General features: G+C 41.3%; 2 protein-coding genes and 2 long non-coding RNA genes across 12 annotated transcripts in view; 1 reads left to right on the top strand and 3 right to left on the bottom strand.

The window, feature by feature from the left end:
* LOC308474196 (uncharacterized protein) overlaps positions 1-7,616 on the bottom strand; it is a gene marked incomplete at its 3' end in the record, with an annotated part of 78,316 nt that extends 70,700 nt beyond the window's left edge. For 2 of the 9 annotated variants that reach the window (XM_081000321.1, XM_081000324.1), the window contains exon 1: positions 6,392-7,131. In XM_081000321.1, the coding sequence (XP_080856447.1) occupies positions 6,392-6,518 (127 nt within the window). In that variant the 5' untranslated portion in view covers positions 6,519-7,131. The other 7 variants (XM_081000320.1, XM_081000325.1, XM_081000319.1 and 4 more) reach the window with 7 other exon arrangements.
* A 23,080-nt stretch (positions 7,617-30,696) lies between these two features.
* Positions 30,697-162,149, bottom strand: ZFAND3 (zinc finger AN1-type containing 3). Its single transcript, XM_081000317.1, has 7 exons — positions 161,861-162,149; positions 118,837-118,877; positions 116,383-116,409; positions 76,604-76,783; positions 63,860-63,925; positions 52,483-52,653; positions 30,697-31,088 (listed from the first exon to the last, which is right to left on the bottom strand). The coding sequence occupies exons 1-7, from the start codon at positions 161,929-161,931 to the stop codon at positions 30,934-30,936; spliced, it is 711 nt and encodes a 236-aa protein (XP_080856443.1). The 5' UTR covers positions 161,932-162,149; the 3' UTR covers positions 30,697-30,933.
* On the bottom strand, positions 56,713-57,860 carry LOC308473052. Its single transcript, XR_013983878.1, has 3 exons — positions 57,547-57,860; positions 57,370-57,514; positions 56,713-57,024 (listed from the first exon to the last, which is right to left on the bottom strand). It is a non-coding gene; the product is annotated as an uncharacterized lncRNA (long non-coding RNA).
* A 200-nt stretch (positions 162,150-162,349) lies between the features above and the next one.
* Positions 162,350-163,060, top strand: LOC308474237. Its single transcript, XR_013984601.1, has 2 exons — positions 162,350-162,605; positions 162,943-163,060. It is a non-coding gene; the product is annotated as an uncharacterized lncRNA (long non-coding RNA).
* The last annotated feature ends 109,729 nt before the right edge of the window (positions 163,061-272,789 follow it).

The following is a 272,789-nucleotide window of genomic DNA, read 5'->3' as shown; positions in this document are numbered from 1 at the left end:
AATAAAACCTGTTAGGAGTAAAGAGAAACAGGTGACAAACGGCTCTTGGTAATAGGAAATCCTTACAGATGAAAAGTTGTAAGCAACAGCAGGAGGAGGAGGTAGTCGGGCTTCTTGGCTGGAATATAAGTCCTACCAAGAGAAGGAAGTGAGGATGTGCAGTCTCAATGAAACCATGATTGAGGGAGGAAAGGATAACACTTTTCAAATAAAAAGCTGTCATAATGAAGATGGAAAATGGCTGTGTGGCCGAGCAAAGAACAAGAAGGAATTGATTTAAGTTGTGGTGTGGTCAATTTAGATTAAATATTAGGGTTGAGAACAAACTTTCAAACTGCCAGAAACTGTTGAACAAGCTATCTAGGGGAGTTGCAGAAATCATCTCCTCTGAAAGTTGTAAAGGCAAAGTTCTCATCCATATCCCAAAAATGTAATCGAAGCCAGAGGGCACGAGCAGCCAGGGACCTATACTCATGAAATGAATTGGGGTGTGGGTGTCAAATTAAAGCACAACACATATAGAGCTGTAGGGGTATGATTGTAAAGATTGCTGAGATACTATAGCCCTGTGCACAGTGGAGGTTGGTCCATTGGAATGAATGGTGCCTTGCCCCAGAACGTCAGACGTTCCCACAAATATATGAGAAGAGGCCACAAACAATGGGTATTTTTAAATTCCCCATGAGGCTGCAAATAGAGACGCTGTTGACATGTAATGGGAAGCCAAACCAGGGCTTAGCTCTGTGTAATACAGTGGCAGCAGGACTGGGGAAGAAGTGGCCACAATTTCTGCTCTATGTTCATGCTAAGCAATAATTTGGTTTAGAGTTATGTGCAAAGCATCATAAACTTTATGTAGTGCCATCATGTTCTAGGAGCATCTCTCACCTTGGTGTGTGAGCTCCTGAATTCCCAGATAAACCCATAATCTGGGGGAGAAAGGAAGGCACTTTTCCTGGGAATGGTGGAGTATATACCCTGCTTGGAGAAGATAGCAAGTTCAAGTCCTGGTCTCTCTAATTAAAAATACTGTAGCAGACACAACAGGAAAGGCAAATAAATGTCCATGGAGGACCTTAAAAATAAGAGTAGAGTAGGGACAGCCTTCTTGAAGCATACACGGTAGAAGGAAGGAGCAAAGTAGAGCAGTGAATCAAAACTCACTGACCAATACAGCTGCCAAATGCATTACATCCAAGCTGAGTGAAAAAGCAAACACCTTACATATCAATTTGCATCCACATCTGTACATTTCCAGACTGTTGCTGTTTTGGGGTGGAAGTCCACCACATACAGCAAATTCAGGTTGAGAATTTATACTTGATTGTAAGGCCTTGTGCAACAAATCCAATTCCCAAAGCAGCCAGTCTCTTTGCAATAAGGAAAGTGATGGGAAACGCCCTGGAAAGTGTGGGACAACACTCACTTTGATGCAAGGTCATCTAACCTTGCTGCAAAGAAATCAGAACAAATGCTAATTAAATAGCCAACATTATCTAATCTCCCTGCAAACAAATCAGCAAAATGCTCAATAAACAGATTGGCTAGAAGCACCCTTAGTGTATCTTTAGTTTCAGGCTGACCTTTGGCCAGTTATCAGAGAAACTAAATTGTATTAAATCTAAGCACTACTGCCTCCATGATTTGAGGGATCTTGGCCATAAAAGTCACTGCCCTGGAAGGGGAATTGTTTGGCTGCTGCTTGGGCAATTTGACTGCTAGCAAGACCTCCAGAAAAGCCAGTGTTGGGGATGGTTTTTGCTGGCTGGAGGTTGATGAGGTGCCTGTCTTTGATGAGAAGGTGCTTAGTATGCTGCAAGCTCCCTCTTGGCGTTTCTCATTTCATTTTGAGTAATCAATTGGGCTGCTTCGGAGAGGCTGTTTACGACCTGTAATTTGTATAATTTGATTTGACAGTAATTCCATTGTCGTTACATTTATTTACAAGATGCGTTCTTGCCCTGTGATTTGCTCAGTTCTTATCGGTGGTTATCTTTGCTTTTCCAATCATGGTTTTTCATAACCGTTGATTACTTTTTAATTCAGAGAAACCACAATGGAAGGACACAGGTAAGGCAAGCCCTTCGTTCTTTTTTCCATTCTTTTAGGGCAGAGATTTGGATGTATGTTTGCTTGCTTTACAGTAAGGCCTGGTCAAATAGGACAGGTCATTACATAGTAAAACTCCTCCGGAGCTATACCACTCCAGAGGGCTAGCATATTTGAATGGGGTGGGGAAAACCTCTATGTAGAAAGTTAGCAAGTCTGGCAGAAGGCTAGGCAAGAACCCTCTCGCTTAACATCTAGCTTTCTATGAAAAGGGCAGCCTCCCACAAACAAATGCCCTCCAGATGTTTTAGACTCCAATGCCTATCATCCCTGACCATCGGCCATGCTGGCTCGGTCTGATGGGAGTCCAATAACATCTAGAGGCCATGAGGTTGGGGATGGGTGATACAGCAAGTAATTGTTAATTTGGAGCAACATCCAATCATGCTATCCGCCCCCCCCCCCAACTTTTAGGCTCAAACAAAACAGTCCTAGAAAAACAGTCTCCCTATGTTGTAAGTTGTTTCTGTTTAGCAAGCTTAGATCCTGAAAGAATTCGGAGGAACTAGCTAAGTAAAAGTAAACGTGGTTGAAGGCCAGACTGGATGGTATGCTAGCTCCGTATCTGTGCCCTTAAATGCAGGGTTGTTCTTTTAACAACATAAATTACCAGCATTGTGGATGTGTGTAAGTGTGCTTCAACACTTTCCCCTCCCCTTCCCATGGCACTGATTTGGGCTGGGAGCCCTGTACTGAGCATTTGCTTCGATGGAAGCTTCCTGCCCCTATGCAAATTGTCAATATTGCAGATATTAATATTGTGCAGCTTGAAGTGACTAGAGGCATAAAAACGGACTCCGTTTGGAATTAAACATGGACTAAACCCATTAGAGGGGACGCGGGTGGCGCTGTGGGTTAAACCACAGAGCCTAGGACTTGCCGATCAGAAGGTTGGCGGTTCAAATCCCCACGACAGGGTGAGCTCCCATTACTCGGTCCTTGCTCCTGCCAACCTAGCAGTTTGAAAGCACGTCAAAGTGCAAGTAGATAAATAGGTAACACTCCGGCGGGAAGGTAAACGGCGTTTCTGTGCGCTGCTCTGGTTTGCCAGAAGCAGCTTAGTCATGCTGGCCACATGACCCGGAAGCTGTCTGCCAGCTCCCTCAGCCAATAAAGCGAGATGAGCGCCGCAACCCCAGAGCTGGTCACGACTGGACCTAATGGTCAGGGGTCCCTTTACCTAAACCCATTAAGGTAAAGGTTGGCAGGAGCAGGGACCGAGCAACGGTAGCTCACCCTGTCGCAGGAATTCGAACCGCCGACCTTCTGATCGGCAAGTCCTAGGCTCTGTGGTTTAACCCACAGCGCCACCCGCGTCCCTATACCTAAACCCATTCGATTGTTCAAAACTTTACTTGCACAAGTTTCTTCAAAACAGAACAAAACCCAGTAAAGGATGCATCCAAACAATTGTACAGTATCTTGTACTTGTCAAGCATAGGCTCAGCATCTTATAAGAAAATAATTTATAGCCAGAGCTGACAAATATAGCTCTCTCACACAGGCTCCATTAGCCTGCATTCTAGCCCCAAAGGCTATGGAGCTCCAACAGAACCTGAGAACAAAGACTCAGCCACCACCCTTCCAAGATGGCAAATTTGCAATTCAACAGCCTCCCATGTGATCTAAAGTTAAACACCTCAGAGCTACCAGAGAACAATAACAACAGTTATCCATCTAGGAGCTCAGAGATCTCTTTTTGCTTTTCTTCAGCTTTCAGCAATACACATAGACATTCTCTAGGGTTGCCATATTTCAAAAAGTGAAAATCCAGACACAAAATCGGGGGGGGGGGGTGTTGAGCTCCCCTCCCAAAAAAATCACAAAAATAAAAAAGGAAGTTTTTGAGATTTTTTAAAAAATGAAATCCCCCCAAATCTACACTTCTGACATGGGTTACCATGGATTTTCCTGGACATTTCAGCAATTTCCACCCAAACACTGTTTCCAGCAGCTGAATCCTGGCTATGTCCAGGCAATTCTGGACATATGGCAACCCTACATTCTCTATTTCAGTGTCAATTAAACAATGATACTTAACAGTCGGTGTATGGGAGGAGAGCTAATTTGGATTGGGAGCATAATGGGGAGCTTAGGGTTAAATCAGGAGCCTGATCAGCCCAAGGACCACATTCTTTCATGGGTGACCTTCTGGGGGCCACATACCAACAAACATCACTTAATCCAGGCAAGCCAGAGGCATTACCACAGCTGAATGGCAGGTTCCTGTCAGATAAAATCATTAGAGGAAGATTCACAGCAGGGGCAGTGAGAGATATGGCTGGGCAAAAGCCCAAGGGTGAGATACAAGGGCCATGAAGGGTCTCATTTGCCCCCTGCCCCAGTCTGGGCTTTCCCACCTTAGGTTAAAGTCTTCTACCACCCACCGTGCGGTCAAAATCTGGATCAGGTGTTGTTGTTGTTGTTGTAGATATCAAATTTTGATGATATGCAGTGTCCAGACACTTTATATTCCAAAGAAACTTTACTTTCAAAAATATAACTTAGAAGAATATATTTACAATCTCATGCCTGGGTTTCTCCTATTAACATTTAGGGATGTCCTCTGTCTGTTTCACTTCAGACAGATCACACTAACACACATTGTCCTCAGCAGTATCTTGAGAAACCTCTCACAGCGGCATTAGCCCTCACACGCACACAGAGAGAACAGAAAGCAGTTAAAAACGACAGTTACTTTAATAACAGTCACAACAGAATAGAATGGCTCTCTCATGTGACTCACAGTCAGCCAATCACAGGAGACCTTCTATCAAAGGGGGAAAAACCATGCTAAAAATACACAGGAATTCAACATAAGCAAACATTCCTGTTTCAGAAGATCAAACCATTATCCTTAACAGGTGTCCCATATGTTAACTCTTTCTCCCGCAGTTGAGGACACAGACACAGAACTAATGTGTATGGTCTAGTTTGGTCAAAAGGAAGGAACACTCTGCCTTTTAAAGACCTGTCATATGTATAGTGCATAAGACCTGCTAGCCTATATCAGATCAAAAGTTCAGTTAGTTCAGTAGGCTGCCTATGCATGCATTGCAGGATGATGAACATCACCCTGCCCCTCAACCAACTTGCCTCTCAACGCACACAACTCCTGCAAGTTCCTAATTGTGAGATATTCCTGGCGCTCACAGAGCTAAGTATAGTGTTCCTGCCTTTTCCAATCTTTTCTCACCTTCTGAAAAACCTTGATTTGCTGTATTCACCATTTTTTAAAGGGGTCGGGGGAAGATTTCTCCCATCTGCCATCCTACTTGTGTTACTGCGTTACAACAACCAATAAAGTAGCACCTTTCTCCAATATTTTAACAAATAGAAATATTTTTGTCTTTGAGTCCAGATGCACAGATTGTTGCTTCCTGGCGATGGAACTTGCACTTTTGTTGATGTTCAGGCACACAACTTGCCGAGCACTTTAAGCATCAGAAAGACATGTACTTGAAGAATGAAAGGAGAGACCATTAACTTTCCTGGCATCAAACACAGATTTTTTTTAAAAAAGTTAAACATCTATATTTGGGTCCTAATGTATACAACACTACTACTGAAGGTATAAGCACAAAATTGTTTACATGTCACCCAGAGACATTCTCTCGTACAAAGCCTTGATGTAGCATATGAAACACACTCCAAAGTGACTCTGAAACATTAGCAGAGCCCTAAAAGCTTAAATGCTGTTCTGGAGAACCACAAATTACCCCATTCACCCCACCCCATGTTAGCCTTCAGTAACTCTCAATATGAATTCAGCTTTCCACAGAGGAGTCTCAGTCAACTCTATAACAAAACCTCCTCAAAACAACTATCTATTATCCAGTGATTGCCAACCTGGAATTCTGAGATGGTCCTAAAGGCACTAGTCAGAAAATGGCTGCTGCCATCACGAAATGGCTGCCACCACCAAAAGAGTATGTATGACAGAAAAAGGGACCAGAACATAAAATGGTTCAAATATGGAAAATAAAAAACCTATTCTGATTTTTTTAAAAAACAAAACATGTTTGAAAAACTTTCTTCTTTTCCATATACTGTTAAGTCTTGGCTGTTATGCAGTTTTTTCCGCAGTGTGTCATTTAGAGCTAGAAAATAAAAGGTATCTGAATCCAGGTACAATTTTGAATTGCTACAGCCAGCCATACGCATGCATATGATTCTATGGAATAAAAATACATATTCATGCTGGCAATATGGTTTTTTAAACTACATTTGTGGAAGAAAAAGAAGAACATAAATGCAATGAAAACACACAGAAAATACTCACTGGAGTAGTAGCTGAACAATTCTGGCCCAGAGTAGTGTGAAGTTTGAGGCTGAACGTCATCTACAAGCTTCTCAAAACTCTGTATGAGGAGGCAATAACAATACTTGTAATGTTTCTGCATTTCCATTGAGCTCTCCCCTGCCTCCAAAAGACAACCTTGGAGCAATCCCTACTGTTGGGCAAGCAGCAGAAACAAAAAAATGAAAAGAAAAATGGATGCCCTGCCCTCTCACTCACAGCCCCCCCCCCCTGTGTACAATGGAAGCCTCTCCCAAGCAGCTGCCTGCTCCATGTACCAGTAGGTAGCAAAACAAGACACAGCATGAGTGGGAAGATTCCTGCATTTGTTTCCTCACCTCAACATTTCCCAAAAGTTCCTCAAGCAGCTGTCTGCCCAGTGTTCCACATGGCCAGAAGGCAGCAAAATGAAGGTTTCCTGTGCTTCTTCCACTACCTCAACACACTTTGGTTTTTTTTAAAGGCTTGTCAAGAAGCTGACTGCCACCCTGCTCCATATCAGGGAGGAAAACAAAACAGGTGGAGCCAAGGAATAGAAAGTAAGAAAGAAGCAGGGGAAGTGCAATAAAGAGAGGAAAACAACTCTTTAGAACCCCAGGGATTCCTATCGCTGGATGTCCAAACAACTCACTTATCAATCACAGCTGTGACTTCACTCATTGGCTAAAAACACTGACAGGTGAGAGGAGCAGGGCTGCAATATTTCACAGAAATTGCTTGGAAGAGTACCTGCACATTTTGCTTCATAACCCTTTTTCTAGGAGGGCTACTTTTTAAAACAAGAAAACTCGGAGTCTGGGGCTTCTGCCTGAGGGTGCCAATGAAGGCTTCCTGGGCACCATGGCACCCAAGGGCCACTATGTTGGCAACTTCCAAATTAACCCAAATGTCCCCTTTATGGTCATATTAGCAAGGCCAGTCCAGCCATTAGATGAAGTGAGGTGGCTGTCTCAGGCAGTAGATGACAGGGGCAGGGTGTGTGGCAAAGTGCTGGAGAGCAGAGTGGGGTGTAAGCTAGCCTCTTTCTCCAGTATTGAAATAAGGTTCAACTCCCCAGCTGGTTGGTTTCTGTACAAGGAATGGGATCAGTGGCCTCAGGCCGCAAAGTGTTTTGGACCAGCCCTGCATATTAGCCATCTGACTATATTCACATCATTTGACATAAAACGATAGATTAAATGAGTGAAAGAATTCTTTTCAACAGACAAAGAGAAGACTTCAGCCTTAGAGTAGGCAATTCTGCACCCAACAAAAGGAAAGGAAGTGTCTTGCAACTACTAGGAAGACCAGAAAACTACCAGAAAACGGCACCACTTCCATCATCAGCACACAAGGAGCTAAATATGCAGTTTCTCCTAGGCATGTGGTGTGCAGTGAAGAAAAGCCTTAAGAAAGCAGCTGTCAAACAATGGTTCCCAATGATGACAGGGTGCTGAGTCTGATGGACATTGCACAACGGTTGCTGTTATTCCATATTGCTTCCTGTTTTGTGGATTAAGTGTCAAACAGGGAGCCACCTTCACCAACCGCCTATTATAATCACACCTGGCATTGTTGACCTACTTCCCTTCTTTCATGCCTTCACAGGGTCTACCTTTTCAGACATAGGAAAGAAACTCAATAAGGGCTAAACCAGACATTTTACACATCTTATTTTTTCTGTTTAAAATTATAGGTGGGTGGGCAGTGGGTCGGGGTGGGGGGAGAGGCAATTCTTGGAAGGAGGTGGTACACAGGATGAGGGAATACTTCTCTCATCATTCACCCACCATGATTAGAATGAGTTTCTCTGTCTAACATACTCTCTCTCTCTCTCTCTCTCTCTCTCACACACACACACACACACAGAGAGAGAGAGAGAGAGAGAATGGCTAAAAGGCATAGGGGAAAAGGTCTTCTTTGGTATCAACGGTGAGAAGCCAATTTGTTTTTTTTTTTTAAACAACAACACTCATTTGAGGATGGGGGCATTTTGAAGTGAGGAACATTTTGCCCTGCAGAGCACTATTAGGGGTTTATTGATTTATGGGGGCAGCTAGGGGGAAGAAGACTTCCATACCTACATTCTAGGACCACTTTGGAAAATGTCCAATACATTAAAAACATGATACAAGCCTGCTGACCACACCCAACCTCTCTCACCAGCAAGGCAATACAACAAGTGAATAGTAAGAGAATCCATACAAGTAACACTGACACAACCCCTCACACACACTTAAGTAGAATAATAGAAGCATAACCACCCGACCCCAACCCCCTTTCTTTTCTTCTTCTTCCTAATTGTTTAAACCAGTTCTTAAACCAAGGACTTATACATTGACCACTAATAATAAAACATGTTGTAGATATTTTTCCACATTTATTTTGCTATTTTTGTGATATACAAATGAGAAAACTTGGTATACTTGTTTGTATAATATTATTCTTGTTTATAAAACCCAATAAAATAATAATAATAATAATAATAATACAAGCCTGCTGGATCAAGCCAATGGCCAATCTAGTTTAGCACTCTGTTCTCACAAATACCTGTGGGAAGCCTGTAAGCTGGTCATGAGTGCAACAACCTTCTGCCCACCTGCGATTCCCTGCGACCAGTATTCGGAGGCATAACGCAGTGCTGAGCTACCACGTTACAGTCCACTACTCTCAGCAAAGGTCTACATGTACAATATGTACAGCCACTGTTGACTTCATGTGCCACCTTTTGGAGGGCATTCATTCAGTTTTCAACAAGCAATCAGCTTGTTACCCAACAAGCAACCAGCATTTTCAAAGCTGTGCCAACCATTTGTGTGTGCATTGTATCCACACAAGCTTCAGCGAGCTCTGCTCACATATTCTCAAGTGCTCACTGTGGAGTTTTCACTCCACACAGCACTTTTTGTCATACTGAAAACATTCTTCAGTGGAAGAGGGAATAGCATTTCACCAGCGGAGTGTTACAATGATTGAGTGTTGAGCATTACGTTATGATGATAACGAAACCTGCGCTAATGCTAAGGTCCTGTTAACATTTAGAAATGCAGAGAAAAATCAAAGGGCTAGTTTTAGAGTGGAAATATAAATGGCCACCTCGATGCAAAGACACACAGTGAGAGCACACACACTACTTGTCTCTGCAGTGCCTCATACGTGCTCAAAAGATGGATGGCACACACCAAAGTAACTACAAGGACAAACACAATAAGTGATGCCATAATAGCAGAGAAGCCCTTGGTGACGGAAACGTACAAGGCATTTTTATCTTTCATAATAGCGAAGCACTCACATATTAGTGATGAATACCAAAGAAATTGCTATGATAAATATACTAATACAAATGTCTCACCTGCCACTCGGGAATGGGAAAGCAGGTGGCAGGGTAGCTAAACTATCTGTAGATGGAGCAGCTGAGCCAAAATGATAAGTTTGCACATCCCACAGCCATCTCAAAGACACAGAATACTGGATTTCATTCCTTCCTAAAGGTCAGTCTCAATCAACTCACGGGGCTTTTGCACAGGAGAAGTGTGATCCAGAGTGGCGCTGGGACGCGGGTGGCGCTGTGGGTAAAACCTCAGTGCCTAGGACTTGCTGATCGTATGGTCGGCGGTTCAAATCCCCGCGGCAGGGTGAGCTCCCGTCGTTCGGTCCCAGCTCCTGCCCACCTAGCAGTTCAAAAGCACTCCTAAGTGCAAGTAGATAAATAGGTACCGCTTTATAGCAGGAAGGTAACGGCGTTTCCGTGTGCTGCGCTGGTGCTGGCTCGCCAGCTGCAGCTTCGTCACGCTGGCCACGTGACCCAGAAGTGTCTTCAGACGGCGCCGGCTCACGGCCTATAGAGCGAGATGAGCACGCAACCCTAGAGTCGGACACGACTGGCCCGTACGGGCAGGGGTACCTTTACCTTTACCTTTATTATGCTTTATGGAATGCGGGTGGCGCTGTGGGTTAAACCACAGAGCCTAGGGCTTGCCGATCAGGAGGTCAACGGTTCAAATACCCGCAACGGGGTGAGCTCCCGTTGCATGGTCCCTGCTCCTGCCAACCTAGCAGTTTGAAAGCACATCAAAAGTAAATAAATAGGCACCGCTCCAGCGGGAAGGTAAACGCCATTTCCGTGTGCTGCTCTGGTTCGCCAGAAGCGGCTTAGTCACATGGCCCGGAAGCTGTATGCCGGCTCCCTCGGCCACTAAAGCGATCTGAGCGCCGCAACCCCAGAGTCGTCCGCGACTGGACCTAATGGTCAGGGGTCCCTTTACCTTTTCTTTTATTATGCTTTATATATTCTGTGAGCTGCCCAGAGTGGCTGGAGAAACCCAGCTAAACAGGCAGAGTATAATAATAATAATAATAATTCCCTCCCACTGAAGTGAATGGGAAAACCCATGTGCATGGGAACACCATGTAGACATGAGACTAAATGCACTGCTCTGCACCATGGGGGTTACTGTGATTTTGTGGGAAATGCATTTGCCTAGCAGCAATTTCTATTTGTCCTTGGAGATTTCCATGACTCACATGGAGAAGTGGCAGGTACCTGATATCTGTCCAAAGGAAGACATGGGTCCCTCTAGCTGACATTTGTCTCTGTTATCTGAGCCTCGTGCAGTGGGTTGAACATAGAGAGTGGCCCTTATACTGAGCACTGGCTCAGCTCCCAATATCTGATCTGCTCTTGATGGCCGTGGCTCTCTGAGGCTGCAAGAGACATCTGTTACTTGAGATCCTTGTATCTGGAAATGCCTGGAATTGAACCTGGGACCTTGTGCATACCGAGTGTTTGCTCTACCTTACAGCTGTGGTGATCCAGGCATGGCCAAAAGCAGCCTAATGCGGGTAGAAGACAATGTAGGCCCAGTGGGAGGACATGTCATGTTGTAGGTGAGAATAGTCCCTGTACCAGCACTTGATGTCCCTTCTCAATTTACTTGGCCTCTTGCACAGACATTTATTTCTTCTTATTGCACCTCTGAGTCCAAGCTGGCTCCTTCAATAGGTTAAAGACACACACACACACACAAATTTAAAATGAAATAAAAACAAATTATGAGAAGCCATTTCCCTGAAGGTGATCCCACAGATGACTGGAGCAGCATCTAACCCATTGAATTAAGTAAGTAATTTCAAGACCCTTTCTCCTTTCCCTCCACCCCATCTCTCTGCGGTAAAGATCACACAGACAAACACGGCAAAGATGAAAAGAGGATATAATATGAAGTGGGGGGGGGGGGAGCAAGGACAAAGTGGTGGTGAAAAGTTCCTGCAAAGACAATCAAACCTCCTCTTTGGCACAAACAATTAAGACGTGATCTTGTAGATGTCATTTCCTTAAGAACGTTCTGATCCCTGAACTGTATATTCTCTGAATGGTATGTCAGTTATTTATTATTTATTATATTATATTTTGCTGGATAGAAAAAGCTGAAGTTCCATTAAATTAAAAATAGAACTGCAAATAGGCCTGGTTTGATCTCTGTGGCATCTATAGCAGAGTAACAAGAGTAATTCCAGCAATTAGATGTTAATTGATGTCTGAGCATATCTATTCCTAGAAACAGCAAGGCCGTGTATGGCATAACTAGCATCATTAAACAGCCTTGTCCCCCCCTCCAGGCTTAGCAGAAGCTGAGCTTGAGCGGAGGCAACTCGCCCAGAGTTGCTGCACCAAGGATGAGGCAGGCAGCAGGTGGCTGGGGAAGAAAGCTTGCAAAGAAGAGATCCCTACAATCCGCTTGGAGTCAGGCTGATCACACGCCCCCTTTAAAAATGCAGAGACTGTGTCGTTCCAAGCTCCTCTAATTATGCATCTTCTTTATTAGTTTCATGAACCTTTCGGATATGATTTATCCATTCTTGCTGCTTGCCTGCCCTGGTCCTTGTGCTCTGCATGATGAGCTGGGGGTGAGGATATACTACGGCCAGATCACGTATTTCGCTATGTTTTTCTGAAACATAACCATCCGGGAAATTAGCAGGAGAGACATCAGGAGACACTGCCCACATATTTTCAAATGTTTCTCAACATGAGGATGTCCCGGTTTGCCTGTTTTTTGTTTTTTTTTTAAAGAATTAAGCCACTACAGGGTCCGTTCCTGTCCAGTTGCTGAGATACACATTTTAGAACAAATAGGTAAGAAATAAAATGAAGTGAAGCAGCTAGATCATGGGCATTAGGGGGCAAAATGCCAAAGAAGCCTGTTCTTTATTTATTAATCCGTCTAATTAAAAAAGACAATGGCCCACGTCAACAGAAATGGGACCTTTGGACCAGTTTTAATGTCACCATAAACATGCCTTGCTGCAGCTTTATCAGACGTTACTGGGGCTTAATGGGAGCTGTAGTTGAAACATCTGGATGGCTTCAGCTTAGGAAAGGCTAGTTTACAGTGATGGTAATTAGCTGCAGTGAGCCTTAAGTTCAGAGCCTTGGCTTTACTTTCCCACTGCAACCACAAGGTGCCTAGGAGGTTCCACTCCTGTTTTTGATTAACTGCACCATGCCATTTTGTCTGAACGGATTTACGCCGTCATGCCAAGAATACTCCGTCCCTGGTCCTCACACAAGCTGTGCACAGGACTAGGGTAGCATGTAACAGTATCTAAAAGGAAGTAACAGCTGCCTGGAACCTGAATCAGGAACCTGTGAGAGAGTGAGAACATACTTAAAAATGGAAAGCGCAGGCCGGTGGTCAACAAGAGGTTTAAAGACTCTCTCAAGGCAAATCTTAAAAAATGTAGTATAAACACCGACAACTGGGAAACACTGGTCTGCGAGTGCTCCAACTGGAGAAAAGCCTTTACCAAAGGTGTCATGGACTTTGAAGATGCTCAAACTCAGGATGAAAGGGAGAAACACACTAAGAGGAAGGCATGCTTGGCAAACCCTCACCATGATCAGTTCCTGCCCGGAAACCTATGTCCCCACTGTGGAAGGACATGTGGATCCAGAATTGGCCTTCACAGTCACTTACGGACTCACTGTTAAAACTGTGTTTATGGAAGACAAACTTAATCGGCTACGAGTGATCACCAATGAAGAAGACAGGTCCCACTTGTGTACTGTATTTTTATCTCACCATTCCTCCAAGGAACTCAGGATGTTCCTGTCCTCACAACCACCTCATGAGTTAAGTTAAGCTGAGAAGGAATGCTTGACCTCAGGTCATCCAGTGAGCTTTGTGTCTGAGAGGGGGTTTACCAAGCCAGAGCCCTCTCATCATGCTGGCTGGCCATTTTCAGTAAAGCAGGGCTACCTTTGGAACTGAGCATGACCAAGACTGGAAAATATTTAGGATTTGTATTATTGTATACTCTGGTTTTTGTTAATGTGAATTATGTTAGAGCATGGTTAGGCAAGTGTGTGCTGGAGGCAAGGCAGCCTAAAACAGAAGGTTCTATGGTCTTGGGTTGGGGAATCAGTGTACAAAGAACTCCTCTTAGAACACCAATGTGACCTAAACTCTACATTGATTCTGAGTATGACTTTTTATACAGTGACGCTTGAGCTTTGGAACACCCAAAGTGAACCACTTGTCATAGTCCATATATTTAGGTTTTTAGGAAATATTGAAGGTGCCTCTCTCTTTTTAAAAATCTTTATGGATTTTATATAATTTACAACTTTAGATAATATAATATTACCATTTTTACTTGGCTTGGGTTAATTTTTATAACTTTAGTGTACATTTTACTGTATTAGTTTGTTAGTTATCCTGATGCTTTTGTGCCAGAGTGGGCAAGGCGTTTTTCAGCCGGAGGGCGCCATTGCCATTATAAGAGAACAAGGTAGGTGTTCATAGTGAGCTCTGGCACCTCTTTTTCTAGAAAAATAGAACTGGGAGTGGGGAACCTCTAGCTCTCCCAAGTATTACTGGATACAACTTCCATTATGCCTGATATCCCTGACTATTGGCCAGACAGGCTCAGGCTGTTGGCAATTGGAGTTCAACAACAGCTGTAGGGCCTCAGGTTCCCCGGGCCTACCATACTGGGTAAGGTAGGATATAAAAGCCTTTATATATATATATATATAGAGAGAGAGAGAGAGAGAGAGAGAGAGAGAGAGTAATAGTTGCATCCACTTGCATCCAGGCAGCTTTGTTTTTAACCACACAGGCCTTTCCCCTGCAATTCAGATCCCCTCTTCTTCTCAGGGCAGTCACTAATTACCGTAACTCTTAATTCTTTAAGAGGCAGAATGCCAGGACTTCTGTCTATTGAACTCACCTCAGCTCCAGTTCTTCTGATCCTCCTTTTCCACTTCTTTGTTTCTGTTTTGCAATACAACACATCTAGAAGAGAAAGTACTAACCTTGAGTTTCGAGAAGGAGCAGCAAGCAAAGTACAGTACTAAAATCCCACGTAGACCAGGAGCAGCTTTCATCAGAAGGTCTGAAAGCTCTTGATAAATATGAGTTTGCCCTCTCACAGCACCTTGGAGCTATTAGCATCCCTTTTACAAACAATCATCATTAGCTAGCAGCGGCCATGCTTCAAAACATAAGGCACACATGGAATTGTGCTTATAAGACTCCTCCTGGCAACACCTCATGAAAATTTGGCCTTGCCCAAGGCAGCTTAGTAAGACTAGTCCGGCTCATTGCATGATCGTAACAGGGGTATGAATCCACTCTGTGATTCCACCAAACAAAACATAAATGGCTTGTTCTACAAACAACCCCAAAACCTACTAATGCCATTTGGTCATGTCTATACAGAGCTTAAAATCTAAATCAAGCAATCAGCTATCAGGCCTCTAAGGGTCACCCAGGGAACTTCAAGGGCTACCCTTAAAGTTGCTGGACTCCAACTCCTATCATGCCTAACAATTGGTCTTGCTGGCTGTAGTTGATGGAAGCTGAAGTCCAGCGACATGGAGGGCTACCCCTGCACAGAATTGAAGGCGAGGAGACAGGCAGACAAAGGGACTTGGTTACAATACTGCAAAGGGTTAAGGTTCTACATCTTTCTGGCAGCTGAATGGGTGTTTGGAGTGGTGAAAAACTGGCCCCCTGGCAAAGCTGTATTAATACATTCAAACGTGCCATTAAGAAGGGGAAGAAAATAGAGTTTGATTGCAATTAACAAAAATCTATGTCATTAATTGAAAGTGCATCACTCTCACTTCTGTGTGCTAGATTCAGCACCCAAGATTGATTGGGCTGGCGCAGTTTGACTCAGTGAACAGGATATCGATCTCCATGAAAATGTATTGGTGAAGACAGAAGTGGAACCGATCGCAGGCAATGAGCTCCCACCTTCCTGTGCCTTTGAAAAAAACCAAATAAAGGCAGCTGATATAACTTCTTCTAAAGCTGTTATGAAAGCAAGCACGCTCACAGATTTCCATAGCCCACGAAGAGGAAACATCTGTTTGCAGGCAGCTGAATAACCAAAGCTTTTAACATCTCTGATCCAATGGCAGCTTCACAGAGGCTTCATCACAAGGAAAGGGAGCAAAAGGAATTATACAGACCCCAGCGCCTCCCCTTCCCTGCGCAAGTGCTCTCCATTTGCATAGTGTGGCAGGGGGCAGCCACAGAAAGCAGCAAGCTCCAAAGCACAGGTTTTAAGGCCATCTGGCAGACACTACTCAACTGTCCATCATCTGAGACCCAGACATGCCCCTGTGCTCCCAGGGACCTCCAGTTATCTCAGTTTCTTTATTACTGTCATTTGTTGACATCAAGAAAGGGAGATTATGGGAAATGCTATTTATGTACAAAGAACAAGCGGCACTTAACTAGCAACTTCCTTCTGTGTAGTTTCTTTCTGGGTGGCAAGAAGGAAAGGGAATAGTCCTTCCATTGCAGCCTCCTACCAGACTTTAAGCTTCAGCAAGTGGGTGTGGTCATGGAAAAGTAGCCTTTGGTTTGTCTAGTAGTTGACTGTCAGTCCTTGCTTGGGCCGAAGAGCTCTGAAAATACCAATCTTGACAAATGTATTACCTGATCTAGGTTTATAATGCCTTATTGTGCAGCAATGCAGTGGTAAGAAATTGCAGAGCCACCTGTAAAATGGCTGCATCCATTATCAAAGTGGTATAATCCACAAAGCCACTGATTCTGTGTGATGGCTGTTTAAGGAAACAATTCTAGATGGGGGGAAATGTCCTTTCTGATCAGTTGAGCTTCAGGGTCCAATTGTACAGGACCTTCACAGGATGAAGCAGCCAAATATGGCACCCTGCTGTCACTTCATATTGGATTGTGCCAACATGGCAGCCAATAGCCACCTCTATTGTTCCATCTGTTGAGGATGGGGGCCCATGGTCACCTGTAGATAGCCTAAAGCAGCCTTTCTCAACCTGTGGGTCCCCAGATGTTGTTGAACTACAACTCCCATCCCCCCTAGCTAGCAAGGCCAGAGCTCAGGGATGATGGGAGTTGTAGTCCAACAACATCTGGGGACCCACAGGTTAAGAAAGGCTGGAAGTGAATAGCAGGAAATTGATATAACAATCTGTTCACTGACCCCTCCATCCAATTCCACAAAGTGGTCCAGCTAGACATAATTTAGGCCATTGAGAGGGATACCTTCATATAGTTAAGAGCCAATCCCTCAATATTATCAAAGGAGTTTAGAAACCAAAGAGATGTAAAAGCAAAATCCTTGGGGTTATCTCAGTCGCTTTATGAGACTTTATTGGCCTGCCATAATTCTCCCCCTCCCTCCATTTTTATCAATGCATTCAAAGAGTTAGAATGCCTCTTTTTTAAAGGGCTGGGGAATGGGGAGGGGGAGCAGATATCTAAAATGAACAAATGTATATAGATAGCTGTACTGCATCTCTTGCTTCTGGGGATGAGGAGAAATGCAGCACTCCCTTCCACATAATGCAAGAGCACAACTCCAAATAAAAAGGCATTGAAGAGGAGGTTAATAGAAAGTAAAACAGGGCAATAGCAAGATGCAGCAGAAAGGTACAGGGATGCAATGACCTGGACATTTGCAAACACATTAAAAAGTGGTAACCTATCAAGCTGGCTTAGCAACGACTGCAGTGGTGCAAAGCAGTGTCTTGTTCTTCCATACTAACACACAGACACACTTCCTTTTAAGAGTTACAACGGGTGACAAACATCCCTTGTCCAATTCCTCTTACATAGCAACATTTCAAGAGTCATTTGATAATGGAAGTGGGAAGAATCTCATACGGACCAACTCAAGGGAACAAAATGACCTGCCTCTTTCACTAAGAATACCATTTGTTTTGGCCAGACACAAAGGATCCCCACTCTTAGATATATGTGGGTTTACTTTCCTCCAAAGCTCAGACACCACAAATACAGTAAGAGTTTTCCATTGATCGCCGGAGTAAATATAGAAGAGAAATTGAAGCCTTCCCAGGACTGTCAAGTAGGTGGAAATTTGACTCCCTTGGGTGGGCAGGCAGTAGTTATTTTGCCTTTGTTCTGAAGTTTTAAGAATCTGAAGAAGAATACCCTTTAAACTTTTATTTGGAACTGAGACACTGAACTTCCTAAGAATAGGATGTTGAGAAGATCCTATTGCAAATGGTCACACACCCCTAAAATCTGTTTTTGAGGAGAAATATTCTGGTAGGAACAGCTGTATTAAGAGCAAATGTACACATCTTTGTTAATACACAAGCCACACTGTAAGTTGAAATTTAGTTGGTTGTGAACTATATGTGTAAAGTGTAATAAGTACAAATATATTTAAAATTACCTTGTTGATAATTCTAATGCAGTACTAATTTAAAGGAATTTGCTTAAGCACACACTATCTATCTATAATAAATATAAATATAAATTTATAAATATGATTTGAGAAAGAACAAGGAGTTGTGCAGTGAACTTTTTGTACTTGGGCTACACATAATATACAACTGACCCACAGGGATAAAAACAGAATGGAGAGGCAGCAGAACCACACCCCTTCAGTTAGATCTCTTTAGAAGTGTTGCATTTATTTTGTCATTAACAATAAGTGAAATAGCAACTGTAGAATACCGTCCTGGAGGCTTGTCCGAGCCTCTTATTCTCAAGCTGCCAGGCAAATCTCCTTCTTCATTCACCCAGGCACTGGAATTTTAACCTGTGAATGTTGCTTTGACCATAACGTTTCATTGCAGTTGCATTGTTGTGCTCAGTGGCAGAACATGCCATGCCAACACTAAGGCATTGAGGCAATTCCTGCAGCACTGTGATTCAGCATGGAATGCTGCTTTTAGGCATTAGGTGCTGATGTGCCAGCATTGCATAGCTACAGGAATGCATTAGGCTAAGAAAGAAGCAAAGCATCTGGTTATTTTAGACTGCAGCAGTCTATTTTCTGTCAAGGGCTGCATTCCACTGGGATTAAGCAAGCAGGGGGCATATACCTGCGGTGAGCAGGGCCAGAAACAGTGGTGCGATGACCCCCCCTCTCCTTCCCTGGACAACAGCTGCATAGACAAGGACAGATTGCTCTTGCAGAGATATGAACTGATTGCTTGCAGTGGGCAGTCATTCCCACTTCCTCCCACCCGGCTTCCATTTCCCCCCTCCTGCCTTCCTTCTCTCCCTCCAGGTTCTTTCCTCTTGCAATAAATTTAGCCCAGGGCCACAGGTTCATGGACCTTCTTTAGATATTTCAGATATACATATTTTTTAAAAGAATTCCTACTTCAGCTTTAATTGTTTATGCTTTTGTCTCAGCACAATCCTATGTAACACAACGACAACCATCATTTTCCTTTGGTAAAGCATCTTGGTAAGAGGAGATGGAGAGTACATATACCGTAGGTTTGAGAACGAATGCAGAGTCCCTTGTTCTTTTGGGGACGGTGCTCATTCACATGAATCAGGAAGAACTTGCTCTCTAACCCCAGATCAAGGTCTGAAGGCACCTGGTGTTGCATCCTTACCAGAGCTAAGCAGATCTGGGTCTCCTCATCAGTGCCTGGGCAGGGAGAGAGAGTTAGAGAGACACTTGCTGGAAAGCTGATGGACACTGGCTTAAATTCCATCACAGAAGAAAGCTGGAATATAAATGAAATAAATTAAGTGCAACCCCTTACCTTTAAAGCTGAAGTCTTTGACTGTGGGAAAACGATTTATCAAAATACCATACTTGTATGGGATTTAGTAATTTCTCAAGTATTTACCGAATCCTATTTAAAGCCCTAGCTATCGTTGCTAGTACCTACCTACCATGGGCAAAATCAAGCCTTTGCATTTCTGGCCAATAACTTCATAATAAAGCTTTGAGTAGCTGATGGGAAGGACACCCTTTTCCCAGTGTGTAGGCTCCATTGCACCTCCTCCACCATTAACTACTCCCAGAAGCCCCTGGTAAACTCCCTTACTCCTGTTGCATTCCAGAAATATTTGTATGTGTTGTGTCTTATTCCATTAATTAAATAAAAACATTTCACACACACAAAAGAAATTCCAGAAATACTACAAGGGGTTCCAAAATACCACACCGTAATCACTTCCAATGTATACTGCACTGAAGGATACCCTGAAGAACTTTCTGAACTGAAAAAACCAAAAGATAAATATTGAAAGAAAGCCTCTTTTGCAGAGCTCTCAAGATTTTAAATTGCCTAATGAAACCTACAGGAAAAGAGTCTGTCTTCAGAGAAAACTATGCTGCTCTCTCATTGCATTTCAGGGTTACCTCCACCAGTAATCGTTCCAACACCGTGTCCCAATACATTAGTTTCACACATTTGGAAATCGAAGGGCCAAATACTAGGATTACTCTGTCCACAAATGCTGGATTACAGCTGTTTCAAATTACATTCACAGTATAAAGGCTCCATGTAATACAGGTAAGGGAGACCCACAGGCAGTGAGGGATTAGGCAGGCTCTGCTGATTTCCTGCTAGTTGTGATGCAGCGTGTGTGCCTGAACTGCTTGTACAAACAGAGGCGATGCTTTTCCTGGAAAAGGCCCTTCCTGAATTATGCATGCTGTGATGGATCCACAAGGCTAGAGATGCATGCTGCCCAGTAAACGCAGAGAGTTCAGAATCCACAAGTATTCAATAAGTGGTTTCCAATTATCCTCATTAGCTGTCCAAGGTCACCATATTTTAACTGAGTCTTTTTAAAAAAGGAATACATATAATGCATTTGATCTAACCAGAGTTGAGGTAATGATGATTTGTGTTTTAATTTCCTGCTCAAATGTCTACCTGCTTGGTTTGGATTGCACGTGTCAAATATCTTGGGCTACTATCTGTTTTCCTAGTCTAAGGATAGAAAAATTCAGTGTGACAAAGTTTTGACAAACTGCTTATAAAAAGATGTTTAGAGGCAGGATTTAATGCTTGTACCACTTACATCTCTCCCACACCCACCCTGAGGAGCAAAGTAGACAAGAGGTGTGAAAGCTGGAGTAACTGTACAATCCTAACCATGTCTACTAAGAAGAAACTCAAATTGCATTAAATAGGTCTTACTCCCAGGTAGGTGGGATCAGGATGGTAGCCTAATTATCTGAAATTGCTACAGGACAGGTTATCTTACTTGAATGACTTTTCACTTCCATGGTCCAAGAGCAGCAAAACTCCAATCTTAGCTTTTGTGGTCATTGTTGTCAGCCATGGCTACATTTCAAGATTTCCTACCTAAACTTATTATTACCTCCCTAGCATAGTCAAGTGAGCAAAAGTAGAAAAGTTGTATTTAAAATACACTTGTCCAAAATGCTGATTTCTACAAATTTCTCATCTAGATTATATTTTCACGGCTTTAGTATAATAAAAATTGATCAGTAATTTGGATTTGGGGTGGCAGAGGACGGGGTAGGGGATCGCTCTTTAAAACATGACCAGGCCTGAGCAGAGTAGACAGGGAATGACACCAGGCCAGATTCTTTTAGGCCAGAGTTTCCCAAACTTGGGTCTGCAACTGTTTTTGGACCACAATTCCCACCATCCCTGACCACTGGTCCTGCTAGCTAGGGATGATGGGAATTGTAGTCCAACAGCTGGAGACCCAAGTTTGGGAAACCCTGTTTTAGGCGATAAGAGGCCTTGGTCCCACAGAGATAGTAAGCCTCAACCATTTCAGGTGGGGAGTCTTCTGATTGAATGCTCCCTACTTATCAAACAGTAATTCCAGACAGAAAACTAGTATGTAATGAAGGATAGGTTAGATTCCCCCCCCCCCCGTCCCCAGCATCATTTTCTGTGTGCCAGAAGATACAGATAATGGGGAATTCAGTCACGTGACACCCCACCCCCCGGTCTGAAGTGGCAAAGCCCTGACACAGATTTACTGCCTCCATAAAAGCTAGCAGTCCAGGAATAGAGGAGTGTCCCTCTCACACAAGGGATGAGCCTGGACACAAACAGCAAATTACCGTATTTTTCGCTCCATAAGATGCATTTTTTCCTCCTAAAAAGGGGAAATGTCTGTGCATCTTATGAAGCGAATGCCGCGGACGAGGGGCGGACGGGAGCCATGGCTCCCTTTCCTTCCCTCCTCCGTGGCTAGCTTTAAAGCAAGCAAAGGGAGAGTCGCTTACATGCGTCTAAGCGGCGCTTGCTCTGCTTGCTTTACAGCAAGGTGGGAGGAGGGACGGACGGCAGCCCCTTCCACCCCTTGTCCCAGCTGACTGTAGAGCAAGCAGAACCGCTTACACGCCACAGGCACACACAAATGTGAGCTCTCCCTCTCTCTTCCTTCCCTTCCTCCCTCTTCCAACTTGAATAAAATATTGGGGGGGGGGCAGGTAAGCCCCACCTCTCATAATTCAGCCTTTCCCAACCTGTGGGTCCCCAGATGTTGTTGAGCTACAACTCCCATCGCCCCTATGTTTATTAAATAGTTTAGTACAACATTTGATTCAGAATATTTTTTTTCTTGTTTTCCTCCTCTAAAAACTAGGTGCATCTTATGGCTGGGTGCGTCTTATAGAGCAAAAAATATGGTAAGCAGCATGATTAGCACTTAGTTGTTCCAGACTGCCCATGACTGAACGCTCACTTTAAAAAAGCACCTTGATTTAAAAAGAAAATGAGACATCGGAGAGAAAGGTTCTAGGGTAGCTCCTCTCACTGCTGCCCATCTTCTGAAGTGATGCCGTCCAATAAGTTCAGAATCTGCTCCTTCGTGCAGACCAGGCATGGCTGAGCTACTTTCTCTTGACTGTTCGTAGTGTAGGCAGCTGAAAATGTTTCCCACTGGTAGCATCTGTCCAACTGCTGAAAGGCAGATTTTGCATTATAGGCACTAGCACAGCCCAAATATATACAAAATGGGAAGAGAAGAACCATTTTTGGGGTGAATGGCAATGAAATAACCTTCTTGCGCACAGCAGCCACTGGAGGATAGAGAAGCCATGGATAGAGAACAAGAAAGAGACAGATGGGGGCAATGTGATTCTAGGGTAGGCTGGCTTCCACTCAGACCTTCAGTGAGATGCTTCTGGGGTGATGTGTGTGCGCAAATGTGCAAACATAATGCAATTTGTGTTTGTTTTACTCCCAAACAGCATGGCAGTTCTGCTTCCCTCAGGCCTTTGATTTACAAGAAAACAAACATCTCTTTGCCTAACAAAGGCACAGGGAAAAAAATCCCCTTTGAAACAGTTTAATTTTACAGGCCCTGAAGCAATGTCAATAGAAAGCCAGGAGCAAAAAATAAAAAATATATTAAAAGGGGGGGGGGGGGAGAGAAATCCAAAGTAAAACAGAACACACAAATGAGCTTTCAGATTCGTTTGAACATGGTTACAAAGGGCAGTGTTCCAATTAACTGAAACTTACCTAATTAGTATTGCATCTAAATGTCTCCACTGTGGATTTTCTCACAACCTGCATGTTTAAAAACATAGGACAAATCCGCAGGTGTGGTATGATCACACTCCTGTTTTATAAATTATAGGCATACAGTTTCCGCATCTACCATGCTACTATGTAAAAACAGCATTGAAAATGTTTTTTTATTTACACACTTTTAAAACATTGTTTTCACATTTTGTTCAAACTGATGCACAGAGTACAGTAGATAAAACCAAGAATAGCCCCCCGCCACACACACACATTTAACAAACACAACTTCTAACAAAAACTATAAATGTTAAGACAGTGATGAAGAACTTGTGGCTATCTGTATGTCAAATATGCATCGCACACACACAATCTAGTGTCTCTGGGGTTGGTTTGCCTCTTGTTTACTTAACTGGGGGGACAACACAGAGCAGGAGAGAAAGGCAGAAAATCAGGTATGATTATTCATTTATTCCACATACTATTTAATTGTAATAAAATTTCAAAGTGGTTTACAAATATGAGAAACTTCTTGTTGTGTTCTACACAGATTAAACTGACATAATTCAGTGCAGGGCAGCAAGGATTAACAATGCAATACTGAAATGTAGTGCTTTGCCCCAGGTTAGTTCTATGTAGACCTGTTTAAAATAATGGCCATGACTAAATTCACTCCATTAATTTCAACAGGTCTACTCTGAATATAACTTAAGCACCATCTACACTACACCGTTGAAACAGTATCATACCACTTTTAACAGTCATGTCTTTCCCCAAAGAATTTTGGTCACTGTGGTTTGTTAAAAGTGCTCAGAGTTTTTAGGAGACTCCTATACCCCTCAGAGCTACAATGCCCAGAGTGGGATGAAGTCAATCCCTTTTCCCAGGAAGCTCTCGATAATAGGGGACTAGAAGTTTCCTAACAACCCTCAGCACCCTTTAATTATGATCAGGATTCTTTCAGGGAAGTCTTGGCTTTTTAAAGTGGTATGATGGTGCTTTAAATGCATAGTGCGGATAGGGCCTTAGTTGGATGCAAGCTAAAATCACTAGCAGTGGTGTAGTGGAGGGAGAAAACAGGAGAGCACAGCTCCAGGGCTTCTTGCCCCCCAGAAGGATCAATGGCATCATCAGCCAGAGAACCGGGCTAATTGAGGAGTCCTTGCTCTGGCAAGCGAATAAAGTGCTAACAAGGCTTTCAAGTTTGCTTGTGGCAGGTAATCACTGGCAGTAAACAATGAAGAAAACAATACATCGAAGACTGTTTATTTTAGGGAGTTCGTACTTCCTAACAGTTTAAACAGCAACACTTCAAGCCTTGGTTTCTAATTCAGTTAAATCACAAAGGTTGCATTTCAGCCAGCTGAAGGTCTTTTGTTCAAGATCAGTGTGTTCTACAAGTTGAATCTGTCAGAAGCAAGCACCACCCAATTCAATGGTGGAAGCTATTCATAGGGTTACAACCACACTGATCCTAATAAATTGGCTTTTATGCCATGTATGTGTGCATATACACAAACAATGTGTGTGTATATAAAGTTCACTCTCTCTCTTTAATACAAGCCATATAGATCATTGCATCTGCCTACGTTTTTGGATTCTTCTTGGGGAAAGCCATTGTAAGCTCCTGCACTTTGGAACTGACCACTACTTCGAGGTATATCCCACTGAATACAGTGAGACACTTGAATAAACATACATAGGTTCAGGCAAAGCAAAGGAGACTTGGAAATTTCACTAGTGTAGGCAGATGTGTAGAGGAAGCACATCTATTTTACAGATGCTGAAAAGACTGGACACTAAATTCTGCTGAAAGTGAGAAGAGGGTTGCTGAACTTCTAAAAACCCAAAGGATTGCAGCAGGTTGTTTGCGGCATTTGGCTTCCTCCTTCACATTATGGGGGTCCGATGTGCACACCTCCCACCACAAGTCTGCAATGTGATTTATTTTCTGCATGCGTAAAGCCCTGCTGTAAGTATGCAATCTTGATATCCAATTCAGTTTACATCAAGGAATGAGAGCTACCTTCTCAGTGCATCTGAAAAATTCTTTTGTTCTACAGAATGCATAGAGAAAACCCCCACCACAAAGCACACGACTTTTTTCAAGGATTACATTGCTTTGAATTAGGTGTATGATCTGTCAAAGTGATGCCTTCCTTGCAATATATAGCAATAACATTCTGGAGTAGGAAATAGTGGTATCAAAACTGGAAAACTATTCAGCAAAAATTAATTCCCATTCAATACAAAACACAACATCTGTTTTGGTTCAAGCATTTTGTTCTGATTTCATTTGTATTTAAATGACATTTTAGACTTAGGCAATTCCCCCCCCCCTCCAAAGTCGAACACTGAAGACTGCAGTCTCCTATTACAGTTCTTAGCTCAAGACTGTACACCATTGCTGCACTTGGTCTTGTAGATAGTCATAAAACATTGATTTTCATGATTCAGAGCAGGCTCAGTGATGTAAATTGCGCATCCACGTCTTTTGTCCTGGTTTCTTAGCGACGGATGTTATGTGTTCTATTTGGACAACAAAGTAAAGTACAGCAGTTTCACAGAGCAGGAGGTACAAGTTTAGCAACGAGAGTACTTAAGCTACAGTTCTTTCAAGATGTGGACACACAGAAGATTAAGGCCCATCTAAAGAACATAAGAAGTGTTCTGCTGGATAAGGCCAAGGCCTATCTAGTCCAGCATTCTGCTCATACAGTGACCAACCAGATGCCTATAGGGAGCCCACAAACAGGGCTTAAGGTGGAAATGAGTTGTGGGTACAGCACTTACAACATGCATCAGGCCATGCATGTAAAACAGAATGAAGAAACTGTGGGCCTTCACATGTTGCTAGACTACATCTCACATCATCCCTGACTATTGGCAACAATGGTTGGGGCAGATGGAGTCCAGCAACACCTGGAGGGTCCAGTTTCACCGCCCCTGGTGTATAATTTTAGCATGCCAGTGACACGCAACCTGGAAAGATGCCCTGTTGCCATGCTAATAATGTGCATGTGCGCTGGCACACATTGCAAATGCATTTAATGAAACAAGTGCCTTGGGAAATTATCTTATGGGCATGTGCTCTACACACCGCCCTGCATTAAGTTTACAAATCAGGCTTTGACAAGGGTAAATTGACAGTCAAGCAGGGGGTTTACATGGAAAACCCAGAAACAGAACAGCTTCCTTACTCATTATTCTCCAACAATTATAAAAATGCTCTGTCAGAATAGGTGCAACGGTCTACAAAATTCACTCTCGGAAAGAATGTGTGACTCATAAAAAGAGCTTTGAAAGCTAGCCATATTTTTATCTCTCAAAGTAGTTAACCCAGTACCGGCGAGACAAAATTAATAAATCAGAACTTCTTAGATTATATACAGTGGTACCTCGGGTTACAGATGCTTCAGGTTACAGACTCTGCCAACCCAGAAATAGTACCTGGGGTTAAGAACTTTGCTGCCGCCGCGGTGAAAGGCCCCATTATCTAAAGTGGTACCTCAGGTTAAGAACAGTTTCAGGTTAAGAACGGACCTCCAGAACAAATTAAGTTCTTAATCCGAGGTACCACCGTATATGGTAGTTAATGGTAGATCTGGACAGTTTTGCATCAAATGTGAACTAAATTTTTGCAAGCTATGGCACATTGATTTATGTATAGGGGTTCAGTCCATGAACTCTTCAGCCAATGCTTCTTGGACCAACAATGAAAACTCAAAAATTGTTAAGATTCCTGTAGCTGAATTGATATCAACTTAGGTTCAGCTTGATTGTCAATACGTGACACCTCCAAAAGTCAATGCACCCTGGGAAGTAATTTGTCCTTATCCATCCTAAATTTCAGTTGTACAGAAAGCAAAATTGTTTGCAAAATGCAACCTTCTTCAGCCATTTCAGGAGGGAGAATCCTAACTACAAAAGACAGAAATAACTCAAACATGTGCAATTGTAGTTCAATTGTATAGCTGCACAATTTTTTTTGATGAAAATATGAGCAGGGAAACCTTCATGAAGATAGGCAGACACTGGTGAGGCACTACAAAGATATATAAGGGTTTCCAAAAGGCTATGGTTACCACATAGTAGCTAACAAGCTTAACATCTTACGAAACTGAAGCTGTTTTTAAATAAATAAATGCTATATCTAGGATTAGCTCCCTTTCCACTTTGCATGACAAGTGCATACCCTGAATGTGTGTGTTTCCTGTAACAGAAGTCAGACCCATTTTTAAAAAAGGGATATTTCTTATTGAGACCAGCAAAGTCTAGAAAAGTGACTTAAAAGTATGTTGGGGGAATTTCAAATTGGTGTATTTCAGCACATGGACCAAAGGGCCCTCAAGCTGCCTAATGAACATCCATTTAAATCTGCTTTAGCGGAACACAGAACATAGGCAGAAACAGCCAAGTTTAAGTTAACTGCCTAACCTCAGAAGTTACATGTTTCGATATGTAGTACTTTGGTACACATATCAAAGCACTAAAACCAAAGTTTTCAAAACAATGAACAGATATGGAGAAGGAAAGAAAGAATGAAATTAATGGAATATGCAGGATTCTTCTGAAAATTTTGATTTCCTCTGTGGAATTCAACTAACAAATCCCTGAAAAACCTCAGACTACTGTTTCTAAATGGTAAAAGCTACAAATACACACCTCTGTGTAAGAGTAAAGATGTGTGTGCCTCCTTTTAAAGGGAACATTTCAAAATTTAAATAAGAAATCAAAGGAATTAAGCTGGGTAGTACCAGAGTCTGCACTCCTGCCCAACAAATTGTACTTTCATTCAAATAACTGCACATTTTTAGATCTCCGATAATCAAGGACTTATTTTTGTGGAAGATTGTGAAGTTCAGTCACACACTCATTTAATAACCACGAAAGCTGGATTCCGGGCATGGGCTGAAATTGCAGGTGAAGAAAGTGTTAAAATGAATAGAAGAACATCTGCTACAGAAGACCCAATGGCTTTTTATGCCAAAGAAGTGATGGCAGTGTGTAGATAACTCAGCATGTTTTTGGCTCCTGGAACTAACTAATTTTAGGAGTGCTTGGCACTCTTAAGATTACTTTTTACAGAGTGCAAAATGCCCAAGTTAAAACTGGTTACCTGCTTCAGCATCATTTATTCTAATGGGAAGAATAATATTCTTATAGAAAAGAGATAAATATCTAATTTTGTGTTCCAAGTTTGTCAATCTGAAGTGGATGCCCCAATACAGCAGATGAAAATGATTGGTCTTGAAGCGTGTGGAATAGCAATGAGACCCCTGTCACCTCTTCCCCACCTCTACACACGATGCAATCACTTTGAAAAAATTATCAAGCCATAAATGGGGATTGCACTGATAAGCAGCAATACCTATTGCAAAACTCAGAGAGGAATTCAAAGTTTAATCTGATCTGTTTAATGGTTTTGTTTCTTTTAAGCAGGAGGAAAAAGAATTACAATCCTTTTAATATTTTCACAATGTTAAACTAAAACTGAGCTCTAGGCTACATGTGTAAGTAAATCTAGAACACAAAAAAGGGTTAAATAAGATTTTCTTTAAAGATACAAGAACTGAAGCTTTCTTTACGTTTAACAAACTTCACAGAACAGATACTGCAAAGGAACAACCCCCACACTTTTTTTTTTAAAGTGAACATTGTCCATAATCCACATGAACTTTTGAGTAGTGTTTGCTCGAGAGCCACCTTGAAACCAACTGTGCACTTGTAACAGGGCTAAAGAAAGGGTTAACAAGGGAAAAATAGCATCTTCGTTATTAATCTGCAAAAGTCTTGTGTATCAATCAGAATGTCCATCAAATGCTATGCTAGGATTTTAGAAGGGAAGAAAGTGCATAGCGCGGCAGCAGCTGAAGTCCATGGTTTTTTTTTAAAACTCTTCATGGCAAATGCAAAGAAAATTGTCTCGATTTCCCCCTCACGCCGATGGAAAGGGAATACTTCCTTAGGAAACAGAGAATGCAGCTGGAAATTCCATTGCCGATTTCAAAGCCTTGAGTACAACACAGAATGGCTTCTCCATATTGAACTTTAGAATGTTGGAATATCTCAGATTTACTTCATTACAATTTGCACTGTTGCAATGCAGGCCCAGTCTCCATCACTGGCCTGAGTGGGGACCAGAGTAAATACAATTCAGCCTGTAAACCAGCAATTTACCTTCAGCACAAATGGAATAGTTGGTGCCTCATCTAAACTACTATACCCCACAAACCTTTTTTTTTAAGAGTGACATCAGGGTAATTCACTCTTTGGGTGCCTTAAATTTAACCTTTTTGTGAAAGCATAAGACAACACAACCTCCCCCTTCCTCCAGCAGCCCTCCCACCCATTCCCAACTATATACCTAATTCCAAATTGCTAGTGGAGCTTTTAAAACCGGTTTGGGGAGCAAAGACTCCACATAGGGCCACCACCATTAAATAATTCTCCTTTCTTACAGAATCTTTGCCAGTAGCTGGAGGCAAACAGACACTGCCATTTTCTCACCACTGCACGCTAAGGATGGTGCCGTTTGGCTCAATGAGATAAGACAGACCACAATACAGAACTGGAGCGTTAAAGAACAAATCTGGAGAGTCCCAATTCTAAGCAATGCATTTCATCATCATTTGCTTTGCCACAGGTGATGGGCAGAGGCCTTCACTGAGAGCTGCATAGTCACAAGGCTGGAACAGCCCGTTTGATTATCTCCTTAACACCACTGGAAGTGAGGCATACAAACTCAATTCAATACGGGGTGATTTTCCTGGTTGTTCCCCCAATATTGTTACTGAATTCTGTTTGCTACAAAATGTCCTTTACCCCCTCAGTATAAGTCTAACTACAGAAAGTCAGTCTGTAGGATCCGGCCATGGCTACTGTGCTGTGAAATTAGCCTTATTTGATCAATTAACAGATACCTGCACTTAGCAAAAGGCAAACAAGAGCCAATCGGGTTTTGGCTGATGGGAAAACAGTCACAATGGTTGGCATGTGGAATCCAAACACACTGCTTCAGAAATGTTGTTGATGCTGCGTAGAAAAATGCACACCGCTTACTGCTTGTTCCAGGAATGGAGCTAACTTTAAAGCAATATCATCACCATCCTCCACCTAAGTGAAGAAACAGTTTCCCTGTAATGTGTTTGATAAAAAAAGTTGTTGTAAGAATCTGTCCCCTTCTTTTTGACTTCCCGGAAGATGTTCCCACCCAGAGAGATTCCCTGATGCTGGTGATGCTGCCTAACCTCAGAAGACACACGTGAAGATGGAACGAGCAACCATTTAGGTCTTCTAGGTTCAGCAGCTACACTGCCAGCTCTAAGCAGAGTTTCACCCCTTCAAGGTTAGCTAGAAGTGAGGATAAGAAAACCAGGCTATTAAGGGTACGTTCTTCCAGACAGGTGTGCACATTGCAGTCTTTTACATCAGTTTCTACTCAGCTGCTGGAAGCTTACCAGCATAAGGCTTTTTTTTTCTTTTTTTAAGAGCTTGACTCCTGCAATAATAGAAGCCTTTAGAATTCTGTTAAAATCCACTAGCCATGCTCAAAAATATTTCTTCATGGTTTTTGTTTTTGTTTTTAATATGGTGGCTAGTAGGCACCTTAACAACCAGCCAGAAATCAATGTCAATCACCATTAACCCCTAAACTACAGTACCAGGATGGTTGGCTAAAGAAAGGAAATTGATTGGCTGTAGTCTGAAACTTGCCCAGTACAAGGTGTCTGGCTGACTTTGTCCTAAATAAGGCTAACATTAGTGAACTAAGAGAACGGCATTTGGTTGTAGAGAGTCTTGCAACTCAGGAGCAGCCCTCGCCAATGCGCTGGCATGACCGCCCCACTTTCCGGTCCAGTTTCACCATTTTCATAATGGCTTCTTCACGCCCACGTCCCATGTGGTCAAATGTGCAATCGTGCTGTTCAGGCAGGCGATGCAACATACAGAACACGTAACCTGCAAAGACAGAAGTGGGGGAAGGAGAAAGACGAGAACACAGCATTAAAATGCAGAATTCTATAGAGCAACAAGACCGCACCATCTAGGGTTGCGGTTCACAAACTGTATACCAGTTCAAACTTGGCTCCACACAAATAAATAAATTAATTAACAGTCAAATCCTCCTGTGAGCTCACACCTGGAGATAGCTGTCTGTGGCATCGCCACACGATTCATTGCTTTAGCTTTCCAGTCAGCTTCTCTTGAGGCTGGTCACTTTGCTGCATCAAGTGCAAAAAAATATTGCTAAGGGCTAAACTGACATGATTGCATTTGCACAATTAGCAATTTTATAAATTACAGGCATGGGGAAGGCTGATCTAGACTGGGATCCTGGCGTAGAACATAGAGAGGCTTTATCCTGCTTTGCCTAGATCAGCCTCACTGTGCCTATTATTTGTACTGGGAAAGAACCTACCTGTTTGCTCTAATGGGAACTTTGTGTCCTAAAGCAAGCAGCAGGTGTGGGATTCCTGCCCCAGATTGGGACTGCAGCATGGGGAAAGGGTTAAAGTCCCCTCCCTGTCAGGGTATCGGCCCAGATTGGGGCCTCTGCACCTTCAATTTATGTCATCCATGAAATGGCTAATGGCATCTCATCTAGTTTGGCCCTGACTCACTCCTGACAGAGAACCTCTGAAGAACAGTGATTTGTGCAGGGACAGGATGGGAAGGAATGCTATTCATACTCCAACACAGCCTGCCATTAAACCATTACAAAAAGTAAAGGGGGTCTCTGTTATTAGAAGTGAGAAACTAGGATATAAAACTGTTCATTTTTCTAATTTAGAAAATGAGCCTCAGAGAGCAGGACGTCTCTGAAGTGATATTCAAACTGCCATATATGCCTTAGAACCATCCGTAAAATTATACAACCGAAACGAGAATGAATATTGTTTACATACAACATTTTCTTGTGCCTTTTGCATTCAAGTCCATTGTTCACACACATAAATTATGACTGATCACATCATAAGGAAGCTCCATTCTGCCTTCCACGCTAGATCTAGTTTTTTATACTAAGGAGATAAATCTGTGCTTGGGCTGAACTGTACCCACTTCAGATTGCAGGTAGGTGCTCTTAAAAAGCAAAACAACACCCACATAGAAAACTAGATGATTGGACTATGTGAGATTTATGTGAGAGAACACAGTCCTTTGGGTACCAATGTAGTTGTTGGACCTCAATCAGTAACTTAGCAACTGTGTTTCTGAGAAGTCTTCAAAGGCTGTCCCACATTTAATGCATTGTTGTAGTCTTGACTTGAAGATTACTAGAGCATGGCAACCATAGCCAGGCTAGTAAACCAAGCTAGACAAAATGTGGGAGTTCATGGTCAGTTCTACTGATATCTTCTCCCTCCCCATAAAGGCAGCCATTTGGGTAAATTGTGAGATCACAGTGCGAATAGGGGAGTTTTTCCTGATCCAAATAGTGCCCCCTAGCTGCTGTTCACAAGCCTACTGGTGGCCAGTTGTCACTGTGATAATAAATTTGAATATGGGCTTCGCCATGTCAGACTGAAAGTGAGTGCCGCACATGACTGAGTGTTTCTCCATACAAAAATCTTCACATAGGAATGTTGCAGCGTGAGAATAGCAACACTGAAGGAAGGGTAAGCTGTACATCTTTAAAATAATGTAACTATCTGTAAATAGAATGAATATGATTACAATAAAACTGTTTGTGAGAAGTGCTAGAGTAATTCCTGGTTCACTGCCTAAAGTGAAACAAACCCCTCCCCAAACAAAGGCTTAGGGCAGGAATCTTTAAATTTCCAAAAATTAATACAAGGGTTTTTACTACACACACAATTGATTTGGAAGACAGACTCCCATAAGTATTCAGTGACCGCAGTGGCAACATTTAAAGGAAATATTCCTGGATTTTATGGGCTTGGGAGCAGAGCCAATAATCTCATCTAAAATCAGGACACTTGACATTTTAAATTTAGCCCTGGCTTCATGCAAACGTTGCTGGTTGTCAACTATATTTCTGAGTGAAAGGGCACAAGAGTTCAAATCACCCATAATCTGCAGCTCATGTCACGATTCAAATTTAAATAAAACATTTGTTTCTTTACAGATAACTCATTTGGAGCCACTTCAAAACTAACCTTAATAATCACACAGTTATTCCTGTACAGAATTCCACTCAAGTTCTCGTCACCTTCACCTCTCTCATGAAATTTTACACTTCCTACTGATTTGAAATTCTAATCGACGAAGGCTAATGCTTCACCTAAAAATACCTAGAAACTTTCAAAACTGAAGGAACTGCAATAGTTTTGTGCCACTGTGATGTATTGTTCAGGAATGTATGCTTCAGTGCAGCATTCTTGGAACACAGAAGTCTTTGCATACCTTCAAAATCCCAGAACAGAAGCGAAAATCCAAGAACACGGCATTCTTGGATGTGGGAGCTGCAGCAAAATGCTGCAGTGTGGAGTCTATGTTCAAGATTCCATTCCTTCTCACCCACTATTTTCCACCCCTCCACTAACAGCAGGCAGTTGGTGGCCACTGAGTACCCAGTTGACTTTGGGCTGTTTTTGCAATTCCCCCTTAGGATTCCCCTCCCCTAAAGATTTTTTCATACCTCAGTCTTTTTCTCCGTACCTCATATCACTCTCCTGTGTGAGTGGAGTTGCTTGGCTACATAAGCAATGGCACTCACAAGCCTCAACAGATGGAAACAGAGGATATATGTATTCTTTGGGTTTGCTCATTCTGGAATTCTGCTCCTTCCTATTTAAGAATGGAGGAATTTTCTGCGATCAGCAGTTTGCAGCAGTTTTTTTTCTTTCTGTTTGTTCTTCCACTTTTTCTCCCTACATAACTGATGCACACATGTGATCAGTGAACAGTACAGCATGTTTCAGACAAGCTCATCCAGAGTCCCTTTTGCACCCTGTTTTATCAACTTGTACAAGCACTTGTGAAGAAAAGGGGGAAATGTTCAGAATGAACAAAATGAAATTAAAGCTTTGGCAAGCTGCATGTGTAGTTGGTATCTACATTGTCCAGACAGGAGAAGGAAAGAATATTGGCATCCTCAGGCTTTGATCCTGCTCCACAAATAAGACTAGGCAATTTGAAGCGTCAACATCAAGATATTCAGGTGGGGAGAAATTTGTAAGCATCTGTCATTTAAACAGAGATATGCGCAAACATTAAGGCAAATGACAGCCATTCTGATTAACGACCATTCATGCAATGGTATGTCAGTGTTTCTCCGAATTTCTGATAATTTATTTTCTGGATTAGAAATGAAAGTGCACTCTCCTGCCATCATTCACAAGGTTTATGTTTAGAATAAGAATTATCTGCCTTCACAGAAACAATCCCTTGTGTTTGTGCACATGTCTCCTCTTTTGAAAAGGACCAGACAAGATTGGTAACTCATGCAGAGAGACATTGGGCAGCCACTGCTGGGGGCAAGGCATTATTAGGAGGGACTGAATAATCCAATCAGAGCCAGTGTTGAAACACTGGCCTATTGGGAAGAGACAAAAACAGTGTATAGCAGAAAATCATATGAAGAATCTCTGTGGGTAGAGTATGGATTCATAAAAGTTTTAATCCATTTATTCCTCATAGCATATTCCCATGACACATGAGGATATAGAGTTCATAGAAAGTGACTGTTTCCGGCAGTAATTTACAATCTGAGTAGAACAACTGTCCACTCCGCAGGAGAAAAATGTAACACTTTGCACCAACGACTTTTGTAGAACTGGTCATGAGTGTTTAACTGAGATATTTCTTCTTCTTTTTTAAAAAACTCCTTCCCTTCAACCCAGCTATTCAGACCTCTCCTGGCAGCCATGGAAGCTGGTTATCATAAGCACCTTCGAACAACTGACCCAGAATTTAAAAGAAGCCAATTTAAGTGCCTCCCAAATGAGGGGTTACTTTGGTATGATTAATTTTGAACCATGTAAGGAGTTGCTCACAACTGTCTTACCACTTATAATAATAATTTTATTATTTGTACCCCACCCATCTGACTGGGTTGCCCCAGCCACTCTGAGCTGCTTCCAACATATATAAAAAACATTACACATTAAAAAGCTTCCCTATACAGGCCTGCCTTCAGATGTCTTCTAAAGGTTGCACAGTGACTTATTTCCTTGACATCTGAAGGGAGGGTGTTCCACAGGGTGGGCGCCACTACTGAGAAGGCCCTCTGCCTGGTTCCCTGTAGTTTCACTTCTAGCAGTGAAGGAACCACCAGAAGGCCCTTGGTGCTGGATCTCAGTGTTTGGGCTGAACGATGGGGGTGGAGACGCTCCTTCAGGTATACTTGAGCTCTTACCACATGGTTGAATTACTAGCAGGCACAAATCTGTCTGTTTACACACATGACATTTAGAGACATGGAAAGCTGTTTGGCAAAGGCCGAAAGCTCATTTGTAAGCTCATGGCACTTGTAAAAGTTACAGACAATAGCTTTCTAGGAAGTATTAGCTGTTTATAGCTCAACAGCAAAACAAAATCCTGACTGATATTGTGTCTACTGACCCATTGCCCAAGGTGCAATTGTCACAGACACACAAATGTATTAAGGGGCTTAACCTTTTTTTCACCATGCCTGTGGCAGAGCAAAGCAACTGCAGGCGGAGAATATTTCTCATTGTTATGATTCAAGTAATTAAATCTGAGCTGGGAATGGCTGGCATGCTTTCTTTCTTCCACAGAACAGCAGTCTCATAAAGGAAGATCAAGAAGCTTGACTTTGCTTTACAAAACTGACTGAGAAAGCACCATTCATGGGATCACAGAGGAAGTCTCAGGTCAAGGGGTCTTATACAAGAGGTACTGACTTATCAGTTTCCAAGACCACATTATCTACAAAAAAAATGTGATGATTATGATGAAGTGTGGCTGTTCCAAATTCAAAGTTCTAAGCTAATTTATTTAAAAAGCATCTTAGTGTTAGAAATTGTGTGTGTCAGTTTGGTGATTCAACAGTTTGAGAATCAATGAATGCAATCATAGAATTCTAGAGTTAAGAGGGACCCACAAGGCTCATCTAGTCTAACCCCTTGCAATACAGGAATCACAGCTAAATAATCCCCGACAGATGGCCATCCAACCTCTGCTTAAAACTCCCCAGTGAAGGAGAGTGTGCCACCTTCCAAGGTGATAAGGAAGGCATTAAATGATAAGGAATTAAATGATAAGGAAGTAATTAAAAAACCCCACAGCAAACAGTATTTACACAAATCTATTCAATCAGTCTTGGAAGTTTCTTCAACAATTAACCAGTTTAAGCAACTCCACCCCCATCGTTCTACCCGGACACTGAGGTCCAGCACCGAGGGCCTTCTGGCGGTTCCCTCACTGCGAGAAGCCAAGTTACAGGGAACCAGCAGAGGGCCTTCTCGGTAATGGTGCCTACCCTGTGGAACACCCTCCCATCAGATGTCAAGGAAATAAACAACTATCTGACTTTTAGAAGACATCTGAAGGCAGTCCTCTTTAGGGAAGTTTTTAATGACTGATGTTTTAATGTATTTTTGATCTTTTGTTGGAAGCCACCCCGAGTGGCTGGGGAAACCCAGCCAGATGGGCGGGGTATAAATAATAATAATAATAATAATAATAATAATAATAATAATAGCAATAAATAATAATAATAATAATAATAACAATAATAACAACAACAACAACAACAATAATAATAATAATCACTTAACAGTAGGACCAACCAATGAATTTTCATTAGAAACAACTCTCAGCAAAGCTTCCACTGTAGATCATTGGGTTATTTGAGCACTAAACATGACAAGTGATGCCAACCCAGATCCACATACATGTTCCATGAGAAGCTATGTTACAGTCCAGTTTAACAGAGCTCTCACAACAGTTCAGAATCTAAACTTGAGATAAATTTATTTTGCTGCTTTTAGAGAGCTCCGTCCTTGCACAAACCGTAATTACTGCTTTCTTCTGTGTCCTTAGAACACTGTGTGCTCTGTCCAATTCTACCCTCACTCCAAAGCCAGCATTTCAAATCAATACTTTCAACCCACTTTTAGTAATGTAACAGACAAACCAATGCCCATCTTCCTCCTACAGCCAATAACGTAGGAGAATTGAGACAAGCCGGACGAATGACAATACAGCTTCATCTGAAATGCCTTAATTGGAACTGAGTGGGTTGGTTCTACCATCAAGCTTTCTGTTAAGAATGCCAGAATGCTCCTAAAAGAGAAATACTCTGTAGGAAATGTTACTTTGGAATTGAAGTGAAACATGAATTTTTCAAGAAGGATCTGACGATAATGATGCAAGTCTAGTTTGCATAGCTTACCCAAAATATTAATTGTAGTCTTGAAATTCAAAAGGTCATGTTTTCCAACATGTAAATCACCCATGTGTATAATTTCATATACACTTTTATTCAAATGTATTTTTTAATAAATTTCGAGGCAAATAATAAAGTATGAGATTTTGCCAACATAGTGGCATTCGCCTGTTGGAATGAAATGCCAGAGGGAAGTGTTAACTCATTAGTGCTGGAGTTATAGTTTCTCATATTAAAAACAATCTGCCTTAGATTGAATCAGCAGGTCCCAAGGCATTTCACTTCCTCCCTGTGATATTCATATAGTGTTGCTCCACGGGTTGCACAACAAGTATTCAAGTATTTTGGTGAACGTGTTTATTCCACAAGCTTTGTTTTTTGAAAAAACAAAACCCACACAAGTGTGTTCATATGTGTGTGTGTGTTAAAAAAATCAAAAACAAAAAAGCATTTTCTTTTCAACTGCATACCTGTGAGGAGCTACCAAGGAAATCATCAATGAACTGCAGGCATAACAGGAAAATTATACTGAAAGAAATGCCTGGGATATTTCCCTTGGTCTACCTGCTAATGCTTTAGATCAGCGGTCAGCACGCTTTTTCAGCAGGGGACCAGTCCACTGTCCCTCAGACCTTGGGGGGGGGTGTCGGACTATATTTTGAGGGGGTGTGGGGGGGAAATGAACGAATTCCTTTGCCCCACAAATAACCCAGAGATGCATTTTAAATAAAAGGACACATTCTTCTCATGTAAAAACACGCCGATTCCTGGACCGTCCATGGGCCAGATTTAGAAGGCGATTGGGCCGGATCCGGCCCCCGGGCCTTAGTTTGCCTACCCATGCTTTAGATCCATAGTGCTTGTATGCTGCAGACAACAGATCTCTTAATGGAGTCACCCAGCAAGCATGTGATATCTACAATGCAAAGTAGGTGCTCCTGCCTCAAAGCTCTGGAAAGCTTACCCACTGCTTACAATTCACTTCTAGATAAGAAAAAGGGCATGTGTTTCGCCCCATCCCAGATGTATGAGCAGAAGTACTGCAGGACAACAACAGTGAAGAATTTTCCGTATGACTAGCTATTTTCTTATAAAGGCAGCCATTTTGCAAAGCATCATTCTAAAAGAATAAGAGCTTTCAATGGTGCAAGGACACCATGGAAAACTGGAGGTTCCTTTCACATAAGAAGTATGTGTGTGAGAGAGAGAAATACAAAATATAAGCACAAAACTTATTGAAGCCTTTCAACATGACATGAAATGCTGACCTTTGGATCAGAATATAGAGTAGGGGCAGGTGACCTGCAGTCACCCAGATGTTACTGGAGTCCATCATCATTCCCCTTAGCTGTACCTGGTAATTCTAGGAATTGAACCTGGGATCTTTTTCCATTGCAAAGCATGTACTCCCCCATTAAGCCCTAGTTGCTAGCTTTCGCTAAGCATTTTATGATGTATGTGCTCATGTACTTTCTTCATTATGTCAAGTAGTGCAATCTACTCCTTATGTTCTTTCTCTTTATAAGAGGACTTTAATGCAGCCAGTCAAACTTCTAAGTATAAGTTCTATATCTTTTCTTTATAAACTGCCTTTAGTTTTCTCAAAGTTTATCTGTTTTCAATGCCCTCAATAAAATATGAATCAACTGTGAATAGTGTGAATGAAGAATGAATGCTTAACTTAGAAAAAAGAAATCTGCTACCAGGAATTGAACAATTAGAAATGATCACCACCAAAAGGCTTGGTATTCCAAAACAGAACTGGCCAGCAAAGCCTGAGATGCTTAATTTCATTAGAACTATGAGGCGCTACTCTAATTGTGTGACAAAACCCAGAACATCACCTCAATCTCAGTACATACTTGATAAATTCAATAAAGAAACTAATTTGCCTATGGTGCCTTTCTTACACGGTTTAATCCTTGTGGAACTGAGCCGTATTTCATTTGTCTGAAATATTTTTAGACCCTTCATCATAGAGCAATTTCTGGGTCCAATTTCTCTTGATTTTATTGTTATATTTCTTTGCAAACCACTTTGAGGTTGTTGTTTTTTACAATCAAGCGGTGTATACATTTTATGAAATAAATAAATGCAATAAAAATTGAGCAGCAATATAAAACAACATATATGAGACAGGAGGAATAAAGATATACAACTGATAACCAAAACAATGCAGTATGAACAATACCTGAACTAGGATATATCAAAGAGTTCAAATACATGCCCTCTTCTGGCTATACTAGGATATGGATGGGGGGGGGGAGTATACTGCAACTTTCCACAAAAACAACGACACCAATAATTGTGAAATGACAATCAGCCTCTACTTACAAGGCAGACCTTATAATAATAATTCTGGAAGCAGCTCAGCATACCTGTATCTCAGAGTAGATTTAGGCCTGGACTGGATGTTCCCTGCTTCTCTTTTGAGAGTTCAGAGACACCATAACCATATTTCTCTGCAGTTATTCACAGCCACTGATGCTTATTTAAGTCAACTGTGTTCTCTCTGTTATGCTTCCTCAAGTTACCCTGGCCAATCAGGGGTCACGTTCTGGATGCAATGAAATCATTGCACTACACGGTCAATCAGATTTGGCTCCATGGCAATGTCACTAAGGGCAAATGAAGCTCATTTAGAGTAAGGGAAATGTTTCCTATCCTCATCTACTTCAATCAGGGGTGACTCAAACACTTTTGCACCTCTCTCCTAGCAACCCCATCAAAATGACTGAAAATTGGTCATTCTTTTTTACAGTGACGAAAAGTTTCGTGAAAGGCCCTTGCCCCCTATCTCAATTCAAAATCGCTGTGAATTTTGTTACACAACTACACTACCAGAGCTTACCCTGAGCTACCTCACTGAGCCTCAGTTCTGGACTCATCTCTTACAATCTGTGGACATAGAACATTTTCCTGGAGTAGTATTTATACCTCTAGAAGTCTCTGCATGGAGCATTTATCTACACTAACATGCCTCCCCAACACTGAGGATTTAATTAAAAAGCCAAAGTGTATCCAAAAATTTAATTAAAACAAGTAAGCAGTACTAGGCAGCCTGATAATATATGTGTATCATCTGTTTTTTGCTTCAGCCCAATGAAAATGCAAGGCAGATAAGACATTAATAAGGAACAAGAATAAATAATGCCGAGTTTCCAGGCTGAGACACTTTGTCTATTACAGAAGCTCCAGAGGCATTTACATAGGTCCATGTATTTTAACCTCAGGAGTGGTAACAGGCTTTACAGATTCATGTTTTAAACATTTCAGTGTATTTGCAATTAAGCTTTGCTATGTTCTTGACAAAAATAGTTACCAACATCTGCTGCAATGGAAACTATTTGAGCCATCACCTGTGTCAAAGTGGCTGATACATTAGCAAGCAAATGTGCCCAATTTGTTCCTCCACCATCATCAAATCTTTTCTCGTAAAAAGAGAGCTTTGGTCTATGTGTTCCAAATTCAAACCCTTATGTTAGGATCTAATTTAATAATTTGAAGTATAGTAATCCCTCATTCACAAAGCAGAGAATATTCATGTGCCTTGGACTATATACATACACGCACATGGGTGTGGTTTGTGTGCGCGCAGATATAGTAGATACGTGCACAACAAATTTCAGATCTACAGGTCATCTAATTCAAATGAAGCTTGCCCTCCTCATTCAATCTATTGTCCAGGCCCAGCAACTGAGAGTTTGTATCTGCACATTGCTCTCTTCTAACATATGGTTAGACTAGTTCAGCTGTAAGTGCCTTCCCATGACATAAGTACTACAACGCCGACAACAGTTCACATACAACCACCACCCTCAAATCATATGAGTCTTTATATTGAAGTCTGGACAATAGTTTCAGCTCTTTTAAACAAAGAAGAATATTAATATATATAATTTCACAGAAACAGTTCTAACATGCTGGGTATATGATGCAGGTGGAGCTGTGGTCTAAACCACTGAGGCTCTTGGCCTTGCTGATCAGAAAGTCGGGGTTCGAATCCCCACAACTGAGTGAGCTCCCGTTGCTCTGTCCCAGCTCCTGCCAACCTAGCAGTTTGAAAGCATGCCAGTGAAAGTAGATAAATAGGTACCACGATGGCGGGGAGGTAAACGGCATTTCCATGCACTCTGGCACTCATCATGGTGTTCCATTGCACCAGAAGTGGTTCAGTCATGCTGGCCACATGCCCTGAAAAGATGTCTGTGGACAAACGCTGGCTCCCTTGGCCTGAAAGCAAGATGAGCGCCGCACCCCATAGTCGCCTTTGACTGGACTTAACTGTACAGGGGTCCTTTACTTTATAACACACCCACCCACACAAAGTTTTGCATGAAGTTTTCATGAATAATAAAGTATACACACACGTGTGTGTCTGTGTGTATGTGGGTATGTGTATGTGTACTTTATTATTTTTGCTCTAATCCAGGAACCATGATGGTTGAAAAAACAGAGACAAAACCTCATGCAAGTTTGCAATGTTAAAATCTTGACAGGAGGCCACAAGTGAAGCTGTGCCTCAGGCTTTGCTAGAAGTCCAATGTGGATTTTATGAGGTGTGCGCGTGCACACACACACATGCACATTTCAATCTCAAACTCTAATTACTAACTTTGAAGTCCTAAAAGACCTGCTGATTATGAAGGGGAAACCTTTCAATTCACCTAGCCATTTCCTCTTCATTATTTATTTGTTTTTTAGTAACAGCCTGCTCTAAGCACATTCTCTCCTAAAAGCATTTTCCCCATGCCAATGCAAAAATTGTCATCTGCATTCTAGGCTCTGAACGACATACTCTGGCCAAAGACAATTTACCTCAGGAATATTATGTACTAAAAGGACTTTTAATCCCCAGAAGATATTATGTACCGTATTTTCTAACCAACAAAGCTATCCCGGCTATTTAGGTTTGTATCAGCTTCCCCAACCTGGTGCCCTCCAGATGTGCTGAGCCACAATGGCTGGTGGTCAGAAGATCTGGAGGGCACCAATTTGGGGAAGGCTGGTTTATATTAAGTTGATGGCCCAGACCTGCCAGATCTCTGTCCCAAAACCATACTGTTTCTCACTGAAAATGTGCTTTTTAATAGTTCCCAACAATCATGGCTAGTAGTTCACAGTATATTACTCCAACATCTCTCAAAGTGCAAGCCAGGCTTCTCTAGAAGGCAAGGCTGAAACATGGAAAGGTACAGACTCAGGTGATTCACCACCTGTTCAGGTCAACTTTTTCTGTGCATCATGAGCTGACTAAGAAATGAATGCCACAGCAGAAGAAACTGTATGGACAGAGTTTAATCAATTTCCTGCCTGCAACCTAATATTGTTTGGGAAAGTGGTGGAGCATTTTTTAACTCTGTTGGTGTTGTGTGTTTTATTGAACTAAGCTATATCATTATGTGTAATGCCACACAACTGTTTTATTTTTATTTGTTACTTCTTAAAAATAAAATTGAAAAGGGTATTTATCTTTATTCTTCAACATAATGTCCTCTGAATAAACCCAACCAAGCTTATCTATACCATCTGGTCTCCGTCTGAATGCACATGTATCTGTTTCTAATGAGAAGGAAATCCCTATGGTTTTAAGTTGGGCAGCCTGAGTATCTTGTATCTTAAGGGTGTGCCACCTTTCCAATGAAAGTAAGCACACTTCTAAATCTGCTTAATTGAAACAGCATTCCCTTGAGCAATGACGCTTATATGGCATTCTGTAATATTATGGGAGGTTGGGGATTATATCTTTCAGGGCTATGCAGATAAAAACTAAATGATTCTTTGGATATATGCTGTGAAAGCCTTTAATGCAAAGCACAACATGTTTAAGGATTCCATACACACTTTAAACAATAGGTCATCATTAGAAATTAAAAGGTACAATTGTTGTTTCACATATTGATATTGCCAAATGTATTAACTTATCAAACTGTCATGCATTTGTTAACATCTTAATATGCTTTGCCCATTAGCAGTTACTTGAAATAGCTCAATAAAGAACATTAGGGCATTTTTACAACACATACTTAGTACCAAAAATACTTAGTTTTCATAATTTGCGTGGTTTCTGGACACTGATAGCCAATTAACTCAAGCTGGAATGTCGTTCTTCTGATATGGCCATGTATGACCACTATGAACCGGACTGAAAGCTGCATACGCTTCGTACAGGGATTGCTAAAGAGCCAGCAGATGGTGGTAATTTTCCCTGTCATTCCTGACCAGTGCTGGATTTGACATGGTGACAGAGGTGAAATGCTTCACATCCCATTACCAATCCCCTAAGCAATTCTTGTAAGCCTTGTAAAGACTTTACTACTGCAGAAAGCAGCTCAGCTTAAGAGTTTTTGGCAATTTCATGCCACTCTAGGAAGTCACTGTAAATCCAATCCTTCATAACCTTTAAAATTTTCAAATTGTGAGTTTTAGTGTCTTTAGTGTCTCTGATTTAGTAGGATTAGCTCAATGATAATCAGCTCAATGTTCACACGTCCTAAAAATCTAAGTCTAAACTAAACTAAACTAAACTAAACTAAACTAAACTAAACTGGTAAAGTTAGCTTTTCCACTAAAATCGGCTGATTAAAAAATTTCCAGTAAAATCCATAATCAGTGAATCACTTTTTGGATTCAGGAAAGAAAATGGCCTTGAATCTGTTTTAAGAGGTGAAGAGCACTTTTGCTCATGAAATTTGATTTCAAGATTGGAAATCTGTCTCAAGCCTGAAACTCAAGCAACCTAAAATCTCCCTTTCAAGCGCAACGCTATGGCAACTGCAACAGCTAATATGAACATTTATAATCTTGAATTCAAATCAGGTAGCCAACAGCTGCATTCACATATCATGCTAAAATCCTGGGTTTAATGTGACCTGCATCTCCCCTTCCTCCCACACAGTTGAGAGCAGAAGAATTTGGAAGCTTTCATTTCTGTTTTTAGTTAATCATGGTGTCTGGGTCATCCAAACCAGAAACTATGGTTAATTTCAAAAAGAAAGCATCAGAAAGCATGGTTGACTTCTTTGAAATTAACCACAGTTACAGTTACCATTAACCACAGTTTGTCATGCCAACATTACAAACTATGATTCATGGAAATAAAAAAGTTATGAACTCCTCATTCTTCTCCTCTTGCATGGCCAACAGGGGGAGAAGGGAGACAGAGGGAGCCCAAGGCTTCTTTGGCCCATATGCACATCAAGCTAAGCCATAGTTCTGTGTGACTTGTCAATGTGGCCAGCTAGAACTAATATTGTTACTTAAGAGGGTTTTTGGAGCAGCTCAGATTTAGCAGGGTTCTTTTTAAAATTGTGGAATATGTTTTTTATGTTAGTAGTTGAACTTTTGCCCACTGAAACTTGATACTAATAGTGCATTTATGAAATGAGTATCCACCGTGCGAAGCCAAGCCCCCAAACACTCCACTCAACGCTTTGAAATTATCACTATCTGAACATTTGGCTGGCGTAACTGCCATGTAGAAATGTCTTGTAGGAAAGTGGCATTGCTCCAGTATTGTTGATTTAAAGGTTAGCCAGTCAGAGAGACGCAGAATGAAAATCTGCTTTCACATTTCTGTTCCTCACCAAAGCCTGCAAAGTGCATTAGCAATTAGCAATTCCTCTCACCTCTCCCAGTTCGCTGTGTGAGAAAGCTCAGAACTCATCTTACAAATTGCTCTTTTGAAGATCAAAGAAAAGCTGAATTTGTCTATGTGTGCACTAGATGAGATTGTAATTTAATGGAATTTTCAGGGAAGGCTTGGTGGCATGTTCCTATGACAGCCCCAGGATAGAGGATTCAGGGGAGCTCTATGACTCTTCCCTTCTGAGCGCCTTCCTTGCCTTTAATTGGCACCTCATTAGAAATTAATGAAAATGACATCCTCTGTTCTTACTGCTCTAGGCACAGCACACTACAAAAAGCCCCATCACAATTCATAACACATTCAATTTATATAGCAATAGCTCTTAAGCATTATTTATGAGATGTGAATTTCTTGTCAGCAGTTAATAACCTATACAGAAAAGAAGAGAATGGGGGAAAAGAGACTGTGAGCATACACAAGAAAATATTTCAGCAGCAAAGAGATGCCTTGTTCATGTTTAAAGCACATTTGCAGTAGCTCTCATCTCCACTAAACTGTTAAGAGGTGGCTCCCCCCGGCCAGTCCTACAAGCCTCTTAAATACAACTAGTATCCTAGGATGAAATGGTAGCAATAACGCTGGTGGATCTGGAAGATATTGAAATCATAATCATGAAAGCTCTGTGGAAGGTTTGAGAATAAACAGAAGTAGCCATGCCCCACTGTTAGCACTGGTGAACAACAAAAACCCTAATCAAATCTCATCTCCCAAAGCACACAGAAGGTAAATGTCCTGTGAACACCTCTTCATGGTGAAGAAGGCCTGAGCCAAAGGAATCCAGGAAAGATGGCCTTTGACAATGTAGACTTGCATTTTTCCTACCACCCACTAAAATATTTTTTTTTGCCAGCAGAAGGTTGAGTTGTCTAATTTCTTTGTTGAAAGCATTAAGAGGGAAGGAAATTTGGCTCAAACGTAAGCGTTATCAGAGCACAACTGCTTTTCACCTGCAGGAGATCTTTTGGGTTCTCTTAAATTATTAGGATTCAGAAGCTATAAAAGCATAAGCAATACATCAAAGTAGGGTGTATGGAAAATGGCAATCTATAAATTATGCAGACCTAAGCCTTTAAAATAATTTTTAGCTCCAGGAGTTAAAGACAGCAATCTAAATGGTGTTTTAAAGGTCATGAAGAGGCCAAGGTAGATTCTAGAGTACAGTCATACCTTGGGTTACAGACGCTTCAGGTTGCTTTTTTTTGGGTTCCGGACCGCTGAAACCCGGAAGTACCAGAACGGGTTACTTCTGGGTTTCGGCGGTTGCGCATGTGCAGAAGCGCTAAATCGTGCTTTGCGCATGCCCAGAAGCGCTGAATTGCAACCCGTACGTGCGCAGACGCACCGCTGCGGGATGCAAACGTGCATCCCGCACAGATCACGTTCGCAACCCAAGCGTCCACTGTACTTACATTCTGTATTTCTGGGGACCCAAATCTATTAGGATTGTCACCATGTTGCATACCAGGAAAACATCTAAAAGCAGCACTTTTTAGAATAGATTACAAATCACAGGGACTAGCAGTTTTTGGGACATGGGTCACTAATTTAGACAACTACAAGTATAATTTAAGCAGTCACTACAGTACTCAAGCAGCAACCAGAGCCTTGGGGGCAGTTTTGCCTCTAGTCTGCTGGCATGTCAGCAAACGGGCTGGTGGTTCAGGCTTGAAGGTATCAGAGCCAAGAATCAAAGCCCTCCTGCTCCTCTCAAAGTGTGCCATAAACTCCTGTTGCCCGTGCCACCTGAGGCACTCTTGCAATCCAGGAGATGAGCAGTAAGTGAAGTGACACTTAACACTGAAGTTGGAAGCAAAAGCAAATCTTCTAACACAGAGATGCAATGCTATAAATGTAAACACTTCTTAGACACTACTTTGAGAGTTTAAAGTTCACAGCATGGCAGGAAGGATAAAGGGCAGATATCTGAGAAACCTGGGAAGGAATACAACATCGTGCTAAGGTGAACGTTCTGTCAGGGGAAGCATTTCAGTTTGCCAGAAGCAATGATCCCCTCACTCTTCCCGGCATGCATTGTTCCAGGGGTTTTCCTGAATTCCCCAAGCCAATTTCACAGGGGGCACGGGGGACTAAGGAGGGGGGGGGACCCCATTGTGCAAGTCAAGTCATTGCACAGGGCTTCCACTACTGAGAATCTCGCCCCTGCTGTTTGTGCATGCATAGCAGATAGTGGCCTTGTTCAGACAAACATAGCTTGGCTTAATAAAGAGAGTTATGAACAAGCCTTTTGCCTGTGCATGCAGCCTCTTCACCCCTTTTTCAGTGTGAGCAATCAAACCAGGAAGTCTCTAATTAACCAGAGCTTCCTGTTTACTCTGAAACAGTTAACTACGGCTACTAACTTCAAAATGAGCCACAACCTTAAACCAGATATCGGCTTTCTGCGAAGTTGTTAACAATGGTTTACATAAGAATTATTAAGCCCAGATGAGACTGTTTGAACACAGCCACTGTCATTTAGCATACTCTAGAGAGGAAGCAAGCACAATGAAGAGCCTCATGTCAAATAAAGAATAAAAGTTCATTAAGAGCTTTCATGGCTGAAGATCCTTTTTTGTCAGCTGCATGAAGAGGCTATTCTATTTTCTGGGGTGGTGGTTTGGGCTGAAAGAAGTGAGGTCAGAAGAAAACGAAATGCAACAGGTATTGGCTGTGATAATTATGTTGAAGTTGTAATGTATGGGAAATTGTTACAGTGACCATTTATTAAGCAGTGTTGATAACACAAACATGGGTAAACTTACAGAACAGATTAATCATATGTTATCAACTTTCTATAATAACTGACATTCAATAATGCCTAGAGAAGAGTTAAAAAACGAAATGGAAATAAAGGTAGAAATTCCTCCTTTCGATAGAACTAATTCTTGCCATATTTTGCTGTCGGGGAAGTATTACTCATTTTCCTTAATGAAAATTGACAATATAAAAGCTGAAATAAAAACTTAAAGGCAAAAAAAAGTACAAGTGCAAAGTTCCAGCTATCTGTTTTGCTATATGCACAGATGCAAACAAACAAAATCAGGGTATACCTTCCAAAAATAAACTTTTCAGTTTTAAAAATATTTTCAACAGTTATAGCCCCACGTTTTGGAGTGGTGGAGGGGAGCAGGTACAAAACCAAAATGTGTCCTGATAAAGTGGTGGAAATTAAGAACCCCAGAAATCAGAATTAGACAGCTGAAAAAGACAATCCTATTATTATTATTATTTGACACAGAAATCAGTAATTTAGAGTTTCAATGTTTATTACTATTTTCTGTTATTTGAATTTTAAATTCAGCTGCTATAGTTGCTCAAAGTTACAGAAATATAAAGAAATCCACAAATTCTTCATTAATGTTGGCCTAATCTGTATTGGTGTGGATAATTTCCTTTTCTTGCCTTCCAGCTATGACATATATGTAGAAAGAACTTGTACCCACAGAAGATAAATAAAATTCATTCTTCAGCAGCTGAGTAGTATTCCCAAAGAATACTATAATAATAACAATCTTTTTGGCTTGTACTAGCTTGCCAGTAGATCGGGTAAGTCACAAGTTTTATTAACCCCACACTGATGATTCCTAAATGGAATCTGTCCTTCAAACTTCTTAAGCAGCAATACACAGAGAGATATTTTGAAACACTTGTAGTAGCAAAATTAGCAATTTCTCAGCAGACCTGACATAAGGTGCCTCTACGTTGTTTTAAAAATTGAGGAGCAACAAGGTCAAGCTGACCCTTATTCTAAACAATTCCACAGTTAGCCTTTCAGGGGGTTTTTTTTACTTATAATTTTGTTCTGTATATAACTTTGCATCCTCAACTAGACAAAGCTGGAAAATATTAACAGTGAAAATATCAGATCTTTAAAATAGTCTATAAATTCTTTAATAATGTTCTCAGTAATTTGTTTAGGTATCTCCATTGTCTGGGACTTACTGCAATGGAAAAGATACCAAAGAATTTAATCAGCTAACAACAGAGGGCCAGCTCCTACGATTTGCTTTTTGCTTACATGGACTCTGCTAATATTGTTTGTATGTGCCAGAACCACCACATAAAATCTCCCCCATGGCAGCACACTGTTTATTGAATTTATAATGCACTGAACAAAGAATATAGCATTTTATTTATTTATTTATATTTAACAAAATGTATATACTGCTTGACTAATAAAACCTCAAAGTGGTTTGTAAAAAATATTAAAATTATCTATTAAAAAGCAAGTAATTAAAAGAATTTTAAAGAGAATTAAAATTAACAGTGAAAGATTAAAACAAATCAACATATATATGTCTGGAGAGGCTAGCCTAAACAAAGTTTTCATTTCCTGCTTAAAACATTTTCGTATATAGAGTTGTTGAGGGAGAAGGGACCCCAAGGGTCATCTAAGTCCAAGGTAATGTAGACTAGTGTAGCAAAGGCACCTATGTGATATCAACAGGCAGGGAGTTCCAAAGGGCAGATGCTGCTACATTGAAAGATCAACTTCTTACAACTGTGGAATGAGCATCATGTGGCATCTGCAACAGTGCCAGGTCCACAGATCTAAGTGGCTGAGTGGGCATATATGGGGTAAGGTGATCTCACAAGTAAATTGGTCCCAAGCTGTTACGGGCTTTATATCATAGCTGTCAACTTTTCCCTTTTCTTGCGAGGAATCCTATTCATATCATAGCTGTCAACTTTTCCCTTTTCTTGCGAGGAATCCTATTCGGAATAAGGGAATTTCCCTTAAAAAAAGGGAATAGTTGACAGCTATTCTTTATATACCAATAGTAACACAATGAACTTGGCCTGGTAACAAATCAGGAACCAGTGCAGACCTCTGAGCAGAAGTGCTATATGCTTAGTTTCTGGGTCAAACAGCAAGGGAAGACTCACAGAAAGAGCATTGCAGTAATCCAAACTTAAAGTCACCCATGCTTGAGCTCTCCTAGTCCTGTAATGGTCACAGCTGTTGTATCAGGTGTAGCTGGTAATAGATGCTCCTAGCCATTGAGGATACCTGGATCCAGAAGCATCCCCAGACTGCGTACCTGCTCCTTGAGGGCAGTGCAACCCTATCCGGGGCCAGCAGTTGACCCATATTTCAGACATGGGAACCATTCAACCACCGTGGCTCTGTTTTGCCAGGATTCGAGCTCAGCCTATTTAGGCACAGGAAGTGCTTTTTCTTTGGCATGGAGTTATGGACATCACACTAAACAAGAGGCTGCTTCCTGGGTGGGGTGGAGCCACTCTGTTAGCTTCCCAGCAGGCAGGGTGCTGTTGTTTACCGGGAGGGAGAGCGAGAGGGGAGAGCAGCCGGAATAATATTTGTCAGGCCATGAATGTGGTAGTATAGATTAAGCTACTACATGGCCCATCCCTGCTTGAGGAACTTGGAAATTTAATAGTTGCAAACATGTCAAGTTAGTTTCAACATAAGCACCGGCTTGGCTTATAGCAGCCCCTGACATGCCCACTTCAGATATAGCCTAATAATTATAATCTGCACTGCCCTATCCATGCTTCATGTGCCCTTCCAAAATCCATATTTATCAAGCTTTCCTGCTGTGTATTTTCTAAAGTAGATAATTTACAAAGTGTTGTGTTATTAAAATATTATGGTAGTGCAGTTAATAGGTCTGGAAATGGGTCTGCTAAGCATCCTGTGGTTAACATGCTGACTAAGCTGCAAATTAGCATCTTCTATTCTCATCTCTGAATGCATCAACAAACATTTGGGAGCTCAAAAAGGCCATCAAGGAACTCTTACTTTGGAAAAGAATGCAACTTGCACACAGAGAACAGGATGGGGGTTCTTTGGTTTGTCACTCTCTGAATTTATTTGCATGTTTTCAAGTGGACTTTTCTGCAAATGTAACTGTAATTAAGTTTATGAACTTTAAATGAAACAGGAACATATCCAGTGAGGATACTAGGTGCCTGCAAAGGAACCTCAAAGGACAACACTGCCTAGAAAAAGAAAACCATGCTGGATTGAACATATAAACCCGTAAGTATTTGGGTTTGAAGATATTACTGGAAGATCAGAAGCAGGCTGTTAAAAATAGTATCTTTAAGTCTTTATGGTGCAATTTAGTTAGCACATAATGATTCTGGTTAAAGAGAAGGAAAATGCTTTCTACTAAAGTGTGATACAAACACTCAATATCTGTAATTTCTATTTACATTTTTATATATAACACACCCACAGACCAAGCGAAGTTAAAAGGTCAGCATGTTGTTTCCAGTGTGATATGAAACAAAAAAGTTACTTCTTCAATTAAAACTTAAGAGTTTGAAGAAGAAAATAAATAGATTTTTTTTTTATCTGTGAGTATATTCTTCAGAGAGACACTAACAAGCTCCTTCATTCAAACTGTGACAGAAGCAATAATAGAATAGCAGCTAGTGCAAACATCATGCTTGGCAAACAGAATGTACAGAGACATGTTACAATGACGGCAGTTCTCATCATTTAGCTCACATTTTACTGAGAAAGCCCAAGAAAAATGTTTAAGTCACAAGCTTGTATGCACTAAATGTTCTGCAGTGATGGCCTGCTTTATTCTGTTGATTTAACTAGACATATGTAAAAACCCTTAGTTATAACTGTACAGACAGTTTGGCCATTTAATTCATACCTAATGCACATCATGAAAGAATAATATTAGGCGAACGCACAGATTACTCTGAATACACAGCAACAAATTTGGTTCCTCTAAGAGAGTATTGACATCTGGAGACAGGGTGTTCATTGCTATTGGAAAAAAAAATGGAGTATTTCTCTGTTATGTAGTTGAAGGTGCCTCATAAGCAATTACTATAATTGCTGCTATGTTGCAAATGATCCCTTGGTTTCCTGATGAATCACTGCGTTTGATCCTCCCTCCTCCAATAAAGAACTATCTGCGCATGACCCCTCAAGGTACCATGTACAGATCCCTGAATTCAAACACAGCTGTTCTTCACATTGCAGTGAGCAGAGAAACCTTTACAAGAATGGAAGCTCAAGTCTAGACACTGGGACTCTCCCATGTGTGAGGAGTCACTAGAATTGACCCATGCCTTTAATATCAGATGCATGATGCATTTGTTGGCACAAAGGCAGAAACACGGAGCTACTGCCCAGAAGGAAAATCCAACAAACTGATATATCTTTACTTGGATGTATAATTGACCTTTGTAACCTACCTCTTCACACATGGAGTACAAAGCTTTAGTATACTTGTGAAGGGATTTAAGAGTCTTGACTTTTTGTAAGGTTGCAGCCACTTCCAATACTGTACAGATTTCATTATTTTTTCTCTACACCGGTGCAAGCTGCATCACAACAACATGACCCAGATTCCCCGCCAGACATACAAGGGTGGGGTGGGGCAGTTCGTAAGAGTCCTTACCACAGCGACATGATCCCAGTTCCTGCTGTACCAGCTCCAGTTTTGTTTGGCACTGGAAACACCTGCGTCTGCTCTTCTGTTTCGAACGGCTAATTTCTTCAGGCCTGTCATGACTGTCCTCCAATAATCGTGGCCGCTTCTCAGGAGACGCCTCGTTCTCCGACTGTGAATCTGTTGTTTTATGAGAAACATTGGAGCACAGTGTTAGCTTTTCTTCCGTGAGGCCTTTACTCTAGTCACAGAATTAATGATGTGCATATAGCATCGCTTGCAAACTGTGTGTTTCTTTTTATCCCCTTGCATATATATAAACCCAATTAGTAGTCAAAACAGGCACCAGGTAAAGATGCTATTAGCTTTGTTCCCCACAAGGCCCCTTCCTGGTTTACAAAACCAAATACAAAATGAGTTGGCGTACTCTTACTCTCAATTGGTTGTGGCTCTGACTTTGTGATGACACATGGAGAGAAAACACCAGCCTAGGCAACTACAAGCCTTGCTTTTCATCTCATTTGTAGATTTTCCTATACATCTTCAGCCTCCCTACTGTCCTGACTACATACAAACCAATTCTGCTTCTGAAGAAAAAACAATTGAACGCAAATTCAGCCTATTTCCTGGCTGAGCGGGAGAGAGATTTTTAGGGCACAGTGTGCTAGCTGCAGCTCCAATAACCACGACGGCACATGAAAGCACCGTACTGTGCCTCCCTCTCTCTACAAGAACAACAATTTAAATGTAAATGATTATACACAGACAAGATAAACTAAACACAACATGTACCTACCGCTACAGATCCAAAATCCTCTGAGGATCTCTCTTTAAAGTCAGTCAAGGTACTACATATTTTAATAACCTTATTTGTAAATTTTGCTCTCCCGGAAAACGAATGTTGTTGAGAAGGAGTGGAGATAGGAAAATACATTGCTTTACAAAGCTGTAAATTGAAAGGTACTTCAGGTAAGCCACCTACAGGAAGAGGGAAGCTAACACATTTAATGCCCATAACATTCAGAATGCCACAGTGTGCAAAGAAGCATTTTCAAACCTACAATCCACTTCAAAAGATGTGTCAGTGAGGACCAAGTGCTTAGACTGCCCAGCTGGAATCTATATAATGGCCTCGTTTGCTTGTAATAGTAAGCCATAGTTAAACTATAGTTTACCAGGATCAAACACGTTGCTCACATTACGCCCGCCTGCCCCACTTTGTCATGCAGGGAGGAAAGAAATAAGAATGCTGATTTAGTATTATGTGTGACCCATGGTTTCATCATTGCTTTTTCTCATGGTGTGCTTGGAAAAGAACAAACTACGAATGCCTGTCTACATACAATGTTAAGCCAGTGCATGGGATGTTTTCTACACTTCAAGGCAAAGTGAGGAGGTTGTCATATGGTGTGATTTGCGTAGTGTGTATTAGCATTCTTCATGTGATTTATTGTATTTCTATGCTGCTTTTCATTCACATGAATCACAAAGCGGCTTACAAACAATAAATAGCAATAACAGAACATCACATCACAAATACAACATAAATCACGTAGCATAATTAACAAATCTTTAGTAAAACAATTATAAATCATCGGTAAAACAACTACAGTCTATAAAAAACTATTAACAAAACAACTAAAAAAATAGGCAACAGCACAATTACAACAAAAGTCTTATCATAGGATTCACAAAGTACTACAGAATTCATAACCCATAAAACAGTATTAACAACATTAACGAAATAGCAACCAATAAAATAAACTAAGCACTGTTTAATTCATACACATACACTCCCCACCCCCATGACTCATATTCTTCCACTCTGTTCATTCAGTTTATTAAAAGACACATGCACATAATGCATGTGGCAACAACTCTGTTCCAAAGGTTCCTCTCTTCCCTCACTGTTCTTCCTCTGAAGCTTCCCTGTGAAGGCTCCTAGGGCCAGAGGGTGGGGCAAGGCAGGTGGAAAATGCCAATGCCTGGTGGCCAACACAAAGTCTCTCTCCCCTTACCATAGTTTCATTCACTCTGGCTTATTACGTGCAAAGCAGGCCATTGTATTTAATCTCCTCTACTCTCTCTCTCTTTCTATGTGTAGTATATCACATTTTGGTTAAAATCAAGTGTACAAACTAACTGCAAGTTAAATTTCTAAATATTTCTAATAACGTAGTGCAAGTGAAAGGTTATGCATTAACTAGATAGGCCAGCACTTCCCCGTTCTGCATTTCAAACCACGAGAGGGCTAACATAAGGCTATCATCCAATAGTATTTTTAAAAGCAGAATGGCATATTCAGCCCTAGACTTCGAGATTATATGTAATATTCACAATTCAATGTGTTGCATGCCTAAAGCTCTGTGAGAATAGTTCAGTAAGATTTTAGGTCTCTGGATACACCTGATAAAGCAATTTGGTTACTACAACAAACATCTTACATAATAGGATATAGAGACAGAGTGTGTGGAGTGATGGAAAAGTTTTAAACTTGCTGCCTGAGTCACTAAGCAATTGCCCCATACAGGCTCCCTGCATCTTCTGGGTTATCACAAAGGGGAAACAGATGAAAGTGCCATACTCCCCATTCTCCTAGTGTGGAATCTTTAGTCCAGCTGCTTATGATATGATGAACAGCAATGATGCTGAAAGAAATGTTCATTTACTCTCCCATCCAGGTATCCTTAAAGAATGGGAAGTGCAGCGGGCCATCTGGAGATGGCAAAAGACTAAGAGGGAATGGGCCTACTGTCTTTCTAAGTCACAGCAGTAGAGTCTTCAGATTATGTTAGTGTGTTCATTGGAAATATTTTATAAATAGATAATAATAATAATAATAATAATAAATTTTATTTATATCCCGCCCTCCCCAGCCGAAGCCGGGCTCAGGGCGGCTAACAACAATAAAACAGTACAAAAGTACAGCATAAACAACAGTCTAAAATCATTCGTTATAAAATTAATTAATTCAAGCCACTGGCAACTATTGGGCCAGAGCTCCGCGAAGATTGCCGAGGGAGGGAGTCAGGCTGTGCCCTGGCCAAAGGCCTGGTGGAACAGCTCTGTCTTGCAGGCCCTGCGGAAAGATGTCAAGTCCCGCAGGGCCCTGGTCTCTTGTGACAGAGTGTTCCACCAGATCGGAGCCACAGCCGAAAAAGCCCTGGCTCTAGTTGAGGCCAGCCTAACTTCTCTGTGGCCTGGGACCTTCAAGATGTTTTTATTCGAAGACCGTAAGTTTCTCTGTGGGGCATACCAGGAGAGGCGGTCCCGTAGGTACGAGGGTCCTAGGCCGTATAGGGCTTTAAAGGTTAAAACCAGCACCTTAAACCTGATCCTGTACTCCACCGGGAGCCAGTGCAGCTGGTATAGCACCGGATGAATGTGGTCTCGCAGCGAAGACCCCGTAAGGAGTCTCGCTGCAGCATTCTGCACCCGCTGGAGTTTCTGGGTCAGTCTCAAGGGCAGCCCCACGTAGAGCGAGTTACAATAATCCAGTCTGGAGGTGACCGTCGCATGGATCACAGTGGCTAGGTCAGGGCGAGAGAGGTAAGGAGCCAACTGCTTAGCTTGGCGGAGATGGAAAAATCCCTCTTAGATGATGGTTAATTAAGCAGCTTAAAGCAACAGCACTCTAGTGGGTTTTTTTATTGTAAGCCAGAGTTGATTAATATTAATAGATTATATATAATAAATACACACTATCAATGTTTAATTGTTTCTATTATTATTTTTTCTATGTTTTTAATTGTTCTTATTTTTAGCTGTAAGCTGTCTTGAGTCCCTGCTAGGAAGAAAGGCAGGGTATAACAACCACCACCACCACCACCACATATAATTGGGGTATGCCTACATTTATCTCATTTATTAAATAAATTTATATTCCACTTTTCTATTTCTCAAAGAACACATAAATAATATGATTGTTTTACCAAAGAATTACTGCTAGTGTCCAATGTCTTGTGGCACCTTCATCTTGAAAGTAACACATACATAACATGTGCTCAAACACTCCTTAATTCGTGGTGAACAAACACCAACAGGTATGCCATTTGCCTCTCATCTGGCCATTGATAGTAACTGAAGTGAATTTCCAGACAAGGAGATCCCAAGATCCCACCCCCACTCTTCATGGTTAGAAAGCAAGTAATGAGGCTGGTTACAATACAGCTGGGGGGGGGGCTGTAAGCACAAGATATAGAGTTCTATGCTCATTCTCCCTATGTCAAGGAGGCTGACTTCAGTGGCCAAGACACAGAGGAAAGTTGGGGCTTGTATTGTGCTAATGAAATGGGCTCCCATGCCCAGGAAGGAACAACAACAAACAGAATAGGTAGTGGACAAACCAGTGTCCAGAGATTATGTCACACTGTGAGAATCCACCCATCTATCCATCCACCTATCCTCACTTTCCATACAAAGCAAAATACTTTTTAATCAAGACAGGGATGAACATAGAAAAGTTGAATTTCTACAAACTCTGCTTCTTTGTTATGTAGCCCCATGCCCCAAATGACATGCTTAAACTAATGTCGATTCTGGCCTGGTTCACTCATGACATTAAAAGGTAAAGGGACCCCTGACCATTAGGTCCAGTCGTGACCGACTCTGGGGTTGCGGCGCTCATCTCGCTTTATTGGCCGAGTACAGCTTCCGGGTCATGCGGCCAGCATGACTAAGCCGCTTCTAGTGAACCAGAGCAGCGCACGGAAACACTGTTTACCTTCCTGCCGGTGCAGTACCTATTTATCTACTTGCACTTTGACGTGTTTTCGAACTCTAGGTTGGCAGGAGCAGAGACCGAGCAATGGAAGCTCACCCCGTCGCGGAGAGAGTTGAAACGCCGACCTTCTGATCGGCAAGTCCTAGGCTCTGTGGTTTAACCCACAGCACCACCCGCGTCCCTTAGGCCATAGTTAAAAACAAACTATGGTTTAAATGTAAAAGCGTAGCATGTTGGTGTACATTGCTAAAAGTTCTTTCTCCATGTCTTCCTCTGCTGCCTAGATACAAGCCAGAGTCTGAGTTGTGATATCCAAACCTGAGCTGTCGGTTTGTTTTTCCCAAGTAAACCATGAGGCCAGGTTGGGGCAACACTATACTGAGGTATCTGGTGAGATATCACTGGAGAACAGGGGGTGGGAAGAGAGAAAGGAAGGGTGGTCTTTACCACAGTGTACTGCTGCCACAACACAAGTGAAAAGAAGGATTTCACTAGTGTACAGTTTCTAAGGATGCAGATTCTTCTAATTGTAGATACTCTGCAATATTGGAAAAAGGAGAAATTAAGTCACTCAGAAGATCAAAATTTCTAATGCTGTCTTGAAGCAGGGCACTTGCCTTAAAAACTGTTTTGTCTCTGGCTGCAAGTTACATTTGTTCCTTACGGTCACTGTTCATGTCTTTATTATTCAATGTTCTCGTCTCATAATTCTGAAATGAATTGTGTCAGGACTTGTCAGTGCTGAATTTCAATCTCTTAATCTCCTGACACAGTACAGTTTACAACATGCACACACATAGCTTCCCTAACAGCAATTGTGGCACTTCCCTGATGTTTCAGAGAATTGTTTCCTCAACAGAGATAAGAATGGGGAAGATGAACAAGGGAATATGTAAACAGGAAGGAAGAGAGAAAAAGATAGAAAGTATCAAGGGAGAAAAAACTCCTCAATCTCTACTTGCTTCTCAAGAAAGGACTCGTTAGATTAATCTCTGGCATGATGACAGTATTTGAGGCATGGCATTCAAGGGAGGTTTTTTTTAAAAAGACCTATCATAGCCTGAGAGATTGACATTTATGATCCCAACTACTGTGCAAACATCAGTAAGGGCAATAACTAATGAGCCTTCAAACATCACTGCCACAGTTCCTCCGACTATTTAAAAAAGGAACTTAAGCTATCAAAATGAAATCCATCAAGAATTCTGCACATTAGGCACTGGTTGTAGAGGGAAGAAGGGGTGGAAGAAGGAAAATAAAGGAAGGAAAAGACACAGGAAACCAGAAGCAAGAAGCGGCAGTAGATGTGTTGGGCATGAACAAACAATGACTTGATCAGGTGGTTTGCTGAGGAATGAGAGAAGACAAAGAACAAACAGCAGAATCTATACTTTTCCATATGAAAATGTCTGTATATAGTTCATGGTTTTAAGAAATAGGCAACAATCTTTTGGTTAGAGGAATCTGCTTGGCCCACTGAAGAAATTTATTTAGAACAAGCGCTACTTCAATTTTCATGTATACACAATTTATTACACAAACAGTATTTTGCCTTGAGTCTTAATTGCTACAAACTTGGAACTGTGGAACCAAGATCTTTGCAAGGTATGTGATGTGTATTTCAAAGGCGAAATCATAGCCTTTGAAATCTGCATTTGCTTGTAGCTGCTAGAAACTAAAAACATAAGACAACAGTTTTTAAGAAGTTATTGCTTATTTCCCAGCTATAGCTGTGTAGAAGAGATTGTACACACATTCTCTTTCTAGCTTCCATTTGTGTTTTTTAAAAAATACATTTAAAATGGCCCTTTTACAATAGGGAATTTGAAAATTGCTTTTAAAAATAAAACACTCTAAGTTATTACACTTAACCTTATTTTGAATTATTTCTGCAATGAGAAAGGCTGAAACAGAAAACTTGGTTTGCATAGAAACAGCCAATTTAGGATTTTAACCAGTCCTCAACAACAAATTATTCCGAAAAAAGTCTCTGCTGCTGACTAAGAGAAATATCTAATATTCAGCCATTGACTTAAACTACCCCACAGAAACAGCTTTATAACTGGTAAATCAATGATATACCAACCATGACATGATGATTAAAAATGAAGCATACAAAAAGTGTTGTACACAACTATTGTAGAACTGAAGAGAATACCTAATACAAAAGTACAGAGTAAAATGATTTAGAAATCATCTGCTGCAGTGCAGGAGGAAAGATAATAGGTGATCATCACCCAGGGCAGTAATAGACCTGACCAAGTCATATTCATTAATTTCAATAGGTCTAATATGAGTAAGAAGCTGAATATCACACAAAGTATTTGTAAAAGCATATTTGCTGCAATGTCATCATATGTCATTTATATATGTCAATGTTTTATATATGTAATTGTTTTACTTTTTATATATGTAATTGTTTTTTAGAGTTAAATCACTGCAAGGTGTTTTATAGGAAGTGATCCATAAATATAATGAAATACAGGGGTGGGAGCCATGCACCCCCAGAAACATGGCTGCAGTTCAATTTCATTTTCTGAGATGTTACACTAATATAGTGTGGGAATATTGGAAAGAATTCTAACCTGCCCCTTACTGAACCAGACAAGATGCAATTCCAATGTGAGTTACTGTAAGTTCTGTATGTTAAGAGATGCACATGCATGCTCACACAGCAGATGGAGTTCTACAAATAACTAATTTAAATAGTGAAACATAGTTTGGTTGGCTGTGGTTGCTTAATGGTGCAAGGAAGGCACTATGCACTTGTGTAGACACTATAATTTCCTCTAATAGTAAGCTGAACTCATGAGTGCTGATAGGATTGTACCCAAACTGGGTTCCTGAGAACCAAGGAGGTGCTATCAACAAGATTTGCAGAAGTACAAAAAAATAAAATAAAATCCTAGGGTGCAGGGGGACCCACGATAGAAACTTTGCCAATGTTAGTTATTTTTAATGTATAGTAACCATAACGATAGTAACCTCAAATCTTTTAAATGCAACCCATGGGGTGCAGTGTACTAAATGCATAGCATCCTTTCACATTTTGCCTCCCCTCCGAAAAAAAGATATGGAAATATGGAGGAGATAATACAATTGATATCAGAAATAGGCAGCAAAACGAGACAGTAAAATTCCATCAACATCCATCATGCTATTTTGGTACATTATCATCTCCCAGCCTCTATTAGCCTTTGCTGTGTCAGTGCAAGTCCTGGACACTTTATCCTGTTTATAATTGCTGATGAGCGGTAATAAGGCCTCTATGCCTCAGCTCCTGTACGTTCCACTTCAGTGCCCACCTATTAGGTGATAACTTTTATTTACAGCCTTGCTTGATGTGCTGTTCTATTAGTACAACTGAGCAGTGAGCAGGGTAAAAAAGTGTCATTAATGTGGGCTGTCACTGCCAGGACCTATGATGTAGAGTGCGCCTTTGTCGGTGTTCCATCATCACATGCCTTCCAGTGAGAAGGTCCAAAGAGAGCTGAATTTGTAGCATGGTGCCCGCCACCAGTCAAATACTAAAGAGCTCCTTAAAGAGCACCTTAAAGGTCAAATGAAACAACAAAACTCTCTCAAAGTTGTTTTTATAATAAAAGGCCTCACTAACCTTTTTTATACTGTTAGCACAGACACTTTACCACTGCAGAGCAATAGCATACCTAATTAATGGTGGAACCAGAGGGTTGTGGGGTTTTGTTTTTTTTGTCCTTGCTGCACATATTACGCATGATAAAAGAGGAAGCTAAAAAAAAATTACAGCCAAAGCCAAGAAACTAGCCGTTGGATTTCGTATATCCACTGCACTTACTTTCTAGCATTTCCAAGCAAATTGACACCTTTAAAAGCTTTAAAGGCTCAATCATAGCTGCTGCTCCCAATCTAGCAAAGCACAACCCTGTACTTAACAGATAAATATCTCTACAAACTATGGCGGAATTATGTCATGTTTGAATGGGACTACTTTTCTTGCAGGAAGAAGCTAGAAGGTATATATTATGCTTGAAGGTAGGTACAGACAAATCTGTCATTTTTTGTTTCTCTCAGTTTCTCATTTTCCCAGTTGTGAACCTTAGTTTACTCAGATTCGTAAACTGATACAGAAGTCTGCTCAAAAAAACCTATCATTTTAATTACTGTGTATTTCAATAAAGTCCTGCGGGACTTGACATCTTTCCGCAGGGCCTGCAAGACAGAGCTGTTCCACCAGGCCTTTGGCCAGGGCACAGCCTGACTCCCTCCCTCGGCAATCTTCGCGGAGCTCTGGCCCAATGGTTGCCAGTGGCTTGAATTAATTAATTTTATAATGAATGATTTTAGAATGTTGTTTATGCTGTACTTTTGTACTATTTTATTGTTGTTAGCCGCCCTGAGCCCGGCTTCGGCTGGGGAGGGCAGGATATAAATAAAATTTATTATTATTATTATTGTGAAACTGGTGTTTATATTCTCAAAACTGCTTAGAAGCCTGTTTTGGCATTAAGTGGTACATAATACATCTTGTTCTCATTTCTCACAATGTATGCATTTTTGTAAGCAATTTTGCTTAATACATATATTTATGAAATATTTTTTTTAATAAACTGTTTTTTGTACTAATACACATATTTTTCTGTAAAATTCTCTATAATAATATGCATTTTTCTGTCCATTTTTTGATTCGAAAACGGCATTACATCTTTCAGAAAAGTACAAATTTCAAAGGGTAACAGTGTTTCAGTTTCTGTATTGGTCTGGGAAGTGCAGATTAGGTAAGTTTGTATTAAAATGCAAATAATGTCGCCCGTGGCCTATTTATAAAGGGCAAACTAAATGCTATCTGCAAACATGTGAATGCAGCCAGGGCCAAGGCCAAATTTACCGCATAAGTACTTACACAGAAAAGGAATGGGGGCTCAACACTTTTCCTATTCAATATATTCAACATAAACATTTTAATAGTGTGAAAGTATTATAGACACCAAAACTACCAGAGGTGAAAATTGAAAAAAGCAGGAAATGTTGTTCCATTCCTTTGTGAATCTTATGTGGTTATTTCTTTTCAGAAAATACAAGGCCAGACTACTGGGATAGAGAAGATTGGCTTTGCAGCTATTTTAGACGCAAAATCTTTTAGCACTGAGAATGTTGGAGCTAACCACTAAGGGGCATTTTCATTTATCTCTACTTTAACATAAATGGCTTCATATGATGCTAGTGAATGTAGCAGAATCACTATTAGGTGCTGCAATTTCTGATATGGGGAAGTTTTTCTGCCTCCCCCTTTCCAAAATTATTCTGTATCTTTAGTTTAGATGCACTTCATAGGCATATCCCTGAGCTAATGACATATCAGTTTTCATGCAGCTACACTGAGTGTCAAAATCAATGCCACTGCCCTTAAGTTGACACCTATGCACACATCAAAACCTATTTACTCAAAATGGAGGTTACCATCATGTTACACATTTGCATTCTCTTGAGACACTGTGGGCAATTAAGCACGGAGGCTTCATGGCCCAACGAGACTCCAGGCTTAAGACACCAAGGGACATCTACTGCTTGCTACCATGTTTTGATGGTCAATGGGGGGGGGGGGAGAATTTGTTCAGTATCCAGCTTCTGTCCAGAGATGAAGTGGGCGCTGTGCTTGCTTCATCCAAAATCTGTTTTGCTATTATTTTTCTTACTGTCAGTAAGAATGATATCTTAGTGAACTTTATTTTTGTACAGAGCTAGTAATCTCTTCCCACCTGCAAACACTTGAAAACTAGGAATTCTGATAGAGTATAGCTAACTCAGCTGATTACCTTGCTGGGGTGGGTCTTGAATCTAGCAATGGAGATCCCAAGGTTTTTGATACCAAAGAATTTCAACATTTGTCCTGGGGATTCATTCATATACACACCACACACACACACACACACACACACACACACACGAAAAGTCACATACTGGTTTTGCAGTGGGCAGGATCCTGATATCCTGCTGATATGAAAATCTTAAGACTAGACTTGTCTTAAAGCATAGTTTAAGATGGCAAGTTAATAAAGTGGTGTACCCCAAGACACTTGAGTAGACTGTTCAATTCCAGAATGTTTCAGTGGGTGACTACTATGGCTGAGATGCCAAATAACTGACTATTATTTCAAATATTGCCATTGCAAAGGTAGAAGCCATAATTTTGCTTAATTTTGGTATCATTTGTTAGAAAGGTAGGAGGAGTGAGGACTACTTGCCCTTCAGCCTCGGATAAATTGAGAGACATGCACTGCAGCATAGCAAAGCTTTTCTACTGCCCATCTGCTACAGCTTTGCTCATTGCCAAAAAGGAACATTAGTAGTCAGCAGTGGTACCTGTCATGGCCTAGGACAGCTCAGGACTCTCTTGCTTGTTGCAGGAAGTAAGGAGTGTCCCTCCACGGTAGTATATTTTAGCGTAAATGGTAACTTTTAATTTGATTTTTTAAAGGCGTTGGGAACCCTAACAATTTCTTCAGCTGTCTTTTGAGGTTTGGTAATTCTTGATGTTTCGGTGAAGGTGTGGTTGATTGTGGTTATTTACACATGCGTGGTGAATGTGCAGCTCTTGGTTCCCAGTGTTATTTTTTAATATTCTCCTCTCCTTCAGCATACTATATAGCTTGATGTGATATTTAAAAAGAAATTAAGATTTACCTGAATCGCAGGATCTTTTGGTTGCTGTGGTTAAGGAGACATGAGCTGTATCTGTGCATGGCCCACCTGAAAACAGAGAAATAAGTCAGTTCCAGAAAATTACTTTTGCATTACTATGTTGGTCATCCAGAACAGTATAATATCCAAAGGCATATAGGTAACCAATACAAACTTGCATAGACATGCTACAAATGCTGTGGAAGAGTCACAACAATAATAATGAAGCTGGAACTCTCTGCTCCTACACCAAAAAATGGACATCGTGAAAATTCTGCAGTAGGATAATATAGAGGAGAGGTGAGATAACAGTCGTGGCCAACACTGATGAACAAGGCAACATATACTACAATAAATTCTATATAACTTTACATATATTGTTTAAAACCAATATTCAATTTAAAAAAATGACATCCTAACCATTTAGCAATTGGCTTAGTGACTGGCTTCTAAATTTCCTAGCAGACCTCAACATGTACCAGAGCAGAACTCTCCAGAGAGCTTGTTAAGCCAGCTGCCTAATAATTGTCTGATATATTGCAGTAAACACACATACCTGATCAGTTACGCTGAAATGAATTGACAGCAAATGTAACTGGCAACACTGCAGCTTTGATAACTGATTATAACCTTATAGCTTAAAATTAAGTCATTATGGTAAAAGGCGAGTCCCCAAGTACCAATAACTGAATGCAAAATAGTGTTATGGAAATACTCCTCTAGTTATGTCGATGGGCTTCTACTTGTACAATATTCAATATGCATGCACCCACAAATCAACACAGCTGGTTAAGAGTGTGACCTGTGAATCAGAAGCTGCAAGTTCAAATCTCACCTTGGCCATTAACTTGTTAGGTCACTATTTTCTTAACCCTCCATCTGCAATAAAGGGGTAAAACTGCCTCCTCTTACAGGTTTCTTAAACATCTTGAATAATCTAAATTACATGGAAATGCCTCTGTGTAAGTTGCCCTCACTGCCACTTCACACACACTATTTCCAATACAGGCAGGTCCTGCTTTATGAACGCTTGCTATGCAAAAATCCACTTATCTGAACACAAGGAACTAGTGCCCAAACCTATATGCACCACAGATTCCATGGTCAGGAACACAATGGAAATTGTCAACTTGTTATGCGAATGGAAATTGTTGACTCACTTTGCAAACACTTGCCTAACAAACTGTTTCCAGGGAACACACTTGTGTTTGTAAAATGGGACCTGCATGTATAGGTGTCTCAATATGAACAAGTCATCATGAATATTTATTCCCTGTGGAAAATGCAACATGTATTGCAACAGTTAGCGGGCACTGATGAGAGACTGGTTTTGTTGTCCTCCAAGGAATTCACCAACATTAAAAGACAATTTTTAGGGAGCTTTCCCACTGCACATTTCAAGCTGCTGCTTAAAAGGCAACCAGTGAAACAAAATGGAACCCTAGTGAGTCCTTACTGTAAGCAACATTGCAAGAGTTTACTCAGATTATAAAGCAATGAAAATGAGGTGCTTACTAGGCTAACAATACCATGTACCTTCATTTTCAGAAATCCTGCTACTTATCTTCCTGAACTGCAGTAAGGAATAATTTAACAGCCAAATATGAAATTGTTCACATAAGGTAACCATGAATACAATTTCTGTACATTTAGACCTTTATCAAAATATCAAAATATGATAAAGCCCAAGAAATATAGATGGAAATATATACCAGCAGTCTGAAAGCGGAGATGGGGCACCTTTGGCCTTCCAGATGTTGCTGAACTACAACTCCCATCAGCCCCAGCAAGCACAACCAAATATCAGGGTTTATGGGAGTTGTAGTTCAGCAACATCTAGGGGGTGGGCAAAGGTTCCCCACACCTGTCCTAAATAATGTTTGTGACCCTGAGGCATAGAAATCTCAAAACTGAATTCTTCCCACCTGTGTTAACTACTTGGTTGTGGTTACAAGGAATCTGATCTTGTGAAGAGATTCAATATATGGGGAGTTGTTGTGTTATTTATTTATGATATAAATAATAAATAAATACTTTTTTATTTATACCCCACCCTTCCCGGTTCAGAAAACCGGGCTCAGGGCGGCTAACAACAAATTTAAAACACTTAATTGATGCAACAAAGTGATAAATATCTCCTGCAAGTGCAGTTCAAATAAATTTTAGCCACCATATACTTCTGAATAGAAGAGTAAAATAATTACAATGCAGATAGGATAGCTGTGTGAAAAAGTGCTTTTACTATGAAATATCAATAGAACGTAAGAGTATAACGTATTTTGTGTTCAGATTTTATCTAAATCTGATTGTATATCCTTTTGAAGAACAGATGAACACTATTTTTCTACAATTCAGGCACCACATAGCCTGAGTTGGAATCGTGATGAAGTAGTTCTATACTTCATCAGGTTTTAGAAGTGAAATTTGATAGAACTTATTCCAGACTTCATATAATGGAAGAAGTTCATCTTATTGTGGAAAAAACAATAACCAGAAACCCACATTTATTGTAGGGTAAAACATTTAGTTGCAATCACTGTAGATTTAAACATCAAAGCATATCCAGGCCTTCATCATTATCCTCTAATGCAGAACTTCACCTATCGTTCTTTTGCACTCTTTTGCTGAGAACTGTAATAAAAAATGCTTTGTGTATTGTCCAATCATATATTTCATAAGAAACACTGACTGAAAAGCAACTAAGCAGCAGTATTTCCAGCAACTGCTCTTACCTCTAGCAACAAATCAGCAGTTTCTGTGAAATTTTTCAAAGGTAGATGAAGAATAAAACATGCTTGCTTAAGCCCCTCACTGACAGAATGAAGTTATTCTGTGATCAAGTATTCTCCTATATATGTGCCAAACCTCATGAGATGTTGAACACATAGTTTGCCACTGAGTACAAACTTTCCCCACACAAATTGCCATTGTAGGGGGATCCTTTCCTGCCTGTTGTGGCTTTGATCTGGAACAAAAATGCTCCCAGGATCCACCCACCCCAGTACACTACAGATGTGGAAACACTGATCTGTATCAGAACCACAAAGCGTTAAATCTAATCTGAGTTTGAAATAGTCCACTGCCCCAGTTTAGAATGAAGCCAATTGCTGTGTGCTAGGCACCTGCTCTTTGTCAGATCGCTACCATAGTAAGTACTACGCCAGGCATAGGCAAACTTGGCGCTCCAGATGTTTTGGGACTACAGCTCTCATGATCCCTAGCTAGCAGGACCAGTGGTCAGGGATGATGGGAATTGCAGTCCCAAAGCATCTGGAGGGCCGAGTTTGCCTATGCATGTACTACGCATTCAATTGGTACTGGATTGGTAGTTTTCAACCTTTGTATCTACTAAAGCCTCCCAATGCTAGAGAGAAAAATCTGTTCTGATATCTCACAACTGTACACAAGATGAGAAAGGCGAACTACTTAGCAATATTCATGCTTAAGTCAATCCTGGAAAAAGGCAGACAGATACTGGAAGAGAAAGGGAGCAACTGATAAAAACTGATAAGCACAGAGATACTTAAATGGCTTAACCAAACTACACAAAAAGGTTTATGGCCTGATAGTCAAGCCTCCTCTACCAATGACAGGTACCTCCAACACACTCACCTCACATTTTGAGAAGCATGGCACTAGATTCAACATGACATTAAGGTATGTTCTAACCTAAAGTGTTAGTTAGGGCTTCAACAATTACATTTGGATGTAAATACGAATGCACAATGTTAAGACCCATTTCCATATCTCTCAGTGGGTTGTGGAAACTGTTTTAGAATCAGTCTAGGTTGATTTCAAGCTGAATAAATCATATGACTGCCAACCTTTATAAGGCTCGGCACAGGCAGAATTTTTGCATATTATAATGGCAACTGTATTTTGGAATGCTTGCAATTAAAAAAAGGAAGCCCATATCAACTAAGAAATCAGGTTGCTGAACAGACATCTAAAAGTTGAGATATCTTGCTATCATTCTTTTGGAAGCCTGCATAAATATTAACTAAAATGGGTAACTTTTTAAAGATTTATTGTACTTCCAATATTCTCTCTTAATTAACATGACATTTACATAACACCACAATTAATTTTCAACTACAGGCGCTGTGGACTAATTAGAAATGCATCATCCCTTATTAAATACCTTGTCAATTTCACTCCCATCATAATCTCCTTGATGATTTTACCTTTGCAGGATTAGACATACTGTCATACCAAATCTCACATTCAGATAAAGTTTGGGTATCTAAATTAGAAGTAAAGCATATGTACACACATTAGTAAGTTTCCATAATGCCGTTTTTGCTGTAACATCCCTCGATATGCAGATGTGTGCAATACATAATTTCCCATGTCTGTAATAATACTAAAGCCACTATATGGAATGCTTCACCAGAATTCTCTCAGCAGTCTGGAAGGGACCCTAGATTAACAAATCTACTTGACTACTTCCATCAAGTTTCAATACTTTCTTGAGAATACATAATTCCTGCAATATTTGCTAAATTACTTTGCAAAAGGGAGTGTCTGACTGGGTTAAGTTTACACAGTCAGAAGGGGGAAAATAGTATATTCATATGGGTAACATCAAATGTTTGCCATACTCAAGAGTAAACCCACTGCAATCAACGGTCTTAAGCTGATTCAATGGGTCTTAGTTAGATATCACTCATGGTCTTTGACAATCGCTTTGACAATCTACTTTCTTCTGAAACATTAAGGTGGCTGAGATTAAATAACCACCAAGAAACTGCCTGTAGATACTTTTGAGGCACTAAGAAAGGATGCAGCTACTGTGATTTCCATCCTATTCATCTCCTGGTTCTTTCAACCACCCTCCTCTCTCTGTGAATTCTGGTTGTTACAGGATGCACAGTGAAGAACAATACCTATATCTTCTTATGTTCACTGAGGCCATATGAAAGAGGTTTACAAATTTGGGCTGGTCATGGTAGCATGCCAGTAACAACTGACCTTACCAATTCTGAGTCCTCTCATACATACAAAGGACTCTGGAGCTAAGAGCAGGACAGGCCAATATTGCTTTATGCTGTACTTTGGAGAAACTCTGAATTAATAAATAAAATATAAGTGCTCTAGGTGTCTCAAAACCATCAGCCAGTGAAGAAGTCAGTAAAGCAGCAATGACTACTACAGCAGCTGTTCCAAGAACATAGAAGAAACAGAAGCTCCATATAATCCTAGTCCCTACAGCTACTTAGCTCTTTGCACTGATAACAAGCAAGCAGACAATGAACAAGTGGCAGTTCTTCTGTATATTTGGGAGAGGAGAAGGAATGAAAGAAAGAGAAGGAGCAGATGATGGGAGGAAAGCTGGATAGGTGGACTGAATTTCTCCTATGGGAGATGCACTGGGGAAACCCAGCCAGATGGGCGCGGTATAAATTGTTGTTATGATGCACTGGCACCTACAGAAGGCAGAACAGGAGAGCTAGAAGACAAGGTAATTGGTGAAATTATCTGAGCCCCACATCCATTGTTGGCAGACAAAGAGCTGCCTTTCAGTTGCCCTGTGGTTGTCCTGAAGGCTTCAGCTGTGGATTACAAGTTAGTTGCTTTAAGCTCCAGTAGGTGGGATGATGACAAACTACTCCTGAATTGTTAGCTGCTCACACTGATGGTATACTGGGACCAGGGCAGGTTTTCATTTATCTTGTGCAAGTTGTATTTTGTGCAAATTGCAGCTTCTGAACTTTCTGCCAAAGTAGCCCCCCACATAAAGCACATTACAGGTATTTAACTGGGATGTTATCAGAGCACGGATTACTGTGGCAAGGCTGTCATAGTCCATGAATGGCTGTATCTGAAAATAGACACTCTATGCTACCAATATGCCACTTCAGCCTTCAGTGAGAATGCTGGATCAAGAAGTACCCCCAAGCAACAAACCTGCTCATTCAAGAGGAGTGCAACTCCATTCAGAACAGACTGTCAACCCAATTCCTGGACACGAAAACAGTCAATTCACAGCACCTCCATCTTGTTCAGCCTAACTGCCTCCAGTCATTGGTCCAGCGCCTGCACAGCCTCACTCAATTCAGATGTCAAGGAAAAAATATTTGCATGCATTGCATGTTTGTTATGACCAGTAGCATGCTTTCTTATTTTATGACATGTAGTACAAGCCAAAAGCTTTCTTTACGAACTACATAATCCTACCTCTATACATGACAATACATGTATACACACACACACACGAGACATATTATAAACAAAGACAGAACACAAAAACCGTCTACACGCCAGAGCATTTTCTTGTCCCTTGATTATGCCTCCTCTTTTCCAGATATTAGTTTCCAGTTGGAATGGAGTGATATTTGTTTCAACCTCATAGCAAGAAACTTCGCATCCTTATTATGAGAGGCAATTAGTCGAATCTTAATGATGTGAAAAGCCAGTATCCTTGGGCACTGTAGAAACTTTAGAATGATGATCTTTTAGGGGAATCTATCAACAATGAAGAACAAAAATTAAATTCAAATCAACATTAACTGCAGTGTAAAGAGCATTGCTGAATATTCCATAACTTTATAACTGCAAATGTATGTACATATGTGCCCCCTGTGCCGTGCAGTATCCTTTCCAAGCTATTCCTGGCTTTCAACTGCAAGCATAGTGCTTTGACAAGCAAATATATGCTGGAAATCTAGAAGGTAGATGTCAACTATGCCAATCCTCAAGCCAGTTATTGCTAGTTAAATGAAGTGGCAGAATAAGCAGGGCTGGGAAGACTGAGCAGCAATCATGGAAACAAGATGATAATAGTTGCCTTGTCCACAAGGACTTCCTGTTTCTAAACACCCTTAAGAGATCTTCATTCTAGGAAATGTTATGCTGGAATATCTAAAATACAATATTCTAAAAACTGCTTTCCTAACAAGCTACGAATGACTTAAATGCTTTTGGCTGGAGGCTTTAGAGACCAGGAACTCAAAAGGTTTTTCATGAACTTAAGAGTAGCCAAGCTTAAAAAGAATCCCCATTGTGAGAGTTGGCAGCAACAAATCTTATAAGAACCTCTAGAAAGTATAAGCAACAGTGGTGTTTTGGGAAGCCTGCTTAAACCTTGAATCTAGCCGTGAATGTGTGTAATTGGAATAGACATCCCTAATTTATCTACATAATCAAGTTTGAAAAGAGCCATGAATTAGAATCACAAACATATAAGAGATATAAACTAGAAGGAAGCTAAATCTTAAATGGAAGTCTTCAGAGACACATTGCTTTTCTTCTGCATGTATGGGTAACATTCTGTCACGTGCAGAAACTACTTAGCTGTCCAAGCTTCAACCACTTCTAGAGAATCAACTTGCATTGTTAAAATTAGTTAAATGGATGAAGATTTAATCATTCAGATTTTTATGTACACATTTTTATACAATCTCTCACTGCCAAACCTTACAACCTTTCGTGTATTTCCCAAATACATTTGTCTCCTGTAGGGAATACATTAAAGCAGGGTACTGAGATGAAGGTATCTGTGTCAACACAATTCGTTTTGCATTACTATTCCCATTTGTAACATAAATACAATACTCCCTACTTAAAATAGGGTCCCTGATTAAAAAATGCTCTATGGTCAATGGAATGCAAAACCAATGTCTTGTAACAAATGCAAGGCTTATATGGGCCCCGATAATCACTTCCCATTTGTTTGCAGTTATGTCAAGGCCTACAGAGAAATACCTGGAACGGCTGTCAAGGATTTCAGACTATTTGGGGTCCTTTCAGAACATCAAAAAGCAACTCAAAAAAGCTCCACTTTTCCACTCATTTCTCTGGAAGTACTATATGCTATATGACTGTGCCCCAAAGCAATCCTGATGTGCAATATCATTATTCTATATACTTTTATATTCCTTTAGGCTCCCTCTCATTTCTTTGGTTCTGATCGTGCCGAAGAAAGCCTGAGCATCAGAAAACATGTTTACAATAGCAATTTTTAAAGGGCTAAAGGGCTAATATTGTAAAGAACAATGAATATTCAATGGCTTAAAGCGAGGTATTTGACCATGTGCATTAAGACGGAAACCAAAATGATTAGGGAATACAGTTCTGCTGCCACACAAACACATGGATACATTCTGGGCAAGAGGAATATCCGTAGTTAATTCCACTTGCAGAGACGAGAATACATCTAAGCCCAACTGCACATTTCATTAACAAAGGACGTGTGAACATTTTACAGGAATATAATGTTAAGACAGTTCCTCAAAACATTCTAAATCATGCTTAAGAATAGAAATTTGGAAAGTCTTGGGAAAAGTAAAGCACAAATTAAAATGACATCATGTCCTGTGTAGTGAAGTGCTATTGAAATATCAACCTGATCTAACTGCCAAAGTCAAATTTCCCACACGGACATTTTTCATGTTATATTACAATTCAGATTTCACTTAAACCTGCACCATGTCAGCTTGAGCTGCAGCTGCACAGAGGAAAGGAAAACAATGTGACAGCCCCAGAGAAGGTGATGAAGGGCTCAAACTAAATGAAATTGTTAAAGTATATGGCATGACCTTTTAATAAAATACACACAGACTTCCCTAATAAGCGGGTTCTGGAGTGGTTAAAAGAAAAATGTGTTTTGGCTCCCTCTTTCCTATCCTCATGATCCACATTGTTAAAGAGAACCACTTACTACTATGCTCCCTTTGGGGAAGAAGGATAGGCCATTTAAAAAGAAAAATAATTTAATAAATACAAATACTAGGAGGCCCAAACTATAACCAACAGGCAATAGAGCCTAAATGTATTCTTATGCTATTGAGCTAGTCGTGCAGTGGTTTAAGTGTTGAATGAGGACCTGGGAGATCTGGGTTCAAATCCCTATTCAGCCATGAAGCTCTCTGGGTGACCTTGGGCCAGTCACTGTCTCTCAGTCTGAACTATTTCACAGGGTTGTTGTGGGGATTAAATGAGATGGGGGAGGGCCATATATGCCACAATGAGCTCATTGGAGGGATCCGGTCCTTCTTTATGGTGTGCACAGCTGAACTATGGCAATCATTCCCACAGGAAACACTGATTGCCACCAACTTGAGTGGCTTTAAAACAGGATTAGACAAAGTCGTGGAGGATAAAGCTGTCCATGGCTATCAGCCACAATATGTATCCTCTGCCTCCATGGTTGGGGGCAGTATGCTTCTGAATACCAGTTCTAGAAACCGGGGGGGCGGGGGGCGGGGGGGAGGCAAGTCCTTTTGTCCTCAGGCTAGGCCTGGCCCACCCATGAGGTGGGATGAAGAAGCCGCCTCAAGTGGCAGAAGCCCCCGAGGAGGGATGCTTGCGGTGTCCTGCTGCTCTCAGACCTTGCTGGAAATTGGTGCCAATGCCAGTACCCCTTCTCAACTGGCAGTGGGGGCAGTGAAACGGGCAGCACATCCAGTTTCATCTCAAGTGAAAAATAGGGTGCACCACCCCCTGCCTCAGGTCCTGCTTGAGGGTTTTTCATGGGGGTCTGGTTGGCCACTGTGAGACCAGGATGCAAGTTCAGTTGGGCTTTTGTCCTGATCCAGTCAGCTTTCCTTATTCTCTTAATGTTTGGGAGGGGGCAGAGGGTTAGTCAGGAATGTGTCAGAGAGGAAAGTTATATGTCAGGGTTAAATCTGGCATTTGGAAGATTCATATTTGGCCACTTCCTTCCCTGTCGGAAGCAGCATCTCCTCTGAGAAAGTATACTGTTGGCAACTGGTGCAACTCTAATTAAGAATTACTTGCACTTTTGAGGCATCTTTTCAGATACAGATTTTGTAGGAAATAAATGGGCTTGTATACAGGCAGGCCCAGGAAAAAATTTAGCTTGTAAGAAGAATGACTGGAATTACAGGAATGCATGCAATCCCATTAATATCCTGCCAGACCCAACTGCCACAAAATATAATTATAGATTTTTCCCCCTCCTAGAATATTCTGACTCTTCATAAAAATGCTTAAAATTCTTCCCATTCAGCAAGACTATTAACACGATAGATCTTTATTGCAACATGATGAATAAAATGGCTTACTACAATTATAGTGTGCTTAGCCTGTAGGGCAATTAACCACAGCTAGCACCTTGATGTCGAGCTGGTTTGGAACGGAGAAAGATCACAAAAGGCTGCCATCTGAATTGTTTTTATTAACAACACCACTTCTAAGCAGTAAGATCTATGCACAATTTGGTAAGGATTAACTCAATGATATCCCACACTGTTTTTTTGTTTACTGAAATACAAGCAAATCTATTCAGTAAAAGTATGCAGCTGTACATCATCATCTCACTGCACTGAAAAAATATCAATCATTTAAGAAACACTGCTATAATGAAAGCAGCGTATGTATTATAGAACTCCTTACAAAACAAAATAAATAATATGAAAAAGCCACCCTTAAATTAAAATCAAAAAAGACATTTAAAGTTTGGGCATTCTTCATTATGGGAAAGAACCTTCCACACTGAGACCATCATCAATCAGAAAAGCTCCATCTGCTGTATAATTAGCTCTGATAAATGACACTAATCTGAGCTACATTAGAGAACTACTGTTTGGGGGTTGTGGGGGGAAAAGAGAGATAGCTAGAACTGTAAATAAATCTAACCACTGTTTCACTTACAGCCATCCCAGCAGGAAGTCATAAAGAATTTTTTATAGGTAATATTTTCAAATGCGCTGCTGGCTGTGCTGCCTAATATCTATCATCTCGGAGCATGCATTAGTGAGTGTACAGAAGCCTAGAACAGAAGAGCATATTTTTTAAATAAGTTCTCCCTTTCGTACATCTTTACAGCCAAACTAGAAAAAAAATTGCAAAACAAATCTGGTCCAATGAAGTAGCTGCTCAGGAAGACAATGGACAATCCCAAGAGATAATGGACTGAAGCTGCTAGGCCAGTGAAGAAACAGTATTTGGGGGCATTTGCAGAGAAAAGTGCATCTAGAACTTTTTCTGTATTACCCTCCTGGTGCTTCTATGTATGAATGGATGGAATAGAGGCAACCTGTGAGATTGCGAATAAATGAGTAAGGCAGGCACACACACATACAGACAGACAGGGGAGGCAAAAATCATTAAGCAAGTAAACAGTGCAGTATGTGACAGTTTACTGGACTTTAACCAAGTAGATCTTTTGTAGTGATTGAGGCACCCTCATTGTGAGATTCTGGCATCTTTTGAAAACTTTTTTTATGCTGACAGACCGTTGTAGCTTTGTACTGTTTTAAATGATTTTTTTTTTAAAAAAATTGTTGTACACTGCCCTGATATTTTATGGTTTTGCAGTATAGAATTGCATTTATAAATAAACAAATGCAAAGATTCAAATGAAATTTCGAAGACTGGTCATTTACTGTGTTTACATAATTCTTAATTCAAAAGGTTATCTATGGGGGATGAGAAATGATAGTTGCGTTTGATAAAACTGTCCCTACACTGTACTTCTTCAGACTGCAGGTGGGACATTGCACAACTGAATTCTCTTATACAGAAACCTGCACACTGTTCCCACATCCTTTTCTGAGCCCCAAAGTTCTCTGGTAAAGGGTTTGATATTAGCTTTACTTCCCACTGTGCTCGTTTTCTGTGTGTAACATTCCCCCTGTTCCCAAATGGGCAGCCATTCAACTGTGCAGTCCTCCACCTGAAATCTCGACTTAGCATACTTGAACATAGTATTCTTGACTGGAATTGTCTCTTCTGTGATTTTTACTTGGAACAATTTATTCATGTTTGCAACCAACAATAGTAATTGGCCTTTTTCAGAGCTCCTAAGTGGATATAGACTAAAAGCTTGTTTTTATAAAACTCCCTACAGTATTTAAGAGGTTCCAATTCTAAGGTGTAAGATGATTTTATCTCCTGTTCCCATTCCTTGAGTTTTATCTGCAAAGCAGAATATAAATGCAATGAACAAGATTAATCCAACAGTATATTTAGCACCACTGAAAAACAGTAAGTGACTTATCAAAATTACTGTCTAGAGAAAAATCCTTTTCGTTCCAAATGAAGAAGTGGCTGAAAGAGAGCACTTTATCACATTGTCCCAAAGAAAATGGTGAGAAAGTACAAACCTTCCTAGCACTTATACCAAATAAATAACTAGATCTACATCCCTTTCCCCAACATACAGATATATATCTATACATAAGGCTTTGTATTTCAGAGGAGAGAGCTTTGCAAAGAAGCACACAATGAAATTTCAACTTTTGTCAGAAACTTCCATGAAATAGCACTGATGGCATCTGAATTCAAACTATTGAACAATACTTTACTTTTAAAGGAAGTTGTCAGACTAAGATAAAATAATCAGCAAAATGTATGCCTGTAATACCCAAATGTTTCAGGAAGTATTTATGCTTATTCTACACAAGTCACCATGTGTGAGATCCCCTAACAATTGGATGACACCCTATGCTGCATGCTTAATTTTCTGTACTTATTTGAAGAACATCATCCCAATTATTGGGATAATATGGTCTCTAGTTTCCACAGCACAGGCCAACAGTTAAGCTATAGGTTGACAAATGTAGTAATTAGTGTTATGAAAATGATAAAACTATGCAAACTGAGCTCTAGTCAATCAAGATAGAAAATGCTTTCCTTCCCTTGTTCTTCCTACAACTGTCATACAACTATCATTCTCATGCAGTTTTCTACAGTTTCCCAAAGAAATCACTACATTCTTCTTAAAGGCTGAAAACTAAAGATGCTAGAGAAGAGCAGAGCCTACTTTGCTCTCCTTACACTTACATTTTTCTTTACTCGGTGAAGTTACATTCAGTTCTGTCGAAAGTTGCTGGTTGGAGTTAACAGTCTGCGTAGATAGGGAGGTATTACTGTTGTCACTATTTGTTTCTCCAGAGAACAAATCTGATTGGCTGTTGCTTGTGCTGGGAGTGGACTCATCATCTGGTTGCTTCTTTTGAAAATCTAACAAGACACAAAATTGGGGAGATGGGATTATTGACTACAAAACATGTTTCTGTCCAATGGGGCACATACAATATGTTGTATTTTACAATATAATCATCTCTATAAACTGTGATTTAATCCTATTAGTCTAAGCCCTAAGATATTAAACTTACCTTCATTGCACCAATACATTATTACTGAACTTGGTATAATCACGGAGTGCTGTTCCAGTGGAATGGCAAGATACACATTTAGAGCACAATCCAACTAGTGCTTTGGCTCCAGTGGACTGGAGCTACTAACAGAAGTGGGGAGATTTTTGCTTATTTCCTTCACACACCCACCCAAAGCCCCTTAAAAATTTGTTCTAGAGAAAAGGGTTAACTCCCTTGCCATGCCACAATTCTTGTGTAGCTTCTCCCACCAGCAATTAATTAGAGAAGAAACCAGGTAAAGGCAAATTATGTGACAAACATCCTGTCTAGTTGGCATTAGTTGTGAGAGTTTCTATGCACAATGCAATTAATGAGGAAACTAGGCAAAATTACTTGTTGCCTCCTTCTAAAATGAGGCTAGGTCGTTTACTAATTTGGTTCTCAGATTACAGTGTCATGTGAATACAGTTTGTGAACTGCAAATGAATACTGAATTTAACCAAGGTATGTAACAAATAACCATTCATTTTTTGCAAAAGCTCTCTTTATAAGACAAAACATCAGTATCAGTTCTTCCTACCTACTAACACTATGTGATCAACTGATCGGTGACTTCCACCAAACCATCACCTCTTTCTAAGGTGTCTGATTAGCATGGCAGCTAAAGCCTTATTTAGAAAAAGCAACTAGCCAATGTAAATATTGCATAATTTTATCCTCTTGTGCATGACCTTCACCGTAGCATTTATTAAATGCCAACAAAGGATTTTGCAAACTTGTCTGTGATATTAACCAGGAAACAACTTAGATCTGTAACTATGCATGTTTTTAAAACTCATCATGATATGTTCAGCTTCATCTGTGCTGATACTGGCCCAATTCTAACGAATTCCATTTATTTTCAAAATTTCAGGTTTAAGTCCCTAATGAAAACTGAGAATGATCTGCATTTGCAATTAAGAGAAAACTTTGGTGAATTCTGTAAAGGCAAGTCCTGGAAAGAAAAAACCTAGAAAAATTAAGGTATACAAAGTATTCCTCTGGATCATGGGCTACTTAACCAGTAGTCCAGTTCTGACTTTTATGTTACATTATAGCCATATTCAATGATGGAAATAAAAAACATCAACAAGGAAAATCACATGAAGCCTGGAAATATGTTGTCTCATTTTGAGCCCCGTGAAATCCTTTACATTTGCTATGCAGATTTATACCAGTGTCAATTATTCTTAGCTTGATTTCCACATGTGTACTTTAAGGATTGCCTTTGGTTTCTTCTGTTAACACAAGCTATGCTTCAATTTTATTTCACTTCTATATCCTAAGAATTGGCAATAAATTATGAAATGATGCCTTTAACTAGAGCTTATTAAGCCCAAGTTGATAACAAAACAGCCTGCTCTTCAGGATCTGCAAGATCTTAAATTCAATAAAATGCTGTTTTATACTATATTAAGCTCAACAGGAACAGCTTAAGGTAGAACAAGGGAAGAACCAAATGAGGACCTGATACTATTTCTTTTAAAACTGGATAAAGATACATGCCCCAGCACAAAATTAATTTATTCCGGTTTGTTATTCCTTTTAGAAATTTTAACATGAAAGATACAAATTATGCAATGAAATGAAGAAGCATTTCATTACACTTCTTTTTGCTTCATCCTACAGCAGGGAGTCAGCCTTAACAATCCCATTTTCCTTACAACTGCTCTATATTCTGTTAATTTTACAGCATAGCGTTTCCGTGTGCTCTGGCTTCCTTCACTGGAGTTTGATTGCACCAGAAGAGGTTTAGTCATGATGGCCACATGACCCAGAAAGCCGTTTGTGGACAAACGCTGGCCCCCTCGGCCTGAAAGCGAGATGAGTGCCGCAATCCCAGAGTCGACTTTGACTGGACTTAACCGTCCGGGGGTCCTTTACCTTTACCGTATAACACACCCCGCAAGATGAGATACTGATTGGAATGTTTCTATGACAACTATTAAGATACAGCATTATTAGGAAATTAACCTACTTATAAGGATCTCCCAGTATGCGCTATTCCAAGCAGAAACATCTTGCTTTCTACAGGCAAGTTGTAGAATTTTGTAAACAGCTACTTTTAATAAAGGCTAGCTATTTCATAAGTAACAGCAAAAAATGTAGTAAAGGAAAGCAAATGTTTGTAGCACAGCACACAATCTTTTCCCATTCAAGACAAGTCCATTTTGTTGTATGAACCAAATTCTTTCCTCAGAAAGTCTCAGAGTATTAATACGTCTTTTCCTAATGAAGCACACAGGACAGCACTGAGGTAGAAGGCTCCTGGCTACTACAGGTCCAGGTAAATTTATGAACTCCTCTAAATGTGTCTCTTACCTTTCTTATGAACAATAACTGTCTCTTATCTCTGCTGGTTTATAAATACTGGGAAAACAAAATAAATTTTGGATGCCCAATAAACCCACGTGACAAAAATACCTTAGAAATGGGTAAACTCAACAGGGCTTGTTCGTGAGAGATGCCTAGAGGGACATGGCCAACCAAACAAGACAGTAAACACACACCTCTGAATCATTGTTTTGTTTGCTAAAATATAAGGATCGTTTACCTATTCTGATTTTCTCCAATTTCTCCTTGAGGATATCAGGAACACATGTTTCTACCTAGACTACTAATGAACAGAAACAACTAATTTTACTTACTTCGTTAAAAGAAATGAAATACTCTAGCAGACAGAATAAAATCTATTCAGGTAAATTATAAGAGCTTGTTAAATATACTGAAACAACAAGTTGCCAGTGTGGGGCAACTGAGAAACTGAGTAGGCTAAAAGAACCCCTAGTGCAATATTGGTGAAAGCTCAAAAGATCTCTGAAGTAGGCTAACTAACCAATGGATGCAAAATTTAATTACGCTTCATATTTACTTTGCCCACTTCAAATAAAAGAGCATGCAAGATTTCATTATTTTTTTTAATAAAAGCACTATCAATTAGTGCCTCTAGCACTGCTAGCATCTACACAGTCCTCACTCAGGTGCCCTTTTAGATGTCTAGGGAGAATCCTAGCATTTAAGAACATTGGTCTATTATTTTTAATTAATTTCTCTAGACTAACCCATGGAGTCCCAACTAAGGTTAACTATTGCCTAATTTTCCATCAGTGGTGTTTGTTTGGAATTCAAAACGCTTTCAATTTTTTTTTTAAAGAAGTGCCAGGTAGTTTCAAGATGGAGCATAATCTATATTTTGAATTAAGCAGATGTGGTGGTAGGGATATGGTGGTGGTGGTGGAGAAACAGACCACTCACTACCAACATTATCCCAAATACCGTAATATAAAATGGCATCAAAGCAGCAGTAAAATGATTTCCTCCATAGCTGCTTGGTTGTGGCAGTACTGAAATGACTTCATTATTTCTGTGAATCTTAGGTTATACAAAACTCTAGATCACTGAAGTCAATTGGAACCCCATGCCAATGCAACTTATGATTGGTGGTTGGTGGTTTGCTGTGTATTTGGATGTGGGGCCTTTTTTGATTATCAAAATAATTAAAATGTGTTGACCTTGACAGTTGTATGTGTTTAATGAAGCTTTATACTTCATGCAAATAGCACTAATCTCCATTCACAAAAATATTCATATTATGGTCAACGGCTTAAGGTTTCCCAAACTAGAATGGAAATGCTCACAAAATAACACAATATGCACAGAAATAAGTGGTAAATAGGGTCTGTGCTTTATTTCTTAATATTTGTGTTTGATTTGTTCTTCAAGGAGCTTAAAGAAGTAAGTTCAAGTATGACAGAAGGGATATTGCCAAAGCTACACAGTTAGATTACCAAATATATGAACTTAAGGTCACATTTAAACTTTCTACTCTAGTAGCATTGATCTGCTACACTGAACTGGTTCTTTAAGGAACAGTAGAAACTGGATACCTGTAGATTGCCACAGCATTGTATGTTAAGGTAAGGTAATGAATTGCTTTAAATAAGGCAAATGGCATTCATTCATCCTATAGCCTTTGCTTCACTTTGTAGAGAATAGGCACTATTTGCAGTAACCATCCTAGATTACACAGCGGTCATGCTGGGGAGACACCTTTCTCTTGAAATATGAATAAAAGATCAATTTCATGGCTTTGAAAAATGATGAAATTATCTTGGGTCATGTTTTAAGTGAACTGTTTTTACTGCAGTTAAAACTTGGTAAACTCCTATCATCTTTGTCCATGCTAGATGAGGCTAGTGTGTTGAGAGTCCAACATCTTGAGGACAACAGGTTACCCACCCGTGAATTAGATATGTACCACATCGAGCTTTGGACTTGCACAGCCCCTCTCCTCTTCCCCCATGTTCAAGGGAAGGAGAATAAAAGCTTCAATTTAGAACACTATGAGCTTGTTAACAAAGATACTGAACAAGATTCAACAAGTTTCCTATGTTGAGACATAATGAGAAACTATGATTGTTACAATATGTGAGTGCAGTGTGTTCTTATAACTATGTTTCAATGCTTGGATGTGGCCATTATCTTAATCATATAAATATGAATTTGAACCCGTGTGTTTTGATTTCTCCCTCAAAAGTTCTATTTTATTTCAAATTCAGACAATTTGAAATGTGTATTACCTTAAGTTTAGAATATTAACTGAAATTGAGACAGCTACTTCCAGATCCGTTTAACAGATCCAAAGGTAATTTTTTTCATTAACATGAAGCACCATCACTCAGTGAAAGAGGAAAGGTGCTGTTCAGCAGGTCACACTGCTCATCTGCTAGCAAGCAAGGCAGAACCATACAAATGACCCAAAAGAGAAGTAAGCCCAGTTGTCAAAGAAACAAGAGAGCCAGAAAGCTGTTGGTAACAAAGCCAAGTTTAATAGAGTTCACCTGCCCTTGATGGACTCTGCTCAAATCTTCAATGAGGCATTTATTTGCAGCTATGCCCTGAACCAAGTGCTAATGATAAAATTTACCAAGAGTGCGTCAACGTCTGAACAATATGACTAGTAAAAAACTCCCAACCTATATTAGAAAAGGTGATTAACCTTTTAAAATATGGTATGGCTGGTAAATTCAGAAATGTCAGTGTTACATTTTAAGTAAAAATAAAGCCCTATGACTCCTACCTGCAGTGATTTAAGTTGATAACAAGGCAATATAAAAGCCACCATGATAAGTTTAGTCACACTCTCAAGTATGCTTGTACTGGATTCAAAGCAGGAATATAAAATTAACAATTTAAGATTCAGTCCAAAATTTGTTTTAGCAGCATGAAGCCACATAAAACAACAAATCTCATCCTATGTGCCAAGAGACAAAAAGGTACACTCAGCTAACTGAATCTGCTCAAAGCTGGTCTGACTCAGTACTTATAAAATGAATAGAAAGCCAACTACAGTTTTCAATACCCTATAACATTCTAGAACTAGAAAAAGCAAAACTACACTTACTCTTATTTTCATATTGTATGAGTTATAAAAACTAAGAGATAGGGAAATGGTGTTTAGATTTTTAAAAACACTTTATTGGTTTAGACTAATAAACAATTAAAATAAATCAGCAAGAAGAGTGAGAGAACCTGTATTTAGACACCGTTACTATAACGTCTTTCCAGAGATTGTATTTTAAGCACACCCTACTGGCCTAGATTTCTCAATGCTACGAGGAACAATTTGAAAGGATAGCAATTTGCTAAAAATGAATAGGAAATTAAGAAATACCTCTACCTTGAATAGAAACCATAAAAACTCAATTTAGCTCTCTGAAAAGGTACCAGCCTTAGAACTCAGGTAATTATGTAGGAAGATATTCAGCAGTGCTGCTTCCTAATTTCAGCTAGACCTATTCCTTGTGGAATTCAACATCCATAGGATTTGACCACAGCAAGTACCTTGCCATGCATGAAATACTGGAGAAGCTAAAATAAGCAACAACAAAAACTAAGCAATAGTCTATAATGGGGAAGCCATTGAGATTTCATCCGCTGTAAACCGCATTAAATGTGCAGGCTGGTTGCTGGGGATCAAGAAAGATGACATTAGAAGCAACAAGCAGGGAGATCCATTTGCTTTCTGACATGGTGGTTTAGTGGAGAATCCAACCAATGTCTTGGATTAAAAGAAATGGAAGCAAAGCTTAACATGCACAATGGAGCTCTCTGCCATTCCTCCCTTCAAAAGCCACTTGCGAGAGTCATGAAACCTGAAGATGTGACATGGGGCAGGGAGTGGGTAGCTATCATATTATGATTAAAAATAAATCATTTTGAATAGTAGGGAAAAAAATATTGAAGAAGTCGAAGCAAAAGGTTGAACAGGTATTTTCAAGATATGCTTTAGGTCATGGGTAGGCAAAGTAAGGCCCAGGGGCCAGATCTGGCCCAATAGCCTTCTAAATCTGGCCCGTGTTTTTACATGAGTAGAATATGTTCTTTTATTTGAAATGCATCTCTGGGTTATTTGTGGGGCCTGCCTGGTGTTTTTACATGAGTAGAATGTGTGCTTTTATCTGGGTTAGTTGTGGGACATAGGAATTCGTTCATTTTTTTAAAAAAATAGTCCAGCCCCCCCACAAGGTCTGAGGGACAGTGGACCGGTCCCTTGCTGAAAAAGTTTGCCGACCCCTGCTTTAGGTACAAAAAAAATACTCTTGAGGGCATGGATTTGATTTGATTGCTCATTTCTTTCTTTGATTCCTAAGCATTTACATCAGAAATATCAGTGGTGACTGTTAGATTCTTGTCCTTATGCTCAATCAATTTAGATCCATCCCTAAGACATTTTCCATCTGAATGAAGTCAGAAGCTTAAAATCCATGCCATGATTAAATCATAAAGCAAACTTAGAAATATGATGCAGGCTTGTTTTTATAAATATGCTGTGTATAGGCAACCCCTGATTTGAGTTGGGGTTGCGTTCTGGGTCACAGCATGCCTAAGCCAACTCCATCCCATACTTCCCCCTTTTCTGGCCACTTCTGGGTTGCTGCGATGTGCGCACGAGCAGTCACGCACATATCAAACGTGTGTAAATCGGTCATTGACTACACTAGCATTTGCTAATTTTGAAACATCAGATTCAACAGCATAGAACTTTTCCATATTTAATTCTAAACAAACTACCTTTCATTACTATGCACTTCATACATTTGTGTGTTCAAGTCATTATTGTTGATTATGCCTGATATTTCAGTCATTGAATTCTACTTCCTTAGAGAACAGAAATGAATAGTCTCGTTTAATGGATAAATATCAGAATTATGATAGATCTGCAATATCTAAACTAGTATTCATCTACTTGAGTACGGTAAACTAACTTAAAGCACAGATTCAAATTACTTTAGAATTGGTAAATTAATTGCTCTCTCAAAGGAGTTCTTAACTGACCTTGAAAGATCATTTCCCTACTATTTTTTTATGAAGGCAACTATTCTATAAGAGGTTGCAATTTCATATTGTATTCAAGCAACAATGCCTTTAATTTTTTTTATAAAAAGTTCAATATATTGCTTAGAAATAAGATTTAGTATTATTTAACTGTATTTTTTCTCAAGGTCGAGAGAGAGAGAGAGCGCGCACCAATAGGCTTACAAACAAAAAAGACAAGACACACAACAGGAGAGTAGTGGAAAAAGGCAGAGAAGGGAGATCAGTTCTTCAAGGCCATAAACAAAGCGATGAGCTACAAGCTTTCATATCAAGTACACACCGGGCTAATCTTCCCTTGTTGTGTTCTAGATTAACAGTAATTGGTAACCCTAATTTTTCAGTTGATGGATGGAACCAGTGTCATTTTCTTTTGGTTTTTGCCGTCACAGGGCAACTGGTAGGGAAAACAGAATGTTCTAGCTCCCTTCAACTCCTTCTCTGCTCAGTGGTTGGGTCTCGATTGGTCTCCCCCTTGTCTTGACATTATTACTGGGAGGCAAAGGGTATAGCCTCCCAGGGGCCCTTGGTCCCCTGGGCTGATGGCAGAGCCCAGAGTTTGCTGCAGTTACTTTTATAGAAACAGCCATAGAGAGGAGAATTTGCCATACATGGGGTATAGGTGGGCACTAGAGAACCAGGGAATTTGAAACAGAAGCCTAAAGGTCAAATGCAAATGGCTAGGATATGAGCACCACCAGAACGAAAGACTGAGATTAGAGAAAGACGGTAGAGATAGGAGGGAGGAACCATAATAATAATAATAAATAATTTTATTATTTATACCCCGCCCATCTGGCCGGGTTTCCTAAGCCACTCTGGGAGGCTCCCAACAGAACACTAAAAACAGAATAAAACTTCAAACATTAAAGACTTCCCTAAACCATGTGCTATAATATCTATCTGTCCTAGAGAAGAGAGAGTAAAGAGAAGAGACAGTTTGAGTTTCACTGGACTGGGGGTAACACTGCGTACATAACATACATTTAAAGCAATCACACCCTAACAATTCTTTGACAAGGGTGCTGAAGTTGTAGTTCTGTGATGGATCAACTACCATTCCCATGGGGGGGGGGGAGAAAATGTGCTTTAAATGTACAATGTGCATGCAGCCCCAGTGTGGATGATTGGAACAATTCAAAATGCATGTGGCGTGCCCCTTGAAGTTTGCAGACACAGCTAGCTGACTTTGTTTTCTAAAAAGGTACCTAACAGGCTCAAGTGCGGTGGCTCATAAGACAGCCCAGTCCCAAGTCCAGTTCCCACCTAGGGCTCCTAAAGATCTTTCTGATGAAGTTCCCCAAAATACCAGAAAGGCTTTCCTTATGGGATAACGCTGCCTTGTGCTTCCCTCAAGGGTTCCAACTAAACCTGAAGGAAATAACAAGCATGGTTTGAGAGGCAAAAAGATGGGGGAGATGAGGCAAGGAGAAGGGTTGTGGTTGAGTTGAAGAAAGGTCTGGTCCCGCAGGCATCCACAGGGCAGAGAAGGAAGTGTGGAACAGCCTTCTGAACATTCATAAAGCTGAGTAGTTTGAGTATCTGTGAGATGCCCAGTTATCAGAAAGAAGCTTCCTGGTGGGCATTAGCTCTAGCACACAGGGCAATTACCTTGATGACAGTGATGGATGGAAAGGACACCGAGTGCTAATTATCGCAAGTTCTGAATCAGACATATCAATATATGTTTCCCAGCATACAGCGGTAGTGGAGGCTACAAGAGGTCTCTGGCCCACTCAAGCTCACAGCAAGGTGGCTGAGGTGTACCCTGTGGGGAAAGGTGGGGATATTTCCCAGGAAATGTAAATAGCCTAAATCCATTTACTGGTGAAATCTCTCAGAGCTGAATAATGCTTTTATGACATGGCAAAGGTTCTGAGGACTAATTAGGCTTGCCCTTATGTTGTAGCTCAGGCAAAGATACAATTCCCTGCACAGCTGCTTTGGGAGAAGATTTGGCTTAAGCCAATGTATGTTTGTCAGATTTCTGTGCAATGGAATGCACACTCATTACTCAGAGTAAAGCCTAGTAAAATATATGGGCACATAGGGAGTTCCAACTGAATCACGTTTCTCAGTATCATCCCTGCTAACCTGGTCCATGATCAGAGGTGATAGCAGTTCTAATCTAAGAAAATATGAAGGACCTCAGGTTGGGTAACATTCAATCTATGAGGCTGAAAGTGGAGTGGCTTCCAAATTGCCAACAGCAATGGCATCTTTCAGGAGCATGATTTATTGGCTTTTGCATTTTTTAAAAAAGAAACATGGCTTTTTCTGATAGATTACCTACAATAATGCAGCATATTATTCCTCCAATAATTGATAGAGCCAGTCCAGTCAGAAATGAGCAAAAACGATGCAAGCTAATTAATTTTTGCTTGCAAACGAATTTTTGTTTTAACAAATCAAAACCACAGGCAAACAAACCTTGTCATCTTTCAGATTCACGTTAATAACTTTTAAATTCAATATACAGTGGTACCTCGGATTACATATGCTTCAGGTTACATACACTTCAGGTTACAGACTCCGCTAACCCAGAAATAGTACCTCAGGTTAAGAACTTTGCTTCAGGATGAGAACAGAAATCGTGCTCCAGCGGCGCAGTGGCAGCAGGAGGCCCCATTAGCTAAAGTGGTGCTTCAGGTTAAGAACAGTTTCAGGTTAAGAACGGACCTCCGGAACGAATTAAGTACTTAACCTGAGGTACCACTGTAAAACATATGTTTTTATTTTGAAATATATACAAAACTAAAACATTATCTGGTCTTGAAAAGCCACACAGGCAAAGTAACCAAACACAAAACTCCATGTGTGAATTATTTTATTATTGTTTAGGTTTGAAGCCTAAAACCAAAGTCTGCATGCTTCATACAGTCTTTCCTTAGATACTCCCTGCCAGCAGGGGGTTTCTGACATACTGAATTTTATAAGTAAAATTCATTCATTCTCTTCATGTTCATTTATCTTAGCTAGATAACATTTGCTGCCATTTTAACAGGTTTCCATTTCGAAATCAACTGTAAAACCAGCAGGGAATGTACACTACTTTAATAGGCATGCCTTATCCACAACTCCACCTATATTCAGTTGTGTATGCCTGAACATATTTTATTTGATATGTGGAGTTGTGGTAGTAGATAGGTTTGCTCTGCAAAGTAAGAATTTAAAAAGAAATTATATCATCATCCTGCTAATCACACTGTGACTATATGCGAAATCTGATTTAACTGCTGATGGCATTTCTATTTACTTTTTGAGATCTCTGAACAAGATCTTGCTCCTTTTTTGTGGGTTGTTTTTTTCATCACATCCACCAGCCTTTCTGCAATTAGTGCAGAGTAAGAGAGCAGTTCTGTAAACCTGCTGACAGCCATTTAATGGAAGAGGTGGAAAATGGTGGATGCATCCTGGCAGCATACTTAATGGATATACAAACACCCACAGTCATCAGCCAGAAGCAATACTGGCAGAAAATTAACTTAGTGCTACAAAGCTCATTTAGCAAGGCGAACCATAGCAATCTGGATAATATGAAACTCTGTAATGGGCAGGAAAGGTGGAGGGGGGGAGAGAAGAAGAGAAATGGGAAGACACCCCTCTTACACTTTTTTCCAGTGAGAAGGTGGTCATTAATTTCACAGGTCTTTCTATTTAGTGTGTTATTTCAGCGTACAAACCAGTAGTTGCCTACACTCCGCAGAACAAGCTTTTTTTGTCCAGTTCTCTAAACACTTTAGACAAAGCATGTCAAAGACTTAAGCTCAAAGAGATTTTCATGTTAATAACGGTTCTGCTATCTGATGCTTCCTTCAGATACACTTGGACGTGGCTGCACTCTAAATTATATTTCCATTTATGACCAAAATCTAAATTTCAATTGCTGTCAATCCAGAATTTTTTAACTGGCAGTAAATCTAAGTGCTCCATATCGGGAAGCACAGCTATCAACAGAAGAAATGTTTTAACTACTTAATTACAAGCAAGACAGGAACGTCACATGCATTCAACATTGTAAGAATTTTAATGCTTGCATTTCAAAGCCGGAGAGGGAAGTGAGGGGCAGACGGGGCCTGTCAACCTGGGAAGGTAGCCCATCTAGGAGAAGGAAAACTCTGATGCCAGACCTCTGATGCCTTGCGGGATATCTTCGGGAGAATAAAAGCTTAAGGAGTAAATCCTACATAAATCCAAAGGGGAGTCCCTAAGATGGTCTGATGGCACCTTGTATTCCTCCTTTGAGCAACACCTGCAGCCAAGGTGGTGCCAAACGCATTGCTCTGCTTTTCTTTGCACTACATTAGCGGGGCCAAGTGTGGGGTCTTGTCGTCTGGGCAGCCTAGAACCTCCATGCACACTGCTCAGGCTTGCACCCTGGGGAGGTCATATTGGTGCTACTAATGTAGCAGTTTGACTTTACCCCCAGAGGCACACTCCACTGTCTCTTGAGACAGATGGGGGCCAACCAACATTATGAAATACGCCTGAAAGGCAAACGTTAAGTAATCATGGGAGAGTGGCTATTTTCAAAACTCTCCCCCATACATTAGTTTTGGTTCCACAAATCTACGTACGTACATAACTCATTCTAGTAGCTGCACTGTTAGCTTTCTAACGAGCTGGGTGCACTTCTGTAGTTTTATTTATTCATTTTTATTTACCACATTTAAATTTATATGGCAAATTGAACTGAACTGAATATTTTCAATCCCAATGAGGGGTTTAAATATGCTAGCTAAATAAGGAAAGAGAGAAATATTCCATAAACTTCGCTGATAAAACAGCACCATGGTATAAAAGTCACAGACCCTAGGCCAAGCTATTGAGAAAGGCCCCTCCATAAGAAACTTTTTAGGGAAAAATCAGCAAACTGCACCAGCTACATACGATGAAAGCCACAGGCCTGAAACCAGGGTGTTGCTAGCCTATTCCACAATCCAGGTTTTTTTTGGGGGGTGGATACAAAAAACAAACAAACAAACAAACTCAAATATTTTTCAAACAGAAAAAATAAATCAAATGCAGAGCCAAGCAGATATTATCAATTGTACGGCAACCTTTCTGCAGAGCATCTCAGTGTAGCTCAATTTGAGAACCTTCGGAATTAGAGGTCATGCTTTGATACACATCTCACCTTACCTTTCAGCCAATATGGAAAAGCATCCAGGTACCTAACTATAAAGTGATAATATAAGAAATCTTAGAATGCAAAGCCCTGGAGAAGTGTGGGCAATAAACAAATGGAAATAAATTGAAACCGTCTCAGATCATTTAATTCCCATCTTTCTTCTTCACATAAAGCAGGAAAGAAGACAGAGGTATGTATTTATTTCTTCTACCAGAATTTCTTCCACAAAGAGATGGCAGAAAATTATTACTGTATACTTTTCCTGAATGCTTTTATTTTGAAGCTCTGCATGTAATAATAATAATAATAATAATAATAATAATAATAATAATAGATATCTTAAAGTGTTTTAAGAATCAGGAGCACCAGTTCAGCAAAACTAAGATGATCAAGGTTTCAGGCACTATTTTTGAAAACTCTGAGCTTCTCCAGCAAACCATGGCTCGCTGGGCACACTAATAACCAGCTAGAAATACCAGCTGAAGTAGCTCTAATGGAAATGCAGCCAGACTAACTGAATGACAAACAGGAAACGGAGCTTAATTCTTCACTTGTCCTGTTTCCTTCTGCATAGATGCTTTGATGCATAAGCCTTTTGTTTTCCTCCTTGGTTAATCAATTTTGAGAACTAAAATTAAGCTTAACTTTGGGATGTAATGCATGCAAAACTATATAGTGCTAACTACTTGGTATTTAAACAGAGAGTTCTATCTTGTTAAATAATGCAGTGAGTCAAACCTCCTACAAGGCAAGTAAGTTTATAAAACCCATAATCTGCATAAAAGAGACGGCACTTCCAATTTACATTAGGAATATGCCTGCACAAAAACACAGGCTCAAGAAACAATTACCCAAGACGGTTGGGCAGGAAGGTACTATGCTGCATGGGAATTGGCATATTCTGTATCCAGGCAAAATTCAGTGTCCTTTGTTCCATTTGCCATGCAGCCTAATTGAGATTCAGACACAGTTGTATGCTGGTGCCAAATCTATGTTCTGGTTCTAGAGGCTTTGGAGGTTGATGAAGTATGTGGTGATGCCCCACTCCTCCCCAATCCTTGGGTGATGCCCAATACAGCTATATGCACAGCTAGTCACTAGAAGAACAAGAATCATAGCTCTAAACACCCTTTAAAAGCCCTCTGTGCCACTCTCACTGTATCCAAAAATATCCACTACTAGAACTGAAGCTCTGGGGTCAGCAGGAGGCTGGAGGACGTTCAAAAAAGTGGCAGATGCTCCGCTACCCCGCGTGCCAGCTGTTAGGTGGAGAGGCTGAGCAGCCTAAACAAAACCCCGCTGTGCCTCCAGTCTCTTTGGGGCTTCCTTCGCCCTTACTGACAGCCGCTTTAGGCTCCAGGGAGGGTCTCCTCACGAGCCACAAGGACTCTGCAGCTCTCTCCTGCCCCAGAGTGGCTGGGGAAACCCAGCCAGATGGGCGGGGTATAAATAATAAATTATTATTATTATTATTATTATTATTATTATTATTATTATTACTATTATTATTTCTGAGTATGAATTGAATTATTTAATTATCTCCACGTATACGTGGTCAAGCGCAAGTCGAACAAGTATAAGCGGAGAGTAACCTGTAGTACTTAAGATACTGTTTTGCCTTTGGGATAGCTATCCGAGTCTGTTGTGTCTAATAAAACTAGACTGATTTATGAATGCTTATGCCATCACAATATTCTTTTGTTGTTTTTACATTTCTTTTTGTTTCTTTCTGAATAAACCCTACATTTATTTGGTAGTTTCTCCCTTTGTTTTGGGGATTGTTCTACATTCTTGCCACCCATAAAACACTGCCTCAAACAGTGTTCTCTCAAGTATAGTAAAAAAAAATAAAAAATTTACTGGAAGCCACCCAAACTGAGATGTGTGTAGATTTGTGTTCTCTTAACTCAATGTTTGTGGAACTCCCACTCACCTTGATGTCGGCAGACATAGTGGCAGTGATCCAAAGCGAGGCTCAAGAGTGAAACCTGGTTGGCTGCAATGTTATTCCAAAGCACTTGGAAGTATAACATATTGCAAGAGATCTGTCATAGCAGTCCCTGGACTGTGACAGAGTGCTATAGTGAGGCTTCAAATATTGTAAGCAAATTATGCAGATCAGGATTGTATGCTTATGTTATCTATCTATGCTTATGTTATGTATCCTACCTCCCACTGTAAAAACAGCCTTCAGTGGGGCTAACAAAACCCCAGTTAAAACAGGGTAGTGCAAATAAATGCATTAATACCAGGGGGAAGAAACACAGATAAGTCAACAGCATAGAAGAGCATGCGGGAGTAGGTGTGCACACAACATCAATGCCTGCTCCAGCCAAACTGTCCCCTCTCAACCTGCCCTGGCTAACTTTACATGTCATATCATTTGTTTTAGTCCAAAAATTTCACGTTTCAGTCAATCAGTTCTACTGGACTCCTTCAAATTGCAGTTTGAAGGCAGAAAGCAGTATGAGAGCCACTAGCTATTGATAGTCCTGTGAATATTAACAATATCTCTACTAAACAGAAGAACTGGTGTTTCTGGCTAGCAGAGCCAAATGAAAAAAAATGTGGAGTTTTATGCATCTGATTTCCAAGCACAAAAGTGAGCTTAAATGAAATCTGAAAGGTCAGTACGCATTGTGGAGTATGACAGGGACCTGAAAAGGCAGAGATGCAAGTTTTCATAGGCTGCTGCTACAGAACCAACAGATGCGTGACAGATTTAAGATTTTTATTTGCAGGTTTACTAAATAATAGTTTGGGATTCTGGCACTAAACAAAAGACTAGCAGTGGAAAGATCATAAAGTCCCAATATTAACTGCAACTTGACGGGAGTGCACCAAATTTACCATTTGTAAGTAAAAAAAACCTAGATTGTGATAAAAGGGAAAAAATGTTTTAACATTAACTGTTAATGGGTAATTTTTACTTCAGAGAGATTAGAAGAACACCTATAAAACAGCAGATATTGGTGCATTAAAATATGAAAATCACACAGCATATTATTCCTGTTATTTGATCAATGTCAATTCAGATAAATATAATCAGATTAAGGACCAGCTGTGCAAACTCATAGCATGGTGCATCCTAAAGGTAGAATAAGCCTCTTTCAGCCTATATTGAGCCAAATGTTTTGGATTACAATTCCTACCATCTCTTGACCACTAGCTATGTTGGCTGGGGCTGATGAGAGTTGTAGCTCAAACCTTCTGAAGGGTCTGGGGAAGGCTGGTTTAATAAATAGCAGCTATTTTATGACTTAAAATTGTTGATATCCCGTATGCCTACACATACTAAAAGTGTGCATTTTACAAAAACTTATCTTTCTACCAAAATAAGTATTTAATGGAGCTAATGATTGAAATCTCTCTCTCTCTCTCTCTCTCTCTCTCTCTCTCTGCATATGTGTGTGTGTGTGTGTGTGTGTGTGTGTGAATGACACAACAGTCAAAACTATATATACCCTAAAAATCTAAACATATAAAATATCAGAGATATTCAGTGGATTAATATAGTTTATCATAAAATGTCCAGAAAATCAGAACAATTTTAATCTGGCCCCAAAGAGCAGTAATGGTGGTACCTGAAACTTATGTGGAACTTTCATAATTGAGACATAATGATCAAAATGTTCTCTCTTGAGAAATGTACTAATTTCTTCTAAGAGGTTTTCTTTTACATATATGATCATTCTAAAGGAGGCACTTGATTGTGTGTGTACAAAGGGTCAAAAGCAAGGATGAAATACTGATGAAAACGGCTTGGTAAACAGAATTCTAGGGCTCTGCAGTGGTATGAGATTGTGGTGGACTGGACAGGACAGAAACAATGCTAACGTGTTCTCTCCTTCTCTTTTTGCCTTGATATTTACCCAATATGACCTCCCTCAGTCTACACGCCATGACAGAAGAGCTCTAGCAGTCATTGTAGCACCGGCTACAAGGATCTGGCCGAGATGGAATGTGAGCTAAAACTAGCATGCAGCAGAGTTAACCACACATAAGCTCCCCCACATTTTCTGTGAGAGTTTCTTCTCTGGGTATATGTATCCTGGATTAGAAGAAGGCAAAGTCAGAGCACTGCCTCATGAGGAGATGCAGTGAGCAGTTTGGGAATAACAGGAGCTGAGAATTACACATCCAGTGTGTACAGAACTAGAAAAACACACAGTTTGATAGGAACATCTTGATTTCTTCATATTTTGAGCAATGATAAATAACATTAGATATAGGACAACTAGAAGCCAGCAAACCCCCCCCCCCCCATTTTAAGACAACAATCATGACAACAAATGAAACATATACAGTGGTACCTCAGGTTAAGAACTTAATTCGTTCTGGAGGTCTGTTCTTAACCTGAAACTGTTCTTAACCTGAAGCACCACTTTAGCTAATGGGGCCTCCTGCTGCTGCCGCGCCATCGGAGCATGATTTCTATTCTCAACCTGAAGCAAAGTTCTTAACCCGAGGTATTATTTCTGGGCTAGCAGAGTTTGTAACCTGAAGCATCTGTAACCTGAAGTGTATGTAACCCGAGGTACCACTGTACATATTTTCCCTAGTAGAAGATCATTAGGGGCGGAGGAGGCTGGTAATAAGTAAATTAGTAAGTTAGTAAGTAAGCAAGTTGCCAATATCTGTGGCAAAAGCAAGCAACCATTCTCTCAATAGCTGCCTTTCTGTCGCCCTAATTAACAAATAAAAGTTGTTCTTTATTGGTGGAAATGTAACACAGCCTTTCAAGCATTCAACCCCCACAAAAATCCAACTGTTCCCATGTCTGAACCTGATTCTGTCTGTAGAGAGTGATTGGTATGGGCAACTTCTTAGTGATGCAGCTGCCTGCAAGCATCTTAAGCAATATACACATGTACTGGAGAAAGGGGAAAAATTCAGCATAGCAAAATATGCTGTGCCACTTCATTGAACAAGCAACCTGGGTAAGTTTCTTTTGGAATACAGAGAAGCACTAGGTGCTCTGCTATGTATTACAGATTTCATCTAAGCACAGGGGAATTCTGAATACATCCCTCCTTAACCGGTCCACTAAAATACAGTCTAAGCATCCTGAACATTAGCAAGTTTCCATACACCATAGGATTTACATTTGATTTAGAGAGGTTATTCTCAGTTGTGGGAACTCTTTCATGCTTTGCATTTAAAAGAAACAATTAGAATAATCAAACAAAATGAGTGTGAAATTTCTCACAGTCTCACATGTCATTACAAAGAGGGCAGACATGTAGCAGCTGGTCAATTTAAACTTGCATTCTCAGTTATTAAACATTACCTAAAGGGCCATTAAACTGCTTTTCTAGTGGAAGAAAATATAAATTACTTACTACTCACAATACAAAAGGATTAAGTTGACCTTTCTCTAGGGCATGATATGTTTCAAATTTCTGCTGATAAAATATGAAGCTCATACATGCCACATTCGCAAGAGACTTCAGAGCTTCATAGCACTGAGGACAGTAGTTGAATAGCTAATAGATTACCAAGGGATCCAGAATCACTTTCAAAAAGTAGCTGTATACATCCTGAGAGAGGAAAGTGTGCAAGGGCATTGGTTTTTTTTAGTAACCCTATTCTTTTTTCATTTTTTTTTAACAAAAAAAAGGGTTTTCACATACAACTCATTAAACACATCATGCAGGTTAATTAAGGATGCAAGAACACAGTTCACCCAGCCTATATTTAACTCTCCATTGCCAACTAATTTCAACAGATTTCTGACAGTTATAAGTGCTTGCCTTTTAGAAAACAGCAGCTTATTAACTATGCAAACTATGTATAACTGTATAAGCAAATGACTTTAAAATCAATTAAATCCAAGCTTACAGATTTCATGTGCTGTCATCCTTGTATGTTAGATGGCCATACGTCTTCTTCTTTTTTTTTTTTTTAAGATTCCTACTTTATCAACACAGTACTTCAATGAATGCTAAGTATGCAATGCATATCAAGGACAATGCTGACAACAATAGTTTTATCAGAGAGCCATGCAGACATGTGAGTGTTCAACAATGGGAACACTGACCTGAAGTGCAAGACTTTTAAAGAGCAAGCTGAAAAGAGGTGCACATGGCTCCTCCCTCTCCTCTCCCCACTGTCCATCCCACTTGGAAGACAAAATATAACCTGGGGAAGGGAAGCTGACCAAGTGGATGCACATATACATACACAGTGAAACACACAGGGCTTCTGAGTCTCTGGAGCCGAGAGTGGAGCACAACAAGGTTCTTTTAAAATAAAAAAGATGGTGGGGGCGAGAATATTAAAAACGTTTTTGAATGAGATGTGGGGTGAATTGTTAAAAGAAAATTGCTAGATGCTCCAGGACATGTACTGGAAGTTCTCTAGACAGCAGTCTTCAGTTTGGGGGACAGTATCATAACCAGTAGCCTAACCTCAATTTGAAACTTTTAAAAAATGAGCTAATGGGAAATATCAGGAGATAAAAAAACGTTATCAGTGCTTCCACTGAGACAAACACTTACAGTAAAACTCTGGGAAATCAAATAAAGTTTTGGCCTAAGATGTATCATATGACAATTAAGATGCTTGTTGTCTAAAAATTTATATTCCATTAACTTAACAATGGGCATGCGATACCAACCATTAAGCATTCTGCATTTAACAGTAGTCAGCCAGATGCCTCTGGAAAGCTTTTGAGTGAGGCATGCTAGTGAAACCCTGTTTGTCCTCAGCATCCAGTAATCAACGGTACACTGGCTTTGCAAAAGGGACGATTTGTTAAGTTTTCATGGCTAATCGTCTACTGTATCAGAATTAGAACCAGAAACAAGAAGAATATGGCTCGAGATCGAAATAGATTCTGATTGGCTGTTGAAATAGGAATTCTGTGTGTGCCAGTCTTAAATTAAAAAAAAACAAAGTGAAACATATTCTACTCCCTCTTCCTTATTTTGCCTATCTTATTAGTTGAAAATGCTTGGAGTCAGTACCGGGGTGGATGAAAGCAAACTGGTTGATGCTGGTTGATGCCTTATCAAATCAACGAACATTCAGCCTATTCTAATATGGGTTTGTATCTCCTGATCAAGGTATCTTGAGGGTACTTCTAGATCCATCATTGCTAGAGAATCACTGGTGGCATCAAGTGCTTCTCATCCACCAGCTACATCCCTTATTGGAAGCAGATAAAGTGGCTCTAGTAATCCATGCTATTAACATCCGAGCTTAATTACTACAATATGCATTATGCCAGGCAGTGCTGCCTTGGGAAATGTACATATTGAAGTTTCAACTGGTAAAGAATGTGCAAGCCAGTTTATTAATTGAAACTGATCTTATTACTCAGTACAAAGGATGGTCTTTGACCTTTATTCAGGGTGCTGAGTTTGAGAGAAAAATCTCTGAACAGCCTAGGTATCTAAAGGGCAGCATTCTTCACATAAGCTGTGCACTGATTAACACCTTCTGAAGATGTCCTTCTGATGTCAGGAGAGTGGCTTCTGATTAGAGGGCTCTCAGTGGAAGGAATTAAACCAGCAGTGAGGAACCCCATGCCCACAGGCCTAATTAGGCTTGCCAGCCACGTTTGATTTGCAAGACAATTTTGCTCAAACCATGCCCATGTGCCCTACACGTTAACACCATACATAACATCAGGTGTGGGGCACGTAAAGATGCAGCTGGGCCAAAACAGGTCTGTGGATGCCATCAACCAGCTGATCAGCAGCACCTGCAAAGCTCTAGGCAAGTGCTGACCATCAGCTGATTGTTGGGCCTTATAAAAGCCCCATGCACTTAACTTTGCAAACTATCAGCTGATCACTGAGGCTTGAATACCACTGTGTGTAATGCTTTGCATCTCCAAAGCGGGTACCCAGCATCATTCTGACCCACAGGGGCTGGAGATGAAAAGGATCTCACTCTTTGGCCTAATCTAATTCCAAGACACACACACACACACACACACAATATAGTTTCACTGCTAGTTTTATGAGCTTGTATGGTACAAGCCATTCCATTCTACAGGGGGTACTCAGCACTCTCCCCCACCCTGGGCCCTCCTGGTCTGAGCACATCAGTCTCCAGCCTTTCTCAGACAGAGCACAACATACCCAATAACATCTCCATCCCTTTCAGTGCAGAAATCAGCACGCACAGAAGCATCTGCAAATATGGGCACTTCAAGGCACCAAAGCTACCTTCTGAGGAACCAATGGCAAGGTATGCCTTGGCAGACCACATAAGGCCTCAGGTGGCCCCAGCTCTTTGCTATGACATCTTTCAAAGCTCAGCCAGAAGGGCTTATGGCTCCTCACCTGCTTCTTCCTTCCATTTCCAAGTCCCAGCAGAACTGGACACATGACACTTTAATAAACTCAACTATCCACCTACCCCTGAACATGATGGAGCCTATTTCTCCCCTTCTGCAGGGCCACTTAAAAAAACCAACAACTTAAGGACAAAAATCATTTTATACAATAGAGCCTAACTTTGCTTCTACTTTTGGAGTGGATAGATAACGGCATGCCGCTGCCAAATTTCATCTGTGACAAACCTCTTGATTTCTCCACTGTGTGCTATGAGTAACTGTCACATTTACTGCTCTAATGAGAAAAAAATACACATAATGTCAGAAGCAACCTGGAAGCATGCTCTAAAGGCAAAGTAATTGTCAGCCTACGACTATGTCTACAATTACAGCATAGAAAAATTACGAGGTGGGTCTGGAATAATTACTGTTATCTCCTATAGAGAAGATGGGACAGGTTTCTTAAAAGCCTTCTACAAACCATGGAGAAAACTATACAACGGAAATACATTTCCGTACACTTACATGGTATGGAAGGATGGCAGCGGGGGGAGGGGAGAGAAAGCTTTTATGTGAACCTAACAAATTAAATTTCAACCAAGGATGTTCTAAAAATGAGCAAAAAAAGCTAGTTAACAGGATTTGTACAAGAGTCAATAGCTTTTTCTGTGCCCTTGACACTGCACAAGATACTGATAGACCTAATATTCTCTCACAAGTATCTCCTGCATTATGATGCTGTCACCTTCTTTTTTCTACTCTCACATTTCTCTTTCCATTCATTCACTGTCACATTCAATGGAGCTGGTCAACTGTTACTCCACTAGCTGCAGTAGAGAGAGATTTTCCTCTTAGAGATGTCAAATCAGGAAGGGATGTACATGTCGAAAACAGTTCTTCCCTCCTCCTTAAAATGACAGAATACACATGGCTTGAGAAACATACAGACGGGGTGGGGGAAGAGGATGCACCAAGGCATATTGAGTATTGTGATAAAACATTCACAGCCATCCATTACTGCACGGATCAGAAAGGTAAAACATGCTCAGAGGATTTTTGTTATTGATACAAAGAGGTAGAATTGCTTACAGTCACATGTGAATTATAAAAGAGGTGCTGCAATATTCTGTGACTAGGATCTATATGAAATGGATGCAACACAGTGGTAAAATTATTGTCCTAATCCAAGTTTCTTTTCAAAGTATCTGCACAGTTGGGAAAAATTAATGGGTGGTACATCACTTCTTTGACTATACCTACCACTACTAAAAAAAAATTCTCTCCCCCCCCCCCCCCAATTAAATGTTCTGGGGAAAGAGTCCAGCAAGTCAGAGACTAGAACAAGAAAGAAAAAAAACTAACTCATGTTCCCAGATCCCTGCAAAGCTTATCTGAGGCGGGGATGAGAGTCTTGTTAGGATAAAGTTATACAGGTGGTGACCATTTCAGGCCCATTCAATTGTTGTGTGATTGCCAATGCGCAGGTCCTTCTGGACCCGGAAGAGCAGAAAGGGGGTGAAACAGGGGCAGGTCAGAACAGGGGCAGGACAGACTTATGCACACTCCATCAATGTGAGGGGCCAGGAGCTGAACCCCCACACAAATGGTTGCCACATATAAACTCAAACCCAAAAGTAGCTGGACCCTGGCTGGGGCCCCTGACCAACTTAGCCCTCCAAGTCCCGAGGCAAGTGTACCTAGCTACTCCCGCTCTCTGCACAGGCCTTCAGTGTCCCCTACTTTGCTAAAGATGACAGCCGCACAGAAGCCACTTGAGAAGGTGTCAATGTAGCAGCTATTCCATGTGCTAGCTATTCCATGTGCCAAGCCATTTGTGTGCAGCAGCTCACACCACATATTATTGAACAGCCTGCCTTTCCATCAGCAGACTAACAAAATAAAAACTGCACAAAGCACTTGCAAGCCACCAATAGACAGTCCAATAGCTATTTTGGGCCTTTCAAGAAACCCGACGGGGCAATTGTTTATGTAAAGTGGCCTTAGTTACAGAAGGAAGCTTAAGAAAGCTGTGCATCTGCCACTGACAAGTGACAGTATAAACATTTCTTTAAAATGTATTTTAAGTCCAAGACCACTTCAGTTTGCTTTTGCCTCAAGAACAACATCTTGTTTGAACATATTAACATCTCTATTTAGCAAAGTGATAATTTATGAAGCTATCAACGTAAGAGCTTATTTAAACAGCATGGATCTTTTATTCAGGTTAACCAGTCTGAGCTAGAAATAGGAGACCTTTTTTTACTTCTAACTCTTAGGAAAAGCAAGTTATTTACACAGTATTTCAAGGCCCAGGATCACAGTTGGAAATCTAAGGAACTCTCATTTGGCACCACAATATATGAATTTCACAAACAAGAACTGCTCATGCTCAGAACCCCCTTTTAACAGGCAAAACAACTACAACTCCCCAAAACCAAATAAAGTATAGGCAAAAAGAAAAATAAAGCTACTCTACCTCCAAACAGGCAAACCCATCCAACCAAAGAAAAATGCCAAAAAAGGCCCATTCCTAAAAGTAAAAATTATAAGTTACAGGGAACTTTAGCAGGCTCCAAGAAGACATTATCTGAGGACATTATGGTACCCAACCCTAGATTTTCCCTAGATCAGGCTTCCTCAACCTCGGCCCTCCAGATGTTTTTGGCCTACAACTCCCATGATCCCTAGGTAGGAGGACCAGTGGTCCGGGATGCTGGGTTGTAGTCTAAAAACATCTGGAGGGCCGAGGTTGAGGAAGCCTGCCCTAGATCAACTAACTGACTTTAAATCTCTCCGCCCTGCAGCCCACCCACCCCCCACTATTGGGAAGAGTGAAGGGATACATGTACAATCCACTATACAGAAAGCAAGCCTCACTATTTTTGCTGGAGTCGGGGCGCCAACTATAGGGCGCTCTGAGTGCCCAACCACCCACAAAAAATTGTTGTGGGTGCTCAGCACCCACACCGCATGGCCCCCGATGCAACTTCTGAGGTCTCACAAAGCCTCGGATAGCATCTCTGAGGCCAAGGCATTCCGAGACCTCATAACCCAACTTCCGGTGCCACCACAAGTCATATTCTGAGGCTGGGGGGGGGGTGCGCCGTCTTGTCATGACGTCACATGCACTGAGCACCCATAACCTGGGGCCCAAGTTGGCTCCCCTGACAAGAGTAGTGGGTATCTAGCAGTAGACATCCTTTCTTACCAGCCCTTCCAATCAGACACAGTGCATATTTATCTGGGGAACATCCACCCACCTCAGAAAAATATATCTATATTTTCTATTTTCCAGGCTACTCCAACCATTTGCTTTTTAATTGTTTCCCGGTGAATGCTGGATTTTCATATAGCATTGATTCTGCCATCTAGCGGCTTATAAGATTTCCTCCTACCTAGAAAATTACTACTGCTACAGGGTTGTGTGCCTGCCCTGGCTTGTTACTTTAAGTGAGTTTTCAGTGAAATCCAGACAGGATTAGTGGGGGTACAAAATACTGGGGGGCTCCATTTGGTCACCTCAATCTTTTCCACTACACAATAAAATGGAAAGGAAGTAAATATATGCTTTAGGAGGACCACTACAGACACAACACTATATGGCCATTATTAAGTAGGGCTGATATCTCAGGAACACATACCTCAAAACTCCCTACCCCAATCCATCTACTCTACCACTTCCTTTTAGGAATCAGCTAGGTTTTTAGCACTATTATATCTGCATTTAGTGTGACTAACCTGGGTCAGATATAATTGGTAAAGGGAGGAAGGAAACCCAATATCACATTACACTCCAATTTCTTTACCCTAATTAAAAACAGCCAAACTAGATGAGAGTTCTCTTCCAAACACTGATCTGATAATATATTTCTGAGCAGAATAAGTGGAGTGACAGAACCTGGCAACATCACTAAAATTTAAATCGTGTTTTAGTCACCTTCTGACTATTCACTGAATTCAGTTCCCATTTCCATTTTTCATCCCTCCATCATTAAAAAAAATAAAAATCATGTAGATCCAACCAGCACTGTCAGCTGCAGCTTTAAAACTTGTTTTCTTTTCTCAGAAAAGGTAATAAGCAGAGACACAAACTATTTATTCGGCACATAGCTCAGTGCTCTTCAAGGGTGAACAAATTTAAAAGGCTTAGACCAGGAAACAAAACAGTTCTGAAACCCCATTACAAGAGTTAAAAGAAAAGACCCAATCAATTTAAATAACAGACAGCATAAATAGCAGGCTGGTACTTTAAAAATGCAGATCACATTTCCCACAGATAAATATGGGAAGGCAGCAGAAGAGAGGTGAGGTTACAGGATATTTACAAACTTACGAATAAAAATGTTGCTTATTTCCTCCCTCTTAAGAGTAAATACCAAAAAGGAAGCTATTTAATAAATTAATATCCATCTGTTTTAGCAGGCAGTTCCCATATATGCCATTATAATACCCCAACAGGGCTGGGACATGCAGATTTAAAAGAGACAAGGTTGCTGAATTCTTCAGATTTGTGAAGAATTCTCAACACTGATAACATGAGACAGGGATCTCCATCAAGGCTTTAAGATGAAAACTTCAACTCCAAATAACAGAGATTTCTGCTTAATGCATGCTGCAGTGTACCGCAAACAGACAGCTCTGCAAACATCACTCACTTCTGGAAGCAAGATCTAAAAGCAAGGATATGAAAAGCTGCTTAGTGGGGAAATAATGTATCCAGGAGGAAACAATAAGCCAGATAGGTGGCAGCATAAACCACAGCCATGTAGAGATGAAACATTTAATCCTCAATTCTACACACCTCTCCTTGTGCAGATACCATGCTTTGCTTTAGCAAACTGAACTGCAAGGGGATTCGTCTTGTAAAATATGTGTCGGTTGATAAGGCAATATGATCAAAATAAAATAAAAAACCAACCCACAACTTTATACAGATTTTCTACTTCAGCACGACACAATGAGCAATCAATCTGGCAGACTATATAGAACTTTGCTAACTGGGACTGAACAGTAGAAGCATCTCATGCGGGTGCTTTGCCAACTGCACTGGCTCCAGTCTGCTTCCAAGCAAATTCAAAGTACTGGTTTTAACTTTTGAAGCCTATTTGTTCAGGACCGGGTCACCTTAAAGCAGGAGTGGGGAACCTGTGTTCCTCCAGATGTCTTATCACCCCTGATCATTGGGGCATGCTGTCTGGAGTTGATGGGAGCTAAAATGCAGCCATATCTGTTGTGACACATGTTCCTCATCCCACCTTAAAGGATTGTCTGTCTCCACATGCATCTTTCTAGAATTTGTGAGCTCTTCTCTATGTGCCCCCTTGCCAAGTGAAATGCAGGTGGCTTTGAGCTTTGGGGAAGAACATTTTTAATGGTTGGAATGCCCTCTCCAAGGAGGGTCACCTAGCATCTTCCTTAATATTTTTTTAGATTCAGCTGAAAAGCTTTTCATTCCCCCATGCCTAAAATATATTATCCACCTAAAGTTTATCTTTGTCATGGGATTTGAGGATACTTCCATTTCTATGAATTTGCATTTTTATCCTGTATTTTTGATATTTTGCCTTCTTTGTATTTTATTCATGTATTTGAGTGTTAGCTACCCTAAGAATTTTGTTGAAAGGCAGGAAATGAATATTCTAAATAAAGGCAAATTAAATACAAATATTTATTTTTTCTCATTGTCCAACTATTGTGTTTTTCCAAAATTAATACATTAAGAGGTCATGTAATCAGGTGACAGACACATTTAAAAAGACATTCCAAAATCTGCAAATGGCCTGCTATCTAGTCACTTAAGCTGGACCTGAGTCAACATCCATCAGCCTATTTGCTGCAGCTTGTAGCTGACAGTAGCAAGTCTAGATTCACTTCAACTTATAAAGGTTGGGGTGGGTTTCCCTTCACTTCTAACTTTCTATTCACTTCATGTGCAGACCACCCAGATGTGCACCCATGGGCTGAATGTTCTCGTCCATGACAGGCACGTAACATAGGATGGTAACTATACAATACTCACACCGGCCAAGGTCCAAAGAAATGTAATGCACAACTCATAATGTAATGCACAACTCGTTGTGTGTGTCTAAAGGGCTTTTGGCTTTCATGCCATGTAGCACTCACTTTGAACCAGAGGAGAGTTTCAAAAATTTGTTTTATGGCATAAGGACCTGTTGTTTAAATAAAACATGAGGCATGCCTAAAGTTGTTCTTTGGATGCCAGCCATAGATCTAGTTTCAGACGACTGGCATGCATCTCACTACTGGAACAAGGTGCAATCCAAGCTTTCATGGCAGTGCCAATGTATGTTTGAACAGCGAGGCTGATCAAGTTGCAAATAAACAAAAGAGCCAAAATAACCCCTCTCTTCTTGTCAAAGAATGTTGTCATATGCATTACATTAAGAAAACTTGAAGATAAAAAGAAGGAAACTGTGGCATGTGAACACACAATCAAAGTTACTCTGCTTACACTACGTTCTTTAAAGATGAAAGTATTAACAGCTAGGTTACCTAGATCTGACATGGACAATAATATAAAAGATCTCTTAACCTGAACATTTGTAATATGTCCTCCACCACTCTCATGCCTCATGTCCTTGATGGTGTGAGACAGCAATTTCTTCATGCAATAAAGCAAGCACAAAGTACAGAAATAAATTCACACTATAATCTTTGTAGGAGGATTCTACTTCAAGCAAGGCCCTGCTTATACTACAATTAATTTTAATATTCTAGCAGGGAAGATTTTTTCCTTTTTTGTTTTAATCTGGGGACAAGAACAATTCCAGTAATAGAACGTCAACATTAATTTGAGGGGAGATGAAAAATGACTTAATAACACTGCAGCAGGATTAATATTGTACCATAGATCATAGAGCTATAAAACTCTTGACAAATTCATTTTTGTATCACTGTATATTCTTGCTAATAGGGCAGGGCACATCTGAGAGCCTGTTAATACCTTTTCTGTACAATCCAATATTAACTTACACAGGAGAGAATTTCTTTTAACAACAATAATTTCAGTTTACAGTCAGCAGGAAAAATCAGAAAGGTAAAAGGTTGAGACTTCATGCAGAACATTTTCCATTTGCTTCAGATCAACAGGTACAATTCAGAAAACAAATTCATTTTTATCAAGGAAAAATATTAGTCTAAGTGCCAAGAAAGCCATTGGAGTGCAACTACAGAGGTTTTAGCTTCTAATTGTCAACAGATACCAGAACAGTATGTGCCAGAAGCAGCCTTCTCTAAGGCAACATAAACCTTGCCTCAGCTGGCAAAAGGACAGTGTCTTCATTGGCTGTGAACTGTTCCAAACAGGTTCAAAAGACACCTGCAACTCAGAAGGGAAAGGAATAAGCAGTCCTACCAGATGCCTTAGTTGCTTTCACTCCCTGCCATAAGCCTTCTGAGCCAAGTCTTGCCCAATTCCCTTGAAAATCTCATACAGTGGTGCCCCGCAAGACGAATGCCTCGCAAGACGGAAAACCCGCTAGACGAAAGGGTTTTCTGTTTTTGAGTTGCTTCGCAGGACGAATTTCCCTATGGGCTTGCTTCGCAAGACGAAAATGTCTTGTGAGTCTAGAGATTTTTTTTTCGCTTTCCCCCCCTTTATCTAATCTGCTAAGCCTTTAATAGCCTTTAATAGCCTTTTAGCAGCTAATCCGCTAAGCCTTTAAGCCTTTAATAGCCGCTAAACCGCTAATAGCGCTAATCCGTTAAGCCGCTAATAGGGTTGCTTCGCAAGACGAAAAAACCGCTAGACGAAGACTCTCGCGGAACGGATTAATTTCGTCTTGCGAGGCACCACTGTACCTGCCTCACACTAGCAGATCAGACGGTGTCAAATCAATTGCATGGTGAGGTCACAAGAAAAGGGGTATCAGGCTGCTGTAAGAAACCAGATGGAAAGGAGATTTGCCTTATGCATTAATCGAAAGAACATCAATAACTAGGTGGCACACCCTTTGTGAGATGGTTTGTGAGATGGATTGATGGGCTCTTTGGTGCCCAGAATGAAAAGCTGCCTACTACTACTGTGCTATTTACTTTTTATTCAAATGTAAACACAGAGGGGGAAAAGGTGATCAGATTAAAATCGTTACACTGACCAGGATTTTTGTTAGGGGGCAGGCCTTTTAATGGGGGGAAAGCAATTTGTTGTGGGGGCAGAACCTCAGTGCTATGTATTTTTATTAGTTTTATTGATTGGGGCAGCTGCCCCTCCCTGCCCTGTGCCATGCCCATTACTGTGATTTAAGGAGCTTTTGAGTAAGTTGCGCCAGGGATTCAAAATCCTCCTCAGCCATGAAACTCTCACATGGTGGCTTTGGACCAGTCACACACTTCTAGCCTGACCTCCCTCACATGGTTGCTGAGAGGATGTATGGATGAAACTTGAATATCTTGCAGGAAAGGTAAGATGCAAATGTAGCAAATAAAGAAATAAATAAATAAATAAATAAGTGATGAGGAAGCCAGATTTTAAGAGAGGTGATGAATGCTTTTGGAGAGCCTGCCTTGAATTGAGAGGTTGCTTTCACCACACCACTCTCAGAAAGCAACTCAGTGTGGTACGTACATATTTAATATTTACATATTGGACAAGATCATCATAAAATCAAGTAAATGTCGGCTACAGCCGTACCTCGGATCTCAAATGTCTTGGCTCCCGAACAAATTGGCTCCTGAACGATCGAAACCCAGAAGTGAGTGTTACGGTTTTCGAATGATTTTCAGAAGCTGAACATCCAGCGCGGCTTCTGATTGGCTGCAGGAATCAGAAGCCACGCTTTGGTTTCCGAACGTTTGGAAATTGAACGGACTTCCGGAACAGATTCCGTTCGACTTCCAAGGTACGACTGTATAGGCTATGACTTCTTAGCAAAGTCTACTGCTTATAGTTATGTTACACAGAGAGGTGCTTTTATCAGACAACAGCAGTAGCCTTCAACCACTGATGGTATAAAAAGGGGGTTATTGATTATACACACACATCTGGAAGCAGCATTTCTGCAAAAAAAACAAGGGATCATTTAAAAATAAATACTATAGGGGTCTTAACATCTAATTGTCAAACAGTATCTGAAGGCCCTCAAGCCTATTTTCATAATGGTATATTTATGTCTGAGAAGAGTCTCTTGTGCTGCATAAAACTACTAGTTAGATATAATAAGCTACAGAAAGCTAAAGGGCTGATTCACACAGCTGTGGGTGACAGGACCAACAGATACACTCGTAAGAATGCTGGGTAGGATATGCATCACTTTTATAGGTGTGTAGTTGTGAGGCCACTGGTAGCGCTAAATATGAGTTAAACTGCAATATTACTTCCTAAGCATGCTTGCCTTTAGGGTCAGCATATAAAAGTTTCATCCATGGGAGCCAACACAATGGCTATAGGCATTATTAAAATTAAACATGCTAAATATAGAAAGTAAAAATGTAAGCATTAAAATACAATTGTCTTCAGTATTTGAAGCAAGGCCAGTAATTTTGTAGCATTTTGTGTTTAGACAGAAAGTCCTAATGTATACAGTGAAGCAGTCCATTATGCAAATCAACAAAAACTGATCGACTATGCATATTTAATTTGACTTTTAAACCCTCAGAACCATTATCAAAAGCTTTTTACTCTTGAATAAGGCCATATGTTGCTCTTTAATTAGAACTATTTCCATTCTAAGCTTCCAGCCCATGTTGCCTCTGAGCTTTTTGGGGGTTTTTTAAGGTCATAATCTCTAAAGTGTCTTATGTACCCAAAAATGCAGAGTCATGGTTGAAGGGAAGGGCGCTGAATTAAACTACTTCTGGAAAATTTCAGCCAGAAATCTGTTAAGACTGTAGGTTTAATTAAAACAACAACAACAGCGCATCAGGTTGCTAACACGTGGCAAAGTAAAGTTTAGCCACTTCTCAGTTTAATACCAAATATAGTTTCTTCTGGTATGTATATAAACATTCTACGGCTTGCCTTAATATCGCTACATCATTTTACACTGCATAACGCTGCCAGAATATGCAATGCTATCCTTCGCCATGGATCACAAATGGCAAATGAATCAACAGTTAGTAATTCATCTATGTAACGAATAAGGTAATCAGGTTATTCAAGCACAGCTTTTTCACTGTCCTCCACTGAGTCTAATGACATCAAAACAGGCTGCAATAAGATGAAACAGCAAAACCAAGTAAAGTTAAAACTTGCATTTCCAACAAAATCTGAAAAGAAATAGTGTTGTTAACAAAACACACACACATATTATAAAACTATCATGTAGTCACTATTGCTGAGACAACACAATCTAGTTGTGTATCAAAGGACAATTCTGCATCAATTGTCATGAACGGCCAATTCCAGAATCTTTATTATTGGTAATGTGGCATAAGCTAGGATGAATACTACTTGATTCAAATTCCATGACAGGGGCAATAGTTGTTAAACACTCCTGGGTCCAAGTATACCCTCTTAAAGAGAGGACACAGCACTGCCACCTTCATAGTGCTCTTTTAAAAAGGAACCCATGTACAGAGCATTGCTCCTTATTTTGGCATTTGATCTCTTTTTAGTAAGTGCCTAACTCTGTGGTATCCAAGAAAATGACAGTGTTATTACCCAAACAATAAACGGATCAATTGAGTTCCCTGAGACATGAGTGGTGGTCTCTGCTTGTGTGCTACAATATTGAAGCTAAGGGAGTTACATAACTGTAATAAAAACTAATATTGGTCAGTATAATTCTGGACATCTCACATTTGCCAGATATGAACATGAAAGAAGGTAGAGGCAATATTAACTATATACTTGATATATGATATCTTGCAATATTAGAGAACTTGCATTCAAAGGAATGGGGCTAAATAATATCATTTCATAATTGATGTAACTAAACTTTAGAATTGGCATAATAAAGACAAAATTCAGAAGGAATAGATTAGTGAATGTGAAGTATTGCATATTTCTTTTTAAGGGAGTTAGTCAATTTAAGATGCTAGCTGCATAAAATCATCTTCTTAAAAAGATCCTGAAATTCTCTTTATGGATCAAACTACACAATACATCAATGAGGTTTGTAGTTAAGACAATGAATAGCAAACATGCTCAGAAAAGCTGCATTAAAATTGTTAACTAAGCCCACACTATTGGGAGATTTATAAACATATACTTCAGAAAGCACCACTGCCTGGTTATTATCTTCAAGATAATTTCTCAGCCAGTCACTTTGGGGGGAGCGGAAATGCATATAGGTTATCAGATAGGTGTTTTGCTGCTCTTGTAAGAAGCACCACAAGAGGGAAACAGAAGCAGGGAATTCAAATTTTATTCCTGAAGTGACAAATGCTCTGCTATGATACTGCCCTGACCCGGCAACAGTTTTTCATGCTTTTGCAAGCACATGACTTGAAGAGTGTAATGCACTGTGTAGTGAACTATTGGTGCATCCGGCAACTCATCTCCTAAAGCAGTAGGCTGCCGAGATCCATTAGCCAATGCTCAAGCTTATGTCCTGGTTTCCTTCCTACGTAACTGCTTTTTAGCACAATTTTAGATGTTTGTTCTGAAGTTGCAAACTACCCCCCCCATCTCTCTCTCACACAAACATACTCAGAAAGAAACAACATCTCACCTACATTCCTTAATAATGCCTATGGTCAGTTGGAGGAAAGGCCTCAATGTGTCTTTTGTACATCACTTATGAACACCAATTGCAGTCAAAGGAACTACAGTGGTACCTCGGGTTAAGTACTTAATTCATTCCGGAGGTCCATACTTAACCTGAAACTGTTCTTAACCTGAAGCATCACTTTAGCTAATGGGGCCTCCTGCTGCTGCCGTGCCGCCACAGCACAATTTCTGTTCTCATCCTGAAGCAAAGTTCTTAACCTGAAGCATTATTTCTGGGTTAGCGGAGTCTGTAACCTGAAGCGTATGTAACCCGAGGTACCACTGTACTTCTTATATTCCAGTATCTGAACTCAAACTTGTGAATTCCAGTTATACACCTTCCACACATGGAGAAAAAATGTTTGAGTGATGAGAAAGCAGGTTTTTAAATTAATATGACTTAATTTGTACTTGCCTGTGTGCATTACTCTAACAAACCAGGCTTTGCCTCTGCATAGTGTGTTATAGGGCCCCTAAAACGAAGTGGGTAAATGGCATTTGGGGTCATCATTTTACATTATACATAAAGCCAGGAGTGTCCATTACAGTTTAACAAATAAGAACTAAGATGCAGTCACCATCATGTCAGGAATACAATGGGAGATGGGCTATACAGAAACGAACTTAATTTTTCGCTTTGAAGGTAACCCACAAAAGGCACTGCCTCCAAGTACACTGCCTGTGTCTTCCTTTTAGAAGAAGATAAACAACTCTGAGAAGAGGGCAAGGCCTAAGACCTACTAACCATTATCGAAGTAAAGAAGAAATATGGTTCATATTGTTTCACTGGAAACAACTTTGTCCTGAGGTAAACAGAGCTTACAAGAAAATAAATGGTTTCTATTTTACTCTGTGTATCCTTGAGTAATTCTTTGACACTTTCTACCATTCTCAAGAGGTAAGTTTGTTTTTGGTGAATCATAATGTACACAGGACACTAGTGGCTAGTTTCTGGCAATGCTGCAAGAAGTCAGCACTGAAGATACACCCCCTGAAGTCCTGTATAGATATATATATCTCTGTCTTGACAAACAATACTATGTAACAGTCAAGAAATTTGTTGGGAATGGTATACTTACTGAATTGAAATGATGGCACCTTGGGCCACCTCTTACCCCACCTGTAACAGGGTTTATTAGCAGTTCAGTATGACCTTCTTGTTTTGAAAGTGTTCATAGGAGGCCAGTGCTCATTACAAGCCAATTAATGCCAGCAACAAGTTAAATTAATCTTCTCTCCATAATTCTTGGAGGCCACAATGATTCTAGGTCTATCAAGGTTAGTATTGTAATTGCTTGTCATTCTAAGTCGGGAGAGCAATAAAGAAAGAGGGTGTTTAGGTAATTCTTGTCTTTCGCCAACCCACCCCGCTTGCTATCAATTAGCAGAAGCCTTGAAGACATGGAGCATTGTACTGTATTTCTATAAACCACAAACAACTCTGAATAATGCATGTTTCTAATGACAAACATTATGACAATAAGAAAGGATGAATTTGGCTACCCTTCAAAAAAGGAATGTATTATTGGCATTTTGAAATTCACTCTCTCATAGGTTGGTCTCCTTTTTGAAGAGAAAGAGTTAAACAGTTCCTTTTATTCCCAAAGGATTTTAATCCCACTCAGCGGTGCCATGTTTTATTTAAAACATACTCTCTCTCAGTAACCACTTGTTCTAATTGGCAAGGCAAGGCAAGGTCCCAAAAGCACACAGCTCGTTACATTCAGTTTGGATTACAAAAACACGATGAAACAAACTGCATCGAAATGTACAAATTAACGGCTCAGGAGTGCACGACACGGACGTGGAATTAGATTGTAATATGGAACCAACTCTACAGGGAGGCTGGGGAACAAATCACTAGTGTCTTTATAAACTATACAAGGTTTCCAAATGAGCAAATACAGAAAACAGAGGACAAGTTTTTCCATAATTCAACTAAATTGCTAAACATGGACAGAAGAGAAGATTCCTTCTCTCCCACTCCAGTCAGCATACATGCAACAAGAGAACAGGTGCTACCAAAATAATAATAATAATAATAATAATAATAATAATAATGAACTAAAGAAATCATACTGACCAGCCCTTAGCTTCCTTCACACTGTCAACATAGAAAAGTCTCTTCACAACTAAGTCATCTGATAACATGCACACACAGGGGACTAAATTAGATATGATGTTTCAGCAGGCCTTGCGCAGAGCAAGGTTAATGGTCAAGAACTGAGAACACGATATTAAGAAGAAGTATGAAGCGAGACTATTACGAAATCATAACACAAATCAGACACACTTAATCGGAAGGGAAAATGCACAGCGTCACACACACATATATTTGTGAAAGGCTTTCCATATGTCTTTGACTACAAAACTTCAGTGATGGTTTGTGAAGTCTGCCAGGCATTCAAAGGACCAGAATGGGGAAGTGTCAAATAGCTAAAGCAGGATTCAGACTTTTAGGATGGCTAGCATCCAACAGTTACGATTTAACAGTAAATATGTAACATTTTACAGAATTAAAATGTCCTGGATTAAGCCATATTGATATGATATTCCAACAACATATCAAAGGTTCTCAAGGAAGTTAATGAAGGGAGACCCATCCATGGAATGGGTAATTGGATCCAACTCTCTTTTTTAATAGTTGGAATCTAAGTAGTTGAAGGAATGCTTTCAACCCTATATCCTGTAACCCTAAGATATCACCCTATCTCCTTCTCCCTTATTAGACCAGAAGTATACGCCAACTAGAGAGCCCTTCTGGCTATGGCACTCAATCAATGCACTACCCTCCCCAGGGACATTTACCTGGCACCAACAATTCTTCATTTTTGTGCTTGGCAAAACCCTTTTTAGTCTCTCAGACTTTTAAAGTATTTTTCGGCATTTTAAACTCTTGCTGACTGCTCTGGTTTTATCTGCTGGCTGTTTTTATTGTGTGGCTTTATTATCTCCATTTTGTAATCCATCCGGGAACCTAATGTGATGACCAGAGGTATTACTTTAAATAGATTTTATCATCAGATGTAGAATGCACTCACCCCCTCTCAACTTCTCATTCTGCACTGTTGTAACTCAATTGTTAATCTAAAACAGGGATGGGTAATGTGGCGCCCTCTAGATGTTGTCAGACTATAACTCTCATTATCCCTGGCCATTGCTGCCTGGGGCTAATGGGAGCCCAACAACACCTAAAGGTCCACTTGTTCCCTTCCCCCGATCTAAAAATGTTAATTTTTGAGCAAAACACAATAAGTCAGCTATATAATGTAAGCATTTTGGATATTTTAAAGACCTACATACATTTTGAGAACAGTGGAAAGATGGATCTGTTATCTACACATATACAGCTATGGGGTACATTTATTACCATTTAAAGCAATAGTTATGCTGCTAACATTTTTAAAAGCATGCTAAATCAGTTCCGTATAAAACAGACAGGAACACAAAGTACTGCCAGCTTCACAATGCTAGTCGGAGAATGACTTCAGCAACAGTCTTGCACTAGACACTCAACAGGCTACGGCTATAAAGGCAAGCCTGAATGCTGTTAAAATACACCACAAAGCACTGGCCTAATGGAGAAACACAAATTGAGGTGCCAACTTCTATCAGGCTTTAATGCAGGAGAAATTGTACTGCAGCCCTCCTATTCACAAGAGGATGTTCTTGAACAGACAGCTCAGAGCACAACTCCCCCTTTCATGGAATGCAAGCACGTCCTACTCTGCTATTGTGCATCTGGAAATTTCTTTCCGCTGACAGCCAGCTACTAAATTTCAATATAGAATGGGAGATCTGAAATATTCAAATTGCCAGTATTTGGAAATTCTTAAGGCAACATTAACAGGGCAAATTGTGCTATATTTGCATTGCAGTGGATAGCATTGTTGAAACTTAAGACTCTAGTGCCAGGACCAAGAGGGTCAAGCTTGTATGTAGGTTAAACAATAGCTTCACATTATCTCTGTAAGACACCCACGTTTGGTTTTTGAATAGAGCCTATTAAAGTGATAGATGAATATAAAGTCCTACATAGTTCTAGATTCTTGTACCAGCAGCAGGGAGCACTGTGAATCTAAAAACAATTCAGGAGTCAGGTGGCAGGCTGAGGTGGAAGAGATGAGAGAGAGCACAAAGTTCTTCTATTAAAGAAGAGAATGATGCCTTTAGTCACTTAATGAGCCAATTTGATAAGCCCATAAAATGACACGTTGAGTCCTTCAACCTGCCACAAAGAGAGGTGAAGCACTAATCTGAAGCATAATGATTGGGCACTAAAGCAGCTTTTATAGTTTTCTAAACCTATAGTGAAGATAAAACCAAGACAATTTTGATTTAAGTAAACCCACTTTACAGGAGAGATTCCATTTAGCGCACAGTTATATTCTATTTTCTTGTCGCAGACATACATAAACTAATATAAAAAAAAGTCAAGGTGCTGAAATAAAAATCTATTCTGGAATAAAGCATTTAAACTCGCTCCACTGTCAACAATAATGTTTTCTTCTATCTTGTAGAATTTGTTTATATTTGATATTATTTTAACTTGCCAGAACAGCTGGCCGAAAGGGAAGATTTCATGATGTAGCTCAAAGCAAATCAATCACATTATTCAGGCTTACTATTTTAGGGCATGCTGTGCAGCTGCAATGCATACTCCTATTATGTAGCAGTATGGATAAAAAAGTCTTGCTATCAAGTATCAACCAGTGGATCAGGTATGGGGCTTTTATCTCTGCGCACCATAGACTCACTAGAAAAATGCCTTACAATCCCTCAAGCCTCAGAAACCAATGTTTTAGAGCAACAATAGTGATCTACTTCATAAGGCAACTGAAAGGAACAATGATCTCAAAGCATTTTGTACATCAGAAGGCACAAACTGAAACATTAAAAATTACTGAAGCTTCGTACAAATTGAAAGACTTGCCTATGAAGGTTCACGGCACAATAAATGAATTTTTCTCCCTTTAATCATCTTACAAAACTACTTTCTCCCTTCTGCAGTGTTTATAATGTGTCACTTTTTAAATTGAGAATGCCCTCAGTTTCTACTTTAAATGCTTCTCCTTACTCAGTTTGTGGTCAAAAAACTGTGTTGTTGTTGGTGTAGTAACAACAACAACAACAACAACAACAACAACAACAACAACAACAACAACACTTTATATTCTGCCTTTCTTCCTGACAGAGACCTAAGGTGGATTGCAGCAAAAAAAGCTATTAAAAACACATTTTTTAAAAAACCAACAACAATTAAACATTGATAAAGAGTGTTTGTGTGTGTGTAATCTATTAACAACTGACAAAGAAAAGATCCGCTGGAGATGCAGTAGCTTTAAGCTGCTTAATTAACCATCACATTTATAAAATATTTTCAATGAACACATTAGCATATTTTTCGGAATCTACTGCTGTGACTTGGACATAGTTTGGAAAGACAGTAGGTCTGTTCCCTTTTAGTCTTTTGTCATCTTCATTTGTCCCCCTCCGCTTCCCATTCCTTCAGAGTAAAGGAAAGTAAAGAAACATTTCTCTCAGCCTTATTGTTGTTCATCACATCATAAGTAGCTGGGCTAAAGAGTCCAGATTTGGAGAATTGGGGGTGGGGTGGGGAGAGTATGGCACTCTTATCTGTTTCCCCTTTATGATAACCTACAAGATGCAGGGAGCCTGTATGGGGCAATTGCTTAGTAACTCAGGCAGCACGTTTAAAACTTTCTCATCACTCCACACACCCTGTCTCTACATGCTATTATGTAGGGTGTCTGTTGTAGTAACCAAATTGCTCTATCAGGTTCAGTACTTCAGTTAATGCAAAACAAGACTAAACATTTACCTGAAGGCTGAAGTGGGCAGTATCCAACTAACTTCTGTCAGTATAAAGATCTACACTTGAACAACGGAACTCCCCATCTCCTATCTCCCCACCACACCCCATGCCCTTCCCAAATCTGTTCCGGAGGGTTGTGGGAACCTCAGAAAAGACTGGAGGAAGTTCCATTACACAAGCACAAATACGTGTTCTGCAAAACAGATAGTTCCCACTGAATACAAGGAAAAGGCAATAAAGTAAAAAGAGTAACGGCAAAGATTTAGGTTTAATTCACTAATCTGAAACTGTATCAACTGCAATTCTCTGATTTATTTTTATAATTGTGTGAGCATAATAAATTAGAATAATGGGGAGTCTGGGGGTTGGTTGGTTTTTCTTCCTGCTTTTATTATATATTTTGTGTTTTTTATCTTGTATTTTCATGTTGTGAACCACCCTGAGATCTATGGCTGAAGGGCAGTATGCAAGTTTAACAACAACAACAAAAAAGGTAAACTTCCTAGGTTAGCAGTTTATGGCGAGAAGATCTGCCACTCCAGCTGCCCAGTGACCTTATTAAAGTGGCACAACTAAGCAATTTAGTAGGTGTTGAGAAGGGTCTCAAACAGGGGCTTCCAGCAACCAGACATCAAAACCTTACCACCTGTGCCACCAATACTCTAAGCCAATTCTATGTGAAACTTTACATTATTTCCTTCATTTGAATACTGAGCCCCTAATGTTTACAGCAAGTTAATTGGGGTTGCCAACCAGCTTTTGATCTTGTCACTTATTACTTGCCATTTCAAAAATCTGAAACCAGTTTCCTGAGTTCTCCTTTTTCCTACCTACTCCAGTCTTAAGAGATTGTCCCGTGAGTGCTGTACAGCAAACCCTCAGGACCATTAGGCATATTCCCTAACCCCATAGGATGTATGAGATCACAACAAATGTGAAATATGGAAAAATTAGTATGAAAGATTAAAACAACCACTTTTTGTGTCACTCACTTGACCTAATCATTTACATATTTCCATTCTTATTTCTCTGATCTGGAGCAAAGGGTGTTGGGCTGTGCAATGGACATAGATAGCACAATTGTTTTACAAGAGTTCAATTAATTTTGTTGGTTTACTAACCTGTTTCATTGTGTGGATTTCTTTTTTCTAAAAAAAAGAGAGAAAGAAAATGAAGTGAAAATCAAGAACTCTCAGGTTTTCCTTTATACATTCAGTTTGCAATATTCTAATTAAATGTAAACACGAAAAAATTGCACTATAAAAATACCCATTTTAGAGCGTTTCAGTAGATGAGAAGTAAAGCCCATCATTCCTTTAACCTTCTACATTGTATTAAAGTTGAACATTTTTCTTACTTAAGTGGCCTGGCTAAAATCCCAGGGTGCTACATTAACTTGTTTTCAAGTCTCAGAGGCAAAATGCCAGTCATAATACTATCAGAGGACTTCTTACACAATATGATGATGGAACACAATTGGCATTTAGGCAGCCACATTATATTTGCACTAAACGTTTACGCTTAACTCTCTGATAGTGAAAAAAAAGACCACAATCCTGGATTTGGACACAGCACTAAGCTGACCCTTTTGTGGCTTGTTTATTCACTAGCCTGAAAGGAGGAACAAATAGGAAGTGATCCAGCTGTCTACACTAGCAGAGTTTATTAAGTAAAGGTTCATAACTTATTGTTACATGTAAACATGGACAACATGTAAAATGGTGTCTGTCTGAATCTGGTTTTGCCGGAAAAGGAATACCGTAGGGCTTTAAAAGGTAGACAAATTTATTGTAGCACAAGCATCTGTGGGCTACACCCACCCTGGACTTCTTTGAGAAGAAGGATGGGATATATATTTCACAGAATCACAGCTGGAAGGGACCTCAAGGGTAATCTAGTCCAACCCCTGCAATAAAGGAATCTTTTTGCCCAACATGGGGCTTGAATCCATGACCATGAGACTTAAGAGTCTTATGCTCTACCAATTGAGGTATTTTAATAAATAGTAATAAATATTAAGTGCATTTCATAAAATTTGCTTTAGTTCCAAGGCTAAATTGTTAAGGCTTATGGCTTCTGCTACAAAATATCCAATACTGGGTGATAGAGTTTTATAGGATGTTACTCTTTGCATGCTCCTAGTTGCCTATCTCCTGCAGAGATAATAAGTGTGGTTATATCTCAATGGAAATCTATGGTCTCTGCTGCTCCTGCCTATTTTAAACAAAACAATGACCCTAATATTTAATCTGTCATGGTTCTTTGACATATTTTCTTTCTTTGAGAAATAGCTGATATTTCTCTGAAATATGCCTCTGAAATACTTCAACATTCTAAAAATCAACACTCGTAATTACACAACCAAATTCAACTATAGACTTATCTACAAAAGTGTTCCTACTACTGTAATATAGTGCTACCTTGTAATTTTGATACTGTAACAAGAGCAGCAAAAGCTAAATATCTCAAGAGCACTTTGTTACAACAGCCTAGTAACTTAAAAGCAGCAAAGGCACAACAAAGGGCTTTGTTCATTCAATTGGTGGTACTACTATTACTACTTTCTTCTATTGCAGACTGCATTTTGTGTACTCAAAGGTTTTACAGTACTCATCTCATTCATTTATCCTCACAACCGCTCTTTAAATTACACCACTCTTTCTCCCACTTTACATAATGGGACTTGCCAAGAGTGACTTAGCTTGTGGATATATTACATTATGTATGTCAATCCACAGAATTCTATAATGGTTTATTTCCATTGGTCATATGATTATAATGTTACAGGGCTGCAGAACATGGGAACTAAGAATCTCTGCTCCAAATTAGAGGCCAGTCTTAAAGAAGTCAGAGGGCTGGATGAGACCAACAAGAACAGAATCCACAATCTTGCTCAACTGCAGTATTGCACACGTCTGAGCAAATATCTGTCTGTCTCTTTGCCTTTGCCCTCCATTTGTAAAATGCGGATAATAGTGACTACTGACTACTGTTATGAGAGGACAAAATGAAACACGGTAAAAAGCACTTTATATAGTGACAAGAGATTATAGGCAACAAAGCTGTAGGTTGGAAATTGAGTTATTTTCCACCATTAGACAATATAGTTAAATATATTTCTATTGCTAGAGACTTACAGGTGGAACAGAAATATTTTCCCATCCAGTACTGGAGCTACAAACACAATTCTTAGTTCCAAATTAACATAATTAAAGCCTGCTCTATTGAACTAGAAATTCTAAAACTGCAATTTGAACTCTTAATGCGAGTAGCTTTGACAGGAGTTGTCTAGTTCAAGGGCATTCCAGAGTTCTGTAAACTTTGCTGAGTGAAGGCTTGATTGGTGCCTGTACGCAAGAGGCTCTTGCTTTTATACACACTGGAGATTGTTTCAACAAACTTGAGCAAATAAATGAAGCACCGGAGTGAGGAGAATCTGATTTCATGCACACACACTAAGAAACAGACACCCACACATAAACTCCAAGGGGGATGCCAACTATGTGCTTTAGATTGCCTATTTTAAAAAGGAGAGAGAGAGAGATCTCAAAACCAAACCTTTACATTGCACTTACCAGCAAAGCATTTGGAACAGAGATTCATAGTCTTGCTGGACCTGGAGTAAGAGGGGAAAAAGGAGAGCTTAATATTCCTGATGGTAGTTAGCACAGGTTTATTTTATTTAGGGGGGGGGGGAGAGACAGACTAGAACAAGAATAAAAGTGAACAACTGCTGAAGTAAATAGTTGTGCTCTGTTGGAGAAAAATAAAGTAGCCAAATCATCTTCATAAATACACTTTTCAGCGACACATGACAGAAAAACTAATTATTTCACTTGAATGTTACAACTCTCCACAGATGTGGTGTATCAGTACCTAGCACCACAACAAGCAACACAACATTAGTATCTATAGTTCAAATCCAGTTGTATCTGAAAGGCTGAAGTGGGGAAATGTTATAGTTCAGAAGAGAACAGTTCAATTACACTAATCCCCTACCAAAACCCAATAAGGAATAGATATACTCTCCAAGTAAACATATACTGTACTACTTAGTCTCAACGCTACTGGAAGAGCCTCTCTCTCTGAAACAGACCAATGTTGTCTTCTAATTCAGAGCTTCCATTTTTAACCACTACAGTAAATATCTCCATGACTTTCTTCTGTAACATTTCTTTTAAAATGAAACTCATCTCTCACCCTTACAACCGAAGATAATTTAAGATTGAAAATGTAAATGGACTTCTGAAATTTCATCAGGCAGCACAAGGGCTGTTACTGGGCAAGAAGCACTTCTACTGGGTAAGAAGGCTTTGGTAACAACCTTGTATTCTTCCCATCACTTTCCCAGTAGGAACTGTGGAGCAGATCCAGACAAATTACCAAATACTCAACCATAAAACAGATTACCAAACACTTTAAAAGGAGAGATATTGGAGTCATGGGAGACTTTAATTGCCCCATCTTTTGGAACTCAAACTCTGCCAAGAATGTAAGGTTCAACAAATTCCTCCCTTGCCTCACTGATAATTTCATTTCCCAGAAGAAGGAAGAAGCAACAAAGGAGCCATCTATCTTGCACTTGGCCTTTGCCAACAGAGAGGATCTAATTGACGAAGTGATCATGTCCTCTTGGGTTTTGTGATACAGAGGCAAGGGAAAGCTAAGTGTAGTCACACATGCAGTCTGGACTTTTAAGAAGACCAGTTTCAAAAAGATTAAGGAACTACTGGGTGAGCTCCTATGGTCAGAAATACTCAAAGAGAAGGGAATCCAAAAATGGATGGAAGTTTCTTAAAGGTGAAATACTGAAGGCACAAATGCAGACAATTCCAACAAGAAAGAAAAGTGGGAGGCATCACCCAAAAGGAAAGCAGTGCTGAACTTGGTGAGAACAGAATAAACAATGCAATAAGGGAACTGCAGTGCAAGATAGGAAAAGAGGTGGTGAGGGAAGACCTAGCTACTTTAAATGAATGTAAACAACCTGATGCACTTAATGAGCTGCTCCCAATGATACTAAAGGAGCTTGAGGATTTAATCTCAGAGCCTCTGTCTATAATCTTTGAGAATGGAGAACAGGTGATGTCCCTGCAGCCTGGAGGCGGGGAAATGTTGTCCCCATCTTCAAAAAGTGTGTGTGTGGAGAAGACACGGGTAACTAAGACTGGTGAGCTTGACAACGATACCAGAAAAAGTCCTAGAACAAATAATTAAACAGTCCATCTGTGAGCACTTAGCAAATAATGCTGTGATTACTAAGACCCAGCATGGGTTTTTCAAAAATACGTCATGCCAAACAAATCTAATTTCTTCTTTTTTTATGGAGTTACAAGCTTGATGGATCAGGGGAATGCTGTGGACATAGCGTATCTTGATTCCATTAAGGCTGGTAAAATGTAGGTTGAACAAGGTAACCGTAGCAGATTACCTCAGAGAACTGGGCCAATGGAAGTTTCCAACTCCTACACCACCCTACTTCTCAATCAAACACTTGGCCTGCTGCTGTGTGCAGGAAGCCATCAATACTATTTACCTATTTACCTGCCACAGCACAAACTGAAACAAAGGAGCATTAAACATAACATTTCTAAGTGCCATAAGGAACACACACGCCTCAGTTTGAATATTAAAATCAAGCATAGACCTTCAAAGCTTCTATGTGCTTATTCCACTCAAGTAGTACAAACACTCTGTGCCAAAAACTTGCACAGATTATCTACCTTGAGGAAAAATCACAAAAATTAAACCAGCAGGCTAAGTCAACACCTGCATTGTTAGTATGCTGCACTTTTGTGCCATTTGCTTGGAAGTTAGATTGTTTGAAGTAATTCAGTAAGCTGCAGCTTCCCTGAGAAGCCATTAAATCTCAGGACCAGCTAAAAAAGGAAGATGCAGAGTTTAAATGGTTCAGACAGAGATATTTTCAACTTTGTTTGAGCATTAAGAAGGTAGGCTAGTTTCAATTTGAAGTCTCCATAGAATTTTTTCAAATATTCATATTCTGGTACCAAAATTGCAAGACAGACATTGTGTGTGTGTTTAATAACATGGCTATCAATTCTGGAAAAAGGAACAGCTTATGTGTCATCTTTTAAGGCAAAGAATAGTTTAATCGCTGTTGACTGAGTTTCAAAAATCAACCATTATGCAAGTAAAGGTAAAGGTACCCCTGCCCGTACGGGCCAGTCGTGACCGACTCTAGGATTGTGCGCTCATCTCACTCAAGAGGCTGGGAGCCGGCACCGTCCGAAGACACTTCCGGGTCACGTGGCCAGCGTGACGAAGCTGCACTGGTGAGCCAGCACAAGCGCCGCACACGGAAACGCCGTTTACCTTCCCGCTATAAAGTGGTACCTATTTATCTACTTGCACTTAGGGGTGCTTTCGAACTGCTAGGTGGGCAGGAGCTGGGACCGAATGACGGGAGCTCACCCCGCTGCGGGGATTCGAACCGCCGACCTTACGATCAGCAAGTCCTAGGCACTGAGGTTTTACCCACAGCGCCACCCACGCTGTATGCAAGTACAAGGAAACAAACAGTAAGGAAACAAATGTCAGACACCATGAAGCAAATGAATAGGTTAATTTTCAAGTCACAGCAGAGAAAAAGGGTAGGGTAATGGACTCTAGTTCCAGAAATATTTCACTTTTCAAAGCAGAAAAAGGCTTTATTTGCACACTAACAGCTTTATGTAAAGTGATGTACAAGTATATCAAGAACAGGTACACTACATTTTTGTTGAAGGTGACCTACAATATTCATACCAGAGCTCAGTGACGTTTTCATGATGGAAAATAGTATTTATACATTGCTTGCCTTTTGCTGGACCTATCAACTGGAGAAAATTGTTATTTTTTGAAGTGTGCTTTTGCGCTATCATACTGCTAGCAATACAGCTGAGATGCACTATTTGACCAAGTAAAGTTCTGATCAGTATTTCCTACTACATTGTAGAATGGCAAGGAACAGTCTTGCTTAGGACTTCTAGTACTCTACAATATCTCAGCAATTACCATAACTCTCAGCTGAACATAAATTGTTTGCTGTTTACCTTCTTACATCTAAAAATAATCCTAGTTCTCAAAGCAGCAGACGATATGATAAACCTAGACTGCACTATCTGAATTGCAGGTATGGACTCCTTATTTGGAGACTTTGGGGTTTGTTTGTTTTTCAAAAAATGTGTTTTCTTGATTTTCAAAGCTTACAGAAGCTGTTAGAATAAAAAGAACAAGAATAAAATACTAAAGAGATAATCAAATTAAGAAAATGATTTTAATCTGTCTTGTTTGTATTATTATATTTTATAATATTTATATTATAAAATTATTTATATTATACACAGCTATAATATCTACAGTCTATAATAAGTTCAGATAAATAACTATTAATTGTTCCCTCCATACAATAACATCCTACACATTACAAAAGGTGCCAGAGAGAATAGTTCTAAGCCTTGTCTAGACCAGGATTCTCCTAATGAACTCCATCAGTTGAAGCGCTATACAAGCGTTTCTGCTTGTACAATGGGGCTTCTCCACTCCCCCTGTGCACCCCCTGAAATAAGCTCGGGGGGGGTGTCAGGAGAAACCCAGAACAACACATGGAGAAGGAAGGTGGGATCGTTCCATCTGGCAAGCTGATATGCTGCACAGATGGAACATTTGTTAACAGCTTGGTGTTGAATTCCTCCCTCAGTCTCCAAGTCCAGACACAGATTTGCCCATTCATCAGCAATCTAACAACTAGGCCTCAGAAAAAAATAGTTACTGAAGCATTTGTACTTCTAAAGCCTTGCATTTATTTAGTAGTATTAAATCTTTTTATGAAATGCTTTCATGAACCAGGAACTTTTAATGGCATTCCAATTGCTTGTGCTCCCTTCCTATTAAAGAAATGATGATACTAAATGGCATAATTTTCTGCATTATGTATCAACAAAGGTTCTTCTGCACAGTAGCCTGATTCACACATCATGCTAAACCAAACCATAGCTTAGTGAGAACATGCAAGCTGCTGGACAGGAGAACACAACCAATTTGTTCCTCTTTTCTGCTGAGCTAAGCCATGATCTGACTGGTTTAGCCTGGAAAACAGGAGACAGAGGAGATATGATAAAGGTAAAGGACTCCTGACAGTTAAGTCCAGTTGCAGACAACTCTGGGGCTTGCTTTACAGGCCGAGGGAGCCGGCGTTTGTCCACAGACAGTTTTTCCAGGTCATGTGGCCAGCATGACTAAACCGTTTCTGGCACAACGGAACACCGAAAGCAGAGCAGCACACGGAAATACTGTTTACCTTCCCGCCGGAGTGGTACCTATTTATCTACTTGAACTTTTGGAGTGCTTTTGAACTGCTAGGTTGGCAGGAGCTGGGACCGAGCAATGGGAACACACCCCGTCATGGGGATTCGAGCCTCTGACGTTCTGATTGGCAAGCCCAAGAGGCTCAGTGGTTTAGACCACAGCGCCACCCACATCCCATAGGAGATATGATAGCCATCTTCAAATACCTAAAGGGCTGTCACATGGAAAATGAAGCAAGCTTGTTTTCTCCTGCTATGATTCTACAACTTGCTGTGACATCCAGGTTCAGGATTCTGGTTTAGCTCTCTCCAGACTGACCACGAACTGTAACCAAAGTTTGTCTTAGGTTTACAACTTGCAGTTTGTCTGGCAGAGCTAAGCTTAGCTGAGTGCAGCACAACAACAAAACAAGTGAAGAGGAGCAAAGCAGCTGCGATCATGTCTCCCAAGAGCCAATAAGCTCACATTTTTGTGCTAATTCATGGTCTGGCTTAGCAAACCAGATAACTGGAATATGTACCTTATTACTGTATACTGTAGTTCCCACATGCTGGCATTAATCCAGCAAAAGCTAAGCACTACCAAGTACCACTGATACCAAGGGAAGAAATTATTCACCATGAAGCTTAGCTGGTGCCTTCCACAATTTCCAGAGGAGCACCCATGTTAGCCTGCGGCAGCAAAAATATAGTCTCTAAACATATTACATGAGTCCAAGAACTTTATTATCATGCAAGCTTTCGTGGACTTAAAATCAACACTTTTGTGATAATAATGAATTGTTTTGTATAAATAAGACTTAACCCAACCAACATGGAATTTATTGCATTTCCTTTCAATTTGACTATTGTGTAGATGTACCTGCCAACTCATGGATAACATTCCGTGCACCTGGTAAAGTGAACACTAGTCCACAAAACCTTATTGCTGTAAAGAAGGTATTTTATATCTGAGGTGCAACAGGACTCCTTGCTGCTTTAGTTTCTGTGGGTTTATGGCCACTATGTGCAACTTTTCTATCAGAGGGTTGTGCTGACTGAGTCATGACGCGATATCCTTGTGAGGATATTCAAATTATTTTCTCTGCAAGACCTAAGTCCAGGGAAGGAACAAGATAGGTCATACCTTATTAACTTTTGAACGTTTAGGCAGGTGGGCTAGTACCATTTTTTTGTGGCTAGTAGCAAGCACAACTGCACTACAGAATGGAATGCTATTGCTAGTATTGCTTTCTGCATTTTTTAGAAGTCCAGCTGAAGGATATGTAGAGGTCACTAATTTCTTCACGAAATTAAAAAGACAGTTATTTTATGAAAAAACAGTTTTCTTTTTCCTTTCTTTGGATGGTACAAATTACATATTTGTTTAGAAGTTACACAGATGCTGATAGTGGCAAGAACCAGTTCATATCATTACAATCCAATTTTACATAACATTAGATTCTCTTATAATGGAAGCCTCAAATGAACTCTGCAATGCCTTCCTCAATTTATAACAAGCAAAACAGAAAGGGATGCAGCTGTACACCTACAAAAATGAAATTTTCAGATAAGGGAAGCATTTTCTTCAGCAACAAGGAGCAGCGCTGCTATTTTTACATGCATTAGGAAGCACATGGCATAAAATCCAGGCACTCAGCTTTCATCCTTGCAGCTGCAGTACATAAAACATGAAGATAGCACCTTAACATCTTCCATGTTTAGGGGATTTAGAATCTGTATGTGCATGGCAACTTGCCCCTTCCTCAAAGTTCCTGACCACGCTTCCACATTCATATTTCTTCTCTGACCTATTATTTATCTACCACTATCCCCACACAACAAACTTCCACATATGAGACTATTGGAATACATTTCCCAAGAAAATCCAAAAATTGACTATTTAAGAAATGCTGCAAAATAATTTTATTCTAGTAAATCTACAGAAATTTTGTTAAGTATTCAATATTAGAATACTATTTTATGAACATTTCAGATATCAAAGTACAATATAAAATGTTAAGTATCTTGAACTTTACTTAAGCCTGAGCTTAATCTGGCACCCAGGGGCACCACAACATCCTCAGACATACTCTTTAGAGCCCGCCCGGGCCCTGTGCTTAAACCATTTTTATTTTTTTTAACCGAGGCTGAGGGGTTTTTTGGCTTTGGGGTGTTATTGAAGGAGAGTGTTACTTGCTTTTTTGTCAGTTTTAGGGTGTGTGTGCATGTTTTGGCCACTGGCAGGAGGTGTTCTGAGCACTGACAGTTTCTTCCGCAATATGGGCATTTACAGTGCCCACAACAATTCCAAGATTTCTAGATGTGCCCCCAGGTCCAAAGAGGCTGAGAAACTCCGACTAAAGTTATTCCACATGCAGAATTGGTTAGATATGATTTAAGAAACTACTTAAGGAAGTTAAGGACAGAAACTTTGTGAATGAGGCAGGCCACCATCTTCCTTTCTCCTGCTACTAACAGCCATTTACTCTTCCAAAGACTAAAATTTGTTCATTGTAATATCTCATTCGCCAATCTGACAGCTCCCTGAGCAGCATTATTTTCCCTTATTAGTCAAGGTATACTAAATGGCAACCCCAAACACATCTTGGCTCCTGCTAAAGCAAGCACTGTGCTAATCTCTATATTCTACAGCGGGCAAAGTATAATATTTGGGATATCTCTCACAAAAGAGGTGTTCCAAGCCCCCTTTGAAAAGGCTGTTAAAAACTGTAGAAGCAGCCTTCAACAAAAGAAACAGTGGCCTAGTCAGAGGTACATGATCTAGGCTTAATAAATGAAGACACACAAGCCTTGTGCCTGCACTTCTGTTGTTAACGTCATTCTGTGGCCTTTCGCCCTTCGCAGTCTGCAACAATCGAAAATCTCCTGGTTAATTAACCATGGCTTCCTGCTATGTCTAAGCCTGGAAACTACAGTTACCAAACTGCTACAAACCAGCATCTTAAAATCAACTTCGAAGTACTGTCAAATTACAAAGTTGAAAAGGCATAAAACCAACCAGGGCAGGATCTGTTTTTGTACTAATTCAGAAGTACTATGGCAAAAAATTAAGATTCAACAAGAGGAGAGAACTTTTGAAAGCGATACAGAACTCCCTGCTAATACATAAACACTTTATAATAATGCCAAGGGCAGCATATCTTCTATGTCACTATCTTCAAATGATTTCCAATTCAGAGAGGCTCCCAGGATGCAAGGATAAGCAGTACAAAAAAGTTGTCTAATCTATGAGTGAAAGTGACAATGACAAAACTAAGTATTCATTTCCTGGCCTTTATGGGCATGTTCAGTTCATAGCATTTGCAGGCATGTCCTTGAAAGGGACAAACCCTGTGCAATCTGTTATGAAGCAGAGTAGTCAAGTTTTTATACTAAGTGATTAATGAGCTGACAAGCAGAGTTAACACAACTGTACTAACTGTTAAGATTAAAACAATTATACAACTGGTGTGTGATGAAGAACATAAGGCCCTTCATGCAGCAACAGGCACAGGGAGAAGAGAACCATAAACATACATTTAAGAGTGACTCCAAAGAGGCAAGCTGAGGAATTGCTCTGCTTAGGAAAGCAATGCCTAGGAAAACATTGGTAAAGTGAAAAACCAACTAGAGACATGATACAGTAGTTCTAAAGAGAAGCTGAAAGGTTAGGGAGTGTAAAAGTACAGGTATCATTCACTTCCAGCTTTTGTTCTGCTGGAAGCAATATTTTCCAAGTATTAGCTTTAAAAGAAAAAAGAAATAATGGTGTCTATAATGAGCTATCCAAGCAACTATTGATTTGCTTAGATTAAAAAGTTTATCAGTGCAGAGCTGAAACTGATGGAACCAACAGCTGATCGGCGGCAAAAACTACAAGGGCAACACTGGGAACTGATATGAATATATTCTCCTGCCCATTTACCAAAATTATCTGGGAAGACATCTGCTCTGTGCCTCCTCCTCCAGAACTGGCGGTTCTTCGGGGCAGAGTCTAATTCTTTTACAGTAGCAACACAATTGCAGAACCTGTGTTTCATCTAAGGGTGGGAAAACTGCGGTCTAACAGTGTTTATAATGCTAAACAAAACTTGTGTCTTAATCACACACACACACAGAGAGAAAATTATTAAGCATGCTGATGTGAAAGTCAAAAATCCAAAAGTTTGTGATAAGCATGCAGCATCAAAGTTCACATTAATAATAACTGAAGCCAAATTTAAAATTTCATGTGGCTTTTTAAAAAATAAATGTTTTTTAAAATTATAAATACTTTGATTCATTCTTATTGTCAAGCCCAACATATTATTTATAATTAAAGATCATGTTTCAATCCTTTTGAAAATTAAAATCAAAATAAAACAATTATGGGAGCCAGGTTTAAAGGGGGTCTGTGGGGTTTTTATATTCGCTTAAAAGGGGTGTGAGTTTAAAAGGCTGAGAAACCCTGCTTTACATGTTTGCTCTACATGTGGATGGCATGTGAGAAAGAAACTATTGTGGTTTAATTATTATATTCAAAGCTTTAATTGGAAACTCTTGCTTGTAATCCTTGTAAATACTATAAGACACAACAACTGAATAGCACGTGCTTCCTTTGCGCGGCTTAAATTAAGAAAGAATAAAGCACTGAAACCATCTAACACATTAATTTTAACATGCCCAGAGAGCTATGCATTAGATAGACATTTGCAAAAGTATAAGCTGAAAAACACAGTGGATAGTATTCAACCAAATTTTAATCAGAATTGATCTGCTGAAATAAATCTAACTTAGATTCATGCTAATTAATTCCCCAAGTAAAACATCGCTGAATACCATCCACTGAATCACTACTTTAAAAGTTCCCAGTTTGACTGGTATTATCTATTCATTATTTTACTAATCTTATGAAATATTTTGTTTTGGTTTTTCCCCCCATGGAAAATCTTCAACCTCACCTCACTGCTGATAGTATGGTAAGCTAACTGGAATTGTGGTTAAATGCAACTGCAAAACACGTTATTGGTTTTGCTCTATAGCCTACAAGAATACCAAATGACACTTAAACAAGTGAAAGGTCACACATCTAAAGGCAGCTTTAATTAGTAATTAGGAGTCTAACAAGACTATACAAAATATCCTTCAAATGTATGTGCAATAAGTAGGGCTTACTGAGACAGTTATGTATGCTAAAATCACAAATATGACCTCTCAACATGTCCGCTATAAACTTCAAACTTCCAATGCTTTATAAGTTTGATGAATTATTTGCTTTGAAATACCACAGTAGCGGAATTGTAGCAGTAGCAGAATTGTAGCCTGGACATGCTTTTCACACAAGTCTTCCAAGTTTAGGATTAACAGGAAATTGGTCCAAACTTGAATAGACTTTCATCACTTCCTTGTCAATTTCCATTTATGCTGTCCACGAAGTGGCAAAACTTTGCTTTGTATACGAACGATAATTAGATCTTATTAGAACGATAATTAGATCTTATTAATTAGTCCCTTCATCACATCTCATACTAATCATGTATGTATGCGATTCTACTTAACAGTCATTTAACCTTTCGGCTTACCTGATGGATTCAGAGTGTTAAGCACCATCTTTTAAAGTGGTACAAAGCAAGGTCCAACTAATTCTAGAGCACCAGTTTTTTTTATATAAATGCAAAGGATTGTCTTCAGATTTTTTTTGTAACTAAAAGGCATTTCATGCAATGACTCCCTTGTCCTTATTGCACCCCCCTCCCCAAACAACCTGAATGTCTGGAGACCCTCAGGTAAAAGGTGGGAACAGCCTACATAAGAAGACATCCTAGTCTCACAAGCATCTGTCCAATTTTAAGCAATTTACCGCTTCTCAATGCAGCTTTCAATGCCACCTCAAAGCAGCAGAAAGAAAGGGAGCACAGTGGAAAGCCCTAATGTGTCTTTTGCTAGTCTGTAGATAAAATCCAAAACATTTCAAATTGGTTGCTTTAATTTATTCTTTGGTTTTATTTTTCCTTTTTATTGCTCGTTTATGACATACTTCGAGCACTTTTTCTTTAAATCAGGTGGAGTATACATTTCTTAGTAAAATAAAAACAGCAAACAGTCAACATTGAGAAAACACTTGAAACCGTAAAATGCCAAGGCCCAACTAGTAATAGAAAGGCTGCTTGCTTGCACACTGCATTTATATTCTTGGGAAAGGACACGAAAGCAATGGCAAGAAGTTCATGTAACAGATTTACAAGCATAATTTATAAATTGCTGCTACTTCTTTGCTAACATGTGTGCCCCTGTAAATTAAGTAAAGAGGGTTAGGAAACACTTATGGTAAATATATTCTTAATAGTTGAAGTATGCAGTAAGCCTTAATCCAGGAAAAAGTTTAGTTTATTAATTTGTAGGTACCAACTTTAGTCTGTTCAATCTGTGAAGTTGTGAATTAAGAACAAGTTTGCTTCTTTTTTTGGAAGTTTATTACTTTACAAGGGAACAGAAATGCAAAATATTAAAAACGGTTTTTACTTCAAACAGCCAGCAACTCGGGATGAGTGAATAGGAAACTATCTGTGTTGAGGCTTTGATAATACACCATTTATTTACTCAGTTAACCAGTCAAAAGGCATGTGATAAATCAGTTTACAGCCAAGAAGTACCATTAAGAGTTCAAATAATGTATATATACTTCTGCTATTACAGTGGTACCTTGGGTTACGAACTTAATTAGTTCCGGAGGTCCGTTCTTAACCCAAAACCGTTCTTAACCTGAGGCACACTTTCGCTAATAGGGCTTCCCACTGCTGCTGTCACCGCGCGATTTCCGTTCTCATCCTGGGGCAAAGTTCTCAACCTGAGGTACTACTTCCGGGTTAGCGGAGTTTGTAACCCAAAGTGTTTGTAACCCGAGGTACCACTGTATATGAACATGAACATCAATTTGTAAGTTGGACTGCTTTCTTGGAACATCAATCAACTTAAACATCAAATTTCCAAGCCAAACAAAAAAAGTTTTCTAAAAGTTAATTGAAACAAAAACAATAACTGCTTGTGGCTGAACCCTTCTTCTCTGAACAGCAATTGCCTCTCTACAAAAGTAGTGAATGTTGGCCTAACCCAATATCACACTGTTGGGGAAGCCCCACCCCCAATGTTCATGTTTTGTGTGTGAACAAGAGGAGTCTCTCTCTATGCATGAGGTCTCTAGAGCTAGCACTTAATGAGTATATGCTGATGGCAGAGCTAGCAGTACACTCTCATTCCTTGTTCTATACATAAAGCATAATTGATCCTGGTTTGTAGAGAGTGCTTAAACAAGTGAGGGCTCCATTTTCCCATTAAGAGTCACTGACTCACAGGGGGGGGGGGACCTGGGTGTTCAATTCCCCCCCCCCATGCACATTTCTGAAAGTGCGGACTGATACCCATCAACTTCAAAACTTCAGAAACTGTATGATCTCCTAATCCAACGTATTGGTATTATTGTTTAAGTTTGCATAGTTTACAATGACACTGTCTGCGTGCAATGGAAAGCCACGGTCTAAAGCAAACCATGGCTTACTGTGAACAAGCAGTTTACTGTGGATGAGCACATTCTTTTAATTATACCAGCCCCACTCCCCACCTGTACTCCACCAGAGGGAAACAAAGGAGAGCACTGGATTAGAATGAATTGTTTTCCTCAAACAAGCCAGGATCAGAAAGCCAAGAACAACCCTTGTTTTCTGTTTGTAGTTAACTGTAGTGAAACAAACCATAAGCATGGATTATCATGTGATACTAAGACAGTGCTCTGGTTATCTCCTGTATAGCATAGGGGGAAAAGGAATGGGTGCAATTGAGCTTGTTGCCCATTCATAGTAAGACATAGTTTCTTGTTCACCATTGTGTGAACCAGGCTAATCACTTATACAGACCAGGAAGCATGCACTTATAAGTCTGTAGGGCAAACTCATGTGCAATCAAATGCACACAAAGATATAATCTAATTGTTAATGAAATAAGTAAGCATACCAGCACCTATCTGTGGGATAATCATCATCCTTAGAACAAAGATTTGTGGCAGAATTTCACAGATACAGTCAGCAGCGAGTTTCCATGTTAAAAAGTTAGAAAGTGCTGCTGTTATCACTAAACTGTTGCCAGCTGTTTGTGCAATCTGCCAATTCACACACATGGTATTTGCCTGGCCGAGCCACTCTGCTCACAAATAATTCACAGGTACAAATTGGCACTGCATGATCTAGTCTACAGAGGCATGTTCTAATCTATACAGCAGAAATTAACTGATGTCTATTTATGCTTTAACGGGTTTTGTTATGTATGTGGTATACCACCATGATATATTTTTATGAAAGTGTGGATTATAAACACTTAAACTACAGAGGAAATATCTGCTCTTTCAGCCCACTTTGTTCAAGGAATCAGTTTCTGAAATCCTGAATACTGTTGTTGCAACCAGCTGAGGAAATAGCCTCTCAAAGTTTGAGTACTAGTCTTTACTTGTGTGACTTTTAAAAAATCAAATGATCCAACAAATAAACCTTTGAGCCTTCTGAATCCCTGGTTTTGGGGTGGGGGAACAATGCCTTTTCCATATATTTGGAGTGGAAAGATACTACAAAATGTTCCCGGGGGGGGGGGGGAATCATAATGCACATGCTTGCGGTACCACAAAGGGAAACCAAATTCAGACAGGTTGTGTGTATGAGAACAGAGTAAGAATAAATTCTCCATTAAGAGAAAATATCAGAATGCTAAGATTCCAAGTGACAAATCAAAGGTAATGATTAGCCGCATAAGCCTAGTAAACAAGTCCCTTCTGCTCTCCAACTATTTACATTTAAGTAATTTATAAAGGAATAAACCTCTTGTAATGAGTTACCATTTGCTTTGCACAAGTGCACTCAACCTTCCAGTATAAATACTGCAGTAGTTTTAATTAAAGTTACATTATTTAAAAAGTTTTAAAAGCATCAGCTGGAAAAACGTGCACTTGTAAATACAATCATGTTTGGCCAAACCCTCATGAATGTGATTGTGATTAGCCCTGAGGAACCCTGTAATTTTTCGGCTTCTTTATTTTCATTTTCCATGCTAAGGGAATCATAGAATCAGAGTTGGAAGAGACCACAAGGGCCATCGAGTCCAACCCCCTGCCAAGCAGGAAACACCATCAGAGCACTCCTGACATATGGTTGTCAAGCAGGAAACACCATCAGAGCACTCCTGACATATGGTTGTCAAGCCTCTGCTTAAAGACCTCCAAAGAAGGAGACTCCACCACACTCCTTGGCAGCAAATTCCACTGTCGAACAGCTCTTACTGTCAGGAAGTTCTTCCTAATGTTTAGGTGGAATCTTCTTTCTTGTAGTTTGGATCCACTGCTCCGTGTCCGCTTCTCTGGAGCAGCAGAAAACAACCTTTCTCCCTCCTCTATGTGACATCCTTTTATATATTTGAACATGGCTATCATATCACCCCTTAACCTCCTCTTCTCCAGGCTAAACATGCCCAGCTCCCTTAGCCATTCCTCATAAGGCATCGTTTCCAGGCCTTTGACCATTGTGGTTGCCCTCCTTTGGACACGTTCCAGTTTGTCAGTGTCCTTCTTGAACTGTGGTGCCCAGAACTGGACACAGTACTCCAGGTGAGGTCTGACCAGAGCAGAATACAGTGGCACTATTACTTCCCTTGATCTAGATGCTATACTCCTATTGATGCAGCCCAGAATTGCATTGGCTTTTTAGCTGCCGCGACACACTGTTGGCTCATGTCAAGTTTGTGGTCAACCAAGACTCCTAGATCCTTTTCACATGTACTGCTCTCAAGCCAGGTGTCACCCATCTTGTATTTGTACCTCTCATTTTTTTTGCCCAAGTGCAATACTTTACATTTCTCCCTGTTAAAATTCATCTTGTTTGTTTTGGCCCAGTTCTCTAATCTGTCAAGGTCGTTTTGAAGTGTGATCCTGTCCTCTGGGGTGTTAGCCACCCCTCCCAGTTTGGTGTCATCTGCAAATTTGATCAGGATGCCCTTGAGTCCATCATCCAAGTCGTTGATAAAGATGTTGAATAAGACCGGGCCCAAGACAGAACCCTGTGGCACCCCACTAGTCACTCTTCTCCAGGATGAAGAGGAACCATTGATGAGCACCCTTTGGGTTCGGTCAGTCAGCCAGTTACAAATCCACTGAGTGGTAGCATAGTCAAGACCGCATTTTACCAGCTTCTTTACAAGAATATCATGAGGCACCTTGTCAAATGCCTTGCTGAAATCAAGGTAGGCTACATCCACTGCGTTCCCTTCATCTACCAGGCTTGTAATTCTGTCAAAAAATGAGATCAGGTTAGTCTGACATGACTTATTTTTCAGAAATCCATGCTGACTATTGGTGATCACAGCATTCCTTTCTAGGTGCTCATAGACTGTTTGCTTAATGATCTGCTCCAGAATCTTCCCTGGTATTGATGTCAGACTGACTGGGCGGTAATTATTTGGGTCCTCTCTTTTCCCCTTGTTTATTTCCCATGCTTTGCGCATTAGTGTACAGACATTGAAGTCCATTAATCATTCCCCCACGTCGTTCAACTGGGAGGACAGATGAGATGACAATTTGTGCATTTAATTGCTTCAATTTCCTTCCCAGAGCCTCGTAGTCTCTTTTGATCTTCTGGAGGCTATTGCTTGCAGTGTCATTGGTTCCCACATGAACCAAGAGGAAGGGGTATTTGTCAGTGGGTTTTATGATTCATTGCAGTCGTTCAGTTACATCTTGGATCTTAGCCCCGGGGAGACAGCACACTTCCCGAGACATCTTGTCAGGCCCACAGATCACTGCTTCTGTTCCCCTCAGTAGGGAATCCCCTATCACCACTACACGCCTCCTCTTAGGTCTGGTCGGGGTTCTTCGGGGGGGACGCTGTCCGTTCCAAGGTCGCCTGCACATTCCCTGAGGACTGACTTTGCTGCTCTTCTTCATATACCTGATCGACTGTAATGAGGGAGAGATCCTCAAATGGAGTCTGCTCTTCGTCTTCCATGCTAGGGGAGAGGACCTCAAAGCGATTGTGTATTTCTAAACAATCAGAGCGAACCCTGGGCCTCCTACTTCTTTGAGTCACGTTTCTCCATATATCTGGCTCCTGTGTTGGTGAACTAGCCTCCTTGTCAGGGGAGTCCCCTGTCTCCTCCTTGGTGGAGACAGTGTGCTCTGTTGCTTCCAAGAAGAGCTCCAGCTCTCTAATTCTTTGGAGCGTAGCTACACGTTCCTCCAGTTGCTGGACTTTGTCTTCTAAGAGGGCAATCAACATGCAATTGCTGCAGGTAAAGCTGCCTGCAACCTTTGGCAAGATGGCAAACATTGCGCAGGAACCGCAGGCAACTGCAGCTGTTCCCTCCCCCTCCATCTTGAGAACGTGTCGTTGGGGGTGGCTACAGCGGTCCTCCATCATAAAAAGCGTGAATACAGGACAAATAACTCCCCCCCCCAAAAAAACCTAGGTCTCCCCCAACAAACGTTTGAGACTAGCTCCCCTAAATCTAAAAGATGGATGAAACTGCCCTGCAAGCCACTAGGCGTGCGCCACTGCCCTGCAAGCTCTGATAAGCTCCTCCCACAGCTAATCACCTGCCTCAACAGAAACCCTGCCCCCTCTGACCTTTGCACAGGGAGAGCAGCTAATCAGCCACAAAGAAACACACACACAAGAAAACCCTTTTTGCTCCTTTTTCAGCTGCTGCCCTTCTTCAGCTGCTGCCCTGAAGGGAAAAAATCTCAAGCTACAGGCATGATCAAATTTTGGAGTTAAGTGAATCACTGTCACACTTTTCAGAATTTGGTCTTCTGAATTAAAGGGATGTGGGCAAAGCAGCAGAATTACCGTATTTTTCGCTCTATAACACGCACCTGACCATAACACGCACATAGTTTTTAGAGGAGGAAAACAAGAAAAAAAAATATTCTAAACGAAACAGTGGATGTATGATTTTTGTGGTTCATGCTGTGGCCACAGACATGTGATCTGACGGTGAGTTTGGGGTAGCCCAATGCAAAAATCCTGAGGATCCACGTGGATCCGTGCTTTGTAACCACGTTTTAAGTGGGGAGGGAAGGAAAAACACTCAAGGGACAAGGAGTATGCATGGGGTGTGTGGAAAAGGATGCTGCTAATAATGCAGAAGAGGGGTATAAGGGGAGAAGGCTCCTCTCCTCTCCCGCTTTGCTCCTTTAAAACAAGCAGGCTCTGCTTCTCTCCCTCCTCCCCGGCTTAGAGAGCTGAAAAGCTTTGCTGCTATTTAGCGAGCTGAGTGGGGAGGAGAGAGGGACAGAGAGCATGGTTTAAAGCAGCCAACCAGACAGGAGCCGCTTACACCTGTGTAAGCGGCTCCTCTCCCGCTTTGCTGTTTCAAAGCGAGCCACGGAGGAGGGAAGGAAAGGGAACCATGGATCCTCTGCTCATGACTGCAGCAGATCCCCCCCCCCCACCGCCACCCGTAGGCATTCGCTCCATAACACGCACAGACATTTCCCCTTACTTTCTAGGAGGAAAAAAGTGAGTGTTATGGTGCAAAAAATACGGTATCTTCTTCCCAGGAACTCTGTCCAGACATATTTTCAAAGAATATGAATGGTGTGTAATGTGCCTCACAAATGCTTCAACTTATGTCAGACAAAAAGGAATGTTTGGTCTTAAAAAAAATTAGCACAATACTGTCAACTAATATACAAAATGGCTCACCCTTCTAATGGCTCACCTTTCTAACACTTTAAGACAATGTGACTATGGAACATATAAAAAGACAGATTCTCACTAACTTGTTTACCACTGACATAACACTGGTTGCCCCACTTTCAAACAAAAGGCCCACAAGTTCTTTAAAAATGAGTGAGAGATGTAACTGAGTCAATCTGTTGCAGGACCGTTTTTAAATAGTTTATTGTATACAAGTAAGTCTTTTCCTTTTGTGGGCTAGCATATATGTTTGAGCTTTCATTGTATCTGGTATGTTACAACTATAGCTTAATTTTCTTGTCTATGATTAAAAATGTCCAAGATGAAAAACTTCTAATTCTTGAAAGACCAATCTCTAGAGAAGAATCTAGAGCATGGCTTTTCGCTGATGGGAATAGAAGCAGGAGCCATCTGTCTCGGGGATCACAGTTTATCCCAGTACATCAGTGGAAGATTGCTTCCAGAGTGCTTTTTCAGAGTGCTTTTTCTTCTCCTCGCTCCTTTCTTCAGCTTCTAAGGACAAAACATTTCTGGCCTTTCTTTGTCAGACCTTCTACTGTCTGATCAGCCTCACCTGGGGAAAATGTTCTAATCTCCAACTTAATTTCTTCCTTTACTTTTCAGAACAAAGCAATTTTTATACAAAAATAGTCTTTAGCCCCAAGGATATAGGGTGACATTAACATTAAATTCATTTCAGTGGTCTAGAGAATTAATTTCTCTTAAATTAAGAAATGTTTGAGCTTGGAAACACTGAAGAATCATTTCAGATATCAGATTAATAGGAATAAGAAAAAGAAACAATAAGGATAATGTTCCACACTATTATGTTTTACAATGGTCATATTGTATATGCACCTTCTATATAGTGATACTTATGCATGAAACAAAATGTAAGTTCTGGTAATTTTTCTGGCCCTGCTACTCTTTTTGAAAAAATTAGGCAATTCAAATAATTCAATAAATGTGGGCAAAGTTCTCGACATGTCCTCTGTTCCTTATAAACTACATTGCTATCTGGAGGTTTGGGCTGAGATCAGTATGTCAGCACACAACTCTACCACTCATTTTGGAATTCAAGTTATTTGTGTGGGATGTTGGGGTTGTTGGCTACATGTGCTGCGGAAGCTCAGTCAAGTGGTTAAGCTCACCAAAGGAAACAGCCATTTAGAAGTGTTGGCCTTTAGTAGGCCAACACCAACGTATACCACTATACACACTATTTACAGATGTTGCAAATAGTCTTCCCTCTCTGAGTCCAGAGAGGATTCTTTGCTTCAAAGTCCTTGCTGTGTTAAAGACCACAGCCACACCAAAAGTTCAATTGCTTTCAAAGTCCTGCAGCTGATAGGGTTCTGAGCTCTGAAGACCGGCAATTTCCCAACTTCTTCCTCCTAAAACCACTTCAAATAATCTTCACTTCAATCCACAGTCCCAACAGATAGCCTTCAACAATCCCTGCAATCTCCTACCATGAACTGCGCAGTATGCTGTAACCTGAATTCTTTTGTATCCAAAGTTACTTGCCAAATCTGCCCGGTAATACAGATATGGGAGTCATAAGATGACTTATTCCCCACAATGCACCTGCAGACATCTCTGCTGATTCATGGAGAATTAACCCATTAACTGTATTCCTTAATGTGGGAGAGGTGTGGGGAACCTTTGGCCTTCCAGATGTTACTGAATGACAATTCCCCTCAGCCTCAAGAAGCATGGCCAATGGCCAGGGATGATGGCAGATGTAGTTCAGCAACATCTGTAGGGCCAAAGGTGTAGGAGAAAGATAAAACCACCAAGATCATCTTAAGTGCCTATATTCCAGTCTTGTAAAATTGTCAGGGATATGAAACCTTCTGGAGGATACTGGTACACCAGAAGCAACAAGATAAAGTAGGAATCCTGTCAGTATATTATATTAATATGCTGGGATTGATCCTCAGATTGCATAAAGGATGGAATGAATTGAAACAATTTATTTTCTTTGACATGTTTTCATGGGCTCCACAGCTCCAGACCCTTCGAGGAAGATGCATTTAGCCAAGTCTAGTAACATTTGTATGACGCAAGATAACCAGCAAGAAATTAAAATAATCCTCTCTAGTAAACCGCCGGTCGGTTTAATCCGGCCCCTGTGGCAGTTTATTTCCTGGGGTAAAATCCTAATCAATCCGAAAGGTCAACAACTTTGGTTGGCCCTGTGGTCGGCCCTCACGGCCTTCCACTTCATCAAATCTGGCCCTCTTTGAAAAAAGTCTGGACACCACTAAAAGGAAGCTAAGAAAGGAGAAGGGAATCAGTTGAACATATACGGACATACCAGCCTGTCATATACTAAGTCAGACCTCTGTCTGTACTGTAATGTAGACCTTTAATGTCTACATTAAAGGGGTCCAGGGCTGCAGACAGGAATCTTTCCCATTCCTATCTGAGCTATTCAGAGAATGAATGTGGAACCTTCTGCATGCAAAGCATCTGCTGTGCCACTAACATACAACTCTTCTCTAATGTTCTTAAACACATGCGTTCCCATCTGTTCTGCTTTGTGTTGCAGATCCCTCTGTGGTCAAAAGAAGCATCATGGAAGGGATGGAGAATGTGCTCTACCACTAAGCTAAATAAACACTAAGGCTTGTTTTTAATGGCTTTACTATCATTTCCTGCCATTTATTTATGTTTGCTTGTCAGAGGGAATAATACTAGAACGCCAATACTTTGTCACAGAAAGTAACAATAAAAGCAAAGCAAAGCAAAAATAATGTAAAATCCTCCAACACCCTTATGCATTTTCTGATATGAAATCAGAGCAGACTATATTAAGAAAGCCTGTGTCTTTCAATCATTGTCACCCACAGTAAGCCAGTAACACAAAGGCGATTTGTTCCTCTAGCACACCATGAGGACTTCATTCTAAAAGCACACAGGGAAGTCCAACACCATTTTGAAATGATCTCAGCAGAATGATTTATGGGGAAATATGAACATGGTTTTCAAAGCAATTTCTTTCTTCTGTGTTCCTAGTGTGCCTGTCATACCTTCTCTTCCCCCTTTGGCTGCCTTTTGTTTTCTAAAGGTGACCATTTTGTTTTGTATTCTTTTATCACATTCTACTTCATACAAAGTCCTTGCAGATCTTTAAAAAGAATTTGTCTGAATGGGACCAACTTACTATGTGAACATTCTGGGCTTTGGAGAAGTTTCCCCAATGTATAATGGAATGCCCTTTATACAGAGTCCTAAAGGGTTGGAAAAAATCTTCTCTGACCTCTCCATTGTTGAAGGTTAGTGACCATGGCAGAACGTTTGGCATTTATAGTACCAGACAAAATATTTTATATCATGCACACGCACACACTTTTACCAAGGTGCAAACAATTCAAAAGGTCAACAGAAAGCTAAATATTTGTAGCGCTATACTAGCTACAGATCAAGAGGAACACCAGAGGCCAAGACATATTTTGTATAAGCCCTAATACACATTGAAAGCAGAAATACGGGTATGATCTCACAAACTGCATAAGAAAGAATCTTTGCAGTACTACTAAACCTATTTTATTTTAAACTGGAATTAATGACTGCTTAAATTTAAAATCAAACTTCCCAAGTTTGGGAATGCAGAGATCCACAGAACTGATACTCTGTTTATTGCATGCATACTTGCAGAGTGACAAAGCAAGCTTCAAACACAGCATTCTTAATTTTGGGTCCCTAGGTGTTTCTCGACTACCACCCCTATCATCCCTGATCGTTGGCCATGATGGCTGGTGATGATGGGGTTTGTAATCTAACACTAACATCTGAGACCCCAAGGCATGGAAAGGCTGTTCTAACAGTTCCGTGGCATGTAAACAGGATTTCTGAATGCCACCACTTAAGCTTAACACTGAAGAAACAGAATGGGTTCATCCCAATAACAGTTCCAGTTTACAACGGTACAATTACAATTATATTATTGCTCCTTCAACAGGGGGTGTCTTGCTATTCTTTGATGGCAAATCTTAAGTTTTGTGTGCTATCCTCTTCTCACCTGATTACACATGAGTGAGGATGGAACATAGACAACATGCTTGACTCCTGGGTGCCTATTTCCTCTTAAGCCAAGTAAGCAAATGTATATTCCATAAGTGCACAACATAACCACTTTGTTCCTAGGCATTCAGGAGGCTTTTTCAGATGTGGCAGCTGGTGTTTAATCAAGATCCAGAGATTCTCATTACTGTGCGACACACAACAAGTCGTTGGTTTTCCTTAAGTGGAATATATTTTATTTATACTATATAGACGCTTGTGCTGCATGTCATATCCTAACTAATTTGCATTAACACAATATTTAGATTGCCAAGTTAGATGATGGAACTAAAGGTTCAAAGTTACACGGGAGGTTTTGTTGAAGGGAATCATAACAAATCTTCAGTATTTTGAGTTTCCCATGAACTAGAGGTTTATATTATTCTTTCAGTTCGTGGGAAACTCTCAGATATTGTAGCTTTGTTATGATTACCTTCAGCAATCATATGATTACCTTCGGCAAGCAACATTTGTAACACTTGCAGCTACAAAGAACCAAATAAAAACAAACCAGTTGTGTATACGAAGCACTAAATGCTTAAAATGCTACCACCAAGTGTGACTTAATTCATTTCCATAGGCCTTAAACAGGTGTCAGGCCACTTAAGGAACCATAAGCAGATGCTAGGAGAATGAAGGAAGAAATGGAAGCAGCGAGACTTCAGCAAATCAGATGTTATAATGGCATGGCACTTTAACATACAAATTGTCACTGGCAGCACTTCAGAATCCTGCCTATAGTGAGGGCAGTGTGTAGTGCCCTTGACATGTTCTTCCAACCACATGAGAACCACTTAACTAGGAGTGTCTTCCATACAGCAACCCTTGACTTGCCTCCCTCTGTAGCTGAAGATTAATATTTTTGTGTCTTTTTCTGACTAGTCAGCTATTTAGTTTCAATAGCCGATCTGGATTCAGCACCACAGCATCTGAGACTTGAAGAAGCAACTTAGAGGGTAAGTGCCAAGCAAATGCAGATATAAAAAGTAACCTGCAACGTTAACAAAAATGTCTTCCGATTTTATCACTTGATGGAAAAATCTAATTCTTTAGGAAATAATATCCTTTATATCAAGGTCAAACATTTCCATTTTACTACCTATTCAGGCAATAGAAAATGTTTTAGAAGAAACAGTCCTGCAACGTTTGGGACAAAATGCCTCCCTGCTTTTATTTTAAATGCAGTCCTTTCAATCAATATACATCTCCTTTATACTAAAGTTATATTATATTAAAACTTTTTGGACATTTTAATACATGATGCACTAGCATATGGCAATTTGATTTACAGAACCTTATAAACGTGTGATAATGATATACTATAAACTACTTTTACCAGTCTTTCAACTCATTAACATTAGCTAGCTAACTAAAAACCTTTTAATTGTAGACGTCTGGTATGAACCAAAATTACTATACCAAGTGCTTTAATATCAAATGTCAGTATCTTTTTATAAGCAGAAAACACCATTCCAACACACCACTGCAATATTGAAAAGTAATAAATAAGAGGTGACATGATAAAATTCTGCAATATAATGCACATGATGAAGCAAAGACATGAGACAAATCTAGCTGACAATATCAAGGAGAAATTAGGTGCTCTTGTCAATGTCTTGATTTCATCTTCAATTGCCAGCTTTTCAAGGAATTCCCTTTTTATCTTCCAGTTTGACTACGGCAGTTACTGATTCCTGATAGCAGGTAACAAAATATTTATACAAGATGCAAAAAATGATGCAGCGCTTACACAGATAAAAGAGAGTCAATAATTCAAACAAACAGATTCCTACTGAATTTCAATAGATAAAGATCAAAATATATTTCATAGGATTAACCTACCTCTACTTTCAGAGTAACACTATTATTCAAAAACCAAGCATTAGTTTGTTAAGCATTTTCCAGGAACTCCATATTGGTTTTCCTGTGCTGGGATAGAAGGATGTAATTTAACCTTCTTTGATTTATACATATTCCAAAATGAGGAATACGAAGTTATCCAAATCACCTTTTAATTTCATTTTTGAGGAACAAGCTTCTATGACACTTTGAGGGATGTTTTCCTCGCCTCCACATTTATATATTGCCTTTCAACAAATAGTTCTAACTAGACCACATGGCAGAATTGGGCAACAGTTTTAAAACATTTCCTGTTTTCAGTAGGAATGTCACAAAGCCTCTTTCTTGAATCTTGTAGGTCTCATTGGACAGATTTAAATGGCTCCTTGCTTTTAGAATTCCTTGTAGAAGAACCTTTTGTAGGTGATGTGGGAATGATGATGTAAGGAATCTTCTTCACTTTTTTGTTTTCTTTTAGGAATCAGGTAAAGACACATCTCTTCAGACAGGCATTCAGATGAGTGGCTGAAGTAATTTATTAGTAACTTGTTGCTGCTACTTATTACAGTGATGCCTCGTAAGACGAAATTAATCCGTTCCGCGAGTGTCTTCGTCTAGTGGTTTTTTCGTCATGCGAAGCAACCCTATTAGCGGCTTAACGGATTAGCGCTATTAGCGGCTATTAAAGGCTTATCGTCTTAGCGGATTAGCTGCTAAAAGGCTATTAAAGGCTTAGCGGCTTAGATAAAGGGGGGGGGGGGAAGCGAAAACAAAATCTCAAGACTCGCAAGACATTTTCGTCTTGCGAAGCAAGCCCATAGGGAAATTCGTCCTGCGAAGCAACTCAAAAACGGAAAACCCTTTCGTCTAGCGGGTTTTCCGTCTTGCGAGGCATTCGTATTGCGGGGCACCACTGTAATTAGATGCTACTGCTTATTATGAACTATTGGTAACTGTTCTTAACTTTTACATATTATTGCTATTGTGTTATCTACATGAATTATGCTATTTATTATGCTGTAAACTGCTATGTAGCCTTTAGATAAAGGCTGGCATGTAAACTTAACAAATATGGGTGGGAAACATACCTAGCCAACAGCTTGTTTTTGTAACTGGAAATTAGTCATACATTCGTACCTTGGAAGTTGAATGGATTCAAGTTGAAAGTCCATTTGACTTCCAAAACTTTCGGAAACCAAAGTGCGGCTTCTGATTAGCTAATCAGAAGCCACAGAAGCTCCGTCGGACGTTCGGCTTCCAAAAATAGTTCACAAACCAGAACAGTCACTTCCGGGTTTGCGGCGTTCAGGAGCCAAAATGTTTGAGAACTAAGCTGTTTGAAAACCAAGGTACGACTGTATTATGTTGCTTCCCAGTAGGCAATAGTGTAATTGGATATGTGCTAGCACCTAAAAGATCAAGAACCTCCAAGTGTCTGCTCCCTCTTCCCACATCATTCTTTAAGATTAAGGTACTTGTGCACTTGTGGCATTACCATCAATTTTTCTCTCTCTCCTTCTCTGCCCCTCCCCCCACCTTTGCTTTCTTCACCATCTAGCCTGATAGAGAATTCTGGATAACTAAAGAGCTTGCACACACTATCTTGTGATATTTTGGTTGGCCTAATTATGGTATTGCCCCAGTATGCATTTTGTTTTTGTTTTCTTATGGACCAACACAGCTACCTTTCCTTTTTGTTCGCTTTGTATATATTTGCTGCCTCCAATTATTATGACAATTAACACTTCTAAACCATCCACTCCACCAAGTTTTCTGAGCAGCTGACATAATGGTAGGATTAAAAATACGATTCACAATTTGAACAAAAACAAAGAAAAATTACAAAGAAAAAAAGCCCAGCAAAAAGCCAAAGTAAACCTAGCAAAGTGGAACTTGGTGCAAAAACTGAAGCACCCAATGAACTGTAATTTTAAAAAGACCTAGAAAAACACACACTCACCTGGCACTTGTAAGAGCACAGCGTAGGTGCCAAGTGAGTCTCTCAGAGGAGGGCATTTCAAATATTACAATGGCCAAGACCACTTTTAAACCAAACCCAATTTCTTGGCCTGTTTACATTTATGTAAATCATTCCTACCCAATTATTTCAGCTACTCCACACTTTAGCACTTGGAGAAGTTCCAGGATAGAGTATTCTACTAGATCATTGCTTTTATGATTTCACATAACTTCTACTTGATAAATGCCGGTGATCGTTCAAAAGACAGTTCTCTGCAAAGTAAAGGTAGAACAATTTACACACCGTCTGTCAGGTCAAGTTTTATTCTAAATATAGATTCTGCCAGAAGCATGCTAGTGTATTTTAAAATACACTGCACAGTAGAAAAGGTTATACCTAGTGCTAACAAATACTTTCAAAAATATTATTTGTCCAAGTCAGAAGCCAATTGGGCAGCATGTTGGAGATTTCAAAATGTGCCAACTCTTTACTTTACATTCATTACCTTAATTTCAGCATCAGGAGAGGCATATGAATCCACATATTCAAAGAATCATAGAGTTGGAAAGGACCAAGAGGGTCATCTAGTCTATCCCTGTGCAATGTAGGAATTTTTTGCCCAACCTCGGGCTGATCACCTATAATTCTGATAAAATCTCAATGAGATAAAATCTTTTATCTGAGTTATTTCACATATTGAAGGGGTACACCTGAAAGTGTTAGCCACTACAGTGTATGTATGCATTGCTACTAACCCCCTTGGTATAGTCATTTTGATCTGTTATTATGAGAATAGTGCAGAAACCAAATTCTGCATTATTGAGAACAGAAAGAAGTTTGCCATAATCACTGTACTTATTTCAACTATAATCAATCACTAAGCACCAAAGGCAAACAGAACTCTGTGTCAATTTTAACTAAGGTCACAGATCATTAAGGGCAGCCAAATTCAAACAACACCAGAGCAGATCAGGGTTCATTTGTCTCGTACAGAATATTATGTTGTAATTATTAGCAAGGGGAGGAGCAGCTTCTTCCCCTCCCAACTTTTGCTGAACTATCAACCTCCAAATGTGTGGTAACCAATAATTCACCTCTAGTCCTTTGTAGAACTAATTCAATACAATGCTTGAATTTCCAATAGAGGAAATGGACATAACATAGCCTTCACTCTGTAAATTTGTAAGTCACTTTTCAGTCTGCATCTGACAAAAGGAGGCCCTTTGAAGTGTGTGCTGGGTGTAAAATACGGAACGCTCAATAAAATCTTTCAGAATTTGTGAAATTGGTAGATTTTTACCATAGAGCGGGGTGTAGAACTCTGATCTGTTTAGCGGACTGAAGAAACTTTAAACAGCCAGACATCCTTGCCTACCTTATAACTGGTATTTGGCTTCAAGAACTGATAGTTAGATTTGCATTACTAAAATACGGACAATACAAGGTACAGCCATACTTAAGAAGCCTCCTCTTAAGACAGATTTGATTAAAAACCAAAACGCTTCCTTGAGTGATATACAATACTGAAACACTATTAGTATATTCTGAATTCATTAAGGCTGCCTACTTGCTGCAATGGATTTGACAAAACTGAAAGCCTAACAGCTTTTCTATTTTAATGACAGGCCTGATTTTCAAAATAGGAATACATATCACTGCATTTTTCATTCTGATCATCCTTTATGAGTAATTAAGATCCCAATACAATTCTCTTTTTTTAAAGTAGCTTTAACTATGAAAGCTAGCTAGCTCTCTATAAATATGATATTTTAAACAGATGTCAGAAGCAGGCTAGTAAATCAGCAAATTGAGGTGAGGGCAGCAAAATGATTCTCTGTATCATTAAGGTAGCACAGCCAGTTTCCTATGTCAGCACTTGCAAGAATTTAATGGTGTTTCAGCTACATAGATTTAGAAAATGGGGGTGGGGGGGTGTTGTAAGAAAAAGTTGGATATTATAATAAAAATCTGCAGCTTTTGTCTGTCAGGCAAAAGCAGGTTTAAATCATGCATCAGAGAAACGTGGAGGCTTATCTGGCCTAATTCTGTCCAGCCTGGGCTTCCTATTACTTTGCCTTTTCAAAAACCCAACCGTAACATAAAGCATTACCCTGACTTATACAAAAGTTAAACAGGCTCAAGTCACTACACAAGCTATGATACAGGGGTTGTGATCCAGGCTTTGGCATCTTCAGGCAACTCCTAGGACAAGCCACCAAATTCATACCTCACTGCCTCAACCCACACCAAATTCTGTCTAACCAGAAGATTGGATAAGGAACAAGGAAACAAAAGACACGCATCAAAGCAAACTGGAAGTAAGGAATCAGCAGGCATTTATTTAAAGGGGTCAATTTAAGTTTATTTACTTTTACAAAGTGACTCAATGTATGCAGCGATTGCAAAAATGCATTAGAAATCTGTGGGAATGGCATGAAAAGCAAGAAACACCCTGCATACAAGTTTCTAGTTTGCAGGGCAACATTAGCTCACCATATATGCACATGCACATCTCTGGTGTCAATTGCCATTTACGCTGTGTTGCCATAGAAACCTTAAGACAAGTTGTGAAGATCACAAGCTGTCAAAACTAAATAACTGAAAACTGGCAAAGGGAAGATGATAGCTTAACTGCAATAGCACCAAGAATTCCATTAATTGTACAGTTAAATGGTGCAGGCTTATCACAGACACAAGTGTAATTTAAATCAAAACGTTTTTAAAATCCACAATAATGAGCATTTATTCCAGCACGCCTGTGTAAATTTCAAAACACGAAAAGAGCTAAATGATCAGAATAAACACTTGTGGTATTTTGCTAAAGCATAACCCTAAACATATTGTTTTCTGCGAAATTTATACTCAGTAATATATGACCTAAGCGCAAATTCTGTAAGACTTTATTGAGTGTTCATAGCTGTCATTTGCAAAACCTGGCCCTATAAGCTATGGTTAAGATTAAGAGCTACCACTATTGAAATCTCTATTCAAAGCTTTACCATGACTGTATTTAAAACTAAATTCTCTTATGTTTTAACAACTGTGTTCTGTCTTTCACAAAAAGAAATTACAGAGCCAAAACATAAGTTCCTGTGCAAGTAAATAAATCCAGCAACTATTCATGTGTATACGTATAGCCCTCAAACCTATTCTCCTTATAGAACTCAGGTGTTATTCAGCTATGCTTTACTTAGAGTAGACCTATTGATATTAATGAACATGTCTAAGTTAGGTCCACTAATTTCATTTGGTCTACTGTGAGTAAAACTTGGTTGATTATCATCACTAATACAGAACCAACCCGTTCCAGCTCCACAGCTATTAAAACACAAACATACTGATGAGCTGAGTTGTTGTTTATTTAATATCTGTATTTCGCTTCTCCAACAACAAATGTTGAGCTCAAAGCGGCTCACATCACAACAGCATTTTTTAACAAGTAACTGCACTGAACTAAAAAACAAACTGAGATTTAAAAATGTCTGAATGAGAGGTATTGTCCATTTGATCAGCCTATTATATACAAAAAGTGAAAACAAATGCTTGCATTGACTAGGGGAAAAGCTTTAACACATGTTTTTGAAAACAGTCTCACTTCCTGCCCTCAGTTTTACTTTACACAGCCTGCTTCCAGAATATTATTATTAAGAATAACAATAATAGCTTAAAGTACAATGGCATTGTGCTTGCTCTTCCCTTTGCTATACAGTGGTACCTCGGCTTTAGAACTTAATTCATTCCGGAGGTCTGTTCTTAACCTGAAACTGTTCTTAACCTGAAGCACCACTTTAGCTAATAGGGCCTCCCACTGCCACTGCACCGCTGCCACTCAATTTCTGTTCGCATCCTGAAGCAAAGTTCTTAACCAAGGTACTATTTCTGGGTTAGCAGAATCTGTAACCTGAAGCGTCTGTAACCTGAGGTACCAGTGTATAATGACTTGCAAGCGTAAGATAAGAAATACCCACTGGCCCGATCATACATAACACCAAACCATGGCTTAGCATAAACCTGGCATGTGTGGGACTCTCAGAAAGACATTGTAGCCATTTTCCTTTTCCTTCATTTGCTCTGCTGCTGTGTGGAGCTGAGCTAAGGCTTGGTTTGACTTAACCAAGGGCTCGCATGTAGCTTTCCCACACAAACCATGAGCTGCAAATCCTAGGACAAACCTTGGTTACAGCTCATAGTTTGTCTGGAGACAGCTAAACCACAAGCCTGAGGTCAGATGACACACACTAAGCTAAGCCATGGCTAACTAACAAACTTAGTTGGTCTCTAAGGTGCTACTGGACTAAATGTATGTAGATACTGCTAAGTGATCTCCACATTTAAAAAAAAAAAGTGCAAAGGACATCAATAAAGGTCAGTATGCTTACTACTGCTCTTATGATGCTTACTTGACCTGCAAAGTGCACATTAATAAGCAGCAATATTTAATATGCTGTCAACATAAATTATCTGCAGGCTTGCCATCTATTTTATACACAAAAAAGTAAGAGAAGGAGTAAGAAAAATGGGGAAATCATATATATGAGACAAAGCTAAGCTGAAGGAAAAGAGAATGAAAGGTATTTCCTTCTAGAAGATAGAAAATGTATTTGAAAATGCCTACCTTTGTTAAATGGAGTAAGAATGATCAGAGGAAGAAAAATAAAGTGACACAATAGAAATACATGGGTACATCACAGAGAAGGTAGGTAGGTTTTAACAATAAGCTCAGTGTGGTGTAGTGGTTAGAGTTGTGAGACCAGACACAGCAACAGAACATTACTGATGCTCAACTTCTGTAGATAAGCAAGAATTCTAGTTTACATATAGTAGCAGAAGCCTTAAGTTTCTTTCTTAAGCTTCACAAGCAGCTTCTTTCCCAGCTAGCTTTTTCCTTTCCTTCTGTAAAAATGAATTGTATAACAACAGTGCTTCTGCTCCACAAAAATAAATCTTCTAATTTCCTTCATCCTCAATATACACTAACAGCATTAGCAAGATCTAAAAATAAAGGATTTTTGCATCTAACAGAAAATCAATATCTTCTCCTACAAACTGGTGTAAGCTTCTTTCTTCAGCTAAAAATGCATTTTATTGATCAGATATTGATATTTGTTAAAGCAGTAAGATTTTAAAGACGCAGTTGTTTGTCTACTGAGCCAGACCAGACGATATTGATACCTGCCAGGGAAACAGCATTTTATCAACCATCACAATGATATAAAGTATTTGAGAATAGTCACTGGAGGATAAATGTTACAGACGCCACTGGAGAACTTTCTCTCTCTCCCCCCCAAGGGTGACAAGCATGCACGTACATACCTAGTAACAGGATTAATTAACTGTCCATATTCATAATGTGGGGAATGTTTGGGATTCAAGCCAATTGGATGAAGTTACTCTTTGATTATAATGTTCTATGCATATTCTGTTCTCTGGTGCTTCCAATGCTATCTTAAGAGTTAGTATTTGCAGTCATTAAGTTCTTCAGAAGAATCAGAAATGTCTCTGACAGGCTGCAATAACTTAATTCTAATTGAGCAGCAAACTCAGTCAAAACGTGGAGACAACAGGAAGCTGTTCGAATATTCACACAAACACTGGGGAAACTATGAGTAAGAAGTATACACAAAATCACTATTATCAATAGCTAAATCAAGACTGTTCTTCAAACCTTATTTCAGTACAGTGGTACCTCGGGTTACATACGCTTCAGGTTACGGATGCTTCAGGTTACAGACTCCGCTAACCCAGAAATAGTATCTCGGTTAAGAACTTTGCTTCAGGATAAGAACAGAAATCATGCTCCGGCGGCGTGGCGGCAGCAGGAGGCCCCATTAGCTAAAGTGGTGCTTCAGGTTAAGAACCATTTCAGGTTAAGAACGGACCTCTAGAACGAATTAAGCACTTAACCCGAGGTACCACTGTACCTACTAGTGGGATAACCAGAGGCAAAGAGAGATTAAATTATTGTACCTTGTTAATATGAACTGTAACCTCTCCATAGATGGGCTGTGCTACATGGAACACTGTCAGCATTATGGAAACTTTCATAAATATTATTTTCTAAGGAAATCATCAAATCAACTAAATAATAATCAAAACTGTTTTTAACAGATCCAACCAAGTCACTATTGGCCATCAGAACTCTACACAGGCACAGCAGTAGAGCCAGTGCAATATTGTGCCAACACTAAGCTCCCATTTCCTGGTCCTCGCCCTCCTGGTAAACAGCAGTGATGTGCAAAGTTGGGAAGACAGGAGAGCAATGCTGCCCCACTCAAACAGCTAATGAACCAAGGAATAACTTAACTTCCAACTAGAAAGCAATTAAATATTGGGCAACTGCTGCAAGACAAATGTGGGATGGAAAATATTAGTTGAGTGCCATTTCCATAAGATGGGCAAAGCCTACTGATCACAGATCAGTAGTCAAACACTTTTGTAATGTAGGGATTACACGATCACCTGTAACAAGGAATAAATGCCGTCAGACAAACTGAAACAATCATAATTGCCACAAGCTGTCGATAAATATAAACATGTGCGCACACTGTCCAGTATTAAACAGGGCAAAAATTTGCAGGCTGAGCTCAGATCTCTCATCCCTGGTACTCCTTGGTTGTTAAGAGGCATACTTGGCTTCATGGCACAGGGGGGGCTTGGCCAACATAACTATTAAAATTGGGAGAAAGTGGGAAGCTCTAAATGACTTGGGACCCAAATATTTGCAGAAGAATGGATGCTGGGTGTGTGTGGCTACAATCTGGGATTTTATTTTTTTTGTATATACCCTGGTGGGCTGGGTAGGCATACAATACATTGTACATTCTGCCAGCGTAGTAGCACTTCTTCTCCCACACTCAAGTGCAATTGGAAAACTCGATTGTTCTGCCCCCCTGTAGACTTCAGCATGTTATAATTGCAGAAATGACACTTTGCATCCATCCATGTTGGAACATTTTTACTTGCCACAGGAACATTAGAGGGCAACATATTTATATGCTCCTTTCCAGAATAAAAATCATCACACAGCAGCAAAGAGATATATATAAGCTAAGCACATACAATTGCAGTATATAAAACTATAACAATCTGCTATCATTTGGAGCAGAGTTCCACAAAAGTGGGGCTACCACTGAGAGAGCATTTACTCACCAACCTGAATACTCTCACTGGCAGTCACATAAGCAGGGCCGCTCAGAAGTTGATAATAATGTGCAGGCAGGCTGGTATGACTGAAGGTACCTTCATAGTCAAGAGTGATTTGAGAGCAATTTACACAACAAACATCCTTAGATAAAACTAACACTCATCACTGCAAGAGAGATTAATGAACTTAACTCATGGGCTTTAAAGTACTCTTGAAGGAACTACAAGCAAGGCTACTCATAGTTTGTATCCAAAAGTCTACCACACACCTTCTGAAGAAAATCATATAATCCATTCATAAACTTATTTGCCTTGTTTCATCTCAATTTGACTATTCTGGTGTTTGTAGTATTCTGAGCCTCTCACCAAAACTACGAGCAATGTGACCACAGAATAGCAGCAGAATGACAAGGAAAAGTGTATGAGACAGAAGATCAAGTGGTTGTAATGGGGAGTCAGTACATTTTCCAGTAATCTCCCGCACACATGAGAACTGGCCTACAAATACGTAGGGTTTAAATTCCAACTGTTATGACCTACAATATTAGGCCCCAAAACCATATTATTCGAAGTTCTTAGAAAACACATCCCATAGCTTTTAACAGTGAGGTGCTGTATGTTTGCCCAAAGACAACTCCCAATATATTCAACAACATTTATACCATTTTATTTAGGATTACATAAAGTCCTCTTACAAGTATTAATCCAACAAAAAACTGCTTTTTGAAATAAGATAAAATGAAAAACAAGCTAAGCCTACTTTTGTTGCATATAAAATACTGCAAAACTTAATGCAATCAGCGAGCAAAATCCTTCCTCTACTTCTTCCCACATCCCCTGCAAATCTGCACAGGAGGGTCCCTCAACCCTCTAAAGCAGAGCTTACAGGCTCCATGGGAGGACAGAGACAGGTCCTGTTGTGCAAGTAGAAGCTTGTTCTACTGGATTTTACCTAATTGTTTTTTATGAAAGCATGCCCTTTTCATATGAAAAGATTATTGACAATCAATGCATCATGTGAAATGGACATTATCTAACTGATCTCCCAAGATTGAGACAAATACAAGAAGAATGGTGACTAGCATTCTTTTGTGTAACATAGATAGGCAACTGTCTCTATAAGGACTCTGACCTCTCAAACTAGCCGAATCTCAACTTGCTTGCTGAGCAACAAGGGGCTGCTGTGGAATGCCCTCTTAGGCATACAAAAATAATCATATACTTGGAATCCAGGCTGCTATGTATTTTTATACATACTTATTATTGTAATTCAATAAGTTCATCATAGCAAGTCTTTCACAGCTCAAAGTCATGTCTAACATTTCTTAGATTTTGAACCAATGGCATTTTAGATTGTTTGCTAATATCACTAACATTAGGCAACACCTCCACATTCAAGCCCAGCTTTCACACTATATCAGCACTTCTTCAGCAGCAGCCTTAATTTTGAAAGGGTTGGCACTTTCCCGCAAGTGAATAGGCTTATGCAAGCAAGTACAGTTCTAAGAATTAATATATCAATAATCATTTAGTTTTATAATTCATGTGCAGCAAAAGGTAAGCAAGGTGAAAGACAAGCACCAAGATCTTCAACTGGTAGCAAACTAGTTTTAAATTGGCTATTAGATTATTAGCACAATACAAGTTGCTCAAGGAGACTACAGTGTATTTTTGCCTGAAGGGACACGTAAAAGGAGAATGAATGCACATATACAAATAATGGGTTGTGTATGGGGAAATCCTGTCACTGAAGATCAGATGAAAAGATTTTATTAGAACTCCTAATAGTCCTACCTGCACGTACAAGAGTGGTGGCCAACTTAAATGTCTAACAGTTATAACAGGTCACTCTCAATCAACAGAATAACCAGTTTTATTATGACGTAAGATTTCACAAGCTAGAGTCCACTTTATCACATCTATGAAGTATGATCCTCAGTTGTGCACATGCACACACATGGTGATGGAAGGGGGAGGTTGCAAGCAGCAAAACTAGGAAATGACAATTCAATCTGAGAAGGAATGTATTATGTATGCAAGGTACACCTGCATGTCTTATCACCAACCAACTTGTTTATATTGAGTTAACTAAACACTGTAGTGGGAAAGGAAGTCATTGTCTCTATTCAGAACAAGATGAACAGAGCTGAAAATCTTGTAATTCAACAGTTTCACCCTGGAGCATCCTTTTAAAATTCCTTTGTTCAAGTACCACCATCTCAGATTTGTATCCATTGATTTATGCAGGGACTGGCCTGTTTGTCCTATGCAGAATGCAGAAGATCACTGTCAATATTACATTTTATGATGAGCAGGTGAATGAGCTGATGCTGTGCCCTACATTATCATGTCCTGCAATGGTATTGATAAAGAAGATGTAGGGACGGAATTGACACCCAGGTTTGTTGCAGGATTTGGTTCCTGGGCCTGATTCCTTCTGGGCCCTCTTGATGGTGAACAGCTGTTTCAGGTTAGGGTGCTGTTTGTAAGCAAGAACAGGCATGCTATCCAAAGCTTAGCAGAGGAGTTATTGTTGTCCGGGATGGGTTATAAATCCTTGATGAAACACTGGGGTTCTTTTAGGTAGGAGCTAGAGGTAGCAACAAGTGATGCTCTATAATTTTCTCTTCTGGTCTGCCCTGGGTGTCAGTCGGGTCTTGCTGATCAATCCGCTCCATACTTACTCCGGTGTAAATTCCTCTATACAGGAATTGCTCACAAACTAAGTATGCATATGATTTGGTCATCTTTTCCCTAGTTTTTCTGATTTCTTGGGGTATCTCAGTTGGAATGATTTGAGAAAAATTAAGCAGAAGAACACTACTAGCAAGTTATATCATTATTGCTACTAGTTCACAATCTGTTGTTATAAATTATGATTAGCAAATTGTGTGTAAACATTAAGAACCCAATAACTTCAAAATTTGGCTATAGCTAAAATAAACATCTTTCCACAGCTCCAGGTTGGTCTGTTGCAGTCAGCAAATGTTCTTCTGACTACTCATTTTTTCTTGTTCACAGATCTATCTTGGCTCCAAATTTTCAAATCCTTACCAATAGCCCTATTTTATACTTTACAAGTTTCATATCAACCTACAGACTGCACACACATTTTGCTAATCTGCCAAGTGTAGCAGCTTTCCCAGCTAATCCAAACTTAGAAATCAAAACCTTAAAAACAGCTTTAGAATGTTCAAAGAACTTTCGACACATCCGCTCTGTAAACCTTATGGTAACCCTGAACAGTAGGTCCATATTACATCCATATTGCAGTGGAGACCATCAGAGAGATAATGGTTTTCCTGAGGTAGCCTTCCTTAAACCAGTGCTCTCAGGATATTATGGGCTACAACTACCATCTTCCCTGACCATTAGTCATTCTGACTAAAGGTGTGGGAGTTGTTACTAAAAACATCTGGAGGCCACCAAGTTGGAAAAAGCTGGCCTAAGGCTACTTAGTGAGGTGAATAATTGATTAAATCAAATGAGAACTACGGCTTGCATGCAAACTACACATTTCAAAAGAAGGTACTTCCCAGTTCATATTCCTCACCACTATACTAGTTCCATTTCCTCAAAGGTACAAATAAATTCAATTGCCAATTCCAGTCTCATTTGGATGTCGAAAGAGGACAATTCTACTCCACTTAAAGCAAAACGAAGCACACAATATACTTGATTCTGTAAGGACAAACAGAAATGGGAACAATATTAGAAAGAAAGTACAAGCACCCAAAACTTCAGTGAAGGAACAGCTGCAGTCCCAAATGGCAAACCTAAAGTTTTCCAGCAGATTCTTATTGGATCTTGTTTAGAAAACAGAGGAATGTCTCCACAACAAACTGCCAAAAAATGTATCACTGCAATGATTGTTATTCATTCAACGATTGTTAAGCTGCTTTTCTTTCATTCATTTTAACTATGCTAGGTGTCAGTTCAACATCTAAGATCTTGCTCTGTGCTTCCTTGCTGAGTGAAATGTAGCCTGTATCCACAAAGATCAGATCCTTTTCAGTGGTAGCACCAATCTCACACTTATCCCTAAGAAGCCTACTCAGCTCAAACATTGGGTGTTTTCTGATGTCTCATGATGCCATCTACCCCGTCCTGGAGAGTCTTGTCAACTCTAACACACATTTTCATGGAGCACTGGGGACTCCAGGGAGGATGGGAATGTTCAAGAACTGCCATCCCAAGAATGCAAGGGCATCAGATAGTTTCCACCAAATGTTTCTTCTGGTTTCACACATCAAGAATAGTCTTGTACACTGATATAAATTTACTACTCCTTAATTCTGAATTGGAGGACAATGGACCACTTGACTTGCCCAAATTTGTAGATTTAAGTGACATCCACCGAAACTTCAATGGTAGGATGTTCACGGGCTTGCCAAGCAAGTATTTTTATTGTTAAGAGCTCTAGTCTTCTCCAGAGCCTGAAGAAGGACCGAGCTCTTTCCAATATTACACAGCCTCAGAAAGCGGAACCTTGGAACTGGATGGAGTCTTGACTCTGTAGTTCCGCTAGGATTAGAAGCATCTCCAAACCCGAGTATGATGTCACATACAAGACCCCACACCTTTCTCACGAGAGATATAAAACATTGGCCTGCTACAAAGTACAACCACAGTTTGCAGATTCCTGCATTAATATTTTTTTACAGAACACTGTCAATTATATGCTTATTTTTAAATTCAGAAAAAGAACCCTTATTCTATGTAACTTGATTACCAACATAGCTGATTGGGCAACACATGGATCTGGTACAGCTGAGCCCTAAGTTTCAGATGCAATACAAATATCTGATATTCTGCTAGGCCATTCACAAGAGTTAACAATCTTCTAAACCTTCATCGAAATAAAATTTCTTGCATCAAAGAGAAATAAGCTATTCAGGAAGCAGTTGTTTCCAGATATGCTCAAATTCAACAGCCCGACCTTAGACCTCTGGGACATTCCCAGGGCTACAGGTTACCCAGTGACCTTTCATGTCCAAGTACAAAACAGCTTGTGCCATTCAAACAAAAGTGAGCCACAGTTTGTAACAGGAGAAACATTTTTTCCATTCCCTCTCATCTTCTGTAATGCCACCATTACAGTAGTACTAAAATGGTAGTACTTCAGTTGCCAGAGTAATTGCACCAGAGTTTCCACCACTAACTGCAACAAAAATGGTTTTTGTTTTATGTTGACTATTTAAAATGTTTCTTTTGAGGCAGCATTGGAACAACTCATACTACTTTCACAGATACATTTCAGAAACTTTAAAAACCAACCCAATTAAAATACATTCCAAATTAAGACCTAGTACAAAAAGCAAGAGTAAATACTTCTGCATGCAAGACCTATTTATTTGTGTGCCTTTAGGCATTTCCCTTACAATACCACTGTGTTGCCCTAAAAAGAGTAACCTTTGGCAGGTACTAGACCCAAACATTACCAAGAATTTCAGTTGCATCATCAAATGCAACAACAGTCTTTTCATATTCAAGACTAAATAAACTGTTTTTTTCTTTGTGAAACAAAAGCTAGATTCAGAAAGTTAACTCAAAGTGTCCTGAAATATACTAATTGCTTGGAAAAGAATTTAAGAAGTCTTCAAGACAAAAACCTCAATGCAAATGCCAAAGCCCACAAGCCTTTTCTCACTCCTTTTGATTGCTGAAAACTCTATACACATCCCATTCTCTACAAGTAAATACAAGAGTACTTTTGAAAATACCTTTGGATATGCAATCCAGGCTTAAGAAAAATGTCCACTGCTGACAACCAAGTTGGTGAAAAGGCAATCAGGCAAGCAGACACGTGCACACAGAAAAATGAGGAGAGTGAACAATTCAAGTACAAGTCTGAATATGTCTTTTAAATGAACATGCTCCACTTGTCTCAAACGTGTTTTGAACTTGGTGTTTGTTTAGAGGGATACTTCAGTAAACTCTCCCCCCTAGAATTTAGGACTGTCCAAATTTTGTTTTCTACCTCAGATGCTAGCTTGGCTATGTTGCCAGTCTTGAAATACGGCAGCCATGCCATGTACCACAGGAAAAGCATGTTTATATAGCTGGAACTATGCTATTCTGGGGCTTGGCTTAGTTTGAAAACAGGCATAGGCCCTGCAATAAGTGCCAAGAGAGATTGTGCTCTGTCTTAAGTCCTCAGAAACACACAAGTAAACAAGCCAGTCTCAGAAATCTGAGCAATTAAAGGTATCTGGTCTCACTTGGAAGTTTCTCCCCACTCCTTAAACATTCCCTTCTAAAGTATGCATCCTGAGAGATACTATTGATAAATAGAACTCACTTTGAGTATTTTCAAAACCTAGGTAGACACTAAGTATGTGGTCTTGATGCCTGACCGTCAGCATTCCTCAGTTCAGCTAAAGGTGGCATTCAGCCAACCAAATTGTGAGATGCGTGGTAATTTGGGCAATAGTCTTAGGCTACAATCCTAAACACTTACAGGAGTGTGAATGAGTGAACACAGTGAGAATAACTTCTGAGTAATAATGCATAGGATTAAACAGTTAACAGACAACAGAAACAGTGTTAATTGTGCTTAAAAAGGAAGGCAAGCCATTAAAAGACAAAACAAATTGCTCACCATTTTCTTTATTGAAAAGGGAGGTACAGTGGTACCTCGGGTTAAGAACTTCATTCATTCTGGAGGTCCATTCTTAACCTGAAACTGTTCTTAACCTGAGGTACCACTTTAGCTAATGGGGCCTCTCGCGGCCGCCGTGCAATTTCTGTTCTCATCCTGAAGCAAAGTTCTTAACCCGAGGTACTATTTCTGGGTTAGCGGAGTCTGTAACCTGAAGCGTCTGTAACCTGAAGCATCTGTAACCTGAGGTACCACTGTACAACTGTAAATATTAAGCTAGAGAGATTTAAAAGTCAAATAAGCATGCCAGTGAGGGTTTCAAGAAGGTGGTAGTAGATCAAAGTGGTTGTTATATCATTTTGAATGATTCAAAGTTCTAAGATTCTGATATGGAAAAAAGGGTTGTTGTCAACATAGTGCTGAGAAGAATGTAATTCTTGTGTGATGGATCATCCCCCCTTTCCTCTAGCGGACACCCCTAATCCGCTCTACGGATTCTCCCAACCCCCCAAAGCAAATCTGGGGACAGGGGGCAAAGGGGGGGGCAAGTCCTGCTGCACTAATGTTAATCCTTGCACTAGTTCAAACATTCATTTCAGTATTACCCTGGATGTCTAGACCCTGAAGCTATTTGTTTTTACTTTCAGAACTCTCCTGGCAGTTAACCACCTTAGAAGGCGGAGGAGGGTGGGGAGGATATAAATAGTATAAATACAATAAATAAATACAAGAAACACAGGAAGCACTTCGCTGAGATGGACCAAGTAGCAAAAAAGCCACCTAGCCAATGCCTCTGCAAAAATCATGAAGCTAATTGAAGGAAAAAACAGAACACTTATTATTATTATTATTATTATTATTATTATTATTATTATTATATATGACCACTTCAGCAAGACTTGATGAGGTCCTACAGAAGTTTCACATAGTGTGCGTGCGTGGGGGCAGAGAATGGCCAACAATGCTACCATAAAACAGGTATATACAAACTAGAGAAAGTCCAATAATAATTTTACTTATTATTCATGTTGAAGTATGACTCTCCAACAGTACCTCTACAAGAATATCACTATTCAACACTGTTATTAATAAATGGATGCAGGAACATTAAAATACAGGTGAAATACTATGAAACAGTATGCAGGAAGAAGTGCACATGGAATTGGAGGATGCCTTGAAGTTCCCACTGATGAATGACCAGTTTATAATGCAGCTTGCCACTTCAGGTTTACACACAACTGTGTGGGAACCTCAGCCTGTATACAGATTGCTGCACTTTAGTGTGTTCCTGAACATTTCAGATATTAAGCTGGATGTGAAGAAAATAACTGAAACTTTCGCAATGAGATAGACACAAAAGGAAAAGCAAACATGTAGGCCACCATACTGCTGGAGATTATTTTGGGAAGCTAAATGGTAATCAAATAAAAATGCACTGCTGATGGCTATTCTCTTTCGGTTCTCTTTATTACTTATTGTGCAAAGTTTAAGAGCAAAAGAGGTTGGGAGAAAACTTCTGGTTGCTAAACTAGTTTGTATCCAGATGAAGTGTTATGTCAACTTAAAAATATAAAGCCTGTCCAAATTTAACATACGTACTCCAAGTCAATGCAACCAATTGCCCTTCTTCTGTATGTCCATGTTAAACAATGCAAACTGAAAGAACATTAAAATAAAAGCAAAGAGTGCATGATTCAAAATTTTGGGATAAAAGGTGAAGGAACTATGAAGGGCAAAGTTAAAGAGGGGTGCAAAAAACAAGCAGTTATTATTCCATTCTTATGTGTATAGCGCAAGAGACCATGGCATACTGATTAAAGAAGAATATATTAAAGGACCTCAAAGTTTTAAAAATAAAATAAACTAGCCTAAATCTTGCAATTTGCCAAATTATTTAAAAACCTGACAACCAGCTTTTAAGGTTACAGTGGTACCTCAGGTTACAGACATTTCAGGTTACAGATGTTTCAGGTTACAGACTCCACTAACCCAGAAATAGTAACTCGGGTTAAGAACTTTGCTTCAGGATGAGAACAGAAATCGCACGGCGGCAGCGGAAGGCCCCATTAGCTAAAGTGGTACCTCAGGTTAAGAGCAGTTTCAGGTTAAGAACGGACGGTTTCCGGAACAAATCAAGTTCTTAACCCGAGGTACCACTATATTTGGGTATAGTAAGCCTGATGCTGCCGAGATTTCCTGTGATTTATTTAGTGTAAGTTTTTGTTACACATATCCCTTCACTGAAGAGCACATTTTCTTGAGGGCACCATGTTTAAGGCGCTACATTCTCTCAAGCTATACACCCACATTCATGTTTACTACCTGTCCCAGACAAATGTATGTTATTTGTGGTATATCAATAGGCAACATTAAAAATGATTGTACCAAAGCTTTGATTCAGGTTGAATGGCTACTTACACAAACAAAACACTAAGCTCAGAAAGCTTAGCAATATTCAAATGCTGAGTGAAACACTCAACTCCTTCATTATCTTTATTAATACGCTTAAGGCAGAATAGACTATAAATTTCACTCAAATATACAATGCTGTCTTGAATTCACATATACACACATGGTATTTATATCTGTCATAATTAACATGTGAAATTATATGTACAGCCTGACTTCAGACAGGCTATCCAGTGATGGCCAAACTTGGCCCTCCAGCTGTTTTGGGACTACAGTTCCCATCATCCCTGACCACTGGTCCTGTTAGCTAGGGATGGTGGAAGTTGTTGTCCAAAAACAGCTGGAGGGCCAAGTTTGGCCATCACTGCTATAACGATGTAAATTATTGACAATGCACATAACTAAGTCAACCAAGTCTCTTAGTCAATCTTCTCCTTTTGCAGGATGCCTCTATTGCAGTGAGTGGAAAACTTGTGGCCATCCAGTTGTTCTTGTACACCAAACTCCTGGCAGCATGTCCAATGATCAAGAGCAATGGAAATTTTAGTCCAACAACATCTGGAGAGCCATAGATTTGCCATTCCTGCTTTAGTCCATAACTCAGACAATCTACAGCTAACCTCAGAAACCATGTTCCTTTTTTAAAAAAGCAACCCCCCCCCAAACTATAAATCAAGATCACCACCACAAGCATTAGCATGGCTATCCTAGTTTTACATAGGCCAAAAGGAATAACCTTTATACAGGAGTGGCCTACAAGCTCCTCACAGGCAAGATTACCACTTTTGACTTTAACCCCAAAAAGGAAGGAAGAGTTCCTTTGGATCTGATGACACTGCGCCACACAGCTTGTGCCATTATTATCCCTCTGAAAGTCACAAAACTGGAACAAAGGTTCTCGTTAACTTTGGGCAATGGGAGAAGCAGATGTGAGGAGAGTTGGAAGCAAGGACTTAAAAGCCACACCCTTTTGGAAAGTTGTCTTGCCATTTCTTATCCCCAACGAGGAAGACCACACATAGATGTCACACCTGGGGCGGCAGGGAGGAGTATATAAGAGTAAAGTTGACACACTGCGATACCTGAGAATTAAAATTACATGGCACACGCTTTAAAAAAAAAAAGCAGGAAAGGAGTAGGAGGTGGGGGGGAAACAGGGAAAGCAGCTTATTAGAAATCAAACCGCCGTCGAGAGAGGAGTGAAGAATGAAAGATAAATCGTGGGTTTTCTTCGCCACCCAGCCCCCACCCCCGCTTGGCAGGAAGCGCGACTAGGCCTTCAAGCCCCCGGCTTCCCCCGCCACTGTGATGCAGCCGAGGCAGTCACAGGCCTCGGGAAGGGATCCCAGTGACAGGAGGAGGAGGAGGGCCGCCCTCCTCTTCCTCCAGTCGGGGGAAGGGAGTGGAAAGAGGACGCCCGACCTCCCCGAGAAACAGGGGCTCCCCTCCCCGAGCCCTTCCCCTCCGGCCTGGCCTCCCCACCCACCCACTCAGGCCCTCGGGACCGGAGACACCCCAGCCCGGCAGCCCCGGCCAGGCCTGGCCCCTTTTGCCCGCTGCCCTCCCCGACCACGTACTCACCCCCAGAAGCCGCAGGGGCAGCGGGGCGGCAAGCTGGGGGCTTTGCTGCGCTCGCTGCCGGCGTCTCCCATGGCGGCGGCGGCGGCGGCGTTGGCGGCCGCAGCAGCAGCGGCGGATCTCAGGGCCGGAGCCGGGGGAAGAAGGAAGGGGCAGCTCCAGGCGGAGGGTCCAGGCCGGGGCTCGAAGCCGGGATTCCAGGCCGGTCAGCTGGAGTCGGGCGCTACCACTGCGGCGGCAGCGGCGGGGCGGGTGGGTAGCTGAAGCGAAGGCGGCGGCGGCGGCGGCGGAAAAGGAGGCGGCCGCGCCCTGTGGTGCTTGAGGTGACACTGAGCGGCGGGCGGCGGCTGCCGGGGGGTTGTGACGGGCCCGCAACACGCTAGCCCCGCGGGCGGCGCGCGCCCCTGACCCAACAATGCCCTCGGCTCCTCCCCCTCGGGGCGAGTGAGGTGGTCTTGCCCGGCCACAGGATCTGCTGGGAGAGGAGTGTACCAACGTCCGGAAATGGGTGGGGGTCTACCGGGGACGGGTGGGGAGGCCAAAGCCGAAACGGGGAGCTGAAGCAAAGGCTAGTGTTACCACAGCTTTAAAGCGGAAAGCTTCCAGGGGCGAATAAGCTCGAGAAGAGTGGTTGGGGAAAGACTGGGCACCCCCCGCACCATGATCTGCTAATGGTACGGTCTGAAGAGATTGAGTCCGGGGTGAGGCAGATAAGGCTCTGCGCATGCCGGAGAGCAGAAACCCGGAAGTAAGCGTGAAGTAAAGAGTCACTCCTAGGAGTTTCCCCTCCCCCGCGCTGGTGGAATTCCCTGTCTAGGCAGGAGCAATCCCGGGAATTCCTGTTGGGGCTGCCCTACTGGCGTTGTTCGCGGCTGCTTTCTTCCCTCTCCTCAGCCTTAGCACTAGAGGGAGAGGGTTGGAGGAGCCAAGCTGCAAGCTTATGCACACTTCCCCGCGAGTAAACCCGGTCGAAGTGTGTTGGATTTACTTGCTGAGTAAACATTTGTAGGGGCTGCGCTGATAATAGTCCCCAATTTAAAAGGAAGAGCCAGGATAGATAGCTTTCTCCTCTTTTCCTTAAACAGAACTTAATGCACCTTTACCAAGTGGCGTGATGACAATAACCACACACAAAAAAACCCCAGGTGGAGGCGGAGTTAAAGTTACAAGCGCCCGTCCCATTATTAAACCTGCTTTTGGCTAGTGCCTTGTGATAGCTTTGTGGTACCGGATCTTATAACATTTCTTTTAAAAAAGAGAAACATGGAAAAGGTTCTGTTTTGCAGGTGTTAAAATAGGTGTAGAATGTGATCCTATGAGTGATTTTTCAGAAGCAAGACCCCCTATTAGTACTAGTGTTGTATTAAAACACCCGAAGCTGCTAAAAGAATGAAGAATCCAGGACCACTTAAAAATTTTTATTTAAGGGTCCACCTGGCACCATCATAAACCATCTTTCTGGCACTAAACTAAAACTTAATGGATTATGATTAGCTTGATAATGGCCTATTTGATGAAATATTCTGCAGAGAGGGGGTTCCGCTGGGTCTGTTTATGGATTATTGAAATGGTGTTACTGAAATTTATTGTTACGGTTTTGTGCTACACATTTACGGTTTTGTGCTACACATTTGTGCCTTAACTTTTTCATAAGTTGTTTAGAGATTTCTTGCAGTAAGTGACTAATAAGTCATATAGGTAGCAATACTAACATTTAAAATGTTTTAAACATTGGAATAAAATGACTATGGAATGTATAAAATATAGGCTGAGATTATTATGCATTTATTCAACAGAATTTGCATGCCAATTGTAAAGAAAATCTCTTAAGTGGTTGAGTTTAAAATATGCAACATAAACACAGTGATCATTCACAACAAAAGTAATCAGTGATAACACAATCGGCCTTAATTTGCTATGTTAAGATAGAAAACCACTACATTTATAGCCACAGATATAGACATGAACTTTTTAAACAATATTTGTATTCATTTTCAAGTTGCACATCACATATAGCATAACAAACAACACATTAACCACGTTGCTTAAAATATCATACCAGATTCTTACAGTTCACGCCAAAAAAATTTCCCACATATTACCATGAGATATCTGGGGGTTATAAACACGGTCTTCTCAATGTATATAATCCAAAAGTGGTTGCCACACATTGTAGAATAGGTGGGGGTTAGAATTCTCTTTGGTCCTACAAATCTGACATATCAGCTTTTCAAGCAGGACTATTCTCCATGATCTGGAGTACTGCTTCAATGTTCAAGCCCAAAGTGGTACATCATTGCATGGCTATTTCCATATGCGCCACTGCAAGGAGGAACATTAAAAGTTCTTTATGAGCAAATGGTGGAGCAGACATGCCCTTGATTCCAAGAAAAGAAAGTTGAGGGCAAGGTTGTAGGCCATTTTGTGTATTAAACTCAATTTGAACTTCTTGACATTCCTCAGTCTCATATCTGAATCTGCCATTAAAGTTTCTTTCGTATGGCCACTTTCAGGTAACCAGCAGATTCTGATACCATTTTTGTGTCCATTTGTACTGTAGTGTAGAGAGATGGGTCTATCTGAATTCCTATGTATGTACAGTGGTACCTCCGGTTAAGTACTTAATTCGTTCTGGAGGTCCGTTCTTAACCTGAAACTGTTCTTAACCTGAAGCACCACTTTAACTAATGGGGCCTCCTGCCGCCTCGCCACTGGAGCACGATTTCTATTCTCATCCTGAAGCAAAGTTCTTAACCCGAGGTACTGTTTCTGGGTTAGCGGAGTCTGTAACCTGAAGCATATGTAACCTGAAGCTTATGTAACCCGAGGTACCACTGTAGAATGCAAGAAGGCATTATTGGCAGATGAAAAAAATAACTTACTATAGGGTTACCGGATGTCCCCGTTTCCCGGGGACAGTCCCCGGATTTGCAAATTTGTCCCCGGACAAATTCCATCCCCGGAATCTCTCCGGATTTCATCTAATGTCCCTGGGAAATGTGGCAGCGGCAGTGGCAGTCTCAGCAGCCCAGAGCCTGCCTGGTAGCGCAGTTGGCTCTGGCTGGCTTCAGGAGCTGCCTGCTGCTGTAGCGCCCGCCATTTTGCCTCACTGGAAGTCCCCATATGATGTGTTGCATACAAGACACTGTCGGTTTGCAAGCCCCCTCCACAGAGGCTGGCCTCTCTCACTGTCCTCGGAGCTTGCATACCGGAAACCTCCTCTGGCTGATATCCAGACAGACCAGGGAGATTTTGATAGGCGACATTTTCCCAAGCGTGGGGAAATGCACAACCCCTCCCTCCTGCTTCCGCAGGGGAAAGAAAATAAGTCAGAAATCTATTTACATGATGTTTATTTCTGACATTACAGCACTAGAGAAAAACACGTCCTTTAAGTTCAGTTCTTCTAGCACGTCTGACAAACTTACTGAGCATGCGCAGTCGGAAGGTTTCAAATTACACTCTTCACAAAGACTTTTCCAGCCTGTGAACTTCCTGGGAAATTCTTCTTTCCCACAGATAAGCACATCATGTGATGTCAACAATCTGGCTGTCTGCAGCTGTGATGTTTCAATATACTGACAGACACATCATATGGGGAGTTGCTGTAGGGGCTGAAGATGCAGTGCTAGGCGCTGCTGCCGGGCGAGAGCTGCGCGGGGTCGTTGAGCTTGGTGCACCACTGCAACCTGACGCTGAGCTTGCCGTCAGCACTGCTGTCCAAGGCCGTGGACTCGTCTTGGTCTCCAACTGGTGCTTGGGCGGCTGCAGCTGCTGCTCAGCTTCGTCATTGTGCTCCTCAACTTGCAAGCAGCGGCTCGCTTGTCGGCCAGCTTGTCGTTGGCCATCGCGGACGAGAGGCGAGCAGGAGACGAGCTGATCCAGCCCAAGTGAGCCTCCTCCGACTTGCTCGCTGCTGGCTCTGCCCTGGACCCGCTGACTGGGCACGCTGTGGCGTGGATGGGTGGCCGCCGGACGATGCCTGCACAGGAGACGCCCAGACAGGCGGGCAGGGCAGCAGCAAGAGGAGGGGGTTTCTGCTAACACTTACTTCCAAGTAAGCCTGTAGGGGATCGCAGTGCAAGGAGAGGGAGGGAGGGGGGAAGCATGGTTAGTGCTTCAAGAAAGGCCAGGACCCAGAGGAAGGCCGTGTAACAGAAGAGACTACAGAAGAGAAGATATTACTTTATTTTTTTAATAACTTTTTTCCTCTCTCTTTTTTAAAAAAAAATATTTATTTATTTATTGTGTCCCCAGATTCATTGAAAAGAATCTGGTAACCTAATTGTAAATTGCATTGCTGATGAAAAGCAGTGTACAAGAATACCAAATAAATAAGATGAATAGGTGAATGAACATTTGTCCCTAGCTCCTGCATGAAATGGGAGCTCATTAGGACCATTTTCTAAAAAACTGCAGCTGGAGGGGGAAACAGAATTGCTTTCCGCCCCCCTTCCAAACTGGCCCGGCTCATGTGTGTTTTAACAGCAGTCATTATGAAACTAACAAAGAAAGAAAGCCAATGAACCATCTTCTGTCTCTTTATCTTTGTGTTGGAAATAGGCCTGTTAAAATTTTGCATGTCAGGGTACTATGAAATACATATGACTAAGCAAACCAGGCCTGGTGAGGACCTTTAAATGCAAGCCATTTGATACCTCTAGTAATGCTGGAAATACCGAGGCAGCAAAAAAGACCTTTCCTGAGTTGTTAAGCCGGGGATGCGCTACAGAATAAATCCACAGCTTACACTCACTTTACTTATGTGATCGTAACCCCACATGTGGGGGGGTGGGGTGGGGTGGGAATAAGTGGTGAGCAGGGAATACTTGTCATTCCCTGTTCTCCATTTATTGATATACAGTGGTACCTCTGGTTGCAGACGGGATCCGTTCCGGAGGCCCATTCGCAACATGAGCAGAACGCAACCCACATCTGCGCGTGCGTGGGTCGCAAATTGCCGCTTCTGCGCATGCGCGTGAAGTCACTTTCCGTGACTGTGCGTGCGCAAGCGGTGAAACCCGGAAGTAACCCTTTCCGGCACTTCAGGGTTGCCGCGGGACACAACCTGAAAATGCTCAACCTGAAGCAGACGTAACATGAGGTATGACTGTATATTTTCCACTCACAGACCTAGTGGATTTTCCTTCCTCACTATGCTTTCAGAAACTTGCAGCAGGGCCCAGGAAGCTTCCAGAGCTCTCACTCCTCGTCTCCCACAATTACATTTGTGAATAAATAGTAGCTACTACCTGTTTTATCACTATAGTAGCGCTAATTTTTAGTCAGTTTTTATTTGAGTAGAATGATAATTGTAAAAATGAAAGAGAGAGGGAGCTCATTGAAGTCAGTTGATTAGAAGACTGATAAGCTTGTTTAACGTGTGTGTGTGTGTGTGTGTGTGTGTAATCTCATATATGTGGAAATGAGTCCCATGTAACTCTGTGGAAACTACCCATGATAATTCATGCATAAGATTGTGGTGTTAAGATTGAAAGAGGAGCACATATGGTCTAAAGAATTGTGAATTAAAAGAAGAAAATGTTCCTGAAAAACTATAGCCATGCACAGTTTTCCTTTTAAAATGATGCCATTAGCTTTTATGTGAATAACCACTCATCTTTGAATAATTAAAATTAAAAATAAAAACTTTACCAGTTCTATACTCCAGGTGTGGGAGTGGACAGGAAGTACCGTATGTTGCTTCTTAAAGCTTTTTGTACAACCATCAGAGCAATGTGGGCGTGTGTCTGTTACAGCAGAACGGGCCACACATCTGTGGAACTACTTTAGGTTTGTCTGTGACATTGCTCAAAGAGTTCTCATAAATGTGTGGTGCACCTGATACTATGATGGGAGGCACACCCACAAAAGACAGTAAGATACAGCTGTGACAAGAGTCTCCAAGTCTTTGTGAAGCTGTGGTCTGTACAAAGCCTATAATAGCTGCAGACTAGATCACAGTTCAGTACCCCAAGTGAGCCTTTGTGACATCACAGGTGACCACAGTTTTACAGTTCATTTGCAAGTGGCCTTTCTGGTGGTTGTGTTCAGATGGGGCCCTTAGAGTGCCTTTTAAAAATCAGAAGGGGTTTTTTTGGGGGGAGGGGAGTGTTTTGTAGCAGAAAGGTTTTCTCCTTTTTGTGTTTGTGTGATGAGACAGAGATGCTCTGAATTGCATCTCGTTCCAGTTATTGTTAGAACCATACAGTATTATCCAGCTGTCTCTTCTGAATATTGTATTCTGCTGCATCCCTTTCCCGTAATAACCTCATTTCCTCACTTATTCCCTACCCTGCCCCGTAGTTCTGAAATCATGGAGCACCAGCATTGACCCACTGCTATTTGTGATCCACAGTGATGCAAGTCTGCCTGACCTAATGATTCATGAGCTGTATCTCTCCCTCTTCCCAAACTCGGTGTGTGAGACCATCCTGTTAATCTATATGTATTCTAGAAATCTAACTGGCCTTTAGGGTTGGTTGCCTTCAGCACCAGACTGAAACCAATACACTTCAAATAACCAGGTAAAGGTTGAAACTTGAAAGGATGTGTTAATATAACACAAAAAAGAAAGCCGTATTTTTATTTTAAATGGGCCTTTCTTACATTTCATTTACTGTATTAGTTCCCATCAACTAGAGAGTCAATGCCTCTTATAAAATATACTGCTTGCAACAAACTTGGATGGAATCACATGGATAAATGGTGCCATTTTATCCCCTCAGAATTCTGTCTATAAGTAGCAGCTGGATATATTCAATGTGCTTCAAGTGGAACCATTCCCACAACGAGTTCAGTTTTATCAGTGCCACTTCAGCTCCTGCTGTGATTCTGCTGCTTGTGTGTTTCTGTTTACCATTTGAAATCCAACAAGATTCAGAGATAGTAAGCTGTAGCAGGACACAGGTTCTCCATGTTTGTCCCAAGAGCTCATCTGCACCTAGGTTAAGTTTTGGGAGAAGTTGGTGCAGTTTCCCCCCAAATCCCAGGTGGGCACACCTTCCACTTCTGGTTTGGTTTGCATGAAAGAAAGCTCCTCTTGATAGTGGAACTAATTTTTCTCCACAATGTTTCTGCTTGTGATTCAACTGTCAGTAGTGCTCCCTCAAGCATGTGCTGACTGAAGAGCCCCACACATGTGCATAGTAGGGAATGGATGTGCTGAAACAGCCTATTCAATCTGCTAAATCAACAGTAGGGTATCTGAGGGTTACCATACATCTGGAATTTCCTGGACATAACCGGTATTCGGCTCTCACAAACAGTGTCTGGACAGGAATTGCTGAAGTGTCCAGGCAAAATATGGTAGGTGTGATAGCTCAAATAGAAGTGCTTTGTAGATTTAGTGCTTTGTGAATTTGGCACCTTTTCCTGCTGCCATGTTCAAAAAGTGCCAAATCACAGCTGGGAAGGAAAAACCGGAAGCATTCTTAAGTGTGCTCCCCAATTCTTCCTTTGCAAGCCACAGGTTCAAATTGAATCGCCTATGTCATATGACATCAGATGATTGACAGGTGAGCAGCTCCACTCGCCTCTCAAAGTAGCCCATAAATGGTGCCATTTTAGTGGATTATATCACTGCATATGAGGAAAGCTTCAGCTCTTGAATTTAATGTTTCAAGCAAGGGAGACATTGCGCTTCCCTAACTGGGTGTATTCCATATATTATTTTTATTATGAATTTATATCCAAAGGAGCCCAGGGCAGCATATACTGCATTTCTGAGATTATTTGACAATATTACTGTTGCCTTTAACTCCTTTTAAGCAACATGTAAGACTTAATTTTCATTGGCTTTTAATCATCAGCATGATAAAGTCCTCATTCGAGCTGTACATAATTGAACTATTTAGTCATTCCTGATAATTCAGATCCCCCAGCTTTTTACTATAATTTTTCCAATTTGTTTCTGATTACCTATCTTAAGTTAGCCAGAGCTCATTGCAGCTGAGTCCTAATTCCTGTGCATCAGGTGCCTGAGAGGTATATTGTAAAATAACAAAAGACCAACACATGCAACCAACTGTGTGTGATTCATCTGCTAAGTTAGTGTCCAGGCACTAGGCTGGGAACCGAACACAAATCCTGAAGCAAAGCCACATGTTGTAACTAGTATCTTTTTATTTGCAGGTAATTCAAGCCTGTGTGTTTAAGATGACATGTTTTATGTAGGTCCTGTCACCAGTGCCACTCTACATGAGTCATGTGTAATAGCACCTGTCTGGGCTCTCTTAATTGCCTTGTTGCCAGCAGCGTCTTGGAGAAACAGAAATCTGCGTAGATTCTGCATTATAAAAGCCTTTAAAATAAACTAAAAAAAGAAAGAAAAGCACTGCTGTGGTTTCCTTCTCTCTCTCCTTCCTCAATTTCCACAATTTAATCACGTCCTGCCTGTTAATCTTTTTTGCCTGCCATTTCCCTTCAGTGTTTTAAAAGGGTGATATTCTAAGAGAGATGTGATCTGAGGGAGAAGAATAGAATGCCAACTTACTGGTGCATGTGTGTGTTTTAAAAAGCGATTATTTCAATCAGATGAAGGGTCTCTCTTAACAGATTGGAACCATATGAGTGGTTTTCCTCATTTTACGGTAATTTAGCCCTCAAGATGGGAAGGAAGATGGGTGCCTCTTGTCGTCCACTTCACCTGCCCCTCTTTAGGGGTTTCTATAGTGTATCTCTATTAGCAATCATATCACAACCAAAATAAACAAGAAAGAAACGGATTGATTATATACAGGCACAACTCTTGTCTAGTTGTTTTGAAGCAGCAGCGGAAGGTGTTAGGGCCCATCCCCGTAGGGTTGTCAACATGTCCAGAACAAAAAAAAGAATGACCTGGATGCATTGTGAGTTTGTTTTTTTAATCTTTGAGCAAACTGCCACTTTTTCCTCTGTAAAAGTCCGAGATAATGATAAAACTTACGTTTATTCATTTTTTTTTACTTCAAAAATTGCAGTAATCAAGAAAACATATTAAAGAGCGTGGATTTTTTTTTACACAATTGGTATAGGATATTGTAGAAACTGCCTCCATCCTTGAATCCAGGTAAGTGAATGGAACAACAAAAAATCAAATGACAGAAGGATAGCCCTGAAGAGTAACTTGAATAATAGTCTGATTTTAAGGTGATTGAGCAAATGTATCAAACCCAGTTTGTTTGCTTTTAAAATTTGGGCATATTAAGCATCACAACAGTTGCAGTCCAAACACAGTGAGAAGCTACTCTGTATGTCATTACATATACTGAAGATGTTCAGATATATGTCTTGGTTAACACTCTGTATGAAGAAGAATGAAGACAGAGGTGCCTGGCGTGCTCTGGTCCATGGGGTCACAAAGAGTCGGACACGACTAAACGACTAAACAACAACAACAACATGGTAGAAGAAGACTCATGCCTTCTCTTCCCCATTGCAACCCTGGTGTGCTCCAAGAAGGATAGAGGTCTGGAATATGGGGGGGGGGGGGGGAATTGGGAGAAATCATGCGGAGTCAGCTGGGATGAATGGCATCTCCCATTCACACAACCCACCCCCACCTAGTTCCCCCCCCCAATTCCCCACTCCTCTGCTGCACTCCTTGAGTTTGCACTGCATTGGTTACCACAGGATACTGTTTTTTTAAATGCTAAATCAAGAAGATCTTTAGCCTTTTCTGTTTTGAAAACTATAAATTTTCCAATCTGGGAGTTGGTGCAGCAAATGGGTGTCCTCCCTCCACCTGCCAATCTGCCTTGGTCAGCATGAGTAGTGGGCTGTGGAAAAAGTGGTAGCTAAACCACTCCATTAAGCCCTGCTACTGCCAGCCAGAAGTATTGATTGACCTCTACATCTCCAGCCAGTGGGCATTTTCAGAATAATTAAACTTGACCATTATTGTTGGTGACTTGTGCATTCTTCATATGCCCACCCCACCCTGTTGTATGAATCTGGTCTTTCAATGGAATGTGAAAGTTGCTACAGACTTGCGAGCCTGATTATCCACTAGACTGGTCTGATGGCAAATCTGCTTTCTATGCAAAGCATATTTCTGCCTAAATCACGTACGAGGCTTTCTATTGAGGCAATATAAAAGAACTGTAATTTTTGGAAGCAATAGACATATCTATAGATCATCCATAAGAGTTGGCCTCTCGGAAACTGCATATGCCTCAGGCCAAATAATGCTGTTAAGAGATGTTTTAGCTGATTATATCTCTATTTTTCACTATTAGGCAGATTGTATTTATTTTGCAGCTCCTGAAAAGACAGTAATGGGTCCTGAGAATTTAATCAATGTGAGAGCTTTAGAATGCCCCTGCCTTCCTGTGGCTTTCCTATAAATGGATGGCCAGCCATTTTAAGTGGAGGATCAAGCAAATTAGAGACTTCTGTTACATTGCTAGGTGAAAACATTCAGTAAAAAGCAGCATAAATTTCACTAACAGCATGTTTAAACTGTGTTACCAAAGCATGGACAATAAAGTCCAATGTAGTTTTCTCAGCTCCTGGGCATTATCATATCTTCTTTCTTCTTCTTTAGCGATCACTCGTAGCTAGGTAAAATTGTCTTCCGGGAACACGGTCTTAACAATGAGTCCAATTCTGGATCCATTTGTCCTTCCACAGTGGGGAAATAGGTTTCCGGGTGGGAGTTGATCACAGTGAGGGAAGTGTGCCTTCCTCTTAGCACGTTTCCCCCTTTCGTTCTGAGTTCAAGTATCTTCAAAGCCCATGACACCTTTGGTTAGTGGCAGAGGAAGCCGCTCAGGGGCGGGGTGAAGGCGGGGCATGCTGCCCGTAGGGGCGGGGTGCACCACGGGGCCTCCTGAGCCTGCCTGCCTCCTCCCACTCAGCCACGGTACAGCTGGGGGGGGGGAGGCAGCGGGCAGACCATTTGGGGCAGCGCAGAACCAGCGGGTGCCCAAGCCACCCTTTCACTCCCAGGAGAGACGTGTGCTGCAGGCCCCACGGTCAGTGCTGCCCGGCATTTTGTCACCCCCTTCAGTGGTGACACCTGGGGCACACCGCACCCACCTTCCTCCACCCCTGCCATTGGTAAGGGCTGTTCTCCAATTGGAGTGCTTGCAGGCCAGCATTTCCCAATTGTCAGTGTTTATTCTACATTTTTAAAAATTTGCCTTGGGAGAGTCTTTAAACCTCTTTTGTTAACCATCAGCATTAAGCTTTCCATTTTTAAGCTCGGAATAGAGTAGTTGCTTTGGAAAATGATAATCAGGCATCCAAACAACAGGACCAATCCAACAAAGTTGATATTGAAGAATCATTGCTTCAACACTGGTGATCTTTGCTTCTTCTAGTACACTGGCATTAATTCACCAGTCTTCCCAAGTGATACGTAAAAAATTTCAGGACACCATTGATGGAATCTTTCAAGGAGCTGGTGTTTTCCTGGGGAGAGCATTACACAAATGAGGAGTCACTGCAGAAAAGACCTGTTCTCTTATGTTGCTGCCCTCTAGACCTCTCAGATGATGCATGTCACAGGGTCTGGGCTGGCTCTTATGGGGAGAGGTGATACTTGAGGTATTGTGGTCCTGAGCCGTTTAAGACTTTATAGGTCAAATCCAGCACTTTTAATTAGGCCCAGAAACTATTTCGCAGTCAGTGCAGTCAGGCCAAGATCACGGTAATGCGGTCAAACCGTCTTGCCTTGGTGAGCAACCTGGCTGCTGAATTCTGCACCAGCTGAAGTTTTTTCCAGGCACCTTCTTGTGGATTTAACAACTGGAATTTAGCAAGTGAAGTTTTTCTGATACGATGGGGAAGTTTCTCTTACTAAATTTCCACCTGCTAGGAGGTTGGGTGGGGAGCCTACCCTATCAAGTCCCAGGTAGAATAGGACCACAACCGCCATTAAAGGTAAAGGTAAAGGGACCCCTGACCATTAGGTCCAGTCGTGACCGACTTTGGGGTTGCGGCGCTCATCTCGCTTTATTGGCCGAGGGAGCTGGCGTACAGCTTCCGGGTCATGTGGCCAGCATGACTAAGCCGCTTCTGGCGAACCAGAGCAGTGCACAGAAATGCCGTTTACCTTCCCGCTGGAGCAGTGCCTACTTATCTACTTGCACTTTGACGTGCTTTCGAACTGCTAGGTTGGCAGGAGCTGGGACCGAGCAACGGGAGCTCACCTCGTTGCGGGGATTTGAACCGCTGACCTTCTGATTGACAAGTCCTAGTCTCTGTGGTTTAACCCACAGCGCCACCCACGTCCCCCTAACAACCACCATTACCACCAGCATAAAAGAAAGGTGATAACAGGATGATGACAACACCCCCTATCCCAAAGAAAATTGTGTATTCAGACTCTCAATTATGTGCTTCAGGCCCTATGCATATAGAAAGCAAGTTGAAATCAATGGTGCAGCAGTTAAGTAGCTAATTGATCTGAACCCATGCTCAATAACAAACAAAAATCAGGAGTTAATGATTGGTTGGAGAATCTTCAGCTAAGAAGCCACCCCCAAGGTTTAATCCCAAACCACTAAGAAATTACAGAAGTCAGCAACAAAGTGTATTTCGCATAGGCTTGCCAACTCTTCAAATGACCATTGTAGCAATAACTTTTAAGATCAGCTTATGCAAACATAACTGGGTAATACTGTTTATCTTCATGTTGTATAAAGCTTCACCTTTAGCCAGCTGATAACTGAATTTTAAAGATACTGTTAAAGGTCCGGCATAGGCCAGATTTCTACTAGCCAGTTGGCAGCCTTCCTTATTAATTAATTAATTAATTAATTATCCCACATTTCTCAAGGAAACTTAGAACATTTGAAAACATCAATTATAAATGACAATATAATAACAAGCTAGTTAAAAAGAATAAAGTACATCACAACGTATTTATAAAACCAACAATTCTTGCCCTCTGATTCTGTGTTTATTTATTGCACACAGAATTATGTATATCCTAGACCTTTAACAGTTATATAGAAAAAGGAAGTTCCGCCATTGCAGCTTCTAAGGCGGTAGGGGCGCGCGCACCTTCTGAAATCCCCTCTTCTGTTTCACTTGTATAGGCTGCTTCTCAAAATCATGAAGCATTCTGCAAACATAGAAACTGAGCTTTGGACAACAAAGTTAGATGCAGCGTGAAGATGCTGTAATTGGGGTGGGGGGACTTAACCTGCTGAATTTCACATTTTTTTAAGAAGAGAAAACAACCAACCCGATACTTTTCTACCGTTCAAGGCTCAAGCTTCATGCCCAACTAAAGTGGCACACCGCTGCTCACAAACCAGGCATAGGCAAACTCGGCCGTCCAGATGTTTTGGGACTACAACTCCCATCATCCCTAGCTAGCAGGACCAGTGGTCAGGGATGATGGGAGTTGTAGTCCCAAAACATCTGGAGGGCCGAGTTTGCCTATGCCTGTCATATACAAAGCCCAAACTGGCACCCACACTGATTTCGTGTCTAACATCACATAGCTAAAACCAGGGGTACTAATAACACCCCTAGCCCCACACCAAGAATCACCATCTAAGGTCCACCTGAACACACCTGTGCTGTGCTGCACTAAACCTTGCTCATAGAAACCTAGGGCTGCAGGGCATGGGCATAGCCAGGATTTTTGTTGGGGGGGGGGGACTTGGTTGGGACTTTTGTTAAAGGAGCAGAACTGATGTGATTGGTGATTCAATTCATTGAATTGGTGTGATTGGTCATTCAGTTTCACTGAATTACTTGATCTAGGTGGGGCAAATGCCTCCCCCCAGCTATGCTCATGCTACAAGGGGTGTTGCAGGACCTCTATTCCTACAAGCTGCAGAAAATCCACAGCCGAAGCCTCCTCAGCAGATGGTTTTCCAGTCTCTGCTGAAAGGAACAGAGGAAGTTGTCTTACACTGAGTCTGCCTTGCTCAGTATTGCCTGCAGTCATCGGAAGCAGCTCCCTGGGGTTTCCCATAGGTGATGCTGGAAATTGAACCTGGAATCTTCTGCATGCAAAGCTGATGTTCTCTCACCAAGCTATGGTTCTTCCCCAAACCACCTTCCATAAATGCTGCACGAGGCAATCCTTTATTCTGAAGGAGATCTCCCGCAGTGGAAAGCGATGTTATTGCAAGTTGACCATGACCATTTCATGGTCAAAACTTTAACTCTATTTATTTAAATAGGTGCACAAAAATGCACTATATTATGGGACATCGCTTTCGGAAAGGGTGTGTAGAAGGCAAACGTGTGTTCAAAAATGTGTATGTTAGGGAAATTTTACATTAATTAATTTTGTGAGGACTTTTTTTTAAAGAACTGCATGGATAAATTGGGTAAATCAAAGTTAAGATAAGGAGCTAAGAAAAACAGAAATTTACAGACTTGTATATCTCTACTTGGGAGCAGGCCCCAATTCAGTGCTATGGGGTGGACATCTGAGTAGAAACCAAGGAAGAAACTTTGTAATATATTTCTACAAGCGGCTGTCTCTCTGTCCCGTTGCAACCGGTTACCAGAGGTCTTCCCTCTAAGTCTGCCATCACACAGAACTCTCACAGAACCTTTATTTTATTGACATGCCTAATCGCCCCTAGCAGCTGAGAAGCTTGCCAGCTGTTGATTTCCTATGGTGGGCTGCCAGGTTTATTGGAGGGATGGCTGCTACTGTGTTTCCAACAGCAGAAACTAAATTTTGACATACAGAAAAGCATTCCTACGCCAGGGAAAGCATCAGTTTCTCTGAAGCAGGTTGCAGTTACAAAGCGACTGAAAAAGAACCAAGTTTACTTGTGCTTTTTAAAAAAAATCCAATTCCTTGGTGCTTGTCTGCTAGGTAAAACTGCCAGGAGCTGTGGAGGCAAAAATATTGTATCCTTCCCGACCCTGACTTTTAGCATCCCCACACCCCGTGTCTAATTCTGCTCTGGATTGATCCACCAGAATTCTCTATGGTATTGACAACTCCCCCCCCTCCTTTGAAACTCATAATGGCAAGGCTGTCTTTGTTTTAAAACTACAAACTTAATTTTTGTCCTCTAAAGTTCTTACATTGGCTCATGAAAGCAAAACCTTTCATCTATCTCTGGAACACCTGCTGGGACACATTGGCATGGCAGGTGCTAATATAAGTTTAGTGTTGTGCTGCTATTAAAGTACATTAAGAGTGAATTTTCAGGGACTGTCAGATGGTCCAAAATCAAAGGTGTGTGTTGCTGTTTTTTTTAAAAAAGGAAGGAAGAAAAAGAGGCACAACAAAATACCTCTCTAATGATCCAAATAACTGCTAGGGTGCCTTGCCTGCGGCTTGCTACAAGTTTTTAGCTATGTTCAGGAAGAGAAGGTTGTATTCAGGTTCCTCAGAAAGCCCCCCCAGAAGGAATGTGTTAAAGAAAATGTTGTGGGAATCAGATGTGCTGGAACCAGAGCCAGTTTGGGTGGGTGGGGTGTGAAGAGATGGATTTCAACAAGATGCCCTCAGTAAGTCCCCTCCCCCCTTTCTGTACCCTACATGTGCAACTCTCAGGGACAGCCCCCCCCCCAATTTTTTTTGCTGCCTGAACTAGAACAACAAATTGTGTCCCCTTCTACCAAGTCGAAATGAATACTGCTCAAGTTATTTTGGTACTTGAGGCAGAAAATTCCATAAGCACTTCTCCCCCTCCCTGACAGAATAACACAATACTAATAAATAACTAACAATTTGCTGCCCTTTTATGACATCCATAATCAGCTGCCAGAATCGGCTGCCACACTCTACCTCCCTGACCTTTATCTCTTTTCTCCATCTTTCTTTGCTCTCCCTCACCCCTTAATCTGTTTAGTTTTATTCCCCCACCCCGCCCCCGCCATTTGCCCAATTACAGATCTGGCAGGTCATATCACAAACACTGCTGCTTGGGATGGGATGAGCAGAAGCATTATTTATTTGCCTAAGCTGTTCCTGTCCCACCTTTTACAGTGCAGCCCTATACCTGTCTATTCAGAAGTAAATCCCACTGAATTTAAAATGAGTTCCTCCCAGGTAGTGATAGATACTTGCAGCTTTGAAATGCCTGCATGGACAACAGTTTCCACTCCATCTGCATGATGTTAATCCACTGGCAATTAGTGCATATGCAAACAGTGGCCTTTTTTCCCACCCCTTCCACCAACACTGTCAGGGAGGAGTCAGCATGGGGCACAATCAGAGCAGGCTTAATGGATAATACAACAACAACAACAATTTATTTATACTCCACCCATTTGGTTGGGTTACCCCAGCCCCTCTGGGCAGCTCCCAAGAGAATATTAAAAACACGATAAAACCTCAAACATAGGGGAGCAATGTCTCCTCATAGCTGGGGACAGTGGAAGTAGGAATCCAACAACTTCAAGAGGGCCACAGCTTCCCCATCTCTCAAAGTAGAGATGTTCAAGATGTGGGACACACCTTGCCCTTCCTCATCACCCACTTTCCTTCAAGAAGTGGTTGGGCACTATGCGTAGGGTCTTCCAAGATGATCTTGTGATACGTGGGAGCAGGCAGTCTCTTGGACAACCGTAAATAGTTTGGGATCAGAGTAGAGCACCGCTTGTGCGTTTCTCTCAACATGATTGTGATCATTTATTTATTTATTTAATAAAATTTATACACTGCTGGACGGTAACAACAACTACAACAACCCTCAAAGCAGTTTACAAAATAAAATAAAACAAAACAATAAGATCAAGTAAAATAAGAGAGATTTACAACCATACTTTAAAAACCATACAAAAGTTAAAAGGCTAAAACCGATTAAAATTACCTCAGCTGTCTAAGCATCTAAGTAGGCTTGCCTAAACCAAAATGTTTTTAGCAGCTGCCAAAAGAAAGCAGGACAGTAAAATTACAGCGAAGAGACAGCAGAGCTGCAGACATGCCTTGAAAATGCTATATTGCATGCCACAATGGCATTGCTACTATGCCATCAGTGTGTTGGGAGAGAATCTTAATGGACATGTGTAGGGGAGTCTGGTTCACATGGAAAGCCTATTTGCCTTCAGCATTCATCTCTCTTTCATGTCTTCCCACAACATAAGGACAATGTTGGGGAATAGTCAACATGGGGTTCAGTGTGAGCAGGATGCCCAGACACAGTCCACTGTCCTTCTCCCTCTTTACAGAGTTTCAACTGCATGGAGAGAAACACCTGAGCAAGGCTTAAAACAGTGTGGTGTAGTGGTTAAGAGCGGTGGACTCCTAATCTGGTGAACTGGGATCGCTTCCCCGCTCCTCCACATGCAGCTGCTGGGTGACCTTGGGCTAGTCACACTTCTCTGAAGTCTCTCAGCCCCACTCACCTCACAGAGTGTTTGTTGTGGGGGAGGAAGGGAAGTGAGATTGTTAGCCGCTTTGAGACTCTTTGGGTAGTGATAAAGCGGGATATCAAATCCAAACTATTCTTCTTCTTCTTCTTCTTCTTCTTCTTCTTCTTCTTCTTCTTCTTCTTCAAACTAGACCTTTATCCTCCTGGAAACAGAGTGACAGACAGTGTAGCTCCTTCAAAATGGTGAGGTATGTTCTCTAACACTCGAGCCAGGTAGAAACCCAATTACTTCATTTTTGCACCACCTGTAACTTTTGGACAGTCTTCAAAGGCAGCTCAACATAGCGTACATTGTAGTAGTCCAATCTAGATGTCATTGAGGAATTCTGTTCATCATGAAAGAATGTTATTTTGGAACTATCGGGGACAAAGGAACAGTTCAACAAGGGTATTGTGTGTGGATGCACAAAGTTTGCTACACAATGGAGCCTTTTGCATCTTTTTAACCTTCCATTTCTCCTTTGCTACTTGTTTTCATCTCTGGCTGCAATTTAACTTTCGAAAACCCTCTAAAAGCATGAATAATAAAAAAACAAAGTGCATGGATATCATCCGTCTATGATTGCAAGAAGGCCCAAGGTCCCTCGAAAACAGTAATTACATATGACAAGTAAACATGGGTCAAGAAGCAAAGTCATGGGTCAAGAGCTATTTAAGAAAGAGAAAGCAAAAGACAACAATAAATGGCTGAAGTTCCAACGCTAAGAACGAACTGCTGCATGTTTCAAGTGTTTACTATTAAAGGTTTGGGGAAGCAAGTGAATAATGAGGTGGTTAAAATCGACGTACAACAGCTGTTGAAGCTAATGAAGTAGTTGCTGAATGAACAAGATGGTGACAAGTAAAAAATCTAGCTGTGAAAAACTCAAAGGTAAATGCACTCTTTTAAACTAATCATTTACATAAATGGTTTCTAAATTAACTAGCAGTTTTGGAAGGCATCCTTGTTGAACCCATGAGCTGCTCAAAAGGGCCTCAATAGTAGTGGCAATTGGCCTACCCAGTTGGCTGTATAACATTGAAACTATGCAAGGTCTCTATGCAAGGTGGTGTCTTGCCTTCTGCTTCAGCAGCAGGAGCACACCCTCCAATATTTCTCTGATGAAAATATGGACAGCCTATTATTATTATTATTATTATTATTATTATTATTATTATTACCCCATCCATCTGGGTTGCCCCAGCCACTCTGGGTGGCTTCCCACATCTATAAAAACATAATAAAAAACCAAATATTAAAAAACTTCCCTGTACAGAGCTGCCTTCAGATCTCTTCTAAAAGTTGTGTAGTTACTTAGCTCCTTGGATGGAGGTCGTGGAACTCCACATCCTCCAACATTTCTCTGATGAAAATAAGGACATCCTATCATACCCTCCAACATTTCTCCAATGAAAATAGGGACGTCCTTATCAAAAGTGGGACGTTCCAGGATCAAACCAGAAACCAGGACGGCTTCTGTAAATCTGGGACTGTCTCTGGAAAATAGGGACACTTGGAGGGCCTGCAGGAGTATTTAAAAAAGGAAAGTCAATTAGAAGTTCACATTGTTCTGGTAAAAAGGATGACACTATTCTTGTTATGAAAAGTCCGTAAGAGTTGAATGGACGAGTTGTTTGCTTCTAGAGAGCACAAGGATAAAGTAAACAATATCAGTACATCCAAGTCATGAGATATATAGAGGATAAATTACTGATGACTATGTTCTACTTCCACTGTTGGAGACTGCATGGTTCTGAATACCAGTTGCTGGAAGCTGCAGGAGAGAAGAGTGCTGGTACTCTTAGGTCCTGCCTGCCCGCTTCTCACAGTCGGCTTCTTGGCCACTGTGATAACAGAATGCCGGACGAAATGAGTCACTGGTCAGAACCAGCAGGCTCTTCTTATGTGAATATTATTGTTTATGCTCTCCCAAAATATATATGAAAAAACAAGAAAATGTTCAGTTATACTGAAAAGAGAAAAAAGATTTGATTTTTTTTTTTACTCAATGCATAATTTAGTTCATCCCCATGAGGTAAAATTCAGCTTAAGAGATCAGTATGAATCAGAATAGGATTATCCATTTATTATGAATAAAGTAATGTAGATATTGCTATTTAAAAGGATAATTAAATACGGATAAAGTAACTTGTATATTCCCTTATCTCTTTTGATATGAAAAAGTAAGCACAGTGCTTGAGGCATTAAATTGGTTGAGAGCCAAGTGAGACTATTCCACAGCTGGTCTCAACTCTGACGACTGCTGAATTGTGTGCTTTGTTTCTAAAATATTTTACTATAAAAAATTGAAATATTCAGGTGGGAGGCACTGGACTGAATACATGTAGCCTTAGCCTTTGTATGGCAACCTTTAATTTCCACTTGACCGCCATATTTCTGTTTTAGATGAATAAATCAATAAAATAAATAACCTAATGCACCAAAATTGCAATAATTTATAGATGAAGCTGGTGGTTGATTATATAATTTATATGGCACAATTAGTGTATTTGGCACTATATACATTGATAGTGCTGTCTTATCAGTTAAATCTTAAGCTGTATTCCTCCCAGTCATACAATGCAAATGTGAAGAGGCAGCAGAGGGGGATGGCAGCAAGGGTAGCAAACAAACAACAGAAGGAGGGATGAGAAAGTAAAATGGAACAAGGGATGAATAAGGGCAAACGTAGTTGCACATACTGTATAAGCCCTTAACTGTGCAAGGGAAGAGAACTGGGACTCAGTTAGATTGTGGGGGCGGGTGAGGGGAAGCAATTTATATGTGTTTTATACGCGATACAACACTGTGCCACAAGATGGCGACATTTTTCCCTACTGGATTTCCCTGTTTAAATTTACAACGCGTTTAACTTGAAGCGCTTTTTTGATGGATTATTTAAGAACAGAGGCAGATTTAGGGGAGTGCGAATGGTTCACCCACACTGGCCACTGAGCTGAGAGGGCACAGCAGGGATGAACAATGGAAGGCAAGAGGCGGCGGGGGGGGGGATTTTGGCATCACACAGGGTACCGCTGAAATTTCAAAGCCCAAAGTCTGCCATTGCTTAAGAGCATAAAAAGCAGTCTTGTTAATCAGGCCAAAGGCCAATTTAGTCCCGTATTCTGTTTTCACAGTAACCAACCAGTTACCTATATGTAAATGAACTCCGTCAGAAGGTGGTGGACTGTCCTTCACTGGAAGTTTTTAAGTGGTGGATGGATGGCCATCTGCCAGAGATTCTTCAGCTGTGATTCCTGTGTTGCAGGAGGTTGTATGAGGTGACCCATGGGGATCTTTACACTCTACAAGTCTATGATTCTGTCAGGCTTCAGTGAATTCTGATCCTCCCCCTCCCCCCTCACAGCAGACAGCCAAGGAGTAGACAAGGAAGCTCTTACCGAGTCTTTATTCAGTATACACAACGAGAGGCTCCTGTACTCTGCCTCTTAGAATAATGGCGTTGCTCCAACTGAGCTCCTCCTCCTTCCCTTCCTAGCAACAGCACTTCCCCTTATGGCGGCCACCAGTCCTTTGCTCTTCCACTTTCAATGCACACCATGTTCTGGGAGAAGGGGGGGGGGTCAGAAATACTCTCCAGTGATAACGTGTCACCTGGCTGCTCTGTCTCTGTCTCCTCCTTCTCTTCTCCCAACTCTTCTGTTCGCCTGTCTCTGAGCTGTGACCTTCCTCAAACCACTGCTGTAATTCAGTACAGCACTGCCTTCCTGTAAAGGCTGGTGTTTCCCCTTCGCAGTAACACTCCGGCACAGTCAGCATGGTATTTACAGTCTTTATTACATATATACAAGAAACAGCTACAGTTCAGAATTATGCGTCCAAACCTGTTGAGTCAGATTCGGGGAATGGCTTCCTATGATTCCCGCACCAGCAAAGTAGGCGTGGGAATTGCGCGAGACGTCTTTGATCCTTACGTTTCATTTCTCTCCTTGTATGTGCTGATTTGAAAGCCCCCTCCCTTCCTGAGTCTGAGTTTCCTTCCGGAGCCTCTGGGTGGTTGCAGGGCTCTTCAGCATCCCTGAGCCCCTGCTCTCCCTGGCTACTCTCTGCCCTCTCTTCTGCTTCCTCTGTCTCTGGGTGGTTATGGGGCTCTTCAGCATCCCTGAGCCCCTGTTCTGTCTCTTCTGTCCATTGCTCCTCCAAATCCTCCCTTACACTTCCTCTTCTGTGGAAGGTTCGGGGGGGGGGGCGGTCTCCACCATTCCTCCTCAATTTTGTCCCCCTCAATCCAGTCCCTGACAGATTCTATGAGGTAAGCAGGCTAGATGTTTTTATTAATTTATTTAGGTAAAACTGTATAAACAATGTAATTTTAAAAAAACCACAACTAAGTCAGGGTACACTAAACAATATAAAACAATAATCCACAAAACAAAGATAGAATCAGCAAATATTAAAAACAAGTATACATAAAATTGGGCTGAATCTGTTAGGCCATTCTTATATTCTTTATAGGATGCTGTAGGCAGGAGGTTTATATTTGCTAAATAAAATTCTGTCAGAACCCAGGAGTCGCAGGGAGTGCTGGGCTACTGCTGTTATTCTGTTGCGTGCTAAAAATATGCTCGCTCGCTCTCTGGTTAGTGGCTGGGATGCATTTTATGTTAAATTCCTCCCAGAAAAAGGAAAACTACAAGCTACAAAGGAAACTACTGCAATTCAGATGAGGCAAATAGGTGTGGGGATAAAAACACAATGTTTATTTTAAAACATCTGATGTGTAGTGGACTCTTGGCAGTGCTAGAATTGTACCTGGCTGCAACCTGAATCTCCCAATGTTTCATGCAGACGTTGCTGTCAGGTTTCAGCCAAATCCCAAACCCTGAACCTGACATATTCTCCTGAGGAGAAGGAATAAGGGGAGGAGGGCCCTCTGGGGAGGTCTGCCACTGTCGGTGGCCTCAGAAGCATCCACCATTCCCACAGAGCTGCCTAGGCTCCCACACATATTCCTCCGCCCCCCTTTTTTTGGCTGTCTAGCATTTTTATTTGCCTTCAAGATGCTAAGCATGGTCTGAGATGACATCAGCCCCGTCCATCGGAATGGGGCGATGATGGCATTTCTTTTTTAAAAAAAATGTTTTTATTAACAATTTCAACATAACAAATTATCAAAACATATCATATTCATTATTTTCCCCCTTCCTTCCTTCAAACCCTCCCCCCGAGACTTTCCTCAGCTCCTCTCTCTGATTTCTCAGCACATATTATTCTCTGCATGTGATAAAATTATACTTATCCTTACATTATCTATCTACCATATTATCAAAGATGGTAAATAAATTTGTACATGTTTATTCAAAACCTGCCAAGGAGTCCAATTCATTTTGTTGTCTTTTTAGATAAATTGTAAAAAGCTCCCATTCTTCCTTAAAGTCACAGTTGTCGTCCCGCAATTTGTATGTCAATTTAGCTAGCTCTGTGTAACTCATCAATTTTTTTTGCCATTGTGCTTTTGTTGGGATTTCCGCATTCTTCCATCCTTGTGCTATCAAGACTCTTGCCGCTGTTGGGCTCCCATACATATTCCAAGCATCCTTTCACCACAAGAACAGAGAAGATAATGAACCAGACAGAGACTTCAGGGCTGTTGACAGATACCTGGTTAGCCACATGAGGCTACCTGTCTTATCTTATGTGACTACTCAGGAAGAAGAGGAAGCCCATGTTGGATGATCTGGACCCAGCTGAGAACCAGGAAAAGGTGGATTCTCCAGCTCCTACATGTGGTCTCATCCTGAGGAAGGGCAGTGTGCTGCAACACCTCCCTTGGGCTCTCTAGCAAACTCTCATTTGTGGCCATGCAGACGTCGGGTTCCTTGTACCCACTATCTCACCAGAACCAGGGAAACAACAGATAGCCACATTACAGTGTGTTCTACAACTTTCTTTGCCCCATTGGAAAGGGATGTTAGGCTTCAGTTTGGTATCAATGTGAAATACAGAATTGTGTCTGCTGGAATATCTCAACCTTTGGTGTAGGTATCATGTTAAAATACACCACTAGTCAGGGTTGGGGCTGGTAAATTTTTCTTGCCCAGCTTCTTCTTTCTCCCATGTGAATCTAACACCCATCCCCTCTCTTTCCGGATTCTTCTCAAATCCCCATCCCATAATAGCCTTTCCTGTCTACTTACTTCCTCTTTCCTGACTCTGTCTTTAACTACCCTCCTTTTCTCTTCTCTCCCTCTTCTCCAAAATATGTGCTGTAAATTGCAAGACTTTACTGCCACAATTGCAATGCAATCCAGTCTTAAATTTTCCTCCTCCCCACTTGTTTGAAAACATCTAAAGTTTGAGATGTAGTTCAAGGGCAGACTATGGTCTTTCAAATTTCAGTGGCACCCTGTGCAAGACGCCACCCCATGTAAACTGCCATTTAAGAGGACCCAATCTGGCCCAAAGCAGGTGATAAAGGGTTAAAGTCTCCAACCTGTCATGCTAGGAACTTGATTCATGTCATTATTATTGGCATGACACAGTTAGTATAGTTAGTACAATGGCTTTTGTTTGATTTGACAACTTCATGGTACGAGAACATTTTTTAATATCTATGCCACATTGTGCATTTTCTTGGATGAATAAGAGTAATTGGAAAAGACTAATTAAAAACGCACAGCAGTATCTAATTCTCATACATTGTGATAAATGTTGAAACTTGACTCTAACATCTCCCCTATTGCCTCTCTAATACTCAACAAATCCTTCAGTGGGGGTGGAAATCTGTAGGAAACTGTATTACTGGAGTCGCAGGGTTTCTGTAATTCAAAGATGTAATTTTAGCAAATATAATAATTTCATTTAAAGTGGCACAGAAAGAATGCAGGATTAGAAACCATTATTTTATCAATATCTTCAAACTGAGCATTTTGAAAATAAAAAATTGAAGCTCTGAAAAAATTAGACAATATGCAATTATATAATTTGAAAAGATTTTTTAAAATAGCTATAGAAAAGCATTAACTGCAAACTGGAATTAAAAAACACTTTTCAGATTGAAAAGTGTAATGATAAGTGTTATTTGGGGGGAAGGACAGCTTTTAATTTTTTAAATCTTTGTTCAGTAGATCCCCAACCACTGGAATTGTGGGAAGTCCTGGGTCTTTATCATAATTTCATGGCATGACCTCTTCTGTAGGCAGGAATATGGTATACAACATCTCTATGATCCCAGAACAGGAAAGCAGAGAGTAGTTCATTGGAAGCCTCTTCTGAAATGTGCCTTTAATTTTGGTGTTTCAGCCAAGAGATCTCCCCACCTCCACTCCCAGAAGGAAGCATAACCAAGAATGGGCACATTCCAGATAATTTTTAAGTACAGTGGTACCTTGGTTTACAACCATAATCTGTTCCGGAGGACTATTTGTAAACCAAAACAGGTTGTAACCCAAGGCACGCTTTTGCCAATGGGGCCTCAAAAAAAAAATTGTTCGTAATCCAAAAAAAGAGAGGGTTGTAATCCAAAAAAAAAGGTTGCAAACCGGGACATGCACCTCCGGGTTTGACGTGTTTGTAACCCAGAATGTATGCAAACCAAGATGTATGCAAACGAAGGTACCACTGTACAGTACTTTTAAGTGCCACCTATTTTGATTGGACAGAGTTAAATGTGCACTTAATTCTTTAACTGTAATCAACAAAGCTTAGAAATTGTGCTTAAAGTTGGGTGGAAAATGAGTTGAGGTATGTGAGTTATTCGTTTTTTGTACATGGCCTTCAGCAGTCAACGTATTTTTAATATAAATGCGGGCATGGGTGAATGCCTCTATTTCCTCCCTCTAATGGGAGATGGACAAACTTGGGTGAAGGTCACTTTCACAAAAGTAACTTTTCTGGGTGCGGGAAGGGGAGAGCTCTATCGTAAACAGTTTCATATACAAAAGGCAGGTTTTCTGCATGGTCCAGTTAGTGGGAATACAGGAAATGCAATATCCTGCCCAGTCTCATTGCACATGGCACCTTCAAACATCCCCACCCCTTGTTGTAGATGTTGAAGTCTGCTTGGCCTCACAGCAGGCAGAACTCCAGCTGTGCATGTTGTGTGATTGTTCTGACTGAGTGGCTGAAGTGAAAATGCTATTCCATTCCTGGAAAAATATTTACCAAGATTAATTACATTTGAGCTTTGTTCATAGGCTCAGCCTTTCCATTGTATCCAAACTAGTTTTCTGCTACCCTGAAGATGATAAACCAGCCCAGCTTTTCTTCATCTTTGCCAATGTAACATCATATTAATATCTGACTTAATTGTCTTTATGCCAACAACCAACTCATCTAGCAACTGTGTTTTATTTTTCATTCAATTTATGGTGTGCATGTGTGTATTCACCCAGCTATATAGAACATCTATATGCATGTTACGAGTGGGCAAATACTCTATCCATAAAAGTGCTTTTCATAATAACAGAAGAGCTTAGTATAGCTCTATTCCTGGCACTGCTTATTTTCTCTCATCGGTTAATAACTCCGGCAAATCCTTCCTTCCTTCCAAGTGGGTGCCTTTTGTGTACTAAAAATGCTGCCATTATTTATAAAGGACTCTGCATCTGAATGTGCTTAAAGTCAGTCCTGCAGGACGGTTTCAATCAACTTTGGTTCAATTTATTCCGTCTAAATGACTCTGAAGTGTAAATAAAATTAAATTAATGCTACTGTATTTGTCTCCTGTTACAAATGCAGTAGGTTTGAAGTGATACTGACTGCTAAATGAGACAAAAAGCTATGCAACAGGAAGAGGGCATTAAGGAAGCTGCTCTGAGTCTGGTATTTGCCCTGAAAGAGTCACAGAGGCAGCATTTCATATAATTTAATTAGGGGGAAAACCCACCTGCTTGCTTAGTTATAGTCAGAATTAACAATACCCTAGTCTCCTTTTCGGTTGCTGCTGCTTCTCTAATGGGCAAGTTGAGCTCCAAAACCAGATGTGCTTTGTATTCTTTCAGACTGAGCATTACCTCTCACTAACCAATTGGACCTGACAAAGATTAGCATTATAGAAATCCTCATTATCTAAACTTTGTCTCTTGGGGCATTCTGGCCCGGATCCAGGGAAAACAAGAGCTTAGCAGAAGCCTCCCAGATGGAGCCTGGCCTCCTAAGATGCAATTGCTGCTGTCTAGGCTGATAGCACTGTTGTCTGTTAGGCAGGTAAGAGGAAGGGAAAGGGGATCAAATATGCAATGCGCCCTGCTGGATCAGACCAATGGCCCATTCAGTTGGGGAACCCTCAAGGGGACCCCCAGGGGAAGAAGGCTCAGAGCCAGGGGCTTGGTGGTGGGATGACGATGAGTGGTCAGAGGGAGAAGAGGGGGCAGGCTGGGAGGAGGAGGAGGTGGAAGCTGAAGAGGCAACAGGGTTTAGTGAGCAGGAAGAAGCTGGGACAGAGAGCAGTCCTGATTCAGAAGCTGGACATGAGGGGGGGGGGGGCTAGGAGACAGGGATGGCGCAGGCTGCTGAAAAATGTCATCCTCTCCTGCCGCGACCAGCTCCCCTCTTCTCCCCCGGGCTCCCAGAACGCAGAGAGAAATGAAAATAGGAGAGATTGGTTGCATGCTGATGCATGGTGGTGGGGGAGCCTGGAGACAAGGGGATTTAGGCAGCTGTGAGAAGGCAAAAAGTCCTCGCAACTGCCTCATTGGGGCAAAACCTACTGGGAAGAGTTGCTGGGATGATTAGGCCTGTACTGTTTTGGTTTCTCTGAACAAAGAGTTGTAGGACAGTGAAGTTTACACCAGTGTTGTTTTTTATTTTTTGCTGACCTATATCTGATTCTGGTTCCTGACAACAATACACCAACAAACAACCTTTCCAAATAGATGAATAATAATATCCTGGATGTGTTCCCTGGTGGTAAATATTGCGTTGCATCTAGAAAGAGGCACTGGCCTCTTGTCACACCGCCACAAAATATTAAACAATGCAGATGAAAGCTCTATATTTTTGAGAGCTGAAGTGATTTGACCTTTACAACCCACCTCCAGATTCTCCTCCACAAATTCTAATATTCTCCAAAGAGGGAGTGAGTTTTCTTGGAATGTTCAGTGAATCATTGATCATCTACATGATGGCTTTACATCCAAAAATGCTTCAGTAGCAATTAACAGTTGATAGCATCTGACACACAGCAGCCAGTAAAATGTTACAATATTGTGACCTGCAATAGATATCACTGTTTGACAATATCAGGCAAGGAGCAATTGCCCACAGTATGAGAGCTCTTGGGTGGACCACCCATAGCAAAGGACAAGATACACATAATGGCAGGAAGAGCTGCATACAAAAAGCAAATGCCATACATTCTCATAGCATCTTCTCTCCAAATTGCTAGCAGCGTATCTTGTCAGAAGGCTGAATGCATTCAAAACCGCACTGCCCTGGCTGGCTGGGGTGTTGTTTGGGCTACTTGACCATCAACTCAAACCAGATCACGACAGCAAGTCCGGGATAAGGTTGCTATTAGTCTCCTAACATCCCGCTGTGGCTCGCTATGTCTTTATAATTCCCATCCTTTCTGACTCTGAAAATCTGGTTATTTCTATTGATTCTAACTGAATGGTCACAGAAATTATTTTAAATTGTTTTGCTGCTCTGAAATGTGAAACTGCTGAGTGTGAAATGTCTCTCGGCTGGTGGCATCTAGCAGGATCCTCTTGAAAATGACATACATCTTCCACCAGGCTCCATGTGGGCTGCTAGGAGCAGAGCCTAAATGAGAGAGATGGCATGCAAATGGAAAATAAAACACTCTGGGAAATAATTAAGTAGGTTTCTGTCCCATGAATCTGATGAGACCCTTCGAGTCCTTCCTCTTGCTCCCCTTAATTCTACAAAATGCATCCAATGAATTGCTCCCTGTTGCACGTGAATCCCAAATGAAACAAGATGCGCCCCGCAAATCCAGCCTGCCCTTCTATGCGTGATTGGAGCAGGTTGTTAATGTCATTTCTTCCAGAATCATGCAGCTATAATAGGCGCATAATGGCCAAATCCACCTCGGGCTGCAAATCTATAGAAATGGGTGGAATTACACCAGGATGAATTTGGCTTTTTAATTTTAGTTTTATGTCCCTTCACACTGGCTGGCAGAGATTTATGGTTTCTATTCTATTATTCTCAATAGGAGTTCCATAGCTAAACTTATTTTGGATGTTATTCTCTCTCTTGTGTTGCCACAACGCTTTGCTTGAAGAGGGACAACAAATATCCAAGAGGTGTCACTAAAGGATTCTTTTCGTAGTATTGGGGAAACTGTGCTGAGGGGGGCAGATGGGAATTGTAGTCCTAAACATTTGGAAGACACCAAGTTGGTGAAGGCTTCTTTAGTCTAATTTTCTTGGATACATTTCAATTATTTTCAGCCTGAGGATGTAGGCAAAGTGCTTGGAGACTACTTCTTGCTTGCTTAACCTTTGCACTTCTTGGCTTCTTATATGGAGCAGAAGGAGATGGTGTCCAGCTGTGCCTAAATATAACCAATGGTGTCAAACTAGCCTACGAAAATGAAAGGTACCATATTTTTCGCTCTATAAGACGCACTTTTCCCCTCCTAAAAAGTAAGGGGAAATGTGTGTGCGTCTTATGGAGCAAATGCAGGCTGCACAGCTATTGCTGAAGCCAGAAGAGCAAGAGGGATCAGTGCACACTGATCCCTCTTGCTCTTCTGGCTTCAGGGATAGCCACACAAAGCCTCTTGAGCACAGCTGGAGTGCTCCTGCCTCTTTGCTCAAGAGGCTTTGTGTTGCTTTCTTGTTTCTTGTTTTCCTCCTCTAAAAACTAGGTGCGTCTTATGGTCAGGTGCGTCTCATAGAGCGAAAAATACTGTAGCTTAGCTGGGGGGCATGTAATGAATTCTAAACATATTCATTCAGAAGTAAGTTCACTGAGTTCCACAGGACACACTTCTTGATTAAGGATTGCAGCTTTGTGCAGCACATGTACTTGAGAGTAAAAGTGCAATCCAGCATATGTTTAGCTGCGGGGGGGGGGGGGTGCCAACCTGAACAAAATATTGAGGGGGCTCAGGTAAGCCTCACCCTGCATAATCAATCACAAGATGTGGCACACGCACACCATTTGAAGGGCAATGCCCATCAACTTAGGGGAGGGGACAGCCCCAATTATTTTATTGTGGGGTAGGCAAAGGGACCTCAGTCCCTAGAAGTTGGCTCCTATGCTTAGCTGGGAGCATAAGAATATAAAAAGGGCCTGTTGGATCAGTCCAATGGCTCACACGGACCAGCATTCTATTCTCACAGTGGCCAACTAGATGCCTGCGGGAAACTCGCAAGCAGAACCCAAGCATCCCTTCCTGCATTTCTCGGCAACTGACTCCAGCTGTAAAAAGCTGCTCAAGGCCCGTTGAACCCAATGAGATTTCCTTCTAAATAAACGTTCACGGTGACCCTGAACTCAGCAGGACTTCCAACCACGCATGTACAGATAAGGTTGTTACACTCCAATCTTGATCACTCTAGAGCATCAGGTATTTAGGGTGGGGCAGACCACTGCGCAGGAGGATTCTCCTCCCAGTGTTAAATGCCTGGAAGGATAGAAAATAGTAAGGCTGGCATAACATCAGCCTAATAAGTGCCTAAGGGAATAGTGAATCCCACCACTCCCATATCCTCAAAGCTCTGCCTCCCCAATGTTATGCTGTTTCATGTATTGTAAGCAACATGGGGCCTTTATCGACAGCTCTCCTTCCTATCCTTGCACATCTTTCTCTGAAACTGTCTATTCCTCCTGGCTTTCACAAAGGATGACATTTTTGACATCTGCCCTATAAGAAAGTGGCAGCAACAGCAGCCATGGCAAAGCACTTGTTCTTCAAAGGTGCGTGGGGTGGGTGGGTGGGTGTATAATACGATACAACACGATACTATACGATATATGATATATAAGCATTTCCAAATGGCTTAATATTCTAAAATCTCTAAGTGCTATACAGAAATACGACACAAAAAGCAACAACCAGAAGCATGAAAACAAAGATATGAACATAAATCAATATTTAAAAACAGCATTTAAAAACAAACAGCAATAATGGGGTCTAATCTTATGGGTCAGGGAGGTCATGAGTAACTAAATCCTGTTCTTGCTTTGCTTCTAGGTTAAGGGTGAAGGGCTCCCGGGGCGGAATGACTATGCACTTCTCCATATGTGCTTGGGCCTGTGCACATCATATTGGAAATTAAATTCTGCATATAATTGTTTGATCTGGATCCCCAGCATCTCCAAGTGGGTCTGGGAGAGATCCCGGTGTGAAATCATGGAGTGCTGCAGCCAGTCACAAGAATATGAGAAAGGTCTGCTAGATTAGGCCCATGTCCTAGTCTATCATCCTGATCTCACAGTGGCTGATAACGATTGATAGCCTTCTCCTCCCTCTAAATTGGTGACCACTGTTGTCTTCTGAGGGAACATCTTCTGTAGATGAACTATGTGCTGCATAGCTATGTACAGTCACTGCAGACAATACTGGGCTAAAGGAGCCCAGGGTCTGACTCCCCTATACAGCTGCTTCTTACGTGACTCAGAAGTCCTATCCTAACATAATCAAGGACAATCCCCAGAGACATTCTGTGAGCAGAATAAAGCTTAAAGTTATTTTAAGGAAACAAAACAAATGGTTATAAGCACCACGACGACCACAAGCAACCTCTTCCAGTTCTGCTTCTGTTTGTTGCTTTTCAGGTACATGCATTTCCAGACTGAACTTATTTTCCCCAGATACCTTCAAAGCATAGCTATATTCATTTCTTCAATCAAATTGGTCTGTGAATGAAAGCACTGTGACAGGCACGGTGATCAATAGTAAGAAAAGCACATATTTACTTAAGGTTGCTGAACCCCTTTCAAAAGCTCTTTGCCTTTATTCTTTTTTTTTAAAAAAAGAAACCTTGTCTCATTTTGATTACAGTGGTACCTCGGGATAAGAACTTAATTTGTTCTGGAGGTCCGTTCTTAACTTCAAACTGTTCTTAACCTGAAGCACCACTTTAGCTAATGGGGCCTCCAGTTGCTGCCGTGCCGCCGGAGCACAATTTCTGTTCTCATCCTGAAGCAAAGTTCTTAACCTGAGGTACTATTTCTGGGTTAGCAGAGTCCGTAACCTGAAGCGTCTGTAACCTGAGGTTACAAACAGCACTCATGAAAAAGGAAATTAGCAGCTGCAATATCCAGATCAAGGATGTTTCAAGCCACCATAAAGTTCTGCTTCTGCTTTCAGTCTTTTGAGATTTAGGTTTGCTATTCTGTTCTTCTTTCTTCCATGTGCTACAACTTCAGCAACATTCTGCCCCTTCTAGTCAACCAGATTTCACCCTTTCAGATTCTGCACAGGAGCAGCAGCCCAAGACATTTTGCTGTTTGAAGCAAAAGACTAGATTTTACCCACACCCCTTTCCATATGCAGAAGCTGGATGTACTAGCCATTGAATCTTACTTCAAGACTGGTGATGGGACAGCATCCTTCAGTACATCTCAGGGCAACAGGACATAGCACAGGGTGGGGAGACATGGAGTAGACCACTCACAGTTCTGTCCACCAACACCTTGCAACTACTACTACACGTCTCCCGTTCCATCATCCAAATCACTCTGCCTAATGGTAGGGCCGGCTCCAATTCTGCATTTCAAAAGTAGGAAGGGGCTCTGATGTCCAGAACTGATTATGAATATACGTACTTCGATGTCTCATGGGAGCAGCAGGTGTCCATGAGACATAGTGAAAGTTACCTTTCAAAGTATGAGAGCTGAAACCAATTCTCATTGTTGCTGTATCCCAGCAATTCTACACTAGAGGCTGCAAAGCTCCTCTCTTTATACTGGAGCTTTTGGCAGAGGCCCCAGACCCATTTTCTATTGTGCTTTTGTGAACCAGCATTGTTTCATTAAAACAATATGACAAATGAGCCAATAGAGAAAGGAGAGGGGCTTTGTGCTGTTCAATAAACACTTTGTATTGAAGCTCTGACCTTCTTCATATTGATCTAGTGCCCCTTGCTTATAAAATTATTTTTTTAAAAAAATGTATCTAGAAAGCCACCAATTACAGGAAGTAGCAAATTCTTTTGGTGGCCACTAATGTAAACTGATCTCGGTCTTCTCACAAATACCACATTCAAGGCACTCTGTGCTGTCCCCTGGAAAAAACCCCACCCCAAACACCCAAGTTTTCAATTTAAATGCTCCACCCTGCAAAGGAACAGTGAAATTAGCCCAGAACCTTTGGTTGCTGTTGGTTTTTGTCGGCATCCGTCTGTTGAGCTGCACGAGAAATGCCAAGTTGCCCTGAACCAAATGTATACATATTGTACATACATCATGAGGGTAATAAAGCACAGCCCCTGTCCCATGTCCTGGTCAAGATCCAGGCTCTCGTGATTTCAGGGTCATGGGTTCGAGCTCCATGTTAGGCAAAAGATTCCTACATTGCAGGAGGTTGAGCTAGATGACCCTCGTGGTCCCTTCCAGCTCTATAATTCTGTGATTTCACAGGAAAGTTTGGGCATGAGAAAAGTTTATTTCCATCACTGCCTGATGAAAGCTCTGAAAACACAGGGGATGTTGAACAGGCCTTCCAGCACTTCACTCCATGGCACAGTTGTGCATTCTTTGGTTGGTCAAACTCAAATAGATTGGAGAGCTTCAGCCATAGGAGTTCACCAAAATGGTCAATTTAGCATCAAAAAGAGCTCTCTCATTGACCCTGACCACTGGATACAATAACCCTTTTCTCACATTCAGAAGGGCTCATGCAGTGCAAGGGGGAAAACGTCTCTGCTGTGTGCACAAGCCATGTGCAAAATGTCACATGTGCACACAGATGTACAGGTAGCTTCCCTGTGCTGGCACCGGAAGTCATGGCTGATCATGGATTCCCAGTGCACAAACACACCATGGGAGACATACTTGTGGCAAAACTATGTTGGGCTCACATTGCTAACGGCTACACAGAAGTGTTTTCCATGCGGAGATTTTGTCGTAATTTGAAGTAACCCTTACCCCTTTTGTACTAGCTGAAGCTGGACGGCAGAAACAGGGCACACTCTAGAGGGCTCAGACATCTGATGCCTTTATCCCTGCAAAGTAACTCAGGTGATAGCTGTGGAAACTCAGCCCCTGGCTTTTGACTGCAGTCTCCAAGTGCTTCCTGAGGCGCAGGTGCAGCCTTCTCCATGTTTCCACCTGGCAAATCTGATTTCAAATACAACATGACTCTGTGGTCTGTGAAATCAGGATTTATACAGATTCTTGTCATGATGTTCCAGCTATTAGGCATTTCCCTCCTACCAATTTACTGCACACAAACAAACAAACAGTGAACTGCTCCGTCATTTTCTGCATTTCTGTTAAATGCTTAAAAACAATAACAACTTTAAAGCAGCGGCTTAACTTACCAGCCCAAGTGCAGGCCATGTCTCCATCTCACCCCAGGTGTCATTTATTTAAAAGGAAAAACACAACTCCAAACATAAGTGGATCAGGCCAATGGCCCACCTAGTCCAGCATCCCTGTTCTCACATCAGATTCTATTACAGCTGGAATAGGCTGAGGAGCCTGGTTTGAAACAGATGAAATACCTTAAAAGAATTAATTCCTATAAAATTCTACTCAGTGCATCAGCGGGTTCCCTTGACCCTATTAAACATCAATGGGAATGTGATTATAGCTATGAACTTGACTCAGATCCATGGAATATACTTTGGACAAAAAATCCCTTTAAGTGTATCTTGGCAAGCAACAGCACCTAACCCCTGGGAAGCTGGCAATGAGCCACCTTGGTGCCTCGCCATGATGCTGGAGGGCTGCCTAACATCCAGTGCATACCTCCACATGTGATGGGAATGTACACAAAACCAGCCTTTCAGAAATTCAGTATTCCAAGAGATTAATAAACTAAGAAAGCAATGACTGGAAGTCAAAACAGAATTAGGTTTATTAAATATATTTCAAGACATTGATTTGGAATTACACAATAAAGAATTAATAAGCCATTTATTACAGGCGGCAAGATGCAACATAACCAGACACTGGAAAGACCTTTCTGGCACAACGGTAGGCAATTGGTAAAGAACAGTTTGGGAAACAGCCCTCCTTGAGAGATTGATAAATAAACTATGGCTGACACATGGACAGATCAAGAAAGATGGTTAATTTCATAACATATGCCTGTATTCCAGAAAATGAACAATCTCCCTCATCAGCATTTGGCTCAATCTGGTTGATCTAAATTTAAATTTAAACATAAATTATTATCTTCACTTAGAACCCCGCTGCCATGTTCATTAGTATACCAACACTTTATACAGTAGTACCTCGGGTTACATACGCTTCGGGTTACAAACGCTTCAGGTTTTAGACTCCGCTAACCCAGAAGTAGTACCTCGGGTTAAGAACTTTACTTCAGGATAAGAACAGAAATCACGTGGCGGCAGTGGGAGGCCTCATTAGCTAAAGTGGTACCTCAGGTTAAGAATGGTTTCAGGTTAAGAACGGACCTCTGGAATGAATTAAGTTTTTAACCAGAGGTAGCACTGTACTGCTTGATTGGTAACCTAAGAGGAAAAATGACTATTACTCACAACCACAAGGGCTCCTGATTAGGCATTTAGCTATGTGATGTTGAATGTAATCCATTAACTCTGTTCTATCCTGTGATAGATCCTTGTTTTTGTTTAAATAAATTCAAGAACCAATACATTGACCATTTATAATGAACCTTGTTGTAGATATCACTGTAAATTTATTATGTTATTTTTGTGATATACAAATGACCTGAAAAGACAGTCTTTTTATTTGTATTATTTGTTATTCCTATGATTCTTGGTTTTTTTTAAAAAAAAAACCAACCCAAAATATTTTTTAAAAAGAACTGATTCCTAACCAATTAAGGCTGCAGGCAGCATTATGACAGCATTGATGACGGGATGACAGCAGCATTATTCAGAAATTGGATGCATAGTACCTGAAGCCAACCCATTACCATGGACAGATGACCCGTTCCTCCAGCTTGTTACAACTATTTATATCCCTATCTAATTCCTACGCCTTGGTTTGGAAATTCAGCCCTGGAAGTAAATTGTAGATTATTTTTTCTGGGTTATACAGAGGTGCTGTGTCCAACAGAAAAGAACTGGTGGGGAGCAATAAATTTAAAAGCACTTAGATATAAATCTTACTAGACTCTCCTCTAGACAACCTAAGCACAAACCTTATGTGGAGGTTAGACTGTGTCTGGTCTTTATTGAGCATTAGTTCTGATTTGCTTGTGATGTGTTTACATATCTCCCCATTTCCCATTCATCCATCCCACACATTGCATTGCATTTTCTCCTCACTTTTCCAATTGCAATATGTCCATTTTTTTAATTAAAAAAAGTGGATCTGCTATGCTGGAGCTTTAATCCACTTTAATTGTACAAACCTAAGTTTTGGGGGTATGTACTTTTGCAAAATGCTGTCTGGGGGTGACTCAAAGTGCCTAACAAGCAACATTCAATTACGTATTTTAAAAGCACAACAAAAAATACCAACTTATAACAAACATTTCAGGATCCTTTCAACAGGTTTGTGGGTGGGCTACTCCTGTCTAAGGGACAACTGGAGATTTTCCTGTTAACGCTCCATCAACCAGCAAACAGACAACCGGGCTTTTGGCCTGGCAGAATGTAGCTAGATTGTAAGTGTCTGGCCTCTTAGACTTGAATATTTTGCACTCCCAGTAACCCAGGAGATATGAATTTCTTATCTTGCTTGCAAACGCTGCCATTATTTTTACATGTGACATTTGGTAATGTAGCAACGGTGCAGCAGAAAAAAAGCCCTCCAGTTCCAGAGATGAATAGCGCCTGCCATTTCCCTTTTGTATCCACTGCTGAGCTATTTGAAAAGAGCAGGAGATAAGTAGCCTTATGACCACTGCAGATTAACAGACTCCAAGGTGCCTAAATGCAGGTTGCTGCTGCCTGGCTGCTGAAATAAGGCATATAAGGACCTTTTAGTGTAAAGAACACTGTGAATAATAGGCCATGGGCTATGAACTGAGAGGCAGCTAAGGCCTCGCAAAAATAAATGCTCTTTTATTCAGGAGCAGGATGGCCCTGATCAGTGCTTAGTGCCTGCTGAGCAAGAGATTCTTTGAGATTAGAAGCAATGGAGAGAGAGATGGCAGGCATTTTCTGCAGGAGGGCTGGGAGGTAGGAGTTGTAAAAGCGACCTCTTTGCTCACTCTGTAGCTGTATTTTTCACAGCAAAAGTTTGTGCTGTTAACCTCAGGCAAAACTCCTGCTTCATAAAAGGAGTCTTGAGACATCAAGGGCCCTGAAAATGGGGGAGAACCCTCTCAAGAGACAGCCATTAAAGCAACACGTCTTGGCGTGAAGAGGAAGAACTTCAGGAGACTATGTAACCTCTATTTTCAGAGAACTTGTGTCAAGAATAAAGGAACATGAGAAGCTTCCTTATACGGAGTCAAACCACCAGCTCTTCTCACTGTATTGTTTCAGGAGTAGTCTCTTTCAGACCTACCTAGAGACAGCAAGGATAGAATCTGGGAACTTTTGCATGCAAAATGGTATTTTTCCATGCAGCTACATCCAAGACGTTATATAGTCCAAGACTAAATAAATTCAGTAAGTGCCGCATTTTTCGCTCCATATGACGCACTTTTTTCCTCCCAAAAAGTAAGCGAAAATGTCTGTGCGTCTTATGGAGCGAATGCGTGGTCCCTGGAGCCAAATTGCCCAGGCGCAAATAGCAGCTGAGCAGCAAGCGATTGGGAGGGAGATAAGGAACGCTAGCGATAAAGGAGGCTGCCTGGGAGGGGGGAGGTAAAGACAGCAAACTTGCAAGGAGAGGAGACAGGAATACTAAAACAAGCAATGAGGAGATAAATTAGAAGAAAAGGAGGAGCAAAAAACTGCTCCAGCTAAGGAAAAGACACTAAGCCAAACAAGAGGGAAGGGGATGTTGAAATGAAGCCGCTGAACAGCTGATTGGCAAGCGATCGGGAGGGAGATAAGGGACGCTAGCAATAAAGGAGGCTGCCTGCCTGGGAGGTGAAAATACATGGATCCTCAGGATTTTTTCATTGGGTCAGCCCAAATTCACCATTAGATCACATAGCATGTCCATTGCTACAGCCTGCACCAAAAAACACACACATCCACTGTTTCGTGGGGCCGCAGTGGCACAAAAACGTGGTTACAAAGCACGGATCCACATGGATCCTCAGGATTTTTGCATTGGGTTACCCCAAACTCACCGTCAAATCACATATCATGTCTGTGGCCTCAGCATGAACCACAAAAATCATACATCCACTGTTTCATTCAGAATATTTTTTTCCTTGTTTTCCTTTTGTAAAAACTAGGTGCGTCTTATGGTCAGGTGCGTCTTATGGAGCGAAAAATACGGCAAGTAAATAAATTTCCTGTGAACCCACCACCACCATTTTAGAATCCTAGAAAACCAAGGTTCTACAGCAGTAGTGTTGGTACTAAAGGGTTAAGAGGTAACAAGTCGCTCTAATCACTGAGCAGCTGGAAGTCATTAAGCATCCAGGAATGTGAGTTAGTTTGTATAAATAGTCAGTTCACCCATGTGTTCTCTCTCTCTTCCCCCCTTGACCTGACTCGCAGACTCAGTTTGTGGCCATGGGCGTGTTTGCTAGTATTAGTTAAGTTTAGAGTAAAGTTTTCTTTATGCCGGAGATAAAAGCATGTGTGCTTTATCGCCAGGGTTTTTCTTTTGTAAATAAAGTTGTTGTTTTTTTGAGTTCCAAAGTGCTTACTCCAGGATTCTTCATTGAAAGGTACTGACTCTCCTGCCTTCTTCAACCGCTGCACGAAATTCTCTGCTGAGATAAGACTTATGGCGTTGGAAGCGCACTGGACGTTTACTTAACATTAAACTAATTAAAGTTTAATGGACAAGTAGAAAATGTTCCCCACTGCAGAAGTTATCCTTCCAATGTGTGGAGAAGGATGAGAAAAAGGGGTGGAGCGAGCACTGCTCATTTAGCCCCACCCTCTCTCCTGCAACTTGTATGTTGACTAAACAAAGAAATCGAACAGGGCACAGATTATGATGCCTCTTAAGTGGGCAAGGCGATGAAGTGATGTCAGAGCGTCTGATGACATAATATACATTTTGCTAGGGTGGGTCTGCCCTTGGGACCCTGTGACACAGTCTCCTCTACCCCTGATTGAATGCAACAGTGAAGCCAAGCTAGGATTTCTAATGTAACAGTTGACTGCCTGCAGCTTTCCCTTTCAATGCAATTGTGTGGTCGGTGGCAGGTATGTGTCCTTCAAAGGAAAAGCATTAATTGAGTCCTCTCCTAGCCTCTGTTTTAACGGATTGCACATCTGGTGCAGCAGAATGAACAGCAATGGCACTGGAGCAATGTAGACCATGTGGAGAATCAGGGAGGTGTGTATGCATAGCCAGTGTTCTTGAGATGCAGACTGTGAGATGCAGGCTGTCATCACTTTCAAAAGCATATTGTTCTAAAGTGCCTGCACAGCTTTCTCGAGGGTGGTCAAGATGAGGAAGCAACATCTGTTTGTCTGCTGGAACAGGAGAACGGCACTCAAAGTCACACCAGGCCAATGATATTTAACAACACTTTGCAATCCTCTGGCACCTTCTAATCACATCCTGATTAAAACCCTCTCTCACGTTAATGAATTTCAGCCTCACAAAACTAGGAGCTAGAGACCACTCTGTATATGTGCCCCCCATATTAAGTATAGGGAGATGGGGACACCTAGAGGGGAAATAGCTTTGCCAGGATTGCAAAGGTCCCTTCAAGACAATCAGGTTATTGTGCAATGAATGTTCAGCTTTGTTACATGAGTTTGGTGTCTGAGATCCAGGGCTCACCCATAAAGGGAGCATTTCTGTCTTTTGACTGTTATTTCTGCAGGTGGAAGACCTGCTGCCATTTGAAGTGCTGCCTGGAAGATAATTGTGCAACATCATGCTCGTGACATCACTGATAGAGAACAACAAGACCCTCCCCTCTCCAGTACTGACAGCATGCTAGGACCAGAAAACAAGGCTGCTCCTGAAACACAGCAGGTGCAAGACACCTGCTTGAGATGGCAACATGAAGGCAGGGGGCTAGATGAAGGCAGGAGTCGATATTAGAATGGCGGAGCAAGATATACAGTCATACCTTAGGTTACAGACGCTTCAGGTTGGGTTTTTTTTTGGGTTACGGACTGCCAAAACCCAGAAGTACCGGAACGGATTACTTCTGGGTTTCGGCAGTCACGTGTGCGCAGAAGCGCTAAATCACAACCTGTGCGTGTGCAGACATGCAGCTGCGGGTTGCGAACGTGCGTCCCGCACGGATCATGTTTGCAACCCGAGCACCCACTGTATATATATTTAAGTGTTTGTCCCAGACAAGGCAAACATGAGGGCTCCCCTTCAATCGCAGACCAGCACTGCCTGCGAAATGGAGGTTTGCATTGTGGGCCCCTGCCTGGTGCTGTTGTGGGACACAGGAACATAGGAAGCAGCCTTATACAGAATGAGATCACTGGTCTACTAGCTAAGTATTGTCAGCACTAACTGGCAGCCGCTCTTCAGGGTTCAGGCAGCGGACATTCTGTCCTGAATCTTTCAATATTCAGCTTCATTGAATGCCTACAATTTCTAGCATTATGAGAAAGAAAGACATTTTTTCCCCTATCCACTCTTTACATGCCATGTATAATTTAATGAACTTTTTATGAACTCTTACTTGCCTTTTCCCTCAATGAAAAAGTCCCAAATGCTGCAGCCTTTCCCCATGGAGGAGTTATGCCATCTTGAACCAGCCTGCAGTCTGATGCACATGTTTGTATTTATTCAGTAATTTTGTTCCCTGCTTTTCGACTACAGTCCTCAAAGCAGGTAACAACGTTTATAAAACACAGCAGGCAGAGCAAGAAAGAACCACATGCTTAGGGAAGCTTTTAATGTTTAATAGACTATTGTATTTTAATATTCTGTTGAAAGCTGCCCAGAGTGGCTGGAGAAACCCAGCCAGATGGGTGGGGTATAAATAATAAATTATTATTATTATTATTATTATTATTATTATTATTATTATTATTGCAACACAAAGCAAAACAGGCAACCCCACGGAAGCAGAAGCCACATGCAAATCGGGTGGTCCTTCCCACAGGGCAGTTGCTGGAGGATGGCTTACTTGGATTACTTCCCATTAAGCACAGGGAGATTTACTTCTGTGTAAAAAGATGCATAAGTTTCTGCTACCTGGCACTAGCTGATCTATGAAAGGACTCTATGCTTGGCGATCCTGTTGCTAATAGTGGGGTTTTAAGGGATTATATACTGTCGTGACTATACAGAATGATAGCTGTGATTGCTTGGGGGGGGTGTGTGCGTGTGTGTGTGTGTGATGAGACGTGGGCAAGACTGGTTGCAGATCACAAAGCTGGTTGTGCAGAGATTAGAGGCGAGTACTTCAGGCTGCAAGGTGGTGCTGGATCTGAGTGTGGCGGCAGAGCTGTGTGAAGCACCCAGGAATAGAATAGCAGGAGGTCCCTGGCTGCTGAAAAAGAAGCCTTGGCAGAGCTGGATGAACTTCTCACAGCCATCAATTCTGTTATATTTCACTCTCTAAAAGCCTAGCCGTGCTGCCTTTGTTGCATCCCAGCCAACTGCCCCCAGGGTAATTTAATTTTGCCAGTGAACTCACACTTTCTCCTACAGCTGCTAAAATTCATTGCCAGACAATTAAGGATTTAAAAATAACCACAGCTGAGCTGTGTGTGTTTTACTCCAAAAGTAAACATGGAATTCTCATTATATGTTAGTCCGAGAGAATTAACAGATTTTTTTTTTTGGCCGGGGTTGCAATTCTTATTTTACCTTTTGTACCTTAGTTTCAATATGCTCACAAAATGTGAATGGGGTACGTGTGTTTTTAAAAAACCAAATGGGTATGGGACAATGCAAAGTACTCAAAAGCAAGGGGTGCATCTTTTTGCTGAATCCCAAGAGCTCAAATCCGAAAGGAAGGATTGCCTGCTGGATGAAATCCTCCATGCTCCCATTGGTATTACACTTGAAGCAGTTGCCACAAAGTGGATCTTGATAAATAGTGCTTAGTTATTTGTTTTTAACCTGCCTTTCAGGCCACACTACTCTTACAAGGCTGCTTGCTTGTTCATTTATTACATTTGGATTCCACCTGTCCTGCATAGAGCTCAGGGTGGCTCCATGGTTCCCCCCCCCTTTTCTCTCTCACAACAACCTTGTGAGGTAGGTTAGGCTAAGAGACAGTGACTGGTTCAAGGTCCCCCAGTGAGCTTCATGGCTGAGTGAGGATATGAACCCTGGTCTCCCAGGTCCTAGTCCAACTCCCTAACCATTAAGACTCTTCTTTATGATTTTCAGTTTTGTACATTTCAATAATTTAACAATCATTTTAACATTTCAAAACTTGACTTCTTTCCCCCTCTTTCTGTGGTTCCTTAAATTTATTTTTAATATTTTCTGCATATCCAAATTAACTTAATTTGCTCATTTATTCATCTGCTTTAAATATATACTCTCATTAAACTGCAGGTTATTACAATAATCCTGCCAATGTTCACTAAGACTCTAAATTACAGCACATGAGCACTAGCCCAGCAGCCAAACCCAGACTGAAATATGTCTTCAGAGTTTGTTTTTTAATAGAAATGGAGAGGTCACCTAACTCTATGGGAAGAGAGTCCTAAAGCCAGAAAGCCACCACTGAGAAGGCCCTGTCCTCAGTACCTGCCAGCTTAATGTCTCCTCTCCCTGGTGGACCAGAGAGGAGGGTGTTAGATGCTGATCCAATGCTCAGGCATATCGGTGCAGAAGTCCTACAGATAGCCATTCAAGAACGTTAAAGGGCAAAACCATCACCTTGAATTGTGCCTGGAAATTAACAGGCAGGCAATGTAACTGATGCAGAATAGTTGCAATGTTTAACATAACAACGAAGGATCAAGGTTATGCATGGGGTCACTAACAGTCTCTTCAGCCACTTCTCCAAAAGCCAGGCTTAAACCTATTGCAGGATAAAGCAACATTGGTCCAGGGGACTGAATGCTAGAGCTCAAAAGGGACTCAACGTGAAAACTGAGAAACTCATTGTACGCATTGTGGAGTTTGCCCTCCTAGGCGTGTGACATCATACTGGGTTCATAAGGAAAGGGTTAACTAATTGTAAAATGACTAAGCTATAGGAACCCAAGGGGAGGAGTTAGAGTTAGACTTAGAGTTGTTAAGAAGTCAGTCTGGAGTTGGAGAAGAGAGAGGGAGAATAAGTCTGTGGGTTGGGCTAGTCTGATGTGAAAGAGTGAGAGAATCTGTTAAGAGGAGTCAGTCAAACAGTTGAGATAATCAGTCAGAAGGTATTAGGAAGGTATAGGCCAGTAAAGAAACTAAGGTTAAGAAACTGACAAGAAAATTATCTGAGAAACCATAAACTTGTTAATGCTTATAAAATAAACTTGTTTAATTGGTTCAATTTTAACAACTGTCTGGCCTCAGTGTGTACCCGAGAGTAACAGGTTGGTGGCAGCAGGGAAGTGAGCACAGTGGTGGCACAGGGATCAATAGACCGTCAAACGTCCGGGGACCCTGTGTGATTGCCACACGCATCCTTTCCCAGTGCAGAACAGAGGCTGGAGTATTAGGAAAACCACTTGGGTGAAAGAAATGAGGGCCTTAGGCTAAGCAAGCTGGATAACATGCATTTACATCACTTGATGACTTTTTTTTACAGGTGGGTCATCGTATATCTAATACAGTGGTACCTCTGGATGTGAATGGGATCCGTTCCGGAGCCCTGTTCATATCCTGAAGCGAACACAACCCATGTCCGCACATCTGCGCGTGCACGGGTCGTGATTCGCTGTTTCCGCGCATGCGCGTGACGTCATTTTGAGTGTCTGCGCATGCTCTGTTACTTCCAGGTCACCACGGAGTGCAACCCGAAAATACTCATCCCGAAGCTACTTCAACCCGAGGTATGACTGTACCACAGGCAGATTTGCCATGGCATCTCAAATCACAAGATCTTTTCAGTCAAGGCAGTCACAGAGTCAGCTGCCACTTGTCTAGGGCAGGTTTACACATGCCTATTCATCACCTAACGAATGCAGCAACTGGTGGTGACTTGCATGTGTGGATGTGCCGACAAAGATGGACCATATAGACACAAAAGTGTAATCTCATCTAGCAGTGCTTGCAGTGATGTCAGTTCAGACATTCAGCTACCAGTCATCAAGACAGCAGTAATCAAGAGTAGATAAATCACAAGATTAAATGTATTTGTTTAAACCAGGCCTGCTCATGGTGGCAAAGGAAGGGAATGAAACAGTGAGTGGTAGAACAGAGTGTAAGAAGTGAGGCATAGTTAAAGGTTATCTGCCCTCAGGGCTGAATTATCATTATGGCAGTGCAAAAGGAAACATTGACGCAGGAGTTATTAACATAGCAAATGCAAGGCGGTATTTGCTCTTGAACTCAATTATTATTATTATTTTGCCTGCTGCCTGTCACTAAAAAACAAAATAAAAAACGCCCTCCTGTCGAACTAGCATAAAGTCACAAATCTCCTAAATGCAAAACGTAATCTGTTGAGGATTTGCTCAATTTCAAAACATACAAATGATAACAAAGATTTCAAAAACCTCATCCCATAAAGGGATTATAACCTTGCACAACTGTTTATTTAGAAATTGAATAGTATCCCTTAAATCAGCCATTGCATTATGCAGTTCTTAAAGAAAGCAATTTTTATGCATGCCCACAATTAAAAGGCTTTTGAATCAAGGCCAGAACTAGCTATTTACTATTGTGTTTTCACTGGGCAGACAGGAAGAATATGTACAGTATGAATGCGATCCTATTAAATGAACGTTTGTTTTTATGCTAGTCTGTATCCATGTAAATGACATAATAGTTCTCTCCCTATCTGCAAGAACCTATCTGGGCTTAACAGCCATGGTTTTGATCCAACCGTTCTGAGTAACTTGCCTCATGATGGTAATATGAATGCTGATTCTATGTGTGGAAAAGTATGTATGTATCAGCAGTATTTTGTGATGTGCAGCATGCAGTTCCACTCCCAGGCCCCCTTCAGACAACCCATTTATGGAGCATTTTCACTTATTTGCTTGCTCAATGTTTGAGAGGGAGTCATACAATGTCTCCTCTTTATTGAGCATTTGTTCTGATTTGTTCTGATTTGTTTGTGAGGAAATTATGTGACAATCAGCATTCCTTTTGACTTCATTGCACAGAGGTTCTACGTCTTCCTGTTGATCAATTGCTATTCTACACTTTTTAATGTGTTTCCACGTCATTTTCCTAACCACAAGAAGTCCATTAAAAATGGATTTGTTGCAACAATTGACAGAGCATTTACTGATACAGGAGTAGCTGCCACCAGACCTGATTATCTCCTATCTCTGAGCAGGACCATTGCAGTGCTATGGGGATTCCAGAGATTAAGGAGATAATACCTTCCAAGTATTATTCCAAGCCAGGGACGCGGGTGGTGCTGTGGGTTAAACCATAGAGCCTAGGACTTGCCGATCAGAAGGTCGGCGGTTCGAATCCCTGCGATGGAGTAAGCTCCCGTTGCTCGGTCCCTGCTCCTGCCAACCTAGCAGTTCGAAAGCACCTCAAAGGCAAGTAGATACATAGGTACAGCTCTGGCGGGAAGGTAAACGGCGTTTCCGTGCACTGCTCTGGTTCGCCAGAAGTGGCTTAGCCATGTTGGCCACATGACCCAGAAGCTGTATGCTGGCTCCCTCGGCCAATAAAGCGAGATGAGCACCGCAACCGCAGAGTTGGTCATGACTGGACCTAATGGTCAGGGGTCCCTTTACCTTTTACCTTCCAAGTCTGCTGGTTACCACCAGCCCAGACCGAGCCTATTATTCCCATTTCCCTCTCCTTAAAAGTCTTGCAGTGCAACTGCATTATTCAGCAAGTGAGTGGGTTAGCTCCTGACCTATATATGCACAGCATTCAAGAGGTCCACTTTCAGTGGCTACCAACCCTGATGGCTATGTTCTGCCTCTACAGTAAGAGGCAATATGGTTCTGGGTTCTAGGTGCTGGAAACCACAGGAGGGGAGAAGGCTGTTGTGCTCAGGTAAGCTTGCAACAGGCATCTGGTTGGCCATAGTGAGAACAAGATGCTGGACTAGATGGGCCATTGTCCCGATCCAGCAGTCTCATCTTATGTTCTTAAGTGCAGTAACCAAATTAAGAAACCAATACAAAGACAGAGAAATGATAGGTTGCATGGAAAACAAGGATAATAGCATTTGCTAACTAAAACTCTAGTAGTGATGTATGGAAGTGAGAGCTGGACCATAAAGAAGGCTGATCGCTGAAGAATTGATGCTTTTGAATTATGGTGCTGGAGGAGACTCTTGAGAGTCCCATGGACTGCAAGAAGATCAAACCTATCCATTCTGAAGGAAATCAGCCCTGAGTGCTCACTGGAAGGACAGATCGTGAAGCTGAGGCTCCAATACTTTGGCCACCTCATGAGAAAAGAAGACTCCCTGGAAAAGACCCTGGTGTTGGGAAAGATTGAGGGCAGAAGGAGAAGGGGACGACAGAGGACGAGATGGTTGGACACTGTTCTCGAAGCTACCAGCATGAGTTTGACCAAACTGCGGGAGGCAGCGGAAGACAGAAGTGCCTGGCGTGCTCTGGTCCATTGGGTTATGAAGAGTCGGACATGACTAAACGACTAAACAACTAAACAACAAAACTAAAACTAGACTGGTGTAATTTTTAAAGTTATTTTTACACTTATGTGTTCAGAAGTATCTTTAGCTTACCTTGCTGACAGCATTGGACTAGTCATTGAAGCAAAGTGGGGCTCCCCCAGTTCAGTGAAGAAGGAACCACACTGTCTCCAAAAGTGTGCTATTTTTATGGGGTGACTCTTAGAGAGGGAGAGGCTGGAATAAACATCCACATCGATGGGATTCTGACTGTCTATGGGTTTGCCTATGCCCACTCATTGTGGTACTTAGCACATAGTCTATTGCCTGGAAGTGACTTTGAAAAGTGTATGTGGTGAAGCATCTTTCCCAGATGCTTCCTTGTATATTGGGGCAAAACCAAAATAACTCAGTGACTTAGTATGGGCTCTTTAGGGGATTCTGGCTGCGGAAGGTCTGGGGCAGAGATGTGGCATTTTGTAGTACAGTGGTACCTTGGGTTAAGTACTTAATTTGTTCTGCAGGTCCGTTCTTAACCTGAAACTGTTCTTAACCTGAAGCACCCCTTTAGCTAATGGGGCCTTTTGCTGCTGCCGCGCCGCCGGAGCACGATTTCTGTTCTCATCCTGAAGCAAAGTTCTTAACCTGAGGTACTATTTCTGGGTTAGCGGAGTCTGTAACTGAAGTGTCTGCAACCTGAAGCGTATGTAACCCAAGGTACCACTGTACTGCTATAGGCTCTTACAGGGCTATTGTTAGCAGAAGTCAAGGAATTAAGGATAGCCACCTAAATAATAGTAATAGCTCATGAGGTCAGGCTGCTGTCAACAGCTGGTTTTACTATTATTACCAGTCTCTCCGCTTGAGAGACACTGTGCTATACCCAACGAAAGACACAGACAGGAACAAAAGCTCAAGAACTTATACTGCTTAATAATAAGAAGAATGAAAGCTTGCAAACCTTTACTGAATAAAACTGAATAAAGATAAACACAGTGACACAGGCAGCAAGTGAATAAGAAGAAATTACAAGATACAAGACTGAGTAACTCCCTAATAAAACATGTCCTGGAAGACTGAATATAGGCTGAACAATTTATGAATAAAAGTCCCTGTTAATAAATTTTAACAGAGTAAATCTCAATGATCTAAAAGAGAGAGGGGAGAGTAGAATAGAGGAGAGGAGAAAAACTAACTTTTGTACCTACTCACACAGGAGCAGATGACTGGGGTCTACACAGATCCATACAACCAGTGAGTGTGGTGAATAGAGGGTCTGCAATATACAAGCACCATACATATATTAAGCACAGGAACACTCTCCCCCATCTCAAAAATTCATACATACCAAATGGCAGGGTGCAGGAGGTTCACAGGTTATTTCTGAAGTGGGTAAGACTCCCCTTCCCATAGAGGTTCCCTGCATAATTTAGAACTCTGGAAGATCATGGGGAGCCTCTGTAAGCACAGAGGACACCCTGCTTCAGATGTTACCCCACCATCCTGACTCCTGCTCAGACCATGATGACAGAGGCTCTTTCTTAAGAGTGAGGAAGAGATGTTAACTGAGGATTACAGAGTCTAAGATAGGGACAAACTGTGCAGAAGCAATGGAGTTGTCCCAGTGGGTTGGCACACACATCCACCAAGCTTTTAAAGACAGGGCGAAGTGAGCTCATGAAACTCTTGTGCCTTATGCGAATGTCAAGCATGCAGATGCTCACTGTGTTGGAGGGATGGGTCTGTTTCCAGTGACGGGAGCACCACTTGGTCGTGGGCAATCAGGCTGTGCCACCAGGTTGTTCCTTCCTCTTCTGACTCAGGTTCCTCCACCTTTAGTGGTTGGTTGACACCCTCCCTGGATTCTGTTCCCTTGGGGGTCCTGCTTTCCCACCCAGAGCAGCCGTACCCCAGGGGTGAGAAATACCTGCCTCCTCCAGCCTCTGTTCCCCTGTCTCAGCCCCCACCCCCAAGTGTCATCCTCCTGTTCTCCATCCGTTTCAGCCTGCCACTTCAAGCCTGGGCCAGTAACACCTCAGGACTCATGATACTCTCCAAGTTGTGTAGAGCAATGGGATGTGGAGTTTACTTCCACCCTCCCCATAGTCTCCCACGTGATGCAGCTAGCAAAAGAGCTTATAATGCCTAAACAGGGCATGTGTCATGAACTAAAGCATTGTCTCTTCTTTACTCAGCAAAACTTTCTTATTTTATAATAAGGGCAAATATGATGTTATAATAAAGGCAAATAGGATGTTTATAATATAATAAGGGCAAATATGATGTTTATAATAAGGGCATGTCAATTGCTCCCATGTGCTAGGAGGTTCATTAGAATAGGCTATGTTCTCTGCAATCCAGTGAGATGAAGAATGAAATATTTGGAACATCATTTCTTTGATGTGTTAACCAACTTCCTGTCCAAAGGGTCCAATGCATGTGGAAGCAATATGGAAACCAGAGAAGCAGAAATACAGGATATATCACCTTCTGTAAGGGGCAGTTAAGCCTGTTCCTCACTCTCCCTCCCAAGGACATGTCTACAGGACTGCTATTTCCAAATAATGCATAGCTTTTGTATTGGTCTATTTTTTACCATGTTTCAGTGCCCTAGAGCACTGAATAGTGCCTTTCCAACCCAAATGAAGATCTCAGCAAGTTTTGTTCCCTGTGTCTTAGACATTTATTTTTGCAGCTCATCCACTCACAACACCTGTCCAACATCCAATGGAGGACTTCAATTGCCATTTTCACTTGCTGCTAACTGCCCTCACCTCCCTTTTTTTGCTTGCCAACGGCATCAATCTTTCTTTTAATGCTTGTTGTTCTTGATCAGGAGGAAGCATGTACAACAAGAAAAGACCCCCCCTTTCCTCCCAGCATAGTTTTGATGCCTGATCAGGAGGGGGGCCAAGTATTGTCCTTGGTGGCTAGCCACCTACTCCTAGCTCTTCTTCTGTAGCCAAATTCTCTTGCTGGTTCTAAGTAGATGAAAATAATTATCAGTGAGTTTTGTTCCACGGCAGGAGTCAAGGTGGAGCTAAAGAAAATATGGTAAATATGGAAACTGTCCATCTGTTCTCTTTGCAGGGTGGGGAATTTTCCTCCTGAGCTGAGCCTGAGAATTGCTCGCTTGCAAAATAAACACACCTAGCAGCGATAGCTCCTTCCAGAGATCCTGTGATATGCATAATAATGAGACGGTGTCAAATTAGAACAAAGCACACTGTTACGGCAGCAGTGGCGATTAGTAGGGAACTCTGGCATCCTCCATGGGAAGCTGTTGTGTTTGACTGAGCCTGGGGCGGCCCCTTAAGATGAGCTTCTGTTTGATTTTGATCTGTGCAGAACAGGGAGTTTGTGTTTGTAGCAGCAACTGACTTAATAGGCGATGTGTGGGAAACCTTATTGAAATGGGAAAAGGTCTCTTCAAATGCGTTTTGCTTTGCTACATAAATGTCTTTTATGCAGGGCTCCAAAAAGGGATTTGTTGCAAGGGAGCCTGTCAGACATAATAATACAGTATTAGTTGGAGCTAGTCAAGTTTCACTGGGTGGGATTTAGATTGATTTGTCACCTGTTTAAGTGTATAGTAAGCTGCACTTCAGAAATGACAAGCTTTATGTTTCCCCCGAGTTGATCTCAGCCAAGGAAGAGCTCCATTCATTTTACATTTTTAATGTTTTGTGAATGAAGTTTCTCTTTGATTCTGTTCTGAGACTTCCAAAGCAATAGGAACAGCGATGGTGTGGTCTTTTCTATGCCAGTTGCCAGTGGTGGTCTGAAAGGTCTGACCATATCTGGGTCCCTGAGAATTTCCCACTGACTTCTTTTTTTTTGGTGTGCATTTCTAAGGAAGCTCTCTTCCCAAACCATAGGAATAACTCTCTTATGGTAAAAGCCGTTTGACAGTGAAACAGACTACCTCAAAAGGTAGTGGACATTCCCATCACGGGAGGTTTTTAAGCAGAGGTTGGATGACCATCTCTTCAGGATTCTTTAGCTGTGATCCCTGCATTTCAGGGGGTTGGGCTAGAGTACCTATCATTCAACTTTACAGTTCTGTGATTCTGTCATTCACTGGGCTGTTGCTACTTCTACTATTTTTAAAAGGCATTTTCCAAGCACAGCAGCAGCTGTTTGCTACTGCTGGGGAAACCCAGTGCCCAAAACACATATGTCTGCATGTACACATCCTTCATACCCTGAGGGCAGTATTCAATGCTACTCAAGCTAAACCCACTGAAATTAACAAACACAGCTAACTTACCGTATTTTTTGCTCTATAAGACTCACTTTTTCCCTCCTAAAAAGTAAGGGGAAATGTGTGTGCGTCTTATGGAGTGAATGCAGGCTGTGCAGCTATCACAGAAGCCAGAACAGCAAGAGGGATTGCTGCTTTCACTGTGCAGCGATCCCTCTTGCTGTTCTGGCTTCTAAGATTCAGAATATTTTTTTTCTTGTTTTCCTCCTCCAAAAACTAGGTGCGTCTTGTGGTCTGGTGCGTCTTATAGAGCGAAAAATACGGTACTTAGGTTCATTAATTTCAGTGGGGCTTCTCTGAGTAGGACTAGCAGAACTAGCGCAATCTTATGCATGTCTGCTTAAAGGTCCCATTAAGGTCAGTGGGACTTAAAAGTCTGTATAAGATTACAGCTATCATTCTGTATATACAAGCAACCTCCCCCCCCCCCCATTTTTTTAGCATGTTCTATATGTGTGGGACCACACACACACACGCACTGTGCTGAACCTGGAAATGACCCGAAAATGTCACAAAAAGGGGCAGAATGGGTTGGAACGGGGTGTTTGCAGGCTTTTTCAATGGTGTTTCATATACACACAATTTCACTGATTTGTACATTGCCTTGGAACATAAGTCCCACGTAAATGGGGGGTTGCCTGTATATACAACAAGTGTAAATTTATTGTGTGTATGTGTACACACACACACACACACACACACACACACAGTGCTTCCATTTGGATCCATTTTGCCAAGAACTCTGCCCTGCGCCTGCTTAGTAGAATTCCTGTCGCTGGTTGTGGCCAATGACACAATGACTTTAAGAAGTCACTGCTGACTGCAGGCTGTCTGGTTGCTATTGACTCAACATAAAGCAAAGCCTACAATTGTGTTTCTAAAGAACCGGCGCAAAGTGATATGAAATTAAAATAAATGGGCGCATTAAGTGTTCCCCTGAGTCAATAGCACTGACACTTAATGGCCAGGGATGTACAGAAAATGGCATCAGCAGCCTCGCTTGCATCTAAGCCCTTTAAACAGGCTTGCAGCAAGATTAATTTGCTGGCAACCTTCATTGCTTTTTCCAGTAACTAGGACAGGGGTGGCAGTGGTGGTGGTGGGGAGGGCAGGCCTTAAATTGTTTCATTGCTGTGCTCCCTGGTGATTGACCTGGCAGGGCTGCAATGAGCAATCCCCATAACTGCTCACCTTTGATGAGTTCGGGTGTTTACCAGTAAGCCAGATGTTCCCATAAGGCAGCTGCTATTAAAGCAATATTAAGACACTGAAGGGCAATGTTTGTGGCAGGGAGAGGTGGGGAGAGCCACTCACCTCTTACAGCTTCATTTTTCTTAAACTGGAATTAAATGACCTCCATTACCTTTTTTTATTTATATTGCATCTTCGGCCACTGCAATGCTTTGTTGCTAATCAACAAGAAGCACAGCAGCCCTGACCACCTAATATCTGAAGCGGCAAAGGATTCGCCAGTCTTAGAGTTCTGGGGACGGAACATGCTGAAACCAGAAATGCTGTAGTCTATGGATTAGAGCGGTGAGCAGGGAGAATCAGAAATGATGGAGGAGGGAGTCACTTAGGCCTGCTTCACCCAGGCATGTATATAATTGTTGTCTTCATTTTGCCCCGTGCCCCATCACATTTTCTTAGAACCTGCAGGAATTTCCTCAATTCAGAGGAAGAGCAAAGAAAGAAGGTGAAAGGAGAGGAGGGTCAGGGGAGGGTTGCCCTACTGTTAAGCAGGGTGTGGCAGTTCCCTCAGACAGCTGATTTTGGGTGTCATGAAAGGGCTACAGGTTCCCCATCTCTGGTACAGTGGTACCTCGGGTTACAGACGCATCAGGTTACAGATGCTTCAGGTTACAGACTCTGCTAACCCAGAAATAGTACCTCGGGTTAAGAACTATGCTTCAGGATGAGAACAGAAATCGCGCGGTGGCAGCGGGAGGCCCCATTAGCTAAAGTGGTACCTCAGGTTAAGAATAGACCTCCAGAACGAATTAAGTTCTTAACCTGAGGTACCACTGTATAAGGGAATAACATAAAAGCATGATAAGAGCCCTGCTGGATTAGGCTAAAAGTACCTCAGCTTCTTACTTCCCCCAGTGGCAAACCAAATAACCCCATGAAGCTCACAAGCAGAGCACAAAGGCAAACAGTTTGCTCTATCTATGGCTCCTCATGAACTGTCATTTGCTAAAACGTACTGCTCTTCGTCAAGGTACACTGTATACAATGTATACAGATTCTTCCTGGAGATACCGTCTTATCAGGAGGTCCATTCCTTGCTATTTTTTATTCTTTCTTTCTTTTTAGTTTTTGAATTCTGGAATTTAAAATTTTGGAGGTTTAATTTAAGCTTTACATTTTGTATGTTGTGCATTTAATTGTTGTAAACTGCTTTGAGCCCTACATGGCCCCCCTTACATACGGGAAAAGCAGAATAATGATTTATTTTTATTTATTTTTAAGTAGGAATTGGGCCTTTAGTGTGGTGGCACCTACCCTTTGGATTTCCTTCCCATGACATATCAGACAGGCACTGTCTCTATCATCTTTTTGGCATCTGTTGAAGATATCCCTTTTCAAACAAGTTTTATTTTAAAGGGACGATTTCTTTTTATCTCATCTTCCATCTATATCAGAGTGGAAATTGTATTTATACATGCATTTATTCATTGTTGATCCTTTATTGTTAAACTGCTTCAGGATGCTTTATAGGAAGCAATTCCTAAGCAAAATAAACAACAACGCAACATCAAGGTTCTCTATAGCTATCACAACTATGGTACTCCTCACCCCCATGTATTTGTTGAAGCTTCTTTCAGGCCCCAACTAGACAAGACAGTTAACAAGTATGCAAAATACTTGAAAAAATATATATCAGGCATGGGGGGGGGGGATTCAGATCAGGACCCCAGTGTTGGGGTAGGCCAGCTTACCCCCATTGTGGTCTCAATCTAAATTTGCACCAGTGAAAGTTCTTCTTCAAGAGCAAAGGGCACAGGACCTCTGATCTGGATTGGGATTGTGACAGGAGACAAAGGGTAAAAATCAACAAAACCCACCCCAGCCCATGTCAGGGTCCCAGTCTGATTTGTGTGTCCTCCTCCCAGCCCTGCTTATTTTGTTTTTAAAAGTCATTTATGTGAGTTGCTAGGGATCTCCTCTTGTCTGACCCCCAGCCATCATGATGCCACTTCTGGTGGGTGGCAGCAAAGCTAACAATGTGTTGTTGTACCTGCATACATGCTTTTGCCTGTCCTTCATCAGACAAATGGGCTAAATGAGAGCCGACCCTGTAGGAAGAAGTTTCCTACCTTGATGTGCAAATTGAGGCTGGATATTGAGGAAGAATTAGGCTTAATAGACAGGTATGGGGGAGGCTGCTTGGGTCTATGAAGAATGGTATAGCAGAAAGCAGGGAGAAGGAGGAAGACACCAATCCTTGCTCAATCAATGGGGTTGCTTTGCACAATAACTTTTCCAGCTAGGTACAAAGAGTGAATCATAATACTGTTCAAAATGCCACCAACATATTTAAAACAATAATTAACAATAATTAACTGCCTTAACAAGCTGGCATAGTAGAGGATGAAATGTCAGCTCTCATGTAAAGGCATACTGATGAGCAGGCAGGTTTCGTTATTTCTCAATCATTTTCAGTCCTTTACTCCTATGCTGGATATGCATCCTCAGAGCAGGAGCCAATGTGAGGAGGTACAGACAACTGACAGTGGGGGCACAAAGACCCCCCCCCCTTAATAGAGATTCAACGTGTCTTCCTTGAGGAAGTCTACGGATTGCTGACTCCACCCTTGCCCCAGACCTTCAAACTATACAATGTGTGGGTTGTGGGTTCTCTACTTCATATGTTGGTCAACAATGAGGGCCAATGATACTGTTTCCAACAGATACAACTGACATTTTTCCAAAGGTTTGTAGGATTTTAAGCTGCAATCCTGTGTGCATTTAGCTGGGCTTACTTCTGAGTAGACGTCTATGAGATTGTGTGCCGTTTGTTTCCCTCTCTTTTTGGAAACCTTAATATGTGATGTGGCTGACCACAAGGCCCTGCTCTGATGTCTTTCCCCTATCTTTGAACGCAGAGCAAGAGGAAATTGATAGAAAACAGAGACTGTGTACACATTGCTGTTTACTCTGGCTCCAGTGGGCCCCCACCGCTGCTGTTTGAAGCTGTGTACACATGATGCTAGCCACAATTCATACCTATTCTCTAGTTTATTGAGAAATACTGCTTGACGTGTTTCCCCTCAAACTAGCTTCCATCCAGTTTGAAAAGGCAAGCCACGTTCACCTCAGAGTTAAGCAGAGGTGTGTACATTTGAGACAGTCGTTACATGTGCACAGACAACGACTTCATGAATAGGGGTTGCAGGTGCAAAGAAACCAAACAGGTAATGTGCATCAGGTGAAGACATCTCCACCCCCTTTCTTATGTGTAACATGGAAATGCAACTTGAAATTCAGCAGTGGGATTGGGATTACCTTGCAGTTTTAAGCCACTAATTCATGCACAGCCAGAGTCTATGCATGTGTGGATTGAGGTGGGAAGGAAGTGTTAGAGACGGTAAAATGGACTCAACTGGACACTTCAGACCACAAATGTTGGGACACGGTTTTAATGTTCTCTCACCTCATAAAAAACTAACTTCAAATACAAAACCACACAGCAGGAAACAGGCTTGCCCACAAATATCCGCCTGATAGGATTTTCTTTCCTATTTACTTGCAAGGATTTTTTATTTATTTATTGACACATGGTGTAGTATTAAAAATTGGCACCCCCGGTTTGAATTTTGAACTCTTATCACTCCAGGATTCTGCTACCTTATTTTGCTGCATACATAGACCTGAATTCAGGCTGCATTCCTAACACTATTTACTTGGAAGTACACCCCACTGAATTCAATGGGACTCATTTCTGAGTAGACATGGTTGGGATTACAGTCTTAATCTGAACCCTTCATGGGGTTTTTAAGGCATCAGTCAAAGATTAATCTTGTTCTTTTCTGATTTCTAAACCTTAGTAAGGTGGCTCGTTACAATGATATAAAGGAGCACTGTAAAATAATAGCATGTTTCTTGTATGTATTTATTTTTATTGCATCTGTGCCTCACCTTCTTGTCTAAGGAGCTCATGGTACCTGGTGCTCCTTTTCCTCACAACAACCCTGTCACTGAGAGGCAGTGACTGGCTTAAGGTTCCCCAGTGAGCTTTATGGCTAAGTGGGGGATTTGAAGTCTGCTATCCAACACTCTAACCACACTTTCTCCTGTATTGCCAGCATGCTGCCAAAGCTTCTTATCGCTATTGGGGAGCATGTGATGTTTTTTGTTTTTACATGTTGCATGAAATGTTACTGTTTGATATGATTTGCCTCTTGTATAGGCACCACGTATTTATGTATGTATATGTTTTTAAATGTAAGTTATTTGGATACCTTTTAGGTAGCAAGAGACTAATAAATTTAAACAACAACATTTATATTGCAGTGGCTGGGACTTCCGGGGGCGGCGCGAACGGCAATGGCGGTCCTCTTCTAACCGGGAGAGGAGGCTCCGCAGACACCGGGTCGTCCGCTACGGCGAAGCGGAGACCCACACCGGAAAACCACAGGCGGCAAGAGCCTGTGGTCTCGAGGCTCGGCGGGCGCCTAAAGCGACCCTCCAAACGTCAAAGGAACCCCGTAAGGGGCTCCGGAGCGTGGAGGGGGGTTGCGGCGCTGTGAGCCGTTTCGCAATCTGCGGAGCGAAGCCGCGCTGCTGCTGCCGGTGAGCGCTGATCCCTTTTCCTGTGAAATTCGGATCCGGAACTAAAATCAACTTACTCGTGAGTAAAGACTGAATCACTTGAAATTAGAGACTTTAAATTAAAATATTTGAACTTGGCCGAGAGCGGAGAGACGTGGAAACAGGAAGTCCGTCTTCCGCTGCCATTGAACTTGAAAAAGCGAATAGCTGGAGGAGTGGAGGCTGAAAAAAGAACCTTTAAACTTTACGGATCTAAGCATCCACTGAACCTGCAATCTAAAGTAAAGATTTTAAGTTAAAGATTTGGAATTATCATTTGTATTTGACTTTCCTCCTTTTATTGGATTACAATTAAAAGGTGAAACCCAGGGTCCGGAGCTGCCTGAGCTTTGAGAGACTGAGCTGTCAGTACTGCAGATTTGGATACTGTATATTGGAACTTGCAACAATCTGAGGGTATTGAGACCTTCTAATTTGAAACATTTCTTTGGAGACAAGTAAGCACTGCTTGTAACAAAGTGATTATTAATATCAGCTCTGCTAAACATTTGTACTTGAAGGTTCCTGGATATTAAATTAGACTCTGAAAGACATTTTAAGCTCCCTCTAGAGGATTGGATTAAAACAGTGACTTTACATTTACTTTCGATTCCCGGGCTGTTTGCTTTCTCTGGGCCTTTCTATTCCCATGGGAATAACTCAGTGTGACCTTGACTGATAGATAACGTTGGAATGAGTGGCACAAGAAGAAGAGGAAGAGTTAGACAAACAACTTTGACAACTCTAACCTCAGCCTCACAGACACGCAGATCATCTGTACCTACTTTGCCTTCAGAAGTAGAAGTAGAAGAAGTTGCCTCGTCACAGGCAAAAGAGGGAGAAGGAGAAATAGAGCAGTTACAATTGGAAGATATGGCCTCAGGAGCATCTGCTTCTGTTTTAGACAAAATTTTTGAAAAATTGGAAGCTTTGGACAAGAAAGCAGATGAGCAAACAGCAAAGATTGACCAAAATACAGAATGCCTAAATAAATTAACTGTACAAGTGGCACAGAACACACAGGCAATTGGACAGTTAACGGAGGCCACAGCAGAAAATCGGAAATTGGCTGAGGATACCAGACAAAAATTAGAAAATTTAGAACAAGAGGTAAGACCACTCACTAAACAAGTTGGGGAACATCAGATTTATCTTTCTATGATAGAACTGCGAAATCGTGAGAATAATTTGAGGATTAGGTCGCTACAAGAGGCAGAAGAAGGAAATCTAGCTGAGTTTTTAACCAAAGAATTCTCCAAGTTCTGGAATTTGGAGGAAAGGGACTTTAAAATTGTGTCAGCTTTCAGACTTGGAAGATTTATAAAGAAGGAGAGGCCCAGAGACTGTTTGATAACATTGAGATCAAAGGAGGAAAGGGACAAGATTTTGGGCCTACACTACGGAAAGTCACTGGAGGTTCTGGACAGAAGAATTGAAATTTACAAAGATATTCCAAGACAACTGCTGGACCTTAGAGCCGCCTATTCTGAACTTGCCAAATTACTAAGGAGCAACGCAATTGCATTTAGGTGGGAATTCCCCCAAGGAATATCCTTTACCTTTAGAGGGAGAAAGGTCAAAATCAGAACATCGGAAGAGAGAGACAAATTTCTGTCTACATACGGAGAGGACCTTCAAAAAGGAATTGAACTACCTTCTGGGCCTGGGGCAACGCCAGTACCAACACCAGCACCTGGGGAACCTGAAGATTCTGTGAACAAGATACCACCCCTGGAAAAATAACCAGATTAATTCAGGATGTCTCTGCAACTGTTGAGCTGGAATATTAATGGTTGTAACATTCCGGAAAAAAGGAAGAAAATATTTCATATATTAAAAAAAGAACAATTGGACATTATTTGCCTACAGGAAACACATGTGACAAGGCTCCACAGAAAAGTGTTAATAAATAAAAGATTGGGCCAGGAATTTATATCGTCGGACAAAGTTAAGAAGAGAGGTGTGGTGATATATGCGAAAGAGAGCCTGTCACCTAAATTTTTATTTAAAGATGAACATGGAAGAATTTTGGCAATTGAGATACAACATCAAGGAGAGAAATTGTTGATATTAGGAATCTATGCACCTAATGAAGGGAAATCGGAATTTTACAAGAAGCTGCAGGAGACAATGCTGGATTATCTGGACTACAACAACATCATAATGATGGGAGATATGAATGGGGTCGTATCAACTAACATGGACAAGTCACAAAGTCAAAATGTTACAAAAGACGGCAGACTACCTAAAATCTTTTTTGAAATGACAGACAATATGGATTTGATTGACATCTGGAGGACAAAGAACCCACTAGGAAGAGAGGGAACATTCTTTTCTGAAGCCCAACTGACCTGGACAAGAATCGACCAAATATGGATATCTAGAGGCCTGGCACCTAAGGTCAGAAAAGTGGAAATCTGCCCAAAGACCTGCTCCGACCATAATGCAGTAAAGATGGATATGACACTACTACCAACTGGATCCTTTAGATGGAAGATGAATGACAATTTATTCAGAGATCAGGAAATTACCAAGAAGGCCCAAAAAGTTTTGAAGGATTACTTTGAGATAAATATGAATACTACGGTGGAAAAAAGAATGGTCTGGGACGCAAGTAAAGCTGTAATGAGGGGATTCTTGATACAACAGAATGCAGTAAAGAAAAGAACACAAAATGAGAAAAAAGATAAGATCTTGGATAAAATAAAAGAATTAGAGAAGAAGTTAAGAGTGAATCCGAAGTCACAGCCAACTCTGAGAGAAATTAAACTTTATCAAACACAATATTCTAAACTGATAAACCAGGAAATCGAATGGAAGGTTAAACTAATGAAACAAAAAACATTTGAGTCGGCGAATAAATGTGGAAAACTGCTAGCTTGGCAGTTGAAGAGAAGACAAAGATTAAATACGGTTACAAACTTAGAGGTTGAAGGAAAAAACATTCAGAATCCGGTGGACATTAGAAAGTGTTTCCAGAGATACTTCAAAAAACTATACACCCAAGGGCCGCAAGACGAAGTTGAGATTAAACAATTTTTGGCAAAAAATGGACTATCCAAATTGTCACAAGAAAATAGGACAATCCTGAATTCTAAAATAACACGACAGGAGATTGAACAAGCCATTCAGAACATGCAACTGGGCAAATCTCCAGGGCCAGATGGGCTGACCTCCAAGTACTATAAGACATTAAAAGACTATTTGATACAACCTTTGATGGAAGTCAGCAATGAAACTATGGAGGGGAAGAGGGCACCGGAGTCGTGGAAGGAAGCGTTTATCACATTAATACCAAAGTCGGAAGCTGAAAAGACACAACTTAAGAACTACCGTCCCATCTCCCTTCTAAATGTGGATTACAAAATATTTGCAGACATTTTGGCAAGTAGATTTAAAAAAGTTTTAAATGAAGTAATCCATAAGGACCAGGCAGGCTTTCTCCCAGGTAGGCATTTGTTTGCTAATACAAGGAACATTATTGACATTTTGGAACTTTTGCAAACAGATATAAATACAAAAGCAGTTTTAATCTTTATAGATGCGGAGAAGGCCTTTGACAACATCTCCTGGAAATTTATGATGGGAAATTTAAAAGAGATGGGAGTGGGACGGGGTTTTGAGAATGGGATTGAGGCGATATATTCAGAACAGAAAGCTAAATTGATAGTTAATAATGTGGTTACAGAAGAGTTTAAAATTGAAAAAGGAACACGACAAGGTTGCCCTATCTCCCCTTTGTTATTCATTTCGGTTCTGGAAGTGCTATTGAATATGATTAGAGGGGATCGGTTGGTGGAAGGAATTCAGGTCGGACAGAAACAATATAAATTAAAAGCTTTTGCAGATGACCTGGTTTTGACCCTGCAGAAGCCAGAGCCTAGTACGAAAAGAGTATTACAACTGATTAATGACTTTGGTCGGGTGGCTGGATTTAAATTAAATAAACAGAAAACTAAGGTTTTGGGGAAAAATTTGACAGATACAGAGTCAGAACGGTTTCAGAAAGAGACGGAACTTAATGTGGTTAAAAAAGTAAAATACCTAGGGGTAAACATAACAGCAAAAAACCTAAGTCTATTTAAGGATAATTATGAAAAATGCTGGGCAGAAATTAAGAGAGACTTAGATAGTTGGTCAAAATTGAAACTTTCTTTGTTAGGCCGAATTGCTGCTATCAAGATGAATGTATTGCCAAGGATGTTGTTTTTATTTCAAACACTTCAGGTTTTGGACAAGACGGAGTGCTTTCAGAAGTGGCAGAGAGATATTTCTAAGTTTGTCTGGCAGGGCAAAAAGCCCAGAATTAAGTTTAAGATATTAACTGATGCAAAACAAAGAGGGGGCTTTGCCCTGCCAGATTTAAAGTTGTATTATGAAGCCGCAGTGTTCTGCTGGCTAAAAGACTGGCTACTTCTTGAAGACACTGATGTGTTGGATTTGGAAGGGTTTAACAATGCTTTTGGATGGCATGCATATTTGTGGTATGACAAGGTTAAAGCAAATAAGGCCTTTAAGAACCATATTGTCAGAAAATCACTGTTTAATGTCTGGACAAAATATAAAGACTTGCTGGAAAATAAAACCCCAAGGTGGCTTTCACCTTTGGAAGCTAAGGCCCGAAAAAGACCCAATATGGAGGCCAAATGGCCAAAATATTGGGAAATTCTAGAAAAAGATGGAGACAATTGGAAACTGCAGAGTTTGGAGAAAATGAAGGATAAAGTGCGAGACTGGTTACATTACGCTCAGATTAAAGAAGTTTTTAAAAATGACAAGAAATTAGGGTTCCAGGTGGAGAAATCGAAAATAGAAACAGAATTGTTAGAACCTAAGAGTAAGGTACTTTCAAGGATGTATAACTTGCTGTTAAAATGGAACACACAAGACGAAATGGTTAAATCGGCTATGATAAGGTGGGCGCAGGACATTGGGTATAATATTATGTTTGAGGACTGGGAAAGGTTGTGGAGTACTGGATTGAAATTTACTGCATGTAACGCTTTGAAAGAAAATGTAATGAAAATGATATATAGATGGTATATGACCCCAGTCAAACTTGCAAAAATTTACCACCTGACTGACAATAAGTGTTGGAAATGTAAAGAGTGTGAAGGAACATTCTTCCACCTCTGGTGGACTTGCCCTAAAGTGAAGGCGTTCTGGGAAATGATTTATAATGAACTGAAAAAGGTATTTAAATATACCTTCACTAAGAAACCAGAGGCCTTTCTTTTGGGTATTGTCGGCCAAGGGGTGGTAAAGAAGGACCAGACATTTTTTATGTATGCAACAACAGCAGCAAGGATACTACTCGCAAAGCATTGGAAAGCTCAAGATCTACCCACACTGGAAGAATGGCAGATGCAACTGATAGACTACATGGAACTGGCTGAGATGACCGGCAGAATTCGCGACCTGGGAGAAGAGAGGACTGAGGAGGATTGGAAGAAATTTAAGAATTATTTACAAAAACATTGCAACTTGAGTGAATGCTAAACAGGATGCTAGATCAATATAACTGAGCACCACTAATTTAGATGATTTTAAGAAAATAAGTGAGATTGAGAAAATATAACTCTTTTTGAGAACTAGAAGATTATGAAACATAGAAGGGATATAAGAATGCAAATAAGATAATAAATTGCTGACAAAATGCTATAACGATGAAAGTGGGAGCGGGAGATGTGAGGAAGTCCAAAGAAAATGTGAAATTATGTTAAGATATATGTTACATTGTTTATTATGTTTATTTTTATTGTAAAACCCAATAAATTTCTATAAAAAAAAAAATATATTGCAGTGGCTGTTTAAAAAACAGTTTTCTCCATAATAACAGGGAGATCTCTACTGGGGCAAAAAAAAAAAAAGAATTATTTAGTCCCACTGTCTCTGACAGTGGCCAGTTCAAGATGACTTAGGACTCATTCATTTATTTATTACACAGCAGGGTGGACAGAGAGAGGTCAAATTCAAAGAGGTTATGCTTTTTGGTAGCTCTGATTTCTTATTGCTTAAACTGAGTCCTCGCTTAGGAAATGTGAGCGCAGCTGAAGGTATCATTTAGAGCAACAGAGACATCAAAATGGTTTCTGGTCATTTAAAATTGCAGAATATGTAAGTGGATACCTTATACTAGAGTATGATATTACTTTACATATTTTATATTCTTTAAAAGCTATTGTTCATTGTTGTTGTTGTTTTTAAGCACACACCACTGGGGCTGACCTTGAGGACTGCTGCACCTGCAACTTTGCCACAATTTGTATAAAGATAAAAGATTGGCCATATGACAGATCCAATGAACGGCTCAGTGCTGTCCACTCTGTCAGGCAATGACTTTCAAGAATTTCAAGCAGAAGTCCATCCTTAGACATACAAGTTAATATTTTTATAACCAGGGCTGGCCCAAGATGTTCGGTTACTGGAGAGAAAGGAGAAGATGACACACCTCTTATTTCCTGTACAGATACTATCTGCACTGCTGGTTAAACATTACGTATTTCAGCACTGGCAAGAGGATAGCATCTCCCACTTCCCATGAGATCAACTAGCTGTGGTGGTACACAGCAAACTGTGTGGCACACACACATGGCAAGTACTGCTCTCAAACACTTTTCCACCACTCCCTGCCCACCCTCCAGCAACATTCACCCAACTCTGCCTAATGGTAGGGCCGGGACTATATTTAACCAGAGGCACCCAAAATCATTGTAGGACATTATACATACAAAGCATGCTCCCAGTACCTCAGAACTATACCTCCCCTCTCCTGGTTCACCCCCTATGATATTGGTTCTTTCTATATAACATTTCAGGTCTATATATACCTGTATACGGAAACTGTTGACCACCGGTGGCCTCTCACTAGAAACCTAATGAGCTGGAAGGCTGTAGTTGGTCTTTATAAAAAGACAATCTCTATAACTGTCATAGACGTAGCAGAAAAGATACATCTTGATAATCGCACCTTCCAGCAACTGGAGTTACCAATAAACTAAATGTGCAAAATTGTGTTCAATCGCTTTGGAGCAGATGACATTTAGCCGTCAAATGCAATAGGAAGGTAGGTCTCTCACTATTATCTCCCCTTTGGTTACTCAGGACCTTGTACAACACTATTCTCATGATCCAAATGTAAGCTCCCAAAATCATAATGCCCTGAAATGTTATTAAAAAGGAAAGTAGAAGGGAAAGGGATGGAATAGAAAGCCGCATTTCACTCATGCAAAATGGTGAGAAAGACGTCCTTGGCAGTCAGTTCTGAAGATTCATCCTTTTTTTACAGAAATGTGTCCTTCATCCTTGGGTCCCTTCCAACTCTATGATTTTATGATCCCAGTAAAATTTTCAGCATGTTTGTATTTTGGTACACATGTTGTCAGGGCAGACAGTACAAGGCACTGATTATGACGCTGCCGACAAAACCAATGACACAGGCTAGATGAAATTATAGATGCTTCAAACAATAAATAACTAGGACAAGCATGCTCCCACTCACTAGGCATGTGAGCATATACTTGGCAACAAACTGTGGAATTGTATTGACTATCTTATCACTCACAGTTTGTGTATGCAAGCTCTCAAGACAGTTTTTATTTAGACTCATTAGCCGTTTGCCCCGATTTTGTGTCACTTCTCGGCTCTCTCAGAAATTGCTCTGTTTAAGTTCTCTGTCATGAAAAAAGAGGGACCTGCATAGCACTATAGGAAAGTAGAAATGATTCAAGCAGCCATTTCATTGGTAACGTCACATCACAAAAGGCCTTTAATTAGCAGCTCAGAAGGGAAGAAAATTGATTCTGCCTGTATTTGTTACAGACACATGAGAGTGATGCTAAGCAGACAAGAGGCCATTTATTCATTAAAATGGAAAGTGTCTTCTTTAACCTTGCAGATGTCCCCAGGCAGACCTTGTGCTTCTGATTTCTTGGGCAGTCCGGCAGATAAAGGCCAAAGCTCATCAAAACAAGAAAGGAGCACCAAAGAAACAAAATATTTTCCAGTCGTCAAAAATGGAGCAGGCACAACATAGAAACACGCCATGCTTAGATATCAAAAGACAACATTAGAGCACAAAATCAAGCAAAGATGTCTAATAAAAATAGAGCAGCATTCAACTGATACCAGGGCAGGGTGCAACATGAAATACATTATAACCAAATCAATAAAACATGCAGATAATTCCCATAAGCAACACAAACAGAGACAGCTAAAATCAACTAAAGACAGAGCAGAAGATTTTAAAAACCGTTCACCAAAAATCTTAAGAGCCTAAGAAATGAGTATCTTTTCCTTTGGTGCTGCAATGACAACAGTATTGGCACCTGACATGCCTTCAAGGGTAGGGCATTCCTCAGTGGGGTGCCACTACAGAAAAGGCTCTATCCTGGGTGCACTATCTCCCAGACTTTTTCATATCATCGACAACTTAATAGAGGCTTGAGGGAAGCTAGAATCTTTATATAGACTTGGGAAGAAAAGTGTGAACCAGGTGAGTTGTTATAACTGGTATTTAACATGATGTTGTTTTCTTCCCATAAACATCTGCTTTAGTTCATGCTCAACCATTTTCATTTCCTTAAACTTAGTCTTAGCTAGTTTAAGCTAAACTAAAAAGTCAAAGTAAGGAGAAGGGCTATAGTTCAGTAATACAGTGCCTGTTTTGCATGCAGGTTCAATCCCTGGCACCGTCATGTGGGGGGGGGGGCACTCTTGCCGAAAACCCTAGAGAGCCACTTGCCATTCAGTGTAGCACAGGACAACAGATCTCATTCAGAATCTACTGCCGCTGTAATATCTAAGCATGTATAGCAGAGGCTAAGAGTGGTAAAGGGGCCTTTATGATCCCACCTTCCCACCCTCCCTTTTGGGACTCCTAATGTGAATATAATTGGAACGAAAGACTGAAAAGACATCAATTGGGGAAGCGGATTGCTTTTACCCTGTCACTTAGAACTGCTGCTGCTTCCAGGGGGAGGGAAAACACCTATTGTTCATCCACATACCCATTTTAAATTGTGCCGCTTCCCAGCACACTTGCAGTTGCAGTGTAAATAATTTTACAGTGGTACCTCGGGTTAAGAACTTAATTCGTTCCAGAGGTCTATTATTAACCTGAAACTGTTCTTAACCTGAGGTACCACTTTAGCTAATGGGGCCTCCCGCTGCCGCTGCGCCACCGCTGCCCGATTTCTGTTCTCATCCTGAAGCAAAGTTCTTAACCTGAGGTACTATTTCTGGGTTAGCGGAGTCTGTAACCTAAGGCGTCTGTAACCCGAAGTACCACTGTATTATGCTTGTGGCAAGGAAGCCTTTGGCAACCAGCTGAGCTGATGTGAAGGCACAAAATGGTTCACAAATATCCCACTTGCTTATCCCACTTCAGAGCCACCAGAACGTTTGCAGTCTAACATGTAAGAGAAGGGGATGTTGTTAGTTTGGCTTGGACTGAAATCTCTCACAGATTCTAGGGGGAAATGCTACGTTTATGTGGCTAGCTGAGGACTCAGAAGAGCCCCCCCCCCAACAGGGGAACTACCGTATTTTTCGCTCTATAGGACACACTTTTTCCCCTTCAAAAATTAAGGGAAAATGTGTGTGAGTCCTATGGAGCGAATGCAAGCTCCTTGGCTTCAGCGATAGCAATGCGAAGCCTCCAAAGTGCAGAGGGAGCACTCCCTCCACGCTCTGGAGGCTTCAGGTTCCTTTCGCTGAAGCCGGGAGAGTCTTGCTCTCCCGGATTCAGCAAAAGGAACCCAAAGCCTCCGGAGCGCAGCGGAAACTTGCACTGTGCTCTGAAGGCTTCAGGGATAGCCGCTTGAAGCCTCCGGAGCGCAGTAGGAACTCGCACTGTGCTCTGAAGGCTTCAGGCAGCTATCCCTGAAGCTCTCCAGGCTTCAGCAGAGAGGTAGAGCTGTGCAGCGCCCCTTCTGCCAAGCGGGAGGAGAAATGGAAGGGGCTCCGTTTCTCCTGCCGCTTCACTTAAGGGGCGCTGAGCAGAGAGGGGAGTTTTTTTTCTTGTTCTCCCCCTCTAAAACAGGGTTCGTCCTATGGTCGGGAGCGAAAAATACGGTAAATGGCAAGGCAGAAAGAATAGCACAAAGTAGCTAATGGGCTGAAAAACAGGAACCTGAGGGAAAGAAGGTGGAAGAGAAAGTGGTCTGAATTGCACAGAAGGGGTTTTATGACCGCTATGGCATCTATTGTTACTTAATCATTGTGACTGACAACCCTAAAGGGGCAACAACCGTCAAGAAACAATGCAGGGGAGGGAGTTGAATTCCATGTATTGATTTGAACCAACTTGCCAGTTCTTTGACTGCAGGCTTTTAGTAATGGTAATAATGCAAATTTGAAATTGATTCACACCGAGGCAGTCCTGAGCTAAAAATGAACAAAGAACCAGATGACAAAACAAAACCAGTTAGTCTGGCTGACAACCATCCAGGTAGAAATCCTTGTATTGCTTTGTTTTATAGAGCCACCAGTACCTGAAGCTATTTTGTGCTGCAGGGGACAGATAAAGCCGGCAACTTTTTATTAAATCAATGTCAGTGATGATAAATATTGAAGCTCTTGAGCTTCTAAGGGCTCTTGTTCTGGGAGAATTGGAGACATTTGGAGATCAGGAAAAGCAGTGGGGAATCTGAAAACCCGGAGATTTTCTCTACTCTGAAATGGGTCCCCTGGTAAGTTACCCTTACCTATTGTCACTCTCATTTTCTGGCATCAGCAGAGCAACAGGACACTGTGTGTCTTTGAATTGCAGGCAGGCAATGAGTGTATTGGCAGCTATGGTGCTGCACATTCACCTTGAATCATTGTTTTCTTTGCTCAGTTTTTCCTGAAGCAGTTACAGCTTTGGTGTTCTGCCCTGAAGCCTTTTACGACTCCAAAAATGTTATATTGCACCGTTTCTCCAGATTTCCCAAGGTCACAAGAAATGTCACAATTTAGAATTGCCACTTTTAATCCTGGACATGCACTTTATTAACTATCCCATTGAAAAAGGAGAAAAGGCAACTATGGCTAGCCTTCCATGGCTGTTCCAGCACATTCCCTCCCCAGTGCTATCATCTAATCCCTTTGCTCAGCTGCTGTTCAACATATTCAGACATAATGACAAACTATGGTTTATTATTTTGTGAAAAAAATTAGGAGATCCTTATGCTCACAATTCCCCTTTTCCATTCTCCTTCTTTGGTGATGGCTGATATGAAAAGCTCTCACTTCCATTTTTAACTAATTACAGTTTAGCATTATATCTGAATCAGGGCAAACTGTGATTAGCATTGACTGTGGTCAAACCAACTTCAAACCTTGGTTTATAAAGGAGGCTTATCTCAATAAACCATAGTTAATATTTTCTCTTTACACACTCACACACACACACTCACACTCACACACTATTAGTTTCTAGCACACAGTATGCAAAAATTAATGTGACTATTAGGAGTACTATTAAAATTATTTCCAATACTGTATTTATACACTGCTTTTCACCATAGATGGGCACAATATGATTTACATAGCTGTCAATAAAACAACCCATTAATCAAAATAATATGCGGTGGGATAAAACTAGCTAGTCCCGCTAGTTGAAGGCCATGGAAGGCTTGTCGACATGTAGAGGGCTGTAAGGCCAACTGGCTAGCCCTAGCTAGGCCGTCTCCTTCCAGCCGTCCGCTGCATAGACCCATCGGCCTCTGCTCCGACGTAGATCAGCGACCCGGGCTTCAAAGCCAGGGCACACTATCAGCAGATTGAACTGTGCACACAGAATAGGTGTGAGGCTTGTGAAAGCATACTACAACTACAGATTTATTAATCATAAATCAGGACAAAGAAACATGTCCTCTCTCTCTCTCTCTCTCTCTCTCTTTGTCTTCTCAGAGAGACAGGGAAAAAACAAAAGCTATACACACGATGGAAGTTCCCAGCAAACTGTGCTGGAATGTAAACAGACATGTGACACGTAACAGTTCCACACGTCTGCTCCTTAAGGTGGAATGGAAATCTCAACAAGGCTTTCCCTGCTGTTCTGCTATGTGCGGACTGAATTCCACAACTTTAGGAGCGGCCACAGATAATGCTTTTTCCTGGGCCACGCCTGCCCAAGCCCTCGCAGTTAGCTGAAAAACCAAGAAGGCCCCCTCTGCCAATGTTTTAGCACCTGAGAGGGTCTGTAGGGAAGGAGGGAGTATTTGGGGCCTGTGTCATTTAGAGCTTGAATTGGGGCCAAAAATAAACTGGCAACCAGTGCAGCTGTTTTAAATGGACCCGCAGCTAGTAATCTGGTCGCCACATTCTGGACCAACTGAAGTTTCATCATTATAAGACCCTGCTGCAACAGCCAGTTAGTGGCCAAAGGCCTGTCTCTAAACAAAACAGTATGTGTTTAACAAGAAAAGGAAAGCAGATGGGGGCCAGCCTAGCCTCCTATTTGTTGCTTGTGATTCTTGGGGAGAAAAAAAGAGAAAAAAGACTAGCGACATAAGGGGAAGGAATAGCTTGAGAGAAACTCCTATTTCCATTGGAGAAAAGGGGGAGGGAAACACCAGTGGCTCTGTGGAAGGGGGGGGGGGGAACCAGACCCCTGTTTTTTTATAGAGGAAACTGTCAGTGTTGCTCAACAGTGCGAGTGGTGTGCCAGAGCTATTGCTTTCTATGGTGTATACTGTACATGTATATTTTGTTAGCCTTACTGCTGCTCTAGGTCAAAGAGGCTTTGCAGGTTTTTGAAACAAATAGAAAGCTTGTCTGTCAGAAGCAAAAACAGGGTGAGCATAGACACCATAGGCCATGAACTCTCTTTGCTTCCAGTTTCCTGGGGGAAAGTGACATCTATCTCCATTTTTCCCCTCACAGTGGTTTTTCTCTTGCTTCAGCTTGTCTTTTCTGTTTACCAGCTCTCTGGTGAATTCTTCCTTTTTTTGGACTCAGTTATCATTCACTTCATAAACACTTTACATTACTCAACCAGTGCAGAAGACTGAACTTTGGTGTAAATATAATTTACTCTTGCTTTATATGTTTTATATTGTCTGGAGTATTAAAATTTATTACTTACCACAATCAAATTGAATGTCCAATGAGATCAGTCAGTTAGGTTTCTGCAAGGTCTGATCTGGATTCATTTGCTGAGGAAAGTGATTAGAAACACATTTGGATAACCTCATGAGCAACCTGGGCTGTCACCTGTTTCACAAAAACTAGGCACTTGGCTGGAATGGAGTTCATGTGTGTACAGGAAAGATCCTGGTGCGTATGGTTTTTTGTAATGTTTACCCCAGTTAAATTGGAGTGTTGGAGTTAAGTTGATTTACCCTGCAATCCTAGGCATATTTACTTAGAGGTAAGTCCCACTGAGGTCAAGGAGGCTTCCTTCCAAAATTCCTTCAATATGTATTGAAGGAATTTACTGTTAGTTCCATTGACTTTTATAACATTACTTAAGTTTGAATCTAAGCTGGTTGCAGTGAGATAATGGCTACAATGAGCCGCAGCTTTCATCAGCAGTGATGAATATAAGAACAAAGAAATCCTCCAAAATGTGCCCATTTAGCTAGCAGAATATAATTTTTCTACTTAGTTTTGGACTTAGCAAATCATTGCTAATATATGATGATGGCTGAAGTTCTAACATTTGTAGTACTGAAGACCTTTTCTTCCAGCAGGGTTTTTAATTGAATCCTGATTTTATCATTTTAACTCTTTTTACTTCCATTGTGCTGAGTCATCTGTACAGCTTTTAGAGTCGCCTATAGTTAAATGGAACATAAAATAAATGGGTGGGACTCAGCTAGCCAGCCTTGGCAGTGGAAGCCTTGTAAGGACTTAGTGTAACAGGTCTTCTCCTCTTTTTCCGCCTTCCTACCCACAACTGGCTTGGGGTGGGCGGGCGGTCAGCAGGACCCCCAGAACAGCACATGAGGGAGGGAGAGGGGGGATCATTCCATCCGGCAAACTGCAATGATTGTGCAGATGGAACAACCTGAAGAGTGTGACATTGAATTCCACCCATCAAACTTCATGCAGGGGCAGACTTCTGTCTTTGAAATTTCAGTGGTGCACTGTACGAGGCCAAAATTTGGCAGCACCCCCCCCTTCTGTTCCGCTCAATTCACTAGATCATAGTTGTGATGCCCTGCAGCGCCCCCTAGGCTCAGCGACCAGTATGGCGGAACCAGTCACTCTGCCCTAAATCTCCCTTTGCTTCTTGTCAGAGTACAGTGGTACCTATGTTAAGGAACAGTCTGGTTTAAGAACAATTCGGTTTACAAACTCTGCAAAACTGGAAATAGTGTCCCGGTTTGAGAACTTTACCTCAGTCGAAGAACGGAATCTGAGTGGTGGAAGGGCACTGGCGGTGGGAGGCCTCATTAGAGAAAGCGTGCCTCAGTTTAAGAACGGTTTCGGTTTAAGAACGGACTTTCGGAACAGATTAAGTTCGTAAACCGAGGTACCACTGTATATGTTGATACAAGAGTATCAAGTAATGCTGTCAAGTAATGATCACTTGAGAGATACTTGCCTCCCTTGTTTGTTTATTTATACATTTATATTCCACCTTTCCTCCAAAGAGTGCAAGGTGGCATCCATAGTTCTCCTGCTCCCCATTTTAATCTCACAACAGCTGTGTGGGGTAAGAGACTGTGACTGGCCCAAGGTCACCCAGTGGTGATTTGAACACTAGTCTCCCAGGTCTCAGCCCAACACTCTGACCACCATGCCATGTATTTAAAAAATGCATAGATTTGACTCCACTCGGCATCTCTGCACTGCTCCCCAGGCCTTTGGCTCCCTCTCGGATTTCATGACAGGACATGACACTTTGCCAACCCATTCTTCCTCTCTGAGCTGAACCACAATTACATGCAAACACATGCAACAATAACCTGACAGCTGGATTTGGAGTAGATAATTAGTATGGGGGATTTGGAGTCAAGAAAATCTGCTTCCCCTCCCCTCTCTGCTGGGTTCCAAAGGAACATTGGATATGAGCTTGGGACTCCGCATGGGGGCAAAGCAGCTGGATGGAGGGTGGAGATGGGAAGGGGTATGGAAAGGCTTGAGCATCCCCTCCTTTCTACCAGTTCCCTGCTTCAAATGCTCCTCCAAACACCCAACAATATGCATGCGAGTTGCCATTCCGCTTTTTAATAACGCTCAGACTCACTCTGTAGTGGCCTCATCGTGCTGACAGCCTGACTCAGCTACCCCTCACTATATGTCCCTAAGCTCCCCCTCTGAACTGACTAATCCCACTTCACACATTGCCAAGGTATTTGGGTTGCCAGCTGTCAATGGCCAGAAAAAAATTAACAAACCAGCCTGGTTTAGCAGCAACTTGCTAGGCAAATTTGAAGCTCTTCTTAATGGCACAGGTACAGAAGTTGGCTGAAAAGTTGGCAAACTCTGTAGGTAGGTGTGGAAACTCATCTCTTCCAGACAGTATTTACATAACTAGCATTAGGCGCTTAGTAGCTATTCGGGGGGACGCGGGTGGCACTGTGGGTTAAACCACAGAGCCTAGGACTTGCTGATCAGAAGGTCGGCGGTTTGAATCCCCGCGACAGGGTGAGCTCCCGTTGCTCGGTCCCAGCTCCTGCCAACCTAGCCGTTCGAAAGCACATCAAAGTGCTAGTAGATAAATAGGAACCGCTCTGGCGGGAAGGTAAACGGCATTTCCGTGCGCTGCTCTGGTTCACCAGAAGTGGCTTAGTCATGCTGGGCACATGACCCGGAAGCTGTCTGCGGACAAACGCCGGCTCCCTCGGCCCATAGAGCGAGATGAGCGCCGCAACCCCAGAGTCGGTCACGACTGGACCTAATGGTCAGGGGTACCTTTACCTTTTTAGCTATTCAGGGATGTGTTTTATCTATTGCATGTGCAAATTTTGTGTGGTTCATTCTACAAGCATGGGCAGCTGCCTTATTCTGTTTTTTTATGAATTTTATTTTCAGTTTTCAAGAATTTACAAATACACATCTTACAGTCACATACTTCCAATATAAATACATATCAGACCCGAAACAACCCTTTTTGTGGTTGTAACTTTGCTTGCCATATATTGTGTCTTTTTATGCTGGCCTGAACCCCTGTTTTTTTTCTGTTTGTGCATGTTTTTATACAGTGGGTTCCCTATCTTATTGGGACTGCAGCAGGCATGGAAGGGGTTCATTCCCCACCTGGTGTGATCCTGCTCATTTTAACCCCACCAGGGATTGCTAGTTGCATGTGTTTTAAATGGCCCCTTCTGACTCTACAATTCTGTGATTCTATGATTCCATGTATGTGTTAAATGTATTGAGACACTTAGCTATATTTGGGCCCTAATGGAAACATTAGGGCCAACAATTAAATATAATTGTTCGTCTTCATGTGTTTGCTTGAAGTTTTGGCTCATTACACTGCTGACCAAATTCTTGCTCTAAATGGTTTTGCAGCTAGTACTAACCATCCCCAAGGAGTCTGTGCTTCAAGGCAAAGAGAACTGAATCTTGTATATTGAATAGTTTATAAAAATGTATGAAGCACCTTTCCAGATGAAAACTAATTTTGAAACGCAGGCTGCTATTCATAAAAGCTACCTTTTCTGTAAACAACAAATGTCCTCATCCAGAAAGATTTGAAAATTTCCCCCACTTAAAGCTGACCTTTATACATATGGTTGATTTGTATTTTATGACTTGGTGGAATAGCTCTGAGGGAGCTGAGGGGGTCGCTTTTCAAAAAGATGTGAATGGTTTTCTTAGGCCAATATTACTGTGCCAAGTGCAATCTCTCCAAGAGCCTAGCAATGGCTTTCCTTGGCTGCCAGCCACAGTCCATTTCCCTCCAGATTTGCCCTGTCAATGAGAATGGTCAGGACGACGACTGCAACTAGGGCTGCACATTACAGCCTGTTTGTGCTAGCAAACCTCGACTGGACCTGGGTATTTACTACCGCCCGTCATAAAATAGAAAAGAAATACACATAATATTTAGCTTCGAAAGGCATATAATCTCTTTCTGCCTTTTATATATTTTTCATCTAGATTTCATCATCAGTTTTATATTACCATGTGTGTGTGAGAGAGAGAGTGTGTGCATGCAAGTTTAAGTACAAGGCCACATTTATTTTGCAACATGGGAATAATTGCACCAGTAGCTGTACATACCATTTGTACACATTAGGAAGTAGATGCAGGTCAGCTTTCTAATAGATGGATCAGAATGAAAAGTACACTGGAATAGCTTTTCCTTCACTACAAGCTACACATGTTATTTTTCCCAGGAGTAGGTCTATATGGATGGAACTATAATTTAGGAATTGAGTAATAATCCAGTCCACCCAATGCACGTTGTGCAGATAACCTGTTTTGTATTTTAATTCCCCTTGAATCAAGAATAAATGTAATTTAGCAAGCTAAATAAATGCTGGGTGACATCGGTCCATTGTCAGATGTGAAAGGGCATCAATGACCATCTCCCCCAAGAGTGCAAGAAATATGGTGCAATTAGGTAGTGTTAGACTCTGGACATGCACGACTTGACTTACTTCAGCAGGTGGCAAGCTGACCCCTCTCATTTGGGGGCCCTTCTGCTCATTCTGCTGAATAGAGCTCTGGGCTTTCACCACAAAGTACCGTGCCGATGGCACCAAGCATGGGTGGCATCAGAGGTGGGTTGTGGGTGGGTGAAGCATTCCCCCAAACAAGGAGCTTGCCCTCCCATTACTGGACTTTTCATTAACATATACTGCTATTTTTCTACACACACACACACACTGCCTTGTGTTGGAGATTCATTCTCCGTGTCTGCAGTCATGGGATTGTTGTCTATCACATGATGGTGTATGTTTTCATTCCACAGTGTGGGAAGTGACGGAGACGGGATGTTTTGGTATTACTGTGTTCCGTGAAGTGGGACTATTATCCTTTGTTCTTTCTCTCTTTGCTGTCTGACGAGAAAGAGGCAGGAGCTAAGTCAGGATGCTCTGAGTGTATTATATGTAAATAAACGTAGATTAGCCAAAATGCTGAGCTACTGAGGTCTGTTACGCAAACTGTGAATACTCTGCGGATCCCTAAGTGTGCTAATGCCTTTTTGCATTAGTCGCTGTGATGTTCGGGTTGGAGAAAGCTTTTGAAGCTCCCGAACGATCGACCAGCAGGGAGAGAACATGCCAGTCGGGCATGTGTCTCTACCAGGGTCCTACACGAGAGTAGGACACTCCTAACACCTTGTCTGTGCATGTCCCCACCCCCTTTTCTGGTGCTGTCACTGTAAAAAATCTTTGGTCTGGCCCGGCCCAGTAATGGAACACAGTGAATGGCACTTCCAACTATTCTCTGTTGGAATGAGGCAAGAGGTTTTAATAGTGTGAGTTTGGGGGTTAGGCAATGTGCCTGAGTCCCTTCTAATTCCTAGCTCCAACAAGGATTCAATTGCTGGAATAGCCAGACAGGTTTCTTGGTAATGCCTGGTTAAGAATGGGTTGTTAAGGTAACAAAGGAAGCTGCTCTTTGCCAGAGGACAAATGGTCCTCTGTCTATTAGTTAGAAAGACAAAGGCCCAAGTTGAGGTGTGTGAACTTTAAAGCAGGAAGCAGGCTGGGCAGCTGAGAGACAGAACCATGCCTGGTTTCTGCTGGGATCCAAGGCTGTGGCTGTGGATCCAAGGCTTCTGCTGTGGATCCAAGGCCCCTTCTTGGGGTGTAAATGTTGTGAACCCTTCCAGCATTGGCTCAGGTTGTATATAGGTGTCAATAAAGCATATATCATAAAGACACCACTGTCTTTAAAGATTCCACATGGTAAGTGCCTGGAACCCCTGGAACCTCTCACCACTTGGAGATGGGGGTGGCGTGCAACAATATGTGAAATAGGAAAGCTTAAGCAGAGAGAGGAATTCAAAAAAACAATCTGTATCTGACTGCCCTTCAAAATGGCCCATACAACATAGCCCATAATATTATAGCTTCCACCAAGCCTACTTGGGAGGGCAGCTAACTGCATTGGCATTTCAAACATTTGATCATATTTTCCCAGAGTGTTTTTATTATCTGCTAGCAGTCTGGCCTGATCAAAATGCCTGTTTTACTGGGAGACAGGGAGAAAAAGCAGAGGGGGCAGGCCGGAAATGCACACCAGAAAAGATGATGAAGGCAATCACTTGCTAATGCCTTTTTGAAAATGGATAGGTGATTACCAATCCTCTGCCTCCTCCATTACATCTTCTCTGCCTGCTCTCCCATCCAGCCATGTCAGTTACCAGAGTCACAGCAGTGTATTACTTCAGAGGCATTAAAACAGTTACTCTAAAAGTACCCCAGACATGCCAGCAGCACTTTCAGGTGTCCACCTTCATCAAAACAAATCCAATCTGGACAAAATTAATGCATGCAAAAGGAACACTTAAAAGCATTGCCAATCAATTTCTGGAATGAGTGAGCAAGGGGTGTGTGTAAAGGGAAATCCAACCCAGCAGATTCCACAAAGCTGCAATGGATTTTAAAGGGATGAGTCAAGCCTCAAATGTACAAAGGATGGAGGTCAAACATAAATCTCATTTGGTTTGGTTTGAAGACAATGGCTACTGGGCTAGGTTGCTAGGGCTGAAGTGGGACGCGGGTGGCGCTGTGGTCTAAACCGATTGGCTTGCCAATCGGAAGGTTGGCATTTCGAAGGTCATGCCTTCCTCTTAGTCTGTTTCTTGCTTTCATCCTGAGTTTGAGCATCTTTAAAGTCCATGACACCTTTGGTAAAGGCTGTTCTCCAATTGGAGTGCTTGCAGGCCAGTGTTTCCCAATTATTGGTGTTTATACTACATTTTTTTAAAGATTTGCCTTGAGAGAGTCTTTAAACCTCTTTTGATGACCACCAGCATTAGGCTTTCCATTTTAAAGTTCGGAATAGAGTAGCTGCTTTGGAAGACAATACAGTGGTACCTTGGGTTAAGAACTTAATTCGTTCTGGAGGTCTGTTCTTAACCTGAAACTGTTCTTAACCTGAGGTACCACTTTAGCTAATGGGGCCTCCTGCTGCCGCCATGCTGCCAGCACGCAATTTCTGTTCTCATCCTGAAGTAAAGTTCTTAACCCGAGGTACTATTTCTGAATCATAGAATCATAGAATCATAGAATCATAGAATCATAGAGTTGGAAGAGACCACAAGGGCCATCGAGTCCAACCCCCTGCCAAGCAGGAAACACCATCAGAGCACTCCTGACATATGGTTGTCAAGCCTCTGCTTAAAGACCTCCAAAGAAGGAGACTCCACCACACTCCTTGGCAGCAAATTCCACTGTCGAACAGCTCTTACTGTCAGGAAGTTCTTCCTAATGTTTAGGTGGAATCTTCTTTCTTGTAGTTTGGATCCATTGCTCCGTGTCCGCTTCTCTGGAGCAGCAGAAAACAACCTTTCTCCCTCCTCTATGTGACATCCTTTTATATATTTGAACATGGCTATCATATCACCCCTTAACCTCCTCTTCTCCAGGCTAAACATGCCCAGCTCCCTTAGCCGTTCCTCATAAGGCATCGTTTCCAGGCCTTTGACCATTTTGGTTGCCCTCCTCTGGACACGTTCCAGTTTGTCAATGTCCTTCTTGAACTGTGGTGCCCAGAACTGGACACAGTACTCCAGGTGAGGTCTGACCAGAGCAGAATACAGTGGCACTATTACTTCCCTTGATCTAGATGCTATACTCCTATTGATGCAGCCCAGAATTGCATTGGCTTTTTTAGCTGCCGCGTCACACTGTTGGCTCATGTCAAGTTTGTGGTCAACCAAGACTCCTAGATCCTTTTCACATGTACTGCTCTCAAGCCAGGTGTCCCCCATCTTGTATTTGTGCCTCTCATTTTTTTTGCCCAAGTGCAATACTTTACATTTCTCCCTGTTAAAATTCATCTTGTTTGTTTTGGCCCAGTTCTCTAATCTGTCAAGGTCGTTTTGAAGTGTGATCCTGTCCTCTGGGGTGTTAGCCACCCCTCCCAATTTGGTGTCATCTGCAAATTTGATCAGGATGCCCTTGAGTCCATCATCCAAGTCGTTGATAAAGATGTTGAATAAGACCGGGCCCAAGACAGAACCCTGTGGCACCCCACTAGTCACTCTTCTCCAGGATGAAGAGGAACCATTGATGAGCACCCTTTGGGTTCGGTCAGTCAGCCAGTTACAAATCCACTGAGTGGTAGCATAGTCAAGACCACATTTTACCAGCTTCTTTACAAGAATATCATGAGGCACCTTGTCAAATGCCTTGCTGAAATCAAGGTAGGCTACATCCACTGCGTTCCCTTCATCTACCAGGCTTGTAATTCTGTCAAAAAACGAGATCAGGTTAGTCTGACATGACTTATTTTTCAGAAATCCATGCTGACTATTGGTGATCACAGCATTCCTTTCTAGGTGCTCACAGACTGTTTGCTTAATGATCTGCTCCAGAATCTTCCCTGGTATTGATGTCAGACTGACTGGGCGGTAATTATTTGGGTCCTCTCTTTTCCCCTTTTTGAAAATAGGGACAACATTTGCCCTCCTCCAGTCTGCCGGGACTTCGCCCGTTCTCCAGGAATTCTCAAAGATGACTGCCAGTGGTTCTGAGATCACATCTGCCAGTTCTTTTAATACTCTTGGATGCAGTTCATCTGGCCCTGGAGACTTGAATACATCTAAACTAGCCAAGTATTCTTGTACTATCTCCTTAGTTATTCTGGGCTGTGTTTCCTTTGCTGAATCATTTGCTCCAAATTCTTCAGGTCGGGCATTGTTTTCTTTATCGGAGAAGACTGAGGCAAAGAAGGCATTGAGGAGTTCAGCCCTTTCTGTGTCCCCTGCTTGCATTTCACCATCTTCTCCTCTGAGTGACCCCACTGTTTCTTTGTTCTTCCTTTTGCTACTGACATACCCATAAAAGCCTTTTTTGTTGCTTTTAACCTCTCTAGCAAGCCTGAGTTCATTCTGTGCTTTAGCTTTTCTGACTTTGTGTCTACACGTGCTGGCTATTTGTTTGAATTCCTCTTTGGTGGTTTCCCCCCTTTTCCATTTTTTGTACACATCCTTTTTAAATCTTAACTCAGTTAAAAGTTCTTTAGATAGCCACCCTGGCTTCTTTAGGCACCTTCCATGTTTCTGTCTCATTGGTATTGCCTGACGTTGTGCTTTTAGTATCTCCCTCTTAACAAACTCCCAGCCATCATGAACTCCCTTTCTTTTTAGTATTACTGTCCATGGGATCTCACCCAGCACTTCCCTAAGTTTTATGAAGTCAGCTTTCTTAAAGTCAAGAAATTGAGTCCTAGTATGCTTGGCTGCTCCTTTCCGCTGTATAGTAAACTTCAGAAGAGCATGATCACTCGCGCCTAATGATCCTTCCTACTTCTGAGTTAGTAGAGTTTGTAACCTGAAGCGTCTGTAACCCGAGGTACCACTGTAATCAGGCATCCACACAATATGACCAGCGCTTTGACACTGGTGATCTTTGCATTAGTTCGCCTGTCTTCCCAAATGATGTGTAAAAATTTTCGGAGACACCGTTGATGGAATCTTTCGAGGAGCTGGAGCTGGCGTTTAGAAGTGGTCCATGTTTCACAAGCATACAGTAAGGTTGGTAGTTTCACAAGCATACAGTAAGGTTGGTAGTACAATAGCTTTGTAAGCAAGCATTTTGGTTTCCCTGTGAATGTCCCGGTCCTCAAACACTCTGCAATTCAATTGGGAGAAAGCTGCACTCACAGAGCTCAGGCGATGCTGAATTTTGGCACCCTTGTGGAAAGATAACTGCCCAGGTAGGAGAAGTGAAAGACACTTTAGATTCTTACACCATTGAGTTGGATTTGTGGTGCTGCAGAGGGGTTGCTTTGTGCATGTTGGTGCAGCACTTTGGTTTTTTGTATGTTGAGTGATAGGCCAAGCTTTTCGTAAGGAAGCTTTGTAGGTCATCTTCTGTGTACACACTACGTTGTCATCAGCATACTGAAGCTCTGTGACAGAAGTTATGGTAACCTTACTCTTTGCTTTCAGCCTACTCATATTAAAGAGCTTTCCATCTGTTACCCTTTGACAAAGTATAGGATCATGGCAATGAAAATAATAAATAAAGTTGGGGTAATAACACAACCCTGTTTAACACCTGATCCCACTGTGAATGGTGCACTTTGAGAGCCATTGTTATCTGCAATTTGTTGCTGTCATATTGTCATAGAGAAGCTGTAGGATGTTCACAAAACTGGGGAGCCAATTTTCAGAAGGATAGTCCACAGGGTATTACAATTTACAGTGTCGAAGGCCTTAGTCAGGTCAATAAACACCATATACAGGGGTTGGTTTTGCTCTCTGCATTTTTATTGAAGCTGTGGAGCCGTGAAAATCATGTCCTACGTTTCTGCTTGTGTACACACACATTTTACCTCTCAAGGGCAAAAGCAGCTTTGAGGGAGCAATCTCTAGTGGGGAAATGGCCCAAGGTAAAGAAGCACCTCTCTCTGTTTACTGGATAGTTTTTAGATGATAACTCTAAACACACCTCTACACTCAAGCATTTGGGGGAGGCTTGTGATTGATTGTGGCTCCTTTAGATGCTGATGCTGCTGATTTTTTTTTGAATTTTTTGGGGGGCTAATGTGATTTTAATGATGTTCAAATTAATGTTATGGTTTTATTATGTATGTTTACTGCCTGGGATGAGGGGTGGTTTATGAATGGAATTAATTAATACGAAAATAAACTTTTATAAAACGAAAACCAAAGTCCATGAGAAGAATCAAAGACCTATATGTCATAGGTTATTCTGCTCTCTGTTCTTCTTCCTATCTGGATCCCCAGTCTGGACAATGTTCCTTCTGCTTCTTCACTTACTGGACACTAATTCTCATATTTCCTGCCTTCTTCTTCTTCTTCTTTATTATATCCCACATTTCCTCCAAGATGATGTGCACACTCTCACCATCTACCTTTCACCTTCAAAACTTCCCTGTGTGGTCGGCTGTGCTGAGAGACAGTGACTGGCCCAAGGTCTCTAGAACAATTAAAAGGAAAAGGAAATCAAGGGATTCTCAGCCACATATATTTCATTCTGCTGCTGAAGTAAATTCCATCTGAAGTAAATGGCCTATTCCTTTGCCATTGTTTAAATCTTTGTTTACTTTTTAGAGGGGAATGATACCCCCCCTCCTACTTTTCCTCATCCCTCAATTAGAGGTGACTGATGAAGTAAGGACTGTGGTTGTGATACAGTAATGCACAACATGATGTGGCTTTAATTTTAACACAAAGTAAATATTTCCATAGCCCATAAAACTCCTGCAACATACTTATCTGGGTGAACACAAAGCTTAGCACCGTTTGTTAATTCCTTTATCTTTCAGATACAGGACTGGAAAGAAAGACACCCAAAAAGAACCTTGGATTGTTTGCAACAGGAAGCAGTTAAATCTCTACCAGACATTTGGCAGTTGGGTTTACACTCATACCTTCAGGTAAGCTGCTTTCTCTAGACTGTTTATTTTATTTTTGGAGGGGAGGGGCTTTTTAATCTTTTGATGAGATCCGAGAACACAGTCACACAAGAATAGCCCTAGTTCCCTACACTGCTGTTGCAAAATTTGCAAAGGCAGCTGGATCAAAATGATTCGAAGCAATTTGTCCTACAAGGACATCGGTTACAGTTGCAGGACAAGCCTAAAGTCAGTCCCACTCAGCGTCTTCTGTCAGTCCAAAGGATGCAGTCATTACTCTCCAGAGAGGCTAACAACTGTGAACCAACATAAGAAGAACATTGCTGGATCAGGCCAAAGATCCATGTGGTTGCATTATAAAAAATGTAGCATATCAATGGTAGGGAACAGCTGTAAGTCCATTGGGAGGGGTCTGGGCCTTCAGATGCCCTGTGTGGACCTCCTCAAATGTTTACATTTATTCTCCTTTTCCTCCATGATGGAACTCAGGTGTCTCCCATGCAGGCACTGACTAGACCAAACCTGCTTAGCTGAGGTGGCTGAATCATGCTCCCTGAAACCATTTTGCCGCATTTCTCCTCTTCCATGACTTATTCCCATCATTCTCCAGAAGAAGCAGTGCAGCAGAGACTGCTGCTGCTTTCCCTTGCTTTTGTATCTGCTCACACACTTGGAAGAGATGTTTACCTATGTTATCCCCATGGTGGACTGTGTAGGACAGCGTGTAGTCTTCTTTCTGCTGGTGGTAGGGGCTCTGCCATTGCAGGGGCATCAAGCCACACCCGGGCAGGCTGTAAACTGTTGCTTTTGGCCCTGCTGCTGTATCTGAAACCCCCAGGTCCTGCTAGGGCCCCCTTAGCTGCACCAACCTGGAGCTGGAATAATGGGGAAAACTCCTGCCTCCTATCTTCACTCTTGGCTGGCACATGAGGTGGTAGATCCATCATTCTGCTCCTCCCAGGCCCTAGGCTAGGATTGTTTTGTGAAGTGATTAAGTAGGGCATGTCAGTGTTGGAGATGAGAGTAGGGTTATATGCTTGCCTCTGTGCATACAGTACAGATGTGGAGGGATAATCAGCAAACAGCCTAGGTGACTCCCACTGCCAGAACAGAGCTGTTTTTGCATCTGGTATCCTGAGAGCCAGTGTGGTATAGTGGTTAAGAGCAGTAGACTCGTAATCTGGTGAACCGGGTTCGCGTCTCCGCTCCTCCACATGCAGCTGCTGGGTGACCTTGGGCTAGTCACACTTCTCTGAAGTCTCTCAGCCTCACTCACCTCACAGAGTGTTGTGGGGGAGGAAGGGAAAGGAGAATGTTAGCCGCTTTGAGATTCCTTCGGGTAGTGATAAAGTGGGATATCAAATCCAAACTCTTCTTCTTCTTCCTTTCCCATTCAGATCAGTAACATTGCACAAGCATCTAGTTTCTTGGGCATTAATGTATTACTCCAGTCCACAGCTATTTCCTAAGAGAGTATTTTATTGGTAAACACACACAGGATATTTTGGGGTCTGGAGATCTCATTTAGTGACTCGCAAATTTATGATCAGCCAGTTAAGCTTGCCTGAATAGCACTGTCTTCCTGAGTTTTGAGGCATTCCTGAATCCTTTGGATGGTCTTTCGTCCTGACTCCTTCTTTGTCCTTCATTACTGATTTGCTCTCCGGTCCTCCTTCCCAGTTTCTAAATAACAGCCCGTGTGTGTGTGTGTGTGGTTTCTCCACTGCATGCCTCATTATAATTTATTTACTAGATGTATATCCCGCTTTTTGACTACAGTGCTCAAATCAGCTAACAACATTTATAAGACAGAAAAAGATGCACCAGAACCACACACTAAAGAAACCCCCAATACTCTGTGTTATCAGGTAGAGCAAATGCAACAATGCACATTGTTTCTTTCTTCTTCTTCTTTTGGAGTGTGTGTCTTACAGTGCAATTCTATGCATGTCTGTTTGGAAGCAAGCCCCACTGAGTTCAATGGGGCTTAGTCTGTGTATAGGACCGTAGCCACCAGCTAGGAAGTGAATAGGAACAGTTTAGAGGCATAGAGAGAGAAATCTATATTAGTGGTGGTTGTGGGATTCATGTATTTGTTCAGGAAGCTCTGAGATACAACGGTTCTTTGGGCTTTGTGGATATATTTACAGTATTTAAAGGTCAAGTAATCTTTTCCATTTCCCTGTTTGCTTCAGATGGTTTTGTTGAACATTTTCATTATTCCTTGTGATATTTCCACGCGTCCCTCTTTTTTGGTTTAAGAGGATTTCTCTGTATGTCTCTAGTTATTAGGATGTAGCAAGTGTGCAGTGAATGTGTTATTACTGTAACAAGCTTTTCCACATAGCAGATATTTATCCTCAGTACTGGAAAGCTTTTCATTTGAATGGGAGTGTGGAAGGGAAGATTAGAGAGGGCAGGCAGTCTGGAATAAAGATTGAAGGATAGAAAGGGCTTCCTGGGTGTCGATTCTTACACTGCATTTTGAGTACAAACGGCAGATGGGAGAATCATTGATGTCTCTGCACACCTGCTGATAATGGAAAGTATGAATCACTGACAACGAATCAACTTTGCATGTTGCAAGGATACACCACAGATGCATTGCTTGCTGTGCTGCACAGAGTTGCATCTTTAATGCAAATGAAATCTGGCTCTTTTGCAAAACAGTTCAAATAGAAAAACGAAACAAAAAAAATGCAATCAGTGGCCACATTTATGACTGCAAATGCTTAGCGAACCGTTAGGACTAAGTTTGGAATTAAAAGGAGAAAACAGAGTAGAAGGAATTGAAAAACGTATTTTGCTTTTCTTAAGCAAATACAACTTAGGTGCTGATGTGGATATGTCTACACCACAGATATGTCTCTTGGTTCAGAGCTTTAGCGCCAACCAGATTTGGGGGAAGTTCCTCCTGGATAAATAAGTATGAAGTAATGTGGTAAAGCACACAGTCAGATCTAACTTCAGTTCAGCGCCGAGGACCTTCTGGCGGTTCCCTCACTGCGAGAAGCCAAGCTACAGGGAACCAGAGGGCCTTCTCGGTGGTGGCACCCTCCCTGTGGAATGCCCTCCCATCAGATGTCAAGGAAATAAACAACTACCTGACGTTTAGAAGACACCTGAAGGCAGCCCTGTTTAGGGAAGTTTTTAATGACTGATGTTTTAATGTATTTTTAATCTTTTGTTGGAAGCTGCCCAGAGTGGCTGGGGAAACCCAGCCAGATGGGCGGGGTATAAATAATAAATTGTTGTTGTTGTTGTTGTATGTCACATCCTGCTCTGGTCCTGCTACCCCCCCCCCCTTTCTCATGTAGATGGACTGGGGATCAGAATAGGTTCAGACAGGTCTCCTGTAGTTTGCAAGGATGAAGAAGTGTTCCTGATCCCTTGCATTAGATGTCCTGTATGGGACTTCCTATGTTGACATACAAATTTCCTTGTGCTTAAGTGTGGTTGGTATTACTTGGGATGCTTTCAGCTTTTTGTGTTTACTGTGGAATTGCCATCATTCACTTATTTCCCCCCCCCCAAACATTCACATGACACCACCATCCACTCATTGTCCTCTTGTATTTTCCCTATGATTCTTCCACTATTTTTCTTCCAAGCTCCACCAGACCACTTGTCTATTGAGCATTTATCCTGTTTTGTTTGTGCAAAGCTTATACAGTGGTTTTCTTGAGCCTACTTTCTATGTACATTCTATGGCATAATACTGGGCAGTACAGAAACTGCATATTTTCCCTGGCTGTTGGTTGGGAAAGGGTCTCTGCAAAACATCTCTCCTAACACTGGCACCACACATATCTCTGGTTTCTCATTCGATAGGCCTGGGGATGCTTTTGGATCCATCAGCTCCTCTCAGCATGGCCAGTGGTCAGGGATGATGGAAGTTGTTGTCCAGCTTCATCTGGAAATCCACATCCCTGTATATTACACCTGTCAAGTTAGCGAAAATGTATAAAGTCAGTAATAAATGTTGGAAATGTAAAGAAAAAGAGGGAACATTTTATCACATGTGATGGGAATGTAAAAAGGTGAAATGCTTCTGGGAGATGATATATAATGAGTTGAAAAAAATGTTGAAATATACATTTATAAAGAAACCAGAAGCATTTTTATTGGGCATTGTGGGGAGTGACATAAATAGAAAGGAATGTAAGCTCTTTTTATATGCAATAACAGCAGCAAGAATATTATTGGCCCAAAAATGGAAGCAAGAAGAGTTACCGACGATTGAAGAATGGAGGATGAAGTTAATGGACTATGCAGAATTAGATAAACTAAAACAGGAAGGTTTCAAAACTGGCAAGACCAGAAATTCACGGAAGAGTAAATCTGGAGTAAATTTACGGACTATTTGAAAAGTAATTGTGAAGAACAGTCGACGTTTGTAGGGTTGCAAGAAGTTTTATGAGGAGTATTATTAGAAGTATTGTAAAAATGGACAAGGGGGAGGATGATTTGTTAAGAGATTTAAGGCAATATAAAGTTAAGAAATGCATAAGAAGTGGTTAAAACGGTGGATCATCAGAGGTGCTGATGGAAGTCTAAAAGGATTGTATAAGTGATATGTTTTGTGGTACATTTTATAATTTATATGCTAAAATTAATATAAAATATTATTTAAAAAAAGGAAATCCATATCCCTGCTTTAAGAAGGGATGATAACAATCCTTTCTCTTCTCTGAATCAATCTTCCATTTCTGTGTTAACTTTGGGGTGTTTATCCATTCATCTGTGTACAAATGAATGCAGGGAGGAAGGTAGGCCTGGCACCAACATTTAGGATATTTGGGCAGCTGCTGGGGCCAAAGCAGCCTGGCAAGGGCAACTGGAGCTTTGCTATCTTTTAAGTGCCCACCGAAGGTCATTTCCTCCCTCTTCTCAGTGTTGAATGGACAATAAATTAAAAATTTTGCCACTGCTGTTTTACTGCTTTTATTATTTTATTGAAATTTATGTTGTGAATATAAAACATCTTCGTTAGCTGCCTTTAGTGCCCTGTACTGAAAAGGTAGTATATAAATATTTTAAGTAAAAAAGTGAAACTAAAAAGATGTGCAATGAGGGATTGATTCTTTGCCTAACTCTATACAGCTCAGGATGAATAAAGGGAGTTGAATGTGCCACTTTACATATCAGAGCCTCATCCAGACTTTAAGAAACTGAATAGGAGATTTCCCAGGGATGATTTTAATACACTTTAATCAGGCCTTCAGGGCTGTCTGATTTTTATGCATAATTTTATATCTGCATTAGGGTTTTTTATTTTAAAGGGAAAATGAATGTTATAAGAGATGTTGGGATGTAAATACATGACAAAACAGGATCACAGTAAATGAACATTGCTCATTCCACACATTTCTAAACGTTAGTTAATAATGAACCCATCACCATTATTCTTGATGGGAGAGTGCCAGTATGAATGGTGAGAAACCTTGATGGCACACAAAACCCGCTGTAGGCACTGTGGCACATGCTACGTTTGTCGACAACCAGAAACTCAGAGCTTTTGAGAACCGTACGCAGGACCGGGAAACATGTCCATGTCTGATAAGTGTTGATTGACAAAACAACTCACGGTGCTGGGTGGGTGGGTGGGAGAGAAAGCCAAAGCCCACTCATGTAAATCAATTTATTTCTCAAGTCAATGCAATCTACTGTCACTACTGCTGTCATTTGAAAATCCTTGGGGTTTTGAAGAGGTTGGATGGATGAGAAAGTGCTGATGAGTAATTCAAATGGTTCCCAGCCCTAACAGGGCTCCGTTGCTTTCTGAGACCTGTTGGGGCATTTGCTGGAGATGCAATGGTGAGTGATGGGCAGATGAATGAACCAAGTAAAATAGCTCAGGTGTGTGCCCCTTAGATAAAAATATAATCAAATCAAGTGCCAAATAAGAGGAAGGCATCAGGACTGGAGAGCCAGTGCTGAAATTAATTTCCCCTTGCTAAAAGGGAGCTTCAGGCTCTCATATACAGGATAATAATGATCAGAAGCTGCAGACCTGATGGCTGCCTAGCAATGCCTAGTGCCTTCTGAATGAGAGCCGCCTACCTCTCCAGAACACTGCAAATCCAAGTGCATGGCATTACCTTTCCCTCTCCCATTCTGACATCCTCTTTCTGGGAGAGACTTTATTTTTGCTCTCCTTCCCTAACTTTCTGTTTCTTAAAAAGCAGAGGAAGTCATGTTGTCTAGGGGCAGGTGGGGGGCAGCCAAAACCCACATTGAGGCAATGCCACTATTAGGAACAACCTAAAGTTGCAAAACAGGGACCTATTTTGAGAGGTAGGAGGAGGGGTGTGGAAGCTGGCTAGTGGATCTGCATTTAGTCTTAAGACAGAATGGAAAAGGAGGTAGGAGACAATCAAACGGGGCTGGGCTTGGTACAGGTTTTAAGTTGCACCTAACGCGGGTGGTGCTGTGGGTTAAACCACAGAGCCTAGGACTTGCCGATCAGAAGGTCGGGGGTTCGAATCCCTTCAATGGGGTGAGCTCCCGTTGCTCGGTCCCTGCTCCTGCCAACTTAGCAGTTTGAAAGCGCATCAAAGTGCAAGTAGTTAAATAGGTACCTCTCCGGCAGGAAGGTAAATGGCGTTTCCGTGTGCTGCTCTGGTTCGCCAGAAGCGGCTCAGTCATACTGGCCACATGACCTGGAAGCTGTACATAGGCTCCCTCGGCCAATAAGGCGAGATGAGTCGGTCACGACTGGACCTAATGGTCAGGGATACCTTTACCTTTTTAAGACTGCCCCTTGGGCTGATGGGGCAAATAAACTTACAGTTTTTATTTTTTTATACATCAGGTTCATGTTTCAAGGCTGAAGTCATTGCCTTCAGTAAGGTCCATACAACTCAATGGGGCTCACTTCTGAATAGACACACACTGTATGTGCTAGAACCTCAATAAGTTTATCAGGAAAACAAAAAATGGAACTGTTTGTGCCAAGTCTTTTTTCCCAAACATCTGGAGGGCACCAGGTTGATCTAGATACTTAGGGATGTTTTAAATATGTTTTGTTTTATCATATATCGTTTCCACCCTGGGCTCCTCTTTGGAGGGAGGGCAGAAAATAGATTTACTACTACTACCAGTGCTTCTTTTCCAAGAAAAATAGGTGCCGGAACTCACCATGGAGTTGTTACAGTGAGTTAATGGGCGACTTGAGGCAGCCCTGAATAGATGCCTGTTTGACAAAAGCCACGTTCACCACACGCAGAGGTGCTAAAACGACTGCAATCTGTCTCCCTAGCTGGTTTGGGGGTTGACCCTAGTTCTGGTGCAAGTCAAATACGTGTGCCTCGTCTCCCTCATTCTCTTAGATTCAGAAAGATGGCTAGGGCAGCTCAGAATGGCCCTTACACAACGATAGAGGCCTGTCTGAAAAGCTTAAAGCCCACAGCTGCTACATGGGAGACGGGTGGAAGAAAAGGACATATGAATTGGTCCCACCCTGTAGTTGGTCCCAGTCCACCTAGGAGCTAGGTGGAGTTATAGATAAAATAAAATAAAAAACTTGCACAGACTGCCCAGCTTCCTTTTTGACTTGAAATGTTCCTTTGGGGCTTTTCAGAAGTACATAAAGGCAAGAAGCACTGGGGGTGGGGGTGGGGAGGGGCGCTGGCCCGCAATGGCGCCCATCTGAGAGGTGCTAGAACTGCACTCCAGCGTGCTCTGACTGGAAAAAAAAGCATTACTACTACTACTGCTGCTATTACTAATGATATGTGGTTTATGCTTTTTGAAGATTCCTATTTTGGTTTGTCTGCATGTGCGTAGAGGCTTTCAGTAACTGGCTGACAATAAAAGCTCATTAACTACATAGCAAGTTCGGATATGAAATAATGAGTGTTTGTGTTCTACTGCTCAAAATGTGGGTTTTTTTTAGGGCACAATAAGAAAATGAGCAAAGTGGCATATTCCTTCGTTTCAAAAGCCTTTTCTCTCTTTTTTTGCCCTACTTTTCCATTTCAGAGAAATACTCAAGGTGGCAAAGAAAATATAAATCAGCAACAATATATTTAAACCCAAAATTATAAACGGCACAAAGCAATTTAACACATCAGCAACCAGTCAAAACGTTAAGACAGATTGCAGCATTGGGATACTGTTACTAAAATGCAGTACCCAGCATAGTTGGAAGGAGATTGATTAAGGCAGGCAGAAGTGACTGCAGAGACGCAGAAGAGCGGGACACTGAAAACTGCGCACGGTTGCATGGCGCCAATGACATGTATCCCACTGGCGACAGAACAAGCTTCATGGACAGAGTGAGGGCTTCTTGAAGGAGACGGGCAGGTCTGTGGGCAGCACAAAGGAAGAATGGCATTCTGCCTCTGGAAACATGTTCATGCTCAGTTCTAAAGTGAACATGAGCTTGTCCTTGCTTTTTCCTTCAGCTGTCACTGTCCCATAATTAAACCAACTGGGAATAAAACGTCCCTCTAAATCTGGACCAAGCTAATTTACAATTCAGGCAGTTTCAAAAAGAAAGTTAAGTCATTCGGTTGATTTGTCAGCCTCTGAGTCCCTTTGCCAGTCTTTAAAATTACAGGTGCATGGGTTTTTTTGCTTAAAGGTTAGCCATTTGGAAGATGCTGGCAGGCCCTGATCCAAAGATCCTCTTATGTTGCTGGGGGCGTTGCCATTGTTGATACCTTGCGGGACAGAGGGAGAGGGGGCTTAGATTCAGTCCCATCACACTGGATGGTTAAGTCCAGTCAAAGGCAACTATAGGATGCGGCACTCATCTTGCTTTCAGGCCAAGGGAGCTGGCTTTGTCCACAGGCAGCTTTCCGGGTCATGTGGCCAGCATGACTAAACCACTTCTGGTGCAACGGAACGCCATGATGGAAACCAGAGTGCACAGAAACACCATTTACCTTCCCGCCACAGCAGTGTCTATTTATCTACTTGCACTGGTGTGCTTTCAAACTGCTAGGTTGGCAGGAGCTGGGACAGAGCAACAGGAGCTCACCCCATCGGCGGATTTGAACCGCGGATCTTCCAACTAGCAAACCCAAGAGGTTCAGTGGTTTAGACCACAGTGCCACCCATATTCCCAGTCCCACCATCATCACATTTCCAAACAGTGTCTAGGGCCAAAGGGAGGCCAGAAAACCATCTGCTCAGTGCTTTGTGTGTGGCCCCATAACTAGCAAATGAAAAGGCAAGCGCAGCAGCCACCACAGGAAGCGGGGATCTGGCAAGAGCAGTGCTTTTTTTTCCAGAAAAAGAGGTGCCAGTACTTACCATGAAGTTGTTACAGTAAGTGCCACACTTTTTAACACAAAAAAGAGGTGTCGTTACTGTGTATTCTTGACTACCCCCTGAAAAGAAAGCATTGGGCAAGAAGATCTCTATCTGCCTCCTATTTTGCACCTGCAGAACTTGATCCAGCAGATCCTCTCTAGATCAGGGCACAGAAAGGGTGCAACAGAAAAAAGACTATTCAAGGAAAACAAGTGTTATGCGAAATAGATAAAATTGAAGCTATTGGGTTAAAAGTAGGATATTTATTTTTCCTTCTGAAATCTTCTGAGATTAATTGTGTGGGTGTGACATGTAATAATATACTAAGTAAATACATTTTGCAATTTTAAGTTGACACTATCTCATTAACTTAAACATCTGTCAGAGTTAGAGTCATTATAAATAAATTATGTACAGAAGTTACCAGTGCCTTGGTTTTACACTTAATTTGAAAAAAAAGAGACAGCTAGCTATTTTATTGTTGCTCATGTTAATTCATGTTTTCTCCCTTGAAACCTGAAATAATAAGGTTGCTTTTTAACATAATGGGAGGAAGTGAGAAAAACCTTACACATTCCATTAAACTAAGGTTTCGATCCTGTGCACACTTAACTGGGAGTAGATCCCACTGAATATAGTAGGACTTATTTCTAAACAAGTATCCAAGTAAATTCCATTTTACAGTGGTACCTCAGGTTACAGATGCTTCAGGTTACAGACGCTTCAGGTTACAGACTCTGCTAACCCAGAAATAGTACCTCGGGTTAAGAACTTTGCTTCAGGATGAGAAAAGAATTCGTGTGGCGGCAGCGTGGCGGCAGTGGTAGGCCCCATTAGCTAAAGTGGTACCTCAGGTTAAGAACAGTTTCAAGTTAAGAACAGCCCTCCGGAACGAATTAAGTTCTTAACCCGAGGTACCACTGTATTCAATAGGAATGCTTCCTGATGAATGACTGCAGTGTTAAGAATCCTTCCTATATTATCAGACAACCATCAGCACCACAGATAGATTACTTTATCTGTTGTTGAGAAGCTGGACTTTAATAGTTTCCAGTTGTTCTGAGTGAAATAGGGGCTTTACTAGGCATTTAAAGGATTCAGGGCACAGATGCTTCATACAAATTTACATAAAAACTGCATATGCTGATTTATACTGTATGTATAGAATCCTCTGGAAATTGAGATGGTGGGTGACTGGGTCTCACCAGCATGGTTCTTTGCAGGGCATCCAGCCACCCCATGAGAAAAGAAATATATATACTTATTTTTAAGGGGGCTCTGAAGCCTGTTGCAAATATCTCTGTGCTTGGGGCCACTGGCCCACCCACTAACAATGGCCCTTCAATGAAGCAAGAGAAGTTCCATCTGAGACCATATTTTGAAAACTGCATCCAAATGATCATGTCCCATCCACTCACCAACCACACCATGGTTTAACTGTTATGGCTGGTATGACATTATATCCTTCTGGAACTTGGAGGGACTCAATGCACAACGAACTCCATCAACACACCAGTTTTGCTCACTGAAAAGTTATTTTATTAGACTAGATCAGGGTTCCCCAAACGTGGGTCTCCAGCTGCTTTTCGACTACAGTTCCCATCATCCCTGACCACTAGTCCTGCTAGCTGGGCATGATGGGAGTTGTAGTCCAAAAACAGCTGAAGCCCCAAGTTTGGGAAACCCTGGACTCAATGTATCATTTCCACCCACTTTTCTGTTTCAAGGGATTACCGTTTCAAAATTAAAGGAATAAGATGATTAAAATGTGAACAATCTTTGTTTCCCCTGCACACACACATATGACCCAGTCTTTGCACAAGAGAGGCAGAAGTCCTCCGAAAGTGGGTGGAGAATTTATTTTTCCTTGGGTCAGCACAGCAAACAGTTGCTGAAAATCTGTGTTCTCAACAGGGCTATTTTTCTGCTGGAACTCACTGGAATCCAGTTCTGGCACCTCTCAGATGGGTGCCATTGCCATTCTAAGAGAATGAAGGAGGTGTTCATGTTGAGTTCTGGGACCTCTTTTTCTAGAAAAATAGCCCTGGTTCTCAACATGATGGAGAAGAAGTGCTTCTCTTGCCAAAAGACACCTGCTGTACTGTTGCTCCACCCAGGTCTGCAGATGTAACTTTCCACATTGCTACAAAACCAAATTGCATGGATTGGACATGGCTGTGTTGGAATTGAACTTCAAGATCCAAATCAAGTGAACAAGAGATTCTCTCCAGGAGACTAAATCATGTCCCATAATGAGTTGTAAATTTCCCACTGATTGCCTAAAGATTCATTTTTCCTTCTCTACTTTCTGCCGTAGTCTAGTATTGAATGGGGTAATGTATTACCTGCCATTGTTAATTGTGTTAACTATGTATCTCTCAGAATTTGCTAAATGGATTATTTACTGTCTTATGCTTCAGAATAATCAATAGGGCTAGAGTCCTATTCATGCTTTTCCATGTCAGGGAGCAAGCCCTATTGAACGCAGAGGGATTTACTTCTGAGTAGACCTGTTTGCATTACACTGCACATGGCTATGATTTGGATTAAAAATAAAATCATCATTGAAAAACACTTTAGTGACACTTTCAGAATGGGATAGCCCCAGAGCTGAAGAAATTGAATTGAAACTCTAGTCAGAGCCCTATATGTTCTCTGAGCTATGCAGTCTCAGTCCAGAGCCCTGTGTGCTCTCTGCAGTGGATATGACCTTTGCATGTGCATGTTATTGTCCCATTCATTTCCAAGGGAGGGGGAGGACAATGCAGAACTGCATACGGCTTGTGTTGCTTATATGCATCTGCTCCTTATATTGAAATAAACAGAGGAATTCTATTTGGCATGTCAATGCCTACAATAAATAAGGTGCTTCAGCAGGACATCTGTCTGAACTCTTGAACATGGGGGAAGCCTACAGCGGGAAGTGGAGGAGGGGCCTTAGAGCACGCGAAACTTTTTCTGCTAGGACATTCCTTTGAAGGTGCAAAATGGGCTATGCAGCCTACACAACTTCTAATGCTTCTGTAATTGTCCCGGGTTGGTGGTGCACATTGCATTATATTCTGGAGCTGAAGCAGAAAATTATACTAAGGAGCTTTATTCAAAAGCATAGCCAACTGTTTAAAACGCCCTTTAAAGTCTAAAACATCTTGAATACAATGTAGGAAATTGTTGCATATCACTATCATGGAAAAATCTCTAGTCAACAGCTCTGTCAGTGCAGAAGTAATGAAGCACACGCTAATCAATTTACAAGTACACTTAAAACTGCCATTGTGCAGTTTTGGATGAGCTTTGATGTTATGTATTTATTTCTAAAGTCTGTAAAATAAATAAATAACCCATCTAAAATTAAATAGGAGATACACCAGGGAGGAAAGTAAAGTAAATGAGAAGGAGGGCAATTGTTAAAAGCCAGGATGAACAAATGTGTCTTAATGGGGTATTTAAATATAGTAACACAGGAAGAGAGTTGGGTGTGAAGGGTGAAATGGCATTCTACTAAGGGGTAGGTGGGATATGGATGAGGAAAAGATAGGGTAAACTTAAAGATAACTAGAACAGTGATACCTGTAAGGTGAAGGTTTGAAGGAAGTTACTTGAAGACTTGTACCCAGTTTTGCTTGGGAATATGAAGAAACCAAAAAGAATCAGTGCAGCTTTGAAATCAGTTGTTAAAATCATTGCAGTTTTCAAATTAGTACAGTGGTACCTCGGGTTACATACGCTTCAGGTTACATACGCTTACAGACTCCGTTAACCCAGAAATAGTACCTCGGGTTAAGAACTTTGCTTCAGGATGAGAACAGAAATCGTGCTCCGGCGGCGCGGGGGCAGCAGGAGGCCGCATTAGCTAAAGTGGTGTTTCAGATTAAGAACAGTTTCAAGTTAAGAACGGACCTCTGGAACGAATTAATTACTTAACCCGAGGTACCACTGTAGTTAAAATTAGTGCAGCTTTGAAAGGCTCAGTCCTCCATCTTGATTCAAAATGGCATCCAATTGTGTCCAAACGGAGACAAAAATGTGCTCCCCGATCTCAGGAACCAGCATACAAAATTTAGTTATGCTGTCTTTAAAGGTGTCTAAATGGTAGATTACATTTATATTATTCTCTTCCTCCAAGGATCTCAGGACACTGGGTGGGATTTTCCCTCCCTTTCCCCCATTGTCTTCACAACCGCCCTGTAAGATTTCAGGTCCTCCCAAATCTGACATTCTAACAAATACAACACACTAGCTTTCCTATGAAAGGAGAGACATTAAATAGAGAGGAACAAGGTCTAAAAGGAAGTATGCGAAGAAAGTGAGGACAAAAGGAGCTAATGAAAAGAGCAATGCAAAGGAAAAGGGAAAAATAAAACACCCCAAGATTCCAGAACAACAAATATCAACATTATCAAGGACAAAAGCAAGCAATACTGACAAAAGCTGAGAAGCAGGAGGCATAACCTGAAGAAGCTGATTTATAAAATAATGAAGTTTTAGAAAGTGAAGATAGTACATGAAATCACCAGCACCATGATAAATAAATAAATTTTACCCCCTTTTCTCTTCCACAAAGAGGCTTACAAGTATAAAACCAAAACACAAGAACAACTGCAATACAGCCATTAAAAAGGAAATGATCCAAGTAAAAACAGCAGAAAAACAAAAAGAAGACAAAAAAAATGAATTCAAAATAATCGCCACCATTTATATCATTTCCTCCCATTTTTAATCAGTGTGAGTGCCCTTTCATAGGACTTCATAAGCTACAATATTCATGTTCCAGAATCAGCCTGGAAAAAAACCCTCTTTATATAAAAAGAGGCAGCCATGCCTGAGAAAAATACAAGCTTACAATGAAGTTTGTTGTACAAACAAGCAACACACACACACATTTTTAAAGGTAGAATAGTTCCAAAAAGAATATTTCCCTTTTCATTATTATGAATATGAAAATTGCTTCAGTGATGTTGCTGTTTTAATTTGTGGAAGACTGTTTCCAGAGAAGTACATATATACACTTATATGATTGTTGGGCATGTGAGGCTTCAGAGCCTTCTGTGAGTATTATCTGATCTCCAAGAAAGGTGCCCTGTGAAACTGCACAAATAGCCTTATATGGGCATTGTCGCTCCCATGTTGGTTAGCTTGGGAGTAGTCCTGCCCCCAGCCTTCACATGAAAAATGGGACTGTTGATAGTAATGGAGCCTTCATGCATAAACTTAAATGTGCAAAGGCTTCTCATGACCTGGAACCCTGTTCATGCAGGATACCAGGTTATGCGGAAGGCTTTGTGCATACAGGTGCATGAATGACAGCTCTATCACTGCTGTCACGCTTTTCATGCGAAGGCTAGAAGACAGGGCCATTGTGTGCATTCTGCTCCCTGATGACTAATGTAAGAGCAAGAACGCCAGGATAGGCGCTCAGATGGAACCTAAATATATTTGTTACATGATATTTGACTGCTGATAGCAAAAAGAATCATGCATGAAATATGAACCTCTTTTACTAAGTCATGTATCAATAAAAGAGATTAGCAGCTGTGTCTTGGCTTTATTGCCAAGCCAGTATCCAGCTTTTCCTTGAAGGCAGTAAGATATATGGGAACAAAACTGGAGAGATGCTATTTGCCCCAAACCGATTGTTTGTTCAAAGGAATGATTTGCAGTATAAGTTAAATAAACAGTGTTGTGGAAAGCTGCTCATTATATGAGACCCCCATTGTTGCTTGCTGTACAACTGTTTCTCATGAGAATTCTTGGAGTAAAGCCACAGAGATTTTATGGATACATTCCTGGCCCCTGTACTATGTCCACACTGAAAACAGCGGAATCTGGCTTAGGGAGCTGTATGTGTTGCATCTATTAGCTGTCTGAGAATCCTCACATCCAGGTTTTTTTTAAAAAAAAGTTTCTGGTTTTTATTGTGCAAGATACAGTCAATGCAAGTGGCTTAGTCCAGAGAGGACCACATATAAAAAGCACAGATTTCTACTAATTCCACATATGGTATATTGACACAGATGTCTTTTAGCCTTGATGTACTGAAGCTGGGAGAACAGATTGAAATCTGTAGTGCATTTTCATCATGTTGACATCCCTGTAATACCCATGTAGAATAAGAAAGCAGAGCAGGGACTGTTCTTATTTTTCATGTACACTGGACTCCCATAAGGAGTTGCGTAAGTTTGCACATCTTTGCAAGGAGCTGTGTAGATTAGAATAACTGGAGGCAACATCTCTAAGGGTGCACAAGAGAATAGCATTTGGGATTAGAATCACCTGACATTTCTGAGATGAGAAGAGGCTTGGTCAAAGAGACTAATGGGAGAAACCTTTTCCAGTTGAGTGTGCACTTTAGGGTGTCAAGACTAGCCCCCTATCTCCTTTCTAATTATTGTCTCTCATGCATGCACCCGATGGATTTCGTTCTGGTCAATTGCTTCATAATAAGAAGTTAGAGAACCTAACAATATGGAGGTAATTTTCAATCTGTTCTAGATGCAGAATTGTACTCCTCCTAAAGCAAGGGTGGCCCTCAAAATGTTGCTGGACTCCAGCACCCATCAGCCAGCATGGAAACTGGATTAACAGTATATGGAGGATCCCACAACTTCCCCTAAAGGATCTAGTTTGCATCCTGGAAGTGTTGTTCGATCTGCTCATTAATTCAGATGACCAAGGAACAGCTGTGGCATGATGCAACTTTCATCAGTTAAGGCTGCTGCACCAGCAGCTGCGTCCCCTTTGGGGCAGTTAGTTTCAACGCTGTTATCCCTTCCTTAGTAACATCCAGTTTAGGCTATTGCAATGGTTTCTACGTGGGGCAGCCTCGGAACCTACAATTGGTTCAGAATGCAGAACCAGTCAATCTCACTGGATCAGTTTCTGGGCACCTTCAAAGTGCTGGCTTTAAGAGTCAATGTCTTATACAGCTTGCAACATGGTGACAAAATGCATAGAGAACAGCCAAGGGCACGAACAATCCAAAATATACAGTAGGAGACTATGATTCTATAATTCTACATTGTGATTCATGCATTGCAGGGGGTAGGACTAGATGACCCCCAGGATCCCTTCCCACTCCACGATTCTATTATTCTATGCTTAGTTTCTGTTAACTGCTTGGAGCATAAATGAATCTGTGCAAACTGCAGTATACAAATAAATGGGCTGTGACTACTTGAAGAGCTGCCTCCTCCTACATGGACCTGCCCATTTATTATGAAGAGATGAAGAGGGACAGGGCCTCTTCAGTGGTGGCACTCTGGTAATGGCAATACTCTCCCCAGGGCTGCCTGCCTAACAGCTAGTCTGCTTAGATCAGCTTTTGCTAAGCTGGTGGTCATGCGAGGTTTTAGAGTACAGCTCCCATCAGCCCCAGCTAGCACAATGGATGGGAGTTGTAGTTCCAAACACCTGGAGGGCAGCATCATGGGAAAAGCTGGCTTAAATGTAGATGTCAGATTAAGAGTTCCAGTCTGGTAGAATCACAGAAGCACAGAGTCCAGCCCCCTGAAATGCAGGAATCTTTTGCCCAGTGTGGGCTAGAACCCACGACCCGGACATTAAGAGCCTCATACTCTACCGACTGAGTTTTAAGTGTTACCACCTCATAGTATTTTGGTATCTGCTCTTTATTAATCCTTTTGGATTCCTATGGATACTTATTAAAAAATTATGTTGCTTTGGAAACTGTTTTGGATCTCTCAGTTTAAAAGTTGGGCACATTTCTAAAAAAATACTTTAAACAAATGTGCGCAACACTGCATATGCACCACTTCTGAAGATAGCAAAGAAAGTTTGTAATAAATCATTTTTGATAGATTTATTTGATCAAATTAATCTAATAGATTTTGCGTAATTAGCAGTAATTGGTATCATTTGTTCTGCTTAACACAAAATTGCACAATATTATGGTGGTAGTGTACACGCAAAGGAAGTGAGCAATATGTTATGGTTTTCCCCCCATTTCCTCAAGTTGTATTACCTGGAGCTCTCTGGTCCACAGAAGCCTCAGCATCTGTAAATAGTTCTGTCCCGAACCTGAGAGGATATCTGCCCCTTGCCGCATTATCTATGAAAAATCCATGCCTCCAAACCCTATTTGTAGCTCCATTAACCTAAAGAACTGGTCTGAATGCTCCATTTGTCTTTGAAATAAAGAGCAAGCAGTTGTTCAGGGCTCAAAATCCCTATCATTTCATGTTGCTTTCCTCATTATGAGAGGAACATAAGGGTCCCCAATCATTATTTCTAACTCTGTCATTACCAAAGGTATGGAAAGCTGTGTTTTCACTCCATTAGCCTTCAGAAATAAAAAGAATGATTGCTTAAGTCTAGAATAATTATTTCAACCAGCTTCCCTCAGCAGTCCGGCACAGAGCAGGCTGAGTCCCAAACCCAGGCTGACAAATTAATTTCTATTATTTATATTTTGTTGAAAACCCATGATGCTCAAGACTCATTTAGCAGTACAAATGGCTTTATTTGTGGGTTTATGTGCTTCTCCCGTCACACCTGACAAACAACAAGAAGCTTATCATTTCTCCCCATGAAACAAATCAGAATTTCCATGAGTTACACCAGGAAAGGTCCATAAAGGCACAGGCGCCTCTGCAGCTTTCTGGCCTTCCAGCAGTGCTTGCAGGCCTGGGATAGCCATGTTCTCCCCCCCTCCTAACAGAACATAAGGCACTTCGACTGTTTGGACACCAACTTTGATATTGTTATTCTCTGTGGCTTGCTCGTGAGCATCTTTCTGTCTCACAGTATGTGGCCTTTAATGTAAGACTTGTATTAAACTAAGATTTATTATTGCTTGTGACGGATTAGCATGGGGGAAGTCATATTCTATTACTGTCGGCTGATCTTAATAAATTGAGTAATATGCTATGTATTGCTGCTCTGCTCTATGTGGTTGGTGGTGCAATGAAGTGGCGCTTGCCTGGCCTCCTGCCTTGGGCACCACTGCAGCTCACAAGGAGGAAGAGGGGGAGAGAGACGAGGTAGCAGTAAGGTCAGCATGGTGCAAACAAAACAGTGTGAGAGTCAAATTGGCTCCAGCAGTGTGTTTGCACCACACTGACCCTGCTGACACTTAGCCCTCCCTGTAAGCTACAGTGATACCAGTGAGTGGTGTGTGTGAATCAGGTATGCACTGCTGCCCCACCTCACAAACCACTACATTGGTACCTTGGTTCTCGAACGTAATCCGTTCCGGAAGTCTGTTTGACTTCTGAAACATTAGAAAACCAAGGCACGGCTTCCGATTGACACAGGTGCCCCAGAAACACTAGCTGACAGCTGCATTGGATATTCATCTTCTGAAAAACATTCGAAAACTGGAACACTTATTTCCAGGTTTTCGGCATTCAGGAACCAATATGTTCGTCAACTAAGGTGTTCAACAACCAAGGCTCCACAGTACTGTACTGTACTGTACTGTACTGTACTGTACTGTACTGTACTGTGTGTGTGTATGTATACATGTGATTGCATGTATGTGGGTATGCATGTCTGTACACACTGTACCTCCCTGCCTTTTGGACTTCCCCTGAGGGCACGACTATGGGTGCTATCACAATGACCTTCTGCACCTCAAAATTTTACTACATCACTGACTGCGAGGTGTGTGTGTGTGATAAACACCTAATACCTAATTGCTACATCCTTTCATTGGGAGCTCTGGATAACTCATTCCTAAATCTGCAAGGGTAAGACTTAGATACATTGCAATTAATAAATACGGTAATGGAGTCTTCATTGCACTATTAGGGTCTTTTAAAATCTACTCTGGAAACCTTTCAACACCATTAAATACACCTCTGTCACATGATGAAGTGTGCTTCATAATAGGCTCATTAGCATGCATAGTGTAATTCAATCCCATCCATTAACAGCTGGCAAGCAAGATTCTCAATGCCATCCTCTCCCCTCCCCACAAAAGTATCTAGGAAGCATTTTTTTTCCTGGCTAAGGACCCACTTCCCAGTTCTGGCTATTAGATAATTCAATAATTCTTAGTGGGGCATTTTAAAGACTATTTTGTGGGACTTCCTTATAAGGTTTTCATTTGTTATGGACGCAAGGTGAAATTCATGGGGAATTTGGAAGCACTATACAGCACTGGTTCCCAAACTGTCCCCACCCCACCTCAGACCACCTGAAAAGAACGTCTTGGCAGGCCACTTGATTATTGTTCTGCCTGTTTAGCATGTGTTAACCTCCCTGTGCCTTTGGTGATAGGATCAGCTTCAAATCTAAATACTAATAAGGTCAGCTGTTCTTTGGCACGACCGTTTTTTGTTCTTCAAAAGACTAGAAATGCTTTCCTTTACTCTGTGTGCATTTGCTAAACACTACAACAGTGATATAAACTTTTACATAAAATGCCTTCATGGTGCAAGCTTGCAAATTTTGTTTCTATATTACATTCGAAGTCTCTAGGTGCCACCACAATAAGATAAATTAGCAGGTGTTTGACAGAAAGAAAGTCTTCAGATTTTATTCTTCTTATACATTAGGAGTCTGTTTCTTTAATTTTGGCCAGTTCACTGTCCACAATGAGCCTCAGTAAAAAAAAACAAAAAACTTTGACCTTTTTGCTCCTTGTCATCCCTTCAAAGAAATCTCTTGACCATTCCAAGACAAATGAAGAGTCTAAAATTAGAACGAACAATAGCCCCTGACAAAGTGTGCTTAAAAGACAGAGGAAAAAAAGCCAACTCCTAAGAAGCAGGAACAGCAAGGGAAAAGTAGACTGTAGATCCCACTGCTGCAGTCTAATATGATTTGGTGGACAGGCAACATGATATTATAGTTAGGTTTTACCATTCCTAAATGGGTTAGACCTTAAACAAAACATCTAATGAGATTTTAAAGGTGTCTTTTCTTTAAAGCCGTAGAGTTAATTTCCTGTGGTATCCAGTGCTCTATTCTCAGACCCCACATGGATAAAAAAAAAGATATAATTTTCATCCTGCTTACCTTTTCTTTCCTTGATTTCATTTTCTTGATTTGGCACATTTGTATCCCACTAATCCCAAGATGCTTCTAATGCGCTTATTTCATTTTATATAGCCCATAGATTGCGAACCAGTTATCCCAACCTCCAAATGTTGTTGGATTCTAACTCCCATCAGCCCCTGCCAGCCAATGGTCAGGAATGATGAGAGTTATTGTTCAGCAACATCTGGAGCGACAAAAGTTCCGCATCCCTGAGCTAGCCTATCCTGTGATTATACTGAGATACAGTGGTTTGGACATCAGGCCCCTGGGCAATAGAACAGACAGAGGGAGTTAACCCAGATCGTTTCAGGAACAGCAGTTCTGTAAGAACTTTTACTCTGGCATTTGGGTGGTATGTGTGAACCCACACTGGGCAATACAGACATTTTGCTTTCACTAATAAATCAAAAATGGAGAGCGGGGGATAGGGAGGGAGGGAGTCAGGGCACAAGAGATTGGCTATCTGTCTTGCTTGAAGCTTGAGAGTCTGACAGATCTGGATCTAGTCCCAGAGAGGCCAGGGGGCAGACCTATATAGCATGTTAATGTCATTCACAGCCCTCCCCAGTTCCTTGGTTTCTCCAGCTGTTCTTCTGCTGCCACACCAGATATTTCAGAGGGCTTGGAAGATGCTACTCATCTCCCCTTTTGCTCATTTGTGTCTGTCTCTGGAGCATTCTCCCACCGAGATAGAATATATATTCTCAGTCTCTGCCTTGTCTTTCCACCTCTACCTCTTCTGTGCTGGGGTGCAGGGCTAGAGCAGGAATGGGGGACTGGTGGCCCTCCAAATGTTGCTGGACTCCAACTCTAGTCTTAGCCTAACCTACCCTTACAGGGTTGCTGTGAGCTTCTTGAAGCAAAGGCAGTTTAGAAATGTAATAAATAAATATTGTATCGGTCTCTTGGGATTCCATTGGCAGCCTGCTTCCTGTTTATTATGTAAGGAAGTCTCTACCTTGGGGGAGTGGCTCAGGTTTTTCATGATAGGAGTCAGCTGATGAACTGTCAAGGAGCAGACCTTTAGGGGTGCTAACTGACTTAGTAAGGATGGGGGGGGGGAGAGATTGGTCCAGGTTGTCTTGAATCTGGACCGACATGAAATTGGTCTCACTTGATCTTTAAAGCATTTCCCCCTCCTCATTTTCAAATGCTTGCCCCTATCCGTACTTCTTTTCTCACCTACATATATACAACCAAGTATATATGTATTGATAACTCAGAAAAACACTTCATCTGATGAAGTAGACTGTAGTCCATGAAAGCTTATACAGTTATAAAGTTGTTAATCTTTAAGGCAAAGGTAGACAGCACAGTGCCCTCCTGATGTTGTTGGACTACAAATCCCATCATCCTTGACCATTGGCAATGCTTGCTGGGGCTGATGGGAGTTGTAGTCCAAAACACTTGTAGCTGCTTTAAGATGCTGGAAGACTCTTTGTTGTTCTCTCTTGCTTTGTTTCTTTTTTTGAACCATCTCACCTCACCTCATCCACATTGATGTTTCATCCATTCCTATCCTTGATACCATTCTTTGACTATCTCTTACTAACATATTGCTGCAACCCCTCTACAATCAACACAGCCCCATGCCTAGTAGCTGGCCTATATATGACATCAAACTGCGAGATTTTCCCATTGCTCCAAGGCAATGTGTATTTGCTTTGTATTTGGCTCCTTGTGGTAGCAGCTGGAAGCTTTCCAGCTCAGTGCTGCTGCTTTGAGTTCAAATTAGGGTTGCCTGCCAGCCATGACCTCTGCTTGGCAGGGCACTCAAAAGTGTTTGCACTGTATTCCCATTTGTGGCTCCCCCTTGGCTCTTCTTCAGCAACCAGAAAGCAGATGGCAGCTTTTATCCCCTTGTAATCTATGTGACTGTCTAGAGAATGAATAGCCTGCCACATAGGTCTTTTAAAGGGCACGAGCGCTTTGTGAAGTTAAAGCAGTGAAACCATGGTTTGCCCTGCACGGAGCGCTCTCGAGCAGGAAGTTCTTAGCACCTTCCCAAAACTACAGTGTCCACAGAGCCTTGGGAGACACCACGCATTGCATGTGTGGCGCAGAAATAGTTGATGCGGTTGTGATTGCATAAAGGCAAAGGGACCCCTGACCATTAGGTCCAGTCGTGACCAACTCTGGGGTTGCGGCGCTCATCTTGCTTTATTGGCCGAGGGAGCCGGTGTACAGCTTCCAGGTCATGTGGCCAGCATGACTAAGCCGCTTCTGGCGAACCAGAGCAGCGCACGGAAACACGGTTTATCTTCCTGCTGGAGCGGTACCTAGTTATCTACTTGCACTTCGTGCTTTCGAACTGCTAGGTTGGCAGGAGCAGGGACCGAGCAACAGGAGCTCACCCTGTCACGGGGATTCGAACCGCCGGCCTTCTGATCGGCAAGCCCTAGGCTCTGTGGTTTAACCCACAGTGCCACCCGCATCACCAATGCTGGTGATGGTGACTGTGGCTGCGCCAAGCTGTGTCAAGTGAGGATCTCTTTAGGAAGATTGAAGCTGTTTGCTCCGCTGGTTAGGTGTGAGCTCATTGGGACAGCTGCCATTCGCACCACTGACTTCCTTGTCTGGTGTAAGGGTCGCTGAGTTATAGGTACTGGGGCACTCACTGAGACATTTAAAGTTTGTTAAGTTGGTGAGCTGTGGCAAGAAGCTCTGAAGGATGCTGCTGCCTTCCCTGTCCCACTGCTAGCTCCAGCCTCTCTGCAATAGGTCTCCTGTGTGCACATTGGGGGTACAGACCCTGAGGATGCTGCTCCATTAGTAGGCAGCTTGCATCAGAAACAAGAAGGTTGTGAATATTTCATGAGTGAAGCTGTCCTCATGAGATTCTCTGTCCTATTTCTGGACCAAAGAATTTCAGTGAAACTATCTAGCTTTTGGATGTGGAATCTCAAACCAGGCTTTGTATTAACTTCATACAATGTAAAAGCCTCCCCTTGCAGTTTGCACTTTGACAATGTTGAATTGCTCCACTTAAGTCAATGGGGAAACTGTAGAGGGAAAAACCCAGACACCTTTAGAGTCCCATTTATCACTTGGTGTTTATCCACTTCTAGTTGTTGGATGCCAACACAAGAATCCTTTACTGTTACATAGCGTTAAGGGCACATATGCCAAATATGGTGGTGTGAAAAGTCCAAATTTAACTTGCCCCATGGGGCATGGAGTTCTGTTCATGGAATGGGTGCCTCCCTCTCCCCCACCAATCCCCCTGAAGCCCTCTGCTTCCCCAGATATCTGCTCTGAATTTGGAGACCCTCCAGGACAACATAGGCAGTAACACAGGAGGAATTGATGAAAATTGTCTCCCTACACCAGGACTGGGGAACCTTTAGTTCTTCAGATATTGTTGGACTACAAGTCCCATCAACCCTGCCTATTGAACCATGCTAGATGTGACTGATTGGAGTTGTGGTTTGACAGCATATGGAGGGCCAAATGTTCCCTATCTCTGCCCTCCACATGGAAGCTTTCACTAGATCTAATCCCCTCCAGGAAAAAGAAATCAATTGTGCAAAAATTGCAGCTCTAAAAACTTACCTTCATTGAATTAAGAAAACCTGGTCAATAACTGGTTTTGAAAGTTTGCTAAAAAGTATACAAAAAGGGAGGATATTGTCTAATGGTATATTTCAAGTTATTGTGCATTGTATAGACTGCTGTTAAGTTTCATTACAGGGAAAGGTTGTTTAATTAATGAGCTAAATAATTATACGTCTTTCCCTTTTCTCTTAAAACAGCATGTAATTAAAAAAATATATTTATCATATTAACAGCATATGAACCAACACATATTAATTTAAAGGAATTGCCTTGATCTGCCAACACAGCTTAGGGCACAAGTTGACTAGTTTCAACAACTGCTTTCTAATGGTCATAACAATAATGCTCCATAGGGTTATGGCTTCAGGGAAATATGTAGCATGTTTCGGCCAGAGCCCAACTGGGCTAGGTATGAGGGGCTCTGCTATGACCTGCATGTGTAAAGGAACTTTCAGAGACTATCACTTTATGCAGCAGTCATGAAGTGATAGTTTTCATGTACAAACTAGTCCTAAGGGTTTGCTTATCAAAGTTTTTTTATTGCAGAGTACTTAGATAGCAACCACTGCCCATAGGAATGAGGTCTTGGTATGATCTTTTAGGCACATCCCCATTCTGATGATCATGAGCCATTAATTGTTTGCATCCCCAGATGTTGTTGAACTACAACTCCCATCACCCCTAGCTAACAAGGCCAGAGCTCAGGGATGATGGGAGTTGTAGTCCAACAACATCTGGGGACTGACAGGTTGAGAACCACTGATATAGACCTTTGGGGCCAAACCCAAAGCTGACATTAATTTGTGGCCTGTTATCTTGAGCTATATTAAAATCTCTTCTAAAAGTCCTTGGTTGGGCAGGCTAACATCTTCTATAATAACACCATTGTTCCGCCTCTTAGCTGATGCTGCATGCCATCTGCATCATATATGTGATTGCCACACTGTTTTTCTACTGGGTGGTTTTTTTGGCATATATTTCTTTATCAGATTTAAAGTGGGAAAGAAATACAAGAGCAGAACACACAACGTGCTTTACTTATTACGGTTTCCAAGATTACAGAGTAATATGTATAGCATCCTTGAGAATAAAGGTACATATTGGTTCCAAGGAAAGACTAGGAATGAAGCTTTCCAGTACAGTATCTTTATCATTTGCCCCCAAATTTTGTCTGTTTACTGGATAGAAGCAGGAGGAGCAGATCAGTAAGTCCACAGTCGAGCATATGCAGAGGGTGGTGAACAGCCATAATCTGCTATATTTGTATGATTAAGAAACACTATATCCAAGCACATTAAAACTTCGTTAGTATTACATCTGCGCTTATCCACCTTTGAGCAAACATTCCCCACAAAAATACCTAGGCTAGAATAAATCACAGACACTTAGCTTTTCAAATATAAGGGAATGTTTTTACTTACAGAGTTTCCAGAAGTTACAGCAAACAAGTCACTGTCTTCTGGCAGTAAAACAAAGATGAAAAAGCTTCCAAACATCAGGTTAGCAAAGAGGCAGACTTTAAAATATCATTTTTGAGAGATTCAGTTCACTTGCTGGGACCCATGCATGGCCACATGGCTTCTTGCTTGTTCCGGGAAGCACAAAGAGAAAGGGCAGGGGATAATGGGAGGGAGGAAACAAAAGGTTGCAGGGAGCCTGCTAAGCTCCAACACCACCGACAATCTGTGCTTCATGCATGCAAATGTGAGTCACTAACTGTGTATTACAACATGTTATTCTGCATTATTCACAGCAGTCTTGATTCCCAATGCACAACCCTCCTCAAACACTTTCCTCCATCTGAAATGAGCTTCTACTAGCCAGTAGGTATGGTAGCATGCATCAATATCTATGAGTCTTCCTACACCACCAGCTCTGGGGATTTTATTTATTATGTGACTGGGAGAGGAGGGGTCAATGAGAAAAAAACAACCCACCTCTCTCCAGTGTTCTAGTTTCTAAGATTCATGTTTCTCATCAACCATTTGTTTCTCTATCTAGGCCTTCTCCATCTCCCCCCACCACCACCACACTCTGTGTTGTCTGTTATTGTTGTGTAAAAATGATCTGTGTTGACACAGAACTGAGTGGGCACTTTGTATTATCAGCTCTGGCATTTGTCTGGGTCCTTTATTTCAAATAATAAAAGCGTATTTCACAGCAAGATGGTTTCTTAAAAGGTTTTCAACTGACAATTTGTCTAAAGGAGAGACACTGATCTGGCTATTTTTATCAAAGGCAGAAAGCCGGTTTTCTCAGATGAATTCCACAACATTAATGGGAAGCCTCTGAGACAGAGTCAGGGCTGGAGAGCCTAGCAAATAGGGATAGAGTCTTCAATGCCTGCGATATTGCTGGCGCTAGATAATTCTGGCACATCCCAGTATTTGAAATTGTTCATTTCAGCATGCATCCAGACTGCAAGTCTTGTTGCATTTCACTTCATTTCATTTCACTTTTGTCACTCATTCTTCCATTTAATCTTTGAACATTTCCCATATATCTGAACTTTTGGAAAAGGAATTCTTCTCGCTATTATTAATAAACAAATACTCAGCCTGATATATTTGATGCAATTTGCTGGAAAAGCAAGAGAGCACTTGCCACACACAGTTGTGAAGCAGACAGGTTAAGTTTCTGGTCAATAAACCAGTAGGCCCTTAGGGGAATTTGTTCTATGGGAGCAATAGCACAGTAAAGGGAAGGGTGAGATAAGGACCACTGACAAGGGGCCCAAAGAAAAGCAGCACCTGCTTCCATTGAAACTGCACTACACAGAGAGAGCAGCATGTCTACAGTACAGCTTTTTCTTTCCAAATAGCAGGCTATTTTCCTTTGTTGCTGGAGCCACTGTTTTTTTTTATTATTATTGTATTTAGAGTTTTGTGCTGGAGATTGGTACCACAATCCACTGATAGGTTTTGTTTGTTCATTTGTTTTTTACATCCAATTTTATAGGCACAAGCAAAAAACAAAACAAAACACATTTAGGCATTCACTTAAATAGCAAATGCTAGTGAGCATTCAATGAATTACGGTTTAAATAATCAGGCTGCCCACATCAGTGTTTACCAACCTTTTCCCGACTGTGGCCCCCTCCCAACCTTGTTTCCTTCCTGTGGCTCCCCCCATGGGCGTAGTAAAAATCAATACAAATCTGAGGTTCTGCCCCCCCCTAACAAAAGCCGGCCCCGCTAACAAAATCTTGGCTATGCCCACACCCCACCCACGCCGTACCAGTAGAAAGGTAGCTGTTTAAATGTTTTGTTTGGAAATAGAACATGTTTTATTTATAATTTTTATAATTTATACAAAATACAATTACATAAAATAATAGGAACATAATGAAATATTGTTGAAGCAGAAAAAAGCATAGAATCACAGGGCTGGAAGGAACCCCAATTGTCATCTTTCTAGTTCCACCCCCTGCAATGTAAGAAATTCAACTAAAGCATCCATGACAGATGGCCGTCCAGCCTCTGCTTAGAAACCTTCAAGGAAGGATAGTCCAGATTGAACATCCCGAGGGAGATCCATCTTCCATGTATTATAAGAAGTAAACAACACCTTTTTTACTCTAGTTATTTGACACAAACCTACAGATACAGTCCGAAAGGTGCACAGGGAGTTTTGTATATATGGGAGAATTTTTAACAGCAAGTGCTCCTCACTGGCCTGGTGCAAAAAGATCTTGTCATCCGGAGGAGCCTTGCCTAGATAAAACACTATAGTCCCATAGACCTGGGAGTAAGGCCCACTCAACTCAGTGCGGCTTTCTTCTGAGAAGACACTTAGTTATTTAGTAGATGGAAGTCAGCAGCACCAGACAACTCCACTCGGCTAGGCACTGGGGTGGATTTCACTCTGCTCCTTGCAGAGTCAGGCCCAGGTCAAAGCGCTCTACTGGTCTACTGGTCAAAGCGGGAGACTCAGCAATCACCCTCTCCCACCGGAAACCAACCAGGACTGCTCCAAGGAAACACACATGGCAAAAAGGAGCGCTAGGCCCTGGTGGGCCGCCCCCTTACCCGCTTGTGATTGGGCCAAGCGGATAGCCAGCCAATCAGGATTTTTTAATAAATAAAAAAAGATCAAGCAGTTTATAAATCTTCTCAATACATTAAATACATAAATAATATAGTATTCAGCAAAACAAACAGCAAACCGTGCTGTGGTGCACAACAGAGAAGCATGGGAACTGATGGGGAAATGTTCTCAGAACAGAGCCCATGTAAGGGAGGCTGATCCGCCTGTTTTATTCACCCCTGCTCCAGGAGGCAAGGCACAATTATGAACCAACAAAGGGTATCTGATTAGGCGGCAACAGTGCTGGAAGGGACCTAGCAGTCATTTGAACATGACAAGCCTCTCCAGTCATTAGCTCCCACTGAGTAAACATCAACCCAATGTTCCCTGGCTGTTGGCAATCGTTCCAAGGATGGTCACCCAGGAGCCCACAGTCTCCCTTAGCAGGAAGGAAAGGCAAAAGCGAGTTCTTTGCACTGTCTAAAAGCTAAGCACCAAATTTGGATGCCGGCCAGGGTAAACTTAAGAACGAGGAATTTCTGAGAATGATTACAGAGAATCACACAAGGGAAGACTGACACAGGAGATGATATCGTTCTTCATCTACCCAAAGGGCTGTTCTGTAAGAGAGGGCAAATACTGATGGATGATAGAGGGCTGGGCTAGATCTAATAGCTGAGTTAAGTCAGGGTAGATTTCATTTAAACATTAGGAAGGGGGAGAGGGCCTGATTGAATTACATCGAGTGGTTGCAGAGCCCGGGGGGGGGGCAGCCCCAGCCATTTCCTTCCTGGTGGTGGGAGGAGACCAGCGGCACCTCCTATTTGCCAAGAGGCCACTACAGAGGCAGCATCGTGGTGGTGGTGGACTTCTGAGGAGGTGGCAGATATGGCCTTCAAGGAGCATGCCACAGCCATTGCTGTCACTGCAGTGGCAGCAGCAGGCAAAACATTCCTTGGAGGCTGTATCTGTTGCCCCCATGGTTCCTGCCGCCTGATGCGGCTGCCTCGCCTTGCCTCATAGGTGGGCCAGCGCTGCTCATGAATTCTCACTGCTAGCTCTGGCTGCAAGGTGCTCTGCTAGTCGTTGGAGAAAGGAACATATGTGCAAAATGCAGGGTACGTGGGAGCTGGCCTGATAGGTTGCAGCCAGCAGAGGGCAATGCTGCATAGACACACAAACCAATTGACACCCTTATGCGCCTAGGCACTGTGGAGACCTGGAAGCTCCCTCGGTGCCCAGGCAAATCAAAAGAATTACGGGCTGGGTAACTTGCTGCTGTCGGTATAAATTAGATCTTTAAGGTTAATGTACTGTTTATGTATTTTCCATATCACATTTTCCCCTAATATGATTTGCATCCCCTCTAGGCTTGCAATTAGCCTCAGGCTCCTTCTAATATATGCACAACACAACATGCCCCCCAGTGTTCTCTTTCATGCGCCTCACTTATGGAGGAGAGAGGTGCAGAGAGTAAGTGCATTTCTTCCTCTCAGCGCCTATGGATCTGAACGGCATTGTACAGGAGAGCTCCCGGGTTGATGTCTGCCTGCACTATCAGCACACCATTCCCCGAGCTAGTACTCCAGTTCTAACTCTATCTATCAGGTCTAGATACTTGGCCTTTGAGCCTCAGAGACCAAAGGAGGGGATATAAAACCCAAATAACTATCTGAAAGGACTGCTCATCAATACAGAATGCTCTAGGGGACAGGGACTGGGTTGAGGTTAAATAGGGTACAGATCATGAAGCCAATGGGAGAAAGGAGATGTTGAAGGAGGAAAAGGAAGCGAGACATCTCCACTCTCCCCCCTCTATTGCTGTCAGGAAGGATCGTTCTGTGTCCCCTCTCTTCACAATGCGTGGAAATTATACAAGAGCACAAAGCAAAGAAGGACAGATACAATCTGCTTAATTAGAGTGGCCAGGGAGAGGGACTGAAGGGGAATTCTGTACTCAGAAGCACAATGTCCTACCAACAACTCCGCTAAGTGGGTCTACTCAAAGAAGATGTCTGCACAAGCTTAACAACCTGAAACCTAACCATAATATATGGCCCCAATCATGCTGTCATAACTTTAGGGACCCCTACCTTACACTGGGAATTCTCTGGTGAATGGGATGATTCCAGAAACATCTTTTCATTTCTTTCTCAGCTGCAACTTGTTGGCAATCAATACAGTCCTCATCAGATCTCAAATGTCCCAGTTTGAAATTCTGATCAAAACAACCTCTTTGTGATCTCTTGCAAAAGCCTCATACCTCAGGCTGAATCCAGAGGATGGGTACTTGATAATACTACCTGGAGCCAAATTGGTTCCTAGTGTTTGCCAGATAATGTATGCCTTCTGCACTCTGGACTGCTTCATTGGGATCTCCCTTAACCTTCATCTCTCCATCAGAGCAGCAGAGCTTTGAACAGAGTGGCCTTCACACACACTATATCACAGGGCCATGAAGGGCTCGTGTCAGGGATGAAGAAGCTGTGGCCCTCCAGCTGTAGTTGGACTCCAACTCTCAT

This window comes from Podarcis pityusensis (genome assembly GCF_964106645.2).
Source record: "Podarcis pityusensis genome assembly, chromosome: 3".
In the NCBI taxonomy this organism is placed as follows: Eukaryota; Metazoa; Chordata; class Lepidosauria; order Squamata; family Lacertidae; genus Podarcis; species Podarcis pityusensis.
This window is presented reverse-complemented; position numbering and strand designations above follow the sequence as displayed.

Bases quoted from the DNA above. Each gene is read 5' to 3' on its own strand.
- ZFAND3 (XM_081000317.1), bottom strand. From the start codon at position 161,931: ATGGGAGACGCCGGCAGCGAGCGCAGCAAAGCCCCCAGCTTGCCGCCC. The intron at 118,878-161,860 runs GTGAGTACGTGG...CTCTTACTCCAG, and splicing joins TGCCCCTGCGGCTTCTGGGG to GTCCAGCAAGACTATGAATC. The intron at 31,089-52,482 runs GTAAGGACTCTT...CTGTCTTTGCAG, and splicing joins ACTGGGATCATGTCGCTGTG to GTTACGTGTTCTGTATGTTG.